Here is a 219,535-nt window from a genome sequence, read left to right as displayed (position 1 = left end):
GATCTTAGAAACTCAAGTTATTTAAGCTACATGGAGTCATATTATAAAATAATGTGAATGTTTTAATGTAAGTGACTTTTCTATAAAAAGTATAACCTATTTGGCATGTAGCAGGCAAATGTAATTACATTCAGCCATTTATAGAGGCTGGCTTCCATTGAAGCATTCTCTGAAATGAGGACTACTTTCCTTCTCAGAGCCTGAGATCCAAGACCTGTTTTACTCCTCCTTTTTAACTAGAAGAGCCTCTGCAAAGGGTTTCTATCCTAAGGTTTACAAGCACAGGGGATCCTCCCTGTTCAGTGGAAACTAGCATTGATGCTTCACAGGTGCTATACCAAACAATTTATTTTAGTATTTTGTTTCAGTTCACTTATAACTTGGAAAATTTTGGTATGGTTATTAATGTCACCATTAGAAATCTAGCCCAAGGCCCTGGCTTTACAAATTCACTAAAAACTAAAACTAAGGGCAAAGGATTTACGCAGTCACATATCCACTGGATATTAAAACAGTATCTAAGGGATAATAGTATCTAGTGGAAACATGCTTCTTAGGTTTTGTGAGTATAATTCAATGTGGTTTCTTAAAAAAGAGAATTATAAAGAAAAACTTATCACTGGTGTTGGTGAGACTATGCTGTGAGTAGCATGCTGGGTAAGAACGGTTCAGATGTTTACTACTACAGAAATCAACAACCAATTTCTTAAAAGTCAAGTAATTTTAACATTATGTTTTCACAGTGAGTAAAAACATCTGATAATTCATTATTGTCTTTTTCTGATCAGTTCTCTTTTGGTGAAAATTTAGATGATGAGCCCCAATGTCAATGATGTGAAATCTAAGTTCAAAGGAATATATATTCCTCTTAACAAAATCCACTATAAGTAATGTACTAATTTTCCATTGTTGCCATAAATTATCAAAAGTTAATGGCTTAAAACAATAAAAATTGATTATCTTACTGTTCTGTAGATCAGTCTGGTAGGGGAGAAGTCCAACCTGGGTCCCACCATGCTACAATCATGACGTCAACAGGATTTCTGGAGGCTCCAAAGGAAAATGTTTCCTTGATTTTTTTTTTTTTTAATTTCTAGAAGCTATCCTTCATTTGTGGCTGATGGCTCACCTTCTCTTTCTTAAAAACCAGCAATGTGGGATCTTTCTGAGCTTCTCCTATTGTTGTCTCTCTCTGAAAAGTTTTCCAGTTTTAAGGACTCATGATTAAATTGTGTCCACCTGGGTAACCCAGGCTACTCTCTCCATCTGGAGGTCTACACATTCAATCACATTTGCAAAGTCTCTTTTGCCCTATCTACACAAATTTAAAGAATTAGGGCAGGAATGTATTTGGGGCCATTATTTTTGCCCCCCATAAGCAGAAGTAGCAAGATAAGCATCCTTATTACTCACCTTATCACCAGAAAAATATAAATTTTTTTATAATAAATATTACATACAGGGCAAGTACACATTGAAGAATGAAGCCCAAATTAACTTTTTTGCTGATGCGAAGTCATCAAGGATCATGGCATGTAAATTATTTCACAGCCCAGGGATGTGATATAGAACTCAATCCTTGTTTAGTACGTATTCCATTTGAGTTATCCTTTTCTTTCAGTATTATTATATTATTGTTGTGCTGGGGGTATACTGTGACATTTACAAAAGTTCTTTCAATATATCATAGTTGGACTCACACCCTCCATAATTATTCTTTTCCCTGGCACAATTTCCTTTCACTAGAATAAATACTTATTTTCAATTCGAAGTTCAAAATTAATAAGAAAAAATTGAATGTTTATAATAGCTACTTCTAAACATTTTGAGGTCTAAACACAGTATAGAATTTATAAAAAACAGTTGTACAGGATGTTCAGATACATTACAACTTAGCATACTGCTATTCAAAAAGTTTCTAATCAGCTAAAGAAAGAGAAAAAAACACATTATATAGCATATTGACAGTTAGATACCATGATGGTCTTGAGGTATTATAGCTCTTAGAGGACTATATTTCATGAGCAAAAAGTGGGTCACAGACTTTACGAGGGAATTTTCTGACTTTTTATTTCATTTGCATGAAATAAATATATTCATCCATATGAACAAATAAAATTTATATGGGAAAATTATTACACTATATGTGATATACAAATAAATCTTTTTAAAGTACATAGACAAAAACAAAACAAATAACTCTCCTAAAAATTGAACAAGCAGAATGGAAGGAAACCTAAGAATTTTTTATTCACTAGCAACTAATGTGGGAGAAGGGAGGAGCTGTAGAGAGGCAAGGGTCAACTCTGCCAAAAAAAAAAAAGAAAGAAATTCCACACTTTTTTAATGTGCAAAAACTAAAACAGACTTACAAATCACATTGACTCATACTCCAAAACATGCTTCATTTTTGTGCTACTAGTTTCCAGAAAGTAGATACCAAACTTTCAATGAAGCAGCCAAATATGTATTCTTTCACATTTATAAATTACCAATAAATACTTAGGTAACTAATGTTTTACATTTTTCAAATCTTTTAATGTACTACCTAATTGTATCCAGTCCTAGGCTGTAGAAAAACTTATTAACTAATTAAAGAAAATTTCTTAACAGCTCATTTTGTAAAGTGCAAAAACAGTATAGCATTTTCAATTGAGGTTTTTTTTTTTCACCATAACCAGAAATTAACAGAAAGGATACTTCAAGAAATATGAAACAGAATTACGTTTCAAAAGTTTAGTTAAAAGCTGAAATGTTCTTTCCATAGGAAATTATCATCAGATGCCAAATATGTCTATAAATGCCTAATTAATCAGTAACAGTTAAATGGTAGATAAAAAGTAACAGAAGATATACCATTAATTCTCAAATCAAATACGGTAAAGAAATGCTAATATGCATGCTAAATATTGGTACTTCAGGAAATAACCTTTAATCTAATTTGTCTTATTAAACTTATGTGTAAACTTCAAAAAGTAATTCTGGCCCTTTTAAATTTTCTAGGTACTAATAACACTGATCCATTTCAAATTTTCTTTGTTTTAAGCATGCGTTTGTTTTAAGCACTAGTATTAAATGACAATATTAGGAACACTTAGCCTAAGTTTGGCACAAATGACATGATTAGGAATGACGAGGTTCACACTTAACTGGGCAGCAATTTGAAGAGAAAGCAAAAAACAAAAGAAAAAAATATGTGCACATAAATACAAAAAAGAATTACCTGAGATGGTATTAACTAAGGTATTTTTCCAATCCTTTCTAGAAAACCCAGGTCTTGGGTTCCTGGAAGCCAGAATTTGTCAAGTGATTATGGGCCTAGAGGAAAGGCCAACCAAGACCACACTACATGTTGAAGTAACCTTGTGAAGCAAGTGACATCCCAGAAAGGACATGGAAGACAAGAATTGTACCCAAAGCATGTAAGCAGATGGAGCCACTCCAGTTAGGTTGAAAAGGCTGAAGTATTTTCCTGAAGAAACAAGGACATGGGCACAGGCAGCCATCTGTATTGCATCTCTGCTGACAGTGGGCAAGGCTCTAAAAGCACTGAATTAGTTTAAGAGCTAGGAGAATAGGATAAGGAAGAAAAGGGAAGAAAATGACTTATGCTTAATTTTCTTAAGGAAAGAAGTAAAGGGAAGACTCATCATTGGGTTAACCCAGTGGTTCACAAATCTGAACGAACATTAGAATTTCTCAGGCAGGTCAGAGTCCTAGGCTCTCCCACCTTGAAAGCTTCTGATTGCAGAGCTCTAAATAATTATAATGTTCACCCAAATGTGGGAAATACCAGATTACAGTTCAGTTTAATAGATTAACCTCTGAAGCATAATTTAATTATAGAGGTTTTTTATCAATTCATACTATCTCACAAAGCAACACTAAGAAGCTGCTGGATTAGAAAACCACATACATAAATTATGCATATATATAAATATGTTTATATCTGAAAATATTTGTAAAACCACAATTGTAAGCAACATAGTTTCTTTAAATATATAGACAGCTTTAAAAATAGGTAACTGCTTTCAAGTTTTAAGATTTGAAACTTAGAAATTATGTCTCATATTGACACTATAAAGAAAATAAGACACTTTTATTTCAGAATCATAATTGAGGGAACTGCATGAACAATTAAATATTATCAGCATTATTTTTCCAAATTTTTTCATTAATGTTTTTAAATGTAGCCACACAACTGAGTATTCTGAATTATATAAACATAGCCACTAGCAGTCAAAGACTCAGAAACATACTCATTATGCTTCTTAAGAAAAATCTGAGATGAAACACTAGTAAAACAGGTTATAGGGGTTTCATGATGTGTTGCTTTACAGAACATCAGAATTCGTAGGAGAAATTAAGTCTTTGATTTTTAACAAATGAAAATTATGCTTTTTCATGTTATATAGAAAATGGCTATAAAGTCTTTATTATAAGAGATAACCCCCAAACAGATACCCTGTTATGTACCATGCAAGATGAAAACAGTAATGGCTCACAAATAACTGCTGAGCAAATAAAGAGATCACAATTCTCTTTTTCACGTGGACTTTCTAATCGCATGTTTCCAGGTTAAAATGAGATTAAGAATTAATGGGGAAATTACATCCATAACACAAGAACATAAACTTCTTCAGACCAACAAAAGGAAAGAACGGATGACAGTAAACATAGTTTAAAATATGTTGCTTCAGGAACACTCTTGATTCACTGTTGCATTCTTACAGCTTTTTCTTTGCTTTATTACTACAAGACAAAACATTATTGTGAGGACAATTTCTGATTCAGTTCCAATGCTCTTCTATCTCTGTGAGTTTCAGCATTCTTTACCAACACCTGTGGGAAATCAAATATGTAACATTAGGATTTTGTTTACTAATAATATTTACATTTGGATTCTAAAGAGTGGCAGCTTTGAAAAAGCAACATCAACTACAGAAGAAAAAGTGATCACATGCAATCTTTCAGTCACTTTTACTCAAATAAATTGCTCAACCAAAGGTAACATAATTTATTTTGATTGTTACAATGTTACAATTGTTATTCCTGTATAAAATTAAAGGTTTTGTTTAGATTCCTGTCACCTCTAAATCTTTATCCAAAATACTTTCTGTATAAAACTGTTCAAATGACATTTTTCCCACTGAAAGGCACAGTTTAAGATCTAACCTCTAGGTTTTAGGCTTTATCAAGAATCTTTTTATGGTTATGTAAATTCTACAAACTAGAAGATTCAATTCCAGCTCATAATTTAATTATTAAAATAGTTTTTGGTTGTTCACTGTCAAGCACAGGGAAGGGTCTGAGATTTTGCTCTATTTGCAAGGTAATGAGACAAACCCACCAATAATTTCATGATGCTGCCAGAAGAGACAAGACACGGGACTTCTGAGCCAGACAAATGTCTTCATTACTAAGGGTGCAGCAAGTGGCATGAGCATCAACATATTGGCATCTATTGCTCTTGTACTCTGCGCCTTTCACAGGGGTGATGTGGATGAACACATATAGCTTTCCACTTTTCTAGTGGGTTGTATTGCGTGACAGGAACCCTGAACTTAGGAGGCTCAAGTCTTTTATAACACATACTTTATGGTTACATAATGCCTACACTTTGCTCTGGAGGAAGACATCACCTGTCTCCCAAGGTTATTCACTTTACAAACATTCTTGAAAAGATAATCTGGAAAAGAGGAGTTAGGCCTCCCATTCTCAGCATGTTCAGAAATGTAACAGATTCATGGTGAACGACCTATAACTTTCACTAGATAAGGGCTTAAATCAGCACCTCTCAGCTCTTTAAGCCTGAGATCTGATGAATGACTTTTAAATTTGCCATGTTCATATTAGTTTACAGATAAAGCCAATTAGACCAGCTCCCTAAAATTTTACTCCTCTTTCACTTAAGACTTAAGTTTATAAGATGCGTTGAAAAGGACAGCATGAATCTGCTACATTTCACTGCAGAAATTAAGATAATAAAACTTCCCAACTCTGGTTAATATCCAATTACTGAGAACACACTTCACAACTGATCATGATTCTAAGGCTAAATATCAATGTCTTCTATCCAAGACTTGCTATTAGTTTAGATTCTAGATTTGATTGAAATGGTTATACTCAAAGACAACTTAGTATAGCTTCTTATACATGTACAGGTTGAATTTTCACTAACCTATTTTTAAACAGAGCTTTAACAGCCCTTTTCATGTCAAAGAACCCTAGCTTTTCATATGAAAATAGGAATTTTATAACAAACCCATGGTGGAAAAAAAACAAAACATGGCGAAAACAAACTCATGGGGTGGGGTGGGGAATAACCCATGTTTTTTTTAAAAAACCTCTTTAATCTTCAAGCCATGTGCATAATCATTGCTCTACTTTAAATAGATACAACAGTAGTCACGTAGTATTTTGTTGGCCAAAGGATACTGAGGCTCACTTTTTAAAACTACAATCATAAAGGGGAGTAACTAACTCCTCTAAAATCCTTAGGTCCAAGATGAAATATTTATAAAATAAATATTATAAAATATTTAAATATTTATTTATTTAAATATTTATTTAAAATATTTAAATATTTTAAATAAAACTTACATCAATGAGTTCAAAGTCATTTTTGGCATATAGGTGTCTCAGTAGGTACCAACGTGCAGTTGATGCAATAGATTTGGGATACCCAGGCTGATACACCACTCTCTCCAAGAGCCGCCGTGTCTCTCTGGTAGAAAGATGTTTAAATTTAGTTCAAAGCATGTAAATCAATGGGAGATATTTTACATACTAGTTTCACACATACATCATCTTGCTCATTCATTTGTACATATGTCACCTGATTACTATGTAATTTTTTTATTGAGATAATAATAAAGGTAATAATAATGGTTAATGTTTGCTATATGTTTATTATCCATAGGTACTATGCTAAGTGTTTTACACGTGTGGTCATATTTAATATTCACAACTTTGTTAGGCAGGTTGCTGTTATTATTTCTATGCAGATAAGCAAATTATGTCTCATTCCAAATAGAATGGGAAGAAGATTTCTATTTTATGAGCAATTCTGGGTATTTGACCTCTAATTTTTGAAAACAGACAGAAAACCAATCCACCAAACAACTAAGCAATCAGTCAACCAGTAATACAACCATGCACTGGAACAAGAAGTATTTAACTTCTAAATGCCAAGTATACAAAATCAGGCTTCCAGAGTCTATTTTCATGGATGTGTACAATATGATTTACAGTTATGTTCTAATTTTTTTTCTAATTTTCTAATGTTTATGACTCAAAATTACTGTACTAGTAGAAACAACATAAACAGTAGTAACGTCAGATTTTCTAAATAGAAGGATCTTATAAGTAGCAATTGCTTTGAAGCAGGAAGTAAAGAACTTGTCTTACAGAAGCTTCTGCACAGTGGTCACACAGTAAACACACTACTTTTTCTTAGACTGCATGTTTAATTGGGCTGATTTTTGGAAGTGATAAACATTATGGGATGTGTAAACAAGATTACAGGGGAAAGGGAGCTACAGCTCTCTAAATCGCTCACGATGTACACCAGCAGAAAGAGTTCATTAGAAAGTTTAGAAACTAAAACATTTTTTGGTGAAACTGTTCACACAAAAAAAAGGCCAAAAATAAATAAATGTTAACAAATAGTGCAGAATTTCTGATTAGTCACAGGGTCCTACTTCTTCCTTTATCCCTATTTTGTGATTTTTTTGGGGTACATATTTATGTGTATTAAGCTCTATCTCTATAAGACTTCTTATGTTCCTGTAATGTCAGTTTCTAAGTTATAGTTTCAGAGTTTCTTTGTAATTAGAACTGGATGCTATTTTAAGAATTTTTAAAGCACTCTTATCTGTTTCATTTATACGTAATTTTCTTCACATTTATTTTGACCCTATTCCCAACCTCCAATAAAAGTATTGTTAGATTTTTTAATCTGAGCAGTCTAATCTGAGCATTTTAATCTGAGCATATTAGTTGTAATGCTTCTTTTCAATATTTGATATTTTTTCTAGTCTATTATATTAACAAGAACTTCTGTTAATGTGAATTTGAACTTGGGTCTTACTGGCTTTGTCTGTTACTAGAATTCACAACACATTGCCGACTCATCCTAAAATAGCAAAGAACAAAAACACCAAGGACTTCTTCACTCGAAACAGCATCATGCTAGACCTCTCATATCTATGTATCAACTTTTTTGCTAAACAATTATGAAATGTTACTTTCTCCTTTACTAGATTAGTAAAACCAGCCCTTTTAAAGTAGAGATGTAAGAACTACCTCAAAGCTTGTTAAACTAGTTTTTAATAAGCCCACTGTAAATCCTTCCTTTATTGTTTCCTAGGCTTTAAAGTGAAGCAGCATTTCCAAGTAAAACATGGACAAAGATTCTTCATACCTTGCCCCCATTTTGCAGTTGAATTGTAACAAAGCTTGTAAAAGGACTGCCAGTGGACAAAAGCAAAGTTTCGAGGCCTCCGTTGTAGCCTCTTGAACCAAGGCTGGCCAGTGATCACTGGAAATATTAGCCTGTAAAAATAAAAGATAAATATTAATTCAAAAAAGATTCTGACACAGTTATGTTAAAACTATGTAATTCCACTCCCATTAATTGAGCCCCTACTGTTTAAATCACCATATAAATGTTACAAGGGTTATAATTACTAAAAAAAGTGACTTAAGATCTGATCCCTGCTCCTAAAGAGCTAAAAAACAGGACAGAACTGAGATAAAGGAAGATATCAAAAAGGAGGTTCCATTCTAGGCTGGGTACAGTGGCCATATCTGTAATCCCAGCTATATGGGAGGTGGAGATTAAGAGGATCACAGTTCAAGGCCAGCCTAGGCAAAAGTTAGCAAGCCCCCAATCTCAACCAACAAGCCATGTGTGGCAGTGCATGTCTCTGCTTCCAGCTATATGGGAGGTACAGTTAGGAGGACTGCAATCTGAGGCCAGCCCTGGGAAAAAATGTGAGACCCTACTCTAAAAATAACAAAAAACAAAAAGGGGCTTGGGGTGTGGCTCAAGAGTGAGGCCCCCAGTATTGCCAGAAAAGAAAAAAAAATGTCCTATTTTAAAACACTAAAATATTTGTGGTATTTTTACACCACATAAAAATCTATTAGCTAGTAAGCCTTTGGTCTACCAAACATCTAAAACTCAATTTAACCCAACTAATTCTGTAATAGTGATAAAGTTCCACTTTTCAAAAATACCTGAAAAGGAACTTTTCCCCACCCAGTACTGGGGATTGAATTCAAAGCCTTGCTCAAGCATTCTACCACTTGAGTTATGCTCCAAGTCCTTTTGCTATAGTTTGTTTTTTAGATAGGGTTTTGTGCTTTTGCTTAGGCTGGCATCAAACCACAATCCTCCTATCTCTACCTCCTGAGCACCACAAACATGCCCCACCATGCCCAATCACCAAAAGAAAACATTTTACATACAAAGTAAAAAGCAGATCAGAGGGGAAAAATTACATCAGTTATTAATATGGAAAATCTTAAAATATTTCACCTTACAGGAGAACTGTTTATGTACATTACTTGAGCTGTCAACAACCTTTATAATATGCATGAATTGAAAAATAACATATTTAAGTATTTTCCAAGAAACAGTAACTGAAAATTAAGTGGTAACTAACCCAAGAAAGAAAAAAATGCACTAAAAACCTCAGATTGCATCCCAGATCTCCTAATTACAGGTATCCAGAATACAAATTTTAATAAAGCCAATATAATGCATCAATACATAGCCCATCTTAGGTTTTAATAAAGGATTGTTATTATAAGAATTTATTAAAGCCAATATAATGCACCAATACATAGTCCATTTCAAATATTAAATTGTAAGAAAAAAAATGTTAAGGCAATATTCTCTGAGTGCAATGTAGGCAGTAGTAATTTGTATAATTAAGGAAGAAGCAGCTTAATGAATACAAAATATACTAAACAATGTGATCAGGATGCACTTTTACTTTTCTCTCCCCCATGTCTTTAAAATTTACTTTTTGCAGGAGACTTTTTCCTCTGTCGGTGAATATAAATTATAAAAGGCCTCATGATTCATATAATCACTTCTCTCACATTCATTCACAAACACATCTCAACTAAAATGTGCTATACTTTTCAACATTTCAATCTTTACACACATAGTAACATTTGCACCCCTCTCCCCAATCACCTTAACTCCCAGGTGTAGATGTGGTACAGGCAGCAGTGGATGGTTTGCTGCTCTTCCCAACACCCCCCATCTCTTCCTACTAATTGTGGTTTCAGGTCCCTACCGAAATTTCAGAAGTTTGTGTTTCATTGATACCACTGTAAGATGGTGTTAATCTCTCCAGGCCTGACAGACATTGAAGGTTCTTTTTCTCATATTGGCTTTATCAGAAACCCCCAATTTCACAGGTAGTTGTTCACCTGCAGGTATGACAACACAACCTACAGGACTCAGGACAAAATAAAAGAGGAGGACCCTTTGTTAAAACATTATTAAGAATCTCAAGATGATGACTGCAGAGCATTAAACCAAGTGTAGAGCCCCATGTGAGGCATGAAACACATGCCCATAAAGCCAGCCCCACCTCCTCTGAAGCTCCATTAACTTGGGCAAATGTACAGATGCTTCTTGATTTATGATGAGACTATGTTCAATAAACCCACTATAAGTCAAAAATATCGTTAAGTCATTAACATAGGTAGGTAGGTTAGGTGTGTTAAGGCATTTAACACACTTAACCTACCAAACATTATAGTTTAGCAACATACCATACTGCGGAGAATTGGTTGTTTACCTTCATGATCATATGGCTGAATGAGAGCTATGTCTTGCTGTTGTTGCCCAGAGTCAAGAGAGTATTACATTGCACCTCTGGTACAGGAAAAGATCAAAATGTAAAATGTGAAACAGAGTTTTTTCCTTTTTTTTTTTTTTTTGGGCAGTACTGAGAACTGAACTCAGGGCCTTGCACTTGCTAGGCAAACATGCTACAACTTGAGCCACTCTCCCTTTTTGCCCAGTTGTACTTGCTTTAGTTTGTTTTTAGATAGATTCTCATGCTTCTGCCTGATCCAGCCTTAGACCACAACCCCTCCAATCTCTGCCTCCTGCATAGCTGGGAATGAAGGCATAACCCACCATACCTGGCCCCTTGAAGTACAGTTTTTACAGAATAATACATACAGCTCTTGTACCACTGAAGTAAAAAAAAAAAATCATTAGGTTGAACCATCCTAAGTTGGGGAACATATGTGTTCTATTCTACTTACTCTCTACCCTCTATCAACATGGAATCCTCTAACTTCCTTTTTTGCTGAGATCTTATAACCCCTCAAGCAGGTCTCCCAGACAGTAAGTGAACTCTTATACCAGTCCCCTCCTTCTTGGCATCACTCATTTGCAACCCTAACAAACTTTAAGTGTGCTACTGATCCCATCTGCTGCAGCTCTCCTTTGCTCCCATCCCCCTGTACACAAGCAGAGTCCTGTCCACCTTGGGACTCACCCATCAGGGAGAGAGTTCTCCCTGAAGTGACTTCCTAAAACTTTAGCACTCTCTTCCTCTTCATATAAAAACCATAGAGTCACACCATGTGAAACATGCCAGTTACCCGTCCCTATGCTCCTAGACGTGTGCCTACAGGTCCTCAAAAGAACACACATAAAAGCCTCCCTCTCTCTGCAAGCAGCCCTTCTCACATGTATGTCTGTGGGAATGTCCCCGGACAGGGGAGTGTTGGGGAGGCAATACCCTGTCAAAGAAAATTCTTCACCAATCTTCCTCCGTTCCACTCCTGATACTTTTATAGCTTCCTTACAGGTTAATCTATCTGCATCTTATTCTGATAGTTCACTTTGGAATCTGATATCTTCACTAACCTTTCAGTTTAATATCCTGTTCATATATTATCACACATACAACAGTCTCTCATAAACATCTAATTGTACTATAGCCATCCTCTGCACACTGTCAGCTGTTTACTATAGATATATGGTATCAACTTTATTCCTTAGAGGAATTATTGGGGTCAAATCTTTTAAAAAGAGGGTAAATTTGGTTAATGCTTTAAAGTTTATAAAGATATTTGAAAAAGTTACTTCATTTGGATATGTACAATAATCCTACAAAAAGGCAAAGTATTATTATCTCTGTTAGTATCTAAGAAAAAAGGAAAAAAGGCTCTATCAGTTTAACTAGTTGAAGGTTTTCGTAGATAGTAATTGGCAGAACCAGAGTGCAGGCTCTTGGAAAAAAGACTTTTGTGGTGGCAGTGGTGCAGTGGTGTAGTGGTAGTGGTATTACTAAACTACAAGCTAGTTTCCCCATCTGTAAAATCGGGTTATTGTGACTGTTAAATAAGGTAATGTATAAAACACTTAACCTAGTCTGTGTCTAGCACAAACTAAGTGCCATATGTGTTTACTATGATTATAACTATTACTAATTTGTTTTACTCAAGATCAGATTTCGTTTTCTAGCATTAAAAATAATATTTATAAGTACCTACTTCTGTGGGTCACATATTCAAGAATATATTAAGACATTGTGTGTGGCTTCCACAGCTCACCAGGTTCCGGGTCTTAAAGACCTTTGTAAAATAGAAATATGTGACACCCTCCCCCAAAATGTTGCATGATCTACAATTACTATCACCACTATTTCTTTCCACCCAAATAACTTCTATCCTGACATTATTATTTGTTCACTCATTCAAAAATTATTTATTGGGGACCGCCTAGCTACGAGGAAGTGGTAAAGCAAAGAAGTAAGGAGTGACAAAACAGAGACCCATGTACTTATAGTAACAGCAACAAAGCTCAAAGAATCTCCTAACTGCTGTGTTTCTTTGTCAAAATACCTGGAGTAAATAAATTGCAACTGTATGCATTTCTAAGGCAAGAATTATTTCAGGCCTGTCTAAGACAATCTCTTCTAACCATACAAAACAGAATAGAATGACAGTTTATCTTGCAATTACAGAAGTAGTATGAATATGACAAAAACACAATCAAAAGTTATGAAAAATGTTCCTCTATCTTCCCTTAAAAATCCTAGTTCTATTATTATCCAAGTAATTGCCATCGCATTTCTAATGTATCTTTCTATACACTTGTAAGTGTGTGTGCTCAAACACACGTGATACATCCAGAGACACACATTCTGAAATACACATTCCAAATGTACTGACACTCAAATAGGATTATATCATATACATCGCTCAGCAGCTTGGCTTCACTCCCATTTAAACGTGCATCTTGAAGAATTTTCTCCACAAGCATGTAAGATTTTCAGATTAGTACACATAAACTGGTATCAAAAGCTAGGATGTCAAGTCACCAGAAATTCCTCCTATAGAATGTCCAATAGAATTAAGAAAAACCTAGCATATTAAATATTGGCATCTTTGTTTCAGATGAGTAGCATACTTTCATTCTAATTTAAATCACCAAGAAACAAAATGTATATTCTGCTATAATTCAACTTTAAAAATTAAATTCTTAGTTTTCTCCCCCAAATAGTTAAGATGTTCTGTGGAAGTCTACAGATTTACACTACTCTTATGTAGTGTAAAACATAAACAGAAAGCCCAAAACAGAAAGCCTACTAAGAGGCCCCAGTACTTCTGTTCCATGGAATAACATTCTGGGAAAGACTTTCATATTAAAAAAGATGGAAGATAAAAAGAATAAGGTTTTCATGATCATAAATACAACATCATCTTACCATGCACACTTCCAATGCAAGCAGTGCTAATTTCAGCAGACTTGAGAGCTTCCCGCTCCAACTGCCCTGCTGGGATGCCACTTGTAGACTCTTCCTGTAACACATCTCTGCAGCACCCATCATTCCTTGGGACTGATAGACCTGTGCCAGCCACTAATGAACAGAAAGGGAGAAGGATTGCAGAGGATTTTAGTTTAGTTCCCAAAAAATTCAGTAAACTTTGATGAAGTTGAATTTTTATTTGATTAATGGCAAACTTGGTTTATATCATGTTTTAGAACACTACAATCAATAACTGCAGAATACAAATTCATTGCATATGCACAAGCAACATTTACCAAATCTGACCATTTATTGGATCATAAAACAAATCTCAACAAATTTCAAAGGAATGAAATCATACAAAGTGTATTCTGATTAAGTAGAATTATATTTGAAACTGGTAGAGAAAAACATCTAGTCTGTGCAAGATGGCTCATACCTAGCTACTCAGGAGACAGAGAATTGGAGGATCACAGTTTAAGGCCAGCCAAGGCAAAAAGTTAATAAGACCCCCCCCTCCACCTCAACAAGTTATTTGGGCATGGTGGTTCACAGCTGTAATCCCAGCTACACAAGACATGTAGGTAGGATGGTGGTATGAGACTGGGTCAGGCAAAAACACAAGAGTCAATGCGAAAAACAAGTAAAGCAAAAGGGGCTTAGGTGTGGCTCAAGTGGTAGACCACTTGCTTTACGTGAATTCAAAATTTAGTATTGCCAAAAAAACCCTAGAAAATCTCCCATATTAGAAATTTGCAACATGCTTCATATACGAAACAAGTCAAAGAAATCCCAATAGAAATTAGAAAATATTTTGAAATGATTATGGGGAGCTTATACTAGAATAATAGAAAATTCTCTCTCAGGAGGCTGGAGGAGCTGGAGAAGAAGTGGTTAACAAATTAAATACAAAGAAACCAAAGCAAAGGAAAAAAGAGATAAGTAACTAGCAATGTAGAGAAAGCATAATAAAGAAAATCAACAGGAAACTGTTTTTTTAAAAGAATAATAAAATAGCTAAAATTACCAAGAAAAAAATGAGAAAATATAAACTACTAATATAATAGTGAGAAAGGGAAAATCATTACATATCTTATAAACATTGAAATCTGAATTTGAAATTGAGATGCACTGGAAGAATTCTTTGCAAATCTCCAATGCTAAAGAAACATGAAATCTTAATAGGCCTATATATATTAAAGGAATCTAGTCTATAATTAAAAGCATTTACATAAACAAAACTCCCAGCCATTTTGGATTAAATGGCGAGCCCTTCCAAATAGCTGAGAAATAAATGATGCACTCTTATATAAACTCTTTCAGAAAAAAAGAAGAAAGAAGAACACAGATACTAACATTTAACAAAGACTTTATAGGAATGAAAAATTATAAGCCAATTTATCTCATGACTATAGGTATAAAAATCTAAACAAGATACTGGCAAAACGACATTTAAAAATAATACATCATGACCACATGAGGCTTAACGAATGCAAAGTTGTCTTAACATTTGGAAACCAAGGTAATCTACCTCATTAACAGAATGAAAAATAGATGATTCTAATAAATGTCAAAAAGAATTTGATAAAATTCAAGATCCATTCATTATAAAAACAAACCTTTCAACAAATTCAGAATAGAGAGCTTCCATAATCAGATAAAAAAAATCAGTGGAAATTATACAGCAAACACCATACTTAATCTAAAACCGTTCCAAATAATTAATAAATTTGCTAGAAATTCACTATATAAAAATTAGCTGCATTTCTAAGTGTTTGGAGACAATATATCACAAAAAGAGGGAAAAGAAAAAGAAAAACTTAAAATGAACCCCCAAGTGCCAAAGATCTAGAAATAAATTTAATGTAAACAATCTTTAGATTACAAATCATAAAATACTGCTGAAAGAAATTAAAACTTAATTAAAGTGAGGAACAGATGACATTCATGGATAGAAAAATTCAGTAGTATTAAGTTTCAATTTTCCCCCAAATTAAACTCTAGATTTTATATAATCTCACATAAGATCTCAGCAGGGTTTTTGTATGTATATATAGAAATTAACAATTTATATGGAAATACAGAAGATCAAAATGACCAAGACAAACTTGAAGGTGAGCAAAAGAGTTGGACTTGATAATGTTAGTGCACATCGAGTATGAGGTGATAAGCAAGAATGAACAAACAGATCAACGGAAATAAGTAGGAAGTCCTAAAGACTCACACACAGTGGGCTGATTCATGAAGCAACACCGCAATTCAGTGGGGACTGACAGTCTTTTTAAATAACAGTACTTGGTCAGTTTGATATCCATCAGGAAAAAAATGAATCCTGACTGTGGACACATTCACAAAGTAAATCGAGGATGAACTGCAGACCTAAATGTGAAATGTAAAGCAATAAAAACTCTAAAACAAAACATTTAAAATTTTCATGAAAACGGGTAACCAAATATTTCCTAAACAGAACACCTCAATAAGGCATTCCCATTTAAAATTATATAGGAATAGGTAGAAAAACCAAAACACGAAAGCATTTGATGTCCCCACTGCAGAGGAACTAATACAGAAACCCTAAAATGACAGCGGTTATCATGAGCAGGGGATCAGGAACCAATGTAAAGGTGAGTTAGAGCTGAATCAACATGGGTCGTAACACATGGGTACATGAAAGCAATAGTAGGAATCTCTCTGAATAGGAATTTCTCTGAATAGCTATCCTTAACTCAACTAGCAAAAACGCTTTGTCTTCCTTATTATGCTTATGTCTTCTCTTCAACAAAATTAGAGATAAGGGAAGAACAGGACCTGCCTGGAAATGAAGTGGGAGGTGGGGGAAGGGTGGGGGAGGGGGGCAGGGTGGAGAAATGACCCAAACAATGTATGCACATGTGAATAAATGAACAAAAAAAATTAAATAAATAAACATGATAAAACCATACCACTGAAATGAAGAAATCTTCATAAAAAATAACCTTGAGAGAATGGTAAGGCAAGTCATAAACAGAATATTTGGGCAATACAAATATCTAAAAATGTGCTTGTATACAGAAAATATGAATTCCTATAATTTATCATAAATAATTCATTTATGCCATGAATCAGATAAAATGAAAAGCCTACTAAAAGTTATACAAAGGTACTTCAAACAGAATATTTAAAGGATCAATGCATATGAGAAATTGCTCAACATCATTAGCTATCAGATAAATATAAGTTGAAACCATCAAAATACACTATTACTAGCCAGGCACAGGAGGCTGATGCCTGTAATCCAGCTGTTTGAGAGCTGAGATATGATCTCAGTATGAGGCAAGTCCAGGCAAAAAGTTAGGGAGAACCCATATTAACCAAAAGCCAGGCACAGTAGCGCACACCTGTCATCCCAACCTATGCAGAAGGCTGAGGCAGGAATGATCATAATTTCAGACTAGCCCTGGTAAAAAAAATTCATGAAACTTCATCTCAACAAAAAGCTGGGCATGGTTATACCTGCTTGTCACTGCAGTGACAGGGGAATTATAAAAAAGGAAGATGGCCATCCAGAGCTGCTGGGGCACAGTGAAACCATACCTCCAAAAGAACCAGAGTAAAAAGGGCTAGAGTCAATAGAGCATCTGCCTACCAAGTAGAGAGCTCTGAGTTTAAACCTTGGTACCACCAAAAAAAGAAAATCCCCCCCAATACAAACAAACAAACAAAGCCCTATTATGTATGAATCCACCAAAACAGGAGAAAAACCAATACTCTAGCACTATCAGTAACTGGAGTGCTCCTACACTGCTGGCAAGGATGTACATGGCTACATACAACCAAACTTTTCAGCAAGATCCACTAAGAAACACATACATGTACACTACAGGCCACCAGACAGATGCCCAAGGACGGTCACAGCAACATTATTCAAATAACCCAAGCCTGGAGCAGCCCAAGTATCCATCAACAGTAAAAGGGTATATATTATAGTATATTTCTAAAATAAGATGAAAAATTATGGCCACATGAAACAACAAAATGAATCACACAGACATAATGTTGAGTGAAGTCACTTTTTAGAGGTTAGGGAATCAACTGAGGTGCATAAGGAGGTGGTAAGGTTGTGGGAAATGTTCTGTATTCTTGATATAGGCAACAGGTACACAAGTATACACACATAAAAATTCAATGAGTGGCATTTTTATCCTTTATGAATCATATAACATAAAAGAAAACACATAAATGTACACATATACAAACTCTTGAGAGTTTACTCACTATATAATTTACTCTTTTTGTCTGACAAGGGGATTTCCCCTTGATTAGGAATATGGTCACCAATATCTCGTATGCAAACTTAACTCTAAAAGAGGGAATACAATCACCATCCTTCTTTGAGGATTAGAATAAAGTGGAGGCTCAGTTTGTATAATCCAACCATTTTATGCCTTTAGATAATCTCTTTAATTTTATAAAGCATGAGTATCAAATAGATGACATAAAGAAAGACTGAAGAATGAATTGCAGTAAAATCAGCTTTTATGAAATCTGTACCAAAAAGTCTCTTTGACACTTTTTCTGGGGCACAGAAAGAAACATAACAAATTGAATAAAATGACTATGTGCTTCTTTGTACTTTACTATCAACAAGAATAAAAGGCATAGTAATCATTGTGTACTTACCATTGTGGATAACCAAGGTCAGCCAAAAGAGTAGATAACCTATTAATGTAAGCATCAATCTTACAAATTCTTACTTAAATATCTGTTAAAATCTTGGATGTGGGTTACTTGCAAAGAACATGCCTGTAAAGGCTGAGTTTATAAACACTTTGTGGTATCCCAATGACCTCAAACTAGTATTATGGAACATTTTACTTCAGGACTCATGTAAGAAAGGAGAGAACTTACCTGCCAAGCTGGAACAGAGGTTGAATTGGACATTACTGTTTTTTTCAGTTCTTCAAGTATAGCATCTGGCAGTGGCTTTTGTGACTCCAGGAGTGATTTACACTGAACTTGTCTCAAAAGTAAGATAACAGCTGGCTGATCAGGGTGATTTTTTAAATTCTAAAAATTAAATCCCAAATAGAAATACATCAAAAAGGCTCATAAATGATAAAAGTAAAAGGCAATTAAGCTATGCCTCACGTCAGGGAAAAATTTTTCCTAATTTAATCTTTTCTTTGTAGAGTAAGAAACTATAAAAGCTAAGCAAACAAAAGACTGAATAGCTTGGGAATATCAAACTCTACTTTTAAATAATCCTTAAAATGAGTAATGCTATTATTATGGTATCTAAGTCACTTATTCGTATTTATATAATATGCCCCTTTCTCAGGTGATATCCTGAAAAACACAGGTTCAAAATGTAAATAGCTGAACTAAGAAAACCTACAAAAGCGTGTGGTACCATTATGCTACTGGAACAAGCTATGCTATATATGAAGGAAAGGGGTAAAATTTCTTTTTCTTTCTCAACTTCTATCAAGGATTTCACTGCATGTGCATGTCTTTCTTCCAGGTACAGACTTATCCAACATTAGGAAAGAAATGTTTCCATTCCCCTAAATTATTATTTATACTCGAAAGCACATAGATGCATACATAAATGCACACATGTATATATGTATATATATTCCACATATGGAATATGTCTCTCTGGAATTAGGCTGTTTTTATTTGCCCACCTGATCATGTACATAGAAAAGGCTTAGGAAATACCAAAAATAGCTACTAGAACAAACAGTTGAGCTCAGCATGTTTTCAGGATGCAAGGTCAACACAACACTTATAAATCAACAGTAACTATATCCAAGAACAAAAAATTAAACATTAAAATAATGGCCAATATTATGGAGTTGTAAGTTTAATAAAGTACGTGTAAATCCATATACTAACACATATAAAATACTGCTGAAATATTCAAATAATTGGAAACATAATACCAAATTCATGGATCAGAAGATTCAATGTTTTTGAGATGCCAATTCTTTCTAAATTCATTTTTTTGGCAGTACTGAGATTTGAACTCAGAGCCTCACACTTGCTAGGCATGTGCTCTACCCACTTGACCCACTCTGCCAGCCTCAAATTCATCTATTTTTTAATGGAAAATAGTGGTGTAATGTTTCCCAGAGTCAAATTTATATTTCCTCAATTAACATACAATATTTATACTTCTTTACAGGGTATAGTCTTCCAAGTAAGAAACTGGAACAATAAAGGGACAAGAGAGGGTTCGCAAAGCATTCCTTATTCTATCAGAGAGCACGTGGCAACTGTTAATTTATGCTTAGTAAATACCCAGGATATAACAGCCTGTACTGAACTTATCTCAGATGGAACTGTTTATGTGAAAGAGACAATGTGTTTATTCTGTTTTACAGAGAACTCAGTGACCAAAGGGATCTTCAAAAGTCCATTTTTCTCACTGTAAAATGTATAATACTCTTTCTAAAAACAAAAAAAAATTTAAGAAGACAATGCAATGTCCGCAGTGAGCATTTATGAAACATAAAGTTTACAGGAAAAGCCGTATTTAAAACTCTTGTTAACTTTTAATTACTTCTGAGTAGTTTATGAAATGGATTCATTCACTTAATAAACATTCATTCAGTCACTACTATGTGCTAGGCAAGATACTAAGAATTTACTCACAGAGCCTACAACACAGATCTCCATAATCCTAGCATGTACAAACCAAGATAAAAAAATCTATTGAGTCCTAGAGTCAGACAAATTTTGCAACTCTATCCACTTCTAGCTAGCTGTAAACTCCTGTGCAAAATACTCACCCTTTTAAAACCTTATTTTTCTCAGTTGTAAAAATTGTGATAATAATAAATACCTACACCACAGGACTGTAGTGAAACTCAAATACACAATGCTAAATGCAGTGACTGACTTGTAGCAAGTAATCAGTGAATGTGGTTACAGTCATAATCATCACCACTACTACTACATACTCTTTAAAAAACACACACTCCATTTTTCTGGTTATTTTTAGGTAAGATAAAAATCCATGAATTTCAGTGCATAATTCTATTAACAATACCTTTGTGCATAGAGATTCAGCCTCAGCTATTCTTCCTGTGTCTATTAGACCAGTGACCGCTTGTGAAAAAGACCACTTTTCAAGACATTGGTTGTAATTTTCAAGAAATTTTTTGTCCTTAACTGTAAACAAAAAATGTCAATGTTACTTTCTTCTGCAACTTATAATATTGTAGTCTCAGGTGAATAACAAGTTGCTAAAAAGTATTAAAATTAGACTTATCATATATGTATTTTTTTCTTTTGAGACAGGGTCTTGCTATATAGCCCAGGCTGGCTTCAAACTTGTGATCTTTTGAAATTATAGGCATGTACTACCTGTCCAGATCCTGCATATATATATCTTAAAACTTTAACATAACAATAGAATACCATAGACTTGCTATCAGAAGGATTCTGAAAAATTTCATGGTAAAAGTATTTAAAGCTAAATAATGTTAGACCTCTTATACTTTAGGATCTACAACAAAACCCACTATCTATAGTAACAATGTATTCACTGAACATATTTCACAATTTATTGCAAAATAACTGAAAAGTAAAATAAACTGCATGTATTCAAGTTACACAATTTCAAGAGTTTTGACATGATTATACATTAGTAAATCATCATCACAATCAGGTAATAAACTCAGTCATCATTATCAAAAGTTCCCCCCAATCCTCTGTAATCACTTGTTTCCAACTCACTCAGTCACCCTCCCCCCCCATCCCCAAGCAACTTCTAATTAGTAGGACAGTTTGTGCTTTCTATCATATCATACAAATGGAATCATACAGTATAATTTCTTTGGCATCTTTCACAGATGTTTATTTTAATATGGCAAATTCACTCATTTTTTAATGCCTAGGGCAAACCCCACTTGATCATGATGAATTATCATTTTTATGTACTGTTAGGTTTGAATTGATAAAGTTTTGCTATTAATTCCTCCATCTATCTTCATGAGTGATGGTGTTCTATAGTCTTCTTGTACCGTCTATTTGGTTTTGGTATTAGAGTAATGTTGGATTCACAGAAGATGTTAAAAAAATAGTTTCTGCAGGGTATCAAGGGGTGGGGGGGAGAGGGAGGGGGTGGAGTGGGTGGTAAGGGAGGGGGTGGGGGCAGGGGGGAGAAATTACCCAGGCATTGTATGCACATATGAATAAAAAAAATTAAAATTAAAAAAAATTTAAAATAAAAAATAAATAAAAAGAAAAAAAAAGATGTTAAAAAGAGTTACCATCTCTAGATTTTCTGAAAGAATTTGTATAGAACTGGTATTATTTCTTTCTTAAATTCATCAGTGAAGCCATCTGGTCTTTCGGTTTCCTTTGTAAGAGTTTTAATTATCAATTCAATGTCTTTAACAGATATATAGCAGCTCAATTTACTTTTTCTTCAGCAAGCCTTGTGTCTTTTAAGGAACTTGTTCATTTTCTCTAAGTTGTCAAATTTCATGGCATAAACAGTTGCCTATAAGAATCATATTAATCAGTAAATAGCTGTAGTGATATACTTTCTTCCTGGTACTCTTCTTTTTACCTGATTCATCTGCCTAGAGGTTTATTATTTTATTCATCTTTTCAAAGAACCAGTTGGTTTCATAGATATTCTGTCTGATTTCATAGATTTCTTCTTTATCTTTGTTATTTCCTTTCTTTTGCTTACTTTGAATTTAATTTCCTTTTTATTTTTCTAGATATTCAAAGTAGAAGCTGAGGTTACTGATTTGAGGGAAACTTTTCTTTTTTTCTAATGTAGACATTTAAAGCTATAAATTTCCCTCTAAGCAGTGCTTTAAGAATATTGCATAATTTTGATATTGTGTTCCATTTTCATTCATTTAAAAATATTTTTAAATTTTCTTTTTTGACTTTTTCTTTGATCTGGGTTATTTAGAATTATGTTGATTTCCAAATATTTGAAACTTTTTCTGTTGGTCTTCTGTTGTTTATTTCTAATTAAGGTATACTTTATATAATCTGAATCATTTTAAATTTACTGAGACCTCTTTTTATAGTCCATAATACAATTTTTTTAACTTTTTAAAAATTTATTCATATGTGCATAAATTCTTTGGGCCATTCCTCCCCCCTGCCCCCTCCCTCTCCTCTGCACCCCCTCCCTCTTACTCCCACCCCCCTCTCTTCCAGGCAAAACCTGTTCTGCCCTCTTCTCCAATTTTGTAGAAGAGAAGACATAAACAATAGCAAGAAAGACATAGTGCTTTTGCTAGTTTGACATAGGATAGCTATACAGAGAGATTCCTAGTACTGCAATATTCAGTGTATACTGGAAGGATACATTCTGCTGTTGTTAGGAGAAAGAGGTACTCTGTAAGTATCAACTTGGTCAACTTTGCTGACAGTGGTTTTCAAGACTTTATTCTGTCTTTACTGATTTTCTGTCCAATTGCTCTATCAATTATCAGCTAGTGCAGGACAATGTTCTCTGAGATAGGAAAAACAAGTAAGGTAAGCTCTACAACACCCATAGCTTACTGCTTCAAGAGTTATAGTTTGCAGTTCAGGGAAGGGGAACTCAAGGGGTGTCCAGAAAACTCCCTAAGTTGAAGAGATGAACTGAGAAAACCAGGAAGGTCAAGGCAGCTAGAGATCTAGGGCTGGTACCAGAGAGGTGAGAGCTATCTACAAAGGTTCCCCTCAATTCTATCAGTAAATGTGTAAGAAATCTATCTTAGGCTTGAAAGAACCTTATTCAAAAGGAGGAGGTGGAACAATTTTCAGAGTTTGAAGAGGACTAGGAACAGTTTGTGTATGGAACAGCCACTGTGGATAACATCTGTAATTTATAGAGCACAGGGTAAAATACTCAAAAGGAAAGTCCAGAAACATACTAAGCACAACTAGCCCTACACTAAAGGCTTCCATGTGGAAGAAAAGAAATACCCAACTCAAGCCTAATCTAACCAGCCCATTCCACTAAACAGAGTGGAGTGTACTGAGAAACACTGTGATGTTCACAGAGCAGAGAAACAGGTTTACTGAAAGACTCAGTTCTCATAAAACTACAAAACATGCACCATGCCCCTCCTTACCATAACATTACCAAAAACAGTACTGGGGTTTGAACTCAGGACTTTGCACTTGCTAGTCAGGTACTCTACAGCTTTAGCCATGCCTCCATCCCTTTTTGCTCTGGTTATTTTGGAGACAGGATCTCATTTTTTGCCTCAGCCAGCTTAGACCATGATCCTCCTATTTTATGCTTCCTACCATAGCTGTGATGACAGGTGTGTGCCACCATGCCCAGATTTTACCCATTGAGATGGGGGTCTCACAAACTTTTTTTTGCCCAGGCTGGCCTGGAACCACAATCTCCTTATCTCAGCCTTCCAGGTAGCTGGGATGACAGGCATAAGCCACTACACCCAACTATAGGTTAAGATGGGTATCATGCCCCAGCTGGCCTCAAACCACAATCCTTCCAATCTCAGCCTCCCAAGTAGCTGGATTATAGGCCTAAGCCACTGGCACCTGAGTATAGCAATTAATTTTACATCATAACAAGGCTATAAAGAAAAAATTTCAAGTGCAAAAGACACAGGTTGAAGAGATACAGCAAGCATCAGAACCAGACTCACATAAGGTGAATTATTAAATTAGGAAGCCCACAGTGTAAGAGCTACTGCTTTTAAGCCTCTCTTTGCTTAAATTTGGATAAAAGGGTCTTATTGGCACTTACTTACTTGTTATTTCCGCCCCAACATGGAACCAAAACAGAGTATATGGGGAAAGGCTAATCCTGGTGATAAAGGACCAAAATGGCCAATCAAAAAAATCTTCAGAGGGGACTGCTCAGAGACAAGCAGTTTGGAGACAAGTGGGGGAGAGCTGTTGGCACCTGTACCAGACCTTTCAAAAAACAACCAAAGTTTACAGGTTTAAAGAAGGGGTTCTTATGCATGGATCACTATCTGGCATTAAAGCCCTTAAAGGCACCTCAGACAAAAGTGCCTCGTTTGTCTTGTTTTGTTTTGTGTGTTGTGTGTGTGTGGGGGGGGTACTGGGGCTTGAACTAAAGGACTATACCTTGAGCTACTCCCCCAGACCTTTTTTTGTGAAGGGTTTTTTTGAGATAGGATCTTGCTAACTATTTGCCTGGGCTGGCTTCAAACTGCAATCTTCCTGATCTCTGCCTCCTAAGTATCTAATATTATAGGCATGAGCCACCAGCACCCGGCATATTTACTCCCTTTTGTATTTTGCTTTATTATGGTGTTTTTAGTTTGGACTTAACAATGAATTTTTCCTGAACTCATATGGACCCCTCATTTAGACCATCATGAGGCAAGTTAGTTTTACCCAAATGATTATGAGTTGTTGCTATGGTAATGCTACTTAGTACAGGAGTAACCTCAGGTTCAGACACTGGAGAATGTGCTATAGCCTAACACTTCCTTCTACATGTACATTAAAACCTATAAACAGTTTTGATAGTCATATTAAAGTGATCCTTCATAAGACTAAAAATAATAATAATAATAAATGCCTAGGTTATAGGACAGGTGTGGAAAAAAAGAAAGTCTTGGTTACCATCTCTGATCTGGTTCCTTCCTTTACTTGGCCTGTTGGTCACCATGTTCCTTCTATTGATTTTTGGCCCATGCATCCTCAATTTGTTTTTTTCAAAGTTGGAGGCAATCAAGCTCCAGAGATGAAGCCACATACACCAAAGACTTCCTCCTGGTACCAGACCCCTTGACAGACACATCTTGTCAATTCAGAGGAAGCCCTCCCTAACTGTCTAGGGGCCCCATTATCACCTCTTATCAGTCTAAGCCAGTCAGAGACACGAACACCCCTTTTCCTGACAGAAGTTAGGGTTACCTCTAGATGGGGGAATGTGAGGGGAGCAAATCACAGAGGTGAAAGTCTAAGAAACAAAAAAAATGCTAGAATCTAAAAACATTGCAACAGAAAAGAAGAAGGACTTAGATGGGCTTATTTGGACTAAACAACTGAGAAATGAATTTCTGAACTAGAGGGTATCTCAGTAGAAACCACCCAAACTGAAAAGCAAAGTAACAGAAAGGAATTTCTAGTAAGTGTGAGACAGTTATAAAAGGCATAAGTATATGTAATAAGAATTCCAGAAGGAGAAGATAAAGAGTAAGAATAGAAGATATTTAAAACAATGATGACTGAAAACGTCCCAAAGTTGTAAGATACAATCACAGATCCAGGAAGCTCAGAACATTAAGGATAAACGCCAAACTAAAATAACAACAAAACCAAAAAATAAAAATAAAAAACAAAGCAAAACTCCTGAAAGAAGCCACAGGTGTGGAAAATCTTATTTATGGAGAAACAAAGGTAAGAATTACAACTGACTTCTTTTCAAAACTACATAAGAAAATTAAGTAAAAGATTTAAAATTTTAAGACAGGAAAAAATACCAATCTAGAATTCTGTACCCTGCAGAATTATTCTTCAAATGTGAAAGAGAAAGATTTTCTCAAAAATTGGGATTTGTTGTCAGTAGACTTACCTTGCAAGAAAGGTTAAACAAAATTATTTAGAGAAAATAATAAAGAGCATTATTCAAACTCAGTTTATAAGTTTGTAAGTCAGACTAAGAAAAGAACAGCGTTGGAGAAGAAATAATTTAAAATTATTTAGTTAATAATTATATATATTTATATACATATATTCTATAATATATTACTATATATTACACATGTAATATATGTATATATAATTATATACATATAATTATAAAGTATATATATTATAATTAATGATATTAATTATAATATTATAACTAATAATTAAATTAATAATTATTTCTTCATTGACCTAACAGATAATAACTCAAAATAATGATAGCAACGTTAATTCATCATCCCAACTCACTTGAGCCAGGCCCCCCCAGCCCTACCCTAATCTATTTATGAAGCTAAATATTGATCAATTTTCAATGAAGAGATTTAATGATTTACAAAACAATGCTGATGAACCTGATTGGATTAACAGCTACTCTTGCCAGGATTTCCAAGAAGAATCACAGGTCAATTTTAGTGCTGGTTTCAGTAAAGAACTCCTTCCAGGTCACCTCATTCTCCAAATACTCGTCAAGCAAGACTCAAAGTAGGTAGGTAGGCATTTGCTACACAACAAATATTTCAACTAAAAGTATACATTAGAATTTTAAGTAATATGGAAAAGAAACATATATAGTATCCCATCTCATTTCTGCACAGCTATACAACTATGGATTCTTTAATTAATGCATTTTTCTAACAATGTATGTTGAAGCTGTTTGTGTTCTTGATTTATCATTTGAGTAACATGAATTAAATCACATATAAAAATGTTTTTGAAAACATACTTGAGGCAGAAACAGCAGATAATAGTGCCAAGTATAAATCCATCCTTTTTGGCTGAGTGTTGTTAACTACAGCCAGTTTAACATCAGCATGACATGCTGCCATCAGCCCAGCCCAGACAGCAGGGTCACCTGCATAAAAGAAATACAGTTAGAAGGCTTGTTAATATTGACATATTCCTGAAAAAGTATCAAAAATGAGAGTAAAAGTTTATAAGTAACACTCTCCCCTCCAAATAAAATCTAATTGTATCTCCAGAAAAATTCCACTTTCTTAAAGAAAAATTAAATTGGTTTCAGAAGATACACTGCTACATTTATCCTTCAAGATTTGCCTTTTTTTCCCAAGCATATCATAGGATGAGATTGTCCTATTAAGCTTCTCTTCCATGACTGGTTAGTTCTGTTGCTTAGAGTGCTGGGCTATTGTGGAAAGGGCATTCACTTTCAATAGACAACAAAGACAAGTCTTGAACAGCTACTCATCCTTATTACTCAGTTTCTGTCTTAAAGGCTCAGTTGTAGCATAAACAACATAATACAGTGTTTCAGTTCTTAAGAAAAGCATGAATCAATGGAAAAGCTCAAGGTTTTATCTATGTTCCTATAGAAAAGCATGAAAGTGAGTATCCAAAATGGCGACCAGGACACAGAGGCAGAGAGCATGAACTCCATGAATCAGGGACCTTGCTGAGACACTGGAGACACAGTTGGCTGAGGTAAAGCACAAGGGAGAGCTGAAACTTCAGCATACTTAACCCCTAGCCTGTGGAAGGCTTCTCCATGCCATGATACACTGAAAGAACAGGTGGGCTGTCACCTCCACGCTGCCACCACTGGCCAGCCAAGCCCCTGCCTGCCCACCAAGCTCCAAACGTGCCTGGGAGATCTTCAGCAGAGCAAACAGAATACTTTCCTGCTGGAGACACATTTGGCAAACAAACAAACAAACAAACAAAAAACCCAAAAGGAAGAAACAAAACTCCAAAACCCTGAACCTCCAGCCCATAAAAAGCTTCTCCATGCCACGTTACACTGAGAAAACAGGAGGGCTCCAGCACCGCCAGATGCCAACTCCAAACCTGCCTAGGAGACACAGACAAAAGGAACTGGATGCTAAAGGAGTAATACCAGAACTACTAAGACAGAAATTCTACTGTTCCTGAACCGGGGATATTTTTTTTCTTTTCTTTAAGTGTTTGTTTGTCTTGTTCGCTATTCCCTATTGATTTCTTTTGTTCTAAGTTTTTTTCTTTCTTTTTCATTTCTCTCTTTCTTTCTTCCTTTTGTTAGTTTTACTATTGTAAGTTAGCTAATACACATAAACCAGGGACAGAAACAGTACCAAGTGGAATGATGGGAAGATGAAAAAGGGAGGGAAACCATTTTCCCCCCAAAAAATAAATTAGTCCTGGATTCAGAGGGAAATGAAGAAAATGGATACCCAGATCCAGACTCCAAAAAAACAAAGATAAATTACACCAATGAACTCAATGAAGCCCACAAGAACACCCTAAAAGAAGAAATCCTGTAAGTAACCAATGAGAATTTCATAGAGATGTTACTAGACAAGGTCAACCAAAACATGCAGGAGGCACTAAAGAAATTCCAAGACAACAAAATAAAGAATATGAGAAAACACAAAAACAAATAAATGAACTCATGAGAGCCCTAAATAAACACCAAAGTGAAACAAACAACACCATAAATAGAGAGATAAATGAATTAAGGATGAAAATTGACAATATTAAAGAGGAAGTGACCCATGACATGGAAAACCTCAGAAAAAAGAATGAAACAGAAATACAAAACATAACGGAAGGCCACTCCAGCAGACTAGAACAAGCAGAAGACAGAATCTCAGAATTTGAAGATGAAATGGAAACTAAAGGAAAAACTGAAGAACTATTAGACAACTCAAGACCTGTGAAAGGAATAAGCAAGAACTTACTGACTCCATCAAAAGACCAAACTTGAGAATCATGGGCATTGAAGGAGAACAGGTGTAAGCAAAAGGAATTTGTAATATATTCAACAAAATAATAACAGAAAATTTCCCAAATCTAGAGAAAACTATGCCCATTCAGGTACAGGAAGCCTCCAAGACACCTAACAGACTTGACCAAAATAGAACTACCCCACGACATGTTATCACTAAAACAACAAGCACAGAGAATACAGAAAGAATATTGAAGGCTATAAGAGAGAAAAAACAAATAACATACAAAGGTAAACCCATGAAAATCACAGCAGATTTCTCAATGGAAACCTTAAAAACAAGAAGGGCATGGAGTGAGGTATTCTGGGCACTGAATGAAAATAACTTCAACCCTAGGATACTCTATCCAGCAAAACTATCATTCAAAATAGATGGAGCAATAAAAGTCTTCCATGATAAGCAAAAACTAAAACAATATATGACCATCAAGCCACCACTACAAAAGATTCTTCAAGGAATTCTGTACACAGAAAATGAACGCACACAAAACCATGAAAGAGCAGGCACTACAAAACCACAGGAGAAGAAAAGGCAAGAAAGCAGAGAGTAACAATGATTCAGCTGCACACAATCAAACCCTTAAACAACAAAGACAACTAACTGACAAAAATTACCACATACCTATCAATACTAACACTGAATGTTAATGGACTTAATTCCATCAAAAGACATAGCTTGGCAAACTGGGTTAAAAAGGAAGATCTAACAATCTGCTGCCTACAGGAGACCCATCTCATCGACAGAACCAAGCACAGGGTGAGGGTGAAAGGCTGGAAGAAGATCTACCAAGCCAATGGCCCCTGAAAACAGGCAGGGGTAGCAATACTTATCTCAGACAAAGCACACTTCAAACTTACATCAATCAAATGAGATAAAGAAGGACACTCCATACTAATAAAAGGGGAAATACACCAAAAGGAAATAACAACTATTGACCTATATACACCCAACATCAGTGCACCCAATTTCATCAAACACATTCTGAAGGACCTCACAGCACATACAGACTCTAACACAGTGGTAGTGGGAGACTTTAATACCCCTCTATCACCAATAGGTGATAGGTCATCCAAACAAAAAAAATCAATAAAGAAATTCTAGAACTAAATCACACCATAGATCAAATGGACCTAGCTGATGTCTACAGAATATTTCATCCAACTTCTGCACAATATACATTCTTCTCAGAAGTTCACGGAACCTTCTCCAAATTAATCATATCTTAGGGCACAAAGCAAGCCTCAGCAAATATAAGAAAACAAATAATCCCACGCATTCTGTCTGATCACAATGCATTAAAACTATAAATCAACAAGAAAACAACAGTAAAAAACATGTGAACAATTGGAAACTGAACAACACATTGCTCAATGATCAATGGGTCACTGATGAAATAAAAGAGGAAATTAAAAAGGTTCCTAGAAGTTAATGAAAATGAAAACATGACCTACCAGAAACTAAGGGACACAGCAAAGGCAGTCCTATGAGGAAAGTTTATAGCCATGACTGCATATATTAAAAAGTCAAAAAGATATCAAATCAATGACCTAATGCTACATCTCAAACTCCCAGAAAAACAAAAACAAGCAAATCCCAAAACAAGCAGAAGGAGAGAAATAATAAAAGCAAGGACTGAAATCAATGAAATAGAAACAAAAAGAACCATTATAAGAATCAATGAAACAAAAAGCTGGTTCTTTGAAAAAATAAATAAGATTGACAGACCCCTGGCAAATCTGACTAAAATGAAGAGAGAAAAAAATCCAAATCAGTAAACTCAGAAATGCAAAAGGGAAGATAACAAACACCACGGAAATCCAGGAAATCATCAGAGACTACTTTGAGAACCTATATTGTAATAAATCTGAAAATCTTAAAGAAATAGACAGATTTCTAGATACTTATGACCATCCAAAACTGAACCAAGAGGATATTAATCACCTGAATAGATCTGTAACACAAAATGAAATAGAAGCAGCAATCAAGAGTCTCCCCAAAAAGAAAAGTCCAGGACCTGATGGATTCTCTGCTGAACTCTATCAGACCTTTAAAGAAGAACTAATACCAACCCTGCTTTAACTGTTCCAAGAAATAGAAAGGGAAGGAACACTGCATAACTCCTTTTACGAAGCCAATATTACTCTCATCCCAAAACCAGAAAAAGACACCTCTAAAAAGGAGAACGATAGACCAATTTCCTTAATGAACACTGATGCAAAAATCCTCAATAAAATAAGGGCAAACCGAATCCAATGACACATCAGAAAGCTCATCCACCAGGACCAAGTCGGCTTCATTCCAGGGATGCAGGGGTGGTTCAACACATGCAAATCTATAAATGTAATACACCACATTAATAGAAGCAAAGACAAAAACCACTTCATATCAATAGATGCAGAAAAAGATCAAGGAACACTACAGAAGATGGAAAGAATCTCCCATGCTCATGGATTGGTAGAATCAACATAGTAAAAATGGTTATACTACCAAAAGCAATCTACATGTTTAATGCAATTTCCATCAAAATCCCAATGACTTTCAACACAGAGATTGAAAAATCTACCCTAAAGTTCATTTGCAAACACAAGAGACCGTGAATAGCCAAGGCAATACTCAGCAAAAAGAGCAATGCTGAAGGTACCACAATACCCTACTTCAACTATATTACAAAGCAATAGCAATAAAAACAGCATGGTACTGACACAAAAATAGACATGAAGACCAGTGGAACACAATAGAGGACCCAGATATGAATGCACACAGCTATGCCCACTTTATTTTTGACAAAGGTGCCAAAAGTATATGATGGACAAAAAGACAGTCTCTTCAACAAATGTTGCTGGGAAAAGTGGTTATCTATCTGCAGAAAACTGAAATTGGATCCACGTTTATCACCCTATACTAGTACCAACTCAAAATGGATCAAGGACCTTACTATCAGACCCAAAACTCTTAAGTTAGTACAGGAAGGAGCAGGAAACACTCTGGAAGTAATAGGTATAAGCAAGGACTTCCTCAATAGAACCCTAGCAGCTCAGCAACTAAGAGAAAGAATGGACAAATGGGACTTCATAAAATTAAAATGCTTCTGCACAACAAAAGAAATGGTCTCTAAACAGAAGAGACCACCCACAGAGTGGGAGAAAATATTTGCCAGCTATACTAGACAAAGGACTGATAACCAGAATACATAGGGAACTTAAGAAACTAAACACTCCCAAAATCAATGAACCAATAAAGAAATGGGCAACTGAACTCAACAGAACTTTCTCAAAAGAAGAAATTCAAATGGCCAAAAAACACATGAAAAAATGCTCACCATCTCTAGCCATAAAGGAAATGCAAATCAAAACCACACTAAGATTCCACTTCACCCCTGTTAGAATAGCCATCATCAAAAACACCACCAACAACAGGTGTTGGCAAGGATGTGGGGAAAAAGGAACCCTCATACACTGCTGGTGGGAATGCAAGCTGGTGCAACCACTCTGGAATAAAATTTGGAGGCTTCTTAAAAATCTAAACATAGAGCTGCCATATGATCCAGCAATCCCACTCCTGAGGATATACCCAAAGGAATGCAACACAGGTTACTTCAAAGGCACCTGCACACCTATGTTTACTGCAGCACTATTCACAATAGCCAAGTTACAGAAACAACCAAGATGCTCCACTACTGACGAATGGATCAAGAAAATATGGTATTTATAGACAATGGAATTTTACTCAGCCATGAAGAAGAATGAAGTCTTATCATTTGCAAGTAAATGGATGGAAATGGAGAGCATCATTCTGAGTGATGTTAGACAGGCTGAGAAGACCAAAAATCATCCATTCTCCCTCATATGCAGACTTTAGATCTAGGGCAAATACAGCAATGATGTTGGACTTGGGTCACATGACAAGGGGAGAGCACATACAGGAGGTATGGGGATAGGTAGAAAACCCAAAACATGAAAGTGTTTGATGTCCCCACTCCAGAGGAACTAATACAGAAACCTTAAAGCGACAGAGATCAACACGAGAAGGGGATCAGGAACCAGTGTAAAGATCAGTTAGAGATGAATCAACTTGGGTTGTAACATATTTGTACATGGAAGCAAATGCTAGGAATCTCTCTGTATAGCTACCCTTAACTCAACTAGCAAAAACGCTTTGCCTTTCTTATTATGCTTATGTCTTCTCTTCAACAAAATTAGAGATATGGGCAGAACAGGTTCTGCCTGGAAGCAAGGGTAGGTGGGGGGAAGATGGTGTGGGGGGGCAGGGGGGCGAAATGACCCAAACAATGTATACACATGTGAATAAATGAATTAAAAAAAAGAGAAAAGCATGAAAGTCACTTCAACATTCCAAGTGAAGTGCTGCATGTGCTATAATGCATCCACTCATCCATTTAATTTTTCCTTCCCTTCACACCTGGACAGCAGCTTCAAGTGAGGGAGGAAACCTGACAGCACTGGTTGAAGAGGTACTAATGAAAGAGTTTAGGTGTATAAGTTCTTTTTTTAGAAAGTCAGTTGTAAGAAGAAGCTGGAAGAGAATTTGGAAGTTTGAGGGTTTTTGTTTTTTTTTTAAGTTTGCCTTTTATCAATATAAATCTTATCTTGTAGTTTACTTCAACAGTTAATACTTTAGTCTTACTACCACTAAAAAACAAATGACTTTAAAATACAAGAGAGACTCTTTAATAACAGTCATTTAACAATAATTTTTAGCCTCTGTATATTTTTCTACCTAACTGGCATATCCAAATTAAGACTCCTATCAAGTACTTCCTACACGAGAATGAATACAGAATTTTTAAACCTGTTGAAATCACCATAAGAAGGGAATTAAGGTAAAAGGAGAGGAGACAAACCAATTCAGGTAATAATACATATATACATGGAAATGCCACAATGAAAACACCCTGTATGAACATGTCTTTTTTTTTTTTTTTTTTTTTTTACAAAACAGAAAATAGGAAGGCAAAACAGATCGTGTCTTTGGGGGGGGAGGGGGTTGTACCAGTGACGAGGGAGGACATAAGGAAAGGGTGCAATAGGGTGACTATGGCAGAAAATACTATGCATACATGTATGTAAATGGAAAAATGAAACCTGTTGAAACTATTCCAGGAATAGGAGAAGGAGGAATAAAGGAGAATGATGGAAGGGGTGAATTCAACTATGATATATTGTAAGAACTTTTATAAATGTCACAGTGTACCCCCAGCATACAATAATAAAAAAAAAAGCTAAAAAAAGAAAGATTCCTATCAAATGTCTGAAATACACATGTATTTCACTTATAGATGATAAGTATTACTGCTAATGGTACAGGCATCCTTAAAAATAACTATGCAGATCAAAAACTTTTACAAAAAATTAAACACATACTTCTATACTATGAAATGATTTCTGTCCCAGATAATGACTAACTTAAGTAACATATGACAATTAAACCCTAGAATAAACAAATGAGGAACATCCCTTAGAACTCATAGCAAGATCTAACTATTGTACTATGAAAGGAACATGACTGAGTCTTAGATCTGGGCTTTAGGGCTAGTGACATAACTGATTAACAGTGTGACAGCTTTTCCTTTGGGAATCACTTTTCTATAAAACAAAGAAACTGAAATAGATGATGACTAAGGTGCTGTGAGGTCTAAAATTCTATGATAACAACTGACATAGACACAATTTCTGAATACTGACTTACTCCAAAGATTGAGTGAACAAACTCTGTAGAGATTCTACATTATTCTACAGTTTAGATTTCTGGTGGACAGGGGGCAATTAGCTGGCACAATTTCTTCTCTGTTACAATGCAAAAGAGCTGCTGTGTCCATGAACTCTTCCACAAGATAATCAGCAAACCAAATTCCCTATGAAATAAAGTGAGTCTAGGATAATAAAGTACAAACATAAAAAATTTTTAAATAATCTGCTAAAAATTAAAAATACCTCTTAGTATCACAGAAATGAAAATCTACCATAAATTGGATTTTCTTCCATTCAATTATAAACTCTTGGGATTACCTTTAAATTCCTGTAAAGATTCCTTAGATTAATACCTGTACTTTGCTCAAGTAAAGAGCTTCAAGAATTAGGTATACAGCTGCTACTTTTAACTATAAATATATTCACTTTTAATGGTCTCCAAGGAAAAGCCTCGAGTTACTCATCTTTCCTACCAGATCCCTGTTTTAAGCATCATATGATGACTGCTTCCTTGAGTATGTATTTCTCCAGATAATATAGGCAAAATTGGGGATTGCTAGAAAGGGCTTAATTTGGGCACCCTCCGCTTCCTAAACTTTATGCCACTTGTACAATCAAAGGCTAATAGGTCTTCTATCATTATGGATATCTACTAAGAATTCCTGAGAGTAAGTCTCTCTAATATTTATTTAAGAACACCTGTAAAAATCAGAAATTTACCAATATATATCAAATTTAAATGTTTAGGTCTGTTTATGCCAAACAGACCTGATTATGCCAAAATGAAAAGAGTAAGCAAGAGGATATTAATCTATTTACTTGTTTTATAAAATAATCCCTGAAATATTAAATATTTAGTTAAATATTAAATATTTAACTGTTTAGTTAGGATCTTTACAATTTGTGACAATAACATTGAACTTGCTCTCTGTACAATTGCTTCCCAACAGTGCCTAGCCAAACAATATCATTCTGAATGAATGAAGTATTCTGGGGAATAAATTGTTTGATACTATATTTCATATTTAAGATTGTATTATGTAAAAATTCACTTTGTAGCCCTATAGTGCTAGACATTTCAGCCCTCTAAGGCACTCTTCCAGTAGTGGTAATGGAAACATGCTGAAGCGGTGATACGCAACTCCTCATTACCTGTAATCAACAGCATACATATGACACAGCTACCTAGAACTAACAAGAGCTAGCTGAGGTGAGGTTATAACCCTGGCATTGCTAACGTTACTTATACAAGAAATATCCCTAGCCTTATTGTGTTAACTACACATAAAATAAATGAACATGAAAAGTAACTTAGTAGGTATAGGCAAACCTTATTAAATCAGACTGGTAGGAAATGGAAATAAAACTACTTCTTGAAAGTATATGATTCAGATGTTCACTATCAGAAAATAAAGCATCTATAAGAAGGCATTCCCTTTAGCCTGTTTCAATAATTATCTCTTAATTAGCAGCAGCCAAATGCAAATAATTATTCACCAAACCTTTCTTAAAAAGCCAACTTCTTAAAACTCCCTTTCATATTTCATGGTAATACAATGTTTGCTCCTATTAAGTCACACATTGAAGATTAACAGAATCTGAGTTAAAGAAATGGATTATATTATAGTCACCTGGGGAAAGCAAAGCTGCCTTCTGAATGGTCTTTAGTGCAATATTCTTTTCATCTTCTGCTGTACTGCCTCCCATCGCCAACTGATTTACTGCAGTGTACAACAATGCCTTCTATGTAAGAGAAAAAAGTGTCAACCAATTCTCTTCATTGCCTCATGTTTTATTTTAAACTGACTAAAAGAAGGACTACATTTGATATGATGTGATCCCTACAGGGATGAAGAAAAATAACTATTATTCATCAATATTATTCAACAAGTTAAGCATTTCCTTTGCACTAGAGCAAACTAACCTTTCCATGATTTGAGTCCAGAATATGAGCCACATTTCCTGCTACAGCACCTCCCTAAAACAGAAATACTATTTAGGCAAATCCAAAAACTTTCAGGAAGTAGTAGACAGTAACTTTCTATTCAACAATTTGAAAAGTTCAGTGTTATCACTTTCACAATTTCTAAACCCTGCAAGTAGCAACTTATTATTAGTTTTAAATCATCACTGGGTGCCAGTGGCTCACGCATGTAATTCTAACTACTCAGGAGGCAGAGATCAGGAGGATCACAGTTTGAAGCCAGCCCAGACAAATAGTTCCATGAAACCCTATCTTGAAAAAACAAACCACAAAAAGGTTGGCGGGGGGAGGCTGGAGAAGTGACTCAAGATGTAAGCCCTGAGTTCAAGCCCCAGTACTGCAAAAAAAGAAAGAGACTAGTGACCCAAACAAAAGTACACATTTTCTAACAATATAAAAAAAGATTGTGCAAGAAAGAAAGGCAGAGAGGGAAAGAGATCACAACGACAAAGGAATGATTGTTGTATCCTATGAAAATACATAGAATTTAAAAAACCTCTATAGTTCCAGTAAAATGAATAACTAAATTTCAAATGAAGCTTATCATTGCTTCAATAATCAACTCACCACTACAGAGCTTTCATAAGGTCAATTTGAAATCTATAGTTTTAAATTTTTAATTACTAGACATTTTACTTGAAAAAGAAAGTGAATTACAAGAATGATTTCATTTTATATCAGAACTATACCTTTAATTTCATATCAGAGGTACAGCAGATGTTTTCAAAACTGTACTCTGCACGAAAAGAATGCTAAAAAAAGTATAAACCTTAAAATGTTAATATAAAACAAATAAATGGTGGATTAAAAAGAAAACAGGCTCTAGGCACAGTGGCTCGTGCTTGTAATCCTAGCTAGCTGGGAGGTAGAGCTGAGGAGGACCACAGTTTGAGGCCAGTATGGGCAAACATTGGTGAGGCTCCCTTCTCAACCAATAAAAAGTTGGTGGCACTCACATGTCATCCCAGTTATGTAGGAAATATAAACAGGAGGCTCACTGTCCAGGGTGGCATAAATAAGAAACCCTATCCAAAAAGGAACTAAAGCAAAAAGGACTGGCAGTGTGGCTCAAGTAGTAGAGTTTCTGCTTGCCTACCAAGTGCAAAGCTGAGTATCAAAAAGAAACAATAAACAAATAAACAAAAAGGAAGAAGAAGAAGAAGAAAGAAAGGCAACCCTGCAGTGAGTAGAACAGAATTCAGGAGTTAGATCTGGAATTGAATCCTATCACTATTTCCAAGTGTGATTTTACAAAAGTTACTTGACCTCTGAGTCTCAAGTTTCCTTTTCTATGAAGTGGAGAATAATTAAAGCAATTTTTTACTGTCATTGAAATTAAATGACAAAATATATGCAAACGCTTAGCATCACAGCTAACATATAGTGAGTACTCCAATCAGTGTCTAACAATGATGGCCTTCCAGATTCTTTGAACCAATCCATTCATCTAAAATAACTAAAAATGTGGGACAAAACTTGCTACCCAAACTGTAGCCTGTGTATCAACAGCACTGACATTCCCTGGGAGATTAGAAACACAGAATATTGGGCTACACTACAGACCCACTGAATTAGCATCTGCATTTTAATAAGATTACTAGGTGACTTCAATTGCAAGTTAAAGTTTGAGAAGCACTAGGATAAAATATTTTAAAAACATATTCTTACTGGCATTGAATAACTGATATTAACAAACTACAATATCAAAACTGAAATGGAAAATGAATCCAGAGATGCAAGTGAGCAGGGAAGTCATTTCTGTCCTTTGTAGCTCCTTACAAATTTTAATTTCCATCTTGAAAGACTCATGGGGTAGTGGAACAGAAATTAAAGCCCAGGGCTCACCCAAGGAAGGGAATGTGTAGGAAAACCCACAGAAGAATGAGCTGAGGCTCCAAGAGGCTAGACTCTCAGGTTCAGGGAAAATCAGAGTTAAGTCAGGTCTCAAATGACTATAACCCAGGCACAGAGTAGCCTGGTTAGTACAGGAACTTCAATTCTAAATTAGTGGAACCACTGAGCACCTGATGGGAGAAAGTACAAATTCTTTCGTGAAAAAAAGTACCTTGCCAGGCCTCAGTGTCTCACACCTATAGGCCTAGGTACTTGGCAAGCTGAGATGGGGAGGCTTCTGGTTCCAGGCCAGCACAGGCAAAAAAAAAAAAAAAAAAACAAATTGTGAGATGCCCCTCTTCATCTCAACAACAAAATCCTGGGCATGGTGGTATGTGCCTATCGTCCCAGCTACAGTGGGAAGTCTAAAATAGGAGGATCTGGTCCAGCCCAGCCTGAGCAAAAAGTAAGACCCTATCTCCAAAATAACCAGAGTAAAAAGGGCTGAAGGTGTGGCTCAAGTGGTAGAGTTCCTGCTACTCCCCACCAGCAAAAAAGAAAGGTATTTTAATAGTAGGCCTCAACTTAGTTCTATAAATAATTTTCAAGTATACATAATCAGGCAAAGAAAGAAATAAACCCCCAGGAATGAAAACCCATGGGAACAACAAACAGAAACAGATCGACAAAAACTTCAGATATTAGAACTATTACTAGATATGAGAAGTGTTGAAAACATATTAGCTATTACTATTATGTTTACCAACTAGTTAAGTGATCTATGAAAGGACATATTAGCCAGAGAAGTTAACAGAATATAGATACCTGAAAATACGTGGCTTTACTAAAGTTTACAATATATAATCCTTTATAGAATGTCAGTGACTTCATGTTATATTTTGGACACTAGCAGTGTTCATGTTCTTATTGTCTTATCTTTAAGAAGCTTTTAAGTAAAATTATATTTTGGAATTCAAAAGCACAAAGCTAATGCTTATTATGTTAGGAATGATACTTATTCACAAAGGCATTAACATAATGTGCATATTTCCAAAAAAGCCCGTCTACTTTTCTGTAGCTCCTACTTATTCACAATAGTACAACAGCACATAGAAGAAACTCAGACCAGTACTAGCGTAAATAATGGAAAATCTGGTCAAATGACAAAACTCCCTTCATTGTATTTATTATTTTTCTGAAAAATGTTATATTTAAAAATTACATTTATTACATTACAAGTTATTTTATCTTTTCGCTACAGTTTAGAGCATTACTTACCTTTGCATTTCGTTGAGCATACTGAGCAACAACTCGAGACAACAAAGACCAAAGAGCAGGGTCAGCTGGGTTACTAGAGAGATAATCAAAAGTAGTGGGCTTAGAGATGGACATTTTTATGTTTAAAACCTTTCAGAGCCAAGCACTGGTGGTCCATGCCTGTAATCGTAGTTATTGGGGAGGCTGAGATCAGGAGGACAGCAGTTCCAGGTCAGCCTAGGCAAATAGTTCATGAGACCCCATCTCAATCGAATGGGCATGGTGGTGTACACTTGTCATTCCATGCTGCACAAAGGCTGAAATGGGGAGGATCACAGTTCTAGACCAATCCACGCAAAAAAAAATTGCAAGATAACATCTCAACAGGAAAAAGCTGTGCATGGTGAAATATACCTGCCATCCCAGTGACAGTAGAAAGCTTAAAATAGGAGGATTGCAGTGCAAGCCAGCCTGGGCAAGAAGCAAGACCATATTTCCAAAATAGTCAGAGTAAAAAAGGTGTGGCTTAAGTGGCAGAATGCTTGACTTGCAAGTACAAAGCCCATAGAGTTCAAACCCCAACATTGTTAAATTAATTAATTAACTAGAATTATAACTACATATAAACGTTCAAAGCATATTAGCTATTACTATTATGTTTACCAACTAGTTAAGTGAACTATGAAAAGGCATATTAACCAGAGAAGTTAACAGAATACAGGCACCTGAAAATATCTGGCTGTTTGGAATATTGTTAATTAATAAAACCATTTGAACATTATTAATTAATTAATAAAACCTTTTAGACACCTAAGACAAGTTCATATTAATTGCTGTTGTTTGTCTGAAAGTGTCTTAAATTTTAGAAAACATACTTTGCATGTTCTATATACACTAGGCCTTCTCAGTGAAAATATGAAGGAAAAACCAGCAGTATGATAATTACCAAACTATGAGAAAAGTAAGAAAAGTTAAGGAAATGTAATACTCCGTTCAAGAAAACACAAACAGATTAAAAACTATAGGGTAAATTATATTATAGAGTAGGTAAATGTACTCTAATAGAAATGATACCATTAGGGATAAACTTCATATTAAAATAATTTAAGTTTTAAAAAATGTAACTAGTCAGCAAAGATTGTGAACAGAAACAAACTATGAAAGAAAAAGAAACTAAAGTCACAACGTGCTGAAAATAAAACAACTGTTTTCATGAGAGCTTTCGATTTTCCGAGTTTTGAAGGCATTAATGAATATTTAAATGACTAAAACTTCCTAAAACCATCAAACTAGTCTTAATCAGTTTGTTATCAATTAGGTAACAATTGAAAACAAGTTGGGAGCCTCCACTTGAGTAAAAGTCAAATTCATCAACTGAATTTTTTAAAACCATCCTTATAGGTAAAATAATATGCAAAGTTAGTTTCTTGGTCCTATGTATAATTCTATAAAATCAGACTTTGATTTCCAAATATGTATGCTTACTGAGTTTTATAGTTTTAATAAAGTCCAAATGTCAAACACAACCACATCAAATTTACTTAGGCTTCAAGTTCAGGAATGCAGAGTTTACCTGTGAACAGCTTTCGATGCTTGTCTTTGCACTGCCATATTGCGGCCTTGGAGTGCACAAATTGCCAAAGAAAGAAGGCACCTCTGATAATCAATGTTATTGTGTTTAATGTGCTTCAGTAACTCTTTAAGAGCTGCTTTTGATAGCGTAGCATCCTGCATTGCCAACCCTAGAGCACACAGGGCTTGAAGGCTTTCTATAGTTGGTTCCTTTAAGATAGAGCTGCAAAAACATTTTTTAGTTGACTTATTAGCCATGAGTCTTTATAACTATTAAAAGATTTTATTTCATACAGAAAACAACTTACTTAAAGATTGACCAACTAAGCTACATCCTATGTATAATTCCATATAAACCCCAATGAAAACAAACATAAAATCAATATAAAGCAAATTTTTTAGTTTGTTAATAAAAGCAAATTTCTTGGCATTAAGAGATAGCAATTTTTCTGATGGAAGCAAAATATCAATGGCCTTTCATAAAGCAACAATATCCAAATTTCTTTTCTGGCCATAAGTTTTAGAAACAAATCAAAATCAGTCTCTGACTCTCAGTTCTAGGTAAATCATCAGAACAATTGGTAAAATGTTCCATTTTAATAAGATCCTATAAAATACAGTAAGCCCATCTTATTTGTGAACTTATTACATGTGTTTTTGATCAGGTGTGGTCAAAAAAAATAATAAATTTTAAAAATCAAAAGAAATTTCAAAATCAAAAGTGTGTAATTTCTGCACGCAAATTACACACAGCTCAGTTGATTCAGAGAAGTTGTCAGGTCCATGTTATCACTGGTTGTGTTTAAATCACAGTGTGAAATGCTGAGTGTTTTCCTGCTCTTAATTTTGTGAAAAATCTACCTTCTAGAAAGCAAGCAGCATTCAAAAAACAAAGTAAAGTTAATGTGCTTAACGTAAGCCATGAAATGAAAATTTTCTATTTGTTGAAAAGCATCATGTCTTAAGCAGACGCTGGGCTGTACTGATAAGGAAAATGAATCAAGATCTGCAGTGCAGCACTGAACTCTATGCATCCTGAGAGCATTTGCAGTTTTTCCTCAACAGTGGTCTCCTTGAACTATATACCCAAGTATACTAAGGGTCTGTGGTAGCAATTTCCTATCTCTGTAAGATGAGCCAAAACAACAGTCATGTAGGTGCACAGTGAAATATGGCATTGGAGGAAAGCACTGCAGTGACCAGGTGAAACCCAGAATTACTGGATTTCGGAATTTTAAGAGAAATAGCCCTAACATCTAGTGTTTGGTAGCCCTGTAGTGGCAGGGGAAGATCTCCCTCAGCAGGGTTACAGGTGAAAAGAAAAAGAGAAAGTCTTGGAGATCCCTACACCTTGCACTTACTTAGTCTAAACAGACAGCGCACCTGGGATCCACACAGTAAGGTGGCACTGAAAAAGTTCCCTTACACCTAACAGCAAATTCATCTGCTACCATAACTGGGAAGGGTCTTAAGAGTCCTATCGTTTGACCTTACTGTTTTTCTGGGTGGGGGCAGAAGCCCTGTATTTTTTTAATCTCTAAGACTCAACAGCCTCTTTTGTTCAGTGGATCAGTAGGCACCACCCAGAGATGGTATGGGCCCAAGCAAATGACTGTGAGTTTCACACAGTTTGCAGAGAGATCTATGTGATGGGTAGTTGCAGATGCTTCCATTTCTTTTTATTTTTTATGGCTACATTAGCATATAATAGGTGTACAGGGGACTATATTGTGATATTTACATATGTGCTTACGATATACCTTAGATTTACATCCATCGCTCTCCCTCTTCTCTCCTCCCCACTAATACCAACCTCAACTGGTTTCATACTTTTCTTTCATATATGGATAGAAAACACATTCACCATATACACCCTTATTCCCTCTTTTCTTGTGCCCACCCCTTCCCACTGGTACTCAACCCTGGATAAGATTTACTTTTTCTCCTGCCTTTCATTTTTTTTAATTAAATGTGTACTGATAGTCCAAGGGGGTTTTGCCTTGGTACTTCAGCTCTGTATATATCATGCTTTAATCAAATTAATCCCCCATTACTTACTCTTTATCTATCACCAAGCTGCCCTAATATTCAACACCTTACTGCTTGCTATAGAGGGCATTATATTATATTCACATATAGATGAGTTGTTTTAATATTTTTCATTCTATAACATTTTCTTTATCTTTCCTGCTTCCTGTAACCCCCTCAGACACATCCACTAATACAATTTTGTTCTATTTCTCACTATATAATGTGTATGTATTTATGTATATATGATCATATATACATTTAACTTATAGGTCTAGCTTCCACATATGAGCGAAAACATGCACAGGTGCTTCAATTTAAAACTGGCAGTTAAACCAGCTATGTGTGGATTCACATAAGGGCTGACAGATCTCTTGGTTCCTGCATCTCATTGAATAGCACAGACTTCATTGGTTCAGTGGCCAACTCCATGTTCAAAAGCACATAGAGGCTATGCTACTGCAGTCTGGACATTTGCCACACCCATGGGCAAGAGCACTGACAGTCTAGGAAGTGAGGGGGCAATCAGTCCATAGGCTCAGTCACTGAGGGGAGCTCATGGGTGGCTCAGACAGCAGTGGTGTGCTCAAGTGTGCACTTGAGCCCACTAATGAATACAGCCCTGCACTGGTAGGAAAGGCAGGGAGGGTAGGGGGCTCAGCCTCCACACTAATCTGCTTTGGCCTGTGTGACTGGAACTGAGAAGAAACATATCTGACTGCACCTGAGATCCTCTGCAGGCCCCCAAACTAGAAACAGTGGAAAGAAGAATCTCCATTTCAAACACCCCAGCAAGGAAGAATTTTTTACTTTTGTTTCCTTTTGTTTTCCATCAACATTTTTATACCTTTATTTAATTATACCTATTATAATTACATAACTGGACCTCTTCTCTCTTCTCACTTTTATTCCTTTATATTAAGTTTATTTTCATTACTATATAAACTCTCTTCTTTCTCATTTTTATTCCTTTCTTTACCTTAATTTTATTTTCATTAATGTATATTTTTTAGTCTATTCTATATATCTCTCCTCCTTTCTCCTCTACAGTTATTGATGGCAGTGTTATTTTTAGAGGGTTTTATTATATGTTTATATCTGGTTTGCTTTTAAGTTGCTGATATTACTGTTGTCTTGTACTCTCAAAGCAGTGCTGGAGATAAAGCCCAACACTCTGAACACTATATGGTAGGTGTTTTGCTGCTGAGACACACCCTCATCCCAGTTGAGAGAAACTGTACCCTTGCTCTATCTTCAACATAGTCCTATGAAACTTGGGCAGATACCTCTACATAAATAAGCCCCGAGGTAACCAAGCCCCAAGTAGGCATAGACAGTAGGGGTCTGAAATCACAGGCCTGCTTAGCCACAACAGAAAGAAATAACCCAATTGCTGTTGCAGTCACTCTAACCATAAGGAACTCTAGCATAGGTCACTCCCATATTCTTTCAGATCACATAGTGCTGAAAGAAACTCTGGAGGAGTAACCACAGAAAGTATACCTCATATACTCTGCTATCTACAACATAACTGCCTGAACTACCTGAGATATCCTACTCACACAAGTCCTACAAAAAGAGAGTCACAGAGTCAAAACCCACCAACCATAGCCTAAGAAGCCCCAGAAAAACTACAATATGAATCCAATTGGAATTAAGCTCAACATTACAGAACAAACCAATATCCCAGGGCATATCATTGAGAGAAGGTTATCACATAAGAAGACCCTAATGGAGGGTCTTTTAATTGAAAAGCAGAATAGATAACAACCCCAATAGATGTGAATATCTCAACTTAGAAATACAAGAAATATGAAAAAAACCAAGGTAACATGACTCTTTCATAACTCTTTAGTAAACAATTCCAACAATATTAAACTTGATAAATCACTCATAAAGAACTCAAAAGAATGATTTTAAAAAGATAAATGAATTCCAACAGAACACAAAGAAATACTGAATGAAATAAGGCAGACAATGCAGGATATGGATGAGAAATTCAATAAAGAGACAAGAAATTTTTTTAAAAGAACCAAACAGAAATCTTGGAAATGAAAAGCTCAATCAGTCAAATAAAAAACTCGGTGGAAAGCCCAACCAATAGACTATATCAAGCAACAGAAAGGGTATTAAGGCATGAAGAGAAAATTGAGGGCCAAGCATGGTAGCATACACCTATAGTCCCAGCTACTCAGGAGGCAGAGATAGGAGAATCATGGTGCAAGGCTAGCCTGGACAAAAGTGCAAGACCATGAGTTTAATCTCCACAATGCTCAAAAGGAAAAAAAAAGAAAAATAAATAATACTAAATTGAAGAATTAGTACATTCAGACAGTAATAAAGGAAAAAAAAACATAGAGAAAATATGACTAAAACATATAAGACCTTTAAGACACAATTAAGAGCCAAACTGATGAATCACAGGTTTAGACAAAGGAGCAGAGATATAGCCAAAAGGTATTAAAACCTATTTAGTGAAATACCAGCAGAAAATTTCCTAAATCTTAGGAAAGATATGGACATCCAGGTACAGGAGGCATTTAGAACACCAAATAGACATGACAGGAAAAAACTCTTTGGGTCAAATTATACTTAAATCACCAAGAGTACAAAGAAAGAATATTGAATGCTGCAAGACAGAGGCATCAAGTTACCTATAATTCATCAGAATAACAGATTTTTCAGCAGAAATTTTAAAGGGGAAGAGGGTATGCACTCTAAGCCCTGAAAGAAAATAACTGTCAACTTAGATTACTGCATCAGCAAAGATAGCCTTCAGAATTGAAGTGAAAATAAAGACCTTTCACGATAAGCATAAGCTAAAGGAACTTGTGACCACTAAGTCAGCATTGTAGAAAATATTCACAGGAATCCTACACATGAAAGAGGAAACAAGAGAAACATACTCAAGAGAGATCAGAAAAGAATAAATCTCACTAGAAGCGTAGACAAGCAAAAGAGTATCAGGAAATACTCAAATAATACTAACTCAGAAAACTATCAGATCTCTAACACAGAACAATAAAAAAAAACATAGGATACTCGAAACAACTAGAAGAAAAACAACAAAATGACAGGAATTAGTATTTATGTTTCAATAATAACCTTGAATGCAAGTGCTCTTAATTTTCCAATTAGAAGACACAGACTGAATGATTAGATGTCTAAATGGATCTGGCTGCCATGGGAGCTTCTGCCTATAAACCTAGCTATTTAAGAGGCAGAGATAGGAGGATCGTGGTTTGAGGCCAGCTGGGGCAAAAAGTTAGTGAGACCCTTTCTCAAGAACAAGTCAGGCATGGTGGTACATGCCTACAATCCTAGCTATACAGGAGGCATTGGTAGGAGGATTACAATACAAGGGCAGCCCTGAAAAAACCCTATCTGAAAAAATAAAGCAGAAAGAGCTAGAAACATGGCTTAAATGATAGTAGCATGCTTACCTAGCAAGTGCAAGGCTCTGTGTTCAAGCCCCAACACTGCCAAAAAAATTGATTAATTTTTTAAAAAGATCCAACTTTTTGTTTTCTGCCAAGAAACACACCTCACTGGCAAAGACCAAGACAGACTGACAGTAAAAGAATGGAAAATGGTGTCCCAAGTAAATGGAATCTTAAAGCAATCAGTAGTACCTATATTAACATCAGAAAAAGACTTTAAGCCAAAAGTAGAAGAGACAAAAAAGGTAAGTACATATTGATAAAGGGAACAACACATCAAGAAGGTATTACAATTGCATGCATATTGGTGCATGCAATTTCATAAATACTACTGCACATAAAGACAGATAGGTCCAGACACAATAATGGTGGGTGACTTCAACACCTACTTTAACCACCAATAACTTAATCACCTAGATCAAAAAAAAAGAAAAAGGCAAAACACAGCAAGAAAACATCATCAGACTTAAACTATAGATTAAATAGACAATAGAAATCTACAGAATATTCCATTCAAGAGCTGTAGAATGTACATTCTTCTCAGTAGCTCGTGGAGCTTTTTCAAAAGCAAATCATATTTGAAGCCATAAACTAAGTCTTAACAAATACAAAAAAAAAAAACTGAAGTAATTTCTTACAATTTATTATAGTGGGATGAAACTAGAAATCAATGGCAAGAGAAACTACAGAAAATACACAAATACATGGAGATTAAACAATACGCTTTTGAATAATCAGTGGGTCTTTGAGAAATCAAAGAAATTAGAAGATGACAAGAATCAAATGAAAATGGAAACTCAACTTACAAGAATCCATGTAATACAGTGAGGTAGTCCTGAAGGGGACATTTATAGCTATGAATGCTTACATTAAAAAAAAAAATCAGAGACTTCAAATAACCTAATGATACATCTTAAGGTCTTAGAAAAACAAGATCAAGCAAACTCCAAACCAGAAAAAGGGAAGAAATAATAAAGACTAGGTAACAGGGAACTTCCCATAGAAAGAAAGTCAAAGTAAAGAATGCCAAGGGACCAGTTGGTAGCGTTAAACTTGGATGATGACATACAGAAAATCAAAATCAAAGAAAGAAACAGATCATCCACCAATGTTCAAACTGATTTGGCTTACTCTCTTAAGTAGTAACCAGAGACTACTCCATGTCTAATTTGGGGTTACTTTTGCCCTCGATAACTACAGTAATCCTTACTTGGGTTCTCTGAACATGTTATATATAGCTATAGGTACAAGCTATAACAATATATCGATCTAAAGTGCTGAGATTTTCATTTTAAGTTTTTTTTTCTCAAAATGACAAAGGATAAAACTGGGTTTTTTTTTAATTATATAAGGAAACAACTTTAATGAGTCAGGATAAGACAAAAGTAGCACAAAAAATAAACACAGGTAAAACTTTATCCTACAGAAGTGGTTCTCAACTAGTACCATCTCATCATCTCTCTCCCTCTCCTGCAGGGAGTAATTATAGAGGCAATTTTTTAGTTGTCATAAAGGCTAATGAATGCTATTAGCCTTTAGTGGGTGGAGAGGAGCAGGAATTTAAGTTTCCTGCAATGAAGGGGGTCAGGGGGCACTTCTGTACTATGAGTATTTGTACACCACTCAATGCCAAAAAACGACTGTCCAGTAACATTTATCAATCATCTACTGCTCCTGAAGGAATTAAGGTCAACTTCCTTTAAAAAACAACAACAAAAAATTTCAAGAAGGCAAAAATATATACTAACAGATTTTACAGGTTATTATTTTACTGCCTTACTCCATAAACATAGAAATAGTTACAGGTTCTATTGGTATGATTTCTTTTTTTAAAGACTCACCTTGAAATGAACTTTTATCATATTAAGTTGAAAAGGAAGAGGGGAGGAAAAAAAAAAATCTCTGGCCATCCAAGAGGCCAAAAATAGGCCAGTTACATCATCTTCATTAAAATTTTAAGATCCTACTAGATCGGGGGATCAGTTACTCTTTCAAAAAACAATAGGGGCTGGAAGCATGGCTCAAGTGGTACGGTGCTTTTCCAGCAAGTGCAATACTCTGAGTTTCCAGTGCCACAAAAACAAGAAAAAGCAAAACAAAAAATCCATAACACACACAGAGTAGAGGATGATTTTGAAGGACTGGATGGATCCAGGGCTAAGAATTAAGCCATCATCTTTAATGCCATCTGTGACTGTCAATTCAGAACCAGGTAAGTCTAATCCTTTTTCACCCAAAAGTTTCTAAACATCAAGAACTTCATTTTACATTGTTTCACATCTTAACCTAAATATTTATATATCTGTTCATGTTAAGCATTGAATTATGTATACATACCATTTGAATAGCAGCGACTTGGCTACATCCATTTTTCCTTGTTTATACTCTGTTATCGCCAGAGCTGTCAAGATATGGGCTTTGTCTCGCTCTGATTCAACAATAGATAAGGCTCTCTCATAGGCTATTACATGGAATTGGAAACAAGCAAACAACCAAAATATAAAAGCAATTATAATTGACAAAGTGTGCAATTTTTCCTTTCCTATTCCTAATCCTATTTTTCAAGAAGATTTAACTGAAATTCTATCTTATTGTTCCCTTGTTTTCAAGCAGATAGAATAAAAATTGGTAATAATCTACCTTGGTTTAACCATTCCATGGAGATTCTAGGGTATCATTAAGATTATTATGTGACAATTCCCATCTTCTACTTCTAGAATCTGTAGGGGATACCCCTGAGTCACTATCTTTAAGAGCTTCCTGAGACCTGAAATGGAGGCTCTGTAGCCACTAAGAAAATATCAAAACTCCTAATGCGGACCAAGCAACTTCACCAAGCAAAGAATGCTTAAATAAGTTGCACACATATATATGGGTAGGGCCCATATATGTAAAAATTTACTCAGCTAACGTTTTTGGAAAAACCAAAATCTATTATTACTAACAAAGGTTGAGGTCTTCATTTATCAGAAATTTTCATTTAAGCAATGCAGAATAGTAACATCTACTTTCAAATGCTAACTAATATATCTACCATAAGTGATATGGAACAGTTTCTTCCTGTGTACAGTAAATATTCAGCTCATAGTACTACAATAAAGACTACTTATCATCATAACACACTAACTGAGGTAACTCATTAAAAGTGCCTTTTATGGCTCCTGACTCTTGACTCAGATTTTAATGAACATCGCAACCTCTACCTCATCTCAGTATTATATCTTGCTGTATGTAAGCTCATGATGATTAAACTCTATTCAGCTCTGGAAAAGATGTACCCTTTAGCTTCAAGCAATATACTTACCTTTGCTGCTCTCTTTATACAGTCCCTTCATAAACAAAGCTAATGCGAAACCTATAATGTCTTCTAACTCTTCAAGAGGTGTTGATTTAAAAGCCTGGATAGCTTTATCATATTCACCAATGGAACTAAGAAGGAAAGCACAACTTATTTTTAATACTGAATAATTTTGGCTTGTATCATCAAAATAGAGACATACACACTAAGTGTTTTTCAGTAACTTCATCTTCATTTTCTTTTTTATACTGATAATTCAGTAAACTACAATCTACTAGTGCTAAAGTTGCTGAAAAGACTTACAACAGAAAGCATGCCTTTAAATAAGATGTCCTAGGGGGATTTTAACTTTAAACTTTCTTTGAAATTATACATGAAAATGACTGGCTCTGATAAATTAGTTTCTTTTTCTCAAACAAACTTAAATTAAAATCTCAAGTTATAATAGTAATTTCAGGTTGTCTTTTACACAGAATTTTAATTTTTAACCTTCAAAAAATTAAATATGCTGAGTATGAGTCTATCATCTTTAATAAGATTAATATATAAAATAGGTAGTTAGAATCAAAACTAGCCTTTGCGTAAACTATCTGAACATTCATTTTTTTTGGAGGGGGGCAGGCATATAAACACAATATAATTCTACAGACAAAGCTATACATTATCTTTTTGGTGTGTAATAGTGAGAATACAAATTGTAGTATATGATACTAAAGTACAATGCTGATTGGTAACAGCAAAATAACTTTTTATGCTTTTTTACAAAATGAAGAAAGGTTGCAACAATTACATTAACTGCCATCACCTGAGAACCTGAGATTCTTATTTCTGATATTCACCACTATAATCCAAATCTGTTTTATTTTAAATTATATTACTGGAAATCTTTTTACAAAATCTGTAATCTTGAAGGATATGAGTGGGAGCTAAAAACATGAGCAACCTTTGCTTCTACATATTAGTTTTACAAAGGTGAACAACTTTATAAAATCATTAAGCTCAAATTTTGATAAATACTTTGATGAAGACAGACTGCACATACTCATACACACATGTATATATATGCACATATACATATGTAAATTGTATTTTTTTTCTCTGTCAAATGTGGTTTTTATTCAACTGACAAGCACTTTTCTACAGCTGCATTCATGAAATTTTGGGTTTTTTCAGTGGGACTGGGGTTTGAACTCAGGGCCTCACACTTGCTAGGTACCACTTGAGCCATTCCACCAGCTAGAATTTCTTTAAATGAATACTATCTTCACAGATGTGATTACTTTTGTGGGAAAAAAAAGATGGAACTGGTGAAGGGCATAAGAGGACACTGAAAAAGAAATCTGAAGCAAACTGACAGAACTGAATGGTGATTTATACTTTATTATTTACTACATGCTTGCACTATCAATATTTCATAATAAAAAAATTAAAAAGAAAACAGCTTGTTTTCAATGAGATATAAATTTTCTTCTAAAATATTACATTATATGAAATTTCAAAACTATAAGAAGCACTTTATTCCACAGTTTCTGAAAATATCTATTCTCTGCTTCAACAAAATTGTAGAACAATCTATCAACTCTTAAATGTAACAGTTTAAAAGTATTTAAAGGAGAGGTAATTAGAAGAGTAAAACTTTCCTGTTTCTGGACACGATTCAGTTATAAAAGAAAGGAACTGGCTACCTCAGGTTTCTATTATGGAGCTCCTTAAGAGATGCAGGTACTGATCCCAAAACATCAAATGTGCTTTGAACAGAACCACTCAATTTTAGGGCAGCTCTAAACCTGAAGAATACTTCCTTAACTTGAGTCAAAAACCTTCTTCTAGCCAGGCTCCATGGTCCATGCTTGTAATCCCAGCTACTCTAGAGGCAGAGAACAGGACATTAGCAGTTCAGGGCCAGCACTGGCAAAAAACTAGAGATTCTAGCTCAACCAATAGCTGGGCATGGTGGCACACTTGCCTGTCATCCCAGCTATGTGGGACACATAGAACAGAAGGTTGGCCTAGATAAAAATCCAGTATCTGTCCCCAAAGTAACCAAAGCAAAAGGCCTGGGGGCATGGCTCAAGTGGTGGAGTGCCTGCCTAACAAGCATGAGAACCCAAGTTAAACTTCCAGTACTACCAAAGGACAAAGAAAAAGAAAACAACCTTCTTCCTATAATACTTCTATACCCTCCTCTTAGTTCTACCCTCTAAAACAACTGTTTGTTTGTGGTACTGGCGTTTGAACTCAGTGCCTCATGCTTGGTAAGCATGCACTCTAACATTTGAGCTAAGCCCCCAGCCCTTTTTTGCTTTTAGTTATTTTTTTTAGGTAGGGACTCACACTTTTTGCCAGATACCAGCCTCAAATGGTTATCCTCCTATGTCTCCCTTGTAGCTGGGATTATAATCTGGAAACACCAAACTCAGTTTGTTTGTTGAGATGGAATCTTACTAGCTTTTTACCTAGGATGGCCTGGAACTGCAATTGTCCCAATCTCCACCTCCTGAGTAGCTGAGATTACAGGTATGTACCACATACCCAGTCAAACAAGTGTTTTTAATCATCATTATGTTTTTTGCTTTTAGTCAGAAGCCTTTGAGAATCTGAGGAAAGATCTATAGCACTATCTCCAAATTTTTGTGAATTATTTCAATGGAAGTTCCTGGTCCTCTAATGTCCATCCTCAATTTAAGAATACATAGCAAGGCTAGGCATCCAGTGGCTCATGCCTGTCATCCCAACAATGCAGGATGCTGAGATCAGGAGAATTGTGAATCCAGCCCAGCCTATGCAAAAAAATTCATGAGACCCCATCTCATGGTGGCATATGCCTGGCATTCCAGTGACAGCAGAAATTGTAATTAGGAGGATCCAGTCCAGGCCTGGGCAAAAAGCAAGACCCTATTTCCAAAACAACCAGGGCAAAAAAGGCTGGAAGTATGGCTCAAGTGGTAGAGCACCTGCCTACCAAGTGCAAACCCCTGAGCTCAAACCCCAGTACCACAGGGCAAAAAAAGAAATTATAGCTCAGTAAATTCAATTCCACTTCTAGATACTGAGACTTCTAGTAGAGACAACAACTAGCTCTCTCCCAAATGTTCTTCTGTCTAGTATACAACCATAAGCTATAGTTTTGCTCCTTCTAAGGCCTACTGGGGTTAGGTATTATTATAGGCAGAGGACAGATTTGATCCAGCCTGGTACTCTGTGCATAAAGTATCCTCCATGTGCCAGTGCTCTGGACTGGTCATCACCTCTCCAGTGCCCACAGCTCTCCCAGAAAAAAACACAACAGATTCACAGAATTAGTGGGGAAAAAAATGCTTACCATACCAATCTGCCATAATTTCTTACTGTAACAATGTAAGTATCTTGGTCTTCTATAGTCTGTAACAACAAAATTGCCCTTAAAAAAGGACAGGTATTTTAAATTATCTATGTGCAACAGCATTGTTTTACTCTTCTTTAGGTGAATCAGATTTCTGTTCTGTTCATTTTAGTATACTAATTCTTAAATACTAGCTGTAACAGCTTTTTTATATTTTATTAAGTTGATACCATAAATGCACTTAAATATATTTAGATTTTAGCTTGTTAGGAAAATAGCTTCAACAGTCTCAATACATGAAATTATTTACTGTATTTTAGTTCCAAAATATTAGATGGAAAATGATCATCTCACAGTGTTATATCTTGACATATTTGAGTGTATAGAGGATACCCTTGACAATCTTATTCACTAGTAGTTTGACTTTAGAAGGCAGGAAACTGGGCACTTTTGTGTGCCCTTGGGCTGTACATACAGGAAGACTAAAGAACTGTGGATTAAGGAATCAGGTCATCAGAAGTTCCTCCAGGCTTAGGATAAATGTGCCAACATGCTGACAGCACGTACTTCCTTTTATGCTCAGTCCTCTATGGGCAAGGAAGGAACTGTCTTAAAAACTAAAAACAGCTGGATAGCTAATAAGATTTTGTTTTTTCTTTTCTGCTTAAAGAGGACATCCCATTGACGTTACGTGAGAAACAAAATCTGCAAGTTGCATAAAAATAGTACAGAGATGAAAATGTACTTCTGGTTGAACTTATGAGTAATTTGTGGTTTCAAGCCTCAAATACTGTAAGGCAGAAAATAGCAGTGGCAATCAGTCAAGAAAGAGTATGCACATCTAGTGACTGTGGAGCTGCCACTTTATGCTCAACAGGTACCAGTGTTAGATTCACAATATCTGCAATAACAATAGCATGTACGAAAAAGTAGCAGACACCCAAAAACTGCCTATTTTAATCTGTTCAAAAATTTTGCTTACTGTTGCATTCCATTATATTTATGCAGTTTGTTTACTGGGAGGTTTATTGACACTGAAAGAAACAAAATTGTGGCTGTTCATAAGCCTCTGTATATATACACCTGGAAAAATAATTTCTTGATTGTATAGCCTCCAGTACCATCTAGTGATTACTGTTTTGAACTACATACAGAGATCCATAAAAGGATGTGACAAAGTACTTGGGACACCTCATTATACCTGACAAGACATCACGTAAACATTTATTTAGATGTGAGGTAATAGTGTGCCTTACAGGTTAGATAATCGGGTCTTTTAATTTTCATGTAGAAGTTATCACAAGGTCAATAGTTATTTTCTTATTCGCCTATCCATTGATTTTCAGAGAACAAAACTTTAAGCTGCTGACTGGTCATTCCACTCTGGCCCACTGTTTTTTTTGTTTGTTTCTTAAAGATGTCAAGCTACTTCTGTTTAAGAGCACTTTCTTTTGCTTTTCCCTCTGCCTCAATGCTGTTGGCCAAATAATTAAATGCTTGTGGCTTCATTTCATTCATGCCAAGCCTCAATTCCTTCTCAGTAAACTCACTCCCCTTGAATTCATCTGAAATTTCACTTTCTGCACCTGAATTCTATGGCCCTTTACCCTATTTTGATTCTTTCTTAGCAATTATTATCACAGATCTTTATTAGTTTATTTGAGTATCTCTCACCACCAAAACAGGAACTACATGAGAAAAAGCCCTCCATCTGCTTTAATTCACTGCTAAATTGCCAGGGTGGAGGACACTGTTTGGCATATAGTAGTTCAACAAACATTTATTGAACTGAATAAATATATAGTAGATACTAAAGTAATTAAAGCAAATAAATATAATGTTGTCATTTCTTGTCTGGTTGAACACATCATATAATAAAGTGAGACTATATTTTAGGGAACAGATTTTCTAAAAAAAAAAAAAATTTAAGGGATTTTTGCTTTGTGTCTCTCTTCCTCTGTCCCTCTGCCTCCCTCCACTCCATCTTTTGCTTTAAGTAACTGAAACTAAAATACAGCTGAAAATTTGGGACTGTACCTTCTCACCTTTTAAGAGTAATAATAATATAGAGTGAAGATCAGGAAGGGAGTCAGAACATTCAGTACCTTCTTCAAGAGAATGAGACTACATTTTTGAAAACTGATGAGACAATGACTACATTTCAATTAACTATAGCTTACCTTTGGTATGCATCTGCTGCTTCCTTTTTCAGCTGTAGATGTTCATTTATGTAACCCAACATTGTAAAAGCTGGAGCGTAATTCTGAATTCGTTCTGGAAATCCAGAAACATCTCTATTTGTGTATACTCGTTACGTTCACAAAAGTATTAGTTTACTTTCCACTTTTTCAGTGCCTTGAGATCATTGGCATTATTAAGAATAATGATCTAATTTTATCTCGAATATACCAGCAATCATTTTATAACTCTTCCACATTACTACATAATACTTAACAGTCATATATGGCTTCTAGTTATGCTTTAGAGTTTAAAAACTTTTCTCCAAAGTATAGTAATTTGAAATTATAACTCATGTTAAAACTAGTCATGATATTTACAAGGAAATTCAGTTCTTTGGCCAATCAGCTAAGCCTTCCTGTGATTTAACGTAGTAACAATTTCTTTTGGTGGTTCTGTTGCAATCTCTGTATGTTTTTAAAAAAGAATAATTACATGTTGTACACTAAGAATAAAAGATGATTTGGGCACTTTCAATGAAGTATTTTGAAATGCTAATGTCAAGAAATGTCATATATCTACTAGGTACATCAGAGAGACACACACCTAATCTAGTCTACTTAAAAGTGGTATTGAGAAACAAGCCTTCAAATCCCTTAAACTGCTCAACAAAAAGTGCAATGTAAACACAAATCTTATGTGATGGTTAGGTTCTCACATCAAAGCATAAGGTGAAAATCATAGTCAAACTTATTCTTGAAAATCCCTAAAGTCACCATACAAGAAAAGGGTCACAAAACTATGTCAAAATAAGTCTGAGGAGATCCATGTCTTCACATGCCATAATATCCTAAGGTACCCTGTCATTAGGATGGACAAGGGACAGTCTACATTCTCTCTCATCACTCTCTCTTTTCTACTTCTACTTTGCAAGTTCTTTATGGGGGCAACAAGCACACAGTGTTGAATTTTTAAGTGGATATATGATATGGTTTCACTAAAGTTAAAAAAACAGTTATGCTGCTACTAGGCATAATTGTTAGAAAATCATTTATTCACTGGTTTGGGTATTTTAATTTTGCTGAAAGCTAAAGATTTACCTCATTATGTCAATTCTTTACAAAAGTTACTCATTCAATAAGGAAATTCATCAATCAGATTTCTAGCAATATAATTCCTCAGCTCTAGATATTTATTAGTCTTCATTTTGTCATACTTCATAATATGATAATGTCCCAAGTACAGATATGTGTAAACAAATAACCTTCTTCTACATAAATGGCTCAGACTAAATTCATGAACAGGACAACATATTCAGTGAGCCATTTTATCTCTTGCTTTTTACCTTCATGTTACTCAACTGTTGGTATTTTCTGCTATCAGTATCCTTGCTTAAACTCCTAGCTTCTTTATTGCAATTTTGTCAAAGGCTAATGAAACTATCACTTCCTGAGCATCTACAGAGGCCAGGTACTCTGCATAACATTTTGCATAATTCATCTCACTAAAATCCTAAGCAATAGGTAATTTCCTTCTTATATTATCGGTGAGAACCCTAAAATTCAATTTATAGTATGCCCAAGACTTCAGTCATGACTAATAAGTAGTGGAACAGAGATTAAAACCAAATGGTAGTTTTATTAAAGAAGAGGGGAAATAATTTCAAAGAAGGTTAAACTTCACCTGTCAATTTTCTAAACCTAAATCTAGTTTCCCAATATCCTACAGAAAAATCAGGTATGAGAGGGAGAAGTTAAAGGCATTGGATTTGATACTTCATATATATTATCTCATCAAATCCTTACAACTCTGTAAGTACAGTATTATGATCTTCCCTGTCCAAGCAGTAAACAAAAATTAAGAGAAGAAAAATACTTGACCTAAGGGTGAAAAGTAAATGGTGGAGCTAGAACAACAGCAATTAACACCTGTTAGGCTCCAAAGTACTCTTACACTATTACAATGAAATCACTTTCATCCTGAATTATTAAGTAATAAGAGTCTTATCACTCTTCAAAAGCCCTTATAATGGTTTAAAAAGTAGACTACTTGGCATAGCAACAAAAAGGCAAATTCTTTAAGTTATTTTAATAGTTAATCGTATCTTCCCATTATAAACAGGTACCTTACCTACGTATTTACACAAAACAACCTGTGCTGCTGGAATAGCATTCATCTGGAGGATGTTGTACTGGTACAGCTCTGTTTCTCTGTTACTTTTATCTTGTAATGTTGTGCAGACCCAATACGCATAACCTATTGCTCCCTCAGTCTTTAAAAAAAGCAAAAAATTAGTAAGTAGACACAGGTTAAAAAAATTAAGAAATAAAAAAATGCACTTCAATACAGTAAGTAATATGTCTTAATCTTCTTTAACTGTTGAGTGATTATTTACTTATTTATATTTGGTAGAACTGGGTTTGAACTCAAGAATTTTGCCTGCTAGACAGACAGGTACTCTACTACTTGGACCAAACCTCCAGCTCTGTTGAGTGCTTTTAAATGAAGGTTCACCACTTCTTCTCATTTTAAGTAGAAGAATCAAATGGACTAAAGTGTAGGAAATAGCCTCTTGGAATGGGTTGGTTTTTTCTCCCTCAGTACCATTCCCACAGATTAAACAAAACTAATGAGACATAAAACATTTTCATAAATAATCTAGAAATGTCAACCAAGTCTACTCTTCATCTCATGTCTACTTTTTTCTAATAGTTTCTATTCTACGTAACTTGTTACTGCATCTATTAACTCTTGATGCCATTTCTTTGTCAACTTTTAAAAACTGATAGGAAGATGAAAACTAAGTTCTTTTAAAAACAGGTATCTATTTCTGTGGAAGAACAAAGAGTAGAAAAATCTGCTGTCTTATCTTATGTCACCATCAATTTTCTTAGCAGGGATAATATTTTGTTCATTAACAGATCCTCAAAAAGAATGTTAAAATTCTTACATGCATACTGAGTTCTGTAGTGTGCCTAAAGAGATCCATGGTGTCATAACTTCCAACTGTCTCTGCAATAAGAGCCTGTAAAAGGAAAAAAAAAAGGTCTTAATGTATTAAAAATAATAATAATGATAAGTGGGTCTAGAAGAACCAAAGGTTTACTAGCTATGCTTAAAAGCAAAGTTAAGTCTTACTTCTACTGTTATGAGTTTAATTAAACCTTTCATGTACCTCCTGAAATAAATTATTTTTAAGAACAAAAATACTTTCAAACTTAAGATCTACTGAGCTCGAGCAGTACAAAACGAGGTACCTAGACTAGTCTCATCATCGTTATAATTTGTGAAGGCAGAAACACAAATCCTTAAACTCTCTGGCTTCAATAATTGGCACAGAGGTTAGCAAAGAAATGCCACTGCTCCCAGATGCTACCACACTTAATGGGAACAGGAGTTTGCTTTTCTATCTCTCCTTACTTTATCAATTGATTAGAATTAGACTCAAGAGACAAAAGTACAATAGAAGCTACCTAATCCCTGATTAATGATTCTCTGGTACAGCTGAAATTCCTACTGTTCTCTGAACCAAAACAATTAACCACTTACTAATTCATTACAATTTCTCAACTAGATAAGACACTGAAGGCCACTCAGTCCCTCTACTTTCTTTTTCAGATGATAAAATTAAAATCTACAGATGTAATGTTAAGGTAAAATAATCAGTGGCAGACTCAGACTAGTAACCAAGTATCCTGATTCTGTTTGGCAGTACAACAACTAAACATGAGGGAGGAGAAAATATTCCTAAGTACCAAACCAAATGTGAAGACTTTACAGAAAATGAGAAAACAATAATCAAAATGAACTTTGTAAATGTGCATTTTCTCTATAAATATGAGTTAAGTAAGAGTTCTGGGCATAGTAATGTCAGACTTATGGTGTACAAAGTTTAATCCTTATAAGCTATGTGACCTTATGTACAATACTTAGGACCTCTGAGCTTCAATTTCCACATCTATAAAGGATTGATGACAGGTTAATGGAAAAAATGTGTACAAAGAGCTAAGCACAATAACTGTATACAACAAGATTTCAAATGCTACTTACTATCATTGTTATTTATATGAATAGGCTACTTATATCAGTAAGTTTACTAACTGATATTATGTATCTTACTTGTCCAATCCAGCACATTAAATAAGAGGGATCAAGGGACTGAGCCATTTTGAAAGCTTCGTGAGCTTGCTAGGAAAAAAATGAAAGAAAATATCACATCAAGTAATTTTTATAAACAGTGTTAAATTCTGTTTAAAAACCATAAAATAAGAGAATAAGAAAAGTCAAACCTGTCTTAGGTGCATGACCCTAAACTAAGCACAGTTCACAATGCTTAATGCAGCTTATCTACAAAGCTAGATAGTCTTGGAACAATCCTAGTACAACAGATTTCTCTATAAAACAACAGTGTCTAACTTGTAGTACGCAGAACTTTTAACATCTTTACTAGCCACAGATGTGAAAGAAGTGACTAAATAAGATAAATAAGTGTATCTATCCCCTTCTCTTTAAGCTTAACCAAAAGGATAAGAAGTCACAACCAATGAGGTCAATACACAGACCTGATACTGTAGAAACAGTCATCAATACCATAATTCTGCACAAGGCAGTCAAAACACTTTGAAAATATTTCATTTGGATCATTAACTCGCATCTTTTTTTTTTATTACTACCAAAAAAATTTACTATTCCATACTGCTTTATACTGTTTTCTTGGTAATCTGTATGTAGCAGAAAAGAGTTATTTTTACTAATACAAAGTAAGCTTACAAACAACAACTGTGCCATGCAATAAAAAAACCACATTTGTGGCTTACTACGACACTGCTCAATTTAAAAGTTTTTAAAAAATATGTTCACTTATTTACTTTCTCAGGGATCAAACCCAAGGCTTTGCACACACTAAACACATACTCTACCACTGAGCTCTAGCTCCAGCACTTCATGTATTTTAAGATTCAAATTAATATATTCACTCAATCTACTTACAGTCTTCCAAAGTCAGTCTCCTAATGTATTGCCAAGAATATTATGGAAGTTTCTTTTTATATATTTGTGGAAACTTTCCAAGCATGACTTATAAACATGCTTCTGGTTACTTAAGTTCCAATTCTATAATGTATAACTTGCTCAAGTATGAGATTATATTGTGGTATTTAAAGGGATTAAGTCACTAAAGCCAAAATCCAAATCATTCCAGCAAAGGTTAAGTTTAAGTTGTTACAGAATCTAATCATCTTTCTTAGCATCCACTCCACCTCAAAAGTGTACACAGGACTTCCCTTAAATGTGCACACAGAAGAAAACCCAATTAGTCATGTTAGACTTTTTTAATCTCTAAAAACCACGTAAGTATAACCAGAAGTCTCATGAGTGTCATGGAAGGAAAACATTCATTATTGATGTAAAAAATTAGTATCATCAATTAATTAGCATACGTGAGAACACAGAAGATAGATAACAAGTGTAAAGTATTTTACCACAAGAAGTTAATTTATTATGAAGAGATTATAGACAGAAAGTGTTCTTTATTGTTCATATAACAAAACTGACAACGCATTACCTCAATGTTTTCATTTGCAAGATATAACACTCCCAAGTTGGTCCATGCAACAGCATTCTAACATTAAAAAAAAAAAAAATTAGGCTCCTTTACCTACTTGGAAATCTCAGAAAATTAGTAACATTAAATTCTAAAGCTCTTTTTTATAGATACATAGAACACTTACAATTTGTTCTGACTGGATTGACTTGATAAAACAGTGCTGAGCAAGGGCATAATTTTCAACACCTGAAACATAGAGAATTTGAAGTCACTGAACTTTGTTACCTGAAAAAATAATCTTCTAAAAATACTGAGATGTTGCTCAACTCTCACCACTGTAACATGCCACCACACCAAGAGCATTCCAGTATAAGTGATTGTTACTATCGAGTCTCACTGCCTTTTTCAGACACTGAAAAGAAGTTAAAATAATTTTTATTTTATGGAACATCAGAATTTACATAAAAATGTGATTTTTATGTGAAAACACTTTAGTATTTATCAAAAACATCTTTCATAAAATGCTCTTTTTTTTAAGTTTATAAAAAATTTCTCAAAACCATACATGTAAAGATTTCTCCAGCAATTCTTTGAGATCGTTAGTGCTGCTGCCTGTTTCTGCTAGATGTTGTGCTTGGCGATAATAATTAATTCCAAGATCACACCATGTATTAGATGTAGACATCAGTTTTAATGCACGACCGTAACATCTATAGAAAAATAAAAATGAATGTTATGTTTTTTTTTCATAATGTGCTAATTCCGTTTGAATATTAATAAATGGTAATCCTTGTAAATTACCTTCCTCCAAGATGGAGAAGCTCATTCTTCTTTAATATTTGTTTTCCTTCTTTCTGACCTAGAAGGATTCCTAAAACATTAACATTCACTTTAGATGGTGAAACAGCACACAGGCTGGTACAAGCATCCCCAACCAGCTTCCAAAGGCAGGACACATCAGCTCGATGCTGCAGAGCCCTAAAAGAAGAAGCAATGTGGTTCTTAAAAATTATTTCCAAAAAGTTTAGAGATTATATTCCCCATTACTACTTATAATTAAAGCAGAAAAATCATACATGAAATGCTGATTAAGTGCTACTAACTTAGTTAAGCTCTATCAATGCTTTACTAACCCTCCTAACTGAATTATATCCTATCACCTCCTCAACAGAAGATGTGAAAGAAGGGAAGGGAGAGAAGGAGGAAGGAACTGAGTATTCCTCAAATCAAATAATGGAAAGAATTTTCCCAGACCAATATACTTTTAATATTGAATTTTTTAAAGTGTGCTCTTTCTGTTTTACACTTAACTATAGACCAGTGCAGTAACTACTTTACACTTAATTATAGACCAGTGCAGTAACTATTTTATACTTAACTATGTAAACTCGGGGTTTTTGCTTTTAGACCTACTCTCAAAGAAAAAAAGGAGTAAATGTATGAAATACATTTGGTGAGCCAAAGGATTTTCATTCTGAGGCCAAAAGTAACATGAAACTGTGAAGATCCACATTTACAGAAGCAAGTAAGGGCAGACAAATTCAAAAGGTAAATAGAAATACTATTTACAGAGATTGGGGGGGCACCTCTTTTTAGAATGAGAAAATAAGAGTTATTATACATTTCTCTCCATTTTTCTCAAGATCTTATAAATAAAACACAGCAATTTCATTCAAGCCACGCCTCAATAACTAGGCTAGTACAAACTGCTATGTCACTGGCAGATGGACAAGCAGATGGAGCAGTCTTCATAGCCTTTTCTACTCAGGAGTCCAGCCAAAAATAATTTCCCAATATCATCCTGAGAAATATTATTTCAGTTATGACTGAAAACCCACACTGAGAATCAGAAGGACAATGCTTTTTCAAGTTCCTTTAAATATCTTAGCAAAATTTCTAAAAATGACAGTACGAAAGGGAAAAAAATAGAATGAAAAAAAGAAAAAGTAAAACAAGAATTTTGGGGGGGGCATGTATACAGGGGTGAACTTGGCCTCACAATTGGTACACAGATGATCTACCACTTGAGCCACTCTACCAGCCCTTTTTGTGTGGTTATTTTTGAGACAGGGTCTTGCTTTATGCCTGGGTTGGCCTAGAATGCAGTGCTACTTATGCGTCCCCAAGTAGTGGGGTGACAGATACCACTGTGTCCACACATTGGTTGGAATGGGTCTTGTGAACTATTTCCCCAGGCTGGCATCAAAGCACAATCCTCCCTATCTCTTCCTCCCAAGTAGCTAGGGTTACAGGCTTAAGCCATTGCACCCTGGCTAAAACAGGAAATTTTAATAGCATTATGTACTTTTAACTTCAATTGAAAAAAAAAAAAAAAAACCTGTAAAGTAAAATAACTCCTAACACCCTTACATAATAATTATGGTAGTGTGAACTTCTTTTAGGTCTAAAAGTAAAGATAAATTTTGGATAATAATTTTAAACATTTTATATACCATCTTAGAATTGGTTCTGAGTGCTATATATTATCCAGAATACAGCTTCCTAGGTTCAGAAAAGCAGTAAATGTAGCTAAAGTATTGTCAACACAGGTTCAGATTTACTCTTCAATACTAATTCAAGCGAAGCATGCCTGCTTCACAATAATTTTCTCTTTGGGAAGAACTGCATTATATGAGACTTAAAAAAGCAGCAATAAAAATCTGTGAGACAGAAAAGGTTGGGTATCAATCAAATAGGAAACAGGAGAAGACATTTTGGGGAAAAAAAGGAAGAGATACACAAGAAAGATTATGAGCAAAAAATTTCAAATTTTTATCTAACTTGTACACAAAATTATTTATTTTTTAGATGGGGGTCTCACTATGTTGTCTAAGTTGGCCTTGAGCTCTCAATCTTCCTGCATTAGGCTCCCAATTAGCTAACATTACAGGCATATGCATCCATGCTCAGCATTATTTGTGGACTTTTTAAAAGTCATTTACCACAAATAACACTTACAATAAATTAACTAATAAATCTACAGGTCTACAAAATACCAGATTTATTTAAATTTTTGATTCTTTTATTATTAGACAGACAACTTTGTTTTAGTTTCTCTACAGGAATAATTACACTGTTTATTTCCCCTTACCTTTAGCCCTACCAATAGACCTAAAATAGGTCCTTACTACCGGATGTTAAGCATACTGTGTACCTGAAGCCCCATTTCCCAATTAATTCCAATGTCCAGATCCTGAAAGAGAACACTAACAAATGGCATCAGAGTTGCTGCTCCATTAGTAGACTGCTTCTTCCTCCCTGCTTTCCCTTGTGTATAACATGCTGTCCACACAAAGAGCACAAGAAATTGTTACCTATTTCTCCAAATGCAAAATTAACACAATATGCATGCTACAGGATTGTCTAGTCTGTTATTCTGTATGCTTAGTACTCTGAATTACTGTTGTATCTAACAGACATAAAATTACTTTCTAAATTTGGCTTCATTATACTATTTATAAAATACAATAAATAATAAGAACAGTACTAACCAAGTAAAATATTCCACTGCTTTTTCTATGTAGTCTACAGCTTTGCCATCAAGATAATCAACCAGAGCTGCTTTTGCCATCATAAGATGACATTCACCCAAACCTAAAATGAGGTAAGTTTGTACTTGTCAATAAAATATGTAAAACAAACACTTAAAATGAACTTCAAATAAGTGTACTGTTTTTTTTTAAAGCTACTTCTCAGAAAACAAAACTTAATAGTATTTTATACAATTATCTTTAAATATGATCTTGCTTACATTTAGTAAGGAATTCAAATGCCAGGATTCTATTGGAGTACACATGCACTAGAAATTATAAAAAGTTACCTGTAAAACCTAAGAATTTGCTTGACTTCAGGCTAGTTACTTTCCTCTTAGAACCAGAGTTACAAAGAATATTATCTAAGTTATACTCTCTATGATAAAACTTTAACTGTTGTCAAAAAAGATTTATCTCTTTATATTAAAATCTGGGGATGTAGCTTAGTGGAAGAGCACTTGCCTAGCATGTGTGAAACCCTGGGTTTGATCCCCAGTACTACAAAACAAACCAACCCAGCTCTTTATATTAAAATCTACATAGCATACTACACCATAAAAATTAAAATGAAGTAGTGATTTCCTCAAGTGCCTAGTAAACATTTCATAAATATGAGCATTCCTTTACTTGAGGAATTTAACATAAAAAAAAAAATTCCAAGCAGAGAAGAAAATGGAGCAAAGTATAAACAATAGGCTCAAGGTTTTTTTTAAATGGTAAGATATAATCATAAAAAATTTAATTTTATATATAATGGTGATGTTTTTCTTTTATCGATCAAAAATAATTTGTTAAGAAGGAATAGAAATCCATAAACTAAATCAACTTAGATAAATATAAAACAATACAGTTTGCCTCTAAAATTTAAAAAAAAATTTAAGTAAGTTTCTATAATCTACAAAATAATTAAGTATCAAGATATTCTGGGGATATGGTAAATTATCAAAACATAAGAGCAGAAAAACTTGATTTAGAGGTCCATTCTTAAGTCCAATAGCTAAATGATATTTGTCTAAACATTAAACCCCTATTTTCTTACTATTTATTAACAGTTATGAAGCAAAATTCTATCTTTTTAAATTCAAATAAGCTTTACTATAGGAAGTTCATATCAGATGTTTGCTATTAACCAAGTAAGTTTTTTTTCAAGTTATTCAATACTTTTACATAGGAAATTTACTCAAGAATTTTAATTCAGTATCACAAACACCAAAAGTGCTCTGAAAAAGAAACTACCTTTCAAGGCAGGCACATAATCTTCTTCCTCTTTAATGATTAGCTGGTATTGAGCTATCGCCTCCTTATACTTGCCGAGGATTTGCTGTATTGCTGCAACCTTAAACACACTGTATGTAGATTCTGGGTTCAGTTCGCTGGCTTTTGTGAAGGACTTCAAGGCTGTTGTATAGCTACCTCTGCTTAAGTACGCCTCTCCTAATGACTCCCAACAATTGAAATCCTTTGGGTCTGCCCTTAATGCTGCCTGTAAACTAAAATTTCAAGAAAAGGTAAGAGAACTAAAAGTAACATCTACATCTGAAAAGGAAATGTGAAATAATTCAACTGAATCAACATAACAATGGGTCGTTCTATTTAAAAAAGTGCTACTTAAAGCAGGTATACCTATTCCTTTTATGACCTGAATTTTTTAAATACTAAGAAGCTTTGTTACAATTTCAGAACGAACAAGAACAAAATACTCTTTTGGAAAAGTACTGGCCAGAATTTCTTTTTCTTGATTATCTGGAAGAACTCCACTTTTCTATCTTACCAGGATACATGGACACCTCGATCTGCCTCATCAGTCTAGAAACCCTCACTACCTTCTACTAAACTACTGAAGTACAGAAATAAGAGGAATGCTTTAAAATTCTGATCAAATTGCATTTTTATGAAAAATTTCAGGGCTGGCAGAATGGCTCAAGTGGTAGAGAACCTGCCTAGCAAATGTGAGGCGCTGAGTTCAAACCCCAGTGCCACCAAAGGGAAAAAAAAAAAAATTCAAAATGCCTACTTTCTAGGCAATAATATAAATCATAAATGACTTCAACTTGATGAAACTGTTTTGTTTACCCTGAAGTATAGTTCAAACCAAATGACTAAAACTGATCATATATGAACTGTCCTAATTGCCCTATGAACTGCTAAATATCACCCTTGCCAAAAAACTATGAATATTAGCAAAAGAACAAAAATATTTACTACACCTTTTTATCATTACTGAAATTTCTCTTGAGAACCTACTAAATGTATGATAGTATCAAAGCTTGACTTCACAAGACTGCCCTGCTCCTCAACATGAAGAAACAATTTAACCTGTTTTTACTTGCCTTACATAAAATAAGCACCAATCAACCATAAAAACATTTCCTATTTCTTATCTCAAAACCTGATAAAAGGTCACTTGGGGCATAAAAGAAATTTAAGAAACCATTACAATGTCTAAATATAAACATAATATGGTGCCTTACTCAGCCACTGCTTGAGAATGTTGACCAGCTTTCAAATAATACAGTCCTCGCCTAAGCCAGGCCCACTTTGCCGTTCCAGCACTTGCCTTTTGAGTTACTGCTGTTAAGATAGCTAAGGCGGTCTCCTAATAAGAAAATATTAATATTAGAGGCACTGAATATCATAAAAAACACAGAATACCTATATAAAGTACATTGACGTATTTTCATTTCCCTCTTCTGATTTTTTTTAAACTTACACTGGTATATACCAAACTAGTTTTCAATAATGTCATGAGTAGTATCTGCCAATAAAAAGAAACTGAAGTCTATAAATGGTGGCAAAAACATTTCTATTACATCTACAAAGGAAAAAATAACTAATGGTAACTTTCAAGTATATCTGTCTATAAGATATTTGGATTTACACACTCAGGATAAAAAACGAAAAGGCAAAGTGGTTATTAGACATACCATATCTTCAAGCTCCGCACTTAAGTCAACTGCTGCAGCTCCAGATTCAGCATTAGTGTCATCTAATTCAAAAGCCTTCCTGTAACATCCACGAGCTCTGTTTTTATCTCCCACTACATCTCTGTAATAATGACCTAAATAGCAAAAAACTTTGCCCATGTATGTATCCAATTTTGCAGCCTGTGAAATAAATATTGACAACAAAATGCTAAAAGTTCATTTGGATGAGTATCTTTAAAAACACAAAAGATACAGTATACAGATTAAAGAAAAAAAGAACTTTATTAAATATACAAAAATAAGCCAAAATATCCTTTAGTGTAGGATTTAAAACAGATTTTAAAAGCTGGTCCTCACTATTACTTCTTTGGTAATTACAAAATTACAGCTATTGTTAAATTAACCTGCTCTTATGAATCAAGATTACATAAGACTTTCAGGTGTAAAACACCTAAAAAAAAAAAAAAGTTAAAAATCTAGACTCATGTGTCTATAAAACTAAGTATCTAAAAACAGTATTGTTTTCCAGAGGTAATTATATCTCATTTTCTGTAGCACACATTTTTGAAAAAGAATGGTTTCATTTCCTCCTTGAAAATCTACATAACATTCTCACAAAAACTTCAATGAAATGATACACAAAAAAGTTCAATAATTTTAACTACAACTTATATGATTCCTAGTTATGATTTTAGAATGAATCCACTCCAACTAAGAATTGAACAGCAACATTTGTTTACCTTCAGAAAGTGGGTAAGAGCCTTTGTTTTATCTTTTCTTGTTTCTTCATTCATGAACCAATATGTTAACCCAAGCTGGTAATGATATTCAGCAACTTCAGCATCTTTTTCAAGTGCTTTCTGGAAACTAAGTCACCAAGGGGAAGTAAAAAGGAACATTAAAATAAATAAATCTGTGTGTGTGTGTGTGTGTGTGTGTGTGTGTGTGTGTAAAATACAGAAGTACAGAAGACTCCGAGTTAAAAATAATCCATATTTCAGGATTTAGACTATAATGAGAAAAAATCTTTTTTTAGGAGAAGAGCTGAGAAATGCCCACTAGCACTATGGCCTTTTAGCAGTACCATGTGCTAAAGTCTTCAGAACATATATTGAGCCTTACATTTGCTAATGGGACATTATGATCAGATAATTAGATTCAAAATCCAACATAGGATTTTTACAGTTACTGCACTATATACGAAATACATTTCTTAAAAATACTAAGACATGATGCCTTCAAAAATCAAATTTACACAAAATTGGGGTCTTTATCAAGCCCATTTTGAATTCTTAAGAAATACAATAAAGTACGATGCAACTAGATCTATAAACTTTGTGTACATACACACACACACACACACACACACACACACACACACACACACACATCGATAGACATCCTTACCATTTTTCTGCTTGCAGATAGTCCTTTTTGGTAAAATGAATCAAAGCCTCAAGAGCATGGGCTTCAGTTAGGTCAGGGTAAGAAGAGAGAAGGTCTTCCTTAATCTGTAAAGTAGATAGCTGTCAATTTCATATCTATATAAAAATGACTTTTAATAACAATTAGTTTAAATTTACAAAACCAACCTTGGTAGCTTCATCTAATGAGCCTTTGTTCAGATAGGCCAAGCTTTTGAGAACCAAGAGTTCTGGAATATTATTTGCATCAGAAACCTAGAAAATAATTATAAAGAACTGCTGTAAACCTCTTTCGTAAAACTGCAGCAATATCTGCTTTACTCAAAGGATAAAAGAAGTGTCCAGAATAAAGACACGGAGGTCATACTTTTCAATTACTATTAATACTTTAATTCTTTTTAATCATTTTATTAGGAAAATGTCACATATGCTAGAAACTAGTATAATAAATCCATATTTATCCACAACCAGCTGCAAAATTACAAACTCAAAGACAATCCTTTTTCATCTATGTATCTATCCATTTTGCTGCACTCCTGTCAGATGATTCTAAAACAAATCTTAGGTAACCTTTCCTCTGTGATCTTTAAGTATCTATATTTAAAAGGTAAATTCATTTGCAAATGACATAACCATACATTCTACTTCCATCTCTCTTTCTCCCTTACAATTTAACTGCTGAAAATATGGGCCATTTGTCACAGTTAGATCTCTAAGTATGGATTTTGCTGAATGTATTCTCATGGTGTTCAACATTTTCTTTTGTCCACTATATTTCAGTAGTTAGGTCTAGAAATTTGATCTGCTTCAGGTTTGATGTTTTAGCAAGAATACTTCATGCATACTTGTACTTGGTTGTATCTGACTGTCTGTCTTTCTGTGATGTTAGCAGCCATTGATCCTAAATGCCTAGATCTATTTTTTCAGTAGGAATTATAAAACAGTGATTTTTCTATTCCATTATCCCTTCTTTCCTAATAACATGGAATTCTTCAACAAAAAGAAATTTCCCCTTCCCTCATTATCTATTTGGTTATCCTGAAAACAGTACAGGAAAAGCAGAATGAATGTTTTGATTCTTTCCAGATGGTTCCTTAGCATCTTCCAATGACTCTTTTTTCTTGAATTTTTTTGTATAATTGTGCACATATGAATTTAAATATATCTGATGTGCTTCAATCCGCCAGCTACTGGAACCCTCTTTGGCCACTGAGAATCTCTTTAGTCCAGCTTCTGAGTCCTTCTGACAAGTAGCCTCTTATAGTTTCCTTGATTTCTAGCATAATGAGATATTCTATGCTCATTTTGCAATGTCTGTCTCAAACTTAGACTCTTCTAGTCCCTGAAGAAATCTTTCTTCTCTGTGAAAGTTATTAGAAAGATCTCTATGATGCAGAAGGCAAACAGAAAATAAGATATTAGTTCTTGAAGAATGCTGATAACTGCTAGAATTTTAAAGAAATAATACAAAATGCAAAAATGTGAAATATATAACAACGATTTTTTAAAAGCTCAAAAACCCATAGTACGCTAAGTGATATAATTTTAATTTTAGACAAAAGCAGCCTTTATCTGACAAAACTCTTGATGACACAATGTTGGTAAAATTCATAATTTACCTCATATGTTTTTTACAAGGGAATTTCAATTTGCTTGAACCAAAAGCATTAAGAAATCAGTTTCCTCCTTAGAAAAATCAATCTTTCTTTGAATGAAACCAACAACATTCTCTACCTTGAAACTACTAACAACCCTGTCAATAATCTGTAAAACATTTTCTGAAGAAAAAAATTTAGAATCCCAAATTAACAACAGTCAAGTAGTAATAACCTAAGACGATAAAAAGGAGGGTGAAAAACGGCTAAAACTAAAGAAAGACATTGTCTCACTGAAGAGCACTTAAGGACTTAATCAAGAGACAAATAACTTTAGGAGATATGATGAATTCATATCTGACTGGCTGAAAACTAATTAGATTTGAAGGGAAAAACTCAAAGACTACCTGATCAATAGTACGAACTGCTTCCTCTGAAGATTCACAGTCTGAGAGTTTAATCAAAGCCTCTGCTTTCAGACGAAGACAAAGATTCTTCTGATGAAGACTGCCACCAATGGACACACCAAGATTATCTATGTGCTTCAGAGCTGACAAAATTTAAGGACATCTGAATAAAGGTAACCATATCATTTCACTTTGTTTGCTTTTTTAAAATGATGCATAATATTGCAAATATAGTAAGCATAAATTTCTAAAACAATACACATGAAGAATAACTCAAAGGTAAATATAATTCTCCCTCAAACTTTTTGTAGAAAGATTTGAATTTAAAACAGTACACATTAATTTAAAACCTTTATCTTCATATGACATATACTAAAACTTAAGATCCGGAGATGTAATAGCGATCTATACAACAAGATCCTAAAACACAACAATGGCTATCTTTGGCTAATGAAAACCTTAGCCAAAAGCATCTGTAACACAGATAGTAAACTAAGGATATAGGAAGGGGAAATTTGGAAGAAAATGAATTAGAACTGACCTAGGTGAGCTGTTTTTTAATGACAGAAGCTAGACTACTAACTGGGTCAGGAACAGAGAATCAATCACCTTTTATGATTTCCTAGCCCCACACCCTACCATATCACACTTATATAGGCTCCAACATACCTAAGACTTCCCTTTTCTGAGTCAGAGAAAATAAGAATTCATGAAGGTTCTGTACACACCAGAAACTTCCTGTTACAAAAGGAGAGCACACCCACTCAAGACTAAATACTATGTCAAAATTCCAAATGTGGGAAACCTTTGATAAGCATTCATTGCTGGTTTAAACATAAATATACTATTAGATATACATGCAGATATGACATTTACTTAACCTTAGTGTAATTTAAATTAGAAACTTAAAAGTAAAAGCATCCAGATCCAGGTCTTTTTGAACTACTACCTTTCTCCTTTAAGTTGAAAACAGTATTGGCCATCCTTATATGTAAACCAAAAAGAACTCAATACCTTGGTTGCATGAAAGAACAGCTTCCTTAGATTTATGCATTTTGACTTGGGCTTCTGCCAGATGATACCATCCAGCTGTACAGCAAGGACTTTCCTTTAACCCTAAAAGGATAAAAACAATCAGGAAAAAAAAAAAAGGATTCACTTGAGTACTGAAGTGAATGGCACCACTATCTATTCTCTAAATGAGACTCCACCCCTCTTCCTCATCTCTCTCATCTAACCAATCATAAACCAAACTGATTCCATGCCCCAATTCGTATTTTCCATATACTTTTCTCTACTTCTTCCACTAACATTTCCATTGAAATCTCCATGTTTATCTCAGGTCACTGCAAGTGCCTCTCATCCACTCTAATGCATCCTCTACACTGTAGTCACAATAATACTAAAAAAAAAACCCAACTCAGATTATGGAATTACCCTCCTTAAATCTTTTCACTGATTCCTGACTGCCCTCAGGATAATGTGCAAACTTTTTAACACGGTTTACAAAGCCCTTTTCCAATCTCACTTTCTGCCCCTTCCTGCACCTGTACATCAGTCTCAAGTCTCGATGAACTACCTTGAACAAGTTTTCTTCTTTCCTCAGGCTATTTAACAGACTCATCTCGTGGCTAAAATATGCCTCCCAACTCTTTCATCTACTTGCCTGGCTTGTATTTGTCAGTCAGATCTCAGCCTAAATATAGATTTATCCAGAAACAACATACTTGAGAAGACTAAGTTAAACCCTTTCCAAGACTTCCTAAAACTATACCCATTTTATCCCTACTTCCTAAAACTTTCCCATGGTCTTGATTGACATTAGTGAGTAGATGAGTTGGGATTCAAACTCAAGCAGATTCCAGGGTATGTAAATACTTCCCCCCCCCCCCCTTCTATCTTTGCTATTTCCTTACAGAAAGGCTCCAAGATTAATGCCTACAAACTGAATAGCTATTACACCTCAGGTACATTTACCTTCTGTTAGTTTGCGAACAGAATCTTCATACTTTTTCTCTTGTAATGCTTTAATGCCTAGGCCAATGAGGCCTGGTCCACTTTTTGAATTCATTTCCACTAGTTTACAACAGTACTGCTGTCCCTCATCAGTAAGATTTTCTGGAATTAAGAGAGAAAGTTATTAGTTACACATATATAAGTAATACATATACATATTTGTGTGTATGTGTGCATATTTCCAAGTTTCTAAGTGTCAAAACTTATATGCTTAAATTTCAAAAGTTGCCTTATACATCCTTTACCATAATCTGATTCTAGTAATAAAAATTTAAATAAACTAGCAAATACAGAAAGTATTAACATTTTCATAAAGAAAACTATGCTCCTTCATCTTCTTAAATATTAGAAGTAGAAACCACAGACACTGAACCTGAAGTCATACTCAAGGGTTTCAAATAAGAAACATATTTGCAGTAGACTGAGCTGCACAGCTTATGGCTTTCCTGGTCTCTCTTTCTGATTCATCAGTAACAATGTCAGTTGTTATAGCCTTCTGTCAAAGGAAGGTATCTTCATCAACCTCTGCCTATAGGCAACAAGGCATTGCAAGAGACATGGCAGTCAGATTCAGTGAACTTTTCCAGCATCCCACGATCAGAAGATCATGGGCTACTCATCAGAACAGTGAACACTTAGTCACAGACTTCTTAAGTTTACAAGCTCAACAGCACATCTGCATATTTTCCTGAAGTTATCTTTTTCTATATAATAACAAATTGTATAAAAATCATCCAATCCCTACATTTTTTTTATTTTGGTAAAATAATTTAGTTCCAAAAATATTATATAAAGCTGAGTATGGTGATACACATCTATAACCCCAGCACTTGAAAGCCTGAGGCTAGAGATTGTGAGTTTGAGGATAGCCTAGATTCTCAAAAGAAAACACTACATATTTTGTTATATTTCCATTTCTTCATCCTCTATCTATATAAAACATGTCCCAAACCAATTTGGAATCACTGTTTCAATCATAGATGTCAAAGGTAAATTCTTTACATAATATCAGTTAGCTCATATATTTAAAATTTTTCAAAATCAGATATACACCAATACACAATCCACAGATAATATGTTATATACTGATTTAGAAATCCAAATGAGCACCAAAAATAAAGAATTCATAATGGCTAAAGATTTAAAACTTTAGTCTACTTGGCCAAGTATCAAACCAAACTGGAAGAAATACTACTTTGATTAGTAAGTCAATTCAAAAAGGATGCAAGCCTGATACTACTATGCTTCCAGACATGTATTTCCTTCTGTCATATGTTCTAAGTATTGCTTTCATAAATATGAATTCCAAGAATAGATATGCCTAATTCCATATCTTCTACATCTTCCTAGGCAAAAAGTGGCTTTTTCCCTTTCTCTCCAGTAGTATTATTCAATCACTATCTATCTACCCTAGGCATCAGAATCACCTGGGAACTTGTTAAAATATAGTATATTGGATCCCATTACTAATTTCTGATTCAGTAGGTCTGGTGTAAGACATGAGAATTGTCTTTTTAACAAGTTCTCTGGTCTAGAGACCATATGTTAAGAAACACAGGTCTACAGTCATTTACTAATACCATATACCACCTTTATTGTTAGTCTGACAAATATATTCTGATTTGTTGCCTCTGTAAATAAAAGGAAAAATTCTGGAGAGTAGAAGCTAACATGTTATCTCATCTGTGGCAGGAATTCATTAAATATTATGATGATCCTTTAAAAATGCCATCCTGAGCCAGGTGCCAGTGGCTCATGCCTATAAACCTAGCTATTTGAGAGGATCAGAATGGAAGGGTTGAGGCTCAAGGCCAGCAAGGGCAAATAGCTAGTGAGACCCCATCTCCAAAATATCCAGAGCAAAACAAACTGGAGGTGTGGCTCAAGCGGCAGAGCACCTGCTTTGCAAGCACAAACACCTAAGTTGAAACTCCAGTCCCACCAAAAAAAAAAAAAAGCCAACTCCAAAGGTAATTAAAGGGTGTTGTGAAGGTTAGATATAAACCAGTATCTATGGAATTATATTTCCTAAAGTGTACTATGAAAAAGAAAGGTGGATTTTTTTTTAAACAACTAATTCATTTCTGACATACCAAAGAGACTGATCAACACTATAGAAATTTTCATTTAAATAGCTTGGGGATGTACAATTTGATAGCATTTGTTTCCTTACTCTCACCTGGATTTTTCATATTCCTAGGATAGAAATCTTTTTTTTTCCCTCAGCGCCAGGAATGGAACCCAGAGCCTCACACATGCTAGGCAAGTGCTCTACCACTGAGCTACATCCCCAGTTCCTATACCACAAATCTTAAAAGAAGTTCTTTTTGGCTTAAATTTGAAGAACCAAGTTTTCTTATCCTTCCCCATTTCAGCAACAAAGCAAAATAATAATAATGAAAAAAAGGTCACTTTGCATGAAAAAACATTTGAACAAATGACAACTGTGAAAGTTATTCACCATTTGTTATAAGAAGCATTACAAACTGAGTCATTTTGAAAATGAATCAATACTTAACATGCAAAGCAAGATAAAGAAGAATGAAATGTTTGTCATCAGTGGAAGAAAACCCAGTGATTAACTGCGTAGTAAACTGAAGTACTCTGGAGGAAGAAAAGACAGCTTTTAGAGACCTTCAAGATTTGCAGTTCTTAATTTTCAGAATACAGAAAGTTTGGTTTAGAGACACAATGAAAAGAAATTACCAAGCACAGCTTCCTATTATCCTGCATTAACTATTAAAAGTTTCACCTCCACATTTCCTTGAATATATTTACATCTCAAGTGCTCAACTCCATGAATTCTTTTTTGTTTTTATTTATTTACTTTTTATTCTCATACATTAATAATCCAAGGAGAATTCATTGTGATAATTCTATACATACATACAACGTATCTTGAACAAGCTGGGAAAGAACTCTTCCTTAGTTCTATGACAGGTGTAAATATTCACCTATGTACTCCTCTTTGCCATGATAAAGACCTCCCTTTCTTTCAACTCTGCAAAATATCCATCTCCTAAATGATTATTTTCACTTAAACCAATACCCTTTCTCATCAATCAATATAATCCCTTCACTATCTTTATTAAAGTGCTTTCTCAACTACTGAATTTATGGCAAAACTTGGTAGACTATTTGTTGGTTCTATTTCTTCTATTGTTTTCTAGGCTTTTTGGAAAACAGGACCCTATTTACTTAAGAAATCCATACTATCTACATATTTATGTTTATTAAGAAGACACATTCAGTCTTCAAGAAGAAATTTCAAAGTGTTCACTTGAACCATGTAGTATGTGAAAAAGCCAAGAAAAAGGGCATTATACGAAGCACTGATAGCTGAACAGCATAGGAGACAGGGTGACTACCAGCCATTAATTTCAGTGGCAACTGTAACAGCAGAAAAAAAGAGGTGGAAGGATGGGTATCAGAGGGCACATAATATAGAAAATCAGTCCACTTATCTTTAGAACACACTAAGTCTTATGATAAAATGTGAAGAAACTGGGTGACTTTTGAAATTAAGCTTCCTATCAGAGGAAAAAAATGCACAAAACCCATACACATGCTCCTTTTGCTGATAGTCTCTTAGTGTACCTCATCTTCCTCAGCCTCAATAAAGCATTTATAATGTTCAGTAGTCTTTCTTTTTGAAATGCTATGGTCAGGCAATATCACTGCAATTCTATTCCTACTCCCCTAAAAGCTTTCAATCTCCTTTGCATGCTTCAAGTCCTCCTCCTCTCCCTTAAATGCAGTCAGTCAAGTTCCTGGGTTACTTTTCTGCTTACACCTGCTCACCACTTCTTCCTATTCTTTCTCAATCATTATAATCTAAGTTCTAATTCAATTACATTGGTTTTTTAAAAAACACTCAGTAATTAGGTTTCTTAATCATAAAATTTGTTACTCAGGCTGTCATGACAGACAATAATCATCTCCTTCCTGGATGCTTTCATCTCACATGATGCTTCCCATAGGATTCCCCCCTCCCCTTCCTCTCTGTCCTCTCCCCTTCTCTTTCCTCACTCTTTCCTCTCTTCCTGTTCTCCCTTTCCCTTCTGGCCAGCCAGCATTGCCCACAGTGTAGTTCTCAGTCTTTTGCACTGCTCCTCTCTGATGTCATCTACTCCATTTTCACGCAAATGATTTCCAAGCTACATGTGTAGCTTTAGTATCGATCTCATCTGTAAATAACCTCTAGGTTTCAACTGCCCATTCATTAAGAGCTCCTCTCAACAACTTATTTTTCACAAACTATTATTCCATACTGGACCATTTTCTCAGGAGAAGTGAAAGTTATAATTGATTTTTCCCTTCCTTTACTCTGTTCAGTCACTCTTTTATCACTTAATCTACTCACTCTAGTCTATCACAATCTATCCTACACAGCAAGTTAGTTTAGCCCTTCATAAACTAACTCACTAATATTTTCTATGTTCTGTCATGGTAGTAAAAGGTATTCTTGCAAGTCTCTCTGACTTAAAGTAAGAAAAGGAAAACCTATTTACTTCTTACTGAAAAATTCAGGACTGAAAGTAACAGCATTTGTTTTCATAGACACCAGGAAAAAGTACAAATAGGACTTATAAAGGATATGAGTTAAAGTGGGGAGAATGAGATAGGTGCAATGGTCATTTCCTATCAGGAATTCCCCAAGTTATCTTTCATAGTTTTCAACCATTTTTCTACCATGACACTTGTAAAAGTCATTCATACATGAAGCATTCTCATGCATATACTCTTTTAACAACAAAGCAAAAAGAACTAAATAGATTATTAAAGTTCTGAAATAATTCAGTCGTAACCATATTGGCATAGATACAGCCATTTCTAATTCAGTGGCTGACTTTTGCGAATGTGAACTCGTTCACCTCAGGTGAATAAAAGCATGAACAGTACTGATATTCAAACTACTTTAAAACAATCTTTTCAACATAGACACTGACAAAAAGGTCAGAGGTTGGTGTGAGAAATCAAGATGCCAATCTCTTGGAATCTGCCCAAATACCAGCATGAGACAGAAAACCTCCAACCTACAGATGTGCCAACTCCCAACAATCTCGCTGTTATCAATTTTCTCTCTTCCCCCAAAAAAAGTGCAAAAGATGCAACAGCATTAAGTATACACTAAGACACACTCTTCACCTTGAATCTGCTCTGTGTCATTAAAAAGTAGATCATTCACAAATTTTACTACTTTATAATAATGTAGTAGTCATAAAATTGTTCTTGTGACATTATGGTATAACATCAACACTTAGAAGGCTAATCTTTTCCCAAATCCTTTTCATGACATTCACATCCCTCAGTAGTACAGTCCAACCTATTCAGCCAAAGTACAGTTTAGTTATTCCTTCCACTATAGCAAACAAACCTATTTTATTAATCCTAAAAAAAATACACCTAGCTCCATAGCTCTGTTCATGCCATCTGGAGTAGTTTTCAACCCCGTCTACTTATCTAATATTTATGGAAATTTCAAGACACCCTTCAATTGTCACCATCAAAAAGACTTCACTGATGAACAAATATCTCTGTAACCCTAATTCTTCTATGTCATTGTACTTTCCTATCATTAGCCTCTTTGTATATATAAAGACATACATATTGTACTTATACAATATACAAATACATATTGTATTTTGTTTATGTCCAGAAACACTGAAACAGTATCATACACACGGCAAGCACTAAAACATTTGTTGACTGCTAACAACATCACTTCCACATAATTCTAACATCTCTGGGTCACATAATACAATAAGGAAGAAATTACCTGATTCAATTAAGTGCAAGCAAAGCACTTCTAATGGATATTGTATGGAGGGATAGATGTTTATCATTCCTTCACAGGCCTTCTTCAATCTAGCAGTCTCTTGAGGAAACTTGAAAATATAAAAGCAAAATAAACTAAATTCCAATAGTAGTAAAATATATTTGTAAACACTTTCCTATTGGAAATACATAAAAGTCCAAATTACAGATTTTAAAAACATACTTACTTTGGATAAACACTGAATGAAATGCCTATAGAGTACTTGGTGATCTTCACTAGGAATCGTATCTGATAAGGCCAGTGCATTCTCAAATGCAGTAAAAAGCTGAAACAAACAAACAAAAAACTATGTAGCACACTTAAATGGTAACAATTATGAACAGCTGAATGTATAAGATTCCTTTGTACAAAATACACCTTTAACTAGCTGAAAACATATTTTATTATGTGGCCTTAAGAGTATCAATGATGAAAGAATATATACAGTAGACCTTGGTATTTGCAGATACATGGTTCTAAGGAGACCTCTGTTGAGGAAAAGCCATGAATGCTCAGGATGGAGAGTTCAGTATGTACTGTACTGTGGATGCTTTATTCATTTTTCCCAACATACCATCCAACTTCCGCTAAAGTCATGCTATCATTCAACAAAAATAAAATTTTCACTTTACCACTTAAAAAATTAAGCATGTTATGTGCCTTTTTTGGGTTCCGAGGATTATCATAACTTTTACCTCACTTTTTGGAGACCATTTGTTTTTCCACAAAATTAAGGGCAAGAAAACACCCAGGAGATCATACAATTTAAACACACAACAATAACAGGGGAACATGAGAGCTTCTCCACATCAACTAAGCTGTGTAATGGGCACATGGGAATTTACATTTTTATTTTTGAAATTTCTTTTTAATTTTTATCATGCTTGATCAAAACTGCATGTAATAAATCTATGAGTAAGGTGGGCTTACTGTACATAATTTTTACAATGTAGTCTATCTCCAACTGGGCATAGACTTCACTGAGCTAACAAGTGATAACTATACATGAACAAAATTGGTTTGTTAAAACATTCTTCCACTTTCTATTCTTCACTGTTTGCTACAAAGTAATCAAGCAGAGCATAATCTTTTTTCCTTTTTTCTTTTTCTCTTTTTGCAATGCTGGGGACTGAACAAAGGCCTTGTGCGTACGAGACAAGCACTCTACCACCGAGCTATACCCCATCTACTGCTCAGAACATTTTAAATCATCTCCTTTGAAATCACTAGCACATTCTTTGGGACATATCCAATAGTAGTAAATCTTCTACCTTTAGAAAATTTTATGAAGCTGAGTTATATTTTTGGTTAAAATAAAAAAAAAGATGGCTGAACTCAAATGAAATCACTTCTCTTAAACAGTATTAACTGACTTTGAAGCAAATTTCAAAGAGACTATTTTCTTTCTTTCTTTCTTTATCTGGTGGTATTAAGGCTTGAACTCAGGGTCTCAGGTTTGCTAGTCATGTTTTTTAATTTAAAATAGTACTGACAATATTATTGGATTATTGGATATTTTAATTTTTAGTATTGTGAGTCTTTGGTTGTTTTGACTAAAAGAAAAAACTTTTTTTTTCCTGGCCCAGATGTTGACAAACAGAAGTGGTGTGATGTGTCTAGGAAACTTGTGTATCTATATTACCAAGAAAAGAAGCACCTAGAGGTTGGTTAATGACTTTTGAGGGACCTAAATGTCTTTTAATAAAACTATTATTAACAAAAAGCTATCTTTTAGCATAGATGAAAATTAAAAATTAGTATGTAGAGTGCTATCAAAAGAATTTAAGAGATAAATTACAATGCTTTGAAACTGGAAACTAAAACTCAAATTTAAAGTATGGCAACTGCTAACCCTTTTTAAAATTGGTCAAGGTATGAATTAAATAAGTGGAACTTCAGTGACCCATTTGTGGTGTCTCCACAGACATTCCGAATTATGGAGGAATATAATATAAACAAATTTTACTTGTTTAGATACGTGTTTGAAATTCTGGTATGCCATATTATTTTAATAATTAATAATATTATTATATTATAATAATGAAGCTAGATTACAAAGATATGATTTAAGAGAAGCTGATAAGCTACCTAGTTTTGTCACTACTCAGTTTCTTCTACAACTGTTTCCATGCACAGATAAGCCACAATTACTGCATCACGTTTTCAATCTTAAGTGTACCCCAAAAGCCATGTATTGAGGGTTTGGTCACCAGCCTGACACTATTGGGAGATAGTGAAACTTTAGGAGGTGAGGCCTAGTGGAAGTTAGGTCATGGGAGGCATGTCTTTGAGAGGGATACTGGGACCTGGCTCCTTCCTCTTGCTTTCTTTGCTTTTCAGATTCCATGAAGCGAGAAGCTTCGCTCTTCTACGCACTTCTCACTATGATGTCTGCCTTGCCACAGGGCCAAAGCAACAGAACCAGCTGATTATGGACTGAAATCTCTGAAACTATGAACCAAAATAAACCTTTCTTCCTTTAAAGTTGATTTACTCAGGTGTTTTGTGCCAGTGACAGAAATTTAACATGTTACACACAATGCAAAAAGATTTCATTCCTACATTTTTATCCTCAACTCTTAGGATACTGCCTGACATACAGTATATTCTCAATGATTTTCTGAATAAAAGAACAGCAAATGAGTAAATGAATAAACAAACGAACAAAAAATTAACAACCCATCCTATATAAAGCCAAGTATACATTGAGTAGCTACTTACAATAATAAGAAATTAAAGTGACTTTTAAACTTATAAATAAAAAAGTATGATAGAGATATTTTCCTATTAGGCTTCAAAGCCAATGTTTTTACAGTCTTTTAAAAGTTCTTTTCAATTACTTGAAAATCTGTACATTGAAAAGGAATATTACCTAGGTATAAATACTCAAAATATAAAATACTAAAAATTCTAAAAATACTTAATATTCTAGTTGAATTGTTAAGCCTCAAACTCAGTATTCTTAGTTCATAAGTATAAAGAAAAATACCTTTAATACAACTTGTTCGAAGTTACAGCAATTTTGTGAAAGCCAAATTTTACTAAAATAGTTTCTTTTTTAGGGTGATTAAGTTACCAAACTCATGCGGATTCTTATGAACATAAGGGAATAGAATTCTAATACCATGAGAAACAATTCTGCTCCCCTCAGACTTTGTATGAGACTACAGGCCAATTAATTCTAATTTCATCAAGAAGAATCTCTATAAGTATAAAATTGTACACTTAGAAAACTAACATACATATAGTATTTTCCTTCATTATTTTATCATATTTCCATTTTCTAAATTCCATCTTCATGATACAAACTATGAGGAATAAATGAGTCAATACCAATTGCTGGGTTTCATTATTTTGATCCTCCATACTCTCTGCCAGCAATTGAGTCAATTTTCTCCATAGCTGATGAAGCTCTTGGTTGTCTGCACCTTCTTCCTGCCGTATCTTTATCAATTTGTGCCATGTTCGAGCCACCTATGGAAAGGAGATTAAAAACGGTTACTTTTATCTTAAATATTTTTTTAAAATGCAAATGCCAACAAAAATGTGAAAATAAAAATATTTTTATCCACTAATACATAAAAATAGCATGAGTATAGAATCCCATCTATTATAAAGCCCATAAAAAATAAGTTGACTGGGCAAATTCACAGAGTTCTTCTATCAGAAATATGACTGAAATACCCGAGTAGACACCGTCATGATGGCTGCATTCTCCAATATCCATAATTTAGAATGTCTATAGAGAAACCACAAATGGGTTGCTAAGCTCACAGATGACACTTATTTAATTCATACCTTACCCAATTTCAAAAATGTTCCGAAGTTATGAAACCTTAAATCTGAGTTCTAATTTATGGTTTTTCAAAGCGCTGTAATTTATCTCTTAACTTCTTTTGAAAGTACTCTACATACTAACTTTTTATTTTAATTTAAGCTAAATGATAGCTTTCTTTTAATAACAGTTTTACTAAAAGACTATAAGACCTAGAAAATCATTTACCAACCTCTAGGTGTTTCTTTTCTTGATAATACAGATCCACAAGTTTTTTGCACACATCACACCACTTCTGTTTGTCAACACTTAGGTCAGAAAAAGAAAAGAAAGGATTTTTTTAGTTCAATAGTCAAAAGAACCAAAGACTTACAATTTTTAAAATTAAAATATCCAATAATATTATCAGTAGCATTTTTAATTAGGAAACATGCCTAGCAAACCTGAGACCCTGAGCTCAAGCCCCAGTACCGCCAACTAAATAAGAAAACATTCTCTTTCATACTGCGGTAAAATTTTATAAAATGAATCATTTGAAGAAAAAACTTAAGAAATATGATCTTTCATTATACTGACTAAAAGATAGTAACAAGATTACAAAATTAGTCAATCCTGCTAATAATGTTTCAATTCCATTTCAATCACAAGAGACTCTGTCACAAAGAAACAAAAATGTTTCCCAATTACCAGTACATGTTTGGAGTACTTCCACATCTTATAATTTTTAATCAGTCTATTTTAATTCAACCATGTAAAGAAACTAGGCTTTCCCCATATATTCATTACCTTTCATAAAGATCCAGGAGCTTTTGGTAAACACCAGGCAAGTCATCCTTAGCATTTATGTGATTGCACTTCTCATACAAACTTGCTAATCCCTAAAAGAGGAAGTAGTAATGATTATTCTTATCAAAACCTCTGATATCCCCACATTTAGTTATTTTGGTGAATAGTGTGATAATCTGTTAAGATGTAAAATAAAAGATTATCATAGTTTACAGGTGAAATAAATGGTATTTTCCTCCGAGGAAACTGGAGATAGGAGTATATAAAAGCACAAATGAAAAAATATGAGTGGCTTTTTGTGGAATCTGAATGATTGGAACAAAGGAGTTTATAATACTACTCTCATCACTTCCCAAACTGCATTTGAAATGTTTCACAATAGCCTGAACACTACTTTTAAATTTTTTTCATCACGGTTTTTTTTACTTTTAATACTTTTACTGTACAGGAGGGTTTTATTGTGACATTTCCATATATGCATACAATGTGCCCCAGTTTGGTTCATCCCCTCCATTTTCCTCTCTTCCCACTGTCCCTTCTTAAAATGACTTCAACAGGTTCCAATGCTCAATATTTTTTACACATATTCATGCAGGTGTAAAAAAGGCAACAGTACTGAGATATCACTGATATACAAAAATTAAATATACAACTTGATATTTGATATATGTATACATTGTGAAAGAAGCACTCCACTCAAGCTAATTAATGTATCCATTACCTCTACATAGTTGCCATTTTGTGGGCGTTTATGTATGTATGGTGAGAAGATTTATTTTGTATGATACTACTTTTATGATACGGTCAAAAAACCTCCCCAGTGCTGGAGGCTCACACCAGTAATCCTAGCTATTCAGGAGGCAGAGATCAGGAGGATCTCAGTTTGAAGCCAGCCTGGGCAAATAGTTCACAAGACCCTATCTCAAAAATACCCATCACAAAAAAGGACTGGTGGAGTGACTCAAGGTGTAGGCCGAGTTCAAACCCCAGTACTGCAAAAAAAAATCAAAACCAAAACCAAAAAACTCCAAGTAGTCTGTGGAAATTATTGTTGCTTCAAAGAGAAATCAGATATCCTCAAGCAATCAGCACATTATAAAAGCAGCATTTCGGAGTGTGCACCAGATCATTCATTCAAGTTTTTATTCATGTGAACCTGAAACAAACAGGTTCATACTCACAGGAGGCTACTATTCTTATTAATTTCTGTTTTAAAGATGTGACTGATATATGGAACAAATTAGTTAAATATGAAAAAGTAAGAGAATTCATCTAAAAAACATTAAGACGAATAAACAAGAAAAAAACTTAACTTGTGGGCTGGAAACATGGCTCAAGTAGTAGTATTCTGACCTAGCAAGCATAAAGCCCTGAATTCAAACCTCAGCATCATGTGAAAAAAAAAAAAAATTAACTTGTGCTCAGACAGAACTGAAAATTTTACATTATTTTATTTTTTTAGAAAACACACATTTCTTTTTCACCAGATAAGCATAAAGAATATCTGGATAAATCTTTGTATGCACATGCAATTAAGATTTATATACTTATGTTTTGATTTAAGTCTCACATTTAGAAATAATCTACTGGGTGGGATGTTAGAAAGTAATAATAGCTCTCTTTTAAAACTAAGTTAGCTTTAGAAGACCAATAAATTTAATATTTTATCCTATAGGGGCAAATGAAGACTTGAACACTTATTTTAATACTGTACTGTTTACTTATATTTAAAAAAATTTTCAGTCCCATATTATGGGGAAAATGTCCACATACCTGCCACGCTAGTAACTGGTCGGGCTCTAGTTCAACGGCTTTCTTATATGCCCCCTGGGCCTGGTCAGGTTGTTCTAGCTCAGCTGCAGCAACACCAATAAAAACCCAGGCATTATAGTTATTTTTCTCTTGTTTTAGCACTGTCTGATTAAAAAAATTAAAAGCAAGTCATTAAATTTTGGAAACTACCAAACAAACAACAAAACACAACAGTATGTTATGAGTCAGGAAACTGATCTCCCACTAACAGGGTGATCTCGGCAATGCTACTTAACCTCTCTGGTTTCAGTTTTCTCAGGGAGACAGAAATGGACTGCCAGTGATTAGAAAGGGTTTGGAATATGAGGTGTATTTTTGTGAAGCTGTCCATGTGATTCTAATGCCTCCAACAAATGACCCTCCTGCTCCCTACTAGTCAACTCACAAAACCGTTCCCCATCTCACTTTATGTGACTCAATTCTAATATTTTTTCCTTTACCATGATAGTGTTTTCCCTTATCAAACAGATGGGATCTTTTATTGAAACTACAGTCTAGAGGAAAGTAAATTCACTCTAATATAACTATACCAAATATGTTCCAAATAAATAGCAGTGGTGAATAACACCTGCCATCTGGGATTTAAAAAAATACATCTATGTGTAGGACTTTCAGAAATAACAGCTACTTGCTAAGGTAAAATAAAATAGCTTGAAGAGGAGAGTGTTTATGTTCTAGGGAAAAAAAAACAAACTACCTAAACTGAAGTTACTTTCAAGGTTTTACATATTCTGGAGAAAATAAGACCATTTCCATGAATTGAGCCAGTTGAATTATTTGGCTTATGTGCATCCATATAACACTTCTAGCAATCTGTCACCAATGTACTGCACAAACTCCATTCTCTCCAAAAGTGCTGCATCCTAAAAAACCACATCAATGAGGTAACTACTAAAATTAAGCTCTAAAAACTGAGGCCTTGTTAATGCTATGTTCTGAACACTAAGAACGACTGGCACGTAATTGCTGAATGAATGAAAATGCCACAGTTAACCACCCATCAGTAATTACTACCTGATGATCAGGTTTTCCAAATCTGAAATAACTGCAAGGTAGTGAAAACATGTATGAGATTCTGAGAAAACATAGGAAAAAAAGTATTCTACTCTACCTGTACAAACTGGAGAAGGTTTATACCATGTTATAAAACCTCACAGGCAGACAAGGAAATGATCAGACAAAACCACAGCAAATACACTGAGACAACATTTTTTACTAAAAAATTCATGGTGTTGAAGTGCCACCCAGCATGGTGGTGTATGCCTATAATCCCAGCAATGTAGAGGTTGAGGAAGAGCATTATGAGTTTGGGGCCAGCTGGGACTACATAGTGGGTTCCCGGATAGCCACATAGCAATACTCTGTCTCAAAAAAACAACACAGAATCATTTTTTCTCAATCAACATTCTGAGATACTACAGATAGGTAAGCAGATGTCTGACAATTATTTGTTCTCTGTTTGTGTTTTACAGTTGGGTCTCCCAAGTATAAATTATGAACTACTTGAATCTTGCAGAAAACCTACAGAAAACAGTTTCTGCCTGGTAGCGAGGGGGGAGAGGGGGAGAGGGGGAGAGGGAGAGGGTGGGGTAGGTAAGAGAGGGGGTGGGGGAAGGGGGGAGAAATGACCCAAACATTGTATGCACATATGAATAAAAGAAAAAAAAAAGGAGACTGCTTCAGTACTGCTATATAATACAACAGATTTGCATGTGCAATATTAGTTAGATAAACCGAATGCTGAAGGAAATAGTCTTCTCTCCTTCTTTTACTCCACCTGCACCCTGCCCCCAGCTTGAACGGACTGCTCACCTTCTATACCACAATTACTACTATCATGGCATCTTATCCCTGCTGGCCTCAGTCACCACCAGAAACCTAAACCTCACAAGGGTTAGGCTTCTTTACCCTTTAGATTTTCATCCTCATATTATTGTGTATTTCTCCTGATCTTGCCAAATTCTCTCTTAAACGACTCTCCTAAATTCTTCCCTGTGCCCTTTGGTACTTCCAACCTGAATCAGCCACACTCCCTCATTATTTCATACCTTTGGCTTTTATCCTAAAGATCTGACATGCTACAGCCATCTTCTTTCTCTTATATCCCACATGCCACAGAGCCAGAAGGTGAGGAAGGGCTTCTCCTTGCTCACATTATAATCAACATTGCTCTCCTTGCTCACATTATAATCAACATTGCTCTTCTATACCTCCTTCCTTCAAAAACGCCACTACTTTTGAAGCTGAGGCAATCAGACTACACTACTAAAAATATCCTTATTGATACAATCTACCAATCTGCTAGGAACTCTTCTTCAGTGAAAATTTTGTATTGTTCTTCTCCACCTCAATTCCTGTGTTCATTCCTGTAACATTCATGGTGATGTCCCATTGAACACTGTAGCCTCTCAGTTACTTAAACCTCCACACTACTCAGCCACCCAAAACTGGACTTCCAGCATGTCACTATTGTGCTCTTCTCCTATTCTCCCAGTTCAACTACTAGAATGGTCTCATGGCAACAATCTTAATTAAGCTTCTGCTACCTACAATTTTGACCTCAGTGCCCTTTTCCACTACTTATCATTCTACTTCTTATTTCTCATTCCTTCATCCAGCTTAAGATCATGACCCTTGCCATCACATCCTTAACTCTTTTCTCTCTCTCTCTCTCTCTTTCATCAGCTTTATAATCCAGACTTGAACTCCATCACTCCCATATCAAAACTTGAGAAGCTGAATATGAAGGGAGAAAACTACAGTTGAGTTCACTAAGTTCACTTTAATAACATAAAACTTCAAATGGGCCCTAATTAGAGCCTAGTAATCCTCCCAACTCTTCCTAGTATGTTTGTTTTCTCACTATGAATAACAAGTACTTCAAATCTTCTTTTGTCTCAAACCTCCTATATAATTTATCTCCCACTATCAGTTTATACTTCACCAAAAAGACAGAAGCTATCAAAAAAGAATGTGCTATCTTCTCACCACCAAGTCTATAAACCAAACACTATGAATCTGCACTTATTTTTTTCTACTGTTAAGATGGAAAAAGGGTTAAGGCCCTCCTCTCCAGCTCTGGATGCCATCCTCTTTCACTTTTCCAAAGCCTTCACTTCTACCACTACCCTATCTCTCACCTGCATTCAATTTTTCCCTCTGTTAGGAACATTCCCCTCAGCTTTAGAATCCTGATTCTCTCCTATCTATAAAGCAAATAGAAGTAGAACGTCAACATACCATTAAAGAATAAAACCTTCAAGATAAAGTAGCGTTCCATTATACAACCCATCAAAAGATACTTGATACACTCAGGTATTCAGAATTTGACCTTGATAATTTACCAATAAAGAAAAACACAGAACTAACTGTGGCAAACATAACTTATCCTACTAATAAGGACCTAAATGGTCTTACCACTTTTGTTGTATTTGGAGAATGATTCACATTTTACAATAATACTAATAAATGAGTAACACACTTTATTATAGAAGAAACAGATATTGGTTACCTTACAATGTTTCAAAGCTTCTTTGTATTCTTTGTTTCTGATTGCATCTCTTGCACTTTTTAAAGCAGTCTTCACTTCTTTGTTAGACATTCTGTCAAGGCAAAAGCTCAAGTGAATCTGCAATAATATTTACCTAACTGTAAGAGTTCCAACAAACTTAACCATCTGAAAAGACACCTGTGATTCCTTTTATCTGGAATGTCCTTTCCCCCTACTCTATACACACTTCATTCCCTCATCTCTTCATATTTTCAGTCAAATGTCACATCCTCAAGTGAACCCTTCCCAGGACCCACTATTTTGAGATTTTAATCCTTTCATCTCAACCACACCATATTCCCTTACACCCTTCCCTAGTTTTATTTTACTTCAAAGCACTTACCACACCCCATAAATTATATATTCTACTTATTTATCTTATTTTTTATTTGTACCACAACACCACCAGAATGTAAGTTCCATGCAGGCAGGATTTTTGATTTTTGTTTTGTTTTCTGCCTTATACTCAAAACCTAGTGTCTGACAAATTGTAGATTATCAACAAATGTGTGTTAAAATTGAATTATACTCTCTCTACACATATTTAGCTAAAACACAGATGATCTTATGGGTCAGGACACAAACTATCAATCCAGTTTATAAGCAAGATGCAACAGAATAATCCCAAGACACAGAGAAAAACAATATAAAAATAATTTCAGTAACTATGATGGGGACTTTAAAGCTTAGGAAAGCATTGCTTAATGCTAATTTCTGTAAAATATAAATCAGAATATTAACTGTCTTCACAGTGAAGATTACTATAAGATTATTACTTCCTATACAGAGAAATAAACACAGCGTTTACACTTGAATGGAATCCTGATGAATATCCACTAATTTCAACCACAAAAAGTTACTTCACATTGTAGACAAAGTACTTATTCATTTAATTCTTACATATGTTAATTTAATTTTAAATATATTAGCCTATCTTAAGACTTCACAACGTACATTGGAGTCATGGCTCAAGTGTTAGAGCATTTACCTAATAAGTTTAAGACTCTGGGTTCAATCCCCAATATCTCAAAAAAAAGGAATCATGTGACCTGGGACATCTACTCTCAACAAATCATGATCCCCTAAATATTTGGGCTGGGGGTGGGTGCACGGCTCAAGTGGTAGAGCACACATTGTGAAGCCCTGGGTTCAATCCTTAGTATGAGGGAGGGAGGGGTTGTTGGATTTCAAAACTTACTCTGGTTTACCAGTAAATGACTCAAAGTCAGTCACAATTCAATATCAGAAAAAGAGAATCCTTTGTGTTTTCTTTGTATTCTTGCCAACTCCATTTATCTCTAATCTCATCAGGAAGATAAAAAGTCAAATAAATATTAAGTAGTTTTATAGACTGCAGATGCTCAAGCCTGCAAAATGATGGGTCACTAACATGGTACACTGACAGTAATTAATATCCAAAGAATAGGATGATTCATGAGTATAAAATCAAAGAAAATTGTGAAGTCAGAGATTTTTAAAAAACCCAAAACAAAAAACAGTATTTTTGACTTAAAGAATGTCAGCATTCAAAATAATATGAAAATTATATTATAAAATCAATGTATCTATAGACAGGTCAGATTCCCCCAAAAGGCGGAAAAGTAATTTTATACCTACTTACAATAATTATATAACTTAAAGCAACATATTTCATAGGCTCTTATCTTACAAATACTGTCTTACTTGAAATTATCTTGGTATTAATTTATAAGTGAAAACATGAGAAGAATCTTCTGTAGTCTATAAATCTTGACAGCAGCAGATAACAAATTTCAATGCTGATTTCACATTAAATTTTCTGAAACCAAATTCCTTTGGCAAACTAACCTGTAGACTAAAAAGAAAACATCAATGATAATGACAACTAATACAAACAAAAGAGACATTCAAGTAAAAAAATCAAGAGATACCCAAGTTCAAAAAGAATAAAAAGTTTCAAAATAAGACAAAACAAATGAAGATAACAGATCTTTTCAGAACAAAAATCACCATCTCTTTTACCACCCAGTACTTAAGTGGAAGCATTTATGTACAAGGTAGAACCCATCAGCATTAAAACTACATATAATCCCCAAGCTTTTAACTGTACATGACATAAAAGAAATAGAAAAGAAGGTCCCTGCCCTAAAGAATAAAATATAAATCAAGAAAAAGACCAAAGACATATAAGTCATTACAGAACCAAATGCCAAAAAGGATAATAAATAGAGGTGCAGTAGGATTTCAGAAAATAAGAGATGTACTATGTAAAATAATTAGTAGTTATTAGAAGGAGAAAAAGAACTTGAGAATGGAAGGAAGAAAATTATTCCAGTCAGAGACAATTGTATTCACAAAGAGAGAGAGACAGAAATGAGTATTCCAAGTATAAGAAACAATGAGAAAACTGGGATCAATGAATCAAAAGACACTTACCAAAGAACAGAAGAAAATTAGGTTGAATATAAATATCAGAACCTAAACAAGTTTGGACTTCAATATACAAACAAACAAGAAACTGTTAAAAACTTTAAAAGTAAGTAATTTTTTTAAAGACCACTAGAAACAAACTGCATTTTCTCTTGACAATCAATTCTAGCATCCAATATCCTTCCACATCTACATGTCTTCACATGTAATTATGAGTCCTTACACTGCAGTGTAATACTCTATTCTCTTCCTATTCCTTCTTCAATTAGCTTAGTATATTAGCACTGAGGCTTTCTCTCCTCTTCTAACATGTAATATATATACGTATGTATATAAATTTCAAAGCACAAAATAATCTGCTCATTTCTACTCCTAAAAACTACTCCACATTTTTTTTTTGGAGGGAGTTTCCCAATAACTAATTTTTAATCAAACCTTTACTGAGAACTAACCATCTACTAGGTAACATGCAGATCCATTTCCTTTTACAAAGTAAAAAAAAAAAAACCTACTACCAAAAATAATTCCATGTAACATTTTATTTCTCCATTTGGGATATTTCCCTCTAAGTATTTCCAACACTTCAAAAGAAGATCTAGATCTCTTGCAAGTGTCTTCAACAACTCTATAAACACTTTTTCATATTATCTCTCTTCTCATCATTTCTCCTTACTCTACACTAAGTTTTCAAATAAGGGCATCTATTTTTGCATATTTTCATGCAATAAAAATTTTCTTACTTCCAACTTACAAAGTTTCTACTCAACGTAAATAAGTTTTAAAGTATAGCAACAGCTATATCTTAAAAGAGCTAGAATATGACAATCACATAAAAAGGCAATGTTCTCCCTCAAAGCTACCAACTATAGGTAAATGAATTGTCCTCAAATTCCCAGCTGACACTATAAGCTGTGACCTTCAGCTATTTTTGGTTATGCTCATACCAGATTCCACAAGATAAATAATAATAGTAATAATAACAATAAATAGAAGTGATAATGACAATGCAAGTTAATTATAGAAAGAAAAATAGTATCTTTAAATCTAAAAACAAAAGTCTAAAGGTACTTTATGGTGGCCATTCTTCTAAAAGGAACTGGTAACAATCGTTAAGTAAGAATAGATTCCAATTGCTTATTATTTAACATTCTAGATACTTACCTTTTACCTATTACCACTACTTCTGTCTTCTTCCTGAACTGAATTTCAGATTGTTCCCTACTCGTTTTCCATCTAAGTTTAAAAAAAAAAATGAGATAGTCACATAAAAAGGGATTATATTGAAGAGTGGGAAAAAAATTTTTCTAGCTATATATCTGACAAGGGACTGATAATCAGAATATACAGGGAGCTTACTGGTTCCTTTAACCCCTATTCAACATCACTTGATTGCCCTTCACACTCAACGTGATTTTACTCTATCATCACTTCAACTTTGTTCTTATAAAGTACTCCAGATTCTGTCAACCCTTTCAGTCTACCATATTTCACCACCAAGACTGGTTGAGAATGACTAGGAGACAAAAATGGATCCAAGTTTTAGCCCTATTCAACCTTAAACAATCTTCCTTCACCATTCCAAGCTCTACTCTCATGAGTAAGATGAGGATTATTACCTGATATGTATGTAGATCTAATGCCCTAAACACAATGTATATTAATTCTTATTCTCTTTATCTACTGCTACCCTCTTAATTAACTTCATTTACTACTTTCCTGATATTCCCAAAACCATTATTGTGATAACAACTCAGGGGTCATTGCAAATTTCTATACACATTTGAAACCTAACCCCTCTACAATCTTCTTCCTTGCTCTCTCAAGAAGTAAGTTACTGGGAGAGGGGAGGTGACGGGGAAAGAGGATGAATACAGTGGAAAAAAATGTGTACTCATGTATGCAAATGCAAAGTAACTTAGTAACTAAGCTACTGGACTGAAGCTTAACAGGTTTTTAAATTACTATTCTATAGAGATATATCCAATTAATCCCTAATATAAGTCCTACATCTTCAGAGTTCCTTATATATTCAATACCTATCAAGTGATACATGCACAATAAATGGCTGATGATCTTTTAGCTTCTAAAGCCTACTACCAAAAGGCATGTTAATATTTCAATATTAGCTCACATTACTTTTTTGATAATCCTCCAGAATTTCCTACCTGTATATCTTTGCTTCTCCCATTCAGCCTGTTCACTATCACTTCTGCTTATTCTCACACTACACAGAACTCAACACCAAGCTCAAGTGTCAAGCATTTAGCCATCCCACACCAATTTCACACTAGTTTGAGCGTGGAACATTTATTACCTACCTAGCATTTCCAAGAATGCATTCTAAGGAACAGTGGTAGCATGTTAATAGATGCTAATAAATGGTCTAAGTGTGTGACCACCATTCACAATGCATCTCACTTTCAAAGTCACACTGTATATTAGCATTTTAAAGCTTCTGAGAAGTCATAAATACTCAAAGAGAGTTTAACCCAGCAATTCTGAAACTTCTGCAATAACTGAACGTTTCTTTCAGTAAAAAACAATGTTTTGAAAACACTAACATTCTCCAAAATACAATTTGGTATATTAGGGTTTTTATTTGTTTACTCAATAATTACCTATACGTTTGATACCTTTTGTATTGTTATTAGACCTACAAATGTGTGTACTTACGTGCCTCCCTAAATTTAACTAGAAGTCCGTTGGGAACTACTAGCAAATGGTACTATTGATACTTGATACTAAGACATTAAAAAAAAAACTCAGAGAATCAAAAGCTAGACCAAGACTCTCCAATTGAAAACACTTCTAAACAGTGGAGTATTTTACTAAAGTAAGCAATACCTAACCTAAAAATCTTTAAGTGACGACTTAAACATGCATGTACATAATGGAGTCCGTTATGGACTGTATTGCCACAGTATTCACATATTGACGCTCTAACCCCTGTACTTCAGAGACCAAGTGAACAGACACTGAGAAGGTGGCCATCTTCAAGTCAAGGAAGGTCTCAGAAAACACCAAACCTGCAAACACCTTGATCTTGGACTTTTAAACTCCAGAATTATGAGAAAATACATTTTTGTTGTTTAAGCCACCTAGTCTGTGGTATTTTGTATGGCAGACTAACACAGAGTTCCTACCCTCACTGTGACATAAATACATATACATGTGCACACACAAAAGTACCTTTTCTGACAAGATAGTGATTAGCAAAAATACTGTATGATCAGAAGACAGTGATCAAAACAATGAAGAAAACTTTAAATTATGTAATAACTAGCTGAAGAAATTAGGGAACGGCTGTGAAAAAAGATAATGGGGGGTAAGAATTGTTCAAAGGGAGAGATTACCCATGAAAAAGTGAGGAATAATTAATGAATGGTTAAGACTAGAGGAAGACTGAATTCAGCTCAAAGGAAGTGTGCTTCCCATCAGTGGAGATGAAAAGGCACAGGCTGGACAATCCACTTGGCAGGAATGTGAAAGGACAAATTGAATGTCAGATGGAAAACAAGACTAGAAGCCTCTTCCAGCCCTTTGTCTCTGGGGTCTTAAAAATCTATCTTGCAGCACCTCGTGTCACCACCACTGCTGAAGGAGAGAGAGGAAGAAAAAGGTGTGTGGTTGTCATCCTGTCATTAGAATAAGGGCCTGGAGAAAAAAAAGCCATAGAGAGTAAACACAGCTCACAGAACCAGTACCATGCCATGGGGGAAAAAATTATGAATCCAAACGCCACTTGATACTGCTTTTATGGTGCAGTATGTCCTACATTCCAGACGAACTCAAGACAATTTTTGGAACTATATCTTGCTCATAAGAAAGTCTACTTGTATTATCTTTCCTACTGCAGTATTATTTTATGTATGTTAGGTTTTGTTTCCCTGGAGTGTAAGCTCCTTGGGGACAAAGACTACTGTTTATATTTTTTCATGCTCCGACAGATTCTTAGCATGATGCTTGATTAGCAATTCTGCCTCACTAATAGAGGTTAAGCTGAGTAGATTGTCATAAAATTGTGGAATTACCTGGAGACAAAGTAGTGAGTTCGGACACAGACTGCTTAATGTCTAGGCCTGTTAAGACAGACACCTTGTAACCTTGGGCAAGTCACTCGACCTCTCCAAGCCCACTTTCCTATCTACTTAGTGAAATTTACTCTGTAAAATGGTCAAAGTAATGATTACAGAAAGTATTCCATGTCCAAATACCTGTCACACAATAAATGTTCAGTAAGTGCTTAATATAATGCTCAGCACACAGCACTATGTATTACTTAAGGTCTTTCATAATTATTCTACTGAAAAACTGACGTTAAAAGTTGATTATTCAAATAAGTGGTACAATTCCTCCTTTTCCTGTCAAAATATTAAAATGACTAGTGTGGCGTGTGATTATATACCTGAAATTATAAAGAAATGAATTTGGGTTTGAGACAGGAATCTGCTTCTAGAATTCTTCAAAGAAGTTCAACAATCAAAAGTTCAGAATGGTATTCTGAACCTACGTCAATTACTGCAGACGTCACGCAGGCCAACATTTCTTCCTTTTGGATCCTGTTGGGTTTTTCTCCTTTGCATGCTGAAAGCCAGAGCCAGCTAGGCTCTTCCCCGACCAGAACCCGAAACTTCCTACTAGGCCAGGCTCCACATCGCACCGGAGCGCGATCAATGCACACTGCGCGAGCAAAAAGAAGCAGAAGACGGGGCAGGCTGGAAACTGCCTTCAGGAGAGTCAGCGACGCGCCCCGAGGAATCCGCGCCGCACCTGAGGTTGCAGCCAAAGACCCCAGAGGAACCGCCCCATCCAATTTAAGTGACAGATTCGCCGCCACCTCATCATCGCCCACTTCGACATGAAGCCACGCTTATTCCGCGCAAAACGAAAATTCTAGGGGCCCCGTTCTTTCTCTCGAAATATCATTTCTTTAACCTGCCCTTAGCCTCTCACTTCTGCAAAAGAGACAGCAATCGGAACCCACCTGGGACAGACGAAACTTCCCCACAGACACCAAATCTGGGGAGCGCAAGCTCACTTCCCGGGCGTCGCTCACGTGACTGGAAGTGGCTGGGATTTGCTTCGGTCGGTGTTTGAAAGGTCTTACGCGTTGAAGTCCTTTGCGCATGCGCCGCCCCTGGGCTTGATGGGAGTTGTAGTTCCGTGGATGAAGCGCTGAATTGCAGTATATGGAAACCCAACTGGAAGTTCGCTGTCCCAGCCCCAGCCCCCGCTGGAAAGAGTTCCCCAGAAGGCGGGCCCAGCGGCCGGCTATTGGAACCGCTACGTGCGATGCTGTTGCTGTGGATGACAGTGGTCTCAGCCTCCGCGTTGGCGGCGCCGGCCCCCCCGGCGGATCACAGGAGGGGAGTAGCCGGGACGCCTAACGTGGTGTTGGTAGTGAGCGACTCCTTCGTAAGTACCGAGGCGGGGTTGGGGGGGACGCCGCCGGGGCCCGCCACCGCCCACCGCTCACCTCCTGGGCTGCAGGTTGCAGGCTGTGGGGAGCGGGGTCTGAGATGCTTGCAGGCACGTTTGACACAGATGTAAAGTAAGAAATAACGTTTTACTGTAAGGTCTCTATGCACACGCCTACACCGCATACATAATGCGTATAACAGCAAATGAAACGCACTCTGATAGCATCTTTACACATCTTTTTAAAATAAGATCGGAGGGCTCGCTTTGTTACCCAGGCTGGCCTCGAACTTGGGCTCAAGGGATCCTGTGGTCTCAGCCTTGCTAGTAGTAGAGACTACAGACGTGTGCCATCGCACAGAGCAGAAATCTTTTATTTTTAATGCTGACCTCCATCCACTAAATTATTTTACCATTACTAATAAGCATATAGACCATATACCGGCTTCAGTCAGTTGTGGGAGAAATAGTATTCTTCATCTTCATAAAAGCGAAATAACTTTACAAAAGTCATTTGCCAGTTCATCTGGATTTGCAGAAATTAATGTTTAGGTGAGAAGTAAGGAAAGTTTATTTTTATTATCTAGGCACATGATAAGCCTGTTGGTGCTGCTTTAAATGTGCTAGTTTATATAATTTGACCCACTTCCTAATACTCTCCAGAAATTGTTGTGTGTGTGTATATATATATAAAATCTAAAATTTGAGTAGAAACTAACAATATGCTCACAATTTATTCCCCTCTTTCTGAAATATATATATTTCTAGATCTGTCCACTGCAAAGTTTTAGAAGCATAAAACCTCTAACTGATAAGTTTCAATTCAAATTTAAGATTACCAGAAAATATATACATACATATGAAAAATAACATGGTCATATTATTTCAGATAACCATAGTTCTGAATGCAGCTTACAATTTCTTTACAGTTTTTGTTTCAGGTGTACTTTTAACTGTACAGTCCAACCACTATGTCTTAAACTAATTTGAAATAATTACTCTATGGCCATACTGTACCAGTTTGGTATACAGTTGGAATCTTGACAGTATGAATTGTCATTTTTTAAACTCTACAAGATAAGATAGGGCAGTTGAGCCAATAACTGTAGGAAGAAAATAGCACATTAGTTTTTTTACTTTCAGAATGTGAACAGCCTACAGACCCCACCCTCCTACAGAATAAGCAAAACTAGTAAAAACTTGTTTTATAAAACTATAAGTAAAAACTATTTTTAACTCTTAAATAATACCTAAAACCTTAAAGTACCTGGAAATTATATACTAAATAAAGAAACATGTATTCAAGAAGATCTACTAAAACTCAGAAATCTAAAATTCAGTTCATGGCACTGAACCATGGCATTGCTTGACAGAGGCTTTGCACCAGACAGATGTGGCCAAAATACAGGGCTCCCCTTCTCTTAGCTCTAAATCACAAGTTATTGTATCTTATCAGAAGAGACAGTTGCTAGCATTTCTCACCTCCTCCAAATCCAAGGTGAAGAGATTAAATACGAGTTCAATGCAGCTGAGATGTCTGGGCTACCTCCACTAACTTCACATGATAGGACAGAGGCTCTATACCAGGTGCAGGAAGCTAAGCATACCAAGACCCCAATTGCCCTTGTGCCAGCTTACTATTAGGGCAAAGGCTCTATAACAGGAGAGACAAGCTAAGACAACCAGAGAAGCTTCTGCAAAGCAAGCACAAGGAGGAAATAAGGATTACAGCAGAAACTAACAAATAGAGAATGGAAAAATAGAGAAAACCGTGAAACCAAAAGATGGTTCTTTGAAAAGATCAAGAAATTTGACAAATCTTTAGCTACATTGCCAAGAAACAAAGACAAAAGCCCTGAATTGCCAAAATCAGGAAAGAAAAAGGGACATTCCCTTACAGAAATAAATGAATTATAAGTGAGTATTTATATTCCCTTATATGACAACTGTCATCAAAATTTATGACGAAGCTACAATAATCAAGATAGTGTGTTACTGACATAACAATAGGTAGATATGCAGATCAACAGAATAGATTTGACAGTCCAAAAATAAACTAGGCAGCTTAAATGAAATAAATTGCTAGAATGACACAAACTACTGAAACTGACTCAAGAAGAAATAGATAATCTGACTAGACCTATGACAGAGATTGAGTTGGTAATTTAAAATCTACTCCTCACTCCCCAAAAGCCCGGGCCCAGGTGACTTCACTAGTAAATTCCACCAAACATTTAAAAAGTTAATACTAATTCTTCATAAACCCTTCCAAAAATACAATAGGATGGAATGAAACTTATTCTATAAGATCAGTATGTGCCTGATTCCAAAGCCAAACAAATAAATAGTAAGAAAACTAGAGGCAATGGGCTGGGGGTGTAGCTCAGTACAAGAGCCTGGGATGGATCTCCAGCACTGCCAAAAGAAAAAAGAAAAATAAATAGAAAACTAAAGACCAGTTTCATTTAGTAATATAGAAGTAAAGATCCTCACAAAATACTAGTAAATCAAGTTCAAAGAACAAATCATACTAGTAAATCAAGAAATCAAAGAACAAATCAATAAAGGATAAGACATCCTGAATCAGAAAATTTGATTTTGTTAATATAGCAATATTCATCAAATTGATCTACAGATTCAGTGTAATCCCTGTCAACTCCCTGTGGCTTTATTTTTGCAAAAATAGAAAAACTCATTCTGAAATTCATGTAGAAATTGAAAGTACCCAGAATAAAACAACAAAAAATATCTTGAAAAAGAAGAAGAAAGTTGGAAGACTTATACTTTCCAATTTGAAAATTTATGACAAAGCTACAATAATCAAGATAGTGTGTTGCTGACATAACAATAGGTATATGCAGATCAACAGAATAGATTTGAGAGTCCAAAAATAAACTCATATTTATGGTAAATATGAATATTTATCATAATATATATGTTTTTAACAAGGGTGTTAAGGCCTTTTAAATAAATGGTGCTGGGAAAACTGAATATCCGCATGCAAAAAAAATAAAGTTGAACTCACCATATACAAAAATTAACTTAAAATGAATCAGTGGCTCAAATGAAAAAGCTAAAACTATAAAACTCTTGTAAGAAAACAAAAGTGTAAATCTTTGTATTAGGATTAGGCAACTAAAAATGGGTAGAACCTCTGAATAAACATTTCTTCTTAGAAGATAAACAGATGGCCAATAAGTACATGAGAAGATGCTCAACATCATTAATCATTGGGGAAATGCAAATCAAATCATAATGAGCCACCGATTCATGAGGATGGTTATGATCAAAAGGACATGATAGTAAGAGTGGGATTATTTGGTACTGGGAGAAGTAGGGGAGAAGAAGAAGATAGGGTAATGTGGGTGAATATAATCAAAGTACATGAACTACATATATGAAAATGTCACAATAAACTCATTTTTATGACTAATATATGTATTTAAATTCTTCCATATACTATAACATAAAATAAGCTAGGTAATTACTAGTGTTGGTGAGACTATGGAGGAGTTGGAACCTTTAAATACTGCTATTGGGAATGTAAAATGATGCAGCCACCTTGAAAACAGTTCCTCCAATGGTTGACCATAGACTTACCATATAATCTAGCAGATCTACTCCAAGGTATACATCCAAGAAAAATGAAAACATACACCCACATAAAAACTCCTATGTGCATGTTTATAGCAATATTATATTAATGCCTAAAAAGTGTAAACAACTCAAATGTCCATCATCTGACAAGTGGATAAATAAAATTTAGTAGTATTATTCAGTAGCAAAAAAAGAAATGCACTGTTGATGCATACTACATTATGGCTGAACACTAGAAAACTTTATGCTAAGTAAAAGAAGCTAGCCATAAAGGACCACATTTCATATGATCCCATTTATATGAAATATCCAGAGAAAGCAAATATATTAGAAACAAAAAGTAAGAGTGCTGATTGCCTAGAATTTGGGGGTATTGGAATCGAATTTGCTGGCTAAGGAATGCAGGGTTTCTTTTAGAATGATGAGACTGTTCTAAAAGTTGATTATAGTGATGGTCGCACAACTTTCTGACTATAGTAAAAATTATGGAACTGTGCCATTTAAATGAGTGAGTTGTATGATAATTAAATTATATGTAAATCAATTTATTTCTAAAAAAGAAAGAAAATAAGCACCTCTGTCTCAGCTTTAAAGGACATAGGAATCCTCTGCATCCCTACTTCCATACCCCCCACACCCATCACTGCACCTGCATTGGTTTTAGTTTCAGCAAAGTTTCAGAAGTCAGAGGTAGAGACAGAAATGTATGTTGCAGGACAATGTCTGACGGTCAAATCTGAAGAGAACTATAAACACTCTTGCCACAACAGATAAAACAACTTTTGTTTCATTCTTTCATTAGGATGATACATTGAGCTCTAAACTTCTCTGGTTCTCTCTGGTGCAGAATGAGGTGCTGAATACACTAAGTCATGGTTCAGAAAGCAATAAAAATCACTATCTCAGAGTGTTTTCAGAGCACTCATTACAGCTTATGACTATTCATGGTTTATTTGCCAGTATACTTTTTGCCTCTCTAAGTTTTCATTGGGGGCAGGGCTATGTTTTATTCACTTTTGTATGTTCAGATCTTGCACAGTAAATACCCAGTATGTTATTTTAATTATTTATTTAAGAATTAAATATGTTAAATTAGTTCATCAGTTCCCAAAAGAACTTTCCAAAAGTCCTTTTTATACATTTTTATTATATTGTTGTACTGGGGGTACATTGTGATAAAAGTTCTTAAAATATGCAAGAAGTCCTTTAGCCTACTATATTAAAATGAATCCAAGTGCAACACTGCATTGAATTCTAGAAATTTATGCATTACATGCCAATAACATTCTTCTGTACTTGTTTTTAACCTTTTTGTTTCATACAATTATATTGAGGTCTTTCACTATTATGAATTTTATAGTTAAGAAGTGTCTTCTTTTGTAATACAATCAATGTTGATTGACTTTCTTTATTCCAGGATGGAAGATTAACATTTTACCCAGGAAGTCAGGTAGTAAAACTTCCTTTTATCAACTTCATGAAAGCACATGGCACTTCCTTTCTGAATGCCTACACAAACTCTCCAATCTGTTGTCCATCACGTGCAGGTATGGATGTGCTTAATATTAATGGAAGAAAGTGACTAGACCATGAAAATATATTCCCAAATTAGAGGATTATTCCAAAACTAGGATAGTAAAGTCGTATTTGGCACTTGATAAACTTTTTAATGTAAGAGATGTGTGTTCTAAGGTATGTTTTGAGTCTTAGGGGTTAGTAGAATTTCTGATCCATTTTTCAAGTTTAGGAATTTTTCTTATCTAGGATACTGTCTGGTCATGTGTTACTGTTTCATTTCCTTATGACTGGTGACTAAGAATCATTTAACTAAGCAAATGAGGAAATACTCATACTTCCTAGAAGAGAGTTCTATTTCCAAGGAAAAATTTTAGTAGGAGTATAGGTAGGACTTCTGTGGACTTTAAAATATACCACAAAGTAGTTAGAATTCGTATTTGTTTGTCTGAATCTTACTATATTGTTTTAGATTATATGCTTTCTCGCTATTCAGCCTCAATTCACTTCTGTTCAAAACCTAATTGTTCACTTTTGTCACAATAATCTAACAAATAGGCACAGTTTTAATTGTAAAAAGTTAGTGACATTAAGCCATGAATAATAAAGAAAAATGGGAAATTCATTTTTATAAATGTCTGACAGTTGCTTTCCTTTTCTTTGTCCTGATCTATAGTTATCTGTCTTGGAATGCATAAGGAGCATTTAACAATTTAATTTTATCTATAAATTACTGAGATAACATTCTCTGATTTCAGTTACAAGTTCTTTCACTTATATTTCCAGCACTGTGAGCTATATACATCACCAATAGTTAAAGGACACCCAAACTATCTTTAAATTGACACCTCAATGATGAAGGACCAGGCATTTTAAAAAACATTCTTGCTAACTTTTGTCATGTGTTGAGTGAAATGAGCCCTGGGCTAGGGTAAGGTAATAACTTAGGTTCTAATCTTCAGTGGCTACATAAAGCACAATGCTGTACATGCTGTACCCCTCATAGCACTTTGGGCACCTACTAAAAAAATAATGAGAAATTGATCAATGAACTCTAAAAGTCTCAAAAATTTCAGATGTTGTTTTTTCTTGCAAGAAGTGTATTTTAAAGAATTGAACAAAGAGAAGGAGTAATACTAATTTTAAAAAAAACACAAACACTGCATTCTTTCTGTTTGTCTGACAATAAGTGCCTTACATGTATTAAAGTATACAATCTTCACAATACTTCCATAAGGTAGATACTGCTATTGTCCCCATTTTACAGGTGAAAATTAAAGTAACTAACTTATCAAAGGCCACTCATGAGGTATGATTAGGATGCAAACCCAGGCAATAACCCATGCCACTTCTCAGAAAGCATTTTGTTAGAGGAGCACAGAAAGCTATTCCAGCCATGTGTGAGAAACAGGAAGAGGAAAAGAAGCATTTATTGAATAAGCAGTCATAGAAAATGAAAGAGAAGACATAGTACACTTAAATTTTTTATGACAGTTCAGTGAAAAGACAAGGAATAAGGAAAAATCCTTGAGGACATAGGGAAAACAATGTCTGTACTTCAATTGATTGATTTGTGGGTTAGAAAATTACACCAAAATTCTTATTGCTTTTATGAATGGGGAAAAAAAGACTAAATCCATACAAACTTTGTATTTGGTTCCTGCTGTAAATACAGCTTAAATACTTTAAGCAACTTAATCTCTCAGACTTAGTTGACTCATCTGTAAGGTGGAATAGTAATTCTTTACAGTTTTGCCACTGATAAAATGAGGTAGCAATCAGAAATGTCTGGTAAGTTTAGCACTTAATGAAGTATGTCTTATTCCAGATCATGTACTATGAACTAGTGGGCCTTAATAATTAAAACAAATTGTTATTCTTTACTTTAATCATAATTTCTTTTTCCACCCCCCTTCCCAGCGATGTGGAGTGGTCTCTTCACTCACTTAACAGAATCTTGGAACAATTTTAAGGGTCTAGATCCAAATTACACAACATGGATGGATGTCATGAAGAAGCATGGCTACCAAACACAAAAATTTGGGAAACTAGACTATACTTCAGGACACCACTCCATTAGGTAAAAAATAAAATAAAATAAAAATAAGTAACCCAAAAGGCTAGCCTCTGCTGTAGCATGTACTTTTTTTTTTTCAGTACTGGGGTTTGAACTCAGGGCCTATACCTTAATCCACTCTACCAGTCCTTGTTTTTTTGTTTGTTTGTTTGTTTGTTTTTTAACATGAAGGATTTTTTTCAAGGGTCTTGCCAACTATTTGCCTGGGTTTGCTTCAAACCATGATCCTCTGAATCTCTGAGTAGCTAGGATTACAGGTGTGAACCATCGGCGCCCGGCTCATGTACTCTTTTTTGATGTTTTCCATAAAGGTGAAAGTAAATCTCTTAACCCCTCAATTGTATAAATTTGGTTAAAGCTTTAGCTTTCTTTACTCTTCTTAAAATATTAAAATGGCTAACATACTGGTAATTTTGTTTTTCTTAGACAATAAAGGTCTATAAGTAGTATTTGTAAAATTGTTTAGCTCATGAGTTATTTTGATTGAGTTTTCATTACATAATGGCAACTTTATTATTCATTTTTTCAAAGCCACAGCCTGCTATTTACCTTTTTCCAGTACTCCAAATTGGGTCTGTTATAACTTTTTTTTCTTTCATTTTAGTAAGCCCTTAAATTAGGCTGGGGATATAAATCAGGTCACCAAGCATAGTGATTTAGAGTAAAGGTCTAGAATCAGATTGCCTACTTCTGAATTCTTGTTTCTCTGTTTGCTACTAAACCTGTAGACGTGTAATCTTGGACACATCTAAGCTAAGCCAACTGCACTTTAATTTCTTTGATGTGTAGGTTAAGCTAAATAATTTGTTCAGGAAATAACTAATACAGCAGGCCTAAAACTATTGTCCTTAGAAATGCCTGCTTATAAGGTTGACACTTAGCCGATATCTGGAACTTGGATTTTAAAGGTGTTTCTAATATTCCCTGGTTGATAAGAATGGCTTTCTGTGTGCCTAGAATGTTTGTATTGTGTGATTTGTGTTGAACACCTGCTTTCCTTCTGAGAGTCTGGAATTTTGATATGAACTAGGCAGAGAATGCCCACCTGATCAGCCCCTAATAAAAACTTGGGTACTAAGTCTCTCTAATTTAGAGTACAGAGAACACTTCACATGTGTTGCTAGAAAAATTAAATATATCCTTTGCTACTTGGGTTGGAAGCTTGTGCCTGGCTCCCACAGGACTTCACCCTAAGCACCCTTTCTTTCTGCTGATTTTGCTCTAACGCCTTTTATATAATGAATCATATTCACTAGTACAACCATATTCTGAGTCCTGCAGTTCCTCTACAAACTGCAGTGTACTCTTGGGTTTTCCCATACTTGTGACTCCAAACATAAACATAATTAAGACATTAGAGGTAGTACCTCATGCCTAGCAAGTGCTAACTGAGGATGACTATAATAGTAGTAGTGATGGTAATACTGATGATGATGGTAAGAATAAGAAAAAACAGATATAATAAAAACAGTGGTTAGTGAGTGAATTGAATAGTGTTCCCTCAAAATTTCATAAGCATCTGGAATTTCAGAATGTGACCTTACTTGAAAATAGATCCTATTTGAAGATGGATTAATTTAGGATCTCAAGATGACATCATCCTGGACTTAGGGTGTTAGCTCTAAATCTAATGACTGCTATTCTTATTAAAAGAGGAAAAAGGACACAGATGCATAGAGAAGACAGTGTGAGGACAGGGCAGAGATTGAAAGGATGACAGATTCCTAGGAGTCACTATAAAGTAGGAAGAGGCAAGGAAGAATTCTTGCAGAGAGCCTTAAAAAGGAGCGTGGCCCTGCTGACATCTTGATTTCAGATTTCTACCCACCAGAACTGTGAGAGAACACATTTTTGTTGTTTTAAGTTTGTGATTATTTGTTCTGGCAGCACTAAGAAACTAATGCAGTGAGTTTTGAGTAAACAGACACTAAAATAATATAGAATAATCTGAGCATTAATTTTGCTCTTCTAGTTGATGTCAAATTTCTTTCCTTTTCTGACTTCTAAAATCTAAAAGACAGTAATACTGGAAATTCAGAAGTAATCCCAACATCCCCACCCCCTGCAGTGTTTTCTAATCTATCACCAAATGTTGTCAGTTCTACTTCTAAAATATTTCTCCAGCTTACTCACTTACCACCTCCACCAAGCTACTATCATTTCTTGATAAACTACTGAAACAGCCTTTTAGCTGCGCTCTTTCTCTACCTGACCCATTTTATACAGGCAGCAGCAGTGATAGTCCTAAAATATACATATGACCAATCACATGACTTGCATGGTCAGAATCTTTCCACTGTTTTTCTCTTCAGGTTGATGAAAATCAACCACAACGTGGTCTATTAAAAGCCTACATCTAGCTCCTACCTTCCTCATCTGATTTTATCTCTCTCTCTCTCTCTCTTTCTGTTGCAGTGTACATCTTATTTTTGTGAAATTCTCTTAATGTGTTTTTTTACTACCTCTAGACTACTGCACAAGCTAATCCTTCCATGAAAAAAACCTCTAAAACCTCTTTCTGCACTCTGCCTTGGAAATGTAGCAGAAGAAAAGGGACAGAGAAGAAGTAATACATGTGGTAGTAGGAACAGAGGCTTGAATCAACTACTTTTTTGAGTTCTGAGCTTGGGGCCACATGCTTGCTAGGCAAGTACTGTGCCACTTGAGCCATGCCCTCCCTCCTCCCAGTCCTTTTTGCTTTAGCTTATTTTACAGATAGAGTCTTATGCTTTTGCCTGGGCTAACTTCAGTCTGCAGCCTATCCCTCTGTGCTACCCTGCCTGTCTTAATATTTAATTTTTTAAATCAAATCTTACTGTTATCCCAGCCTTGCCTCGAATGCCCAATCTTGCCTCAGCCTCCCAAGTGCAGTACTGAAATTACAGGCATGTATCACTACCCCCTACCTGAAATTGGCCACTTTGAACCTGCTTATATTTTCAGCCAGAATTACAAGTTTCTTTAATTTATTACTACAGTACTTCCACTTGTCTTTTTTAGGCATCAAATGATGCTTTCTTCTTGTTCCAATTTAGGGACATTAATCCAACTGTGTATAAAATACTTGCTGTTTATAAAATACAACAGCATACTGAGAATCTACAGGTTGTACAGTTGTTTCTTCTGTTTGATTGTTTTTGGTTATGCTGGGGATCGAACCCAGAGTATACTTGCTTCTTCAGGACAGTTGTTAAATAGGTATTGGTACTACTCATAAAAATGCCACTTACTATAAGACCACAAACAAATTATCTACTTAAAATCACAGTTTTGTCAAATGAGCTTACACTAGATAACCTTAAAAGTTCTTCCACTATGAGTCCAGCATGATGGTGCACACCTGTAATACCAGCACTCTGAGGCAGGAGGATTGCAAGTTTGAGACCAGCCTGGGCAACATAGGGAAATCCTGTCTCAAAAAAAAAAAAATCTTCTGCTGTGAAATTCTGTAATTTCAATGGAGTATCACTAAGTGGCTTATAAGTTCCTGATATTTATCTAACCCCTTCACACTATATGTACTGAGCTTATATAGGTTTAAGTTCAATTTTGGTATATCTTTTTAATTGAGGGGTTTGTTTTTTGGGGGTGTTTCATTTTGTTTTACTTTTGCAGTTCTGGGGATTGAATCTAGGGCCTCAGGCACGCTTGGCAAGCACTCTACCACTAAGCTACATCACAAGCCACACACATCTTTTCAATTGAAAGAAGACACTTTTGATTATTTTTGCTTTAAGGTAAAACTGTCTTACCAGTGTTTTCCCAGTATGTAAAGAGGCATATTTTTGCCCTCTGAGGACATTGACAGTGTCTGGAGACATTCGTGGTTAACATCACTGGGGGCTGTTACCGCCATGGTCTGCAGTGCACAGGGCAGTCCCTTCCTCGACAAAGAAGTAGCAAGCCCAAACGTGCAGAGATTGAGAAACCACGTCTAGACAGGTATTTTACACTTGCTGTGGCTTGGTCTTAGAAATGTCACACTTAAAGTAACTGCCTACATTTGAAATCTTTAATTTATTCTTCCATGTTCTAAGGGACCAGAACCATTTGACTCTAGTATGTCAATTTTTTAGAATTAACAAAACCTAATAAAAAATGTTAATTTAGAAGTATGCAAAATTAGGAGATAACTGATTTTATATAGAAAACTTTTAAAACTAGTATTTCTAATATCAATATAATTTAATAAAGAAGTTTAAGGATTCCTTAATGCTGAGTCTTAATGCTAAGACTAAAAGATGATCCTTATTTAATTTAGAAAAGCAAAATCAGGTATTTTTAATATCTACCAGCTCATTTTTATTGAGCTACCTTGCTATGTGCCAGACACTATTTTTAGATGACTTGAATGCAATATAACCAAAATGCAGAATTCTCCAGTATCAGATATTATCCTGTAATGCTATCACAAAGGAAATTAAACAAACTGCTGTCTTGTTTTTGCTAGCTAAAAGTTTAAAACTTAAAATCCAGTCTTCTGTCATTTCATCTTATCATTGTAATTCGGTATGCTCTCTGCTCACATAGCTGATGTTTTTCTAAGCCGAATCACGACTAGCAATTTTTCATCCTCTGAAACAAATGAAAAATAAAGGCCTACTTCCAAATAAGAGAATTGCTACATGTAAAATTCTTAGTCTTTAGCCTTTTAGCAAACAGCAAAGGGAAACAAATCGTGGGCTGCTAACAGTACCCTTTCTGTTCCCCTGTCGGGCCTTCAGACCAGCAGTGAAGGCTTTCCAAACAGAACCTGAGCAATGAAGAAGGAACCAATGGATCTCAGAACACTCACCACAGAGCCTTCTTCCTCCTTTCTCAATTCTGCAACCTGATGAATAAATCTGCATATCTCATCCATATCCACTGTTATTTTATAATCTAAGATGGTATATACTTTTAGATAAGTTTTCTACACAATAAGGAGTTTATTCTCTTCCCTATAATGAAGAAAGATATTCAATACCTTGCTATGTTATTACCTTTTTTTTAAGAACACCCCATCTTATTTTCTTTATTGAAATTTAGTATCTAGAACAGCATGCATTATTCTAGGTACATTCTCAACATAAACTTTTGTGATAGTGGAAGAGCTTCTAGTGTTTTTGTTTTATTATCCAGGACCCTCATCTCTGATGACTAGCAAAATCTTGGCTGAAGCAGCCCTTGGGAGATCTTAAGATTTCTATCTACCATAACTTTTTTGTGTATGTGTGTGTGATGCTGAGGATTAAATCCAGGGCCTCACTTATGCCCTGGATGAACTTCAACCCTAGCCCTATCTACCATAACTCATCAGTATCTTAAAACACAAGTAATGCCTCTAAGCCTATAACTTCATTACAATTCTTGGATTTGTTTTCATTTAGTTATTATGTTTACCCATGTGAAGTTGATCTCCTACTTTTGCAACTTAAAACTGATTAGACATTCTGTTATATAGTTTTACTGTTACAGTTTTTAATGTTATATATGTATTCTAAAGTGTGTCCTACCCTCAGTAGCATTTTTAGACTCGATGAACTCCATAGAACATCAGTAGGCTCTAAAGGAGAAACTTCTAACAAAGAAATCCAAGTAGGAAAGTACGAGTCCTTTGGAGGGCATTAGACAAGCCAGCGGTCCTGTGAAGAAGAGATGAAAAGTAAGACGTGGAAGATTATGTAAGGACTTGACTAACAGGATAGAGCAATAGGCAGAAAATAAGTAACCTGCAAGTGTCACTGAATGAGCTGCACTTGAGAATCTCTATAGTCTTTGCTCTATAAAATAATAACAACAACCTTGGTGTCCATGTAATTTATTGATTGGTATAATCAGTCATCCTGTAAAGGTTATCATGTTTTCCTCTACGTAGTTTTTCCATCTGTCCAACTGGCTCTTTTATTGATTATATTACATTGCAATTAGCACTAAAGACTCTGGCTTTCTTTGTTACTTTTTTTTTTGGCAGAACTGGGGATTCAACTAACGGCCTTGAGCTCACAAGGCAAGTACTCTATATCACTTAAGCCATGCCTCCAGCCCTTTTTGCTTTAGTTATTTTTCAGATAGGGTCTTGAGATTTTGCCCTGGCCAGCCTTGGACCAGTCCTCCTACCTACCCCTCTCACATAGCTGGGATTACAGGCATGTATTATAATGGTACAAACAAGCTTGTTTGTTGAGATAGGATCTCACTAACTTTGTTTTGCCCAAGATGGCCTCAAGCTGTGATCTTCCTGATCTCAAGGCTCTGACTTTCTTTTAGTACCTTTTTCTAATATGAAACTAGAATTTCAAAAGTAAGGCACTTATTCTATAAGAATTATATGAAAATTTCAGATTCCTTTTATAATTTTAAAAGAATATTAAAATATCTAATACCTAATGTAATAGCATTAGATTCTTCAGCAGTGAAATCTTTTTTTAACTACTTTCAAGCATGAAAGATATCTTTGTACCTTTTATAAGTTTTCTATTCTGAGAAATCTGAATGAGATTTTCACTTGGTATAATACTCTTTACATGATTATTTTCATCAAGTTGTGTGTGTGTGTGTGTGTGTGTGTGTGTGTGTGTGTGTGTGTGTGTGTGATCAAACCCAGGGCCTCATGCATGCTAGCCAAATCTCTACCACTGAACTACAGCCAGCCCCTCATTCAGTTCTTTAAGTTGGAAGAACTGTCACTTGAACCCACCTACATAAGAATAGAGGGTTGGCAAGGAAGACATTGTCATCGTGTAAGGATCTGTGTGTGGTGGAAAGGGATTCAGATTATCAGTCCAACAATAACGGTTATCACACACTGCTCTTAAGTAATGAAACTGAGGGATAATTTTGACGGCAGTACAGCTTTCATGAGTTCAGCAGGAGGCACTGGGGGAGCGCTGCTCTCTGTGACTAACATGAGTCATGACTGATTCCTCTCCTCCACTTTGGGTCTTTTTCTGTACTACATCACTTCCAACTGTAACTCTGACCTGTATGACCTGTCTTGGTTCAAGCTCCATCTTCTTTGTGACTTTCTACCTCATGGCTACATTCTAGATAACTGCCCATTACTGGATTTTTTTTTATATTAAAATTCCATAAATACGGATGATAGGCTTAATTCGTATTTCATGCTAGACTCATCATAATTGCTGTTAAGGAAATAAGGATTTAGTCCTTAGGTCAGGTGCTCTGACCAGTTGACAGGCATCTAATTCACCCCTTGAACAAGAGCTAGAGACAAGGTGACACATCTCCTGCAGAGAATACTTGGTGAATTCTCTTAATGATAGACTTATGGGGGGTACACTTTGTTCATTCAGATTTGATGACATTTTGTCCAGGTAATATTTTCTGTATACTATTAAAAATTAAAAGTTTATAAAAATTTGAGATCCCAGCACCAAAAAAGAAAAGACAAAAAAAAAAAAAAAAAAAAACCTCTCCCCAAAAATTTGAAATTTTATGGTTGCTTAGGTTGATACATTAAATTATTTTAAAAGTGCACCCTACGACAAAACTAGAGATAAGAGCAGAACAGTTTCTGCCTCCTAGAAGCGAGGGGGTTGGGGGGAGAGGGAGGGGGCGGGGGCAGAAATGACCCAAACATTGTATGCACATATGAATAAATGGAAAAAAAGTGCACCCCAAAAAAATTTTTTTGGTTGTAAAAATGAATATGAGTTAAACAGTGTGATAATCATATATGAAGTAGTTTATCATGGCTGCTTTTTCCACAGGGTAGCTTTTGGCCCTTTATTTTTAAGTACAATATGAGGAAGGTTTTGTGCCTGAGTAGATCATGAGGCAGCTTAGCAAATCATATCAAATACCTACCTCGTACTGTACCTCATATGTGGTAGGCATTCACTAACTATTTCTTGAATTGAATGCAAAATTCTGCCTTTGTTAAAGTAAGTTCAAATTGCAGTAAACATGTATACTCTGTCAAGGGCTGTGGTCATTGTCACAGAGGAATTCAAAGTTGCAAATATCATTGCTACCACAATGATGAATTCACCAGCAATAGAAAATGGCTGGGTGGGATCTCACAACTCCAAGTCCCTGAAACCCCTAGGTACCCATTCCTTACAAACGTACTAACAAAATGTTCATTTGAAATGTATTTACTGTTAATAATACATACTTATTATGTACATAAAATATGTAATTAATATATTATTACATATATTCATTTAAAAGAAAACCATGAATAAGGAAAGTTAAGGAACATCAGTTGCTGTAATTTCACCAAACAATGAAAATGCTTGGAATTGATAGTTAATCCATGGGAAGACATGTATATATTGAACATTTAAATAATGTATATTGAAACTGATTTTCCAGCTTGAATTTGCCAGGGCGGATATGATTCATTCAATTAAAACAGACTGTTTTTGTGAGTGATCATATGTAAGGAAAATAGAAGGCAGCCTTGAAATCCTCTTTAAATGGCTTGTGTGTTTCTCACAGCTTTGAGAGGAGCATTCAATGGGAATGAGTCTGGATTCCTTTTTCTCAGAGAATCTATTAGGCTGATACAGAAATTTGCAGGCATTTTTTCCTGAACTGTCATGTTTCCATTCAAAAACTTATTGTGAATACATTGGCTGCTGTAATTCCAACAATAACAATGCAGAGGGAGGAGCAGAAGGGGGAGGGAGAGAGAGAGAGTCACAGAACTGTGACAGTGTGACACGCCTGAGTTAGCTGTCTTCATGAGTCTTGGGAAACTTAAAGGTTCATCTAGGCTCCTACTTCATGTTGAAAGAAAACTCTCATTTCTCATCATCAGTTCTAATGTGTGATATGTTTTAGATGTGTTTGTGACTCTGTAAATTAGTCCTGTGCTCCCTGTGAACTGACTGCATCTCATGTTTCGTTTTGGTAGGAAGAGGGTTTGAATGCAGGACCTTGCACTCTACTGCTTGAGCCACACCTCCAGTTCATTTTGCTCTGGTTATTTTGGAGATGGGGTTCCAGGAACTATTGCCCAGACTGACCTTAAACCATGATCCTCCTGATCTCAGCCTCCCAAGTAGCTAGAATAACAGGAATGAACCACTGTGCCTGGTGTGTATCCCATTTTATATCAAGAAAATTTGGCACACTAGCACATAAAACCCACACAGCAGTGGCACATATACAAATTTATGCAATAATTAGTTGGTAATATGTTGGGTAGTTCTGTTTACCACTTATATTAGCAAGGAGTAAATCACAAACTGGACAAAAGCTGTTTGAAAACTAAGCCAGAATTGACTTGAGCCTTTTTAATCTTAAGGTTGTGTTTCCATCACAACCCAGAATCAATCAATTTATAAGGAGGAAAGATTCACTTTGGATCATGGTTTTAGAGATTTTAGTCCATGGTCAGTTGGTTCCATTGCCTTGGGCCTATGGCATGACAGAACATGATGGCAGGAAGCAAGAAAAAGAGAAGATGGGGCCAGGGTCCAGCTTCCCCTTTCAGGCTGCCCGCAGTGACCTAACTTACTCCCTCTAGACTCCAGCTCCTAAAGATTTCACCACCTCCCAGTAGCACCCCAGGCTGGCAACCAAGCCTTTAGTATATGGGCCATTGGGGAACATTAAGATTCAAACCATAATAGAGACCTATGCAAAAAGAATCTCAACAATACAGAAAGTAAAAAACTTTGGAACAGATAACGAATTTGCCACTTAAAAAGATTAAATGAAATCATTTATTTATTGCTGTGGCAAAAGCTATAGTGAGCTGAGTTCAATGCCATCATATTTAAAGGCTGGAAGATGTTACCCCAAGACAGTATAGTTCACTCATGACTGCATCATAGGGGAACTGGTTAAGCCAGTCAGCACAATCAGAACAATAGTCTGTACCTGAGTTAATCCAACTTGACATGCATTACAAGCTTGCTTCTTGAAACAACTTCTCAGTTGTATTTTCCAGTGCAAACACTCCTACATTAACAAGAAAGTACTTTGGTTCCTATACAACCTGTGTGAATTGCTGTTTCTTTTTATCTCAAACTCTTTTATAAAACCCTTAAGTCCCACCTTTAATAGTACCAGTGAGATTTCAACAACGATTTAAGCAAAAGACTGAGAAACTAGTGTCATATTGTTTTGATAATGTGGTGAGTTTTACAGAAAATTCCTATTTTAGAATTTCCCATCTGTTAGAATTAATTAGTTATCTTTTAGGTGTAATTCTTCTAAAATTCTAGTTCCCATTATTTTTATCAAAATATATTAAAAATCAACTATGAAAAAAATTTAGTATTCTTTAAGTTTCTTTATCTGCCTTCAGGAGGCAGGTTAAGCAAAAAAGAAAATTTTTTATTTTGGCTCAATATGCACAGGCCATTAGTCATTTTCTGTGGATTGAAATTTCTTTTAAGTGGAATACTATGTTTTAATATGAAGCATTCTTTTTATGGATTGCCATCTAGATTTTTAATAATTCTGAATTTATAGAGCACTTCAGGGGTACTTCTGTCAACTTATAAAAACTTTTGAAACTTTATTAAAAATAAGTTTCTTAGAAATGCCCAGGTCTGCTTCCTAAGCAATTATGCCAGCTACATATACTTAAGACATTGACTTAAAAAAATCAAGTAATATATGAAACAGACTAAAGACTTACAGAAATTGAATTCATTGAATACTTTAACTTGTAAGTCAACTAATAAAACATCTCTAGTTCATAATGGATAAGAAATTTGTGTCACTGTTAGATAGCTTGGGTCGTGGTTAAAATTGTTCTTTTGGTGACAAAAGATAGATCTGGGAACAGTTTAGAACATGGACTTTAGAAACATGCAGTATTCACGTTATGTGGGATTTTTAAAAATAAAAAGCTTTGATGATAGAAATTATACTATCTTTGGTTAGAACTACTTATCTTCTGAAAGAAAAATAAAAGTGCTAGAAATTCCAGTAAATAAGGAAAAACACTAGGAATCTGAAACATTTTTTTCTTCAAGTATCTTGCTCTAAGAAAAGGTAATGATTCTAAGTAATATATCACAGTTTTAAAGGACACCGAGCAAATGTTGATGGTTATTTTTTCCTGGTTTTTGAATTTGTAATACTCAGTAACTTTTCAATTGAGGTATTATAGTTATTCTGAACATTTAAAGGACTGAATCTTAAAAACTTTCCATGCCTCTTTTTTATGTGTATGCTTAGTCAGCTTTTAAAACTTTTAAATATCTTACATTATACCTGTCTTTTTTTTCCCTCAGTAATCGTGTGGAAGCATGGACAAGAGATGTTGCTTTCTTACTCAGACAAGAAGGCAGGCCAATGGTTAATCTTATTCCTAATAAAACGAAAGTAAGAGTGATGGAAGAGGATTGGAAGAATACAGACAAAGCAATAAGCTGGTTAAGAAATGAAGCAATTAATTACACTAAACCATTTGTCCTTTACTTGGGGTTAAATTTACCACACCCGTACCCTTCACCATCTTCAGGAGAAAACTTTGGATCTTCAACATTTCACACATCTCTTTATTGGCTTGAAAAAGTAAGGACACTACGTGTGCTCAAAAGTAGAAGTTAGCATTATATTGAATATTATATAATAAATAGTATATATTATAACATATTGTATTTTATTGGTATTAGACCATTGTTCCTTTTATCTCCTTTAAGAGAAATTTGAAAATTATACATTTAAACTTGACCAATAACAAATTTGTTAAAAACTTAAGGGGCAATTTTACAGAAATAAGTGTTAAAATTCAGAAATCTTCTGAACTGAATACATTTATATATGTTATGTCCATAAAAAGAGGAACTGAAAGACTTTCTCACAGGAGTGTGGGCAGTCCTTACTTTGTACAGTTCAAGACCATAAAAATGACTATGGAAGCTGACATTGCAAAATGATCTTAATTGTCCATGAGAAAAATGACCTTTTCTCTGGAATGTTTAAAAACATTTGTGCAAACATCTAAAATTCTCTTATTTTCTGTTATAAATGTAGAATAGAAAAATAGTAAAACTAGTATTTATTTAGTGTTCTGTACTGAAAACAGTAGAAATGCTGAGAATTAAAGTGGGGTTTTGTTATTTTTGTTACTTACCAAGGATAGTTTGAGCAATGCTTGCCTTCTCATTGTATAATTTATGATACGGAGTTAGCATCTTCTCTATGACTTGGCATACTGTCATATTCCTTTCTATATTTGGATCGCTTTCAATGTTGATGTATCTCCAAGAGTTCCTTGAATGTCATCTCTCTGGGGAGTCTTTGTCCTTTTCTTCATGATGACCTTCCTCACTTATGTCTGTAAGTGTGCCCTCACTAACTTCCTGTAGCTACATATCTGCAATCTTTGGGGTGGTGGCAGTGTCAACGTTCCCAGGTCAGACACTTCTTCTATAACTTCATTTACAATTTTGAATTGAACTTCCAGCCTTATCACTTTTCATTTCTTTACTGCACGTTCTTCTTTGTTGGCCAGTTCTTCTTTTGATTATTCGTTTTTATAAGGTGTCACATGAATTAATCACTGGGAGGCAAATCCATTTCTCCCTAGGCCTTTTACAGTAAAGGCTCAACTAAATCTCAAACATTTCAGATAAGGGATACTCTGTCTTAACAATCTGTTCCTACTTTATTTTATTTACTATTTTCTTTACATACTTCATAGCCTTTTTTTCTACTATTCTAACTAAGGATTGTGAAGTCCACCATAGATCTTATTGAATGAAAGGAATGTTATAACTTTGCTAGAATAACTAAAGTGGTTTTTTTCCTCTCCTTTGTAGGTATCTTATGATGCCATCAAAATCCCAAAGTGGTTGCCTTTGTCAGAAATGCACCCTGTAGATTATTACTCTTCTTATACAAAAAACTGTTCTGGGAAGTTTACGGACAAAGAAATTAAGAATATTAGAGCATTTTATTACGCTATGTGTGCTGAGACAGATGCAATGCTTGGTAGGTGGTATAATTAATTAGCAATTACATGAAGCAAATGTATAATATTTTTCCAACAAATTGTGATCATGCTGGTGGGACTTACATGAACACTGTCGGATATTTCTTACAATAGCTGCTTGGATACCTCAGACTTAGAACTAGAAGAGAATCCTGATGCATATAAAAATTGGATAATATGCATTAATAGAATAAAAAGCTCTTTATAACTTAATTATTCACAATTCTCAGATTCATAAATGATCAGTGTTGATCATACATAAGAGTCACAGAAGGCTGTTATCTGCTTGAAACAAAATTTTTTTACCAGCCTTAAACAGGAATCAGCATTTAACTGGACACAGGTACACATGTAACAGGTAGCTCAGCTTAGGTTCTTAGAGATAAGAAAGTTAACTTGTTGAATCTTGTGACTCCTTCTATACTTGAAATACCACTCTGGAAAAAAATTTGGAGGCTACTTAAAAAGCTGGACATCGATCTACCATTTGATCCAGCAATACCACTCTTGGGGATATACCCAAAAGACTGTTACTCCAGAGGCACCTGCACATCCATGTTTATTGCGGCACTATTCACAATAGCCAAGTTATGGAAACAGCCAAGATGTCCCACCACTGACGAATGGATTAAGAAAATGTGGTATCTATACACAATGGAATTTTATGCAGCCATGAAGAAGAATGAAATGTTATCATTCACTGGTAAATGGATGGAATTGGAGAACATCATTCTGAGTGAGGTTAGCCTGGCTCAAAAAACCAAAAATCGTATGTTCTCCCTCATATGTGGACATTAGATCAAGGGCAAATACAACAAGGGGATTGGACTATGAGCACATGATAAAAGCGAGAGCACACAAGGGAGGGATGAGGATAGGTAAGACACCTAAAAAACTAGCTAGCATTTGTTGCCCTTAACGCAGAGAAACTAAAGCAGATACCTTAAAGCAACTGAGGCCAATAGGAAAAGGGGAACAGGTACTAGAGAAAAGGTTAGATCAAAAAAGAATTAACCTAGAAGGTAACACCCACTCACAGGAAATCAATGTGAGTCAATGCCCTGTATAGCTATCCTTATCTCAACCAGCAAAAACTCTTGTTCCTTCCTATTATTGCTTATACTCTCTCTACAACAAAATTAGAAATAAGGGCAAAATAGTTTCTGCTGGGTATTGGGGGGGGGGAGCGGGAGGGGGCAAAGTGGGTGGTAAGGGAGGGGGTGGGGGCAGTGGGGAGAAATGAACCAATCCTTGTATGCACATATGAATAATAAAAGAAAAATGAAAAAAAAAAAAAAGAAATACCTGTAAACCAAATCCATTCCACCAAGGCCCTTTAGGACAAGGCTTAAGTAAAAATGAAGTCAGCTTCCCCATGAGATTCTGAACCTGAATCACCTGAATGTCCTGCCATCATTCATACTCACGATTAGCTCAAAACCAAACCTGCCCTCTTTAGATGATTGTCAAAGAGTTTTGTCTGTTCACTTGTAGAGTTATGACAGTTGCTAGTTCATATGTGGAAAAACCCCAGCTTTAAAACAAACTAGCTGTTTTGATAACAAAAGTTATTTTTGTAATACCATGTCATTTATTTTGCTTCACTTAGGAGTGCAGCATAACTGCATTAGTGAAGTGTGGGCAGCATCTCTTCTGTACAGAGAAAACCTTGGAAGTGAACAGCCAGTGATTATTTGCTAGAAAACATTCATTGGGTAAACAATACAATAGAACAGAAAGCAAAAAAGTCATATAGTTATTTATAATATAGCAAGTATATGTATTAAAGGAGTCATAAGGACTTTCCAAGTATTCAACACACAAGATTTTAGGTAACTTTTTTATCATAACTCCATGTTTCTGTTGAGTTCTGTTCATTGATGTTTTCTCATGTTAGGGAATGTTTGCATCCTAGAAATTGCTTTCAAAAGTCTGCAACCATCCATTCATCCATATCTACTAAGGTAAAATACTACATACTTAATGCTGTTGTGGGGAATGTGAAAATAGTACTCTTAAATTATCTTCTGAGGAAAAAAATGTAGTAGTCTACTTACTTCAAGTTACAAACTTTATAGAATACACTGTATTTTCCTGTTTAAATTGACACTGGTCTGGTCACCAAGCTGTATTTGTTACTATTGGCTATTAGGAACTGTGTTGAGTACTATGTTGAATACTATTGAGAAATAACACATTAATAGAAGACACTCTAGGCTCTTTTTTCCATCTCAGGGCCTTTATTTTTTTTTTTTCTGCTCCCTCTGCCTTCCCTTTGCTTTTTACAAGGCTGGCTTATTCTTAGTCTTCAGCTCTCAGCTCAAATACTACTACCTCAGGTGTGCCTTCCCCAGCTACTCTTAAGTTAGTATACCAGCCCCATCATTTTATTTAGTGTGTACCTTATATTGTTTACATCATAATATTCATTATGTTGTCTGTTTACTTGTTTATTATCTGTCTCCCTTGAAGAATGCAATCTTCATGAGAGCAGTGACATCCAGTATTACTCAGCATTGCATCCTCCGTGCTAAGCACTGCATCCGTAATGCCTGGCACATAAACACTCAGTAACCATTTGTAGGATGAGTGTACCAGAGATTACAATATATTGTTTTAACTACAATCATACACAAACCATAGGGGTCTTGGAGAACAGAGTAATTCACTATTTCTGGGAGATCAGGGAATACTTTACCAAGAAGGTAAAGCCTGAGCTGGGTTATAAATTAGAAATGGAAACTTGCCAAGAGAATGATAGGAGAAACGGCATTCAACACAAAAGGCAGAATGTGGTCAGAGGCAAGAAAGTGTAAACTAATAAGGTGTGGTCAGAGAACTGTAAGCAATTTAGAATTTCTCAAAGGTAAAAGTTTAGCAGGTAATTGAGGGTGCTTAGTTTGGACAGAATGACTTTTATGTCATTCTAAAGAATTAGACAGTGAGAAGCTGTAAAAAGTTAAAACAGGATGTGATCTGGCTGTGTAATCAAGTCTTCTAAAAAGAGTCATCAGAATTGAACAAGGGATGCTGTGGATGGGAGGCAGGAGTGGAAACAAGACTGATTAGTAAGCAATCCTGTTCCTGTAGTTGAAAGATCATGAGGTTTCAATTCCATGATTAACTCCATAGAGTAGCAGGTCTCAATTCTGACTGAACCTTTGAACCTGCAGGCTTAATAGCATGGATCCTTGTAACCCAGTTTCAGAAACTGCCAAAATAGGAATGATTCCTCTCTCTGGACTATACCTTGTGATTCTCTTAATTGCAATGATTAGTTTCAATATACTAAGACAAGAACTACTTAGAAGAATTCTACTGTCCAGTTATTCCCTATCCAAGAATATGCTAATTCACACTCATATACCATCTGTACTGCTCTACAAAGGTGAGATTTCAATAACCATAAGCCAACTTCATGACCTTGCTCAGTTGCTCAGGGGTGTAGGAGAAAAAGTAGCAGGGAAGGAGTTCTGATGGCTCTTATCACCTCTTATTGTGTAGAAATTGTGAATCAGCAGTGACATCAATCTTTGTAGCATCTGAGGCATGTACAATACTGACATTCAGACTTGTCTTTCTGTTCCCAGAACAGAAAGGGGAAGGTCACTCCAGCCCCTACTATTCTGACAGAAACAGAAAGCATGATCTACAGATGAAGAAGCTTTGAGTAAAAGTTCCATGGATATTGTATTTTCTCCTTCTCTCTATCAACTGAAGTATTATCCAGATGTTAATGAAGCCTCTTGGCAGACTTATAGAGCCAGAGTTGTTTAAACTTAATGTAATAGAATAAAACATGAACTGAAAGTTAATTAATATATTTATCCTGATTTCATTGTAGGAGAAATTATTTTGGCTCTTCGCCAGTTAAATCTTCTTCAGAAAACTATTATCATATACACTTCAGACCATGGAGAGCTGGCCATGGAACATCGACAGTTTTATAAAATGAGTATGTATGAAGCCAGTGCCCATGTACCACTTTTGATAATGGGACCAGGAATTAAGGCCAACCTACAAGTATCAAATATGGTTTCCCTTGTGGATATTTACCCAACTATGCTTGGTAAGTAGTACGATTCTGTAAAAATTTATTTGTAATAATGCTGGAGAGTGAAGAAGCGAAGTAGTCAGAGGTTCCGCTGATTTGTTTTAATCTTGAACAAATCATCTGTGAGTCAAATTCATACTCTGAAAATGAAGGATAATATTCCTCAGAGTCCTGTAGCCTTCACTCACTTTAGTCATTTTCCTTCAAAAGAGTCACAATCAGGGTATGACTATAAGTAAATCACAGAAGACATTTGGGTTCATAATTTATGGATGATTTGTATATCATTTGATTCTCTACCACCACCTCCTTAAAATGTAAGCATTTCTTTTTAGATTATTCTGTCTACTTTAAAACTATTAAATTGTACAGGATTAGACAGTCTTTTAATCTGAAACTGAACATATTTCTTCTCAGACTTTTTAAATAGTCTTGTACTATTTGCTTTACTAGATTCTTAATGTCTAAAAACATTTTGGCAGTTTCTGGTTTTTTTTTTCCTTTTTTTCTTTTGGTGCTGGGGACCGAACTCAGGGCCTTGCACTTGCCAGGCAAGCGCTCTTCCACTGAGCTAAATCCCCAACCCCAACATTTTGGCAGTTTCTGAATCTGGGTTACAAAGACCCATGCTATTAAGCCTGCAGATTCAAAGGTCTAGAAGAGTAACACATGGATTAGGATAGTTAGCAGTTTTAGATGTTACTACTAGAGTTATAATATCATATTCAAAGGAAATTATGTAACTCTTTCTAATTTAGCAGAGCACTTTAAATTCATTAGCATTTAAATACTGTAATTCTTCTGTTCTGTGACATCATCAATTGCAAAAACTACCATTAATTCCTAAATTTTGGTGAAAGAAAAAGATGACATATTTCTCTTATTTAAAAAAAATTTAAATATGAAAGATGAATTTTAAAATCAAAGAAATAAAAGTTTATCTTTTTCCTCCTCCTACAGTCTTTACCTTTATTGAACTACATTTCTTTAGAGTTAATTTAAATCAGTGTCGTTTCCTTTTCTCTTTTATTTCACATCATATCCTGTATACTTGAACATCTTTCCAGTTCTTTGAATTTTTAATTTCTTTGGTTGCTTAGTCATCACTGGCTGGTTTCCCTTCATTCCAAAACAATTTATCACCCTTAGCCATGTCTCAGCCACTTCCTTGCTCCATCAGTTTCCAGACCCCTATTACTTTCTCTCATTTCTATTTTTTTAAGTATATGTATATTTCTATAGGTATCTCTTATTAGCACTAATAGATTTTTGTGAATATATACTACGATTGGCATTTCTTTACAGTTTCTTCACCTAGTTCTTCCCACTCATTCCCAAACAAAATTTTCCTTGAATCATTATACTTACTTGACTGTTTAACCTTGCTCTGTTTTCTTGAGGTACAGCAAATAGAACTGCAAAAAAAAATTGTAGAAAATTATAGAAAGCTCGAACGGTTGTTTTCCTCAGTATCTCTCTCAGTATGTTTCCCAGTAATATTTAGCATTTTACTTTGTCTTTTTGACGCCAACAAACAGTCCAGTATCCTTGGGGAGCTATAGTGAGTTCTGTACTCTTCCTATACTTTCTGTCACCTATATGTTAGCTAATTAATATGCATTATTTAAGCACTGCTTTATATTTACCACAATGCAAATTTTTTACTCTATAATCTTGGTGCCTGTTATGGTTTGAATATCAAATGTTCTCCACAGGCTCATATGAAGGCTTGGTCCCCAGATGGCAGTGTTGTTTTGGAGGTAGTAATAACTTTTAAGGGGTGGACCTGACGCTCCTCTAGTTTATGATATTTGACAATAAAACTTTCTTCAGCTAATATAAAACATTCCTTTACATTCCATTCCTGTTCTTCTGAAAATGGTGTAAGTTCTCTGCAATTGTAGGGTTTTTCTTATAAGTTGTCAATTATAATTATGCACAGATATTTATTTTTATCCTTCATAAGATTCTTGGTAATACATTCCTCCTGAGTCACATTTCCCTATAAGAATATATGTTGTTATATATTTATATCATATATTGATTAGGCCTGCCCAGAAAGAATAAAGGAAGTAAAGCTAAAAATAATTTTCTTTATAATTCTTTGGTGTTAGAGCCAGTTTCAAATCCTTCTTTTTGTAGAGCTGGGGACTGAAGCCATGCCTTCATGCATGCTAGGCAAATGCTCTACCAGTGAGCTGCACTCTTAGCCCCTTGCTTCAATTCTAAACTGTAAATTAAATTAATATCTTCAAGGATAAGGAAAGTGCAGTTACAGCACTTTCACAGTAAATATTCTTTTCATTATCAGAAGAGTAAAAGCTACATATATATTATTCTTAGGGATCAAGAGGGAATAGAGAATACCTGAATGTGGGTTTTCATATGAAACACTGAAACATCCTATTAACCTGATGTTCACTAGAGATAAGGTGGAAAGAGAAAGGTTCAAGGGGGATAGCAAGAACCTTATGTCGGATCCAGGAGACAACATTGTAGCACTATTACTTATTTAAAATTAATCTTTCTATAAATGATGAAGGTTTACTATCCATAAAGCTCTTACGTCAATAAGAAAAAGAGAAATACCCCACTAACAGATTGACCAAAATAGAAAAATAAGCAAACCAAGATATTCTTCAAGATTCAACTCAATAGTCGTAAAACTATTTCAACAAAAACAGCATTTTCTCTCACATATGGAATTTACAAAGATTAAGAATTAGAACTAGGCTTGCTTTCTAACATGCTGCTGCTGAGAAGAGAAGCTGACACCAATTTTTTGGAGGAAACGTGGCATTATGCTCCATGTTCTTAGACACCTGCATACTTTTTGACCTAGAAGCTTCTATTTTAGGCAGTGACCTATAGATGCATACAAGTATTTATACTATTGCTATTTAAGAATGAAAAAGAATAACGTTGTGAATGTCTAGTAGTAATGGGGTTAGGTTAAAAAAAAGTCAATTCTACTAAAAAGGAAATGATGTTAACATAGTTTACATATATTATTTAAAAGAAAATGTAGGCTGTTAAGTTGTATAAGTAGGTTTTTTTGTTTTGTTTTTGTTTATTTGTTGGGATAGAATACTCATCTAACTTTACTGTCCCAATCAGCACATTTTTTAGAACTAGAAGGGCACTCAACAATTATACCAAGATAGAGGTATGAGCTGAGCCTGATGCCTTGTCTAACAGCCAGTACACCCAAAAAGCAGAGGTAATTCTGATGTTCAATTCACCCTCTAAAATGAAATTCCTCCACACTGGAAGAATTCAAAACTATTTTAGTTGTGATTAACTCTAAAAGTAGAAATGAATACACGTCTTCTGAGGCAAAAGTATTTAACACATACCCTAAGCACTTATATATATTTAATATACTAAGTATTTATAAATAGTATTAAACAGTATAGATATAGACATGGGCTTTCTTTTTCACTATCAATTCACAAAAATATTATTCTCTCCATAATAGACTAAAAAAATTAAGTCACCATTATCACTTGCCTGGACTCCTGCCATAGCTTCCCAACACTCTCCTACCATCTGCCTGTACCCACTTTTAGTCAGTTTACCAACATAGCATCAACCTGTGTCATACATGTTTGCTTAAAATCCTCTACTGACTTCCTGTATCATCCAGAGTAAAAACCCAAAGTCTGTTATTGAACCCGATAGTCCAATAAGATCCATGTATAATCTGTAGTCTCTGTTATGGTTATGATAGAAAAACTGAAAATGGTGACATTTATTGCTATTCAACTAAGTATGGAATGCATTATTTTTAAATACTTGGTTACTTTTGTTACAAAGGTATTGCTGGAGTTCCTCTGCTGCAGAACCTGAGTGGATACTCTTTGTTGCCATTATCATCAGAAACATTTAAGAGTGAACATAAACTCAAAAGCCTACGTCAGCCCTGGATTCTGAGTGAATTCCATGGATGCAACGTGAATGCTTCCACCTACATGCTTCGAACCAACCAGTGGAAGTACATAGCCTACTCTGATGGTGCTTCAGTACTGCCTCAACTCTTTGGTAAATTTGTCAATATATTTTTAAGTGTAGTAATATGTGTGAGAGGCTGACATATGTTGCATCACTCCAGAGATTCAGTAATCACTGTTTAAGCAAAATCTGCTGCTTCTCAGGCTGGAACAGGCTATAAAAGCTTGCCCAGGTCACATTACTAATGGAGTAAATATTTGAATGTACGCAGTCTGTTTACAAAATTCATATATAGTCCCTACTCTCTGTGATTTTAATGATAGGAAGAATGTAAATGATGTCATTTATGAATGTTAAACTAATGAAAGTGGAGCAGCTTCCTTGTAACTCAGCATCTGAATATCAGAGAAAGTGCCCTAAGGCTTTGTGTCTAGGTCTCATGATTGAAACCACTGTTTTCCCTGATCAGGAATCTTTTATACTCATTGTTATATTTCCCCATCAGCAGTTAACATCTTTTCATTGTACCTAGGTTTCATTTGTGGTGAAAGATTAATGCCTATATCTTATGGAGCCTGGCCTTCTACATATATTACTTAACCCTAACATACATTATTTAACCCTACAGGACAGTTAACCATTCTCCTCATTTTACAAAAAAGGGAGAGTAGGGATCAGAAAAATTCAGACAACTGTGCAGGCTTTACAGCTAAGATGTAACAGAATTGAGAGTTTAACTCAGGTCTGACTCCAAAATCCAGGCTCTTTCCACCCTAATAAAAATGCCTGCTAGCCCACTAGTCTGTGGATTAATTTGTAAACAGAATTTTTTAAATTTATGGTTTTATTTATGCTTTGTCCCATTTTGTACATAAAACATGTGCCAATGTCATTATTAATATTTATTTCTCCCTAAGTTTCCTTCCTAGTTACAAATGTCAAAATATTAACTCCAAATAATTCCATAGGGGCCAAGCTGACTAACCTCCTTCACTAATGAACATCTTGTGCTCCTTCAGTGGCCACCGTTAAATGAAATTTATGGGATCCCATTGTTTGGACTGAGCTTACACTAAACCCAACAAAACTGACCAAACTGAACTTTAAAACAGGCCAGTTTAAAAAAAACAACTGGAAATTCACAATAACTAATGAAAGGGGCCCCATTTTACCAGATCCAAATGATAAGGAGGTCCCCTGTACTTTAACTCTAGAAGGAAAGTAACTGTAACCACTAATCAGCTTTTTGCTCTTCATCTTTTTTTTTTAGCTTAGAAAGCCCACTCACCTCCTCTCCTCAGCTCATCAGAGTGCCATTTCTAATTCTTTAGGTGGTATGATGCCCAATACATGACTTACTAAATAAAAGCCAATTAGATCTTTAAACTATATTTGTTTTTTCACACCATCTTCTGGAAAAAGCAGATGTGGATACTTAAGCCCCTGTATTCTGTAGGGTTTATTTATGAACTTCCCTAACCTAAAGAGGTGCCATCTGAAATCACCTAGCAAAGACATACATCATTTTAGGCATTTCCTGGTCAATGTCCTCAAATAGGCCCATAGAGGTTTTTCCCTGTATGTAGTGTTCATTTACCATCTGAAGTTAACCATCATAATATCTCTGACTCACGGTTTTCCAATTAGATGGGAATCCTAGGTACATCCTCTGCCATATGTAAAAAGGGCATTTATGGATCTGAAATACTCATCATCATTTTCTCACTGGTGGTGATTGAGGAAAGTGTTTATGTTTGCTCACGTGAACAGTATTGATGAATGTAACTTTCAGAAATCCAAGAGTAGAATGCTTAAAAAAAACTAGGACTATGTGAAATTGTATGAACTTGCCTTGCCTATATAACAAATTCTTACAGCTGGAGAGTGTAGAGCTGTCAAAAAAGAACAAAATAAGCATTACTATTTTTTCCTCTGCATGTCAAAGGGGGCAAGGCAACAGAAACAGCTTACTAACAATAAAAGTTTGACTTTTGGACATTTAAGACTGGATAAGAAAAAATGGGATAGCAGGATGATGATATGAAGCAAGATAATTTGGACATACATTATAGGAGCATTTAACGTTATGTTTTTAATATATACAGGTCATACAGGATATGTTCTGAGAAATGTGTCATTAGGTTACTTCATTGTTGTGACAACATCATAGAACTAAGATGGCCATGATGTCACTAAGTGACATCATCTTATAGGACCATCAACATGCATGTGATCTGTTGTTGACACGTGGTGCATTTTACAACACTAAGAAGAACTAAAAATGAAAATAAATTCTAAAAATTATCTGTCATAATATTCCAGAAAAAACTGTAGAAAGTAATTTTTGATAGGTATTTTAATTTTTTCTTTCAGATCTTTCCTCGGATCCAGATGAACTAACAAATATTGCTACAAAATTTCCTGACATTACTTACTCTTTGGACCAGAAACTTCGTTCCATTATAAATTACCCAAAAGTTTCTGCTTCTGTCCACCAATACAATAAAGAGCAGTTTATCATGTGGCAACAAAGCATAGGACAAAATTATTCAAATGTTATAGCAAACCTTAGGTGGCATCAGGAGTGGCTGGAGAAACCAAAGAAGTATGAAAGTGCGATCGATCAATGGCTTAAAACCCACAATGCTCCAAAAACAGTTTGAACAAAAATAAGAAAATAATGTTCTGGAGCTGCATATAAATATGTTTATATTTATTTTAAATGAAAGTTTTAGTAATTGCTGATTTTACTTACTTTTAAAGAATGTGTATTTTAAAGTGCCAATGATTATAGAATTATATATTTTCAATAAAGGCTGTTATTAAGACCTAATCTTATCATTTTCTGGCAATTTAATGGAAGTATCAAAAGGATTGAAGCAAGTACTATAAGATAGGTTATGTTTGTCCGAACAATATAGAATAGGAAATATTTTGATAATTATTATTACTTATGAACTCTAAGATAGTTTTGAGTATTTGATGGTGTTTGATGAATTCTTTATATTTGATGTATTTGAATGCATTTAAGGGAAGTATTAGGAGTATTTAATGGGACATAGACCCTGGATATAGCTGATTTTATTACTCTTTTTATAAATAGTTGATGTATGCACAAGGCTTAACAGTGGACATGAAGTCTTCCTCCTTTCCCAGTTCCCTACCACCCAGTTTCCCTTCTAAGAAATAACTACTGAGACCACCAAATTGTGTACCCTAAGAGACAGGCCATACATTTACCAACAAATGGGTACATTCTTTCCACCTCCATCAAAAGGTAGTATATTATACATGTATGGATCCCCCTCCCTACTTAATGGTAGATAGCTAGAAGTAAACAATATATCTACAGCATTACCGTGGATACCTCCAGTATACTAATTGATATTTTTACCAGAAGGTTATGTCCTCACATCATTTATCAACCTGATAGATAAAACATATTTTATTTTTATTTTATCTTTTTATTAGTAAGATAGGTCATTTTTTCACATATTTAATAACCATTAGAACATTGCACTTACTATGACCTGTCCTATTTCTGTTCTTTGCCTATTTTTGTGTTGATTGTTGGTCTTTCTTTTCTATTATAGGCATGCTTTAGATACTAGCCCTTTGTAAGGAATCTTGCAAATATTTTCATTCCAGTTTGTCACTGTCATGTGTCTCTTGACATTGTTCTGGGTTTTTTTGACATGTAGAAATCTGTATTTTCATGTAATCAAGTTTATAAGTCTTTGAACCCAATAAGTATATACAATTATGACTTTTAATAAAGATAATATTAATTTTAAAATTTATGAATCTTTGCTTTTCTGGCTTTGGCATTTTGTTTCAGATTTAGAATGGTCTTCCCACTTACCTTCTTAAACAGCTTTATTTTTCACTGTTAGATCTTTAACCTATTTGTAATGTATTATATGTTAGAGATATAAGTTTAGGTTGTTTTGGGTTTCTTTTGATTAATGTCTATTCAATTGACTTTTTATGGCACAGGACTTGAATCCAGGGCCCTGGGCATACAAGGCAGTCACTCTATAACATTTGAGCTTTATTCCCACTCCAAGTGACATTTTATTGAGTAAACTATCTTTTGTCCCTTTGGCTAAAAATGTCAATTCATTACAAAACACTTTGGATCAAATAAACAATCTTTTCCCCCACTGATTTGAAATGCAATTTTATCATATACCAAAGTCCCATTTACACTTATGCCTTTCTCAACATTTTATTGTTCACTGCACTATTTTAGCTATTAATCTAGTGGCCAATGGGTAAGACTAGTCCCTTTGTAACAGTTGCCTTTTTCAGAATTGTCCTAGCAACTCTTGCTTACTTAGTTTTTCAAAACGAATATTTGCTAATTATAAAAATGAAAAATCCGGGGCCAGGTGTGGTGGCTCATACCTGTAATCCCAGCTTTGAAGACTGCGGTTAAGGCCAGCCCAGGCAAAAAAGTTAGCGAGACCCTCCCTGAAAAATAACTAAAGCAAAAAAAAAAAAAAAAAAAATAGAGATGTTTGGTGTTTGGCTCAAGTGATATAGTGCTTGCCTAGCAAGTGCAAAATCCTGAGTTCAAAGTATTGCCCCCCGCAAAAAAAAGAAAAAAAAATCCAGTAATCATTTTAATGAAGTTATTAGATTTATGGCCTAATTTACAGAAAATTAAATAAATTCTTTATGATAGTCATTCTAAGAAACACAGTCTGCTTTTCCCTCAGTAGTATTCTAAGTTTCTCTGGACAGAATTTTGAAAGTGGGAGACAGGCCCCAACCTGTAACAACTGAATTAGAACTTCTAGGAGGAAGCCTCAGCACTATTTTGCTACTGTTGCTGTTTGTAAAGTCCTCCAGCCAGTGATTCTAATTTGTAGCTAAAAGTGAATTTATTATTCCTAGTTGTTTTATCATTCATTGTTGCTTTTTTTTTTTTTTTTTTTTTGATGCTACTGGAGTTTGAACTCGGGGTCTCATGCTTACTAGGCAGGCACTCTAAACTTGAGCCATACTTCCATCCCTTTTGCTTTCTTAAAATTATTTTTTAGGTAGGGTCTTGCACTTTTTGCCTGGGGCTAGCCCTGGATTGCACTCTTCCTACCTATACCACGAGAGTAGCTGGGATTATAGCAGTGAACCATCATGCGTGACTTTGGGGTTGCTATTTTAAGTGGATTTTTCTTACATTATCTCTCTTAAGTGGTTGCTTAATATGCAGCCTCCGTTTCTATATATTTATTGTGTTCTGACTACTTTATTATTTGCAATAGCTTTTTAGTTGATACCTTATATTTTGCAGGGAAAAAGCTTATCTGCAAATACTTTTTCAAACTGTTTTTGAAATTTTCCTCATAAGCCAATCCAGTTTCTTTATTTTGCTTATTGTTCTTCAGTAGGTTTAAGTCTTTACCATCATGTCTGAGAAATTCCACTTAAGAATATATTTTATGTATAATTTATATATTCATATACAGTGACATGAAACCCTTAAGAAAAAGATCTTAATATTAGACTAAAGTTAAAATTAAAATATTCAAATCTACCTCCTAATGTCTCCTAATTAAACCTAAAGAACATAAAATAGCTTACGTGCAGGTGTACATGCTAATTGAGGGGGAAGGAATAATAATGATATAAAGATGACTCTGAAAACATGAGCTTGGCCATAATTCACCTCATTGTACTCAGGCCTTTCAAGATGAATTCACTGTTAAGAATTTACCAGGTATCTACAATATTTTAATTATATTAAACATAGGATCATAATTGTGTACAATTGAATTTTAGGACAATATTTAATTCAAAATGACATCAAACAACTAGGGAAACAGACAATTAAGAAAAACCAAGATAATTATCTAATGTCAGAATCTGAGAGGAATTGACACTTATTATTAGTAGCTAGACTGAGACCAATCAAACTTTGGGCTTCACTTCTATCTCCCTGTGCCAAGAAGGAATTCTGCAATACACTCCTGAAGTCTGTCCCTGGCTTTCTTCAGTCTGTTCTCAACTCAGCAACCAGAGAGATCATGTTAAAACACATCACTGGATGCTCAAAATCCTCTCCTGGTTTCCCATATTACCAATGACCCAGAAGGCTCTAAACAATCTGATGGCATGTTCTCTCAAACCACATCTCTTCCTGCCTGCTACCTGGTTCACTCTGCTCCAGTCATGCTGCTCTCCCAGGCACAGCAGGTGTGCAGCACCTCAGTGGGTCAAGGCCTCCTCAAGACCTGTGTACTTGTCAATTCTTGCTACCTGGGACACAGTTCTTGCCTCAGGTAACACATGGCTTACTTGTTATCTCCTTCAGGTCATTGTTCAAATGTCATCTACTTGCAAGGGCTTCCTTGCATTATTTTTCTCCACAGAAATCCACCTTAGTTTACATATTTGTTTATCCTGTTTCTCATGCCTCCCCCCACTCCCCTCCCAATGGGAAAAAGCTCCATGCATGCATGCAGTTCTTTCTTTGTCCTTTTTGTGCCCTAAAGCATCACAAGTGCCTAACACATAGCAGAAGCTTAGTAGATACCTGAATTAATTTACTGAGAATTGTAGCTGTTGTGAACATTAACACAGTAGACCATGGCAGGACAGGGAATAAAGGGAAGTTGCCTTCTCAATAAAGCAAAGCCTTCCAGAAACTGTAAATTCTAAGAAAACCTGTACAGAAGAGCAAACAAAGGAGCCAGGCACAGGAGTACATACCTGTAATCCCAGCACTAGTAAGGCTGAGGCAGGAGGATGAGTTCAAGGCCAGCAGGAGCTACAGAGTGAGACCTTGTCTCAAAAGAAAAAAAGAGCTGACAAAGGGATTCCATCCCTCTTTTTTTGATGCTAAATATTTTAGGCTTTGTGAGCCATATGGCCTCTTTCGCAACTACTCAATTTTGCAGTTGTAGCATGAATACACAACAGACAATAGTAAACAAATGCTCATGGCTGTGCTCTAATAAAACTTTGTTTACAAAAATACAGGATTTGACCTGTAGGTCACAGCTTGCTGAATGGTGGCCTACACCGATGAATGGTTCACAACTTCACTGTAAACAGACATCCCTGACCATGCTTAAAAACAGTGAAGGCTGGCTTCTACCCAAAGCATCAGCAGTTGGAAAAGCTTCCCAGGAGATTCTAATGAAGCAAAATTTGGGAACCCCTGGTCTGGAATCCTGCTATTCAAACTACGCTCCTCATACTGGAAACAACCATGCAACCAGGAACCTTATCTGATTTTTTGCCTTTGGTTTTAAAAAAACAAGGGATTTTGTATTCTTTCTACTGTTTGTGGTTTTTCTGTTTCATTAAACCCAAAGAACACCTACCAAAAACTATGAGAATTGATAAAAATGTGTTCAGTGGCTGTGCATATATGAAAATAAATTTATTTTGTACTTATTAACACAGAAAGCTATCCAAATATACTCTTAAGTGAAGTAAAAGTAGGATACAAAATGTCCATAGTGGGATCTATTTTTAACCAGGTATGGTGATACATGTTTGTAATCCCAGCACTCAGAAGGCTGAGGCAGGAGGATCTCAAGTTTGAGGCCAACTTGGGCCTATCTCAAAAAAAAAAAAAAGAAGTAAGACCTATTTTTGTAAATACGTAGATCTAGTTATTATGGTTTGAAGGACATATATCTACATGTGCAGATGTTATGTGATTTGTTTGTTGTGCATATATGCTAATTTTTCTGTACTTAATTTGTACTAGTAATAAATACTAAAATTTCAAAACATATATTTCAACCTTATTATCACTTTCATTGAGATAAATTAGGATTATGTGCCACTGAGATGAAACACTGGGAACATGGTATTACCTATGTAATACTCCTGCTAAAAAAAAGTCTAACCCAGAGGTAATTATGTGGAAGCAAGCGCAACTTTAGCAATAGGCTGTAAAACATATATCATGGACTCTTCAGATCTCAGCACAATGAAGAAAAGCAAGGAGAGAAACTGGTCTAGATTAAAGGGCAGTAAGAAATATTACTATTAAATACAATTTGTAATCCTTGTTTGTGTTCAACACAGTGGATAAAAATAAACCCATATCAGAACACATCTTTTTGAAATTTGTTAAGAGACAAAGAAAAGAAAAATAAGCTTCTAAAAAGGAAGACATAATGATCACATCCAAACAAATCATGAAATATTGAGAAGGCTTACAGCTTCTCAATATAAACACTTAGCAACCAGAAGACAATGCCTTCAAAATTCAGGAGGAAGATGTTTTCCAAAACATAATTCTAAACCAAGTCAAGTAATGGCATGAGGGTAGAATAAAGAAATCTTCAAGCATGCAAGGTCCCAAAAGGTTACTCTTTCAAAAGTCACTGAAGGCTGGGTGCCAGTGACTCATGCCTGTAATCCTCACTACTCAGGAGGTAGAGATCAGGAGGATTGAGGTTCAAAGCCAGCCTGGGCAAATAGTTCGAGAGACCCTACCTTGTAAATACCCATCACAAAAAGAGCTGGCAGAGTGGCTCAACATAAAGGCCCTCAGTTCAAGCCCCAGTCCCACAAAAAAAAAAAGTCACTGAAGGATGCCTTCTTCCAGATCAAGACAACAAACCCAAAAAGAAAACACACATACACAAAATCTGAAAATAGAGAACTAGCATAAGTGAATCTCTAGGATAATGAAGTGAGATGGCAGGATGAGAGTGGCCTGGAAGCCATTTGTCCAGCCAGACTAAGTCTACATGGCTCAAGTAAGGGGCAGAGTGAGGTCTCACTGCTGAATCCTCAGCCTTTGTACAATCTTTTTAGCTTGTGAAATAATTGGTGTGTTCTACCAAAGGAGAGATCAAGAACAACTAATGTAAGTCCCCAGTTGATAGTATGCAGCAGGCCTCGACAGAAATCAACCCAAATTAGGAGGAAAATGGAGGTCTCTTATAAAGAAGGCTTCCAGGGAGGAAAAATGGAGTTGCTATTTTATGCTATGAAACTGACCTTGTAGTAACTGTACAGAGACTATTTGAAGGTATAGAAAGAATTAACTATGGTAACAACAAAAATTAAGAAAAGGCACTTGTTAACTTCAAGAAAAACAAAATGAAAATTATCTTTGTAATACACTACAACACTCAGAATATTTTTATTTCATAATAATGCAAACACTGAATATAGGCCTAACTCAAAAGTGTAATATTACTGTATTGATAATATGGGAAAAGAAAAGAGTTGGGGGGGCAAACTCTAAGTTATCTGAAATGCATTATATTCCTTCAACTGATACCAGTTTGAGGGCACTGGAGACACGGAGATGAAAACGACAAGGGTCTCTGGTTAAAGGACAAGACCTTTGAAAATGAAATTCCTAAAACGACTGTCAGGACTATCATCTGTTCCCCATCAACACCCCATGTATCTTCAAATTCCAAATGTTTCTTCAGACTGAGAACGTGAACCCCAGCAGACACCCACACCTCCCTGTCTTCTAGACCAGAGGGTGCACAAAAGACAAACTGATGCTTCCAACAGGAAAACTAAAATTTATTTGTGAACAAGTAGGGCTAAAAGAGTTAGCATTAAATCTAAACTATTTCCTGTGATTTGGATTTCTTTTTTTTAAAGTTGGCCGCCTTATCATTTTCTTAGTCACCATTTATCTAGGCTTATTGGAGGCGTAGTCCCTTCTAACAACCTCCCATCTGCTAGAAAACAGAATCAAGAGAACAAGGAGCATGGTGACACATTCCTCACTGGATGAAAATACTAGCGAAAGGCAATACATGTACTAGCATTTGCATAAAACCTATTAATGCGCTCTTCAGACCAACGAAATGAATTTTTTATATCACTGAGAGGAGGGAGCAGCTGTCCTCTGCTGTTGCTAGTAATGAGTATTTGAAACTATCTGCAAACCACTTCCACTCGTAATTGTCAGGCGACATTATTGCCCCTTATTTCTCTCTAACTAAAATGCTCTCGTTGCCGGACATACCCTTACCAAAGATGAATGATTGTTTTTGCACAAAACACTGTTTCAGCGCTGCTCTGTGGGAGCGCCTGCTCAGCATGCGCGAGGCTCCGTTCCCAGCAAGGTGTGGGGGAGTCGCTAGGGGGCGGGGGTATGCCATTGGGTTTCTTGTGTTCCAGCTATCGCAGAGCCATGGCATTTCAAAACGTTCTTGTTTTGTTTTTAACCAAAACAATTTTTTTTCCTGACAATTACGAAACCCTGTGGGAGGGGGGGTTACGATCTCAGTCAGGAGCTTTCTCTCGTGTGTTGGTCCCAGGTAACATTAGCCTTTACAAAGCCAAGCAAAGTGACCCTGTCCGACTATGCTCTACTCATAAATAGCCAACGGGTGAGGTTCCCAGAGCCCCCTGGTCCCCTGTTCCCGCGAGGCCAGCGTGGGGGTCTGCGAGAGAGATGAGAAGAGGATCAGCTGGGATTGGGGGGCGAGACGCGGAGAAGGTGGAGAATAGGAATCATGTGTGTTCCTCGAGTGTACAACCCACATTTGAGTGACAAATGACGAGGACAACCTATAAAAGCAACTAATGGGCAAATCCACTCGAACCATCTCCTTCTCGATGCGTGTGCTTTTTCAACTAACTTTGGGAACTCGTAGACCCAGGGCCGCCCACGCCACCTGGCCTCCACTTTGGTTTCTGGAGCCCTTCCAGCCCTCTCTGGTGTCTCCGTTTCCTCCCGGCTCAGGATGGACGATCTCTTCCATCTCTTCCACTCCTCAACGCCGCCGGCGCCCAACCTCTCCATACCGGTTTTGCCGAGCTGGAGTCTCAACCTGACTTCGGGGCACGGAGCCCCTGTCCCGGGACCGCCGCCGCCACCCGGGCCCCCCAGCTACCGAGTGCACCTGGTCTTCCTGGGGGCCATCCTGGTGACGGCGGTGGCCGGCAACGTTATGGTGCTGTGCCGCCTGTGCGGCGGCGGCGGGCCCTGGGCAGGTCCCAAGCGTCGCAAGATGGACTTCCTGCTGATACAGCTGGCTGTGGCCGACCTGTACGCGTGCGGTGGCACGGCGCTGTCGCAGCTGGCCTGGGAACTGCTGAGCGAGCCGCGCCCGGCTGCAGGCGACCTGGCCTGTCGCTTCGAGCAGCTGCTGCAGGCGTCCGGCCGGGGAGCCTCCGCCCACCTCGTGGCGCTCATTGCCCTGGAGCGCCAGTGCGCCGTGCGCCGTCCGCTGGGCCCGCCGCTGCCCGCGCGCGCCCTCGCCGCCCTGGGCTGGCTGCTGGCGCTGCTGCTGGCGCTGCCTCCGACCTTCGTGGTGCGGGGGAACCCGCCTTCGTCCCTGTCGCCGTCTGCTGCACCCCCAGCCGCCCGCGTCTGGCCGGGGGAGCGTCACTGCCGCGGCATCTTCGCACCTCTGCCGCGTTGGCACCTGCAGGTCTACACGCTGTACGAGGCAATCGTAGGGTTCGCGGCGCCCGTTGGGGTCATGGGCGTCGCTTGCGGCCACCTTCTCTGTGTCTGGTGGCAGCGCCGACCTCGGGTCCCTGCCGCTGCGGGGCAATGGCCAGCGAGTCCGTCCCGAGCCCCCGCGCCCAGTGCGCTGCCCCGCGCCAAGGTGCAGAGCCTGAAAATGAGCCTGGTGCTGGCGCTGCTGTTCGTGGGCTGTGAGCTGCCCTACTTCGCCGCCCGCTTGGCAACCGCGTGGTCGTCCGGGCCCACACGAGACTGGGAGGGAGAGAGCCTGACGGTGGCGTTGCGGGTCGTGGGGGTGTGCAACAGCGCTCTCAATCCTTTCGTCTACCTCTTCTTCCAGGCGGGCGACGGCCGGCTCTGGCGACGGCTATGGAGGCGCCTGGCCATTGTGTGCTGCGCGCGGGAGGGAGTTCCGGAGGACAACGAGGGGGTCGGGGACCACCAGGTACTCCACCGCCACCGCTGGCCCCAACCCCACTATCACCATGCTCGGCGGGACCAGGGCTGCTTGCGCCCACCCCCGCCGCGCCCCAGACCGCTGCCCTGCTCCTGCGAAAGCGTATTCTAGGTGCTTATTGAGCAGAGGCAGGTCATCTGTTGCCGTGGCGCAACATCTGAACAACAGGATGGGAGCTGGAGTCTATCTAGAACGCAACAGGCAGGAGAGTCTCTAACACACACGGAAGCTGCCCCCTTACTCCACGCTCCTATTATATTTTCTTCTAATGTTTACATTTTCATAGACTTCATGATTATTTTCTTCCCTCAAGTTCCTCTCACATTTCCCCATTTGGAGACTAGAGATCAAGCCATTGGGAAGTTGTAAAAATCGTCAAAGTTATTAATTTTGTAGTTCTTTTTCACACTTTCATTGTATTCTGGATAAGCCCATTTTATTTACCTGAATTGTCAAATTTGCGTTATTTGCTCTGTGGTCATCTGTCTGTGATTATTTTGAATTGTACTTAGATCAAGTGTACCGAGGGGACCAGAGAGCTTGCTGTTTCTTCCAAGAGGAAAATACATTGCTTTCCCTGGAGAGACTGGGAGTTGTACCAGTAATACTGTCAGAAATGTAATTGTGTTGCCACTTCAGATACACAGTATTTGTAACAAAAAGATTTCCCACAGAACAATTAAGACTTTTTTTTTTAACATGGTAATGTGTTTTCTCAGGAAAATCAGTGTGGCTTTTATTTGCAGTCTAGCTTCCACTTCAATAGAAGCTGAGATTGTAGGAAAGGAAGGTAAAAGCATCCCTAGTCCCTTTCAAGCATGCCTGGGTTTTGTGGGAAATAGTTCCTGTGCCCAGACCAGTTTCTGAAGTTGTGATGTAGCATCCAAATGGAACCTCTCAGTACACAGTTCAAACTGAACCAGGGAAGGAAAGTGCTAAGGTGGTACATATGGGTTGGGCTCTGTCCCAGATGGAGTCTAAAGTAGATTTGCAGGAGAAAGGAAGCTGAAAACTCTGAATGCTGTAATGTGCCCATAAAACTCCTTTTATAAAAACAAAAAAGAAAAAAAGATTCAATGCCTACTGGTGTGGATTGCTGAGAACAAAGTCAAAAAACAGACTTGATCCATGACTTCCTTTCTCTGAACTGTCCTTGGTTCTAGAAAGGAGTGACAGCACTTATGAATAATATATCCATGTGCTTAGCCATGACTTTTGCCTAAGAACTGCAGCTTTCCATATTTCTTGTTCATAAACAAATGCAAGGCTAAGATAAAAAAAGGGGACATGATTGGTTTAAGCTTATTTATAATCAAAACTTTGGCACAATTTGAGCTTGCTAGAGCAAGAAAGCCTAACCTATTCTGGTTGTTCTCTACTTTATGAAGCAAGCCGTTATATAGATTTAAACAGTATAAAAGAAAAACAAGCTAATTTATAGAGCCAATGCTTTCTGAGGGCTTTCTGTTTTGTTCACTAACACTCCAACAACACCTGACACATAGTAGGCACTCAATACATATTTGTTGCGTAATTCATCATGTAATGTGGGATAGATGAAAAATAAAAGAAAATCTTCATTTAATATTGCTTATCTTCTTTCAGAATATTTTTTTCCTTTTTGGGGGGACACCCATTTAGCCCACAGCAGGCCTTGACAGAAGAGACCCAGCTCCTCTGCACCAGCCAGAGGGTTGGAGCCTCTGGGGTTGGCATGATCTTTCCCAGGTAGGCTGACCCAACTAACAGATAGCTGCCAAGAAACAGCAGAAGTGAGACAGCCACTTGAGATGCATTCATTCCAACCGCTCAATCCAACAATGACTGAAGGCATTTATTGGTTAGAATTTCATAAGCTCTTAACCCAGCAATGTTCCCCTGCACCAGCTTTTCATGAATTCAACATCATCTCCCTCCACCCTCTTGCCATCAAAGGGATCTTACTATAGCACAGAAGGAAGGCTGCCAAAGAAAGGGAGAGACCATGCTGCAGGCCTGGCACAGCCTGGAGCCACTCACACCTGGCAGCTGGCTCCAAATGCCCTGTGGGTGAGCTGGGTAAGGGTTTGCTGATAGAGGCCAGAAACACAAGGACATCAGTTCCCCCTCTCTAACCTTGGGTGGGGCTTGGCTCTGAATACTTGATTCTCAATCCTTCTTTGTGTTTATTCTGCTGAAGACCAGCTTCTCCAAGTCCGTGACAGTTGGCTAAGGTGATTGTCTGGTATATTTCTCACCCCACTCTGGGTCTCTCTGCTCTGACCAAAATGTCTGAAACAGGAGGTCATTCTGTAGAGCACACTGACACAGGCCCATTCCTGCCATCCAGCGACTGTCCTCTCCTATACACAACACAGTGATGATAGGGTGGAAATTGAGAAGATTGTGTCCCTGTTGGAAGCCAAAGGGTCCGTAGAAGCCCCTTCCCTTCCTCCAGAATACTAGGGTCCTCGATCTTGCTAGACAGATGTTCACCACTTTAGTCACACTCTCAGTCCCTTATGCTTTATTTTCTGGATAGGGTGTCCTGTTTTTGCATGGGGCCAGCCTTGGACCACAATCCACCTACTTACGCCTCCTGCTCAGCTGTAATAACAGGTGCATAACACCATACCCAGCTCACTGGCTAGGATGTGGTCTCAATAACTTTTTTGCCCTAGCTGGCCTCAAACAACAATCCACCTGATCCCCACCTCCTAGGTAGCTAGGATTACAGACATGAACGACCATGCCCAACCTCCTCAGAATCTGATAATGAATATTACTGAATTTTCAGTTTTCTTTCCTCTCTTTGCTCCTCCCTAGCCTGATGAGGATGTCAGGTCTGCAAAATGCCAGGAAGAGGTCAGCCAAAGAACATATGAGTATCTTCACAAACCCAAGTCTAGCATTTTTATATGCATTAATAAACCTACCTAATTATTTTGTGCCAGGTGATATGCTAAGAATTGGAGATGCTGAGGTAAACAGAAACACACATTTCCCTCAGAAACAATATAGTCAGATGTGGAAGACAATCTGACAACTCTACTGCAGTGTCACACGCCTTAACAGGGAATATTGGGATCACTGAAGAGGAACATCTGACAACCTTGGGGGACTGGGTGGAATTAGGAAAAGGTCACCAAAAGAAGCTCAGTCTTGAAGGCTACATCAGGATGACCCAAGGGAAGGGTGTTAGATAATGGAAATAGTCTTTGTAAGGCACAGAGGAGATAGAACATAGTATGTTCAAGCAATGCAATACTTGAAATACCTAGTATTAGGGTGCCTATGGGTCCTGACCTGATGGAATATGCTGCCAAGACAATGCAGCCTGGACCCAATGGAGAAAGGTCTGTGAGCCAGGATAAGAAAGCAAAAAATAACCATTGAAGAATTCAATCAGAGTTGTAGTATGATCAAACTTATATTGTGGAAAGGTTATCTGAGTGATGGCATGGAGGACCAAATAATTGGAAATACAGTTGGGTTTTAAATATAGAATACTAACTAAAGAAGTTAATTTGAAATTCTATTAAACCAATTATTCCATAGCTTTAGGTAAACACAATTCATATGAAAAATGCTTTTCTTGTTTAAGTAAATTGCAGAGTTTTGGATCCCATGCCCAAACTCCTGGGCTTCCACAGATCAGATCTGGCCATTCTCCATTTAAGCCAAATACAGACATGATGAAGGGCAGAGAAAGAAGAATACACAGCTCAGGACATGCGATGGAAAGAGTCAAAGTAAATACTTCACCCCATCTTCAGCCATCCTCCAGGGTATGCCCATGAGCTTTACCTTTAATTAGACAAAGAATTAGGGTAGGGGACAAGTGATATGCATAGTTAAACTGTCCCAGTCACAGGTGTGTTCAGTTGGTCAGATTGGTAAGGCAAGACATTGTCTCAGTCCTTGTTCTTCAAGGGTTCTGGAGAAGTTATCTCTGTCATCACTTGAGGATAGCAATCTGGTTTTCATGAGATGATTACTCCTGCTTCAGAGTGCTGGCAATTACTCCAGCTCCAGGTGATTGCTTGCATTTGGGGTGGGGAGGAGGGATCTCTCCTGTGAGGCGCACTGTGGCTTGGGAATAGTTTTAGTCCCTTATTCTATCTTTTCTGAAACCCAGGATAACTGCAGAGAGAATGGCTTATACCATGCTTTTCAGCAAAAGCAGTGTCAGTACTTCTTATAGAACTTCCTCTATTTTTAACTAAATCTGAAATTTTAAGGCATATCTAGGTGACTTGATTACCCATCTATGGAGGACTTTGTAGGTTAATAAAGTTGAAGCATCCCCTCAGAATAGCTGTCTTGGTTGTGTTGACCCCAGGAATTCACATTCCTCTAGACAACCCACAGACTTGTGTGTCCCAGTGAAGAAGAATTTGTATTTAGATTTAGACACTTGCCAGATCAGGACATACTATTCACATCACACAGCAAAGGTAAATAAGTAGGTTGACCTTGAAATTGCCTTCTTCTCAAGGTATCACCCAAACAGGAAATGACTAGAGGAGAAACAGATCTCCATACTCGCAGTTTGGGAACAATCAGATTGGCCACATGAAAGAAAGTAATACCACCCCCTACTCACATTAGATTTTCACCAAGCCATTGCACATAGATCCAAACTGCAGGACTCCAAGGAACACCGTTCATATAGATGAAGATTTACACATCCCATCAGCAATGTGTAAGCAATGTGGCAGTACTCAATTTAATAGAATTTTAAAAACTAAATGCAAAGAATTCTATACCCTCTTAAAAAGAACTAGCCACAAAGTAACATAGAACTAAAATAAGTAAACATAACTTATGATGTAATTTGAAACAGAAAGAATATAAAAACATAGCCAGGAGTATAAGTAAATAAGTCACAACTAGTGACTAGCTATAAATCATGTACTAAAAATAGAATAGCCTGGCTCATTTGTGAAAGTAAAGATAGGTTTAAAACATCTTTTTTCCAAAACCACTTCCTAGGAAACAGAAAAGTTAGAAAATTTGAGGTTTCCCTTCCTTTCCTGAAATGTTCTGACTCGATCACAGGAAAAATAATGTAATAAAAATGAATAATCTGATTGAATTAAACAGATACTTTGCTGAATTGGAGAAAAGAGCACAGTTTTTATACAGAGCCTGAAGACAGAGCTGATTTCTTTGCTTTTTGTATTGTTTTGGTACTAGGGATTGAACAAAGAGCCTCCAGCATACTAGACAAGCACTCTACCAATGAGCTATCCCTTCAAACCTACCGAATATCTTTGAATTTTGGTTTTCTCATCAATAAGATAAGGGCTATACTATCTCCACAGGATTAATGTATGTAAAATACTTGGTTGAGTAGGGGTGGAGGAAGCTTGTTTTATGTCTTCAGATTCCTTCAATACATGATAGTTATTACTTCCTAACACTGGGCTGAGAGATAAATATCCAATTGAATAATATCGCATGAAAGGAAGAAAAAGGCTTTGAGACATCATCATGGAAGATTAATTCACCTATAGTGATACTGAATAGTGGTAATGAATTCACCAATAGCGATACCTCTGTCCATGAGAGGACATAGTTATAAGATGAAGCCAACATGTAGATATGGTAGAATGGAGACCAAATGCCACTGAAGCCAGGCTATTGGATGTCTTAGTAATTAAACCAGTATGTTTTCCTATAGCTTAATGCAGTTGAATTGAATTTTGTTATCTGTAGCAGCATTCTCTAACTGAAGGAAAAGCTTGGCAAGAAAAAGAAAATCTCATTTTAGCCCATTGCATAATAGTGTATGTTCTTTATCAAAGAAACAGGAAGGGTCCAAGTCTACTTCTATGTAGTCCTTCAACCAACGTGTACTAAGGAACTATACTAAACATCATATTGGGCACAGTAGGCAAATCTTTCAAAAATGAAAATTGTAGCTCTGGCTTTAAAAAATAATCTAGGAAAAGCTATATAATTTTTATGGTAAGCACTTTACTGAGAAACATCAATCTATAATTATGAATGTTAGAAGATGTTATTTACAAACTCCATTGGTAACTTTATTAACTTATTAACTCATTGATTCATTCATTTGATATTATTTATTACAGATCCAGCATATGTTTCATTTAAAATTTTACTTTTGGATGGGAACTTAGGAATAATTATTGTGCTGTCTTCTACGGACAGGTCAGGAAGTACTGATGATAAAAGGTGATGTTGATTATTGCAATAATGGCCACCTTTGTGGAATCTTTACCCACATGGAGTCTGGACTTGGTCATGTGATCTGTTTTGGCCAGGGGGACATCAGCAGATGTTTCCCAAGCAGGGGCTTGATAAACATTTATACATGTCTGCTTGCTCTTTCAGAAAAGTTACCCTGAGATTGTTGTTATGAAGAAGCCCAGAATAAAATACTGTGTAGAAGCAGAGGCCACCTACCCAGTTATTCAGCTGGATGCAACCTCCATCATCCCTCCTTTCTTAAATGCATCCACATGACTGAGCTGAAGGGAGATAAGTAGAAGACCTACTGACCTAACCACCAAAAGTGTAAGAAATAATAAATCATAGTCATTTTAAGCCCTTACATTTTGTAGTGGTTTATTTCACAGTAATATATAAGTAAATAATGGGGAGGGCTGAGGCAGGATGATCATGAGTCTGAGGCCAGCCTAGGCTCCATAGTGAGACCTTGTCAAAAAAAAAAAAAAAAAAGAAGGAAGAAGAGGGAGAGGAAGAGGAAGAAGAGGAGGAGGAGAAAGGAGAAGGAGGGGGAGGAAGAGAAGGAGGAAGGAGGAGGAGAAGGAGAAGAAGGGGAAGAAGGAGAAGAAAAAGGGGAAGGAAGAAAGGAAGGAAGGGAGGGAGGGAAGGAGGGAGGGAGGGAGGGAGGGAGGGAGGGAGGGAGGGAACGAGGGAAGGGGATTACAAAACCCAGATTTCAGAATGCCTGGATTCTTTTCTCCAACATGTCAAATTGGAATGTTTAACTGCTTATCATATAATCTGATGAGATTCTATACCAACACTGAAATGAGAGACTCCCAAGGGAAAGTCAAATCCAGGGATAAGGCCCCAGTGATGATCATTTTTCCACATGGTGAAACTCCTACTGACAAATAGGCAGTGCTGGGTATTGTTTTATTAAGCAAGATACTTGTGTATGCCTTACAATATACCCTTAAGGTGAACAAATGGGAACCATATACATAATTGTTAAAATAATGAAATAGGAGACCATTAGACTGATGTGGGTCTGATGCCCTGTGTTCTTACTTAAGCAAACTGAAACTTAATTGAAAATATAAGTTAAGCTAAGCCAATGATAGGAGGCCAACTGAGTATTAGGTATATGGTCACTTTTCATCACTATGACAAAATGCCTGAGAAAAACAACTTTAAAAGAGGAAAGATTTACTTTGACTCATGGTTTCAGAGGTTTCAGTCCACAGGTTCTTGGCTCCATTGTTTCTGGGCCTGTGGTGAGGCAGAATCATCATGGTAGTAGAGCAAATCTGCTCACCCTATGATAGCTAGGAAGCAGACAGTCAGGAAGTGACAAGATACACCCTTCAAAGTGACCTACTTCCTCCAACCAGGCCTCACCTCCTAATTGCCCATTTAGTATGAACTTATCAATGGGTTAACTACTGAGGAAGTTAGTGCCCTGATGATATACTCATCTCTCAGTAGCACTACCACCTGGGGTCCAAAGCCTTCGACACATGAACCTTTAGGGGAACACTTCATATCCAAACCCAACAGGTATTCATCATGAAAAATATACCTAATAATCCAACAGGATAGTCCAAGTAAGACAATTTCTCTTTTACCAGTTAAATAATTTCCTTGCTCTGCTTCCATACTCACCCCATGAAAGCCTTTCCCTTGTGCCCCTTTAGCAGATCCCTGAACCACTTCTAGTTTTGAGCTCCCCATTTGTGAATCACTACCTGCTCAAAAAAAACATTAAAATTTTAATGTGCCAAAGTTTGTCTTTCAAATGCAGGCATAATAGCTTAAATTTATTAAATGATTTCTATGAAGCAAGTGTTGTGCTTTGTTCTTTACAAGCATTAACTTACTTAATCCTCACAACAACCTGAAAGGCAAGCTTCATAATCATCTCCAGTTCAGGAATTCAAGCTAAAGATAAATTGCCCAGATCCAAACAGCCTGTAAATTGCAGAGATGTACCTTTTTAGTCACCTGAAAAGATAACAGCCAAAAAGTTTATCTTATCTTAAGATACAAGTGTTACTTTACAGTCTTATGTGTTTGTTAGGGTCCCAACCAGGACACACACAAATAAGAGTTGGGAACAAACAAGAGTTTGGGACAAAACAAACAAACAAACAAACAAAAAAACATGGCTCACCTGAAAAGCAAAGTGTACTTTGGGAAAACAGTATATAGTCATGTCAGGGTTTTTCATTATGTCAGCCTCCAAACAAAAACTCCAAGTAAAAAACTCATTTGCTGGCATACAGGAGACTGCCAGCCAATTTACCAAATCCATTCTTCCCTTCTTATGTGGATGCTTAGCCAAAGAATCCATTTTCCATCTCCCTTGCTCCTAGCTATGGCAAGTGACTCATTCTCAGCAATGGAATGTGACAGAAGTGCCATGTGTGCCTTCCAGGCATAGGCTCCTCCACATTCTCTGTCCTCTTTCTATTAGCCAGAACACATGATGTGGCAGTAAAATGATGTGGTAGTGACAAGGGCAACATGTTAATGGTGGCAGAGCACCAATGTGAAAGCAATATGGATTCTTCAGGATCCTGTGGGACAGAGAGAGCCCAAAGTTGGCATAAGATCATGTGTGAGAGAGATGCATTTCTAACTTCTTTAAACCACTGCATTTTATGGGTCTCTTTGTTACAACAGATGAGCCTTCTCTTTGAATAATATTTTGAAGCTGTAATGATTTAGACAAGGTATGGTTTGTTCTCAGTTTTCTATTCCAGGGGTTCTGAATTTCTGGGACAAGATGGTGTACATGCAAAACTAGAATTTGACACTCCACAAGGCTTGCACAGTGAACTAGAGTTACAGATGTAGCTGTGGTCAATCATGCCTATGGAATATGTCTTATATTTGGCCCAAAAGACATCATTTAACATCAAGAGAGACCTCACTTTTTCCCATCTAAAAACTGAGAATGTTAGGAAAAACCTCATGTCCACCAACCATCAGTACAGGGACAGGTGTCAGAAACTTAGCAGGCTCTGTATTGCCCACACTAACCTTTATTATTTCCTGTATTGCCAACAGAACCCTGATTTTATTCAGGATCAATATATTCCAGCTATCTTTGCTGTGTAACAAAGTGCCCAAACTTCCTGGTATAAAATAACCACCATTTTATTGTGTTCATAGATTCTATGGAATAGGAGTTCAGACAGAGTACAGCAGAAATGGTTTGTCTCTGTTCCATGATATCGAGGCCTCATCAAGGAAGACTGATGAATTAGGGGCTGAAATCACCTAAAAGTTGCTTCATTTGTATACATCACACCTAAGGTGAGATACTCAAAAGCTGGGTACATCAGGAACTACTGACCAGAGGATCTGCACATGTCCTTCTACGTGGCCTTGAGGGAGTCAGACTTCTCAATAGGCGGCCAAAGTTCCTGAGAACAAGTATATTAGTGAACAAGCTAGAAGTAACACGGCTTTTATCACCTTGTCTCAGAAGTCACAAAGCATCACTTTCTCTGAACCCTATTGGTTGAAACTGTCAAAACCTCCCTAGATTCAAAGGCAGGGAATATAAGTCCTACCTTCTAATAGAAGGAGTGTCAAAGAAGTTTCTGTTATATTTTAAAACTAGTGGGATTAAGGGGACTCAGGGAGGAGGGAGAAGAAAAGAGAAGGCTAGAGAGTGAATAATAATGAAATACACTGTGTAGGAAGATGGCATGACTAACACTGTTGAATACTAGGGAGTGGGGGGGGGAAGAATAAGGGAGAGTAAAAGAGGGGTTAATCTGATTAAAGTACCATATATTCATGTGCGAAATACCATGGTGAACCCCCTTGAACAATGAATATACACTTTAAAAGAAATGAAGGACAGGAATGTAAAACAGGTCCTGTTAGGAGTTGAATACGAGTGAGAGGGATGAGGGTGAATGGAGAGGGTGAAGGAAGGCAAATACGGTCAATGTAGTTTATGTACTTGTATGAAAAAAGAACAATTAAACCTGTTGAAATTATTTTAAATAGGGGGCAGGAGGATGAAGGAGAATGATGGTAGGAGTGAATCTAACCAAGGTACGTTGTAAGCATATATGGAAATGTCACAATGAAACTCCCTGTATAACTAATGTATGTAAATAACATGTTAAAAGAGAAAAGATTTACTTTAGCTCACAGTTTCAGAGGTTTCAGTCCATGGGTTCTTGACTCCATTGTTTCTGGGCTGTGGCAAGGCAGAATCATCATGGTGGTAGAGCATGGCAGAGCAAAACTGCTCTGGTAAGGTAACTTTACCAGGCAAAGTAACTTTATCCCTATCTTAGAGAGAGATCTAAATCAACTGCTGTGGTTTGGATATGGTTTGACTGTGTCCCCTAAGGCTTCATGTGTTGAAATATTTTTTGTTTTGTTTCTTTGAGACAGGGTGTCACTATGGAGCCAAGGGTGACCTGGAACTGCCAGGTTGGCCAACTCAAGATCCTCCTGCCTCGACTTCTTGAGGGATTACAGGTATGCACCACCATGCCTGGTTCATGTGTTGAAATTTAATCTCCATTCTGAAGTATTAAGAGGAAAGACCTCAATCCAACTATAATGTATAAAGATGGGGCTTTTCGTAGGATTAGAGACGGTCATATTAGGATTGAGTCTTCATGATGGAGTTGTAGTGGCTTTATAAGAAGAGGGAGAGAAACTAGAAGCAACATACACATGTGCTCCCTATTTCCTGCTATGGGATGCCTTGCACCTGTTTAGTCTCTGTCAACAAGATACCATAACCAGAGGTGTCCCCTTGATCTTGAATTTCTAAACCATGAGCCAAAATAAGTCCCTTTTTGTTAAAACTCACCCACTCTGTGACACTGTTACTAGCAACAAAAAACCAACCAAGACAACAATCTTGTAAATTCCATTCCTCCTACTAGCTAATTGGTTCTGGACAATGAAACTAAAAGTAAGGTCTTTTAATGGGGCCTCCAGCAAAGGTTTTCCAACCTTAAATAGAGATACCAGGAGAAACTATTTCTCTTCTTCATCTAGATATTGTAGTTTCTGGATGTGACCCAAAGGTCTTTCAGCCATCTTGCAACCCAGAAGGGAAATAATCACAAGACAAAGCAAACACCTGAGGTTGGCCTTTGTTCCCCAAAGACATTATATTAATTAGTGTTTCTTAATTCTGTGATTTCATTAAAATGATGAGGAAATTGCTATTTTAAAAAGTTTTACTGCTATTTTAACCATTTGAGAAACGGGTTTTTTTCTAAATAACAAATAACAATGGCATTACTACATAAATATTTCATTGTGTTTTATTTTGGTTTCTTTTGAGATAGGGTGGGTCTACACCACCTAACCCAGGCTGGCCTTGAACTCTCCATCCCCCTGCCTCAGCTTCTCAAGTGCTAGGATTACAGAAGTGTAGCACCACACTTGCCTAAAATTTCATTTTAAACTTGAAATTTTCATTTCAGATTTATTGACATTTTAGGGGAAAACATATTCTCTTACTATTCTCTTACTAATGTCATTCTTATTCTCTTACTAATATCATTCAGGGGTTGTATAGTTGTGAAAAAAAAAGAAACCTACTTAAATTGTCTTAAGCCAAAAGGAAATTTATAGGCCCTTGAAATAGAAAAAGTTCAAGAACATAAAATAGTTTCAGGAAGGGCTGGATCAAGTTGTAAAAAATATGTCATTAGAAATCTCTCTCTCCATCTATCAGCTGTCATTTCCTCTGGATTGGCTTCATTCTTAGCCTCTGCCCCTATGATGACAAAGGGCCTTTCAACAACACATTCTATCAGATTAATGAAGCTAATGGAAAGAGAATGCTTTGTTTCACATAACTTCAGCAAAAATTCCAGGATCAAACATCCTGGTGTGTACATGGTTGGATCTGGTTATGCTTTTAGGACAGGGCAGGAGGAAACTTTGCATGCTTGGCTCTCCTGAGTCACATGGAGGAGAGTTAGGGAAAGGAAATCTGCTAAGTGAAAACGAATTTCTTTTCCCAGAGGATGAAATGGATGACATCAAAGTCAACTACGTACCTCCAAATCTCCAATTAAGGAAATAAAATGATACACATTTATGTGTATTATGGATTCAGATTATAAATTACAAATTTATTAACCTTATTTTGTATACTTTGTATCAATTGCAAATTCTTGCTTGTGTCTTTTCTTGAAAGTGATCTAGTTGACTTATCATTTCATCTAGTCTTTTAAGCACAGAAGTTCACAGATGACCAAAAATATGGCTTGGATCATCATTCTGGAGGTTATACTAAGAAAAGGGATTCAGGTAATGTCTACAGACATTTAGGAATCACGGTGCAGGCTTTGACTTTCATGGTTAAAGCACTAAACTGGCTTTTTCTCTACTAGTGAGATGGAGTTTTAAAGTAAATTTTGAATTTTTAAAAAGCTCTTTCTTTTTTCACTGAACATTTATCATTCCCATATTGATATGTATATTCCCATAATGATTGTATATTTTTAAAATGTAGTTACTAAAAACTTACCCTAAATAAGCATTTCCTAGAGTGTACTCTGTGAAGCAGCAGAGGCTTTGGGATGAATGTTATTATAAGGGAAAAAAAGGAGTTTCATAGTGAAATGTTTGGAACATTAGGTTAAATAGACTTCTCTCCTTTTTAAACTTATTATAAAATATACAGGAACACTGAAAGAATAATACAAAAGAACGCCCACATATGTACCACTAAAATTCATCGGCTGTTAACATTTTGTCATATTTGCTTTTATATACATGGTGGTTGTTGTGGTAAGTTGAAAATCACTTGCAGACATCATGATCTCATCTCATTACACTTCACCTCTATATCTTTGAGTGTGCATTTCCTAAGACATTATTACATAACTGGAAAAGCATTATAACACTTAAGAATATTAACAGTAATTTCCCCAATATCCTTTTTTCAAATCTTCTCTTTGGTTCTCAATATCACGTCCATAGATATTTTTTTCTTTTGAACCCAAATTAATCACAGTTCACACACTGCACTTGCTTGTTATGTCTCTTTAGTTTCTTTTGTTCTAAAATAATTTCTCTGACCTCCTAAAAATGATGTTTTTAAAGGGACTAAGCCAGTTGTCTTGTAGAATATCCCTCAGGGTTTTTCATGCTATGTTCTAATTTATTCCTCTCTTCCCAACTAGGTCTCTTTAGCATTACCTCTCAGAGTCTTAAATATATCAATATGGAAAATGACTCTCTAGTCTAGTGGATACCTTTTAGGAGCCTTTGCCATCTTCACAATAACCTTTTCTTTGGGAATCATTCCCACCTCCAATACACACACACACACACACACACACACGCACAGAGAGCAGTTACATATGGACTTGGTTAATTCCACCAGCCTAGTTAGCTCATTAGAACCCTCCCCTAAAAGAGTAGGGAAGGTATGACAAGTGGTTATAAAAAACTGGATAGTTAAGGAGTGGAAGACCAAGAAAATGAGGCTCAGAGGCTTAGGTAAGTTCTAAAGTGATAGTTTTCAGATATAATTGATGCCTCCTCCTTGAGGGAACAAGCAAAGAAATGTGTTGAGTCCATATATGCAACCAAGATGACATATATTAAAGTAGATCCAATTGGACAAGGGCAGAGGAAGTTCAGGCCTAGCTTAGGCATTGATCTAGTGGAAGTTCATTTCCTGCTGGGATTGCCCAACTAAGGAAAATTTTGTTTGCACAGAGCATTTTTGGGGAAGACCCAGATAAAACATCTAGGCTAGACTAGTGGAGGCAAAGAGGAACTAAAAGGGAGAAAGGCATCAGTTTTGATAAGCAGAGCATGTTTCAAAGAAAAGAAGAGACCAATTTAAGAGGTAAATTAAGCCAAGCACAGTGATGCCTGCCCATAATTCTCTGCTACTTCGGAAACTGAGGCAGGAGGACTGCTTGAGTCTAGGTGTTCAACACTAGCCTAGCAACACAGTGAGACTCCATTAAAAAAAAAAAAAAAAACAGCAAATTTAATGGTTAGAAACTCAACTGAGACTTCCTGGAAGGACCAGGGGCATGACAGAGGTAACTGAAGCACTAAAGATATACTCAACCATGCAAATCCTGGGACATTTTCAACCTTGAAAATGCAGTGTCACGAAGTGCATGTGGCAGAGGTATTGTTGCTCCCTAAAATCAGAGGAAACCAGCAGAGTCAGGAACATAACACAGGCAGTATCTGCAACGTGAGAAATACTGGGGATCATCCATCCTCTGAAACAATTTGTGTGAATCTAAGCAATTCCATACAGAGGACATGAAGTCAATCATTGGGTTCAGGACTCAGAATGCTGCCCATGAAAGAATGGAATATCTTCACACTAAATAATAGGGCCCCCACAGAGTGACAGACAGGAAAACACATCCCTTATCCCTGGGTTTTCATGTGAAAAGGCTTCAGTTAAACTACCATCTTGGACTAGCTCCCCTCTGAGGATGAAGAAGACCCATTAAAAAAAAAAAACCTTTAGATCAGAATTGTAAAACAATGTCTAGGAAAAACTGAGGTTCAGAGATTAAATTCCCCCTACAAGATAAAGTCCCAAAATATAAAAATCCAAAGTATAAAACTCGAAATGTCTTGTCCTCGTATGAAAAATGGAACCCCTTCCCAGTTTCTGATTCTAAGCAGTGTCTTTCTGTAGGGTTCCTGAAGCCAGAGCTGTGGACCCCTCAGCAGCCACTGCTGCAGCCTGTCTCTTTCTGGAATGAGGTGTTCCACTAGGACCTGTGAGGTGCTTTGTTCAATATGTCAGCAGAAACCGAACATTACACAGCATTGACTTCTCACCTACCAACCCAAGCTAGATAACAAACCATCCTCTGTCCTAGGAGCAACTGCTAAGAAAAGATGGTTTCCCAGAACCCAGTATTTGGTGTTGCCAACGACTCTAGCATAGGGTTGGAATCTGAGAGAAGTGCAGAATTTGGGTGTTAACTTCCCCAGGTTGACTGTCAGAGCAGATAGTCTAAATTTACAGCCTCTGAAGGTAAATTCATTTGGGAGAAATCGTCTCAAAAGAAGTTGATGTTGGCATCGTGTTTAAGAAAGCTGAGGAGTAAGGCTTGGGGGGAGCCATCTATGTATTTATCTCAGACAGAGGCCATTGAATCATTCTGCTTTCTCACAGTTTTGAAATTAGCAAAAGGGAAGGCCCAGAAGTCTTTCTCTTCTTGTCAATTAAAAATCTCTCCATTGCCATTTCCATTTTGAGAACTTGTACTTAATTGAGCAGAGACTCTATTGACACAGAGCTCCCTTTAGAGCGTATTTCCAGTCCTGTGCCTCAGTGGCTGTTTTCAGTGACTTTGGCTAAGCAATCTGTCTTGCAGCACACTTTTCCAAGTGCCATCTTGACACCACAGGATTGTAAGGGGGACTTTGAGCATATGGACATTCTACACGAATGCAATGTATGTCTTTCTATCATTCCCTCTCTGGCCCAGAATATAGAATGGCATTTGGAGCAGCCCAGTGATTCCCAGTCACAACTCAGTCATTCATGGTAGCACATGCACTTTATTTATATAAAGAGAATAGGAAGGTAATTCAATCTTTCCTATAATATTACTGGTTTTTTTTTTTAGAATTAACACTCACTGTTTATATTTCTGGTAGAAGTCTGTGTACTTTAGTTACAGGCATTCTAGTAAACTCTATTTCATGTAATTCCCATCAAGAAAGACATACAGTGGGTTTATAGTTTGCATGATGTATTATTGAACATATCTCAAGTATTCTATAAATGAGAAAAGAATCTTATACTTACAATTTTACCAAACATCTCATGAGAGAATTTTTCCCAAACTAGTTTCTGATGTCATATATATCAAATCTGGCTTCTCCTCCAGGACTCATGTACCTCTCAGGCTGGACACTACTGCTCACATTTATGTTTTAATAGAACCCTGGCCCTTGCCATGGTACAAGCATACACAGAAAGTCATCTCAGTGGGCTGCAGGAGTATTCTTGGAAGTTATAAACCACATAAATATATCCCACTAAACTCAAACTAAACTTATTTCCAAGTCAACTTCCCCTTAGCCAGAACTCAAAAATGTCTGAGTGGCAAAAGTTTAAAAAAAAGTATTGATCTCTTAAAGATAAACCCTACTTTTACACATTAAAAAATATTACTACTACTATTTTTCTCCCTCTTTACTTTCTAAACAATTCAGTCATAAAGTCAGTAGGTGAAACAGAGAAGGGTAGATGCCTTTGCAAAGTGAGGCAGGGTGGGTTCTGATAGGGGAGGCAGGGACCACAATAGATCAGAGTGGGCTATGAGAGATTTCATACCTAGTGAAGTGGTGGTGTAATGAGACAAGCTCCAGTGACAGATGGGTAGCCCTATAAGGGACTCAAAGTTCAAGCTCTGTTTTTGTATAACCTGAATCTAATCAAGAGGAAACATCACACAAATTCAAATTAAGGGACATTTTACAAAATAAATGGCCTGTAATCTTCAAACATGTCAAAGTCATGAATGTTAAGATTGAGGAACTATCTTAGATTGAAGGACACTACAGAAACATGACAACTAAATGCAAGCTGATTCTAAACTGGATTTGAGGATTAGATGATTTAAATATGTTAACTTCCTGATTTTATTATTTTATTGTGGTTACGTAGAAAAATGTCCTCATTTGCAGAAAATGCACACTATAGCTTTAAGGGTCAATGGAGCATTAGATTGGCAATGTACCCTCAAACAGTTGTTGGGGCACAGAGTTCCCCTGACTACTTTTCTGCAGTTGTGTGTGTGTATGTATGTGTGTATCCTCAAATTATTCACACACACATTGTGTGTATGTGTGTTTATGTATATATGTGTATACACACATAAATGACATATAAACATATTCCTAGTGTCTCTCAGGATCTCAGGATCTTGCAAAGAGCCCATGCATGTAGGGGGACCTGAAGCTTCAGTTTTATTACTATCGCTACCTCCAATGGCAGCAAATCTTATTCTACCCACTTCTATCTAAAAGCCCAAAGTACCAAAACAATTTGTTTTCTGTAATTTAGTCCTTGCCTTGGCTGAGCTTGATCTTCAAGATCTTTGTGATCTCTCTTCTTCTTTTGAGATCCAATGTGACAGAATAATCTTACCATTTTCAAGGTCAAGAATCAGCAACCTGCACCCTAAGACCTTTATTGCCTCAGGTCTTTTGGGTTGTGTCTTTGCAGGATCCATGTAGCTCTGTGCATATTTGCTAAGCCTGGCTTTGTACAAATAGCTAAAGCTTGCTTCAGGCTTAATGCAGAGTACTTGGTATTCACTAACCATATGCCCTTCTCCACACCTCATTAACAACTATGTATTATTTGCTTAATGGCCAGAACATAGAGTTCCACCTGGAATATAAGAAAATCAGAAGAAAAAAAGATGTTTCACCTCTTAAAATCTCCAACCTTTGCTTACTTTTCTTCACATGCTTAGCTTAGCTTCCTCTCCTTTCTACAGATCTGTGTGCCTGCCGATAGAGGGCACAGTCTGGTTTGTTGTCTCAAGAGGATGGCTCTAAGTAAGAAGTTTGCATATGTAAGTTTAATTCAGGAGACTGTTAGCAAGCCCATTTAGCTACACATTTAACTCACTCTAATTGAAATGTTTATGATTGAATCTGTCTTACATTTTTTAAATCTCATCTATCTCTAAATTGGTTCCAAATTCATGTAAGGAAAAAAGTTTTCAGCTGGATCCTAAAGGTAAAAGGAGACCTTTCATGAAGTGTCACACAGAGTCTACTCTTCCTCCAGCAATGACAATGCAAAACCATGTGTGTCATGCTTCTGCCAAGGGAAGCCCAACAGACACTCAGCACTCAAGGTTTTTATTGGAACCCATTAATTTGCACTTCTTTGTCCTCTCCATCTCCATAGGTAAAAACACTAATCTTTTTCAGGTTCGAATAGAGAACTAGATGTCATCCTTGATATTTCCCTTTTCCTCATTCCCTCTGTGCAGAAAAGTTCACATTGCTGACCTGAGACTGCTATCCCTAAAAAAGATCAGCTTGCAAGGTTTGTCCCTTGACTGGCATCTTGAAACGACTGGTAAACACTTCCCCACACTGAAAATCAACATTTTAATTTTGAGCACAATGAAATTAGATATAATTATGAGATATCAGTTTAAGTTGTACCAAATTATAATGATAAACAATCTAAAACTTACAGTGATTGACAGCAGCTTATTTTTCATTTAAGTTACATGTTTTTCACAGCTTAGTGGAAGTTGTGAAGCTGTGTATGTGGGGTGGGGGAGCCTGTGGTATTTTTCCACACTAAGGGACCCAGGCTGGTGAGGGCCTCATCATCTGGAATGTGTTCATTCTTGTGACAGTTAAAGAGGCAACTAGGGAGGTCTCAGATCAGCAATTCTGATAAGAACCTATGTCAGTTTGGAGTACACACTGCATTTCCACCAGTGGCCCATTGATCAGAACTCGGCTTCAACCAGATGAAGTAGATGAGCTGTTTAGTGATCACCACTGTTTCTGCCACAATGTCCAGGCAGAAATGTCATGTAGGCATCTACAATAAATGGAGGTTGAGGAAACAATGGTTTAAGAATCACAGCAGATAGGTGGCATTTAAAGCCACCCTCATTTCCTTCTGATCTGAGTCACAGTGACCTGTGGAAAGCAATGCTACTAGTTTTTTCTGATTTAAAGAAGTAGGAAATCTAGATTGGTGAACACACTTCATGCCTCCCTGTAGTGAAACTGGTAGTTCACAAAACTAGTGAAGGCAATGTTTTAGCTACTGTACATGGAATGGTGTAATCCTAAAGAAAAAAACTGCCAAGAAACAACTGAATGCTCAGAACAGAGAGGCTGGGCTCCCTAAGGTGATAAAGGACACTTGAAACTGTCCCTATTTATATATGAAGACCCTGAGAGCCAAAATCACAGATGAAAAGCTGGCATTCTCTCTTACGATAGCTACCACTAGGTGTCACCAGTAGGCCAAAGTTAGAAATAGGAAGGGAAGAAGATGCAAATCATTTCCAAGAAAGAAGTAGAAAGTGTCCCCAAGATGGCCACAGATAGTACTTAGTGGTAGCAGTGCCTGCACTGGCTACACCTGTTCTATTCTTCCTCACACACCAAAGTAAAATAGGAGGACTCATGAATTTTATATTAAACTGTAATGACTTTCAAATGGACTTTAGGAATTCTTACCTAATGTGTGTGATTGTGCATGCATTGTTTTCTGGGGTTTTGTGTGTGTGTACAACTGGGAAGTAGAAAGAAGTAGTTTCCTCTGCCTTCCATTATAGCTTTTCAAGTATTTCATTTTCACATGACTAACCACATTAATACTTTTAAAGAGATAAAACAGTTTCCCTTTCCGTGTATGTATGTATGTATGTATGTATGTATGTGTGTGTGTGTGTGTGTGTCTACTGAAATGTTGAGTTTACTCAAAATCAGATTTAAGGCCTGTGGATCTAAAATGTGTTCTTTTTAAAGATCAGATTATGCCAAAGCAAAAGAGAAGCCTTAATCCTTTGGTGACACAAGCTGAGAACTGCTAGCATACTCCATGTACCAACAAAATAATTTGGGACCGCTAGCAGATAATAGAAATTATAATAAATATAAATATTTCATTATCTCTTCAGTATATCTCTTTGATATATTTCTTATATCAAAACTAGATGACCTTATTTGGTAAGTGAACCAAATAGTCAAAAGGGAAATTATGCCATAAAATATTACTGATCATCCTAACACTATTCTCTACAGAATAGAATCAGAAGAAACTAGCACTGGAGACAAATCCATTATTCTGAGCATCTCAGCTTTTTGTATGTTGAGGTCCATTTTTAAAGTGTCATTTATAAACCAGACATGGTGGCACAGACCTGTAGTCCCAACTACTCAGAGGATGACGTGAGAAAATCACTTGAGTTCCCATGTGGTTGAAGGCCAGCCTGGGCAAAAAGTTCATGAGACCCCATTTCAACCAATGACTGGCTGGGCATGGTGGTTTATACCTGTCACCCCCAGCTATGCTGGGAAGCACAAACAGGTTGGCCCAGGAATAAATTGAGACCCCTATCTCAAAAATAACCAACACACAAAATAGGACTGGTGGAGTGGCTCAAATGGTAAAACCCCTGCCTAGCAAGCGCAAGGCTTGAGTTCAACCCACAGTACCACCACCAAAAAAAGGGGGGGGCATTTATATGGCACACTGGGAAAAGTGGACAAGACTCCTGCATTTCAGCTGTATCTGATAAATTGGGACATGCAAAGCCTGAAATCACTATGTCAGCATATTAAATGCAGGTTGCATGTTCAGCCTGGGGTTCACACTGGAATCATTTGGAAGTTAAAAAGACATTGAATCCAGGCTCCCAAAGTTTTTTTTTCATTGGTCTGGGGTGTAGACATGACTTTTTAAAACTTCTAAGTGTCTAAGGCCTAGCCAAGATTAAGAACCACTGTATTAGAACAAAATCGATTTTTTTTTTTTTTTGAGACAGAGTCTCACTATGTTGCCTCAGCTGGACTCCGGCTCCTGGGTTGAAGTGATCCTCCCACCTCAGCCTCCAGAGTAGCTGGGACTACAGTAATACATCACCATGCCAATTTCCAGAAAACTGAAAAAAAACCGGCAGACTCATCTAGTTTCCTTTTTTGTTGTGTTTTCTTTTTAAAATTCAGTTAAGTCTAAAGAGAAATGCCCACAATGTTTAAAATATGAAAGTGAAAAAAACTAAACTCCATCTTCTCCCAAAATGACCACTGTTAAGTTTCTTTGAATTTTAAGAAATGTTTGTTGTTGCCATTTATTGGCAGGACCTTCTTATTTATATCTGAAGGACACGAAGCCATCTTGGGAACCTTAAGCATTGTTGTTTTTCTGAACATCTGGTCCTGAGACCTTTGCCTCAGTTCCTTGGAGCTTTCTCACAAGGCAAGATGCCAAATCACACAGGCACGGTCCCACTGCTGGCTCCGACAGTTTGTGTACATATGCGCGTATATGCACCTCTGGAAATAAATTATCTACGGTAAAGAGAGATACACACATAGTAACCTATGCTGTGTCTTTTAATATTCATTATATCATGAAGTTGGTCCTTTAAGTATTCAATATAGGCAACACGGTCATTCGCATCTATGTATTTTATTCAGACATTCCCCTGGGTTGACGATCACTCTAGCTACTCTGTTTCTTTCTTTTCAATAAATGGTCTTATACATGCATTACATGCATCGTGGCGAACTTTTGCAAATATTTTTAAAGGGTAAATTCCTAGGTATGAGATTACTGAGTGCATTTAAAGTTTAGATGAATATAGTGAGATCAATAATAACTTAAAAAAATAAACGAATGCCACTCACATTTGTCAGACATACGATTGAGACTGCCAGTTTGAGGTGCTGGCAGAGCGCGGCTGGCCAGCCGTCACCATCACCTCTGGCGGGTCGCGACGGTGCCACTGAGGCCGTCCACAGGGGCGGGGACTCCGGGATGCGGGCACTCTCAGGGCACGTGACTGACTTGCCCCGCCCAGCGGAGTCGCATCTCGCCGAGGCCGAGCGCGCGGGCTCCCGGAGGCGGAGCGATGACGTGAGCGCGATATATTCTGTTCTGCAGTGTGGTTGGATGGCCGAGCGAGGGGCGGGGCTCACGGACCAGCTGCTTCCGGTCGGGCTGGCGGCCTAGGTTACGGCTTCCGGCGGTTGCAGCGTGGGCTCTGCTCCGTTGGGCTCCTGGCCATTTTGTGCCCCTTGCGCCTGGGTTCGCGTTTGTTAACCGTTAACTCCTGGGCAGGAGCGCCGGGCTTGTTACTTTGAGAGTTGGTCCGCACCCTTAGGCAGCAGGCCGGACGTTTGTAACTTGATCTCGGGCAGTTCCATCCTCTCACATATAAAGGCTGCTCCAGGATTTCTGCAGCCCCTGCTGTCCCAGGTGGTGGTCTCCGGGGATCTGCTTTTGGGACTGCGTCTGTGGCCAAGCTCAGACTGTCAGGCTGGACAGACCCTAGGGGTGACAGCCAGCTTGACGGTCTCCTAGGTTAGGCTGTGCTCTGAACACTCGAGGTGTGGGAAAGCCATTTCCCTCCCACACGGGCCCTTCTTATGCAGCACAGCGAAATTAAGCAACTTGCCCTAAATCATGCCGAGCTGAAATTCGAACCCGGGTGCAGCTCACGTGTGATCAGGGATCTTTCTCCAATATCAGACGACGGTGCATGACTTTATTGAAGTATTAGGCAAGTATTCAATCTTAAACATTCCAGGACACGCTCTTGCACAGTAGCATTCCTGAATTTAAATTCAGAACCATCTTTCTTGATACTTGCATATACCACCAATATAAAGGTCACTAATAGATAAGTTTTTGCTTTGATAAAGGGCTTTTGTCCTTCAAGAAAAAAGCTGTCCTTCACAGCTTTTTTTTTTTTAATTAATCCGGGGATGCTACCTAAATAAACGTTATAACTATCCATATATTAGCTTCATAATTCTCAGTTTTGTTAGGATTAATAAGCTAACATACGCAAGGTGGCCGAGCAGTAGTCACTGTCCTATGGCTAGTTTTATCTGTTGTTACTCTGTCATCCAGAGATACAAAACCACTAAAGCATTTTTCTTCCCTGAATCTAAAAGCAAGGGTGTCACCCAGAGATAAGCATTCTAGTAGTGTGTGGGCCAAGTCCTCAGACAGTAAAAGCACCTTAGTCATTCTCAAGAGGAATAGTAACAAGTAAGTACCTTTAATTTCATGTCTTTTTTTGATTTCAGGTTCTTATGGAAACTTGAGTTAAAGTATTTCTAATTCAACTTGAATATATTATCTATGTTGGAAAGATTAATAGTGATCGACAAAGATCCATTTAGTTAATTTGTAATTTTATATGCAGTTAGCACCTTTAGAAACCTAATTTTAGGGATGGGCCAAAAATTTTTTTTGTAGACAGTTACAGAAAAGAACAGCTAAATTTTTAGAAGAAAGTTTTTATATAGCCCCCAAACTGGGTAAGTTGTGTAATTTTCCACTTTTTGTCTTATTCAGTTAAGATTCTGTTATCTTAGATCTATTGTATATAACATGGTCACTACCGTTAATAATAATACATTGTATTCTTGAAATAATGCTAAGAGGATGTAAAGTGTTCTCACCACAATATAATAACTATATGAAGTTATAATGCATTTATTATTTAGCTAGGTTTAGTCATTCCACAATATGTATACTTCAAAATATCTTGTACACAGTAAATACATACAGTTTTATCTATCAATGTAAAAATAAATATTAAAAAAGATTCCACTATCTGAAATACCCTCAAAGGAAATGTGTAGGAGTACATGAGTAGTTCATCAAAGAAACAGTGGTTAAGGTGAACTCATGGACTCATAGTTGTCTGAATGGACCATGATATTCACAGTATTTGATTAGGAATAATATGGGTACTAATTATAGTCATCAGATATCATAAATACTACCATTTATGATGCATAGAGGAAACTGCTATTTGAAGGATGAGATAATACTTTCCTAAGTATAATGCAGGGCTGTAATCATAATTCTCTGAAAGCTTTATCATTCAGCCCCAGCCTGTTCATTTATCCGTCTCTTCAAAGTTCACTAGTTTTTCTTGGTTGGAAGTATACCTTGCAAAGACTGCTTAAAGAGACTGCTATACAGCATTCCATCATGCATACAAATTATCCATTTTATTTCTGATGGGTTTTTGAGTTGTTTCTTGTCTTTTATTGTTACAGTCATTCTTGTGTTTCCTGTTGTACTCTGGCATATACCTGAAGTGGGATTCTTGGGTCATGAATATGTTCAGCTTTGCGTAATGCCAAACTGTAGCAGCACTAATTTATGTCATCACTGGTAGTTGCTCCATGTTCTCCCTAGTATCTGGCATTACTTCTGGCTCATCTGGTGGATGGAAAATAATATCCCATTTGTGACTTTCTTTTGCATTTTCCTAATGAGGTTGACCATCTTTACATGCAGTTATTGGCCACTTAGATTTCCTCATCTGCAAAGCATTTGCTCACACCTTTTACCTATTTTCCTATGGTTATTTGACATTTTCTTACTAGTCTATAGGAGTTCTTCATATATTCCACATTTGATTGTATGTATTGCAAATGCCACATGATTTGCTTTCTTTTACTTCAGGCTGTTTGCTTTTCTTTCAGATCATTTGTCTCCTCTCATTTCTTATCATTTTTACTCCTTTGTTGTGTGTTTTGTCACAAAGACTGATAAAGGCTGCACACCCAACTCTGGAGGTAAATACTACTACCTAGCTATTTATGTACTTTGGGTACCTGCCAAAATCAAGTAAGCCCATATGACTGTTTAGAGATACAGTATTCCAGCTTCCTGACACCACAGATAATCCAGAAAAATCAGAGCCATGGTCCTCTTTGTCTTTTCTTTAAAACAACATTTTTTGCTTTTTTTTATCGTGAGATAATTTTTAAAAACAGCATTTGTATTATTTTTTCGGACCTTTTTTTCAGGTAACTAAGTTAATTATAGATTGTTTTTCAGTGCTGGGCATTGAACAGAGGGTCTTATACATGTTAAACGCATGCTCTCCCACTCCCACCCCCCAACCCCCCGCAGCCCAACTAGGTTGGTTAGAGAAAGGATTAACAAACTCCAGAGTACAGATTTGACATCCTTTAACTCTCCAAATTTAATTTGTGTAATGCTTTCCTTTATACGTTGAATGAAAGCTCTTGCCTCTCTTTATCAGTGCAACTGTGTAGCTGTCTCCCCCCTTCCCCCTTCCTCCTCTGCTCCTTTCCTCCTTTTCTCCCCCTCTCTTCCCCTTTCCCTCTCCCTCTCTGTCCATTTCTCCCAACCCCCTACACCTCAGTTTCTGAGCCCAGTCTTATGATGAGATCCATCTTCCACTTGGCCCAGCGCCACCCCTTTCAAAATAGCAGCCTATAAATACCCTTTTTTCTACAGCTCACTCCTAACACTATGAGACTTTGTTTCTAAATAATTTCTGTTGTATATACTTGCTTTTAAAATGAGTCTTGCTGTTTTTCTCCTAACACTGTAAAGTTCCCAACCAGTCATACAGGATTAAAATTTAGAAAATCCACTAGGAAAATTCTCTACAAAAGGCCTGAAGCCACTTGACACTTACATGAAAAAGTTTTCATTTTGTTAAGAGGGAATTGGAGCCATAACTTGGAGCCATTTAAGCTAAGTCCAAGTGCCCCTTTTTAAAAAGTTGGATATGTGTTTATATGTAAATTATTAACCTAAGGCCTAAATGGAATTAAAATTGTTCCTGTTGATCAAGGAAAGGTACATTATGTAACTTCCTATGAAGTATGACAATATTACTGACTTTGAGAATGTGGATTGTAGAGACGCATCTCCCTAAAACTGGAGTATTTGGATTGACATGTGACTTATAATTTTGTTAAATATATTGTAGACAAGTTGTGTGTATGTGTGTAATATCATGAGCATTTCACAGCAAACTTCTTAGTGTATAACAGCAGCTGAGTCTTACAACTAGAGACTTTCTTTCCTTTTTCATATGTAATTCCTTATCTTGTGTAAAGCAGAATTGAATACCTCTCAAGTTGTCTAGGCCTTTCTGTGTTTTCCCACTCTAATCAAGTAAATCCATAAAATGATAAAATTGTGAAAATGGAAATATTGAATAAAACCTAGTTTTGCCAACTTTTAGGATTGCCGTTACATTTTGTTTGAGTAAGCTTATGTCTAACACACCTATAGAGGTCTTATAAGATGACCAAAGATTACTGCTGAGCCGGAGAAATGGCTCAAGTGGTAGAGCACTAGCCTAGCAAGCATGAGGTTCTGAGTTCAAACCCCAGTACCAACCAATGAACGAAAAACCCAAAAACTTACTGTTAATGTGATACTTAATGGTGACAGACTGAATGCTTTTCCTCTAATATAAAGATCAAGGCAAGACTATCCAATCATTATTTCTATTCAACATTTTATTGGAGGATTAAAAAGCAGACATATGGAAAGGAAGAGTTAATCTGTGAATAAGAATTCACAGATTACATAATAGAAAAATTTAAAGAATCTACAAAGAAAAACTATTAGGTTTACTAAGTAAATTTAGCAAGTCCAGGAAACAAAGTCAATACGTGAAAATAGTTGTTTTTGCCAGTTGCTGGTGACTCATGCCTATAATCCTAGCTATTCAGGAGGCAGAGATCATGAGGATTGCAGTTCAAAGCCAGCCCCAGCAAATAGTTCATGAAACCCTAACTTGAAGAAACCCATCATAAAAAAGGGCTGGTGGAGTGGCTCAAAAAAGAAAACAGAAGGAAAATAATAGGTTTTAATATACAGTAGTGATGAACAATTATAAAGTTATAAATACCCATTTACAGAGCTGAGGATGTAGCTCAGTAGGAAAGCACACATTTAGCATGGGTGAAGCTCTGAGTTCAATCCCCAGAACCAAAAAGTGAGAATAAATAAAAACATTTACAATAGTATCCAAGCCAAAATATATTTAGGAATGTTATGGTTTGTATATGAAATGCTCTTTCCCCTACCCAAAGACTCATGTACTGAAGGCTTAGTCTCCAGTGCAGCAGTGTTCAGAGGTGGGGCCTTGAGACATGACTGGACCATTACAGCTCTAACTTAATCAGTGGATTAATCCATTGATGGGTTCGTAGCTCAATGGGATATTAAGAGGTGAGGCAGAGGTGGAGGAAGTAGGTCACAGGGAGTGTGACTTTAGATGGTGTATTTTATCTCTGGTCTTTCCCTCTCTCTCTCCCTCTCCGCCTCTACATCTCTCTCCCCTTCCTCCCCTACCTCCATCCTTCCTGGCTGCCATGAGGTGAGCAGTTCTGCTCTACTACCTGCCATGACGTTGGGCCTTATCTCAGGCCCACAGCAATGGAACTAAGTGACCATGGACTGAAACCTCTGAAACTATGAATCAAAAATAAATCTTTCCTCCTTTAAAAAAAAAAAAAGATGACCAAAGAGTTATTTGGGGGTTGAAAATAAGCACATGCTATTTAAGGCCAGTGGTGTGCCTTTCAATTTTGGAGAATGGCTGGTAAATGTTATAGAATGAGTCATTTTTACTGGATCAGACCTCTGAACAATACTAAGAAATTTCTTACCTTTGATTTTTTTTCACCTCACCTTTTAATTTCTATATTTGGCCATAAGGATATTAAAAAGTAAAAGGAGATACAAACTTTAGAAATATAGGGAGAAGAGTTGGAATGGTTATGTTTTGGATGTAAGCCCTTATTTGGATACTAACCAGAATTTGATTTCTAGAAGAGTGGAGATATAGGGAGTAAGTGGATTTATAAAGAGAAAAGGGTACAGGGTTGATACAGCTCTCTTTTCTTTTTTTTTTTTTTTGTTATTGTTGTACACTGGGACTTTCACATAAATTCTTACAATATATCATAGTTAAATTTACCTCCTCCATCATTCTCCTTTCTCCCCCATTCCTGGAATAGTTTCAACAGGTCTTATTTTTCCATACATGCATACATAGTATTTCCACCATATTCACCTCCTACACCCTTTCCTTATATCCCCCCCTCCCACTGGTCCTATCCCCCAAACAGGACCTGTTTTGCCTTCTTGTTCTCTGATTTTTTTTTTAGTGACATTTTTGTTTAAGTTAGTTACATAAGGTATATAATGTAAATTTTTTCCTTCTTTTGTTATTGTTGTGCTGGGTGGCGGTACACTGTGGCATTTACAAAATTCTTACAACATATCAAATATATTATACTTGGGTTCACCCCCTCCATTTACATGCATGGATTCAGCTCTTTTTAAAACATCCAGTTTTGGAACTAAAAACTTCATAGAGTCCTAGGAAGCCCAGATTTTCTTCATTTGCTATTTATTGTATTAAACTAGATTTTACCTCATTGGTTGCCTTTAGTTTTTTTTCTGGGTTATCACTTACTGGAAATTCTATTGTTATGTTATTTATGTATTTGTTTGCTTATTATCAGTCCTACCATCTAGAACATAATCTTGGGAAGAACAGAAATCTTTCATGTCTTATTTTCTGAAGTTTCAATCCCATAGTGGGTGTTCAGAAAATATTTATCAAATGAATCATCTCTAATAAGGAGGGAAAATGCTGCAGGACAATCTATAAAGATCCATCATTGAAAATTTTTATTTTATAATTCTTCTGTGCTAAAGATTATTATTACCAGCCACTCCTTCAGTTTGGTTTTTCCAAACATATATTCCTTCTTAGATAGATTAGGAGAAATTTGTCCATCATTGCCCCAAAGATAAAGTAGGTTGTGATTAGATACTACCATGAAACTTTAATTTCTGACACCTTCATAAACCTTTAATCTCTGTCATATAGTAAAGTAATTGAAGTAGCTCTGCTCCAAGATGATGGGGTACCTGCAGGATCTCATGCCTTAATGAGATAGACCCTCTTTCATTGCCCACATTGTGGAGTGAGATTTATGCCAGTTGCATAAAGTGCTGGAAACCCTGACACTGATGTTTATTTCTCACATGGAATTAACAGATTGTGACTACATTCTTAAAGTATACAGAAGTCTTTGAATTATTTTCAACTGAATAGGCTATCTGTGCTGAGAAAAAAATATCATACCTGCACATTCTCTTCTATATGTTGAGGAGAAAGTTTTCTCATCAAATGCCCACAATAATGCAGAAGAAGTAATAACATTTTCTATCTATGGTAAGAAAATGAGAGGAGTCCATTCATACCTCTCCCCTCCTGCTAGAAGAGTTAATGTGGTTGTACCTATATGAGTTGGCTATGCAGTGGAGGGGGTAAATTCGGGTATGGTATATTTGATACATTGTAAGAACCTTTGTAAATTCTACAATGTACCCCCAGCCAGCACAACAACAATAATAATAATAATAAAGGAGTTGGCTCTGTGTTCTAGGTTAGTGCAGAGAATGACCACATGTTGTTTAGTATTGAATTTGATAGATAATAAAGGGGTTAGTGAAGCTTTAAACTGTATACCTTAGGAGTTTTGAAACTTCCATCTTAAGCATTGGAATTAATCAAATCTAACTCTTGCCTTAAGAGTAGGGAGTCCTTCCTAATTTTGGCAGACTAACACTAAGAATCTCTAACTCAAAAGTAGTGACTAATTATAATATAGTATTTGTAAATGTTTTTAGTAGCTATAAAAATGCATCCATCAGTCAAGAAACCCAGACTGTTCTTATATCTCTGTAAGTTAAGTTGTAGTCAAACTAGTGAAGACCATTTGCAATTTTCTTTTCTTTTTAAAAACTAGCATGGATCCTGAAGGCTCTGTACAGGATCCTGAAGAGAAGTATTCTGTCTGTGTTGGCAGAGAAGATGACATTAAGAAATCAGCAAGAATGACAGCTGTGGTCCATGATAGAGAAGTGGTCATCTTCTACCACAAAGGAGAGTATCATGCCATGGATATTCGCTGCTACCGTAAGAGCTTTTCATTTATAGAGCCCGTTTTTAATCACAAAACAATCAAAGTGCAGGGTTTTTAGTGACTAGATGTAATATTCAATTCTTTTTCAGATTCAGGAGGACCTTTACATTTGGGAGAAATCGAGGTATGTAAAATTATATGTATTCTCAACAAATGCAGATGTTACCTCTTTATAGTCTTACTTTATTTTGTTCTTTATTCAAAAATAATTTGTATTTGGGGATGGTTATATTTTAATGCTTTGAAGACAGTAGTCAGTGTTCTAGACATTCACAACCCTACAATGTAAAGAAAACCATCTCACAGATGAATATGAGGATTATGTGTGTATAACCTAGCAATTATACTGTGAGATATAACTGCACAAGTGTTTGTCTATATATAGGAAAGACTTATTGCAGTATTATTTATTATAGTGAAAAGTCAAAGGCAACCTAAATGCTTTAACAATAGGAAGTTGGCTAAATAAATTATAATACTGTGGGATATGAGGCAGCCACTAGTTGAGGCAGACCTATCTGTATTGTTGTGGAAAGATGTTAACAATGTGTTTGTGAGTGTTAAAAGCAAATCATAGAATAGTAGTTCTAATGAGATCTAATTTTTTAATGTAAAATAATGTTCAGTTTTTACTTTTTACATGATGTAAGTTGAATTTTGGGGAGTATATATCTTACAATGTAAAATTTTTTTAAATTTTTTTAATTTTTTCTAAAAGAAAGAAACCACACTTTGAAGTCTTAACTGAAGAAGAATGGGGGGAGTTGCCTTTGCGTCTTTGCATTCCAAAACTATTTGCCTAATTTCTTCTTTCTGTCTCTGTGTTTCTAACTGGTGCAAAGTGCAAGCCTGAACCTAGTGTTCCACTCTTTCTACACTTGATATATACCTGGTTACATACTTGTCCTCATGTTAAAGGACATATATATGCTTAAGTTATGCAAATGTGAATGTTTACTGACAGTTCAGTAGGGGCACAAATCAACATTCCTGCATTTCTGGTGAGAAAAAAATGTTAGCACCCACTAACATTATCATTAGCACCCGCTGATGGTAATGTCACTGAATTTCCCCCAGTTTCATCCCATGCTGAGTGCCTTAATACCTTGCTACTCAAATTGTGGTCCACAGCCTGGGAGCTCCTTAGACATGCAGAATCTTGTGCTCCTACCACTCCAGCTTACTGAGCTTAAACAACAGAGCTGCATTTAAATAAGATCCAGGTGATTCCTGTGCTCCTTAAGGTTTGAGAAACACTTAATTAAGACAGTTTAAAAGTCAGAATGAAGCTGGGCACTCAGGAGGTAGAGATCAGGAGGATAGCAGTTCAAAGCTAGCCTTGGCAAATAGTTCAGACCCTATCTCGAAAATACCAACACAAAACAGGGCTGATGGAGTGGCTCAAGCAGTAGAGCACCTGACTAGCAAGTGTGAGGACCTGAGTTCAAACCCCAGTACAACCAAAAAAACATTGGAATCACAAATTGCTCTCAATTAACATCTGCACTCATGTCTTTAGTAATTCTTCTGAAATTCATATCTGGAGTTTACAGTTCTTCTAAAAGCACTGAAAGCTTTGCCCCAATTCTGTCAAGGAAGTGACATGAACATAGATAACAGATAGCTGCAGTAGCATGGTATATTTGCCTAAGCAAATCATCTCAAGTGCTCCAGCTCACTAGGTTTTAGTCAACTGCAAAAGGACTTGGTAACTGTTCTCAAGTTAGGTTCCGCTGTAGGAATAATATATAAATGGAAGGGGGAAAAAAAGAAAAACTAGCTGTCTTTTTTCTCTCTCTCTCTCTCTCTCTCTCTGTTTTGTTTTTTTGTTTTGGAGACAGGGTGTCCCTTGGCCTCAAACTCAGTCCTTCAGCCTCAGCCCCCTAAGCACTGGGATTGCAGGTGTGAAGCACATGCCCAGCCTGTTCCTGAACCTGGTTCTTCTGTATTAGATTCTGTACCAAGTCTGGTGTTTATCATGAATGTTAGAAATGTCAAGACTATTAAATCAGTTGTTCTCCTCCCCTCCCCCAGGATTTCGATGGACGATCATGTATAGTTTGTCCCTGGCATAAATACAAAATTACTTTGACAACAGGAGAAGGATTATACCAGTCTATAAACCCTAAAGATCCATCAGCAAAACCCAAGTGGTGCTCCAAAGGAGTAAAGCAAAGGATCCACACCGTGACCGTGAATAATGGGAATATTTACGTGACTCTTTCTAAGGAACCTTTTAGGTGTGACTCTGATTTTTATGCCACTGGAAACTTCAAAGTAATTCAGAGTTCTTCCTGATAAAAATATATGGCAAAGAAAAATGTGTATGCTTGAAAATATTTTTAGAATAACTTTGCTTCGATGCCAAAGGTGAATTTTTTCCAATAAGTATTACTTATCGTTAAAAACCATAGATCTGAGAGGTTTAAAAGAACTTGTACTTAGTACAATTTAAGGATTACCATCAGGATCAACAGAATGCTTTTTTTATCTAATCTTCTGGATTGGAACTTGCACTTTATAAATTTGAGATTTTCTGTTTAAGAAGAATGAAATACTATTCAGGAGGCAGAGATCAGGAGGATTGGTGTTTAAGGCTAGCCTAAACAAAATGTTAGTGAGATCCCATCTCAACAAACAAGCTGGGCATGGTGGGATTTGGGATTACATGCCTATAATCCCAAATCTGTGGGAGGCATAGATAGTAGGATCATGGTCCAAGGCCAGCAAGAAACCCTATCTGAAAAATAATGAGGCAAAAATCAAGAGACCCTATCTGAAAAATAACCTAAAGCAAAAAGGGCTGGAGATGTGGCTCAGCTGGTAGAGTAATACAAAGCTCCGAGGTCAAGCCCCAGTGCTGCCAAAACCAAACAAGTAAAAAAGGATGAAAATAATTTATAGAAAGCAAAATAAATAACAGGTAAAAAGTAAGATTTGGTAGGAAAAAATTCAAATGTGACAAATGTCCCTATTTGATGTAGCTGACTTTTTTCTGGGAAAGTTTTAATATGTACAAAGTAACAATGAACTTCCATCTCTCAACTGCAACAGTTTCCAGCTGTCTTCCATTCTTGTTTCGCTAATACATTCAAGGATTCTCTACCTCCAATATTTGATTATTATTTCTACATTTTAAAGGTAAATTATAAATACATCAGAATCTGAAATCTTAAAGCTTTTCTAAATATGTAACAGACTTTTTACACTTAAAAATGGCTCAAAAAATGAGATTAGCATGCTGAACTTAAAAATGAGAAATTTACCAATGTGCTAGATGATGTCAAAGCCAAATAAACCTTGGCTCATTGTCTCTCATCAGGGCAGATTCTTGAGGAAAACCACACACAGCTGCTACCCCTCCATTAAAGTCTTTACAGTGAAGCATAGTACTTTGCCTAATGAAATTTTCAAATAAGGTTTTTCAAAATAAGTATTAGAAAATTTTGTGTGTGTGTAACTGTTTCCCATAAACGGTATAGAGGGAAGAAATCTGGTAGGGTTGTTCGTTGCCAGTGCTGCTCTGGCTGCGTGGTGCCTACACCATACTAGTTGTTAGGTATTTAGAATAATATCTGGGGTTCCCGTCATGCAAAACTTAAAAGCTCACTGTAGAATGTAAGAGATACGGGACCAAAAAAGGATGAATGGCTTATGAATTCAGAGTGAGAACTGTTAAGAATGGAACCAAGTCAAAAGCACAATAATCTTCATGATCTATGTCTGAATTAAGAGTCTAAGGGACCCACCTGGACTCTTTCCCTTGGTTGTAAAAATAGCAAGTGAAAAGGTGTATAACAAAGACTATTTACAAAACTCATGGCTGTGTACTATTACATTGCCTTTTCTTTTGGAATATGGGTAGTATATGGGTATAATACATTTTTTTAAACTATTTCTCAGACTACTAACAAACCAGGCTTGGACTTTTTAATCAATATTGTTTATAGCAGCAACTACTCACCAGGTACAGAAAATATGCCATCTCTGAAGTAAGTTCATCCAGCCTATTGCATCAGGTGCTAATTCTTGAATGACTTTGAAGATTTCATCACATGACCAGAGTTTAAAGTGCATAAAAGAAACCAAAGTGCCTCTTGTAGGCAAAAACTGTGACCCTGGTTTGCAGGGCCAATTATAGAAGTATTTTCAGTCTGGGTCAATGGCAATAATGAGTAAAAGTGGACATTTTTTCTCATTGTAAATTTGATTCTTTAAATCTGGAAATAAAAAGGTCACATTTCTAGGTATGGTGGTGTGCACTGTAGTCTCAACTACTTAGGAGGCTCAGGCAAGACAATCCATGGTCTAGGAGTTCAGGGCCAGCTTGGGCAACATGGCAAGATACCATCTCTAAAAAAAAAGGTCACATCTTCATGAACTGTCCTCATATACAGAAATCTTATCAAATTTGTAAATAATATTTTGTTTTATAGATTCATGGCATCTGTGAATTTTAAGTCCTTTATAATTTTACAAGTGAATTATAAAAACATTTAGACTCAAGCTGTACAGCCTGCAGATAGAAAAAACTATTCTTTTTAATCTCTGAAAAAGATGTATAGCTTTTTCATAGGGTTTTTATCCCTCCCAAATAGACAATTCTTAAATAAAAACATAAATGTATTATAAATATTCCCGTATTATAAACCAGAGTGTAAAGTCTAACCCAACAAAGGGTGAATATTCTTGTTCATTGAAAATATTGTAGTCATACCTATATTCTGCATGAGGATTCATTTTATTTTCTCTGCCAAATAGATACTAGAGAATGACATGGTAGTAATTCTCCCCCCACCTTCCCTCTTTTTGTGTGAAGCAGAGCATTCAGCATACGTAAACTAGTCTCCTAGTTTTGTCAGATGAAATGTGCCAGTGCAAACTTTTGTGTTCAGATTTGCTCATTCAGTCATTTCAGCTGACTGGTCAAACACCGAATGTAAAACCTGGATCTTATTACTCTGCTTATTAGCAGCAGGCTTGAGGTGATCTGCAATTTTGTCTGGCTTCTCTGGCAATGACCTGTAAGGTTTTGCTTTGATTTCAGCTCCAGATAACTTAGGTTCTGAAAGCACAGGCTCAGAAAAGGCTTTTCTGTAATTTCCATTCTCTCTGTTCTGCCTTATGGATTCTTCTTCCAGGAAAATGTACTTTACCTTCTCCAGCACAGCATTGGCACAGACTGCCTACATCATTAAAAAATATTTTGAAAAGTAAAGTTTCTTTTTAAGTTATCAACAACCACAGATTAAAAAGTTAACAAAATGTTTAATATAAGTCATTGATCTACATATTCTCATTTAAAAAGCACTTCTTTCAGGAACCCTGAACACATGATAAGGACTCAACAATTGATTCCTTGTTTTAAATATTTTATATGACAGTGTACAGACAGTTAAAACCTGTGTTTAGTATGCTTCAGTAAAGATGTGCTTTTCATCTTTTTTGTTCAATTCATTAATTGTTTCTCATCTTTATTCTCTTGATTTAATTAAAAGAATTTTCTGAAAGATGGAATTTGTCCCTGAACATGTCAATATCTTGAAGCAGGTTTTTTGTCTTGATTTTCTTCTCTCCTGATTTTGCTTACACTTATATGTACAATGGAAAGGCATGCATATTTTGGCAAGAAATTACTAAGCTAGTAGATAAATGATTTCTAAGCAAATGTGATACATTTTACTCCTAAAAATATGCTATTCAGTGCTTTAATGTCAAAATAAAACAGAAAAATAACTTCAAAAATCAGAATCACTAACAATTGCATTTATTAAACTTTATAAGTTTACTTATGATGCTGCCAAGTATAACATAAGGAGAAGACAAAATTCCACATAGGAGAACCTAAACTAGTTTATTTTACAAACGAAATGCCTCAAGATGACATATGGACTGTAAATAGAGGATTTTCTTCCTTTCTGATTTCAAATCACTATTCTTTTTATGGAAACTTTATTATAATTATTAACTCATTAATTGTACATACTCATTTTACTGTGCCATTTCTATACATGCATAGACAGTGCTTTGACTGTATCCACCCTCCAAACTGCCCTCTCTTACCTTCCCCACTCTCTGCCCCCCAATCCCTTTACCAGTTGACTTCTTTTAATTCTAGTTTCCACATATGAAAGAAAACATACCATACTTCTCCATTTCTGACTTATTTTACTTAACATGATGGCCTCTAGACCCATCCATTTTCTTTTTTTGTGTGCGTCCTTATCAGGTTTTGATATCAGTAATACTAGCTTTGTAGAATGAGTTCAGAAACATTCTTTCCCTTTCTATTTTATGGGTTACTTTGAAGAGCATTGATACTAGTTTTTCTTTAAAAGTCTGGTAGAATTCAGTTGTGAGTCTGTGTATTCCTGGGCTTTTCTCAGTTGTAAGACCTTTCATTATATCTTTAATCTCATTGCTTGTTATTGATCTACTTTTATGTCCTCTTTGTTTAGTTTTGATAGGTTATATGTATCTAAAAATTTGTCCATTTCATCTAAGTTTTCAAATTTACTAGAATGTAATCTTTCAAAATATTCCCTAATGTTCCTATGGATTTCATTGGCATCTATTATAATATCCTCTTCCTGCTTCTAATTTTATTTGTATCTTCTCTGAGCTAGGAGTTTGTACATTTTCTCCTCTCAAAGAACCAACTCTTTGTATTATTCTATTGATCTACATTTATTTCTACTCTGATCTTTATTATTTCTTTTCTCCACTAATTTTTGGTTTGGTTTTTTGTTGTTGTTGTTTTTATGTGACCTTGAGGTACATCTTTATTTTATTTGAGATCTGTTTTATTAATGCACACACTCATAGCTATAAACTTCCCTCTTAGAACCATTTTCACCATATCCCACAGATTCTGGTATGTTATGTTTCCATTTTCATTTGATTCTAGGAATTTTTAAATCTACCCAATTTCTTCAGTGACCCACTGTTTGTTAAAAAATGTATTGTTCCATCTTCATGTGTATTCATAATTTCTGCAGTTTTTCTTGCTGATTTTTAGTTTCTTTCTATTACAACCTAATAAAATGCAAGAAATTTTAATATTTTTTATATTTGTTAAGACTTGCTTTATTTCCTAAAATATGATCTATCTTAGAAAAAGTTACATGTGCTGATGAAAAGGATGTGTATTCATTCTGCTGCTTTTGGGTGAAATATTCTATAGACATTTGTTACGTCCACTTGATCTAGAGTGTAATTTAACTGAGATGTTTCTTTGTTAATTTGTCTCCATCTATTGGTGAGGGTGGTGGTATTGAAGTCACCCACTATTGTTGTATTGGGGTTTATCACTCCTTTATGGTCTATAATCTTGTAGTTTTTGTTTTTTATATATTGGGTGTTCTGACTCAGTGCATATGTATTTATAATCATTTTATCTTCTTGGTGGATTGTTCCCTAGCATGATGTGGATATGAAATGCCCCCATAGATTCATGCGTTGAAAGCCTGTCCCCAGCTGGTGGTACTATTTTATGAGGTGCTGGAAACTTTAGGAGGTGGGGCCTATCTGGAGCAAGTAAGTCACTGGGGATGTGTGCCTGGGATCTACATATTTCCCTGGCCCCTTGCTTTCTGTCTTACCTTTCTGCTTCCTGGTTCACATGAGGTAAGTAACTTCTGCCACATACTCCCACTGCCCTGCTGTTTCTGCCTCAAAATAATTGAACCAGCTGACCTTGGATTGAAACTAGGTCATATAAATTTTTACTCCATTTAAATTTGTTTCAATTATTTGTCACAGTAATAAAAATCTAGTAGGGTTTCCTTTATCAATATGTAGTGACCTTTGTCTATTCTGACCAATTTCGGCTTGAAGTCTGTTTTGTCACATAATGAGGACAGCTACTCCTGCTTGCTTTCAGATTTCATTTACTGGAAATAACATTTTCTATCCTTTCACTTTCAGTCTATCTGTATCTTTACCAGTGAGGTAAGTTTTTTGTAGGCAGCAGTTTGTTGGGTGTTTTTTAAATCCAGTCACCCAGTTTGCATCTTTAATTAGCGAATAAAGACCATTTGCATTCAGGTTTATTATTGAAAAGTATATACTAGCTTCTGTGATTTTGTTTTTCTTCTGTTGTCTCAAATCTGTTTGTTTCTTTCACCCTTATTCATGCTAGAGGTTTGATGGCTTACTGAATTAATCATATTTGATGCTGTCCTGATTCTTATTTGTTTATCTAAGTCTTTTTTTTTTTACGTTTTTTATTATCATATTATTGTTTACTTGGGGTACATTGTGACAATTTTAAAAGTTCTTACAATATTTCATAGTTGGATTCACCCCCTCCATAATTCTCGTTTAGCCTCCATTCCCCCATTCCTGGAATAGTTTGAACAGGTCTCATTTTTTCATTTTCATACATGCATACATAATATTTCCACCACATTCTCTTTCCTGCAGTCTTGTGATTGTCTTTATGTTGCTTCCCTTTCTGTGTGCAGGATTTCTTTAAAGGTCTTCTGTAATGTTGGGTTAGTGGTCATCAGTTCCTTTAATTTATGCTTATTTTGGGAGAGTTTTATTTCCCCTTTGATTCTGAAGAATAATATTGCAGGTTATAATGATCTAGGCTGGCAGTTATTTTCTTTCAGGGCTTGAAATATATCTTCCATGCCCTCCTGGCCTTTAGAATTTCTGCTGAGAAGTGTGCTGTTGTTCTGAGGGGTCTATCTTTATAAGTGACTTGATACTTCTCTCTTGCAGTGTTCAATATTCTTTCTTTGTTTGGAAATGCAAGTATAATATTACATGGAGAGGGTCTCTTCTGGCCATATCTATTTGGGATGTCCATATCTTTCACAAGATTTGGGAAATTTTATGCTGCCATTTCACTAAATAGGTTTTCTATGCCTTTTTTTTTTTCACCTTTACTTCTACTCCTTAATCTATATTGGTTATTCATATGTTTGAACTTTTAGTTATGTTCCCTACATATTGTACATTCTGTTTATAAAGTTTTATCTTTTTTTTCATTACTGACTGAATGTGATAATTCATCAACCTTGCCTTTAAATCCTGATATTATTTCTTTTGCTTGGTCTTGTCTGTTGGTGAGATTTTCAACTGAATATTTCATTTGACTTACTTAAATTTCTACAATTTCTGCTTGGTTCTTTTGTAGAATCTCATTATTGAATTGTGCTTTTATATCCTATATTGTCTTAATTCATTCAGCTGTTTATTTGTGTTCTCTTTGAATTCATTAAGCATTTTAAAAAATCAATCTTCTGAATTTTTTGGCATTTCATCTACTCTCATATCTTTGGATTCAGTTACTGGAGAATTATGAATTGGAGAGTTACCTTGTTTTTTCATAAATCTTGTGTTTCTATATTGATTTTTGCTTATCTGTTAGAATGGATATCTCTTCCACATTTATGTGAAGCTCTTATAAGTGAGCAGCCTTCTCAAAGTACCACTCAAAGGAGAAAACCACAGGAACAACAAAAAAAAACCACATATAGAAATACAGTAAAAACAAGTTAAAAATAACAATCACACCACCAGTAGCAGTTGAAAAGGGGCAAAAATAATGTGGAATAAACTAAAAAGTTTTAAAAAATGATACAGTTTAAAATAAAACGGGGGTAGGGGAAGGAGTAAAAGAAGAGAAAAAAAATTTTAATAAGGGGAAAAGAGATAAGAAATCCAGTTAAAGAATTTTTTAAAAATAAGTAAAATTAGGTAAACGTAAAGAAAAGTGAGCGGATTAAAAAAAGAAAAATGAGTCAAAAATTTCTCCTAGTCAGTACTTTAATTGAAGAGGTTTCTTTCAATTTTGGAATCCTCTAATTTTGGAATCTGCCAACTGTGGGGACAATACTGGGTTGCAGCTGAAGCCTGTTGTAATTCCTCTCAGCTCCCACCAAACAGGTTGGTACTGTATGTAGGATAAGGCCTATCCTGTGTTTCTTGCTGGTTTAGTTAAGGATGTGTTGTCTGCCTCAAGTTCATTCCAGAGGCTTTTTGCATGGACACTTGGAGCTGCTGCTAATTCCAATGAGATTCAGGGGTGTGTGGAACAAGCAGATACTCACTAGCTCCAGAGGCCCTCTGTTGTGCACACAGGGGCATGGCATATGTTCAACCCTTGGCATAATCCCAAATACCTCAGCAAGTGGGGAAAGCAAACAAACCACTGAGCTCTGGGCTGGAGTTGGGGTGTGGGGGGAGGCAAGAACTGAGCAATCTGCCAGCCTCCATTTTTGTGCCCTAGACCCAGACCCACACTAAACCATATTTGACTAGTCTCTGTGCCACAGAAGGTGGGGCTGGTAATCCACAACTCATGCTCCCTGCTGTTTAAACATGCCAGTGGGTTTGTGACAGAAGCTCTTACTCTGTATCTCTCATGGCTGTCTCCCACCCAGTCACTATGGTGTGGTGTCCCCAGAGACTCTAAATTGTGACTGTTCTATGTCTCCTGATCTCTAGAATAGCTCAGCACCTAGCAATACACCCCTTCTCAAGATGGCTCCTGGTTATAGCATCTGAGATAGTGAGTGATATAATGGATTTCTTCTTCAAAGCTAGCTTGCTATTCAGGACAGGTCACTTCCAGATCAAGTTCCCATACTGGATTTAAAGCTTATACGAACCATCCGTCTGCCAATCTATTATCTCTGGGGATTCCTGCTCTCTCTGGCTTACTTTGTGCTTGCAGTATTGGGTTCCCTTTCCCAAGATGAGGATCTGAGAGGAGGAACTGCAGGTTGCTTTGTGCTTTTTTGAGTTGTCTTTCTGTTTCTCTGTGCTTTTTAGTTTTCCCATTACCTCTTTTCTTGATTCCTGGAGCTCTTCCTTGTTCTATTGTTGCAATGTAGTTTCTTCTTTGTGCCCTGACTCCTCACTTGCAGAGTCATGAGAAGTATACTTCTATTCCGTCATCTTACTCTGGAAATCCTCAAAGTGGTTCCTGCAATGGCCTAGCTCAGAAAATTTTCTCAAAAAGGTGACAGGGAAAGGGTTGAGAGCCTTGTACTACCTCAATTTCCTCCTGCCCTCCTGCTTTCTTTCTTGCCTACCTCTCATTATAAAACCACTATATACACCTTTCTAGTTTACATTTGGTGCCTTGTAGCTGTGGCCACACATGGTGGAAGGGACAAAGCAACTCTCAGGGGCCTCTTTTATAAGGGCACTAATCCCATCCACCATTCACCCTGTGGTGAATAAAATAAAATAATGTGTGCTTGGGAAGGATTTTTGGAAATGTTTTCCTCGTATTTGAAGAAAAAGTCTATCTTTTGCCTCTACCTATCCCCCCTTTTTGATTTGAACCCTGACATAGGCATGATACCTGTACATGTGGCAACAAATGGAAGGACTAAAAACAATGAATTTTAGGATAAAAATATGGAAAGACCCCCATGTCTTGTTCTTTTCAGATTTTTATAACAAAATATCACAAATTGAGTAGAACATAGACAATATTCTTATTTCTCACAGTTCTGGAGGTTGGAAAGCCCAAGATAAAGGTGCTGGCACATTCTGTGTCTGGTGAGAGTGCACTTTCTAGTCATAGATGGTGCCTTCTAGCTATGCTCACATATAGTGGAAGGGACAATGTGACTCTCAGTGCTCTTTTATAAGAACACTAGTCCCATTCGTGAGAGTCTACTAACCTCACAAGGACCCCCACCTGCTAATACTATCATCTTGGGGATTAGTTAACATAAATTGTGGGAGGATACATTCAGACCACAGCACAGGGATTCTTGATGGCATTATAGATCCCACTGTAGAAAGCCAGGAACTGCCGAACTCCAATTCTAATTAAGATATTTAAATGTCAGTGAAATATTTTTTTCTTATTTGCAGCTGAATGTATCCAAACCCAGAGCTAAAAACTTTCATATCCATCACCTTCAGCTATGAATAACCTTCATCCATTTAACCCTAATATAGTCACTTTCTATGCTGTGCTGTGAAAAAAATATTGAAAAGTTCTGACTTATTTGATACATTCCTTCTTCCCTCACCTAAAAAAATCTGGGGGCTGGTGGAGTGGCTCAAGTGGTAAGAGCACCTGCCTGGCAAGCATGAGGCTATGAATTCAAACCCCAAGTGCCAAAAAAAAAAAGTTTAAAAAATTATATCTGTGCCATTCTGACAAGATGTATCCCAATCTCAGAAAATGAAGAGTCTTTTTTTGTGGTATTGGGGGTTGAACTCAGGGCTTTGCACATGCAAAACAGGCAATCTACTGCTTGAGCCACCCTCCAGTCCATTTTGCTTTGATTATTTTTGAAAGATGAAGTCTCATAAACTATTTGCCCCAGCTGGCCTCGAACTGCAATTCTCCTGATCTCAGCCTCCCAAATAGCTAGGATTATAGGCATGAGCTGCCCAGCTTGAAAATGAAGAGTCTTGATCAAAGTTGATATTCCTGTATCTTTAACTTATATCCTACCATCTTTCTATTGTTTCCTGTCTCTTTGGCCTCTCATTCTTAACCAGCAATTCCTGCAATTTAGGTGTAGCTTTCATTCTAAAGTTTAAAATCCCTGGGACCATGTTTCTCTCTGGACTGCTCTAGCCCTTATTATTTTTTTGTCAAGCCAGTCAATGTTCTTGGTTTCTATGTTGCCATCTATTTACTCTGTAACCTACATTTGTCGTCTTTGTCCCATCATGCCACTGACATAGTTCTCAATAAGATGAAGTCCAACATCTTTGCTACTAGGTCTAAGATGCTTCTTGTATCTTCATTTTACTTGACTTTTCTTTTTGCTTGTATTTGACAACCATTCACAATTTCCTGAGTTTCTCATTTCTCTGTCACTATTTCTTCTGATTTCTTCCTACTTTTCTCATTGCTCCTTTGTCTCCTTCATGGATGGATCACTTCTTCATTCACCTTAAATGTTGCTGTTTTGCACATTTCTGTTGACTTACTATGTTCACTTGGCATGGTTCCAGTCATAGGGCATTAAACTCCAACATATATGTTATTTGCCTTCAAAATCATAGTTATAACCTTGACTTCTCCTGGGCCTTGGATGCATATATTATTAGGTCACCAAAAACTTTCTATTTTCTACTTATAAAATCTGTAGCATCACAAATTGTATGGGATGATTTCAACAGCCTTTGAGAAATTAAAGTTTAATTTTGGTTTTAGTCTAGTTTTTCTTTCCCTGCAGTTGTTTCATCCTATCCATTTTTTACAGTGTGTTTTCATCATACTTCAGTTGATGTTAATGTTATGTGAGAGCCATATTTAAGATATGGAGAACCTCTCAAAAATTTAAAACACTTGCAAAACATTTAATAAATTCAGTTTTTTTAAAAAAAAGGTTCAAAAGTAAGTTCTACTTTCAGTTTTTTTCTATGGTAATTTGGTTATTCTTGATTCTTTTCATTCCCCCATACATTTTAGAATCAGCTAGTCAATTTACACACAAACAATATACCTGCTTGGATTTTAAGTGGGAGTACACTGAAGCTATAGATTGTGGAATTTTTTTATATTGTATGTTTCAATATGATTTAAAAAATAACAAAAATGTAATATGTAAAAACTCTAACCAAAAAACTTAAACAGTATTAAGAGAAATTAAAGGAGTCCAAAATAAATGGAGGATGTGCCATGTTCGTGCATTAGGAGGAAGATTTATTCTACCAGTTACAAAGACATCTTATAAAGCTCCTACAATTTATACAGTGCTGAGTTGGTGCAAGAATAGACAAAACAGTTAAACACAAGAGAATTTTAAACATAAAGCAAGTATAAATAGACCTATACTTGCTTTATGATAAGAATGATGTTCTTGGATGATAAGAAAAGGATTTGAGCTGGGGAGGTGTGGCTCAAGTGGTGGAATTCCTCCCTAGCAAGTGCAAGGACCTGAGTTCAAACCCCAGAACCACAAAAAAAAAAAAAAAAGAAAGAAAAGGACTTTTTCCTGATAAACTTGGGAAAATCAATTGGATATCCATAGGGAAATATTTAGACCTTACCTCATTCCAATTCCACATGAATTATAAATCTAAAAGTAGAAGGCAAAAAAATACAGCTTCTGGAAAATAACAGATTTGAATATTTTCATGACCTTGGATATAGGTCAGGATTCTTTAATTAAAACACAAAAGATACTTACCATTAAGTAAAAGATTAATAAATTGAACTACATTAAAATTAAGAACTTCTGCTTTTAAAAAAACTGCTAAGAGAGTAAAAAGGCAAGTCATAAGATAAAAAAAAAGCCCATATATAATCATATTGTTCCTGTAATATATTTTAAAAATTCAAATCAGTAATCTAAAAAGTTAGATACCTCTCAATAGAAAAATTAAAGTGACTTTAACAAAAATTTACCAAAGAGAGTAATATCCAAATGTCCAACTAATGTATCCAAACTTAATCTCATCCATAATCAAAGAAATGCAAATTAAAACTACAATATTATAATACTACCTACCCACAAAAATGACTAAAATAGAAATTGGTAACAATTCCAAGTGTCAGTGGTGGTGAATAGCAACTACAATTCTTGTAATCTTCTAGGATTAGTGTGAATTGTTAAAAAATCATCTTATAAAACTGTTTTGCAATGTCTATTAAAAATGAATGTATATATACATATCCTATTACCTAATACCTAATTTCCTAGCAATTTCACCAAAAGATATGTATAGGATATTTACATTGCCCTTATTCATATTATTATTAATAACAGCCCAAATTAGAAACAATCTGAATGCCTATCAGCAACTGAATGCATAAATAAATGGATGATGTAGTCAATCAGTGAATACTACACCACAATGAAAATGAACAAATTACTGCTACAGAGAACTAATGAATCTCACAGTGGCAATGTTGAGCAGAAGACAATGCAAAAGAGTATATACTATATTATTCCTTTTACATATAATTTGCCTACAATATTACAAATCAAAATACTTTGTTGCCTTTATAGAAGAGAGTGATAATTGTGAGGGGGCAAGAAAGAGGTTTGTAAATGACAGTAATGTTTTATCTCTTGATCTGAGTGGTACATAGTTTAATAGATTTTGTGATAATTCATCAAGGTGTGAACATTTTATTACAGTTTTAAAAAACAAAGCATAAGTATCTACTAATTAACAGACAGTAAATCCCTTATAATTGATAAGAGATTGTATTTTTGTCATGTATAACACTTGTAATCAAAATACAGTACACTAATACTTGTGTTCTCCAAAGTCATAGACTCAAAATGATGGAATACAGAACTAAAGCCATGGAACAATGGCCAAAATGAAACAATTATAGCTAAATGAAGTAAAAAACTAAGATGTTTTGTGAAAAGTCTTCAAAAACATTAATGTGGATGATTCTATTGTATGGTGTTATCTGTAACACTACACAAAATAAATATATTTATTACTAGATTCTAATAATTTTCTTAACTTACCAAATAAATTAGTGCTGCATATGAAGCATACATTATGCTAGTTAAAGCAGTTTTTGCTGGAAAAGAGATTATTTCAAATAAGGAACCCCTTCCGACCTGCAAAAAACAAAAATTTTCTTATTAAAACAAAAATTTTCAATGCTTTAATGTTATATTTTACAATGTTATTGTAAAATAGAATTAAACATTTTTCTTCTAAAAAAGTCTATCTTACAACTATCTAGGTTTTTTTTACATTTTAGTTTACTTTTCCCCTTTTAACAAGAAGTTACTTTACTTTTACTAATCAAAGTGCATGACAAATCTGTAAAATTCTTGTATTTCTGATACCTACATTACTTCAACTTTTTCAGTTATGGACTGTGCTCACTAGGAGGTGCTCCTATGCATATTAGAAAAACACAGTTGTTTCTTTGTTCAAGTTCACGTAATCATTCTTTACTAAATTATTCACAACCTCAATTTAAGCAAACAGCAATCAAAATACTGAGCATTTCCTGGAGATTAATGACCTGCTTGTAAACATTAATCATGAGACTGCTGACAGCCAGCATTGACCTTAGATGATCATTAAGCTTTGGGAATGCTCTGCTCATACACAGCATGTTGTTATAAAGCCTAAGAACATTTACACTAAAAATGAATTTGCCTCACAGATGTCTCTAGTTTCTGGTAAAAGGTGGCCCTGCCTTAAACATATCGGTCTAACATATTCAGTTTAAGGGAACTAGTTTTTCTTAAAGGCCACCTCTGTTGAGCAGGATATGAAATGAGGACATTATGAAATACATTCCCTTCCCATTTGGCAGTGAAATGGCAGTTAGCCATGCTTCTCCAAAGATCCAAGCCACTCAGTGGCTTCGATGAACTTCTAAATTGTACTGGCTGTAACTAATAAAGCACGTAAATGCACAGTATAAAATGCGCACATACTAAAAAGAACAGTGTGTACATGTTCCTTAAAAAGTTATTCGTAACACTGAGGGGCTGGCGATATTGCTCACTGATAGCACAGTGTTTGTCTAGCATGTGCAGCCCTAGGTTTGATCTCAAGCACCAACAAGGAAAAACAAAAAAAAGTGGCATGTGGTTGTAGTCCCCACTACATGGGAGGCAGAGGCAGAAGGATGGCTTGAACTCAGGAGTTCAAGACTAGCCTGGGCAACATAGTTGAGACCTCATTTCAAAAAAAAGAAAAAAATATAGCATTGAAAAAATTAAAACAGTAAGAGCAGAATGGTTAGGAAAATTATATCTACCAAATGATATGATATGCAGTCTCTTAAAAAGGTGCTTCTGAAGAACACGTGATGATATTTTATTGAACAAAAACTCATGTAGCATTGTATAACTGGTCCTATTCTATGTGCTTTATAAGCCAGACATGGTGGCACATCCTTATAAGTCCCAGCTACTTGGGAGGCTAAAGCAGGAGGATGACTTGAGCTCAGGAATTCAATCGCAGGAGTTCAGGACCAGCCTGGACAACACAGAAAGACTCCATCTCAAATTAAAAACAACAACCAGAACTATGTTCTTTATAATGCTCTGTTTAGTTCTTTTAAAAATCCTATGAAGTTGGTATTATTGTCTCCATACTGCAAATAAAATTAAAAGAGAAGTAGTTAAATTTAAACCAGGAATGATATTCCAGGTCTTAAACATTTAATCTGATCAATAAGTTGTGTTGCTTGGAATACATTGTTATGAAGAGTGGTAACGGACAGTATTGAAATAGGTAATATTTATCTCATATATTTGCTATGAAAATAATGAAATGCTTGTAAACTGCTTAACAGAATGCCAGACATGGTGAACACTAAGGAACATGGCAGACATTACTAATATCTTATGAGATACGAGAGTGAGTAAGGTTCAAAGTTGTTAGCATAACAAATAATCCTATTCCAAACAAAAACAGGACAAACGAATCTATGCTGTTGGAAGTCCAGAAAACAGTTATCTAGCAAGGGTGGGAATAGTGATTAGAAGGCAAATGAGATTTTTTTTTAGGTGCTGCTAATGGGCGATTTACCACAGGTTGTGTTCAGTTTATGAAAATTCATTCAATTGTATACTGAATGATTTGCACACCATTTGCTATATTTCATTTTTAACATTGAAAACTTCTATGTCTATTATTTTTATGATAAAAATAAAACACAATTACCTTTACATAGAAAAAATTTGGACAGAAATGCACCAAAATTTTAATAGCTTTTATATTTTGGCAGTACAGTTTACATTTAGTGAACACTCATTATATTCCAGGTTTTAATGGATTCATTTGCATTGTCTCATTTTATACTCTAACAGAACTGTGAAATAGGAACACAGATTCAGGAAATTTAAATTCTTTCTTGTTTTCTGTATTTTCCAAGTGAAGTTTAAAGAGGAAGAGCATACGGCATTTCTTGTAAGTGAAATTACAGAAGGATGCTTAGCATTCTGTGCTTAGTTTTTGATTACTGATGCCACTAGTGTGAGTGAATCAGAATTTCCCTGCCTCCATCTTAAGTGATTGATGGGATGCAGAAACCAAGAATACTGTATGGTCTATTAGCCAGGAGTGGGTGAGGAGAACCTATTTCCTTTCTTCTTCCTTTGCCTTTGGGCCATACCAACTCCCAAATGTATGGATAAGTAAGGGGAGTTTTTAGCCAACTCCCTCCATAAGTCAACCTGGAAAATTTGTCAAGAGTTCCTGGCTTCAGTAGAGAGTTTCCAGGAAATGAAGTAGGGGTTGCGTTTTCCTTCTTGCTAGAAGCATCAAAATGGCAGCATGTCCTTGCATCCAACAGTAAGGCTACAAGGAGACAAGCATACAAGTAGAGAACAGACTCTCCAGGAAAACGAAAAGCAAATACTCCCCAACAAAATGCCTCCTATGGAGAGAAGAGATTCGTGAGTTTGTGAATACACGAATGCATAGTTGGAGATCTACACTTGAGAAGTAGAAAGCCACATAATAAGATAAGTGGTGTCTGCATGAGAAATCACTGTTTTACTACATTTGTTTCAGATTCAGTCCCTTACCTAAAATTAATTAAACCTGATGATTTTCAAAATGAATTATGTAGATAATATATGTTATGCTTGTGACTAATTAATTCACATATTTTGGGTCATTTTTCACTGTTTTAATGCTTTTAATGTATACTTTCTATTTCTGCAACAAATCATTCCTATAGAAAATATATTTCCTCCAAAATTTATGTGGTTACTGGCAAACAGCCATTTTTCAATTTTATGACTCACTTGCACTACATATTTTATATTACAAACCACTGTTTCATTTTTGGATTGCTTTTAGAAATACTATACCTTAGTGTATAGTATAAACTGAGATCAATAAACAGGAGAAGTTTGGTAAATAGGATCTTTATTTGGATTGCCTTGGCCTATTTGAAATAATTACCTTAACTTTGTTACATTAATTTCATTTTATTTGCATTTGAGTTAAAAGTATCTTGGTACCAACATTATGTCTATATATTTCTTATTTTTTAGTTTTGTGACATTAATATGTACAATATGTGGATAATTGAACATTAAAAACATTTCAGGCTAGGCATGGTGGCTCACACCTGCAATCCCTGCTACCTGGGAGGCAGAGATAGGAAAGACAATGGTCCAGACCAGCCCAGGCAAAAATCACGAGACCCTCTCTGAAAAATATCTAAAGCAAAAAGGGCTGGTAGATCATATAGTTTTGGGATTGAGTTGGTGAGTATTCACAATGTGTGGAAAAGCATGACACAGACCATACGATCTCAGTTACCTAAAATGGATTGTTGTGTGTACACACAGGATTTAGGACAATCCAACTGTACTGCTTGTGGCTATGGATGATTTTGTTCTTTGCTTCATATGTTTGTTTCCTGTAATGCACATGTTAACTTAATAAAGGTTATTTTAAAAACCTGAAAAAAAAAAAACAACAAAAAACAAAAAGGGCTGGTAGATAGAGCATCTGCCTACCAACTGTGAGGCCTTGAGTTCAAACTGCAGTACTGCTAAAAAAAATAAATAAAAAATAAACGCATAAACTTTTCCCATGTATAAATTTGACCACTTCATCTTATAAAAGTATCTGTGTTCATTTTATTTTCACTAAAAATGACATAAATCACAAGAAAGCTAACTATTAGCAGTTAAGAAAAGAAAGATCCACTTATTCTGGCCTGAAAGTTGAACTGCCAGGCCAACAGCTTTATGTTGTACAAAAGCATCAAGGGAGGGGAGGGGGAGGGGGGCAGGAGGGAGAGATGGTCCAAACGATGTGTGCACATATGAATAAATGAATAAATAAACAACAAAAAAAAGAACAGTAATAATAATTTTTAAAAAACCAGCAGCTTGATGAGGGATACATGGAGAGCCTAGAAGAAACTAACTGGGTGATTCAAGAACAAATGTAGCAAGAAAGTCTAACTGCTGTCAATCAGCAGGACTAGAAAACAAAGTGTCTCCTTTAAGTTTGCAAAAGCTACATTATCCATGTCTTTGCTTAGTTACTCACAACTCTCATTAGTACAGGAAAGGCTCTAGAAGTTCACAGTAAAGGAATCTCTTTGATTTTTGTTTACCCCAGTGTTTACATCCCCCATAAATGTCAAGCAGCCTAGCCGCTTCACCAACTTGGAGAAGTACGCCTCTGAGAGGTTCTACTTTCTAGAAAATGTCCTCTTTTCCCAGGTCTGAATCACACCTTCCAAGTAAGCCATGTGGCAGGCCCATCAAGAATGCACAGATGTTCTTGATATTTTTAAGATTTACAGTTTAAATCCCAAATTGGAGTCTACCTTGAAGGGTGGCGAGTGAGGAAGAACCTTTCCTCAGATAAGCTTTTCACTTCCACCCTGGAAAGATAGCATTTGTTCATCAAGATGGAATGAAATGTAGGGACTGAGGGTTTGCTTCATTTTTTCCCATACCTTGCCCTACAATAGTCCACATTGTCAATACAAAGTAGAAACAGTCATCTCAAATGCCTTTTTTTAGGGATGATCCTATCACAAGAAGAGTTCCCAATCCTAAGGCCCTGCATTGACCTGCCAGAATCAACAACTATGTCTGGGAGCTGACGTGTATTGGCTGAAGTCAGCATTTAAACTGATTATCTAGGTCACTGCAATGAGAGCAGCTGCAGGATTCTCTCAGCCAGGCAGCTCAAAAGGCTGGGCAGATGCACCATTGTGTAAATACTGGTGCCACGAATATTGAAAACCTCCCGGAAATCTCTAATCAGGGTTTTCCATTCCTGAGACCTTGCAGAACTAGTCCCTATCCTACCACTGCAGTCTCAGACCTGTAAAACCTGAAGAGCAACCTGACTTGGCAGCTGTACAGCCAGGAGCAAAGAACCCCCTTCTAACAAGACTGCTAGTGAAGATAGTTGACCCCTACCCTCTGTGCTCCTGTCATGACAGGCCATCAGAATCTTTGTAGATAGTTTGTATTGATTGGGTGTTAGGACAGCTCATATCTGGCACATATCTCAATATGCTAATAACATGGGGCACACTAGATCTAAACTTTCAACCAGAATAGCTCAGGGGTACAGTGTCAAAGGAGCTCTTGGACCAGCATCTGTTCTCTGATTATCTTGAGGAGACCATTACTGCATGCTTCATGTCAGACCTCTTCATGTCAAAGGGCTGAAGCACTACTCTAGTTATTGTCAATGTCCTAATGAAAATGCTTCTCTGTTTTTCCATGTTTTTTCAGGGAAGTAATCTGTCTTTCTGATATTCACAGGCACATACTATAAAAAAAAAGATACGAGTTTCAGTAAAACCATTTAAATCATTCCATGTACAAATTCATCTATCCATCATTCGTCACCCTCAATAGGATACCTGCCTTCCTACAGAAAGTTTTCATAAGTGATATCCTTTCTGTATTCACAAAGTATGTCCCTTTGCATAGTGATTCCAGCCCTCACTCCTTTTTAATTCCCCACATTGCTGTGCTCGACCTTGGTGCAGGAAGCCTGGAAATTCTTAAAGGAGTTCATGCTGGAATCTATTCTGGGCAAGCTGAAGGGCCTCACATAACTTCTCCACGCTGTGACTCTTACTCTCAGCACACTCTGATACTGCGGGTCGCTCCATCCCCAGAGCAGTCTTCTGACCACTGCCACGCCTCACATCTCATACATTCCTCTGTTGTGCCCTTGACTGTCTGGGCCAGTGTATTCATATTCACACTTCTGTTTCTGTCCTCACTGAGTCTTTTAGATTCGACATATGTTGCTTTCTTACTTGCTCTGATATAGTTTCCTTTTAGTGATAAATCTGCTTCTCTAACCACTGCACTCAAATGAGGCTTCTTCCTCATCCTCAAAGACCCTGGAACCTCTGACCTGGGACTGTTTTCTCTTGTCTCCCCCAGCCGTATGGAACTACTAATATTCTCTCTCACTTTAGAATCCTAATGTATACTTTTTTTTGAAACCATTCTCTTACTTCTTCACCTGGCTAATTCTTTCACCTTCACATCTCATGTAGAGTACTATATTTTCTAGAACACCTACAGTGTCCACTCTTTGAAATTACACATCTTTTTTTCAATGCTTCTATCATATACTTTGCACTCTTTGATCACACACTTGCTATATCCTACTAACATTGTTTGCTTATTTACCCTTCAGCTCCCCATCCATGTAGGACAAGGGTGAGATATCTCTAAATCCTTAGTACCTAAACCAGTGATTTTACATATCAGGTTTTTGACAAATATTTGTTGAATGAATAAAAAGGTTCAATTATGCTTCACTTACTTCCCAAAAGAAATTTGACCATCTATATTAAAACTTGTGAAGGACAGCTGGTTCCAGCACATGGCAGACTGAGCTAATGTCATTTTTTGTGTAATGTGCCATTTACACAAAAAACACTGAAAAATTCTGTGTAATTTAGCCCCAAAATGTAATGTAAGCCTGAGTTGACAAAAAAGAAAGAAAAATTCCTTGTGCTGGGAACAAAGAGAATACTAACTGCTAAACCAGCAAGGATATGAGCTTATATCCCAGGAACTCAGGGCTGATGCTGGACCCTGAAATAATGGTGGGGTGCTTGAATTTTAATGGACAGAGTGGGTTAGAGACTTGGACACACATAAAACAAGGATTGACCCTTTGCAGAGATGCAATTTCAGTGAAAGTAGGACTCAAACAACTGCACCCACCAGTACAGAAAGGAAAAAAGAAAGCTGTTCTCCACCTAGGGCTGGAATTCTCCCATGAGAGATTAAAATCCCAAGCTTGCACCTTATAAAAAGTGTTTAGCTTTATCCTATCAGTGTGTTGCAGGAACATCCAACCTGAAACAACATAAAGATTGATCCTAGTTTCATGAAAATCCTCAACACAAAATTCTTCCAAGTGGGACAGTTCCACTTCAGAAGGGATTTTTTTTGGAGACAGGGACTTGCTCTGTAACCCAACCTGGCCTTGAACTCTCTGTGTAGCTCAGGCTGACCTTGAACTTGTAAATCCTCCTGCTTCAACCTCCCGAGTGGCAGGATTACAGATCGGTACCATCACACCTGGCTCCAGAAGGGATTTAAAAAAAAACTGAGACGTTCCAGTTAAAATTAATTATAATACATAATGAAATTATCACTCTGATTATGATATAACATAGGTCTCAATAGTATGAAAAATTACCCTACTTTTAATACTTCAAAGAATAATCATTTAAAAGACTGTACATAAATATGTTCAAAATAATTGAACTGATTTTTTTTTTTAAAAAGGAATAAACCTGGAAAAGATACTTTGAAAAGAGAGAAGCAGCAGTAACTTTGGGAAAACCACCAAATAGGACTTTGACAAATGATTAACTTAATGTTTTAAATTTAAAAATACACTCAATAAGTAAACGTACACTGTAGACACAGCTAACTACTCAAGATGCATCAAAACAAGACAAATAGAAAAAAAACATGAGGAAGATAAATTGAAGAAGTTATCCACAGGTTCATGAATCAGAATGATTCTCAAGAAAGTGTACCCTTGATAACAGCTAACAAAAGTTGAAGCAATCTCTCAATATGTACCTGGAAAATGTCTCATACAAATGGACAAGGAAGCATGTACAAGTATGTTTACTAAAGTAAAGTTTGTAATAGAAAAAAATTAGAAACTAAATTGCCCATATGCTCAGCAAGAGCCAAACGTGAATTATTTTTTCTTTTAGTGGAATACCAAAAGAGAAGCAAAAATAAACTATAGCTCTATATATCGAGAAAAGTTAACACAACTGAGTTCTAAGTTTATCTCAGAAACTCATTGTTAGTCAAGGCAAAAAGGCAAACACACTGTTTTTTAGTTCTCATTACTGAATAAAAAGAAATACAAATTCAACTGGAATGGAATGATACAATTTTTTCTGCTACTGAATTTTCATGAGTGTTGGGAAACTATTCTCTATGGACTTCTGAGCAAAGAACATAGTTGAATATCAAACAGCCTTGGAATCCAGAGAAAGGGCAGATCTAGAGATGTACCTCACCGGACATTTACTAGGGCACTTTATGCCCTGTCCTTTTTCTCTTCCAGATACTTTCTTACATTTCAGGGTAATGAATAATCCAACCCACCCCCTCTCAGAGGAGGAAGATGTGTCATTGTCCCTGAAAAGCTAAGTCTCTTAATTTTAAGGTTCCTGTCTCCTGTGATGCAACCGGCTACACACACAGGTAATATGACCTTCATCACACTGCCCTATGGGAATTAAGATAGGGAACCAACACGAGATTTTACTCAGGCTGATGCTTTTACTGTGACTAACAATCAATATCCCTTACCCAATGTTCGTGTGCGTGTGTGTGTGTGTGTGTGTGTGTGTAACCATAGCAGGCTAACTTGTTAGCATGCAAATAGTGTAAAATCCTCAGCTCTTTTACAGCTGTGATTTAGATTTTGCACAGAGACAAAAAGGAAGGAAGACTAACATAATGGACATGATTTCTTATGAAGTACAGAAATATTCTTCAAAAGACATCTAATATCAACTTTATAGAAACTATGGGCTTGACAAAATGCAAAGAAAGAAACAGTGAGGCAAAACATTAGATATGGAAGGATATTTCAGTGAGAATTTAAGATAATATAGTTCAGCTATGTTTCTTTTTGATGATGTAAAGATATAAGAACAAGGCTTGCAGTTCTTAGAAAATCAAGTGATTAGTAAACACAAACCATTTTTTATTTTCTTATACATCAGACATTATAAGGGAGCCTTTTATAAATACCATTCTCAGGGAATTCATAGCTGACATATCTGATGACTTTTGGAAATGTCAAAATCTTTGATTGAAGAGATACTCCTATATAATAGAGTATTTGTTGTGTATTTATTGATTTTGGCCATCCAGTATCTATCTTACCATCATCTTGAAACAACAGAGTTTTGTTTGAGGATTTACACCTTCCACACCACTATCAGGCCTTGTGGTCTGGATAGGTTTCCAGACCCAACTCCAACACTAGCAGGAAATTGAAACTTAGGTGCATCCCGTTTTCCGGGGTTAGAGGCGTGCACTGAGAAGTAAGCCATTCTCCAAGAATAAGCCTGATGGTCATGGACTCTGTCTCTTTTCTGTTCTAACTGAACCTGGAAAGATGGAGCCTCAGAAACAGATGAAAGGCGTTTTGCAGCCAAGAGGGGAAAGCCAGTCTAAGAATGGAGCTAACATAGAGAAGGTAGAATTGAGGTATAGAGAGAAAAGGAGAAACAGGATCCTGAAGGCCATATATGAGTACCTGTGTCCAGCTATGTCTGGAATCTTAACAACTCTGGGTTTATGTACCTGAACTAATAAAAGAGCTTTTATTTTTCTTGGCTTAACCCAATTTGGGCCTGATTTTCTCACAAAAGTGTTCAAATTTATTAAATCTGGGGTTCAGATGTCAGATTTGTAAGACTCTGAATCTTTTTGTAGTGAAAATTTAGAATACTTTGAACTATGCCCAGATAGAAACACCCAGAGTTCTGTGCTATAAAGTTTAGAAAGAAAAATTCGTCTTGAAAAAATTTTAACAGCTCTTTCCTTTAATAAAATATAAGAGAGCCTGCATAAAGCATTGTAGAAAATGTAATTTGAAATGTATTTAAATACTGATGGATCTATCCAAATGAATTTTTTTAGTTAATTTAAAATTCCTTCTTTTTTTTTATTTTTTATTATTATATTATTGCTGTACTGAAGGCATATTGTGACATTTACAAAAGTTCTTAGCAAATGAATTTATAGTTAAATATACTGTACTATGTTAAAGATTATTTTGAAAACAGTTATGGGAAGAGGAGCAAAACACAACCATTTTTAAAACTTATTATGGGATTTCTTTTAGGTTTGACACAAGGGATAATTTGCATGACTTATATTGACTTTGAACCATTTGAAATTGATAATCTCATATAGGTCAATCAAATCATAAGGTAGAAAAAAGCCCACCTAATTCCCTTTTCGAGTATATATTGTACTGAAAGAAGACCCAATATTCATTTCACTTATTCAAATATAGTACTGCATATGGAAGACTACCAGATACACTACATTTTCAAATTTTCAAACTTGGCACCTGTAGATTCTTTAGAAAGGGTTTAACTCTTTTGCAAATGCAATGTTTACTTACCTGCACGTTATATAAGGGTTGCCTTGGTGTATTAACTTCCCTCAGCAGACGGTGAGATATGCCCTTTAACTCTGAAAGCCTATATACAAGCTTAGGCTGCAGAAGTTTGGCCACTGACTTGGAGGATTGGGAGATGCTGTTTAATCCTTGAATTAATGTTCCCCGGTTGATCTTGGCTAAAGCAACAGCCATCCTGATTTTGGATGTTTTCGGCACAGGCTCTCTTTTCTGAAATATAAGCCTTTGAAAATTATCTGATGTGTGATTTGCCAATCACACATCTACTTCTAGCAGACTGACTATACAAATATGTTGTGCATGGTGCCCTACATGTACTCCAATATTCATATATTCCCATACAACTCTTTGACTCCCCCCCCCCACTTACATCTTCATATGAACATATTATTTTTCCTAGGATAAATATCCAGAATTGAAAAGTAACTTGCCAAAAGACAAAATTTTTTCATTTTATACCTTTTTGCATTTTTTCAAAGAAAGCTTTCAAAAGCAAAAAAGAATTCTTATTTCAACATCACTCAAGATTTGAATTATTCAAACAATAGTGCTTATTCAAAACTGTTACAAATATTTTTCTAGTTTACATAAAATTTTTAAATGATGAAATAGAACATAGATAAACTATACATAAATTATGCATATAATTTAAATAAAAATAATACAAATACCCTGTATACCAATCACTAAGTTTAAGAAAACTTTACTTCTCAAGACTTCAGAAATTCTATCAGTATAGAAAATTTTGTGGCATTGTCAACACAAATGACATGTAGTTCTTTACCCTAAAGAATATCAGAAAAAATTACTTGCAAGTAGTGAGAGTACATTCCAGCTATAGGCAAGTGTAGTTTCCATTGTGAGTTTAAATAACACTATTCTGGCTTTTTATTTATAACTTAGGAAACAGTATTGATTAATAAGTATTAGTTGCAAAAAAGTAACTTTGATTCTCTAAATACTTGTTCAGCCTAAATATATAAATACAAAATTTCTTTCTTTTCTTTTCTTTCTTTCTTCTTTCTTTTTTTTCTTTCTTTCTTTTCTTTCTTTCTTTTCTTTCTTTCTTTTCATCTCTCTCTCTCTCTCTCTCTTTCCCTCTCTCTCTCTCTCTCTCTCTCTCTGTCTCTCTCTCTCTTTCGGTGGCTCTGGAGTTTGAACTCAGGGTTCACACTTGCTTTGCCATACTTTCAACCATTTTTGCTGTGATTATGTTGGAGATAGGGTCTCTCTTTTTGCCCAGGTTGGCCTAAATTCCTGATCTTATTTTATGCTTCTGCTGTTGCTGGGATGACAGGCATGAACCACCATGCCCAGCTGTTTTTCCACTGAGATGGGAGTCTCACAAACATTTTTGCTCAGGCTGATTTTTGCTCAACCCTCCTGATCTTGGACTCCTGCATAGCTTGGGATAACAGGTGCATGCTACAGAGCCCAGCTGTTGGCTCATCAACTTTTTGCTCTTGCTGGCCTCAAATCTCAATTCTTCAGATCTCAACTTCTCAAGTAGGTAGTTTTACAGGTGTAAACCACCAGCATCTGACTCAAAATACCTTTTAAATGTAGTTTTTGCCTGTAGCAAATGTTGTATGTTTGTCTAAGAGCTAACATACTATAAATTCATTATAAATGCCTCCACTTTTATCCTAAAATTATTTTATTGCTGTTATTTCTCATCAATGTTCAATATTCCTCTTACTGTTCAGCACATTTTGTTGAAAGTAACCAGAAGCTATTTCAGCTTGTCAATAAGGATGGAGTTTTTAGCATTTGGTGTCCTGCTGTGGTTTGATTTGTTAAAATCCTGAAAAAGTCCATTAGCCAGCCTGTGGTCTCAGAGAGTGCCATCTAAATTGTGGGCTGCTGAAATTGCTGCAATCCAAAGCCATTTAGAGGACAGCAATCCTAAAAGTGGTTACATAGAAGAGAGAACACGCAAAATAACAGGCAGGTACAATCAGTTGGTATACGAACTACTGTTCATAGATGTAATTCCATCTAGGAAAGAACCACTATTGCCCACAGTATCCAAAACTCCACCACATACAAATTCCATTTCTCTTATGTCTTTGTACAATTGCTGCACTGATTCCTCCCAACTTCTCCTCAAGGTGGGACAACTGAAAATAGTTTGGTTTTACCTCTGATTATAATTTGTTTACATTTCCCTTCATTACAATTTGTTATCATAAGTAGTGGGCCATATTGCCAGAGCAAACACGAGTGGGATATGTACCATTTCACTTTTATTAAAATGTTGTCTACTTATTCAAGCATTTAGTGTTTTGGGGACTCCTTGTATTTACAGTTGCAAAATGTTAAGATTCTGCACTCTCCCCATCCTTGTTTTGTAAGTTTCTTTATAGTCTTTTTTGTTTGAGACAACAGGGTCTGGCTTGGTAGCCCAGGCTGGCCTATAACTCATTATATACTCCAGGCTGGTCTCAAACTTGAGATGTTCCTGCCTCTGCCTCCCAATGACAGGCACGCACCACTGTGCCCAACACCTCAGAAACACACAGAGGCACCTAAAGGTTGCTGACCAATTGAAACAGCATCAGTTAATAAGACGGGTTCTAGATTCCTGCTCCAGATTTCTCCATTTGACCTCCACTATTTGAATATAGATCCTACTTTCTCTTTTTTCTCTTTTTTCTACAGCCATGCCTGTTTCTTTGTCATCAGCAGTTTTAATGCTGAACTCCAATTTCTATTACCTCAGCGTTTCACTATCCTCCATCTATAAAACCAGCCTGTCAGCAACTCTTACTCAGTTCTTTCTCTGAATAGTGTCAGAATGTGACCTCTTCTCGTCACCCCCATACTACACCCAGGCCACTGTAGTTAGACACCACTATCTCTCTTTTCCAAATTAGTGTGTTAGCCACCCAAATGGTTTCCTTGCTTCCAGCTTTGCCTATTTTTCATGCTTTCAATAACTCATCAGCCAGAGAGAATCAATGAAAAAATCCTGTCAGATCAATCTTTCATCTGGTCACAGCTTTAGTGGCTTCTTCTACTCACTGTAAAAGCAAAGTACACAGCCCCTCAGAAACTAACTTGTTCACCTCGCTGGCCTCTTTGTCTTTTTCTTTCCCTTTCACACCTCACTATTTGTTGAACTCATTTGTAGACATGGTGAAAGGTGAGAATACAAAGTTGAGCTCTTTCTTGTCAGACCCAGACAAAATCAGAGCTGGGAAGTTACGAAGGAAGCGGGCTATGGACTACGTGTCCAAGGTAAGTACTTCCTCAAAGGACTTTCTTTCCAAAGGCTCAGAAGAGAGCTCTCATTCTGAATGCACCCCATGCTTTGTATACCTTACACTCATAACAGATGATAAAGTTATCTTCAGCATTTTTTAAAACTGCAGTAAGTCAGCAAGCTTCTCTGGACAGAACACTTGCCCAGTAATGGAACCTCTACCAATCAGCTGACACCAATATATGCCCCAGGTCTCCAAGAGCAATGACCCCCACATCCAAGTAGCTAACATAAATTTCTCCCTTTTGCCTTCAAAATCTTCCCCTTTTCTGACCTGCCTCAATATATCTATAGTTTACTATGGCACACGTATTCCCATTGCAACACTTTTCTACTTCCAAATAAATATAATTTTTCTTTAGAGAATCTCTGTCTGATTGTCATTTAGGTTGAAAACTTCTATCTCAGAGACTGTGCACTCGCTATACCATTTGATTCCTTGCGTGTCCCAAGGTTCATTCCCTTGCCTCCTTTAAATCTGAATTAAAGGATCTCTTCTCACCAGAGTTTCCTTGACCACCTCAGCAATCAATTTTTCTCCTGACACCAGCACCACTTCCTCATATCCCTTCTCTGCTATGTTTTTCTTCCCCCTAACATTTCCACTAAATACTGTAATTCATATCCATTTATTGGTTTTCTATTTGACAAGGATGTAACTTGTATGACAGTAGCCAATTGGTTCACTCATGTTTTCCCCTATGTGTCTGACACATAGTAGGTACTCTATAAATATTTACAGAGTATATGAAGAGTATCCTAAAATATAACAAAATAGTATTGAATAATATCAGATAAATATACCAAATACTAAAGTAAAAACCACCTAGAAAATTTCAGTGCACAGTGTACTCTGTAACTTTCACAGGGATGATAGTGCTGCACAAGAAACAACTCCTCAACACAAAAATATAATTGAGTGATAGAACATTCTAGTTACAGTCCTATTCTCATTGTATTTCAAAACCCCAAAACCATTACAAGTAATTTCCAGGCACTAGTGGTATGTCCTTAGCAATTTTTGTCCCACATTAAAAACATAAAAAATTTGGAAAGTACATTTGTACATGAAAAATTCAAAATTTTGACATGGGTTATGGCATTATAGTCTTTGCTCTGTCATTATGTAATTCCCACTCTTGTGGTATACAGTTACATGCAAAGTAACAACAGCAAAAACCACAAATCACCTCTCATATGAAAAACTCACAACAAATTGACCCTATTTGCTGGAAAAGATTTGTCTCATTCCAGTAAGGGTATTCTGAATTAGATAGTTTTTTAGTTCCCCAATTAAAGTAACCATTACTTTCTTCAAATTTAAAAGTTTGCTATTCTTAAAGTCTTTATATGAAAATCATTTTCAGTTTGTGAAGGTAATCCTTCAAACATTACTCTTTACTAAGGAGGTAGATACAGAGGTATTGGGGTCTATGCTGGATAGCATGCAAGGTTTGTAGGATAGTGGACTTCAGCAATCATTACCTCAAGTCAGGATTCTAAAATTAACTTCCCCCTACCCATGAAGAACTATTTAACAACTAGCAAGCATTATTCTGGGCATATTCTTCTATACAAATTCTGCTACCATGCCCCTCATATCTTTTTTGCCCCAGTTAAACAAGAAGTCCTGGGAGAAAAATTTAAATACTAATCCCAAAATTTACAGATTTAAAGTTCAACCCAATTAATAAAAACTTCTTAACATTTTAAAAAGTAGTCTTTTCAGTATGATGGGAACTATTGATCATCTTTGAAGAAAAAATTATAGTACTTCATATTGTGACCTTTTAAAAATAATCTAGTTAACAATGAGTGTAAACAATGTTTTCTGGACAATTTATTACTGATGAGAAAATAGCTTCAGATGTGCTATATCACCTAAGCTACTCAGGGTTCTTGCCAATCTCACTAACACATTCTTCAAAATAAACAATAGGAAAAGAAAATATAATGCGGGCTGGAGGTGGAGCGCCTGTCTCGTAACCCCAAGGTCCCGAGTTCAAACCTGGTACCAACAAAACAAAGGAAGAAGAATGTGTTTTGAAAATGACTAAAGAACCATGGTTACATTCTTGTCTAAGTAGGATAAGGTTCTTATGAGTACATCAAAGGCTGGAAATGGAAATGAAGAGTTCTTTCTTTGAGGATCAGAATATCCATCTATTTTGCCATAAATCATGCTTCTGACTCTAAGCGATAATGAAACTACTGAAAGGGTAGAAAGAGATAAAGAGAGTTATAAAAAAAAAAGATTCTCACTTCTTTGATTAAATAAAGTTCTAATTTCTCTAATATCGGCAATGAGGAAAGCACAATTTGGAAGAGATAACAGGGCTGCTTCAATGATTTGACATTCTAGACCAACCATAGACACCTGTCCATCTCTTCCCTTCATCCTCCACAGCATCACCAAGAAAAGTCTTAAAATACTTTATACTAAAGCTAGAGGAATGCAAAAAGGGAAGCAACTAGATTCCAAGTCTAAGATATGAAATTACAAATTTTTGTTTGCCCTCTGGAGCTCTTACCTTATCCTATCCCACTCAGCTGACCACCATCTATATGCTATGTTACCACTACAGAGCTGTTCACTTTCTAAATTAGATACAATTTATATCTACACATACACTCATCATAGTCTAATGCAATTGCTTTTTTTTTTTTAAGAACTCTGTCTTCATTGAATTAAGCCCACTGATTGAAAGAATCATGTCTTACTTATTTTCTGAGTCCCCTCTCCCCAGTCCTAAGCATTTATTAAATGTCTGTGGGCTGGTTTCTACATGAGTGATTACAGGTAGCTCTCATACCTCTCCTTTAGAATGAAATATATAGACTTTGTGATTACCATTTGCTCAGAGTGCTTCCTGGATGGGACCATTTACCTCATATTTGTCATTGACAAGAGTCTGACTTCTGGATAAATCTGACTTCTTGTTACTGTATCATGTAACTTTAAAACAGATTCTATTCCAGGTGTGGTCAAAATAACAGAAGCATACTTTTTCCACTGTAGTTTATATCCCTCATATTGTTTTTCTATTTGACAAGGATGTAAGTTGTATGACTTACTGTGTGCCTTTCAATAAGGTAGATTAAATGTGTCCCCTAAACAAGATGCAACTTTTTCTTGACTGTATGTCTCTACAAAATTCTCTAACTCCCTCCTCCTCACACTCCCAATACTTTCTCTGTTTCAAATCCTTTTTGGAACAGAGATTTTAAAATATAGCACATACATACTTTGTTTAAATTGATGAAAAACAATATTTTCTTTCCACATTAAAACACACACATTTATATCATATTTACCTTTCCACTGTTATAATTCATGTCAATTAACTGTTTGCACAATTTAATTGCCTTAGATGTTAGCTAAAGTGTATCTAGCTATTTTTCCAATCTTACATTAAGCAAATCTTAAGTAAACTACATTGCAATTGTGACTGTGAGAGACCACCAGATTTCCAATTCAGTGGCACAGTAGATTTCTTTAAATCACTTATCTCACTTCCTGATCCACAACCACTCTGAATAAGATTTGAAATTTGTTTTTTGAGGCAAAATTAATATTTTCTTAAGCTTTCAGCACTGATCTCAAAATCAAAGCATTAAATAACTCATATGATACTAAAAATACAATATAATTTTTGCGTTCCTTTTGAAACTTATGAAATCACATTACCTGATTAGACTGTGATAATCTTAGGATGTTAGGGAATTCATCTTTAAACTCATCTATAAGGTCCATGATTACTTTCTGGATCCCTTCAACTAAGAAAAAAAAAGTTAGGAAATATAAAACTTCAAAAAATATCTCCTACAGGGAAACAAGGGACCCCAAAAGGATCTTATTCTCTGTTGTTCCCACATCCATATCTCCTTTTACAACAAGATTATATATACTTCTTCCAGAAAAGTTCTTCAACACCTGTCCACATATCCACCCTACTGGTTTGATTGGCATGATGGATTCCTAAGTTCTTCGCAAGCTTGCAGGCTTAGGAGGAGGGCAGCCTTCCACTCAGGAAAGCAGGAAAGGACAGAACCTGCAGCTCACTGCTGGGGATTCTTTGTTACTACACAATGGACCTCTGAGAACTTGTTACAGAATCTTCTGAAGTCATTCTGGCAGTGGGAGGAGGAAGAATGTGTTTGGAGGCATACGGGGATGAGGAGGGGGATTAAAAAATGAACCACACTAAGAAGTTCTACAATATAAATTGAATTTTGTTCCAAATTCTGCATGATACTTCAATTAGTGGATCATCTGAGAACAAAGCTCCTTTTGAAAAGCATTGGCATGTGCTTGGAAAGAAATGCTTCACAGAGGATGCCAAGTAGGAAAGAAACACAAGCAGTTAATTCAGAAAGACTTCTCAACAGATTTTATGTCCGTCATCCAAATGAGGATCAGTAGGTCACAGTCAAGCACAACTGTGAAGTCTTTGGTTTGTCTTCTTTGTAATTGAAACCTTCATTTCTTCATCTTTTACCCATCCCACTTCAGAGGATCATTGTTTATTCTTCACCAAATCTGGGAAGAACTTATATCAGGTAGATTTTATTGATTATCATCCAGTTATAATTTAGTGTGGGTGAGTAAAGAGTTGATGAGTTAATCTCATTTTAAATTGAAACCTGTATACTTAATTATAGTTTGACAATTTTCTTCAGCAAGCATATGGCTGTTCATGGGAACTGTTTGGGAAAGGGAACTCATCAGAAGATTCCCCTAGCATGCAAAGCCTGCCAGATCCCAGTGTGTCACATCACCTCAGTCCTTAATCTGCCTACAAACACTCCCCACCCAACACCCACTTCTGCTAACCAAGTAGAGTGCTTCCTTCCACTGTGACTCAAGTGCATAAGATAAGCATGCCTCTAACATTTGAAAAGTGCAGTCCCAAAAGAACCACTCATTGGGCAAAGATGATCAATACCAACTGGAATCCATATGCTAATGAGGCATTTCCTCTTCCTCATCAGGACACTTGGCTATGAGTCTACCTCAGAGGAACACCTGGCAGCCCCTTCTCACTGGTCTTCTCTGCCCTCTCCCACCCAGTCCCTTTTATCTAACTACATACTACAATGGCTTACGCTCCCAACTGCTTTCACCCAGTTTTCTTTTCATTAGCACCCCACCCCCAGCATCCTATAGAATCAACAAACATAAAACATTTCTCGTGCTAATATTAATCATACCTAAAGCATAACAGACTGTGTTGTGCTAACAAAGTCCTCTTTGTCTTTTTTTTTTTTTTTTTTGTGGTACTAAGGCTTGAACTCAGGGTCTTCACCTTGAGCCACTACGCCATCCCTTTCTTGTGATGGATATTTTTGAGTTGTGGTCTTACAAACTATTTGCTCAGGCTGGCTTTGAACCACCATCCTCCTGATCAATGCCTCCTGAGTAGCTAAGATTGCAGGTGTGAGCCACCAATGCCTGGCTTTTTTGTCTTTTCTTAATGGTCCTCTCCCAGGAAGAAGAGTGGAAAAAATAAGACAAGAGGTAAGGAACTAAGAAAGTCCCAACCTGCCACACTTACTATTTGGGATCTTACAATATTTTGGTTGGAATTTGTGTTTTCATGCCTATATCTTATGCATCTTATGTCATTTCAGATAATAAAATTAGACAAAATAAATAACAATGTCAGTGTTTATCTTCCTTTTAACTCTTATTATAGTATTCTTTATACCTTATAATAGAGTGCTGAATACTTATAAAAAGAAATTAGGGCTGGGCGCTGGTGGCTCACGCCTGTAATCCTAGCTACTCAGGAGGGAGGGATCAGGAGGATCAAGGTTCAAAGCCAGTCCAGGCAAATATTTTGTGAGACCCTATCTCAAAAATATCCAACACAAAACAGGGCTGGTGGTGTGGCTCAAGTGGTAGAGTGGCCTGCCTAGCAAGTGTGAGACCCTGAATTCAAGTTCCAGTACCACCAAAAAAATAAGTAAAATAAATAAGTTAGGAAGCAGTTATAAATACCTCCAAATAATTTTTTAACAACCAAACAGGTTTATCTGTATATAGAAGGCTTCACTGCAGTAAAATAGAGCATTCTATTTGCACATAGAATTGAAGTAAGTGAAAAATTCAAGCAAAGGCAATACAAGATCAGTGACAGAAATAAAAAGGTTTGGGGTTCATTCAGACAGGTTGAATTTCAACTCTATTCTCTATCAAACTCTATAAACTTGGGCAAATTAAGTTTTGAAAACCAAAATTTTACTATTTTTTAAAAGGTGACTTGATGTGCCTGAAATGCTCAACAAATGGAAGATATTGTTAAATATATGCACCATTTTGCTTTTGGAAAGTTTGCAAGTCAGCACTTGGTTTGCCCTGTTCACACAGGTTTTCAGCCTGTTTTATTCTGCACCCAACTAGAACTCTGGCATCTTTCCTAACTGGATCCTTCCCTCAAACCTACTTCCAATCAACTGATCAGAGCTATACTCCTAACTTCAAGCATTATCTGCCAACTCTCAAAGCCTAACACCAAAGACTTCTTTCAGACTTGTCCTTGGTTCAGATCAAGGATTAGATTAGAAGCCACATCCTTTGGAAGCCAGTCTCACAAACAAGATCAGTTCTATTGATGCCGGGATTGTTGTCTTCTCAGCCCACAATGTACTTTGAGACTATGCATGTCTAAGTCAATGGCAAATGCTAATAACATCAAAGTAATTTTTAAAATCATGATCCAGAGGAAGGAGATTGATATATTTTGAAGGCCAATTAAATGCTAGCAACTGTGCTACAGGCCAGGTTCCATCGATTATCTTTCTTAATTTTCTATGAGGTGGGAATACTCTGAAAGCAATCCAGAGATATCAAACAATACCAATACACGGGTGTGACCAGTACCAACTGTCACCCTAGAAATACATCCCAATGAAAAAATCCTTAGTAATAACTTCTATGAAGAGTTAATTGGGGCTTCTTTGGATATCATAAACTGAAAGCAATTCAAGACCCCAACATTTGTCAAATGATTTTAGCCTCAAGCTATAGGAATGTTTCAATTCCTTACATCTGGAAGATATGGACTCCTATACATCTAGCAAATTTTTTAAAAAGTGCATGAAGAAATTTGAAGTAGCCAAATTTATATTAGAAAGGACTATCTTATAAAAACAATCAATGTTCACTGAGCTCTTTATTCCTAAGAAGTTGTGTGTAACTGAGAAAACCAAACCCCCCCAAATCGAAAAATTGCCATGAAAATATTATTTCCATATGATTATTCATTTGTATTTAATTGATTAAATTTAATGTCATAAGTGTGACTAAGAGTATGGTTATATATCACTGTGCTTAGAATCTGGTGAAAAGTTTCATGTAAATCAATATAGTTTATAGGAGGGGGGTCTCACATCTACTTTTAAAGATCTACTGAGCATGGTGACATACTCCTGTAGTCCCAGCTACTTGGGAGGCTGAGGAAGGAGGATGGCTTGAGCCTAAGAGTTTGGGACCAGCCTGGACAACAATAGTGAAAATCTGTCTCTTAAAAAACTGAAGGCCAGGCATAGTGGTTTCACACCTATAATCCCAGCTATGTGAGAGTCAGAGATAGGATTAAACTTTGAGGCCAGCTTAGACAAAAAGTTCCTGAGACCTTATCTCAAAGAATAAGCCAGTGTTATAGTTCATGCCTATAATCTCAGCTACATGGGAAGTTGAGAATCATGGAGAATTGTGGTCTGAAGCCAGTCCTAGCAAAAAGCATAAGATCCCATATGAAAAATAACTAAAAAACAAAAAGAGCTGGAGGATATGGATCAAGCACTAGGCCCTGAGTCCAAATCCCTGCCCCCAGAACCACAAAAAAGAAAAGATTTGGTTATGTCTTGATCTTGAAGAACTAATGGAGCAGACTGAAAAAACCCTATATACTGAAGACTACAGACCCTCCTGGAGAGGACTAAGACAGTGAGGCAGTCTATGCCAACAAGGTCACGCTGGTAATGACACCCACAGCCATTGGAGAAGAGGAGTGCGGTGGGCACAGGCTGGCATGTGCCCTCATATCTACCCTTGATCCCAGGTCAGTGGGGACCAGGAGTAGATGGAACAAAAGGATAAGCCTCGAGTTGTGAGCTGTCTCAGGAGCATTGAGCCACCAGGATACCCTACCCACAAAAGGAAAAGGGCGCCCCTTAGAACTCTGCAAAGATCTTCCACTTCCTCCCCTGCACCTCACCCAGTGACAAGGAGGGTGTGGTGTCCACAAAATAGCCCCCTCCTAAAAAAGAAGGCAATTCTGGGTGGGAGGAGTATTTTTGTAAATCTTTACGGAAATAAAATTTTCTTCTCTTTTTATTTTTCTAAGGAGGTTTTTCGAGGTCCTAAATTGTAGAAGTAGTCTCTTAAATTATGATTTTTATTTTTGTCTAGTTTTGCTTTGTTTTTAACAGGCTGTGTTTTCATGCAAACATCCAGTTGTTCTAGTACCACTGAATAAATAATCTGTTTTTCACTGGTATGAAATGTCACTTTTGTCACATACATGTACACAAACACACACTAGTATGTACCAGAGGTATTTCTGGACTCTTTATTCTGCTTCATTGGTCTGTTACTTATCTCTGTGTCACTACAATGCAGATTTGACCACACTTGCTTTCCGATGGTTACGTTTTACTCTTTCTTAAGGCAAGATTTTCTCACTCTTCTTTTCATTATATATTTCTACTAGTGTTTTAAAAATTCCACTAATCTCATAGGTTTTCTGCAAATTGCTTATATTTTCTACCTGCTCAGCATCATTGGGATGGGAAAGGGGACAATTTTATTCTTCTTTTTTAATGTCCATACCAACTATTTTATTATCTTATTTAAATGAATTTACCAGGACTCCCAAAATAAAACTGAATACTAATGATTACATCAGATCCCTATTTTGTTTATGTTTTCAAATATAATGACTTCAATACTTTATTGCTTACCAAAAACCAATCTCAAATGTTATACTAAATAACCCCGATTATATTTAGTTTCCTTGTATGACCATTCTGGTTTTGTTTTTACTGGGAATGACTGTTGAAGTTCATCAACTTTCAACATTATCTTTGGATGTGATTATTTTCCATCCTATTTGCTAGTATAACAAATTATGTATTAACTTTCCTCCTATTGAAACTGTCTTTATTCCTGGAAAAAGAAAAACGGGGGAAAAGCACAGCTAAATATCATTATACAAAGTTTTAAGCCCTTTAAAACTGAACAAAATAGAATGAACACACATATATAAAACTATTTTTAAAAAGCAAGAGAATAAGAAACATAAAATTCCAGATAGTAGTTACTACTTCTGAGGAAAGGATAATGGCACAGTGAGGATTTTGAAGAAAATAGTGACATACTTCTTCTAAAACTTAATCGTGTACAGTTATCAGTGTGCTATAATTCTTTATGCCTCGCAATAATTTGTCAATATATGTATCTACTCACTAAAGAAAAATGATTGAAATACTCTGATGAATGAATTTGTTTACAACTTTTGTGGGAAAATGATCATTAAAGAATATTCCAGTAATGATGGTTGACAAAGATTCTTTGCTTGACTAAACTTTAGTCAGGTTCCTAAACCTTTTCCTGTGACAGTCCATATATTTTTACGGCCTTCAAGTAGCAGTCTTAGATTTATCTATTTATACTGTGATCACTGCAAAGCATGACTAAAAATGTTGATGTTTGTGTTTGGTCCCTTCAGTTAGAGTCATAAGGTCATAAACTTAACTATGTAGATCAGATAAGCACATCTCCCTGGCCAAACCAATAATTCTCAACCATAACATAAAAGAAACTTGATTGTTCCATGTAACCCCTTACAATGACTTGAAAACTTATGTTCATTCAATAGTGCCAAACAGAGAATTCATCTCACCCTTTCTTTTGACCTAACACATATCTTTAGAACTGAGCCCAGATAAAAGATAAGCCGTCACGTATGAGTTAATCTCAACTTGTCATGAGATACATTTCCTTTAAGCCCACAGCAACCAATCCTTTTAAATATGTCTTCATTACTTTGTATACAAATAATAATACAAGTGAAGGACAACAAGAAGATTCTTCCTCCAAACTTGCCACTTTGATTATTTTGAGCTGAAGACAACCAAAAAGAGACACAAAAAAACTGTCTTGCCCTTTTCCAGCAGGAAGGGCAGGACAATTCTTAAGTCATTAGAAACAACTCCAGATTCCTATCACCCTGGAAACAGCACCAAAGGACTCTATATAACAAACCAATTCAGCAAAACTAAAGTTAAATCATCAATTATTTAATCTACATATTTAGTATATTGAATAGGTATTAATATATTGAGGTATTCTCAGATATGTGCTAAGCATACAGTATATGTAGTACTTATACATACATGTATACATACATCTAAAAAGTAGACAAAGGCTACTATATTTCAATTTCATCTCTATCTTATAATGCTTATAAATATTGTTGTTTGGGAGAAAAGAGTTTATAGTTATGAACAATGATAAATAATAAGATAATGTATTATCAACTTCTGATAATATTCAGCATCTTTTACCACATAGAAAGTCAACATTTTTTCCTCAAACAGTATTTTTCAAACTTTTTGATCTTTAAAAACCTGCTTATATTTTTACATATTATTGAGAACCACATGTAGCTTATATTTGTTACACCTACTGATGTAACACACACATATACATACACACACTGAAGCCAGCTGCCATGTTGTGCGTTACTCTTTGGAGAGACTTGTATGGCAAGGAATCAATGTCTTAGTTTAGAAGTGGATTCTCTCTCAGTCAAACCCTAGATGATGACACCTTGAGTGACCCCAAGTTAGAGATGCCCACTAGGCTGTACCAGAATTCCAGACCTACCATAACAGTAAGACAATTTTTATTGTTTTAAATCTCTAAATGGAGTGATTTTTTACATAGCAATAGGTAAATAACCTGATTCATTTAAAAAGCAATAGCACTTGCTATGAAAAATAACTATTTTCCAAAGTGAAAAACATAGTAAGCTGAATAATTATTTCATTTTAGCAAATGTCTTTAATATCTAATTTCACGGAGACATTGGGTTTCTCAAATTTGCTTCTGCATTTAATCTGTTGCAATACATTGCTTTGGTTGAAATATATAAGGAAAATCTTGCCTCATACAGATGTGTAGTAGCAAAAGGAGTATTTTAATAGCCTTTCCAGATAACTAGGGATATTCTTCTTTGATCCTGTATCACTATTCAACAAGTGACAATTTCTTACAAGTTAGTTGCAATGTGTAAACCATATCAATACACACTTCATATTCCATTACATTAATTTGTTGGTCTATCATTCATTGGTTATTTGGATAATATTGGTTCTCTGAAACCAATATTAATATTAATAAGATATTAAGCAGATCTTCAATTGACACAATCATACAATCCCTCCCATCACCAAATAAAGCAAAAAATGAGCCTTTTGCTAGTATCACCACTGGTCTTACTGGAAAGTGTAAGTTTGGGGAGGCGTTTGTATTGATTGTTCTACTAATATATAGCAAATTACCCAGAGCTCAATAACTTAAAGCAACAAACATTATCTGACAGTTCTGTGGATTAGTAATTCGGGAATGGTTCAGCTTGGTGGTTCTTGCCTCCAGGTCTTTCAAGAATTTGCAGTCAAGCTACCTGATGACTAGGCTGTAGTTATCTTAAGGCTCAACTGAGATGGCACACTTTCAAGCTCACTCTTGTGCCTCTGGTATTCTTCAAAAGATCCACTTCCAAGTTCACAAATGTGGTTGCTAACAAGCCTCAGATCCTTGGCACATGGGCCCCTTCTTAGGCCACTTGATTGTACCCTCACGTGGCTTCCTTCTCCCAGGGTTGCCTTACAACCTGACTATTGTCTTATAATGAGTAATAAGAGAAGGGGTGGGGAAAGAGGGGGAGGAAGGGAGGGAGGGAGAGGGGGTTGAGAAGAACTGTATCAAAGAATGCACAACCACAAATTGTCAAACTCATAGTCTTGGATAGTCTCTCCCAAATTCTAATTATTGCTTTTAAGCTCACATTTATAATTGGCAATCAACATTGCCAGTTGTTTTCCTAGAAATGACAGACTTAGTCATTTTTTAAGAAAATATTTGCAAATATTCAAATGTGTATAACTATAACCATATTTTTCCTGTCAGTCATTCTCTCAAGTGAAAATGACATTCTGTGAAAAGAAAACAGCAAACTCAAGCAATTATACAAGCATTTTCTTTTTTTTTTTTTTTTTATACAAGCATTTTCTTTGAGGCAGTTATGCATATGCTATATTTAATTGCATGGAATATTAAAATGGTGTGTTCTCAAGGGTCAGTATTTAATGTATGTATTTAAGCTTCTTAAGTAAAAATGACTTTTCTGGTTATAAACTAGTCTGTTTGGGACTTCAGAACGAACAATCAGTATGGGATGGAGGGAATCAGGAAAAACTTCATGAAAAATTTGTGCATTGAGACTGGCTGGGAATTGCAGTCAGGTTGGTATGAGTAGGAAAGGTAGGACAGGGAAATTAGCAAAACTCATGAGGCCAAAATGAAGTGAGCATGCTGTTTGGGAACATGCTGTGGATTTGATGTGGAAACCTGTGACAAGAACCAGCCTGAGAGCCTCATAGAATAGACCCCATGTGGAGGCAGAAGTTGAGAGGCTAGGTTATCATGTAGCCAGAAAGGCCAGGGAAAGTTCTCAGCAGAGGAGAGTCACCTGTGCCCATCATCGCCACAGTTAAACAAGAGCTTTTCTCATCTCACCTTTTCTACTCCCCTCTCACATGGAAAAGGCCAAAAGCAGCAACTGAACAGGGAGAAGGGGACCTGAAAAGAGGAAATGCAGCTGACCAAACCTCTCTCCCTCTTTCACTGTAGTCTTCTTACAGTGAGTGAAACTCAACAGAGAAAGGGAAGAAATTTCTTTTAAAATAACAAATGATTAGATGTTTTATTTTTATAGTAAAAATTTAATTTCCAAAAAAATTTTTCCAAATACAATAGGTAAATGTTGGTAATACAAAAAGAAAGTTTTTAAGTTGAAATGAGTATTTGACTATTTTTATTTAAATGCTTTTATTTTAAATCTTATTTGAAATTTTTATTACATTTTATTTGCATTTGCAATATTTTATAATCAAAATTTCTTGAGATAAATTAAGTTGCTCTGTGTTTTTCTTATTTTTTTAGAAATTTTAGTAATCTCTAATGTCTGTGCTAATATTCCAGGAAAAGAGAATTATAATAGTCTGACAATGACAAATAATTGGTCAGAATATTTCTCTTTTCTTGGCTTAGTGATACTAAATTTGTAATATTAAGCTTACAAAGGCAACAAGAGATATTTTTCTTTCTTAGTAAAACAGCTAGAATTTTGTATCTTCATATTACTTGATAGGAAACATTCATTTACAGAGCTCAAAACAAAGAAACAACAGCAGCAACAAGGATTTCAACAAAGCAAAAGATGTATACTACATTGTTATAACATTATGTGGAGGCAAAAAAAAGGACATTATATTGTTAGTCTTGGATTGAAATTTTCTGTTATAATGAGGTATAGGATCTAATTCTGTAATTCTTCATTTTGTCATGTAGCAGAGAACATAGTGGCCACTTTCATTTTGATCTTTTTATTGTTGCTTCAAATTTTTTATGAATATATGATAGTTATACAGAGGATATTGTTGTGACATTTCCATACATATATGTATAATACCCCAGCTTGGCCTAAATGAAATGAATTTAGTGTTCAGGGACTGGGGCTGAGGTCAGTGGTAGAGTGTCTAGCATTTGTGAAGCCCTGGGCTTAATCTCAAGAACTGCAAAAATAAATGAATAACTATGACAGAGTTTGGATTATTAGACTCTAATTACTAAAAAAGGACATTCTTTTATTATGTGAGAGCAACCACAAAACTGTAATATTTACTTGAGATGTCAAAGGGGTAGGAGTAGAATACTATGAATTGGAATCAATTGACAATGCAGGTTTGAAGGACAGTGACAGAGTGACAGAGAAGAGAGCTACTTGTAGTAGGTGCCCTGCTCAGTTCAATTCATTTAATAGAGTGCTTATAACACCTATCATGCATTTATTAAAGCATTCTCTTTTTTTCTTTATTTCAGTTATTGGTGTGAAGAATACATACCATATGAATTTTTTTTAAAAACCATAGCTTTTGCTGTTCACTGATACTCCCTGATGTTCAAACTGCCAACTATAGCAAAGATCATAAAGATGTTACAATTTTAATTAATAAGAAACTTCTACCTATTTTACACAATTGAAAATAAAGCCAGATTCTCCAAGACCTTTAGCCGGTTATTGATTGCCCCCAAAGTTCTTCATCAGTAAAATGGAATGTGTGATTTCTAAAGTTTTTTATAACCCTGTGAACCTGTAACTCTAGAATACTAATTACTGGGTTACTTGGTTTCTTGATATAAAACAGAAGCTTGTGGGAACTGTAATAATTCTTTTAAGTTAGGGTCAGTCTCTTACCTTATCAGGCCAGTGGCCAGCAAGGCACAATAAATCACTCTTACTGTAGCAAATAACAGCCTGCTGGCTTGGAAGATTTAAACATAGCTTCAAAAGGAAGCTGTTTCCTCAGAAGGGTTTGAGTGCCTTAGGTAACAGAAGAATAAATCAGTAATTGTTCTAACAAAAATAACTTCTCATTCTTAAGATGAAAATATTCTTATCCCATTTTAACCAAAGCATCATGAACCACTGGATTATGTCAGCATTCAACATGTTAGCAGTAAACATCATTCCTACTCAACAAAATTAAAATTCATGATACTCTGATTTGGGCCTGACAAGGAAAGAAGCATTTTTTGGTTAGGGAAAAAATAATATAAGGCCAGTTGACAAGAAATTATTTATAAACTGGATTCTCCCCCAAAAGTCTTAATTTATTCCATGAATAGTAAAAGCTTTTGCAGTTAGACAAAATGTTAGACGATCCCTGTGAGTCAGATTAGTGTGAGAGTAAATGTTTTCAGGCTAAGAAAATGCCACTTTGTAAAAGTTGCTTTGAGTAGATTTTGGACAATATCTACATTGAAAAGCTTGACAGACTTTATGCTTTACATATGGTTGGCAACATACATCCTTGCAAAGCTAGATTTCTAATTCAGTAATGCTCTAGAAAAAACCCAATACATTGAAGTACTTTATGATGTCACTTTTACTGACTAAATTAATGAAGTATATTCACATTCTTAAAGGATTTTTCAGTAGCTGGTTCCATTTTAAACTATAATAGGAATTTTATGTCATAATGTCAAGTCTGTCAAAAAAATTAAAGAACGCCTAGTACTTGCCTTTAACCAACAGAGTTGGTAAACAACAATAACAAAAATCTCTCCAAGAAATGAAAAACATAGCATGATAAAACTTGGATATTTAAAAACTAGTGTGGTAAAACCAAAAACATAGTTTCGTATTATAGTCAGAACTTCAGCAGAGAACCTCGGCTTGCTCTGGGGCTCTAGAACTACTTTGTTCTCATATTTCAGAAAAAGCATCCCATTTGGAAATGCCCATGCAGGGCTAGGGTGCAACATGGAGTCCTTTTGCTTAGCACTCTCAGGCTCTTAACTCAGGGGTGGGGTGTGTCAAGTATGCTCAATTTACTGACTCTCAAAGGCACTAGGTGACTTCCTCTATTCTATCACCCAGTTGCTGAGGGACAGAAATGAGATACCAAGGCTGTCTGACTAGAACATTTACTGCTCTTAGACATGGTCTATCTATAAACCATTCTTGTATCTTTACATAAGCAGAGAGCACTTTGCTCTTAAATATCACATTTATTTCACTGATTTCTTTTTTTTTTTTCCATTGTTTTTTTTTTTCATTTTTCTTTTATTATTCATATGTGCATACAAGGCTTGGTTCATTTCTCCCCCCTGCCCCCACCCCCTCCCTTACCACCCACTCCACCCCCTCCCACTCCCCCCCCTCAATACCCAGCAGAAACTATTTTGCCCTTATCTCCAATTTTGTTGTAGAGAGAGTATAAGCAATAATAGGAAGGAACAAGGGTTTTTGCTGGTTGAGATAAGGATAGCTATACAGGGCATTGACTCACATTGATTTCCTGTGAGTGTGTGTTACCTTCTAGGTTAATTCTTTTTGATCTAACCTTTTCTCTAGTACCTGGTCCCCTTTTCCTATTGGCCTCAGTTGCTTTTAAGGTATCTGCTTTAGTTTCTCTGCGTTAAGGGCAACAAATGCTAGCTAGTTTTTTAAGTGTCTTACCTATCCTCACCCCTTCCTTGTGTGCTCTCGCTTTTATCATGTGCTCATAGTCCAATCCCCTTGTTGTGTTTGCCCTTGATCTAATGTCCACATATGAGGGAGAACATACGATTTTTGGTCTGATTTCTTTATAATATCCTATGAAGCACCATTTGTATTAAATCCCGTGCCTTTTTCATTCAGTTAACTCAAACTATATGTTCAGATATTGCTTTCTATTCTTTTGGCAAAGGACAGTTAACATTAAATATAAATGGGGCAAACTGTATAACAAAGAGCTAAAATCTTCATATGGAATTCATAAATAAATATACAAACATGTCAAAGGGGGAAAATGGCAAAGAACATACACAGTCACAAAAGAGTCCCCCATTTAACAGATATTTTCTGAATGTCCTCTATGCATTTTTCATGGTGCTATGTTAGGGACAGAATGAAAAATTATTTACTGGCTTCATGCTATACTGTTAAAAATCACTTAGTGTTTTTTCATTTTACAAAAATATCTATATCTATCTATATCTATATATATCTTTATAGATATATAGATATATAGATATAGATATAGATATATATACACAATATCTGGAAGGATTATATATCAAGTGCATATCAGTAGGTGCTTTATTTATGTTTTAAGTACATTTCTTTTGTAATAAAATTTTATTAAAAATAAAAACCTAAGCATAGAGCCAGTGGCTCATGCCTGTAATTCTAGCTACTCAGGAGGCAGAGATCAAAAGGATCTCAGTTTGAAGCCAGTTCAGGCAAATAAGTTTGCAACACCCTATCTCGAAAATATCTAACAGAAAAAGAGCTGGTGGCGTGGCTCAAGGCATAGGTCCTAAGTTCAAACCTGGTACTGCAAAATAAGTAAATAAAATAAAATAATAACGTATAGATTAAATTATTCAATTATATCACTTATTGTTCAGGGGTTTTTTTGGTCATACAAGTAAGTACATTTTACTTTTCGTATCCATTGAAAGACGGATTCCAATAGAATTAAGTTTCTTTTTTATACCACTATTATCCTATTTCTTGTATCCTAAACCCAAGACATGAATATAGAGGCACACATATATGAACTCAAGACGTTCTCCCATATAATAAACATACACACATGCACACACACACATACACATAGAAACACACAGTGTCCTTCAAACTTTGGTGTAAGTGAAAGAGTTTGGCAGTCATTGGACAGTTTTAATCTAGGAAATAGCTAGATTTAGAGCTCTAAATTTCTCCCTGAATGCGATACTTTCATGCTTTTGTATTATTCAATGTATGAATTCTTTTAGTGATTGGCCCGTTTTGTAGTGGTTTTGTGTTTTTTGGTAACTAAACCCTGTGTTCTACCTTCTAGATCTATCAATGGACTATCTCGGAACATGTGGACACACTCATGACTCCAGCAGCTGCTGGTTTAAGGATCCAAATACATTAATACAGAATAATTGAAAGGTAGCAACAATTTCTCATTTAACCGAAAATATTTGTTTAGACTCATATATAGAATGTTACATATTGCTAATCTATAAGAAATAGTATTTTATTTTTAAAATATGGGTACCTTTTAATTAATTAATGTATCACACAAATAAAACCAGTCCCTAGTATATGTCCCATGCAAATACATTGTTTTAGTCTGTTTTGTGTTGCTGTAACAAAATACCTGAAACTAGGTAATTTGTAAAGAACAGAAATTTTATTCTCACAGTTCTGGGAAGTTCAAGATCAAGACAGTGGCATTTGGTGTTTGGTGAGGACCAAGATGGTGGCTTGTTGCTGTACCATCTGGAGGAGAGACAGGGCATCCTCACACAGGAGAAGGGGCCGAGGTCTTCACCCTTCAGCCCTTTCACAAGGTGCTAATCTCATGAGAAAGAGCTGCATTTCCCAAAAGTTGTACCTTGTAATACTGTTGCTTTGGGAATTAAGCATCAAAGTAAATTTTGGAGGGGACACCATTATTCAAACCACAGAACACATAATTAAATATTTCTTTTGTGAAATTCAATAATTCTGTGTGAGTACATGTCAGTAACCATTCTTAAAAAAAAAAAAAAACCTGAATGGGTTAGTCACACATGAATAACAATGAAAAGTTATCTCATGCTCAACTTTTTTGGTTGTATTACAATATACAGAGTAAAGTGATTCAATATGTTCTTTAAAAGTACAATAAAGGTCAGCTGGTAAAAATGCTTTATGAAATGATTCCCCTAATAGAGGGTTTTGTTTTGTTTTTGAGACAGGGTCTCACTATGTAGCTCAAACTGGCCTCCAACTTGCTACATAGCCCAGGTGTCCTCAAACTCACAATCCACCTTAGCTTGCCAAGTACTGGGATTACAGGTGTGTGCCACTATGCCTGGGTCTAATATAGTTTTATAAAAATGAATTTAGTAATTATGGAGGGACTGCTTTAAACCCAGCACTACACACTTACGTGAATGACTATAGAAACTAGGTTGAATTTCACTGTAGTTTGTTATACAATTTTTAACTTCAGTGTAAAAAGCCTTTTCATTTAACCTGACTTTATTTTATTTTTAATGTTTTTATTAGTATATCATAGTTGTACCGGGGGTTTCCTTGTGACATTTCCACATATAAATACATTGTACCCCTGTTTATTTTATTCCTTCCATTATTCTCCCTCTTCCCCCTTCTTAAAATGGCTTTGACAGGTGTCAATATTCATACATGTATAGAAAGAACCCCAACCATGTTCACCCACCTTTAACGTCTTCATTTACCCTCCCCTTCCCACTCTTACCCTCCCCTTAACATGAGCTGTTTTGCATTCCTGACCATAATTGTTTGAGTGTCTGTTCATTATTCAGTGGGGTTTCATCTTGGGATTTTACCTGTAAGTCAGTCAATCCCTTCTTTTACTCTTCCTTCCCTTTTTTCCCCTACCCCATATTGTTCAACAGTTTCAATTTGTTTCTTTGTGTTTTGTTCCTATACAGATGTGACATATTTCAGTATTATTCACTATCACTCTCTTCTTTCCCTCCTCCCCTAGTCTTCTCTAATGGTCCCACTATTGGAAATATGTTCTTAAATTCTAATGTTTCTTTGAGAAATTAGAAAAGAGGGAAATTTCTCTTATCTAAACAGAAACTCTGAGAGTACCATTCCAAATTCAATGGTATTATTTTGTTTTACACATGCACAAAATTTTATACGTAGGGTATATCCTTATTAATTTTTTATTTACTATTTCTACTGTATAGTTAGAGGAGCAATAGGATTCTAGTAGCAAGACAAGTCTTACCAAATTTCTTGTATAATGTAATAGGGTGATAGAGAATTTGATCTTTGCTTTGGATTGTATGATGGTTATGGAAGATTTTATGCATCATCTTGGTTGGGTAATGGTGCCCATATATTTGGTCAAACATTAATCTGGATGTTTCTGTTTTGGGATGAGATTAATATTTAAATTGGTGCACTTTAAGTAAGCAGGAAATCTTTCATAATGTGGGTCACACCTAATCAGTTTAAGTCCTTCGTGTAATAAAGACTGACTTCCCCTGAGCAGGAAGGAATTCTGCCAGCAAATTGACTTTCCACTCTAATGACCACTCTAATGGTCACTCTTCCCTCGGGCTCCATCCTGCCAGCCAACCATACAGATTTTGAGATTTTTTAATTTATCAAGCTTCCGCAGTCCCATGAGCGACATCCTTGAAAACAATTCTTATCTCCGTCCCCCGCCTTTCTCTCATGTGTATTTATATGTTCTGTTTCTCTAAAGAAACCTGACTGATAAAGTTGGTGACAAGATCAAGTAGTTAACCTTTGGAGATTTTTCAGGGGACACCCAAAGAGGATGAGTATCTGCTCTGTTCTCTGGTCCCCCCCTTGACTAGCCCCACCAAAGCCGGAGGCCAGCCAACTGCTATTTTTCCTACAGGCTATCTGCCAGCATGCAGAGCAGGATGAAGCAGAGAAGACTGAGCCTGAAAGGGCAGAGCAAGAGTGAAATCTATAAAGAACAGCTGTGAAATGATGATCATAGGAGACAGAGATGGTCAGCTATTGAAGGGTGAGAAAGTCCATTTAGAAGGGACATAGAAGATAGGGTTATTTCCTTCATCTGAATGATGGGTACATCAATTATTCATCAAGCTGAACATTTACATATCATGCCTTTCATAAATATCTAACATAAGTTTAAAGAAGACCGAAGGACCTCCCACTAGGCCCCAGCTCTTAAAGGTCCACAGCACCTCCTAATACCACCATCCTGGGGCCATTTTCCATATGGACTTTTGGGAGACACACACATGACTACAGCAGGATTGGAGGAGAAAGCAAAGGATTTATTAGCTGCATGTAAGCTTCTTGACTGGGTTGTGGGGAGCTGAAGAGAGCTCCCCAGTTGACACTTCCTCCTCCTTCTCTGTGACATGGAACATGAGACTGGGAAAGAAATGTTAAAGTTAAGACAGAGGAAAGGGAGAAGGCTCTCCTCCATCTTTGGCGAACAACAGCACAGCTAGGTTTACCAGATAGTACTGAATGCCTGGGTGAAATTAGGAACCATGAATGTATACTGTCATCAATCTGCACAATGTTGTGACTTTCTACAGTGATGTTTCACAACCCAGATATGGGTAGAGAAAAATCAGACATTTGTGTTGATCCAAAAAAAAAAAAACAGAACAAAGGATATGAGGATACAGGAGATAGATACAAGAGATAGGATACAAGAGATAGATGGACCAGAAAATCTGTTTGCTAGGGAAGGAAATAAAACAGAAGTAGACTAGTAGATAGGGAAGAAGTGAGAGGATCAAGAACTAAGAAGTTCTGTGAGAACATCCACCAGGTGCAACTGAGTGATGAAAATAGGAAAGAAGGTGGCTCATCCAGGGTGCCAGATATTTGAATACATTGCTTTAGATGTGGAACTGCAGATAGTGATAACATCTGGGGTCTGACCATGGATAAGGAGGGATGGAGTCAAGTGAAGGTAAAGGTTACCAAAATGAAGAGATGAAGATAGTGGAGGGAGTTCATGCAGACATTGAGATCATGGAGGACCATGGGATATTTGGGTCTGAGGGAAAGGCAGAGAACTAGAAGATCATGTGTGTTGGGATGAGTGAGGTGGTTGACTGGGAGGTTGCTCAATGAGGGCAACAGGAGAGAGAGAGGTAAGTACACAGCAAATGTCTCTTTTTGCTCTCAGAACAGAAGCACACCAGGTGTATGGAGAAATAATGGTTTGGTTCCAACCCAAATGGAATTCCAGAGATTTAGACTAGACAGGGTTGGCAGGAGGTGAAGCATGGGTAACCATGACAACTAGCACAAGTAACAGAGGGGCCTATAGTGAGGACATCAGAGAATCGGGCACCTTAGGTTAAACTGGCTATAAAGTATTAAGTTGTGGAGACCTAGGTGGTCAGGTCAGTTCTGAAAGATTCCAAGGGGTTTTTTTGGCAGTACTGGGGATTGAATTCAGGGTCTCACACTACTAGGCAAGTGCTCTATCACTTAGCCATGCCCCGGTTCTTTTGATTTTAGTTTGTTTTTCAGATAGTCTTTTTTTTTTTTTCCACAGAGGTTGGAAAGATTTTATTTGTAGAGAATTTAGTTGGAGAAAAGAGAAGAGAAAAACTGCATATTGGAGAATGCAAGGGGACCCAGAAACCGGTGATCCTCTCAGATAGAGTCTTGCACTTTTGCCTGGCCAGCCTTGGACTGTGATCCTCCTATCTCTGCCTCCCAAGTAGCTGGGATTACAGGCATACACCATGATGTCTGGCATGATTCCAAGTTTTTTAACTCTCTCCTTGACATAAAAAATCTAATAAATGCTTTATAAACAATCATTTGCATACCTGTTCAGGGAGTTGTAAGATTCCTTGGAAGAGGGCAGCTTTGTGATCATGGTTATTAAATGAGCTTTATTGCGAATGCCATCATGCAGAAAGCTCATCAGTCTTTCATAAATGGCTGAACCTGTCAATCAGAAGAGAAAATTTTAGAAAATTGGCCAAGGCATAAATTGGCTTAATGCAGTTTACTCTGAAAAATAATCCTTCTATGACAAGTCAATATTGCCTCAATTGTAATTAAAATATTTCATATGCAAAACATCGTTGGCATCAAAATGGCATGTAGCCTAGGTTCTTAATAAATGTTGAACTGAAAGGTAATAATGGACTTCCCAAGTAGACTTTCTTACAGGGGAAAGAGAGTTGGGCACATATCATAAGTGGTTAGTCCCTTGGATAGTTTCCCATCTCCTTGCAAATTAGCAAATTGGTATTCCAGTTTACACACTGACCTCTTGTGCATTGAGTTAGCACAAGCCTACTCCCCTGAGTGTGATCAACTCTGGGCATTCTGACAAAATAAAGTCTCTGGACTTGAAAAACTGAGGAATAATCTTTGGAAAATGTGACTTAGTTGAAGCAATGTCAAACTGAGGCCAGTCTAAGCAGCCCAGTTGGCCTCTCCCCAGGACACTTGATTGTTTAGAACAGCAACTCTATTTAGATCAATTTGACTTTCTGTAATAAAAATCTTGGAGACCATGATCGGAATTGTTAGCAAAACATTGTTGTAATTAGAGTTAATGTAAGAGGACCAAGTAATTTATTAGGTAATAGTGAGTTAATGAAGTACACTGGCTGGAAAATGCCTTCTAACTGTGAGGTCCAGCATGGAGAATTACTAACTATACAGTTTGTGTCTATTCACGGGTAGTGATCTAGGAACAGACTGTCCCATTTGAAGGTACAGCAGTTGAGTATAAAATGGTCACACAGAAACAAAATGAAGCAAAGTAAATGCTGCTTTTTTGTCTATTTTGTTTGTATTACATTATACTTCATTGCTTCTGTATCATACCAGGGTTGCACATTTCTGAGGGTTTCTCTCTTTTTCTTCATAGATAGATTCATAGATTTTTTTTCCCACAGTTCTGAAGGGTTAGGCATACTGATTCATTAAAACAGATTTCCCCCAATATGATGAATATTCCAGTCACAATTACTGATTATTATTTTGTTTCTGCCCACCTACAAAAAGGGCTTTTCACTATCTAGTTCATCAAAATGTCATTTAGTGCTAGATTTCACCTGAAGAAAAATTTTCCGGCTTCTCAGAATTTAATACATTTTCCTTACAATTTATTTGCTTCCCTGTCAGTAAATCAAAGAATATGAAAGAGAATTCATAGTATAAACATGACACAACCTTTAATTGTACTTTTAATGTAAATTAATGCCAACTTTATTAAATCAGTGAGGATACACTGTGAGTTAAAGGCAAAACTTGAGACTTAAAATAAATAAATAAATAAATAATATGCACACCTCTTTAAAAAAAAAAACTTGAGACTTGAAGAAATTTGTGCTTG

At 36.1% G+C, this 219,535-nt stretch overlaps 5 protein-coding genes, 1 long non-coding RNA gene and 1 pseudogene across 11 annotated transcripts; 5 read left to right on the top strand and 2 right to left on the bottom strand.

Moving 5' to 3' along the window:
* Nucleotides 1-4,071: 4,071 nt before the first annotated feature.
* On the bottom strand, nt 4,072-158,505 carry Skic3 (SKI3 subunit of superkiller complex). Of its 6 annotated transcripts, XM_074077059.1 has the most exons (45): nt 158,353-158,488; nt 144,610-144,692; nt 122,312-122,358; nt 92,537-92,608; nt 90,650-90,800; nt 88,928-89,018; nt 85,378-85,521; nt 83,605-83,696; nt 83,051-83,126; nt 82,377-82,517; nt 79,231-79,329; nt 79,005-79,113; nt 73,187-73,327; nt 72,224-72,325; nt 71,210-71,352; nt 69,376-69,462; nt 69,191-69,294; nt 68,524-68,650; nt 67,784-67,963; nt 67,331-67,455; nt 66,096-66,349; nt 64,818-64,920; nt 62,128-62,304; nt 61,892-62,036; nt 61,660-61,738; nt 61,511-61,572; nt 61,345-61,401; nt 59,901-59,969; nt 58,732-58,806; nt 57,912-58,053; nt 55,784-55,877; nt 53,604-53,681; nt 50,288-50,412; nt 49,321-49,444; nt 41,517-41,738; nt 39,965-40,037; nt 36,794-36,847; nt 36,501-36,612; nt 27,166-27,294; nt 20,830-20,951; nt 18,684-18,842; nt 13,755-13,907; nt 8,426-8,556; nt 6,604-6,727; nt 4,072-4,842 (listed from the first exon to the last, which is right to left on the bottom strand). In XM_074077059.1, exons 6-45 carry the CDS (start codon nt 89,015-89,017, stop codon nt 4,768-4,770), a joined length of 4,698 nt encoding a protein of 1,565 aa, XP_073933160.1. In that variant the 5' UTR covers nt 89,018; nt 90,650-90,800; nt 92,537-92,608; nt 122,312-122,358; nt 144,610-144,692; nt 158,353-158,488; the 3' UTR covers nt 4,072-4,767. The 6 variants fall into 6 exon arrangements, with proteins under 6 accessions (XP_073933160.1, XP_073933158.1, XP_073933161.1 ...); XM_074077057.1 differs by lacking the exon at nt 144,610-144,692 and having other exon boundaries at nt 158,353-158,505; XM_074077060.1 differs by lacking the exons at nt 122,312-122,358; nt 144,610-144,692 and having other exon boundaries at nt 158,353-158,502.
* Nucleotides 96,534-128,694, top strand: Arsk (arylsulfatase family member K). Its single transcript, XM_074077062.1, has 8 exons — nt 96,534-96,790; nt 101,808-101,937; nt 103,826-103,985; nt 115,184-115,466; nt 116,717-116,888; nt 120,734-120,958; nt 124,760-124,984; nt 127,268-128,694. Exons 1-8 carry the CDS (start codon nt 96,668-96,670, stop codon nt 127,555-127,557), a joined length of 1,608 nt encoding a protein of 535 aa, XP_073933163.1. The 5' UTR covers nt 96,534-96,667; the 3' UTR covers nt 127,558-128,694.
* On the top strand, nt 135,149-138,352 carry Gpr150 (G protein-coupled receptor 150). Its single transcript, XM_020173997.2, has one exon. The coding sequence runs from the start codon at nt 135,583-135,585 to the stop codon at nt 136,876-136,878; it is 1,296 nt and encodes a 431-aa protein (XP_020029586.1). The 5' UTR covers nt 135,149-135,582; the 3' UTR covers nt 136,879-138,352.
* Nucleotides 138,078-138,181, top strand: LOC141424502 (small nucleolar RNA SNORA28; annotated as a pseudogene).
* A 159-nt stretch (nt 158,506-158,664) lies between the features above and the next one.
* On the top strand, nt 158,665-170,246 carry Rfesd (Rieske Fe-S domain containing). The gene is made up of 4 exons (XM_020183625.2): nt 158,665-159,721; nt 166,294-166,463; nt 166,560-166,594; nt 168,505-170,246. Exons 2-4 carry the CDS (start codon nt 166,295-166,297, stop codon nt 168,766-168,768), a joined length of 468 nt encoding a protein of 155 aa, XP_020039214.2. The 5' UTR covers nt 158,665-159,721; nt 166,294; the 3' UTR covers nt 168,769-170,246.
* Nucleotides 170,247-171,119: 873 nt separating this feature from the next.
* Spata9 (spermatogenesis associated 9) lies at nt 171,120-199,796 on the bottom strand. Its single transcript, XM_020187083.2, has 5 exons — nt 199,736-199,796; nt 199,515-199,603; nt 192,544-192,771; nt 181,896-181,991; nt 171,120-171,656 (listed from the first exon to the last, which is right to left on the bottom strand). The coding sequence occupies exons 1-5, from the start codon at nt 199,794-199,796 to the stop codon at nt 171,372-171,374; spliced, it is 759 nt and encodes a 252-aa protein (XP_020042672.2). The 3' UTR covers nt 171,120-171,371.
* On the top strand, nt 190,329-214,523 carry LOC141424168 (uncharacterized). Its single transcript, XR_012449101.1, has 3 exons — nt 190,329-190,601; nt 213,512-213,609; nt 213,866-214,523. It is a non-coding gene; the product is annotated as an uncharacterized lncRNA (long non-coding RNA).
* Nucleotides 214,524-219,535: the final 5,012 nt, after the last annotated feature.

Source organism: Castor canadensis, chromosome 6 (assembly GCF_047511655.1).
Source record: "Castor canadensis chromosome 6, mCasCan1.hap1v2, whole genome shotgun sequence".
Classification (NCBI taxonomy): domain Eukaryota; kingdom Metazoa; phylum Chordata; class Mammalia; order Rodentia; family Castoridae; genus Castor; species Castor canadensis.
This window is presented reverse-complemented; position numbering and strand designations above follow the sequence as displayed.

Coding starts and splice junctions, on each gene's coding strand:
- Spata9 (XM_020187083.2), bottom strand. CDS start 199,796: ATGCCAATCAAACCAGTAGGGTGGATATGTGGACAGGTGTTGAAGAAC. Junction 199,604..199,735: donor GAAGAACTTTTCTGGAAGAA/GTATATATAATC, acceptor TTTTTTTCTTAG/TTGAAGGGATCCAGAAAGTA. Junction 192,772..199,514: donor GATTATCACAGTCTAATCAG/GTAATGTGATTT, acceptor CTTATATTTCAG/AAAAGAGAGCCTGTGCCGAA.
- Skic3 (XM_074077057.1), bottom strand. CDS start 89,017: ATGTCTAACAAAGAAGTGAAGACTGCTTTAAAAAGTGCAAGAGATGCA. Junction 83,127..83,604: donor CTCCTGGATCTTTATGAAAG/GTAATGAATATA, acceptor TTCTGACCTAAG/TGTTGACAAACAGAAGTGGT. Junction 66,350..67,330: donor CATTCTCAAGCAGTGGCTGA/GTAAGGCACCAT, acceptor TTGAAATTTTAG/TTTACAGGCAGCATTAAGGG.
- Gpr150 (XM_020173997.2), top strand. CDS start 135,583: ATGGACGATCTCTTCCATCTCTTCCACTCCTCAACGCCGCCGGCGCCC.
- Rfesd (XM_020183625.2), top strand. CDS start 166,295: ATGGATCCTGAAGGCTCTGTACAGGATCCTGAAGAGAAGTATTCTGTC. Junction 166,464..166,559: donor CATGGATATTCGCTGCTACC/GTAAGAGCTTTT, acceptor ATTCTTTTTCAG/ATTCAGGAGGACCTTTACAT. Junction 166,595..168,504: donor TACATTTGGGAGAAATCGAG/GTATGTAAAATT, acceptor CCCCTCCCCCAG/GATTTCGATGGACGATCATG.
- Arsk (XM_074077062.1), top strand. CDS start 96,668: ATGCTGTTGCTGTGGATGACAGTGGTCTCAGCCTCCGCGTTGGCGGCG. Junction 101,938..103,825: donor CTGTTGTCCATCACGTGCAG/GTATGGATGTGC, acceptor CCCCCTTCCCAG/CGATGTGGAGTGGTCTCTTC. Junction 120,959..124,759: donor TATTTACCCAACTATGCTTG/GTAAGTAGTACG, acceptor TTTGTTACAAAG/GTATTGCTGGAGTTCCTCTG.